The sequence below is a fragment of the Eretmochelys imbricata genome, chromosome 7, assembly GCF_965152235.1.
Source record: "Eretmochelys imbricata isolate rEreImb1 chromosome 7, rEreImb1.hap1, whole genome shotgun sequence".
NCBI lineage: Eukaryota > Metazoa > Chordata > Testudines > Cheloniidae > Eretmochelys > Eretmochelys imbricata.
Window position 1 is genome coordinate 106,817,406 of NC_135578.1, and position 288,358 is coordinate 107,105,763.

A 288,358-nucleotide genomic window follows, 5' to 3' on the forward strand; every position below is an offset into this window, starting at 1 on the left:
GATGTGCCGCCCCAATAACTGATGGAGTGCCGCCCCTTTCTATTGGCTGCCCCAGGCACCTGTTTCCTTCGCTGGTGCCTGGAGCTGTCCCTGACTGATTCTGTAGCTCAAGTGATAGAGATTTATGATTTTACATTCAGAAGTCCGAGGCTCACTCCCCAAAGATGAACCAACCATGGGTGGTGTGACATTTGGCTATGCTGTCTGTATACATTACACTTCTCTACTCACAGGGTCAGGAAGAGAAACCAATATCCCTAACGCCCAGCATTCAAATTCTCACAAATATTTATGTAACCCAGGGCACAGTGTCCTCCTCTGTATAAGTTAGACCACAGGGGATAACAGCATGCGTCTCTCCCACCATGGGGTTGCATCTCTGACCATCTTGGCTAATAGTAATTGATGGCTATCCTTCATGAACTTTTCTAATTCTTTTTTGAACCCAGTTATACTTTTGCCCTTCACATCCCATGGCAATGAATTCCACTGGTTAAATGTGTTGGGTAAAGAGTACTTCCTCTAGATTGTTTTAAAGCTGCTACCTATTAATTTCCTCAGATAACCCCTAGTTCTTGTTATGTGAAGGGGTAAATAACATTTCCCTATTCACTTTATATCTGTACTATTTATAATTTTATAGACCTCTATCCTATCCCTTAGTCATCTCTTTTCTAAGCTAATCAGTCCCAGTCTTTTTAGTATCTCCTCCTACAGAAGCTGTTCCATACTCTGAATAATTTTTGGTGCCCTTCTCTGTACTTCTTTCAGTTCTAGTATCTTTTTATGAGATTGAGTAACCAGAATTGTATGCAGCATTCATGGTGTTGGCATACCATAATTTTATTGGGGCATTATATTTTCTGTCTTATTATCTATCCCTTTCCTAATGGTTCCTTACATTGTTAGTTTTTTTTTACGGCTGCTGCACACTGAGCAAACGTTTTCAGAGAACTATCCATGATGACTCCAAAATCTTTCTTAAGTGGTAATTTAGACCCCACCTCTACACATTTATATGTATAGTTGGGATGAGATTTTCCAATGTGCATTACTTTACATTTATCAACATTGAATTTCATCTGCCATGTCACCCAGAGTGAGACCTGAAGAAGAGATCTGTGTAGTTCAATAACTTATCTTTCTCACAAACAGAAGTTGGTCCAATAAAAGATATTACCTTACCCACCTTGTCTCTCTAATATCCTGGGGCCAACAGGGCTACAACACTTTGTCCATTTGTAACTCTTTGCAGTCAGTTTTTGTCTTAGCTTAAGTAACTTTATAATCTGCAAATTTTGCCATGTCACTGTTTACTTCCTTTTCCAGATCACTTATGAACATTGAACAGCACAGGTCCCAGTACAGATTCTTGGGAAACTCACTATTTATCTTTCTCCACTGTGAAAACTGACCATTTATTCCCACCCTTTGTTTCCTATCTTTTAACTAATTAATGATCCATGGGGACCTTTCCTCTTACCCCATGAATGCCTAATTTGCAAAAAAGCCTTTGGTGAGACTTTGTCAAAGGCTTTCTGAAAGTTCAAGTATATTATATCCACTGGATCACCCTTGTCCATATGCTTGTTTACTCCTTCAAAGAATTCTAATAGATTCGTGAGACATGATTTCCCTTTACAAAAGGGATGTTGACTCTTCCACAAAACATCATTTATCTATGTGTCTGATAATTCTGTTCTTTAAACAATAGTATAGTTTCTACCAGTTTGCCTGGTACAGAAGTTAGGCTTACTGGCCTGTAATTGCCAGGATCACTTCTGGAGCCTTTAGAATACATATATCACTGTTACATTAGCTACCCTCTACACATCTGGTACAGAGGCTGATTTAAGTGATAGGTTATATACCATAGTGAATAGTTCTGCAATTTCACACTTGAGTTCCTTCAGAACTCTTGGGTTAATACCATCTGGTTCTGGTGACTTATTACTGTTTAATTTATCAATATGTTCCCAAACCACCTCTATTGACCCTCAATCTGGGATAGTTCCTCAGACTTCGCACCTAAAATGAATGGCTCGGGTTTGGGGATCTCCACCACATCCTCTGCAGTGAAGGTCAAAGCAAGAATTCATTTAGTTTCTCCACAACAGCCTTGTCTTCCTTGACTGCTCCTTTAGCCCCACAATCATCCAGTGGCTCTACTGCCTGTTTAGTAGGTTTCCTGCTTCTGGTGTACTTCAGTGGCATGCTATTTGCGTAAACGAGGCATGCAATGCATGCCCAAGGCCCATGAGACAACTCCATCCAGCCCCTGAATGTGCACGGAGGACATTATTTTGCATGCAAGTGTAGAATTGCATGCCTGACTAAATGTCATTGCACACCACTGATGTACTTAAATTGTTGTTAGTTTGTGTCTTCAGTTAGTAACTCCAAGTTCTTTCTTGCTTTCAATAAACCAGTTTGTGTATAGTCTTTTTAAAAAGATAGTAAGAGTTCTTGTGAATCAAACTGTACTTTTACATATTAGGTATTGTATCAACTACTTATTTCAGTAAATCTTTGATAGTGATATTGGAATTTTAAAATAAAATTATACAAACTTGTTAAAAAGACATTGTATTAAGTGATGTTTGTTTTGCCTTGTAACAATATACTAGGCCAAATTCTTCCTTGGTGTAATTTGACTGAAGTCAGACTTGCACTAGGGATTTTTTTTTCTGCTGCTGCTCTGTGAAGCATAAAGACTGCATAAACTTAAGCTTTTTTAATGGAATATACTAACCTGTGTTTCTGCTGTTATTCATCAGGCATTTGGATCTTGAGTCAATCTTCACAAGCTTGTTTCTTTTCCAACTGAATTTCAAATGGAACATTCCTCTGGATTGATGTTACAGGACATAAATCAACAAATGTAGATGAAAATGGTGAATCTGAGCAACACATGTAGTCAAAACAAGATTATAATTTGGGACTCTCCCAGATTGCAAGTTACTTCCTTTCTATGTTATGTATTCAGAAAGTGTCTGAAATAAATATCTAGGAAAGAATTTTATATTAACGAGGCCCAAATGGGTCAATGTAGGTAAGAACTAGCTTGTTTTAGTATAGAATAGCTTTTATCTGAATTATAGAATACTCCACCTTAAATTAATATTCATCATAACTGTCTTCTCAGCAATAAGCATAAATTATTTGTTGTTCTTCTCAGCCCCTTGAAAGGCTCCCAAAAGTAAAAATCCTCTATAGTAATCCTTTTAGCTGCAATTCCTTCTTCTCCTTCTTTTAAATTACATAAATATTCATTGTTAAAAGGTGAGTCAGAGGTCCCAGTCCTGCAGCTGCAAGTTCTATCTGAAAAAGTTTGGTTTAAAACCAGTACAAAAAGTAAACAGGTTTTGAATAACAAAGTTTTGAATTTTTGGTCTCTCTGTGTTGATTGGTGATGAGATTACAGTGCCTAGCACAGTGTAATCCTGACCTAGTTAAAACCTTAACAAGCTATTGTAATACAAGTTAAGAAAAATAGCTATCGCTATGTAAAAAAAGTAAACAATGTTTTAAATAGGATTCTTTGTTGTACTTTTTTGGGGGATGGTTAACAGCTCTTACAAATTGCAGTGATGGGTCTGACAGTGGGTCAGCAGGCACCATAAACTGTAATTCCAGATGTAACTTTACATTGTTAGAGTTTAAATGGATCTATTTTGAAAAAGAAAGTTATTTGTCACTTTAAAATGGTTTTTTTTACCAATGCACATAAACCCATTCTGAGCAACGGAACAGGATATTAAGGCTTTGAGGTTTCCATTTTACACATTACTTAGATTGTTAGCTTGTTTGGGCAGGGACTGCATTTGTGTTGGTACAATGGCTAGCACACTGGGGCTGAAGCTGTACGCACTACTGTATTATTATGGAGGCACCAGCCATTATTCCCTAACTAAGATTGAACTCCATTTCATGCTTCTATAAAGCAGGAATTAAGCCTGTTTTTTATGAGTTTTTTAAATATTTACAGCAGTTACTCAGGGTACAGAATGAATTTGCTGAGAATTCACAAGTTACTATTAAATAGTTGTTAAATTTAAAAGTGGTTCTTTTGTTGTAGTAGCCGGGCAAGGTAATAACAAACTTCAACAGGACTTTATTTTTTTAAAGTGGAAACCTCTTTTCCAAGCTGTTGCTGCACCCTCAAAAAGAAAAGGAGTACTTGTGGCACCTTAGAGACTAACCAATTTATTTGAGCATAAGCTTTCGTGAGCTACAGCTCACTTCATCGGATGCATACTGTGGAAAGTGTAGAATCTCTCTTTATATAAACACAAAGCATGAAAAAATACCTCCTGCCACCCCACTCTCCTGCTGGTAATAGCTTATCTAAAGTGATCACTCTCCTTACAATGTGTATGATGATCAAGTGGGGCCATTTCCAGCACAAATCCAGGGTTTAACAAGAACGTCTGGGGAGAGAGGGGGTTGGAAAAAACAAGGGGAAATAGGTTACCTTGCATAATGACTTAGCCACTCCCAGTCTCTATTCAAGCCTAAGTTAATTGTATCCAATTTGCAAATAAATTCCAATTCAACAGTTTCTCGCTGGAGTCTGGATTTGAAGTTTTTTGTTGTAATATCACAACTTTCATGTCTGTAATCACGTGACCAGAGAGATTGAAGTGTTCTCCGACTGGTTTATGAATGTTATAATTCTTGACATCTGATTTGTGTCCATTTATTCTTTTATGTAGAGACTGTTCAGTTTGACCAATGTACATGGAAGAGGAGCATTGCTGGCACATGATGGCATATATCACATTGGTGGATGTGCAGGTGAACGAGCCTCTGATAGTGTGGCTGATGTTATTAGGCCCTGTGATGGTGTCCCCTGAATAGATATGTGGGCACAGTTGGCAACGGGCTTTGTTGCAAGGATAGGTTCCTGGGTTAGTGGTTCTGTTGTGTGGTATGTGGTTGCTGGTGAGTATTTGCTTCAGGTTGGGGGGCTGTCTGTAGGCAAGGACTGGCCTGTCTCCCAAGATTTGTGAGAGTGTTGGGTCATCCTTCAGGATAGGTTGTAGATCCTTAATAATGCGTTGGAGGGGTTTTAGTTGGGTGCTGAAGGTGATGGCTAGTGGCGTTCTGTTATTTTCTTTGTTAGGCCTTTCCTGTAGTGGGAGACTTCTGGGAACTCTTCTGGCTCTATCAATCTGCTTCTTCACTTCCGCAGATGGGTACTGTAGTTGTAAGAATGCTTGATAGAGATCTTGTAGGTGTTTGCCTCTGTCTGAGGGGTTGGAGCAAATGCGTTTGTATCGCAGAGCTTGGCTGTAGACGATGGATTGTGTGGTGTGGTCAGGGTGAAAGCTGGAGGCATGTAGGTAGGAATAGCGATCAGTAGGTTTCCAGTATAGGGTGGTGTTTATGTGACCATTGTTTATTAGCACTGTAGTGTCCAGGAAGTGGATCTCTTGTGTGGACTGGACCAGGCTGAGGTTGATGGTGGGATGGAAATTGTTGAAATCATGGTCGAATTCCTCAAGGGCTTCTTTTCCATGGGTCCAGATGATGAAGATGTCATCAATATAGCGCAAGTAGAGTAGGGGCGTTAGGGGAAGCGTTGTTCTAAGTCAGCCATAAAAATGTTGGCATACTGTAGGGCCATGTGGGTACCCATAGCAGTGCCGCTGATCTGAAGGTATACATTGTCCCCAAATGTAAAATAGTTATGGGTAAGGACAAAGTCACAAAGTTCAGCCTCCACGTTAGCCGTGACATTATCGGGGATAGTGTTCTTAATGGCTTGTAGTCCATCTTTGTGTGGAATGTACAAGCCATTTACAACACACACTTTGCTTCTCTACAAAAGAAAAAGGATACTAAACTTCCTAAACTACTACATGCCACAAGGGGCCACAGCAGTGGTTCCCTCAATCCACCCAGCAATATTGTTAACATATCCAACTATACTCTCAGCCCAGCAGAAGCAGCTGTCCTATCTCGGGGCCTCTCCTTCTGTCCCTCCACCCCCACGAACATGATACAGTTCTGTGGTGACCTAGAATCCTATTTTCGACGTCTCCGACTCAAGAAATATTTCAAACATACCTCTGAACAACATACTAATCCACAGAGACCTCCCTACCAACACTACAAAAAAAAAGGATTCTAGGTGGACTCCTCCTGAAGGTCGAAACAGCAGACTGGACTTCTACATAGAGCGCTTCCGCCGACGTGCACGGGCTGAAATTGTGGAAAAGCAGCATCACTTGCCCCACAACCTTAGCCGTGCGGAACACAATACGATCCACAGCCTCAGAAACAATTCTGACATCATAATCAAAAAGGCTGACAGAGGAGGTGCTGTTGTCATCATGAATAGGTGGGAATATGAACAAGAGGCTGCTCGGCAGCTCTCCAACACCACTTTCTACAAGCCATTACCCTCTGATCCCACTGAGAGTTACCAAAAGAAACTACAGCATTTGCTCAAGAAACTCCCTGAAAAAGCACAAGATCAAATCTGCACAGACACACCCCTGGAACCCCGACCTGGGATATTCTATCTACTACCCAAGATCCATAAACCTGGAAATCCTGGGTGCCCTATCATGTCAGGCATTGGCACCCTGACAGCAGGATTGTCTGGCTATGTAGACTCCCTCCTCAGGCCCTACGCTACCAGCACTCCCAGCTACCTTCGAGACACCACTGACTTCCTGAGGAAACTACAATCCATCAGTGATCTTCCTGATAACACCTACTACAGGAAAGGCCTAACAAAGAAAATAACAGAACGCCACTAGCCGTCACCTTCAGCACCCAACTAAAACCCCTCCAAAGCATTGTTAAGGATCTACAACCTATCCTGAAGAATGACCCAACACTCTCACAAATCTTGGGAGACAGGCCAGTCCTTGCCTACAGACAGCCCCCCAACCTGAAGCAAATACTCACCAGCAACCACATACCACACAACAGAACCACTAACCCAGGAACCTATCCTTGCAGCAAAGCCCATTGCCAACTGTGCCCACATATCTATTCAGGGGACACCATCACAGGGCCTAATAACATCAGCCACACTATCAGAGGCTTGTTCACCTGCACATCCACCAATGTGACATATGCCATCATGTGCCAGCAATGCTCCTCTTCCATGTACATTGGTCAAACTGAACAGTCTCTACATAAAAGAATAAATGGACACAAATCAGATGTCAAGAATTATAACATTCATAAACCAGTCGGAGAACACTTCAATCTCTCTGGTCACACGATTACAGACATGAAAGTTGTGATATTACAACAAAAAACTTCAAATCCAGACTCCAGCGAGAAACTGTTGAATTGGAATTCATTTGCAAATTGGATACAATTAACTTAGGCTTGAATAGAGACTGGGAGTGGCTAAGTCATTATGCAAGGTAACCTATTTCCCCTTGTTTTTTCCAACCCCCCCCCCCCAGACGTTCTTGTTAAACCCTGGATTTGTGCTGGAAATGGCCCACCTTGATTATCATACACATTGTAAGGAGAGTGGTCACTTTAGATAAGCTATTACCAGCAGGAGAGTGGGTTTGTGTGTGTGGTGTGGGGGTGTGTGTGTGTGAGAAAACCTGGATTTGTGCTGGAAATGGCCCAACGTGATTATCATACACATTGTAAGGAGAGTGATCACTTTAGATAAGCTATTACCAGCAGGAGAGTGGAGTGGGAGGAGGTATTTTTTCATGCTTTGTCTGTATATAAAAAGAGATTCTGCACTTTCCACAGTATGCATCCGATGAAGTGAGCTGTAGCTCATGAAAGCTTATGCTCAAATAAATTGGTTAGTCTCTAAGGTGCCACAAGTCCTCCTTTTCTTTTTGTGAATACAGACTAACACGGCTGTTATGTTGCACCCTCAGTAGCTCTCCCTCAGCCTCTTCAACTCCTCCCCCGTCCTTCCTGATTCCTGTCCTTTCAGACTCCCAACAGTGCTCCCAATCCTAATAAGCAACATCTAAACACCACATCTTTTAAGAAACTTATCATCTGCAACGCAGTCTTTTCTTTGTCCCAAACCATATTAAAATATCACTAGAACTCTTCAGACTTTCCAAACATTCACATTAATCAGAATCTTGTGCACTGGCTATATCTGGAAACATTAGGTTATAACTAAGCTAAGTTACTAAAGATTGTTTTATCTAGTTATGATTATATAGGCTACAAACAGGCTCAGGTCACTCTTAAGTAGGACCATCTTGACAAAGGTGACTTTAACCTTTCCTCTCAGTTAATTTGCATCCAACAATTCTAATGGTTGTAATGAGGCCATAGAATGAGGGATACTGCACAACGACAAGTGTTCTTATTGGAATATTAGTTGGGGATAATTTTAACAATCATTTTCATCCACTTTGTGGCCATAAACACTAACAATCTTTAATCTTAATAGTTGTGGCATAATGTCAATAGAGAGCAAAATGAAGGTTCTTTGGGTACCTGTAAGCTCTTCAGGGCAGGGACTATCTTTTTGTTTCATGTTTGAATAGAACCTAGCACAATAGGGTCCTAGTCCATACTAGGACTCTGCGGAAGGATAGACTTACCATTGCAGTACCCTCTTGTGACTGGACATGGCATAGCATCTCTTTCATCTTTAGCACCCCCTGCTCCACTTTTAGTGGTCTCTCTTGTTGCAAGTTGGCCTTCCAACCAGGTCAAATTTAGCCCCACCCCTTCCAGGGTAACAGAAACTCAACAAGTAATTCCAAGACCTTGTGTCAGGCATGGGAACTCAGGCAACCTTATGCCTTCCTAAAGATTTTGCATCATCCTTATTCCCTTATGTCAGAGTGGATTCATGCTACATTTCTTGTGGCTTGTAGGGGAACTCAGAAACACACTCTACACTGGGTTCTAAACCAGGGACCTTACAACACGCAGCCAGTCTGTTCCATCAGCCACTTTCCCACTGCCTCCCTGGAGGATGCCTTCCTACCATTAGCCTTTTCCCCTCAGACTTTTCCTCAGCCCCTTTATAATAAGCAATAGCTCCAAGGACTTCTCAGAGGTTTAGCTCCTGTCCTTATGTCAGCTACAGGAGTGTATGCCAATCACGTGTATTCCCAGACTTCCTTCTTCTACTGGTCTCTCTAGTCTTTATCAACTACAGAGAACTTGTTTATCTCCCAGCTACTTCCTTCTGTTGCAGACATCCTCTCTTTTTAATAGCACCTAACTTCATTTTTTATTATTCCTGACCCCTCTTTCAGGTGCAACCAGGTAGGAGAATTGGCTTTTCATGTGTAGCCTATCACAGGCTCCTACATGCTACTGCAATGCAAATAATAATTTCCTGTGGCCAGGTCTATACTTTGAATTGCTAGCTTAACATACAATAGCCTGGAAGAGTTCAGCCAGATCAGTTACAGCATTAGCAATGTCATTAGTGTGAGAACATCAATGAGTGCATGAGACCCACTTAAAATTTGGGAATACCTTTTGAATCATCGACAATTTGAGTAGCACAGTACCCAGAAACACAAACAACATAGCATAGCAAACAATATAGAGGTAGTACAAAATGCCCAGCACTTGCATGAGTCACACCATGTCTTGCAGGGAAACCCCAACTGTTAGTCATTATCCTCCTTATCATCATCATCCTGATGTCTCCTACGCTGCAGCACACAGGCTGGGCAATGTTTATTACAATGTGTTACACTGATGACCCCTATATCCAATACATATTTATGAAAAAAGAAAAGGAGTACTTGTGGCACCTTAGAGACTAACCAATTTATTTGAGCATGAGCTTTCGTGAGCTACAGCTCACTTCATCAGATACATACCGTGGAAACTGCAGCAGACTTTATATATACACAGAGAATATGAAACAATACCTCCTCCCACCCCACTGTCCTGCTCACCAGCAGGACAGTGGGGTGGGAGGAGGTATTGTTTCATATTCTCTGTGTATATATAAAGTCTGCTGCAGTTTCCACGGTATGTATCTGATGAAGTGAGCTGTAGCTCACGAAAGCTCATGCTCAAATAAATTGGTTAGTCTCTAAGGTGCCACAAGTACTCCTTTTCTTTTTGCGAATACAGACTAACATGGCTGTTACTCTGATACATATTTATGGGGGTTTCAGTCCCTTTTCCCCCTATTTGAATTTCTACACGTCACTTGTATTGAAATACCCCACTTCCTATAGGTTAATTATCCATTTATATCTAATTAATTAGCATTTATGTAAATTGGTTGCCATACTATTATTACAGTTAAACCTTATGAGTTTCATTTTTACATACTGCCTAAAAATATCCTAAACTTCAGTAACCTGTGTTTGTGTTTTTCTTATTTCACATCCATCAACACATCTTATTTGTTGCAGAGCAAGCATCTTGTGACTTGTCATTTGCCTGTCATCTAGTCATGTCAAGCCTAGGCTTTACTTATAAGCCATACTTACCTTATAGACCTTGGGCCTGTCTGTTCTCTACTTGTATTATAACATTAATCAATATTTTTTTTTATTATAGACAAGATTACATTCCATATCTTAATATGACTGAATTTATTTTAAATAAAACCTTAACTTTGAATTTCCTGGTTTTGTAATGCTTGATTTTTGGATAAATACAACATTCTTGTAATGTTCTCTTCTTCCCCCACCTTAATTTACTGATATGTACTCTCAACCTTAGATCCATATTGAGTACTTTATCTTTGGCTAAATAACACAACTGTAGTCTGTGGTTAGCTGATGAGTTGGTGTCTGTATCTCAGTACCAAGTATATGCTTGTTAATTTACTTCACATGACATAAACTGCTTATTCAGGGATTAATTAATGTACATACTTAGATAACTGAAATGTCTGTAAATTAATTTTCACATTGTCTAGAAATAAAGATTCAATTATACTGTTGAACTGTACTTTGAGTGAATTTATGCAGGGAAGCTTAAGCACAGTAGCAGAATCTCTTGTAATCATGTCTAGTGTGAAATCAGTTTCTTAACAGGGTAAAAGTCTTAAGTCATCTTTGAATGGCTTTGCTCCATCTGGCCGTTTTGTTACTAGCAAGCCAAAACATAAAAACATAACTTTTTTTGCTAAGCCAAGAGGTAAAGAGCCACTGCTAGCTCTTCCCTGCAGAGACAATTTTGCTTATAGACGTCTATTTCTTTTATTCCATATGTAATTACTAGAAATGTTTTAATTAAAACAGGATCTTTGTTTAAGAGTTGTAGTATGTTTGAGTACCTGTACATCTCTGCCCTCTACTGGATAGAAGATCAGATCCTATTGCATCTGTGCCAAAGGGAGGATTTCAGGTATCTAGTTTTCATACTTTTGGAATCTATTTTAGGGAAATTCTGGCTTCCTTCGAGGAGTTAAAATTATTCAGAAAGTAAAAATGGGGAAAAAAGTTCCCTGTGAATCCCCATGCTTACAGAAATGAGACAACCATATCTGAGAGATCTTTGGGGCCCACTCATCTCTTTCGTAATCAGTTTTCAGTGTTAAAAAGGTTTAATTTAAAGCTTCCTAACAAAAGCTTTTTACAAACATTTGCTTGATGTTTTAGCAATCTTAACCTAAAACTAGAAACTAAAGTCATAAGCCCTGCATTGGCACAGACAATAAGGATTTTCCTTTGTTTGTAGGCACCTGTGGAGTATCACATACAGTCCTCAGCTAAAACCTCTCCAACACATCATCAGTAATCTACAACCCATCCTGGACAACAATCCCTCACTTTCACAGGCCTTGGGAGGCAGGCCAGTCCTCGCCCACAGACAACCTGCCAACCTGAAGCATATTCTCACCAGCAACTACACACCGCACCATAGTAACTCAGGAACCAATCCATGCAACAAACGTCGATGCCAACTCTGCCCACATATCTACACCAGGTTTCAGAGTAACAGCCGTGTTAGTCTGTATTCGCAAAAAGAAAAGGAGTACTTGTGGCACCTTAGAGACTAACCAATTTATTTGAGCATAAGCTTTCACGAGCTACAGCTCACTTCATCGGATGCATACTGTGGAAACTGCAGAAGACATTATATACACACAGACCATGAAACAATACCTCCTCCCACCCCATGCTCCTGCTGGTAATAGCTTATCTAAAGTGATCACTCTCCTTACAATGTGTATGATAATCAAGTTGGGCCATTTCCAGCACAAATCCAGGTTTTCTCACCCTCCGCCCTCCCCCACACAAACTCACTCTCCTGCTGGTAATAGCCCATCCAAAGTGACCACTCTTTTTACAATGTGTATGATAATCAAGGTGGACCATTTCCAGCACAAATCCAGGTTTTCTCACCACCCCCCTTTTTTTTTTTTCCAAAAACCACACACACAAACTCACTCTCCTGCTGGTAATAATTTATCCAAAGTGACCACTCTCCTTACAATGTGTATGAAAATCAAGGTGGGCCATTTCCAGCACAAATCCAGGTTTTCTGACCCCCTCCCTTCCCCAAACACATACACACAAACTCACTCTCCTGCTGGTAATAGTTCATCCAAAGTGACCGCTCTCCCTACAATGTGCATGATAATCAAGGTGGGCCATTTCCAGCACAAATCCAGGTTTTCTCAACCCCCCTTCCCCCCCCACAAACTCACTCTCCCGCTGGTAATAGCTCATCCAAACTGACCACTCTCCTTACAATGTGTATGATAATCAAGGTGGGCCATTTCCAGCATAAATCCAAGTTTAACCAGAACGTATTGGGGGGGGGGGGTAGGAAAAAACAAGGGGAAATAGGCTACCTTGCATAATGACTTAGCCACTCCCAGGCTCTATTTAAGCCTAAATTAATAGAAAGAAAAGGAGTACTTGTGGCACCTTAGAGACTAACGAATTTATTTGAGCATGAGCTTTCGTGAGCTACAGCTCACTTCATCAGATGTAGTATTAATAGTATCCAATTTGCAAATGAATTCCAATTCAGCAGTTTCTCGCTGGAGTCTGGATTTGAAGTTTTTTTGTTTTAAGATAGCGACCTTCATGTCTGTAATTGCGTGACCGGAGAGATTGAAGTGTTCTCCGACTGGTTTATGAATGTTGTAATTCTTGACATCTGATTTGTGTCCATTTATTCTTTTCCGTAGAGACTGTCCAGTTTGACCAATGTAAATGGCAGAGGAGCATTGCTGGCACATGATGGCATATATCACATTGGTGGATGTGCAGGTGAACGAGCCTCTGATAGTGTGGCTGATGTTATTAGGCCCTGTGATGGTGTCCCCTGAATAGATATGTGGGCACAGTTGGCAACGGGCTTTGTTGCAAGGATAGGTTCCTGGGTTAGTGGTTCTGTTGTGTGGTATGTGGTTGTTGGTGAGTATTTGCTTCAGGTTGGGGGGCTGTCTGTAGGCAAGGACTGGCCTGTCTCCAAGATTTGTGAGAGTGTTGGGTCATCCTTCAGGATAGGTTGTAGATCCTTAATAATGCGTTGGAGGGGTTTTAATTGGGGGCTGAACTTCTGATTAAACTTGGATTTATGCTGAAATGGCCCACCTTGATTATCATGCACATTGTAGGGAGAGTGGTCACTTTGGATGAACTATTACCAGCAGGAGAGTGAGTTTGTGTGCGTATGGGGGTGAGGGGTGAGAAAACCTGGATTTGTGCTGGAAATGGCCCACCTTGATTATCATGCACATTGTAGGGAGAGTGGTCACTTTGGATAAGCTATTACCAGCAGGAGAGTGAGTTTGTGTGTGTGGTTTTTGGAAAAAAAAAAAAGGGGGGGGGAGTGAGAAAACCTGGATTTGTGCTGGAAATGGTCCACCTCGATTATCATACACATTGTAAAGAGAGTGATCACTTTAGATAAGCTATTACCAGCAGGAGAGTGGGGTGGGAGGAGGTATTGTTTCATGGTCTGTGTGTATATAATGTCTTCTGCAGTTTCCACAGTATGCATCCGATGAAGTGAGCTGTAGCTCGTGAAAGCTTATGCTCAAATAAATTGGTTAGTCTCTAAGGTGCCACAAGTACTCCTATATCTACACCAGCGACACCATCACATAACCAGGACGTAACCAGATCAGCCACACCATCATCGGTTCATTCACGTGCATGTCCACCAATGTAATATATGCCATCATGTGCCAGCAATGCCCCTCTGCTATGTACATCGGCCAAACTGGACAGTCCCTATATAAAAGAATAAATGGACACAAATCAGATAGTAGGAATGACAATATATAAAAACCTGTAGGAGAACACTTCAATCTCGCTGGACACACAATAGCAGATTTAAAGGTAGCCATCCTGCAGCAAAAAAACTTCAGGACCAGACTTCAATGAGAAACTGCTGAGCTTCAGTTCATTTGCAAATTTGACACCATCAGCTCAGGATTTAACAAAGACTGTGACCGGCTAGCCAACTACAAAAGCAGTTTCTCCTCCCTTGGTGTTCACACCTCAACTGCTAGAAGAGGGCCTCATCCTCCCTGATTGAACTAATCTCATTATCCTCAGCCTGATTCTTGCTTGCATATTTATACCTGCCTCTGGAAATTTCCACTACATGCATCCGACAAAGTGGGTATTCACCCATGAGAGCTTATGCTCCAATACGTCTCTTAGTCTATAAGGTGCCACAGGACTCTTTGCCACTTTTACAGATCCAGACTAACACGGCTACTCCTCTGATGCCTGATTACTGAGGAAGCAGTGATAATTGTGCAGGCCTTGCTGGTCATAGATTCATTATGCTTGGCAACAGATTATTATATTTGAAGTCTTGTGAACTGCAGCTGCCTGGACATGAATTTTGTGTAAAGGGGATGTGGAAATACAGCATATGCAGTCATGTACATACTTGAATAACTATTCACATGTGGATTTTTTTCATTACACACACATCTATGTTTCAGAAGTGGTGTCTGGATGTTTATTTTCCTTAAAAATGGCTAGTTCTCTCTGAGGGATAGTCCTCGGTAACCTTCTGAAAAACATTTGAAACAACAAAGTTACAAGTAATTCATATTTAGCTTTCATGTACATATAGTAGAAAATATCGTTCTAGTTTTAGGTTTCACAGTTGCCTGCTGTGTAACTCCACAGTTCCATGCTGGTGCAGTACTCTAACAATTTATTTTTTGAGCACCTGGTGAAGTGCTGCAGTTTAAATACTAGTTCCAGCCAACAGAGGGTCCAATTTTGAAACAAGAATGTCTTCCTAAAAGCCAGATAACGCTGTGGGCTGAGGATGTGCAGTAACCACTGCCTAACCTTGTGGACCAATCCTGTCTCATTGTTTGCTCGTACAGTATTGCCCACTCTGTCTAGATCCGTCTGTTGTCTCTTTATAGTTAGACTGTAAGCTCCAGGGAGCAGGGACCATCTTTTTGTAGGGCTCCTAGCAGTACAGGGTCTGGGTCCAGGAGCAGATAGTGCGACAGTTACACATCTACACTACCGTGCTATGAACAAGGTAGGGAAGTGCCCTGCCGCAGATTGCACCGGCTGTCAAACCACACTGTGCGTTGAACACGGTCACGCACCAGGACCGTGGGCAAACCTGCAGCTTCCTTCGAGCACCGCCTGGTGCGGCCGGTTTGCACCCATCATTTGGCATGAAGCGTGGGCCCTGCAGTTAATTTCCAGGTTTTAACGAGAGATGAGGTGAGGGGGAATGTAAAAGAACAACTACAGCGAGGTGCCCCCTGTCTCCCCGGCGCTCAGGGCAGCGTCAGCACCCCGCCCCCCCTGAGCAGAAACACCCTCCGTCCTAACCCCTCAGAGGCGCTTCAGCGGCTCCCTGAGCGTCGTGCGCCTCCCACACGCCAGGGGGCGCTGCAGATACTGAGAGACGGAGGCGGAAGGGGACGCCGCCGGCGCTACACGTACCCCTCGGACGAGTTGCTTCCTCTCTGCTCTCCCCGCCCCCCATTGGCTTCGCGCTTTGGCCTTCGCGCCTCGCCGTCGTGAGAGTCCTAACAACGCATGACGCTCAGGGCGCCAGTGGCACGCGGGGCCCAGCGCGTTGAGGGGTGAGAGCCCGGCGGAGCGGGAGGGTTTGAGGAGGTGTTTCCCCCGGAGGGGGGATGGGGCAAGGCCCGAGCCTGAAGGAGGCCGGGGGAGTGAGGAAGGCGTAGGGCCGCCCGCGGCTCACGCTCTCCTTCTGCCCCGCCCGCAGCGGCGATGTCTGAAGATGCTGGAAGCGGCGGCGACTCCCTCCAGGGCCGGGGCCCGGACTCGGGCCGCAGCCACCGCCAGCCTTTCCCGTCCACCTCTCGCAACGGGGCCGTGCCCGAGCACCAGCAGCGCAGGCTGGCGGGAGGCCCAGGCCGTCAGGGCCCCCCGGAGGCTGCGAACGAAGCGGGTGACGGGGAGGAAGCGGAGTCGGAAGAGGAGTCCGGGCAGGGCAGCGAGAGGGCCGAGCCTGATGAGGACCACACGGACAGGAGGATGCTCCGGCAGCAGTATCGTCAGCTGATCAACAGAGTGCAGCGTAAGCCTGGGGATCGCCCCGGCCCTGGGGTCCGGGAGGGTGATCCGTGTTCGTACGGGGCTGGCACAGTGCGGTCCTGGGCAGTGGCTGGTGCTCCTTGGCGCTAGGGTAATACAAATAGTAACAACGATGATAGCGCTGGGGTCTCCCTGCGGCAGCCAGAGACTTAGCCCTGACGCAGAGCTGCAGCTGTCTCCGTCGTGCTTGATGCAGCTGCAGGAGACTGCCCCGCCCAGGACAAACGTCCTGTGCCCTACTCACTGGGAGGCATATAGAGAGCTAGGGCTGAAACTGGTGCTGGTCTTCGGATGATGGAGACTAACGTCACAGCAGAATTCTTCCTCTCCAGAGGGAAAACACTTTACCAGGTTCTTTAAAGGATCGTCTCTCCTCCTGAATTGTATGAGTGAGCATTGCCAAATTTTGGGCACTTAAGTGGTTTAACCTTCATAGGTGCTGGATAACCAGACAATCTGTTGCAGGAGTTGAGGGTGTTTGACATTTTTGAAATTTAGGCACCTAAATCTTTATTTAACATCTCGTTTTAGACATCCAAGTTTGAAAATTTTGCTGTAAATGTGTTGCATCCTTTTTTGCTGCCAAGGCCCAATTGAGGGAGGCATACAGGCTAACATGGCTGCTACTCTGAAACGAGTATAAATTTAGCAATTTGAGGTGATGGCCTATTTAGTAGACTTTTATCTTTGAATTAAAAACAACTTTTGTCATCACATTTTTAATGTTAAAATGTAGAAGGATAGTTGGTCAGTGACATGAGAAGTTTAGTAATCACTATGTGGTTACCATAATTCCATATAAAACTGTATTAAAGCAGTGTTAAGACTTCGTGCTTTATGATTTTTGGGATGAGATATGGAAAGTCCTTATCAGTGTACAGCAACGCAGTGCACAGATGAAGATATGATATTTTTACCGGAAAGTACGGAAGAATCATAGCCAGAATAGACCTAAACCAGAACACTATCCTACAATTTGCAAAAGGGTCCATGGGGTTTTCAGTGATCACCAGTGCTTATGACCTGTATTTTACCTCTATGATCTCTGTTTCTCCTATGTGTACAGTCATCAGTGATGTCCCTTTGTCACTATTCTTCTGACTTGTAAGAGTGCTTGACTACTAAGTCATCAATAACAATTCCAGCAGCACCTGGTATTTTTTGTCTTTTTTTTGTTTTTGTTCCCCCTGCCCCCCTTCCCAATCCCCCCGAAAATCTTCCATCTCATTCTGACTTGCTTAATTTACATGATTTTTACATGAAATTGCAACTCAGTTTTAGAATAACTCAACTAGTGTTATAAGATGTTTAATAATACACTTATCAAGAAAAACACCAGCGCTTTGGAAAAGTGTATTAAGAGCTGGATGCATGTGCTCAAACCACTTGAACACTATGATGCTGTGAGTAGTCATATAGAGTCAGGCATTCAAATATTCCCATTGTGTCGATGTTTATTAATCTAAATAAATGTAGTTGTTTGTTTTAACCTAGTGATGTCTAGAAATGAAACAACCTTTATTATTATTATATGTATTATTGTATAGTGTTTAGGAGCGTTGGTCATAGACCATGACCCCATTGTGCTGTACAACCTTGCATGTTTTTATAGAGGTCCCTAATTGGTGATGTTTAAATGTGTAAGACAAATGACATATGGCATAACTCTCATGAGCTCTGGTAACTACTTTGACTTAGAACAGGATATTTTAATTGGAATGATCAGCAAATTACATATAAGATTAAGATCTACTTCTTAATTTTGGAGCTTTTTAAAAATGTCCACATGCCAGAAATATACTGTGGATGGTTTGTAATCACTTTAGGGCTTGTGGGGGAAATCCTAGCTTTTGCATTTCTGAGTCTCATTCTATAAATGGGAACTCTTTTTATTGAAACATTCATTTTACAGTACTGAAATAGTCCTACTATCTGCAGTGACAAGTGCTACTGTTTTGATCTGCAAATACTTAAATGCTTAGCAGTAAACATGCGAATAGTCCCGTTGATTTCAGTGGGACTACCCATATGCTTAAAGTTAAGCATGGGCATAAACGTTTGCAGGATCAGGGCCTACATAAATGCTCACTGTAAAAAGTACTAAAAACAGATTTGGAGTACTTTAAATTTGGTGAGATTTAGCGTCAAGCACTGTTAGCTACTTATGCTTAAGGCTATAGGTGTTTATTTTTTGATGTGTACATGTTTAATGTAAGATTTCATTTATTTGTTGTTTTCTTTTTTCCCAGAGAATCGTGAGGATATGCTGAGTTCAAAAAGCAATAGTTTGACAGATGCGCTACAAGAAGCCAATAAATTGTTCAGTGGAGGTAAAGTTAATCCCACAGTCTATTTCAGAAATTTTTGCTTTGAACCTCAAAGCTACTGATGTGATACTCAAAATAAAAAAATTTATGGGAATCAAATTCAGGTCCAAGTACTATATGAAAACACTAAAATATAGCAGTACAGTTCTTTAATAAATTGAAATGAAGATGGAACTGCTTGAGCAGACCTCACTACACTTAAAAAAAGGCAACAAACAAAGCAGCCAGGAAACTCCCCTTTAATAAATTTAGGTTTATAGCTAAAAATACAACAGTTTATTTATACTTCTGTGTCTTGGCTCTGCAGTGCAACAGGAGTGAAAAAATAGTGTGAAAACTAATGTTGTTTAAGTAAATAGATTCAGTGTGCTGTATTTGGAAAGAGCAAATATATTGGGGAAGAAAATGTAATTTTACTTTAATGATGGCTTGACAGTGTTTCATGCTTCCTATTGGCAGTGATTGCTATTTGCAGAATTGGCAAACGTTTTCTTTTAGAGCAGTCTGTACAATAAAAGGAATGGTTTGATCTTCAGAAATTGACTTACAAAGCACATTAGCTCTGATTTTAGAGTTAGTGTAGTGTATACTTTATCACATTTAGACAATTGTATTTTGCTAACATACATCTTTCTTTTTCCATAACAGTTTCCCAGGCAAGGGAGGCTGCTCTGGATGCCCAGTTTCTTGTTTTGGCATCAAATCTAGGAAAGGAGAAAGCAAATGAGTTACACTCTGAAATGACAGTATTTGACTTGCCAGCATTTGCTGAAGATTTAGTAAGTTAAAAACTGCTGACTTGTTTAAATGTGGCTTGAGATTGCCCTATATGTAATAGAAGGGGAAAAGAAACTGGGGTTAGAAGATTTCAGACAAAACACTGCTGTTGCATTAAAACTTAGCATAATTTCATGAGGTTCTTTAACTTTTTTTGCAAGCAGTCTAGAAGTTTATTCTAAGTTTCTGCTCAATCTACAATAGTTGTTTTAAAGGCTACATTTAGAATCTACAGTTTTAATAAAGGAAATGTAGCTATACAAATTTAGACTCCAAATGTTACAGGATCAGCGTCTTACTGCATCAAATGATTTTTCACAGCAGTGAATTGAATGAGGTTCTTTACAGTAGTGTATTTAGTAAAGAAAAGAAATCTGCTGTTTGCTGTTTTGAAGGTATAGCTTTTCAAAACCAATGTTTGCTGTTCTTTTTTCTATTACATGCACTAATTCCTATTTTAACCAAAGCTGTGATTTTCAGTGGGACTTCGATATCTGAATTTTATTGGCAGTTTTGAAGATCTCCTGTTTTATTTCTTGATACTCTGGCTAAAAAGTGCCAGTTTGCGCTGACATTGGAGCAAAAGCCAATTTCATTTTCTTATTATAAGCTGTTACAGTAGCCTAATGAGGAGTTGCAACTTTTTGTCAAAGGTGTAGCTTTGTTGTACAAGAGAATTAGGTTCCATTGCTTATTATTGGCTAAAGGGGGAAGAGGCATGTGATGTTTATACGGTACTTGAAATGTGTTCAGTTGTCCCAAAAATGTGGTATGTTCAGAAACTGTGTGCTTTTAATTGCATTGTAAAGTTAAGAAACAGTAACTTCCACACTTGCTGGCATAGCGGTCATGGATTGTATGAAGGCAGAGGCGAAACTGTACTCTCATTCTTAGATATAGCTATGCAAAGACGAGTTTAACACGCACTGGGCAATGGAAGAAAGCTTGCAAATCAATAGAGGACTTGTGTTGTCTTTCTAGTACCATTCATAACCATCCATTTGCATAGATATTTAGTTTATGGGTAAAAAATACAGGTATCTGAAGTTATAACTGGCAACTGAACTTCTGGAGAACATATGATAAGTAAGATAGTAGATAGCACAGCATCACTCTTTGCTGCTATGCAGGAGGACACTTCAATTCCTGTCCTCTGAAATGCAGGAAAGCTGTCATGTTGAAGACAGCCGTGAGGCAGTGTCTCTTTAAACAGCCTCGTGCTGGCAGTCTGAAAAAGAGAATTGATAACTGCCTTAGGTCCCATTGATTTCAGTGGAACTACTCACAAACTGGTCATAACTTTATGCCTAAATCTTAGCAGAATCGGGGCTACAGGTCCCAGTTCTGCAATAAACTCTGTTCAGGCAGATGCCTACACCCACGTAGATGTCTGACTTCAGTGGGGCTCCCATAGGGCTGAATGGGCTACCTGTGTAGAGCTTATTGCAGGATTGAGGCCTAAAAATTATACAGTGGGGGTGAGGATAGACAAATGAGAAACTATAATTAAGAGAAACTGCTATGTTCCAAGAAGGAACATACCAGTTTCTTTTTTTGTGATAAGACCAGTAAGATGTTGGACCAAGACCAATCATTCTTTCATATAATATTTAGTGAATTATTGTATAATTTTTAAAATGTGGATTTTTTTCCTTTTTAGTACAATTTGGGAAGACATATCTAAATATTTGAATTTTTGTTTCAGTAGCAATTGACAGTGTCATTCTTTCATTAGGTAATTCATGTTTCTATATGTCGACTTTAACTTAGTTCTTTTTTGTTTTTTTTACTGTAATTGGAAAAAAAGTAAGCGATTCTTGCAGTATTCAAGTAGGGTATACATTATAATGCAATATCTTAGAAATAAGCAGCCATTGACTTTGCTTTAAGTGAAATTTAGATGCAATATCTCCCCCCCGTCCCCCCAATAGCTAACATTTATGGGCCTAAATCGTCTAGAAGGAGAAGAAAATGATAGTGATGATGAGAGCATTGCTCATGGATTTTTACCTAATAATGCCTGGCATAAACTGGGAGCAGAAGCAGAAAGATATTTCAGAAGATCTCCTTCTTTTCACTACATGTAAGTATATTCAAGGAAAATGATCATGTATGCTGAAGTGCAACATGGCCTAATTCAAGTTAGTTTTCAAAAGGACTGACCCTTAGCTTATCAATGTTTAGGTAGTGCATTGTATTTGAGAGAAGAGATTAACTTGGGAGTCTGGCTGCAGTCCACAGCAGAGGTCTCTCCTGGCATGGCAGTTGCGTCACTGCACACTGAGTTGTGCCCTTCTCCCACCTAGATGAACTCATGTTCACCCAGGCATTTCAAATAACATTGTCCTTTCGGGGTCTGGTTTATGAAGTAGTAACACAAAATGAACATAAACCATTTTTTCACTCTTCTGAAGCAAACAGTTCTTCCACTGGACAGTAAGATCTCAAAATTTCCTTTACCTAGTCTTTTCTGCCCTACAGTGCCATCCTCTGAAAACCTTCCTTCTGCCCTTGTAATATTTCCATTTTCCTCATCTGGGAGGCACAGCCAAAGTCACAGGAGAGTCCTCCTCCTTAGGCCTTCCCCAGGCCCTGTAAAGCACTTTGTGGGCTTTGCTCCCAGACCTCCTACCTGATTGTGTGTCTATCCTGATCTGTCTCCCTGAGCACCATGTAATCCTCTGCAGGATTCTGTAGTTTGAGAGCCTCCCAGTACTTCCTGCTTTTCTCAGCTGTTTCCTAGGAAATAATCTGAATCCTGGAAATCATCCCCATACTTCTCCTTTCCTGGCTCTACTGCAGGAGAGGCTTTGTGCTCCATGCAAGTTTTCCTCTGTGTGAAGAGGCACTCTTATGAGGTGCTGCCTCCGGGCTGCTGTCAAATGATCCTTGGTTACCTGACTCAGGCCCAGAAGCCCGGCGTTAACTTCAGACAGTCCCAGCTCACCCTGTGATAGATCCCAATTTAAATGAAAAAGATCAGTTTGATCATCCTGTCCCTGCTAATGCAGGTTTTCCCCCCTACAAGTAGAATTTCAACTCTGATAAAAGTCTGAAGTATTTGAAGGCCTCAACCAGCTATACCACTTGTACTACAAGTAACTGTTGCAAGTGGTTGTAAACATGATCATACGGTCTAACACACTGGATTGTAATAACAGATGATTGATATGTTAGGAAGACTAGTAGCTAGTTTACTATTGAAATCTCAGATAGTTTTTGTGTTTTAAAAGTACCAACAAAGTGCTGAGGGTAATTTTATTCAAACATTGTACTGGAAATGATCAAAGATATTGAATGGAAGAAAGTCTAACTTTGATTTCTCTCTAAATAGTTGAGTCTGGACCTTTAGCTAAACCCTTCTTCTATAGAAGGTTAGGTTTCCTATGGCAAAGTGTGAATATTGACAAAGTACTGAATTTTTGGTATCTATTAAAGTGCCCTGAATTAGAACTCATGTTTTAAGAAATTAGATCTATATCCATTTTTCAGTCCATTGAACATACTATGCCCTATTCTGAGAGTTTTGTTTCAAAATGCGAAGTTAACATGTTCATAGGTACAGGCTTACAATTGTAAAAATTAAACAAATGATCAGAGAAAAAATATAAAATTGGACTATTTTCAGAAAAAGAAGCATGGACTACCCCAAAAGCTCAGTTTAAAGAAGATATAAATTCAGTGTTACTAGTTAATATAAAAAATGTCATGTCTCTATGACAAATAGATTTTAATTTATTTTACTAAAAAAAACTTGGAATAAAATAATGCATTTAACATTGTATTGATTTATACTGTTGCAAAGCTGATTGCAAATTGTAATTCACAGAACCATTAGTGGTGGCAGTTTATAGGAATCATAGTACATATTAGAAGCTTCATGTTCAGTTTCCTAGCATTATTTTCCATCTTAACCCAGCAAACAAACTGCTCAATATATTCTCTAGTAAAGTAGTTTACATACATTCATGCTACTTTTCTACTTGGGTTAGGTTGGGATCCTTCAAAGCTGATCCTCCTGTAGCAAGGCAACGGATTGAGAGGCAGAAAAGGAAAGCAGGAACAGAAGAAAAAAGGGCAATGCCTGCTCAGGTTTGTAAAGTAATATTTTTAATAATCATTTTTGACAGCATAGCTATCTTAAGTCACTTTTTTAGTTTGTGAATTATCTGTTTTCTCTACCACTATGGCTGCACTTAAAACGCTATAGTGGCACAGCCGCAGTGGTGAGGGATTTTCCCGTTGCTGTAGTTAATCCACCACCCAGAGAGGTGGTAGCTAGGTTCATGGAAGAATCTTTCCAATGACCTTGTGCTGTCTACAACAGGGGTTAGGTCATCTTAACTACATATCTCAGGGTTGTGGATTTTTCACAACTTTGGGAGACTTAGGTGATGTGGTCCAAGTAGGAGATGCCCAGGATTTTACGGAAATATCTCATCTCTGCTACCTGTATTTTCTGTTCAAGTTCTGCTGTAAAGGTCCGTGTCTTGCACACATACTGAAAAATGGATATGACCAATGCGTGCAGCAGTTTCGGTTTGGATTCCAGGGAGATGTTCTTATTCCTCCAAATTGGTTTTGTTTTGCCACTGCTGCTTTAGTATGCCTCTCTTTATTATAGATAAGACAGATCTGCAAAATCACATTATCTCATTAATATCCTGTTAGGAGTAATTTCAAACCTGTCATGATTTTTCTTAAGTAAATGTCCGGCCTTTTTATCAATATAGGTTAAAGAAAACCTTAAGTAACTGTCCATTTTAGTAATAACAAGCCCCCCAACCCCCCAAACTGATTTTTAAGGTTTTAGAAGTTTATGCACCAGCAGATTCCTCCCAATTCCTCACAACTAGGAAAAACAAATGGTCCTTACAATAAGTCCTGGAAATTGATAAACTGGAACTCTTGAGCTGGATTGGAAGAGCGGGAGTAAGTTTCCAAAGCAGCGGCTAACTGTCTCCTTTCTTAAATAAGTGGGGCTGCAGTTCAGGTGCCACTGTGCATGGCAGATGTGGCAAAGAGAGAAGGGTAGTCTTTCAGATAAATAGATTCCAGGCATTTGACATAGTCAAGTATGTTATGCATATTATGTTCCATGACAGCAGCCTTTTATTACTCTGTCTTCTGTTTTTTATAGCCAAATGCAACAGTTCAGAGCTGATGTTTTCTTTCTGCTGTCAAAGTTTGACTCAGACTCACAATTTATCAGACCACTCTGTTTTATTAGCAAAGCTGCTCTGCTAATACATTTAGAAGTGAGCCCCCCGAGTGGGGCTTGTGTCTCTTAATTTATACAGTTTTTGGAGAACAAGTTACAGAGAAGTTACAGACAAAAGAAGAAAAAAGATTTTAGTCACCACCCTTCGAGATCCCTGAGACCAGTCACATATCTTCAATTACCTGCCACCCTTAACAATCTCCTTTAACAGCTTCCAGTTAACTTAACTAATTGCCCTTCACACCTTCCATTCTGATGCCTGCTTCTTAGACCTGCTGGCTCTATCTTAATTGCTTCTCCATTCAAAAGCTAACTGTCCCTACATGTGCTCCCTCAGATACTTTGTAACATGTTTTGGCATGCCCTCTCATATACAATGTATCCAGCATGTCCCCTTATACAACTATACTTATACAATGTTATACTTCCACACTGCTTAGTACTAAAACTTGTCACTAAAAGAATATGATTAAAAAAATGTAGAAAAATGTTTTTTCTCTGTAATGTTGGCTTACACCAGGATAGATGCATGATTCTTGATATTTTTTTTCAGTTGAAGAAAATGGAGGAGTCTCATCAGGAAGCCACAGAAAAAGAAGTAGAGAGGATCTTGGGATTGTTGCAGAGCTATTTTCAAGATGATCGTAAGTGTGCCTCCAGTTTAGCTAAAATTTGCACTAAACAGGGAGGTGTAATATGCTATATAGATTACACTTTGGAAGCTAGGGAATGAAACTCAGTTACTACATTAGTAATTAATGGTGTCTAGAATCCAAGGTTCCAGTGTGTCCTTCTTTGCTGGTGAGGAGGTTAGGCTTGTAGACTTGAACTCTGGCCACATTCTAAATTCTGTCTCTGTGCGGTCTCCACAGTGATTGTACTGCATTTATGGCCTGCAATTGCAGCATTTAGCCTGAGGAGCTATTGTTTCTCTCTGCAGACTCAGAAAAACATGGTTTCGGTTGACATTTGGAACAATAAGGACTAGAAACTTGATATTTTTAAATGTAAGATTGGGTTCTGCTGAAACTGATGGAGCTGTTCGAGAAATATGACAGTGAACCAGTTCAACTAATCTCTTGACTCTAGTCAAAAATAGGGTATTAGAAAGGTTCTTTCAGTCCTTTTTTTTTTTTTTTTAAACAAGTAACTGTGACAGCAGCCTATCATCTAACTGATGATATTGCACGAAGTTAATTGAGCACATATGACGCAAACAGTTGTGAGACCTCATCCACAATAAGTTTTTGAGCGGACATTAATTAGGGCTCTACTTGAATTTCAGCCAGCATTACTTACGAGATTTTGGATGTGTTGAGACAACTTTTTTTCCATGACTTGTGTATTGCCTTGGCTAGTGAAGGCCAGTGGGGGAAAAACTGAATCCTTCACAGATGGGAATTGATACTCCCTCTGTTAAGGGAGGACAAAATTCCAGTTCGCCTTAAGGAAGTGTGTTTCGTGGGGCCTGTGTTCTAGAAACTAGTCTTTGGTGTTGAGAGTATTCATTATCAAACTGTATTTAATCTTTCATTTTTGGTTAAGATTATTATTATTTGGATTGTTATGATGTGACAGTTTTCACAGCATATGGATTTCTTTGACGTACAGTAACTCTTCACTTAATGTTGTAGTTATGTTCCTGAAAAATGCTACTTTAAGAGAAACGATGCTAAGTGAATCCAATTTCCTCATAAGAATGAATGTAAATAGCGGGGGGTTAGGTTCCAGGAAAAAAGTTTTCGCCAGACAAAAGACTATATTTTTTTACAGACACAGAATAGAAGTTTTAAATAATACTGTACACAGCAATGATGATTGTGAATCTTGGTTGAGGTGGTGAAGTCAGAGGATGGAAGAGGCTGGGATATTTCCTAGGGAATACCTTACTGCTAAATTACCAGTTTCAGAGTAGCAGCCTTGTTAGTCTGTATTCGCAAAAAGAAAAGGAGTACTTGTGGCACCTTAGAGACTAACCAATTTATTTGCATAAGCTTTTGTGAGCTACAGCTCACTTCATCGGATGCATTCAGTGGAAAATACTGAGTGGGGAGATTTATATACATAGAGAACATGAAACAATGGGGGTTACCATACACACTGTAACGAGAGTGATCACTTAAGGTGAGCTATTACCAGTAGGAGGGAGGGTGGGGAGGAACCTTTTGTAGTGATAATCAAGGTGGGCCATTTCCAGCAGTTCACAAGAACGTCTGAGGAACAGTGGGAGGTTGAGGGGGGGAATAAACATGGGGAAATAGTTTTACTTTGTGTAATGACGCATCCACTCCCAGTCTCTATTCAAACCTAAGTTAATTGTATCCAGTTTGCAAATTAATTCCAATTCAGCAGTCTCTCCTTGGAGTCTGTTTTTGAAGTTTTTTTGTTGAAGAATTGCCACTTTTAGGTCTGTAATCGAGTCACCAGAGAGATTGAAGTGTTCTCCGACTGGTTTTTGAATGTTTTAATTCTTGACGTCTGATTTATGTATTCTTTTACGTAGAGACTGTCCAGTTTGACCAATGTACATGGCAGAGGGGCATTGCTGGCATATGATGGCATATATCACATTGGGAGATGTGCAGGTGAACGAGCCTCTGATAGTGTGGCTGATGTGATTAGACCTTATGGTGGTGTCCCCTGAATAGATATGTGGACACAGTCAGCAACGGGCTTTGTTGCAAGGGTAGGTTCCTGGGTTAGTGGTTCTTTTGTGTGGTTGAGTGGACAGCCCCCCAACCTGAAGCAAATACTCACCAGCAACCACACAACAGAACCACTAACCCAGGAACCTCTCCTTGCAACAAAGCCCATTGCCGACTGTGTCCACATATCTATTCAGGGGACACCACCATAGGGCCTAATAAATGATGATTTAATAACTAGGGCTGCATTTTATAATCTGTCTAGTCAGGAGGTTGCAACCTTTTATGATTTATACAGGCCTTTCTATTGTGATACGTGCTTTTGTCACCTCAAGATTAAGCCGTATGCCCTCCATGGGGCTACATCTTTAGTTTGCTAAAACGGAAGCTACTGCTGAATGCAGCTCTTCACTTCTTAAGCAGGTGTCTTGCTGCAAACATGCAGTGACGGTATTTGGAATTTGAATTGGCCACCTATTTGCTTCTGGCTGGAGATAAAGGTGGTGATTTGGACCTGAGAAGCCCTAAATGGCTTGGGCCCTGCCTGCCTTCACCTGAGATTGACACAGTTTGGGTAGTGAGGGGTGTTGAAGCTGGAGCTTACTTGGTATTTGAGAGGGCGCTATTGGCAGGGTGTTTTGAGGGCCTTTCAACTTTCCAGTTTAGTTGGAAATAATCTGAATTCGTTGACATCTAGAACCAAGGTTAATCTTAGACTTAGAAGTTGTGTGGGGGTGATTACCAGCTCGAGGAGACATACTTGCATACGTTCCCAGCTTGAGGAGACATACTCTCATCATCAAGCTACCATACTAAGAATAGTAGTGTAGCCCTAGTACCATCATGGGCAGTGGTGAACTCAGGGTGACCAGCCTCACCACTGCCCTTGCTACTGTGGCTACACTACTACTTTTAGTGCACTAGCTCAATGAGAGCTAGTGTGAATATGTGTACTGGAGGTGGGAATCACCCCCAGCTCCCCGTATAGACCTAGTCTAAAAGCCTACCAGTTTAGAAGGCTAAGGTGGCTAGGGTTTGAAGGTTTTGTCAACTCAAAGGTGTGGAGTTTGTGCTTTCTGTCAAAACAGAGATGAGGATGTTTAATATTTGTGTGTTGTGCCCGGCTGTTTTTTATGCTTGGAGTAAAGGGGTGCAGGCACTTTGATCGCTGGTCTCCCATTGCTGTTCTTGTTTCTGTTATGTATCTGTGTTTTTTAATTTGTCATGAATCTAAAATCAGAGACAGGTGTGTCGGTTTTCATTTTAAATAAACAAATAGTTCGTTGAGCCACATTCTGCAGGCTCAAAGGCTAATATTTAGGGTGGGAGGTGCTGTTTTGGCTTCATTTCGTGTCTTGCCCTGGTTGCTGGGATCCCGATCAGGGTGCAGAATCCATAATTTTCAGATTTGAATGGGGAAACAGATTGTTAGTTTTTTATCTTGTTTTTGTTCTCAGGTTTTTTGCATATGTAATAAATATGCTGATTGTGGACATGCTTTTGCCAGTAGTATATTAATATATTTGTATAAGAACATTTTAGTAGCATTGATCATCTATATTTAAAAAATATCTTCTCCAGCTAGACTTGCAGGGAAAACATATGTTTAAAAAAAAAAAGTCTATTTAGGATGCATAACTGGGAAACTTCTTTTAACAAGACTCTAGGCAGAGAGAGTTCAGAACCGTTAATTACATGTCTTTTTGATCTCCTACCACCCCTTTCCTTCCTTTTTAATTCTTTCCAATGTATGGCCATTCCAACAGAGTAGGGCATGTTAGCACTTATCTTGCAGGAGTGTTCTTAATTAATGAAACAATGACAATTTTTAACTACTTTATTTCATTTCAGGTGTATGTGGGGAGGTGGGACGTAGCGGGGAGAAAGGGGTAATACGCTGTGTATTAAAAAACAAAAAACCAAAACCCTGTTACACATTAAGAATTTGAAAATATATTAAAATTCACATAAGAACAGTTAAATATATAACAATTTGCTTAAGCCCTACATAGACTATTATCTCTTAAATTAGCATTTACATCTCTGCTAGCTTTATGTATATGATTTGTTTTATAACCACTGTTTTCTTATGTCTATAGCGAATATACCTATTTCCTTCTTTGATTTTGTGATTGATCCAAGTTCTTTTGCACGCACTGTGGAAAACATCTTTCATGTGTCCTTCATTATAAGGGTAAGGAGTAACTTGGTCTTCAAATCTTACTTGTATACTGGAATGATCCAAGAAAACCAGAATATTTGTTTCTTTTTATTTACCGTAATTGCAGCTGCTGTTTCCACAGTTTTAGTGAGGTGGTATATTTTTTGCTTCTGGGACAGGATGATTTGGGAATGCAGGTCTAACATTTGACACTGATTTGATACTGTGGAGTCCAACTCTGATTTGCATTTGTGAAAATTTTATTGGCAAAGTGTTTGAAATCCCATTTTTTTCATTAGTCTAATAGAGAAATTTTAATAGATTTGTGATCAAAGACAAATAAGCATAAATGGATTTTACATTGTCACCAGAACCCTAAGATAAAAATTGGAGTGGACTGATTTAAATTAAAGCTATATAAATCACCAATTTTAATTATAATTTCAACCAGCAATCAGAAATTTTGATCTGGTTTTGCATTTTTACTTTAGTTACTGTCTTAAAGGTTAATTCTCATTGGTCAGTACTTGTTGCTAACAGGAGGATACACTGTAACAAATACACATCATTGCTTAAATTAAGATAGTTTAACATACATTTTTAAAATTAATTTTTACATTTGTATTGTTAGAAAATGGTGACCAATGCTTTTTTTATTTACTAGGTTGTTTCAAGCTGCATTTGGATGAAAATCTGTTTTAGTTTTTAAAAAAAATTAAATAATATATTTAGCACTTTTTGATTTTTATTTAGTTTTATTAATGTCTGTTTTGCATTTATAAGTATGGTTTATGCATTGAGCCTGGGACTTGTACCCAGAAACTCCTGAGATCTAATCCTTGCTCTGACACTGACTCATTCGGTGGACTTGTCCATGTAGTTTGTTGTCTGTGTAGATCAGTGGTGGGCAACCTGCGGCGCACGCAGCCTGTCAGGGTAATCCGCTGGTGGGCTGCAAGACCGTTTGTTTACATTGGTACGGCTGCCCGCAGCTCCCAGTGGCTGCAGTTTGCCGTTGCAGGACAATGGGAGCCGCAGGAAGCGGCGGCCAGCAAGTCCCTGTGGTTTGCGCCGCTTCCCGCAGTGCATCTGGTTGTGAAATCAACCGTTTACCACCCGCGGAAGTGGTTTGAGGGTTTTTTTAGTGTTTGTTTGTAAATCGTTTTAAAGAACTAAAACTTTGTGCAGGCACTCTTGCTTATATTTTTGTAAATTAATCCTCACTTAATCTGTGAAAGTGCTTTGCTCCTTTTGCCTGATTTCATACATGAAGTGTGGAGTACCAAGCATTATTCTTCCCCCGAATGACATTGTCCAGGAAGAAATAGGAATAATGCAAATGTGATGGTGTTTTTTCCTTTGTTTTTCCTTTGAAGCGGCTGGTAAACGTATCAAGTTATGACAGTCACAGAACTGTGGAATATATTGGAATAGTAGTTGAATTGTTTTTAAGATGAGTTTTAAGTGCAAAAGCCTGTAATCGCTTAAGAAGACCATGTTTTCCTGCGCATGTGTTTTAATGGATTTAATTCTGTAGTTGACATATTTTTAATCCCAAATCCCTTTTTTTGTATCCTTAACTTCACTTATATATTTTGCTTTGGGCTAGAATATCTCAAGTTTGTTCTCTGCCTAAAGTTTTTTTTCAGTGGTTTAAAAGTAACCAATCCAGTTCTCAAATCTTTTCAGGACTACTATGTGCTCAGATAACCCACTCTCTTAATTCAAGTTTGGCATGTATGTAATCAGTGAAAGGAATTCTTTTGAATTCAGCGAAGAAAATTTGAAAATGAATAAATGATAATGAAAACTATAACTATATTTTCAATTTAAAATGCATGTGGTGAAATGACCAAGGGAAGTGTGTCAATACTATATTCATGTTATGATTGAGATTTTACAGATACATGTTAGGAAGTTCACTTATGTCTCCCTTCGCAACGGTAAATTTGCACTCCTGTGAATATGTAGGAAGTATTTGCAAGAGGCTTAGTTATTGTTGCTCTGGTAACATAACTAAGATTCTTGATGCAAGAATATATGTACATTTCCACTAATATAGCATTGCAAAGTTAGTCAAATAAATGAAAAACTGTGTAGCCTTTAAAAAAAAAAATTGTCGTTGTCTATTTCAATATTTTAAATCATCTGAACAGTTTTAGTTTCTGTAATTGTAAATCAAATTGTATTGCATTCTAGGATGGCTTTGCAAGAATAAAGCTGGATCAGGACAAACTGCCAGTAATAGGTAAAATACATTTAACTTTTTAAAAGGCATATAAATTACTCAGGCACCAAAAGAGTTTGTGTATCTAGACGGTTTATAGGTCTTTTAAGCAATAGATTTAGGACTCGTATCTCAAGACCTCACCATGACCTATTGCCTTCAGTGGGCATTGCTTCTGTTCCTATGTGGTATCTGCTTCATAGGCCTGATAGCATAACCCTTGCTTATTTGAGTAACTGTAGGATTGGACCATGCAACTTTCAAAGTATTGCAAACAGAGAGAAGCACTAACTTGCATTTGTTAAATGAAGAGTCCTTTAAAGTTTACTTTAGTTTCAAGCCAGTTTTGTTAGGATGCTTGACCTTTTTCTCTGCAGACAGACACAGACTGCATGGGCTTTGGTATACAGGTCACTGAAGTTGCTAAAAAGATTGCTATTAACTTCAGTAGGCTGCGGAGCAGGCCCTATATGAGCTAAGAACATACATAAGAACGGCCATACTGGATCAGATCAAAAGTCCATCTAGCCCAGTATCCTGTCTTCCGACAGTGGCCAATGCCAGGTGCCCCAGAAGGAATGAACAGAACAGATAATCATCAGGTGATCTATCCCCTGTTGCCCATTCCCAGATTCTGGCAAAAGAAGCTGAATTCTGGCTAAAGAAGTACCTGTCCAAAAAAACCCAGAAAATGGAAGTCTAATCCAAGTGAACCTAATGGAAAGAAGTATAAATTATGGTAGGTAAAAAGATGAACATTAGGAGAGCAAAGAGAATTTGAAGAGAAAATAGTCTGCAAATAACAAAAGTCTTAAACATAATAGACAAAGCAGGAAGCCTGCAAAAGCAAAGCAGGCAGCCTGGTGTGTCTGCTAGAATGCCAAGGAAAAAAAGGGAAATTGAGGATAAGCTACATGATTTTCTTTTTAGTTTTCACAGAGGGTAATGGGGTATATCTACATGAGACCTTCATTTTTTAGGTAACAAAGAATTAGTCCTGGAACAAATTGATAAAGAGCAGCAAGTCACCTTTACCAGATAGTATTAATCCAAGAGTACTAAAAGAATAAGAGAGAAGTTGACAGTGGCAAGCAAAAAATGCAATACACTAAAGTCAGCTACGGATGGCTGGAGAACTGGAGGGGAGCAGATGTCATATAAAAGGCAGTGACAGATACTTGGACTTACAGACCAGTGAGCCTTATATCAATACCAGGAAAATTGGTTAAAACAAGAATTAAGAACAGAATTATAAATACCTAGACTGTAATATTGTAGGGACAAACAAGTACATCGCTTATAAAAGATAATGTGTCTAATCTAGAATTCCCTGAGCACATCATCAGTCATTAGTAAAGGATAATTAGTTGGCATGAATTGACAAAACCCTTCCTTAGAGGATACTAGGAAAACATGAGGTGTGAGGTAAAATCCTGTAATGGATTAGAAACTGCAATGTGGTGGTAATAGGTGAAGTTTTAAGATGGCAAAATATATATATTTTGCCTGAAACAGTCTGGCAGATTTGACACAAATTCACTACCAACTACTGAAGTTAAGAGAGTGTTTACTGTTGGTTTTTTATGTAGCATCTGGTACTGGCCTGTCAGAGACATAATAATGGACTAGATGGGCCACTGATTTGATCTGATATGGCAATTCTGATGTTCCTGAATGGTACTGTAACACCTGACATGCCTTTCTAACTGTATGGGTCCTGAAAACGTGGTATTTTGAACAGAGCCTTCACATGAAGAAGAAGGTAGAGAAAATGACCAGAATGCCCAAGTACGGAACCAAGCAGTCATATCTTTGAGCCATCAAGACTGGAAGGTACAATAGATGACACTGCCTTTTGCTTTAGTTTAAATTTAAAGAGTCTCGGAGAGCTCTGCTATTCTATGATGTGAAGTCACAAAGTAATGTATCTTATGACAAGTTGTGTACACATCTTTGTATCAATACATATTGATCATTATGGACTCCGGAAAACTAGTAGGTACAATCAGTTTCTTTCTATAGTGAGATATGGAATGGAGACTTCATTCCAGTCCATGTCACATTTATACTGCTTCCAATCTAAGGCTGTGCAGCTACAAATAACTTTCAATTACTGTACTATATAAAGGCCATGTAGATATTAGAAGTCAGTCCAAATTGCTGTTTGTTTTCCTGTGTTACATAGCATTCAGTCATGGCGGGGGGAAGGAGGGGGAAGGGATGTGTCTGCTATTTATCATATCCATAATTTGATTTAAAAGAATGTCCTAGGGTGCATAAGATCAGGCTTATCTAAGTTCCTGAGGGTGGTATGAAACAATGATAGTGCTCCATATGGTGAAGTGCTAATTGTAAAGCTATCACATATGCACCCACTTTTCACAGGCTGGGTGTGCAGAACTTGGTGACCTGAAGTTTAGTTTGACTAATAGACCTTAAAGTGGTTTATTTTTAAATATACCTGTAGCAAAAAAAGATTTTTGGCACATGGAACTCCCATCCCTTCTCCTCCCTAAGTTGACCTAATCATTCTAGCAAGTGCTGAAATGTGAATGCCCTGTGTATTTCTAATACAACTAATTCCTATGTGTTTAAGTAGTCATAGTAGTGTAATAAACTTTTTTTTTTTAAACTCTGATTTTCTCTGATCAGGACATTGTAGAAACTTTTGAAATCACAGAACCTATGATTCCCCCTCCTGGTGTCAGCCAAGAAAATGAAAGTAAGTATTTATTTAAATTGATTTGTCAGAAGACTTCTTCATAGTTCAATCCATACATTTTGTATGTATTTGAAAGAATTGTAGAGAAATTACCTGTAATGCTTGTGTAACCCATAGAATGTAATATGTTTAATGTAAATACTTGAAATTGCATATTTGTTTAGGGTTTTTTCCTTAAGTATACTTTAAAGACCACTTTAATTCAGGTGAATTACTCTGGATATTGCAAAGTGTTTAATTACAATGATGGGTGCTGTAGGAAAAACCTGAGTGTGACTGTATTCTTTGTGGATCAAAAGTCTTTGCATATAAATCTTCTAAACAGCAAAGAGTTGAAATATGTGTACTTGAACATTTTATGGCTGGCTAGTTGTTCGGTTCTCAGAACTTCATACTGATATTGTAAATATAATGCTGTGAATGATCATGGTTTAGTTTATATAATTTTTAATTTTAAAAAGGACAGTTGATAAGTGATAAAATATTCTAAGGGCATCTTAAAATACATCTATGGAATTTATTTTTAGGAACAGAGTACATGAAGGAGCAATGATAAATGCAATGTAATAAGGTTTAGGTGATATTGAACTGTCTTTTAAAATGTTCTTTATTTCTTTTCTAGGTTAGGTGCCATGAAGGAAAAAATGTGTGTTAAAATATTCAGATAAGTTTTATATGTATATACTGTATGATAAAATTTATTTTTGATGAGAACACTAGTTTAGTTTAAATTTGATTCTTTTTATATAACAAGCTTATTGTATCTTTTTATTTATACATGTCATTTACAGTAGTAAAGGTTGTCATGATACATAAGGCATTTTCATCCTATCATGATTTTCTTTAATAAAGCCCTTCTGTAATGTTGACTGTTTTCCAAATTTTTATACAATAAATGTAGACAGGGATGGCCCAGAATACACAGACTACATGACTGCAGCTTAAGTTCCATTTGTGGTTATTAGTGATTGTTATTGATACTCTGTACTTGATATAGAGGTGGGGTATACAGAAAATAGAAGGTGGTTTAGAACTCTTCATCGGGAGCTTTAGAAAAATGTTGGTGTCACAGCTGAAGTGGAATGAGAATGGAATGGAATATAAACATCAGAGGAAGAAACAAAACTTGCCAGATTTTGATCCTCAGTGTAGCGTCGGATGAATGCTACTCTGAAACCTGTTTAGAGGCTGTTGGTTTCAGACCTGTTGATAGTAACACTTCCCCCTCTCTTTTTTTTTTTTGTCTTTTTAACTTTCCTGTCTTAAGTGAGTTGACTTACGTCATGCCAATAACTTAATCAGTATTTTTCTGAAGACAGAGTTTCCTTTCTTATGAGGGATATTTTTGATGGGTTTAGATCCCCGCCCCTTCCCTTCTCCTTTCTGTTCTTTCCCACCCACTTATTGTTGCCTCTTCTGCTTTGTCTGATGCTGTTCTCCGTTAGCACTCTGTTTTCCGGTGCATGATGTGCTGAAATACCTTGGCTGACATCATAACCTCCTCTGCTAGCTTAGGTAGTGTTGCCTCTGGTTTGAACATTTTAGGACAATTTATTGGCGCATTAGGCAGATTGAAGTAGGCAAGGAAGGAGTTAACTCTCATGCAGGTTGAATGCAACAATTTCCTGCTTTTATCAGGGTGCTGCACTGAGGCCCTGGTTCAGCAAGCTATCTCTATTCAGCAAGGCACTTCAGCAGGTGGTAAGGTCCCATTGACTGTAGTGGACTAAAGCACATATTTGAGTTATTTGCTGAATTGGGGCCTAAGTCTTGAATGGATTCACTTCAGCTACTCATTAGACAGTAGGTTTTGAATGGGACTCCAGTTTTGATGTACCTTACAAGAGAAAAATGCAAGTTTCTTGAAATATTACACCTCTAGTGCAGTTTGCCTCCCCAATTTTTGTGCAGATTCTTCCCTGGTTTTGGAAATCTTGCACTTTTTGCCACATGTTGTAATGCTCACTCATACTACACGCTGTTATAAAAAACTATGTTTTATCTGTCAGGATTTAACCTGCAACTGTAGAGTAGAGGCGAGGAGTGAGATTGATAGTGGACATTGGAAAAGAATTAAAACACAGGGAAATAGAGTTAAACAGGATAGTGTTCACTCACTAACATCTGTGGGGGGGAAGGAGGGGCTGGGAAGGAGGAAAAGAATCAGAAGAAAAGGGAAATGAAATAAAGGCAAAAAGAACAAAAGTAAGGAAGAAACAGCAGTAATCACTTTCTTCTATTGAGATTTCTGTGAAATCCTTAGAACAAGAGGTGCCTTTGGTTATTTAAAAAACAAAACAAAACACCACCACCTGAGCTCATAAGTACTGACTGGCTCAAAAGTAACTGTCACCAGCTTTGTTAGACACTGTCTACCTTCAGCTACTAGTTCCTGACAGGCCAAAGCAATTGCAACATGCACATGGAGATTCTTTAAACTAATATCCAGGAAATAAACAGAGAGCTGAGAAACATTGGTCTCTGATCATGATGCCATGGTGATTATCAACTCCTTGTTTCTTCTAATCTTTATCAGGACTTTTAGTATTGAGGCAGTGATAGAAAGGCACGGAGGAGCCTCATCCCTCAATGGAAAGAGGAGACATTACTTGTTGTTGCAGTCTGTTGTTTGAACAGAAAATTGCTTCTACTGAAAACAATGACTAAGAGATCCATCCATTACCAAAGAATACCTCATCAGAAGAATTATGAGACTGAGCATGGAGCAAATCAGTTTGTTTTTAATTCTGTTCTCATAGAAGTTGGTGCCCCACAAGACCACCTCTTTGATGCCAGATGTATGAAAGATCTTAGACCATTCAAGACAATCCTCAACTCTAGAATATTAATGTATAGTTACTGTTAACCAAGGAGACGAGATTTCATGGGTTTGAAGTGTCTGTGAATCCCCGGGAGGATGCATCTCTGGACACTAAAATGTGAATGGGTAGTACTTGTAAGTCTACTCCTGACTGAAGATTGTCCTTGGTCTCCCATGAGGCCAGAAAGACCCTGAACTCATCTACTCTTTAGGGGTGATACAAGAATCTCCAGCTTGCTTCCATTCACCAGTGTTTTCAAGTTTCCCTGCACTTTCATTTGCATCTGATAATTCCACATGGTTGTGACTGAATGAATGTCAGTAAATTGATCAAGCTTCCGTTAATAAGAATTTCCGGTCACTGCTTATTTTGTTATAGATGTAAGGAAAGGCACTTAGTATTGAAGTCCATGAAAGAGCTAGGAACTGCTGTTTATGGGGGCACTTACATTACTGTAGGCAAATCACTTAATTTTAATTGTTGGAGGTGCCATATACATTACTGAGGTTTCTGAAGAGAATCCTTCCCCATGTCGGTGAAAGTGAGGAAGAATGGTCTTGCAGTTAAAGCACAGGAGTGGGGCTCAACAGACTGGGTTCCATTCCTGACTCCTTGTGTAACCCTGTCAACATTATTTAATATCTTGCTCAGTTTCTCCATCTTTATGCTGTCTTCAAGGGGCCAGCTAGCCTACTTTCCCTTTTTTGAAGTTTGGGAGAAAATTTTTGCAGATTTAATACTGAAAACCATTTTGTGTTTAAGGCTTTAAGGGGGTCCTATAATGAAAATTGCCTTTTGCTAAAGGAGAAGAAAGTGTCGGAAAGAGACATGAGGGACACTTGCAGAAGTGGCAGGTGTGGGAGCCAGTGTTGTGCTTGATATGTTTGTACGTGGCAGCTGTGGACCTCCTGTGAGGACAGGGAAAACTCTATAATTCCTTTCTTCCCCTATTATGGGGAACCTCCTTAGATTGCCAGGGGCCAGGAAAACAGGCATGTTCAGTGCATGCAGATCTGAAAATGGGAAAAGGTAGTGTATGTCACAAATACTCCATTTTGGAGGGAGTGAAACTGGACATGGTCAAGCCCATACGCCTTGCAATGGGATGAGGGAAGCTAATGGGGGGACTCTATGCTTGCAGGAAGCCCATGGTGCTGCGGGAGGAGAAGAGACTAGTCCCACTTTTATAAAGGGGGGGAAGGAGAAATTCATTTCACACAAACTTTAACGTGGAATTAAAGCTGCTTATACTCAATTGCCTCCTGTGCCCCACTTCTCCTACCTTGCCCAATATGAGTTTAATTCCAAAAACTCCACAGTTAGAAAAGGTAGGATAGGTAGAGTACAGCCTTTTCCACACACAAAGAGCATTAGAAGGAAAAAAACCCCAACCAGCCAGCAAAAGTGTTGGAAGACTGAGGTGCAGAGTTAAGGTGACATCTCCCCCCCCCCCCCCAACTCTTAGATGTTTGTAAAAACAGTAAGTGAAATTTTAGGCGTACATTGATTATTTTAAGTTCATCTCTTTACAGCCCATGACTTGCTCAAAAATAGCTTTACTAAGAGGGAAAACCCTTTCGTAATCATGGCAGAGTTCATGCCTCTAACCTTCCATAGCAGACACTTTTTTATTTTTGTAACAGAGGGCTTCAGTCCTTAAAATACATCTGGCAACGTATGTTCTTAAAGTGTATCCCCCAATAAATATAAAAAAAATATTGTTTTTATCATCCTGCATTTACTAGAATTGTGTACTAAACATTTTATTTAGGCTCCACAGCATAGGGTCTGAGTGAGTATTCGCTAGCAAAGGGTTGTAGTAATGGGTTTCATGCACAGTGCCACGGCAGGGGCAATACCTGCTTCGTTGAAAGTAATTGAACAAACAGCTTGGCAGGGCGCGGTTCTCGCGGAGAACGCTGTGTCGCCTCAGCGACCCCCCACAGTTCACCCACCCAGGCTCCCAAGCGGTGAATTTTCAATCCCCGGAGCAAGTTCGTGAGGCGGAGCAGCTCCCGTGCATTGAACAGGGCGCCCGGGAGCACTACCCTCACCGCAGCTATTATGCTTTATGATTCCAGACAGCGCCACGCCTGCCAACTCCCCAAATGCATGAAAAGGGTAAACCGGCTGCGTCCCGGCTGAGGGCTTGTCGAATAAGGCCCGTGCACATGGCGGAGCAGCTGCAACCCCCCCCCGTGGAGAGGCGCTGCAGGGCGCAGTCCGTGGCCGGGTGTGAGGCCCCCCGTGCACGATGCACTGTACCGTAGTGGAGTACAGAGGCTGGAAGGAGGGTTACCAGTGTGGCTATTGCGCCTCTGTCCAAGGGAAAGTCTCCACTGGTAAGTAGGTATAAAGGGCTGGGCTGGAAACAAGCCCTGTAACACCGGCTCTCGCAAAGGCCGAGCAAGCAGCCCGGATCTTCAAGCACTGGCTGCCCGGGAGCCGGACGCAGCCCTCTCTGCCTGCTGCTACCTGTGCCGGAGTACACAAATGTCTGGGCAGAGGTCCAGCTTGCTCAACTAAGGCTGGGCACCCCGCCACCACCGGGCCGGAGCTCTGAAATACCGCTGCGAAACTGGGACTCCCTCAGCGGCACTTGCCCTTGGTAAAGATGGCGGAGCTTGCGACCTTCTCCTCGAGGAAGCTCCCATGCCCTTAGTAAAGAGGACGGACCCGCCCCTCTGTTTCTCCTGGAAAACGTGTGGGCTGCCGTTAGTAAAGATGGCGGAGTTTATGACTGTGTTCCTCCCTGTGAGGACGCAACCTCGCCAGGCTTGCCCATAACCAAAATGGCGACGGCGGTTGCTTCCGGGCTCCCCGGGGTCGCGAGTAGGGTTTCAGGCACGGCGCTGCCCTGAGCTGGTGGGTCAGTACGGACCGTGGGGAAGATGGCGGGGGTCGACCGTTCCTCGAGCATCGTTGAGTACTTCGGGGGAGAGGCCGGCTACCGCTGCGGCTACTGCAAGAACGTGACTGGCAACCTCTCCCATGGTGCGGGCCGGGACCCCCCCGGGGCTGGGGCGGGGGAGTTGGCGGGGGGCGGTTGTTGGAGCAGTTGGATCTGTTAAAGGGGACTGAGGGAGTAGTTGGGCGGGGGGGCCGACCCGGAGGATAGCCTGTGGGGTGGGAGAGGCCGGTGGGAGGGGCTGGCTGGGGAGGGACTGATGCAGGCAGTTTAGGTGAGGGGACTGGTTTGATTCAGGCTGCAGGACAGGGAGAGTTGCCAGTGTGAGGGGGGCCGAGGGCGAAGAAGAGACGTCGGGACGGGGGAGAGAGGGACTCGGGAGCATGGGTGCTTCTTTGTTTATATGGGGCTGAGGGAAGTGTGGGAACTGGGCACGTTCATAGGCTGGCTGGTGGAAGGGGTAGTTCTGAGGGTTAAGATCCAGTAGCAACCTGTTCACATTAAAATGCCCTGGCAAAACTGCCCATTCTTCCCTTAAGCCTTTCTGTGAGCCCTGCCTTTCCCCCCAATTTCTATCAAGCCTGCATCTGTGTAGAGTTTACAGGTGTGCCAGTCAATCCCAGAAGTTTTAAAAAGCTCTCCTAAAAGTAGGCTATGCCACTTTTGGCTGTGAGAAACGTAGCATTTGTGGACTGAGGGAAGTCGGCATTCAGATTGATAGTCAGGAGAGGTATGGGGTGTGTCTGACCTTGCTGCTGACTTGCAACGTGACCTTGGCAAGTCACTTAAAGCCAAACTTTCAAAACTGGCCTCTAATGTGGGTGCTTCCGGTTTTGGATTCCTAGCTTCAAGGAACCTAGATCTTGACATTTGAGGTGCTTAGAACCCACAACTCTTAACTGAACTCAGTGGGAGCTGTAGTCACTGAAAAGTTAGGTACATAGGTTTGAAAATGTGTCCCCTAATCTGTGTGGGCCTCAATTTGTGAAAGACTTTCAGCTCTAAAAAGGAAACATTTAAATATTGTTTGTACACTATTAATAGATGGGTATTCCATTATTATCATAATTTTAATGATTTGTCTAGATGTAATTTTTTCAAGTATAAGTAGCTATTCAGTTTTCAGAGTAACAGCCGTGTTAGTCTGTATTCGCAAAAAGAAAAGGAGTACTTGTGGCACCTTAGAGACTAACCAGTTTATTTGAGCATAAGCTTTCGTGAGCTGCTCACGAAAGCTTATGCTCAAATAAACTGGTTAGTCTCTAAGGTGCCACAAGTACTCCTTTTCTTTTAGCTATTCAGTGCTTGGCAGTGTGAAACTGACAAGAATCATGTGAATTTCAGGCAGCAGCTGCCAAGGCTTACAGGGTCTGTTATTGTGGGGGCTGCCCCACCATGTGGACTACCCATTGCTGGATGCACAACAGGGCTTCTGTGGGAGTTGCTGAGCCAGCCAGCCAGCTTGGGAGTCTAGAAGCCCAGGTATCACTAGCCCAAGACAGTCAAAGCTGCAGGGCTGCCATGGAGTCGCGAACCCTGGATGCCCATGTCAGGATATCCAGACCCCCGGCTGCAAAGCCAGGAAGCTGGAAGCCCTCAGGGTTTGTCTGTGCTGCAGTTGGGAGTGAATATCGAAGCCTGGGTAGACAGACTTGCACTAGTGGGACCTGAGCTATTGAGCTAAAGATAGCAATGTGGACATTATGGCTTAGGCTCTCAAGCCCACCCCACCCTGTGGCCTGTGACCCTGAGCTGGAACATCCACGTATCTATTTTAGCATGGTGGCTTGAGCTAGGCATACCCTGAGAGTCCCATCTTGAGCTGGTGTGACCCGTTCGGTCACAGAGACCCCCTGGGACTGTCACCTGATGTGTTGAATTTGCCTCTGACCCCATTTTCCCTGCCACCTTGGGACTCCAGAACCCTTGCCTCTGAGCCAGACATGCTGGTCAGCTGCAAACACAGACCCACATCTGGTCCACACCCCCAAAGCAGCAGACTTCAACCAAAAACTGCTCAGCAGGTCACCTATCTCCAGCACCCAGACACCCAGTTCCCCATGGGATCCAAACCCCAAATAAATCTGTTTTACTCTGTACAAAGCTTATACAGGGTAAACTCGTAAATTGTCCACCCTCTAGCACTGATAGCTGTGCATATCTCTCTGTTTTGCTCCCCCAGGTATTAATCACATACTCTGGGTTAATTAATAAACAAAAGTGATTTTATTAATGTAAAAAGTAGGATTTAAGTGGTTCCAAGTAATAACAGACAGAACGAAGCAAAATATCAAGCAAAATAAAACAAATTACACAAGTCTAAGCCTAATACATTAAGAAACTGAATACAGTTAAATCTCACTGTTACACATGTTCCAGTAAGCTTCTTTCACAAATTAGACTTTTTCTTAGTCTCGGCCCAATCCTTTCCCTGGTACAGTTCCTGTTAGTTCCAGCTCAGGTGGTAACTAGGGGATTTCTCACAACTGGCAGCCGCATTTGTTCTGTTCCACCCCCTATTATAGCTTTGGCACAAGGTGGGAATCCTTTGTGTGTCTCTCTGGGTTCCCACCTGTTAAGGAAAAGTTAGCACATGTGACTCCATTTTGGTTTGGGGCCCACCATTGTTTAAATGCCAGCACATCATACACCAGGAGGAGTAATCCTTAGATATTGAATCCCTGTGAAAATCCTCCTCCTTGTCTCCAGCCTGCCTTGTCTCCCAGTATCTGGTTTCTGTCAGTCTTTAACTCCCGGTTTCTTGGCCTTGATGTGAGGCCTCCCATCCTGATAATAAAAGTTACTGATGCATGGCTTTAGGACCATGCTGTGTAATTAACATACTGGTATAGCACGAGGAATGCACCAAGCAGGGATAGGTGGTAGATAAAACAAGGGTTTGTTTATTGGCTAAGGTTTCCGATGCACGAGGGCAACATGCTTTGCTAAAAGGTATATAATCTTTGTATAATCTGCATTCAGGGTCCCCTCCTGGCTAGCAGGGGGGCACCACACTCGAGCGTAATAAACTTAGTGTCTTTTGGGAACTCTGCAGTTGTGGACTTTGTTTCTGTGCCTCAGCCTAGATTCGAACTGTGCGTGTCCTACCAGGTGTAATTCGTAGCACTTGTGTGCGTGTCCTACCAGGTGTAATTCGTAGCACTTGTGTGCGTGTCCTACCAGGTGTAATTCGTAACACACCCCTCCTCCTAAATGGAAAAGCACCAGGTTAAAGATGGATTCCAGTATCATGGGACATGTTCACATGTCTTGTGAGCCCCCCCTCCATTCTTCCAGGATTGGCCGCATGTATGTAGTGGAGGCTTGCAGGTAAACAGAGCCATCTACAGTTAATTGTCCTAGTCAATGAGAGCCATCAAGATTCTAAACCACCATTAATGGCCCACACTTTGAATAATTACAATAGGACCTCAGAGTTATACTTCATATTTCTAGCTTCAGATACAAGAATGATACATTCATACAAATAGGATGAACACACTCTGTAGATTATAAGCTTTGTAATGATACCTTACAAGAGACCTTTTGCATTAATCATATTCCAGTTACATTATATTCACACTTATAAACATCTTATAAAACATGAAATGCAAACGTCATGCTAGTGGGGCCTGAGGTATTGAGCTAAAGATAGCAATGTGGACATTATGGCTCAGGCTCTCAAGCCCATCCAATCCCTAGGCCTGTGACCGTGAGCTGGAACATTCACATAGCTATTTTAGCATGGTGACTTGAGCTCAACATACCCTGAGAGTCCTGTCTTGAGCTAGTTCTTAGCTCTGTGTTTCCCAACCCTGGCTGCAGTCCACACAATGGGGCTGCCCCAGAGCCACAGATCCTAGAAGCCTAGGCTCCTCAGCGGCACACCAGGAAAATAGGCAGGCTTCTGATAGAGTTTGTCAAACCTGAGACATTTCCGTGAAATATTTCAGGTTCAACAAATTTGCATTTTCCTTTGAAACTGGCTGGAAAAAGAAAAGGAGTACTTGTGGCACCTTAGAGACTAACCAATTTGTTTGAGCATGAGCTTTCGTGAGCTACAGCTCGCTTCATTGTAGCTCACGAAAGCTCATGCTCAAATAAATTGGTTAGTCTCTAAGGTGCCACAAGTATTCCTTTTCTTTTTGCGAATACAGACTAACACGGCTGTTACTCTGAAATTTGGCTGGAAAGTTCCTGACCGGCTGTAATGCTTCAGAACCAGAATTCCAAGGTTCAGTCCCCACCCAAGAACACAGCATTATATTCACACAAGTAGTTCTTCTGTTTTCAGCTGGAGTACTCTTGTGAGTAAGGATTTGTCTACACGGGAAAGTTATACTGGTGAAGTTGTGAATTTAAACTGATACACATGTGTGGACACTCTTGTTTTGGAATAAGAGTGGCTTTTTTTGGTTTAGCTTATGCTGCTTTGGAAGGAGTTTAAGATAAACCAAAAAAAAACAAAACAAAACAAAAAACCCCCACCACCTTTATTCTGGAATTATACTGGTATAACTGGTTAAACTTTCCTGTGTAGACATACTTTAAAGATCTGCAAGGTTAGGCCCTATTCTGGTAGCTGTCTGTGATCATATTCTGTGCACTTGTCCTAACCACCCGTACAGTTCAGGCCATCTTATGGTCTGTCTTGCTTCTCTTGGCTTGAGGACTGCTCTGTTTCTTGAGTTCAGAGTCCCATTGTCAGGTAATATGGTATTAAGTCTTTTCATGTTGGGAATATGGAATCGTGTATTAAAGTCTTTATCAGAACCACCACTGTGGTAGATACCGCAGTAAATGATAGCATAGTAGGCACAGAAAGAAGCTTAGATAATCCCTCTCATTACTTGTGCCCTTTCATCTGCATTTTGTTTTGCCATTTCTTCTGGTGTTAAGGGTCTGAAACTCCTGGTTTAAATCTGCATCAGGAGGCCTTCCAAATATATCCTGAGCTACTCATATCTAAGAAGTGGGGTATTTTGCTCCTAGCCTTGAATGGCATCACCTTAAAATTGGGGAACTATATGTGATTGCCTCTTTCAGACATGTCAGTAGGGAATTTGGGAAACTAATAAATATAATCAGATTATAAAGTCGGTTCTACCTTTTGTATGGATGTTTGAATAAAATGACAAAACACATTAGTCTCTAAGGTGCCACAAGTACTCCTTTTCTTTTTGCGAATACAGACTAACACGGCTGTTACTCTGAAACCTATAAGTATTTTAATACACTTAAACATAGTAAATATTTGACACTAAAATGTTCTAAATTTTAAATTAATTGGATGATTGACTTTCAGTTTTACTTCAATCTTGTTTTACATTGCCTGTTTTTAAATTCTCTTAACAAATTTCCCATTAAGTTTTTTGTCTCTTTATTCATTGAAGTGTTTAATATGAAGTTTATAAATATAAGAAACTGGTCCCCCAAAAATTGTTAGAAGAAATCCCAAATTAATCTTTTAGATTTACAGTAAGCTTTCAGTAGAAATTGCTTAAATTTTAATGTTTTAAAGATAACTGTGAGAGTGACCTGTTTGTTACAGGCATGTGGGCTCATTCGATGACTGTTCAAGATTACCAGGATCTTATAGACAGAGGATGGCGAAGGTAAATTAAGAAAAACAATCTTTAAAGGGATGCTGTCATTTTAAGCTTGGTCCAAAATTTAAATTTTGTTTAAGGAAGAAAAAGCTTTCATAATACCTAAGATCAGTAGACTATTTTACTAATTAGATAGAAAAATGAAAACATCTGTATTTAAACAAATACACACATTGCAGCACTGAGGAACTGAAAATGATTTTCCTTGTCCTACCTGATATAAATGCAATGTGCAAAAGTATAAATAATGGCAGATGAATTGGATTTTCAAAACTTTCACCAACATAAGTGAATATGTATTTATTTATAATATATTGTTCTTAAATTGTGTTAGTTTGAATTATCCTTAATACAAAAATACTTAAATATTTAACTTGAGGCCTACTTTTTCCTTTGGAGATTGGCATTAGATGACTTCCATCCTTTGACTAAGACTTGAAAAAAATGGGTGCCTAAAGTCAGGCTGCTAACCCTGTATTTAGTCATTCAAATAAATGGCTGGGTTTTTAAAAGTGCTGAGCACCCAGCAGCACCTGTTGATTTCAGTGGGAGCTGCTAGGCACTCAGTATGTACGAAAATCCAACATGTAATCAGGTGACTAAATATGGGTTTAGGAGCCTAATGTTAGGCACTTCATTATTATGTCTTGGCGTTTATGTTTTAGAACAGTACTGAAGTACTTTATACATCTTGAAAATGTTACTCTAATCCAGATAATCTGTAAATGCAAGAGTTGGGTCAAACTGGAGAAAGTTCTTTTCACAATTCTCCCTCCCCCCGCCCCGCCCCCCCAAAGGTGGAAGATATGGTGTGGTAACCAACTCTAGCATCCACCTGCATGGAGAAATGAAGGAAGAGTGTCATAGCCTTTAAAAACTGAAATATTTTAAAACATATCTGTAACATTCCCAATTTATTTGTACAGTATGCATGAAAGAAGAAACTTTCTTTTGAAGAAAATGCAAGTTTTCAAGTACTACATGTTAGTAAATAACAGAGAACTGCCATACAGATATGATTTTTATTCACATATCAGCTCTCAAAACTTTCACCAGAGAACTACTGGCCAGAGGCTAACTGTTCTCGCTAGTGGCAGATATGAAAAATACTCTATTGAGAATCCCAGCTCACTCCCCAATTGTCAAGAAAAGGGGTGTGTTCTAAGACAGTGGTTTTCCACCTTTTTTTCTGGCGACCCAGTTAAAGAAAATTGTTGATGTCCACGACCCAACGGAGCTGGGGATGAGGGGTTTGAGGTGTGGGATAGGCTCAGGACTGGGGCAGAGAGTTGGGGTTTGGGACTGAGGACTGCGGGATGTGGCTGGGAATGAAGGGTTCAGGGTGTGGGAGGGGGCTCTGGGCTAGGGCAAGGTGTTGGGGTGCAGGAGGGGATCAGAGCTCTGGGGTGGGGCTGGGATTAGGGATTTGTGGCACAGGAGGGGGCTCTGGATTTGTGGCGGGGGCTCAGGGCAGGGGCAGGGGATTGGGGTGCGGACTTACCTCAGACGGCTACTGGTCAGCGGCGCAGCACGGGTGCTAAGGCAGGCTTCCTGCCTGTCTTGGCACCATGGACCATGCTGTGCCCCGGAAGCAGCCAGCAGCAGGTCTGGCTCCTAAGCAGAGGCGTGCAAGTGGCTCTGCATGGCTCTTGCCCACAGGCACTGCCCTCTCCAGCTCCTGGCCAATGGGAGTGTGGAGCCAGTGCTCAGAGCGGGGGCAGTGCTCAGAGCCCCACGGCCCCCCACCTCTGAGCTGGACTTGCTGCTGGCCGCTTCCGGGGTGCAGCATGATGTCAGAACAGGTCGGGGCTAGCCTGTGTTAGTCAGACAGCACCGCCGACGAGACTTCTAATGGCCCGGTCGGTGGTGCTGACCAGAGCCACCATGACCCAGTTCCTTATATTCCATGACCCACAGTTTGAAAACCACTGTTCTAGGATTCCTACCAAGGTGCTATCCTCCATTTTTGGAGATGCCATCTTTTTTATCGAACGTTGACTAGTGGGCACGGGGTAATAAATTGGAAGCTGAATTTCTGTATTTGAGGAAGAAATTGTTTTTTCATCTCTCTCTAACCCCTAACCCAGCGTCTTTTGGTTGCTCCAAGGAGGATTGCTACTTTACCTTTTCCTTAGCTTCTGTTTTTTTGGCTTTCCTACTCTGTGGATACCAATACTTGCCTCCACAGTTGCTCATAGCTTTTCCAAGGAGCAGTAGCAGAAGTATGTAATTGCCATGATCCTGATTCTTGTCAGTTTCATCGCTGTCCAGGTCTCTACAGCAGTCATGAAATTGACCATTCTAATTTGTGAAGTCATTCCAAGTTGACTTGGTTGTGGCTTGCAAAAGCTATGAGCAAACAGATGACGCTTGGAGGTATATGTCTGGAGACTCAGAAAAACAGTCCTGTATCAGGAAAAATATCTGCCATTATGAGGGGTAGGCATGTAACTTAAAAGAAAAAAATCTCACATTGTGTGGAAATTGTTAGCTTAGGCCCCTCCACGCTCCAGGATAAACTTCCATGGTAATAGGCAAGTAGATTTTTCAAGCCCTATTCTGCTTCTAATTACAGAGAATTGGAGATCACTATAAAAGGTGTCTTAACTAGAATATAAATTAACACTCAGGTAGGAAGGTATTGAAAAGTTAGATAGGAGATGGGGCTACATGACCAAGATAAGAGTCTTTCATAGTTGCGTTTCCATGCCTCAGTTGGCATTTTTGAAAGGCCTAAATATGACTGGATAAAATTTGAATGTGGAAGCAGGTAGCAGGTTGGTGAAAATGCTAAAGAACTTGCTATTTCAGTTTTGTTACTCTAGTCAGTACGGGATTTTCATATTACTTGAAGGAACAGTTTCACGTGTTTTTAGAACAATTTAGAAACTTCTGTGAATTAATTTTGTATTGTACTTATAACAGACATTGCTACAAGTTTAATGAAGTATTTTATTATAATTTTTAGAAGTGGGAAGTATGTCTACAAGCCCATTATGAATCAGACATGTTGTCCTCAGTACACAATAAGGTAAGAGCTTATTGCATGTGAATAGTGCCTTTAAAGCTGTGTTGCATATAAAAGGAATAATTTAAAATATGATAGTAGTGTGAAAAATCCTAACATTTAAGGAAGGCCACATGTTCAAAAATAACTTGGCTTGACCATTTCCAGTTGAGATCGTGGTCATACAAACATGGTCTTCCAGGATGTATTAGTTTCTCCTGGTTAAAATAATTAGTTGGATGGTAAACCTACTTTTTAATGGTATTGCGTTCTTTGAATGTTACATAAGACATAAGTGGGTTCATGCAAACTATGACAGGCTTCATCATCCTGCACCATCCCATCATGAATGCATCCTGGCCTATCACATCTAGATTGCCAGCTCAGAGCAGCAGTTATGTGAAGGCGTACATGAAATGAGCTGGTGGTTGCAGGCTGGCTCTTAATGGATGTGTCTGCATCCTACAGGCACTCTCTTTCATATTCTCAAAAGGGAATACTGTGGACTGAATAGTCATGGAGAATGAACTACCTTTACTTCCAGGTAATGGTGGTGGGTAGTATCAAGGAAGCTTGGATTGCTGCCACCAGTGCTGTAACTGTTCTTTGGGTAACTGGATGACTCCCAATAAGTTCTTTTCTCAAGCAATAAAACTCGCTTTATATTTTTTAATGAGAATGTACTCCTTTATCCATATACAGTTGCAAGAGTGCATATAAAGGTGCATATTGCAAAGGCATCCATGAGGTCAGAATCTTGAAAATAATCCTGTTAATAAAGTAGTTGAGCAGGTGGTTACAAGGGAATTTAAATAGAAAAGAAATGAGTTAAAGAAAAATAAATAGTTATATGCAATATTGTATTATAACTTTCTATAGTTCTTTGTTTTCTTTGAACTATATTTCTTGTAAAAAAGAGAATATTTAAAAATATTTGATTTCCTGTTTTAGATGTCGACCTTTACATTTTCAACCTTCCAAATCTCACAAGAAAGTTCTGAAGAAAATGTTGAAATTTCTTGCTAAAGGGGATTCTCCCAAAGTGGCTGGTGATGGTAAGAAATTCTTGGTCACTGAAGAAGTGTGAGGATTATTCCCATGGAAGAGTTAATGTATCCTGCTATGTTTTTAGAAATGGTTCAGGCCCTGAAAGGGGCTTTGATGGAGGGTGGGGTGGGTAAGAAAGTACCCTCATTTAACAAAAAAACCCAAACAAACTAAAAACAAGATCGAATTTAGCCTCGGTGTTTATTGGTTGGATTCTAAATACCGTATCTTTACAACCTGCCCTGAGAAGGGGGAACCATGTGGCTACATTGCCCCAGGAGCAGACTAGGAATGAATTGTGACGGTTCCTCGTGTGCTACTTCCTTTTCTGCGGAGGAGTAAGTTTAACTTTTTTTTCATATAGCAGCTTGCTTCCCCCACCATGTACCTGGCACTTTCTAGCTAGGGGAGTATCAGGCAAGTGGCTTTGTCTCACCCTTGCAACTGAAGCCACAATCTGAACAGGATCAAGGGAAGGGCCTTTATTCCCATATGTGATTACAAGAGCCCCTACTCAAGAAAGCTCTGAGAAATTTACAGAAAAACAAAACTGGCAATTTTTTTGGTGAGCCTTTCAGTTATTTTGTGCTTCCTCCATTGGTCACAGCAGGTTATTAGATCATAACTTGAGTATCTTGTTTGAAGTGAGATTAGTTGTGATTTTCATTTTAGGAAAGCAAACAGCTATTATCATGGATGTGTGGCACAAAGAAGACACTTGATTTGATTTGATTTTTCAGGCTTTTAAGAGGGTAGTGCAAATAAACAAAAGCAGTGTATCTTTTTATGTTGAAAAAAACTTGTTAAATTGGGAAAGTGCAACCCTATTTTGGATGTTGTCATGAGCGAAGTATGAGCTATAATTTATACAGTGAAATTCACTCAAACAATTGTTTCCATGCCGCTTAAGCCTGTAGTGGGCTAGGCAGATGGCAATTGTAAAGGTGGAGTCTCTATGGCAGCACTGCACAAGGTATTGTGGTATTGGAATGGAGAGTAGTTTTGGTGTTTGTCAGTGTACATGAAGCACAAGGATATGAATCCCATTGTTACAGCACACCTCACGTGAGTTAATGCAGCCTCTATTCCCATCAATAAGATAGAATAGTAGTCAGAGTTATAAGTAGTTTCAGGCCTAATCTGCTCCTGAATCTGAGTTCCCCTGGATGCTGTGTGCATAGGCCTCCAGCTCCTTTGGAAGCTGACTGACTATACTGGGTGGAGAGGAGAAACGTGATTGTAAAACTGATACTAAAAAGTGAGGAAAAATAGACTTTTCTTGAATATTTTTATAATAATCTTAATTGTTACTGATAACTAAGGTGCTACTTGCAATATTGAGGAAATTGTGGATTCTGCAGTATAAGGCTTCCAGTGCAGTTTTGACAGTGGGAGCCCTGACGTGTGTGGGACTGACGCTGGGAGTCCAGGCAGCCCTGGGCCCTCACTCTCAGCCCCGGTGGCTGACAGCGGGAGCCTCCCGCTCTCAGCCTCAGGCAGCTGACAGCAGAAAATCGTAGAAAAGTGATAATGGACTTTATTTAGGTCCGTTATTACTTTTCTGCAATTTTCCATGGCTTGTCTGCAACTCGGCTGCAATTTTTTGACAGTCATCCCACAATTCAAGTAGGGCTTTACCTGTGACATTAAAAGGTTAAAAAAAAAATTTGGAAGTGATTTTTAAGTGGACTGTCTCTTCAAGCGTTGGATAAAAATCCAGTGATATGTTTATACAAGCCAAAGACAATTACACCCACTGCCGTCCTTCTTTTTTAAACGATACTGTTTCCTGTCTTGATACTCTAACATTGCTTGTGTCAAGATCATAACTGTCTGCATTCTTGCTAGCTGTTGTAGTTTCTAAATGATTTGGATGCAAATGAATCTTAATATAATAACCCTGGTGTGGTATGAATCTGGATTGCCTGTCTTGCATTGACAGTTTGTCATCTATCTTAGTTACAGAAGAACCTATGGATTCCCACAGAGAGGATGCTGTTGCTTGCAGTTTTGTATTAAAAAATGAATCTGACATCAGTCAATCTGAACTGAAACCTCTTAATGTGGAGGAGACGGAGAGGGTTGAGACTGAAGATAACGCAGAGGAGGAACTGAAAAAAGAAGTGGAGTCAGAGCCTCCCCAGACATGTGCAGATAAAGACAGTGCAGGATCTAGTGAAAGATCGGATTCAGCTAAACTTGTTCATACAACACCCAAGCCAGGTAGCCAAAGTTTCTTTATTTGCCTCTCCCCCCATTATTTTTCCCTTCAGATTGTTTTGTTAGAGTGTTATACCTTGGCTGGTAAACCTAGGGCTGTTCCTCTTTCTTTCATATGCCCTCAGTTGCCTAGGAAACTACAGTCTGTAAATCAAGATATGGTGCATATTGCATGACTTTTTAATGCTCCCAATATTTTGCCCAGTTCATTTTGTTCAGTTCACTGGAGCCATCCAGCAGGTGCACCTCTACCCCGATATAACATGGTCTTTGGGAGACACAAAATCTCACCGCGTTATGTCGAGCTTGCTGTGACCCCCGGTTCCTTGTTCCCTGACCACCCCCTCCAGAGACCCCCCCGTCCCTAATTGCCTCCAGGACATCACACCCTACCCAACCCCCCTGCTCACTGTCCCCTGACTGCTCCGACCCCTATCCACACCCCCCGCCCCCTGACAGGCACTCACCGGCAGTGGCGGGAAGCGGCGCAACATGGCCCCAGCCCGCTCCACTCCGCCACCTCCAAGCCATGGCACTCCGCTTCCCGCCACCGGTGAGTGTGGGGAGGTTGGGGAAAGGATGCCCCCGCACTCACCTGCGGCGGGAAGCGGAGTGCTGCAGCTGGGAGCGGGTTGGGGCCGGGCTTCCGCCACCTCTGGTGAGTGCAGGGGGGATCCCTTCCCCCAAGCCCCCTTCCTCCAGCGACACGGCTGGGGCCAGGGCGAGGGAAGTGGAGCGGGCTGCTCCTGGCCCCCCGCTAATCCCCTGGGCCACTCTGGGACTGTGGAGCCCACAAAAGTGCCCCCCCCATGCTCCTGCCTCCCAGACCTGGCGGGGGGGGGGAGCCCCTGACCGCCCCGGAGACCCTCTGCCCCTTATCCAACCCCTCGGCCCCAGCCTGGCACCCTTAACACGCTGCTCAGAGCAACGTGTCGGAGCTTTACCGCATTGTATGCGAGTCCGCGTTATGTCGGGGTAGAGGTGTATTTATGTCCATGGTTGCTAGTTTCTATGGCTGCCAGTTCACGGAAGCTTTGAGCGTCATCTAGGCTCTCCAGCCAAATAGGCAATTGATAAATCTCACCTCATAAGCAGCAATAGAAAACCAATTTGGTGTCTAAAAAAGTGGACTTAGTTACTTCCATTCATGAAAACTAGTTAGCTAAGGGTTATCTTCCTTTAGGTGGCATGTTTAGTTATCCTGTAAATTATTTTCTCTGTTATAGTTGCCTGTCTTATTTGTGCACGTTTATAAATTATTTTCTTCTTTTTAGGAGCTATGTTTCTTACACAGAAAAAAACATCAGTTGCATATGTTCAATGGCCTAGGGTTGTACTTGCTATTTTCTGTTCCAAGGACAAGTTGGACTGTACTTTGCTGCAGAAGCAGAATGCTAGTGTTTTTGCACTCCAGAGAAGGATAGCTTTGCCTTGGCCATGAGCCCATGGAAAGACCCTCTATGGAAGTGCCCCTTGGCCTGTTTCATGTGTTTAGGATGTAGCCTTATTTTTCTTTGAGAGACTTAAATATTTTAAAAACCCCCACCCTGCTTGATAGTAAAATGTGAGATAGTGAAAATGTATTTTTTTAATTGTATGTGTAGTAGTTCCATTTTTCTTTTATACAGCAAAAATAGACGTTTTCTAGTTCATTACACTTCCAAAGACTCATGCATTTGTACAATGCTGGGGGTTTTGTGTATCAAACACTGCACGGGAATTTTTGCTTATTTTACTTATTCTGTAGGACAATGACCTGTCTATGTAATGAGGTTTTTATTTCTATATAAACAAATTTATAATGGAAAAGGTCAACTTTTTCCAAGGCAAAAACTAAACGTCTCTCAATCTGGAAAGTTTTAAACTAGAAGTAACCTTTAACACTAACTCCAAAGAGTTTTTCTTTGGAATTAAGAAGCAGAATAGTGGAGATATTTTTAACATTTTTCATAACTTAGTGGTGGTTTTACATTTTTATCGCACAAGTTACAGTTCAATCTCTCAACTGCCTTCAGATTTGTTGTTTTCCAAAATATTCACCTTTAACGGCAGAAACTAAGTATGAGATGTTTATTCCTAAAAAAAAAACCCAAACAAACAAAAAAAACCCCAAAGCAAAATACTACCAATTGAGCATTCTAAAGGAATAACTTGAACAGGAGTCCTTCCATTCTAAACTCTTCTGCTTATGGGAGCTGTGATATTGCTTACTGTGGCAGCGGAGCCAGGCAATTTATAGCTCATGTACTAGGTTTTCTAAAATGATCACAATGATCAATGATTGTCTTTATTAGAAAAAAGAGTGTGTTCTTACCCCCTGTTAGTGAGCACATTCTAACTATACTGGGTGAAACCCTTGTGAAGAAAGACAGGGCAGTTTGTAGTTTTCACACATGTTGGCAGGTAAGTATACGGACTATGGGAGACCCTAGAGGTTAGCTTTACTTGCAAACGTGTGAAAACTACAAACCACTTTCTCTTCATGAATTATTTCTTACATTCGTTAGTGTCTGGCTAACGTGAGATAAACTAAGAATACACATTTTTTTTCCTAGCAAAGGCTCACCCAGCGAGTGACAGATTTTCAACAACACAATATCCATTTAAGCACCTAAATGAAAGAGCCAGACTTCTTGTAAAAGTACACAGCAAGAGCATTGGGAAAGCTGCTTGTTGGGCATTTCTGTAAATCTGGTCCCAGATTTCTAAAGGCTTGTTAGAATATGGTGATTACATTTTTTAAAAAGTTAAATACTTTTCTACCCCCTTGTGGACATTTTTACCAAAAAACAAAACAAACAAACTGTTAAAAAAAGACAAAGCTTTGCCATTAACTATGTAAACTGTTTTCCTAGTCCTTGAATGCAAACTAAATGGAAATTGAAAAGGAGTACTGGTGGCACCTTAGAGACTAACACATTTATTTGAGCATAAGCTTTCGTGAGCTACAGCTCACTTCGTTGGATGCATGGAAATTGACAGCAGATGGCAGCCATGAGTAAAGATTAGTATAAATTGCCTTGTTTTAAAATCGAGGTAGAGTCCTGAATTTGTGTGAAGAATAACATTGTGTGACACTTTTTAAACAATATAGATGCAGAGAAAGTTTGAAATGTATTGTTTGTATTCATTATTTCAAAATTAAGCACATATTTTAGAAACAGAAATTTCCAGTGTTGTCCTTTTCCTTTTTGGAAGGCTTTAAATAAAATATAAAAGTGAGTTACAAACACACCCAAATCTTATTCAGTATACCTGCAATGTTTTAGATGTAGTAAGTGTTAAAGGTTACTTCTAGTTTAAAACTTTCCAGATTGAGAGATGTTTAGTTTTTGCCTTGGAAAAAAGTTGACGTTTTCCATGATAAAATTTGTTTATGTAGAAATAAAAACCTCATTACATAAACAGGTCATTGTCCTACAGAATAAGTGGTCTGTTTCTGCATATTTTCATAAGGAAAAAAGGTTTGAATATTTATATAAAAAAAAGTTAAACCAATGTATTTATTCCTTTGCTAATATATTGTTTGTGTAATTTACAGCAGAAATGTGAGATTAAACAGATGCTGAGGACAGGCTAGATGCTCAAAAAACTCTTCAAGAGTATCATGAAAATTTTAAACTCTTCTGCTGATTTCTTCTAGGACCTTGGGCAAGTCACAATCTTTGTGGTTTCCCAATCTGTCAAATGGGTATAATGATGCTTACTTATCTTTGTCGAGTGCTTTGAGATCTCTAGATGAAAAGTATTATTCTCCTAAACAAAAATGTTAGTTAACTGAACAATAAGGATGATCACTTACATTCTTTTCATTGCATTGGCCGGAATTGCAGAGGAAGAGAGCAGGAGTGGTGTTGGGGTGTAGCAGTTACAACCTCCCGCTTATTGGCCAGTCGTGCCTCTTCCCAAGGTCCTTGGGAAGTCTTCACCCTCCCACCTGTAGTGGTCACTGCTCAAGTCCATTAGACTAGAACCCTTCTGGTGAATCATGGCAGGCTTGCCACTGGAAGAAGCTACCTCAGGAATGCAGTATGGTACCTCTGCTCCTGAGGCACCCCCCCCCTCCCCCCCAGTCTGATGAAACAGGTTTGCTGGTGAAAAGACTAACTTAGGGGTGGGTGACCATGGGTAGATCACCTGCTCCTCTGTGATATCTCATCTGTGTCTTCCTCTTGTCTCCCTCCTCCTCCCCATATCTTCCCTAGGTGCTTCCTTGTATTCTAGTAGAGCTGAGGCAACATCACCACAGATTTATTCACACATTTAAAGGTCAGAAAGGACCATTAGATCATCTAGCCTGTCCTCTTGAATAGCAGTCCATAAAATGTTACCCAGTTACCCCTGTATTGAGCTTCCCCTGAAGAGCCCTGGTTGTGCTAAAGCCTCTGCACCAGGTATCGCACCTTGGAGAGCAAAGCCTGTGTGTGTCAAGACATTAGCCCGTCCATCTCTGGTTCCGCACAGTGTTGAGTCTTGATGTTCCTGATATTGGACAGGTGTAACTTTATTACCTGGTTAAGTAGCATTAGATTAGATTAAGTAGCATTAGATTAGGCACCTAACTTTACTCCTCCAAGGGCTCCAGGCTCTACTCCTCTGTGGGCTCAGGACCTATTCCCTGTGGACTCAGGGCTTAATCTTTTGCAGGTTTAGAACATCTTTTACCAGTGAAAGAGCCTTACACAGTAATATCCTACTTAAGCTCTATTTATTAACAATCACCAAAACAATACACACGCTAAACCTACAATACTCACCACTCCCAATAAGGCAGATGAACTTTTCTTGATGGCCAGTCAAGAACAGGTCATCTGGGGTACTCCAGCTTGTGCATGGTGTCATTGGCAGGGTGTTGAGGGCTGCCAGCTATGATCTTGGGGCTGTCCTGGAATTGGTTTCCAAGAACTTCCTTTTGTACCACAGTTAATATAGTGCAACTTGAGTCTTGCTTAGCTTTCCCTTAACCAATCATTTTACTAAAATATTACTAAACAATTTTCTAATCAATCCTAACATATTGTAAAACAATTCTTTAACCAATCCTATATACAACTTATTTAAGGATGTTTTGTTAAACATTTTGTTTGTTTAAGTGCTCTTATGAGGAAAGCATAGGAAATAGCTGTCCTTTTTTCGAACTGGATGAAATCAATGTTAATTTTCCAACTCTTGATATTCCCCATATCTTGTGTTCTAACATTGATAGCTTTTGCCTCATTGTCAATATGATACTTATAAAATGAATGATAAAATGGAAGATTACAGTTCCTTACGTTCTGAGTTCATTTTGTTGTATAAAAGCAAACAAAATGAGACTACAGATTTTAGTCTTGGACCAAGGCCAAAATATTACTGCTGACTTGAAGGATCAGTCACTTTTGAAAGATTCAATATCTTGGCCAATGAAGCTAAGTAAAGAAAATAACAGATTTAGAAGACTGGAATATTTTCTCCAATTATCTTTTTCTAAGTCTGATGTTTTCTCCAGTATACGTAATGGGACTTCATCAAAAACCATAACAACACAACAACTACTACCACCCACAATAAAACAATAACGCGACTTAATGGAAATTTTTTGACCAGCCCTGTTTATCATTGTACCAGATCTGTAGAGCTTGGGTACAGAGTAGTGAGTTAATTCTTAAACCTTTAGGTTATGGAAGTATTCAGCACCCATTATTTTTTAATGAACAAAAGGGAAAATTATAAGTTGTATTGCCTTAATTTATGTACATTCAACATTTGTTCATGAAAGACTGTTTATCTGTAGCATGTAGCTACTGGTTTTAGACTCTCTGTCAACCATGAAAATCAGCAAAATTCTAATAAGGGGTCAGGACTCAAGCATTTTTCTGGTTTTTCTTTCCAGCAGGGCCATTTCTGCAAAGGGAGACTTTCTCTTCATTTGTTTCTGTGCATCATTCCATATATATGATTTTACCAAGTGCACCCGTTGTACCTCTGGATCAGAGGAGTATGCATAAATTTAAATGTTTGTGTCTCATACTAGAAATGGAAATAGGCCTGTTATAGTTTATTTAAACTCAGACATTTAGTTCAGCTTCATGCGAGATAGGAAAGTGACATATCTGAATGTTTAGAAAAGGTGTCATTGGGAAAGAAAGCCACAGAATTTGAAGGTGAACAGGAATTCAGTGAGTCTAGTCATAAATTAGCTGCTTTAAACAATGATTAATATAGCAAATATTGATTTTTAAGTATTGAAATACTTTAATACCTTTTTAGTGAAAAGCAGGAGAAAAATTACATTATCCCATCTCAGTAAATATCAGGAGAGTTTTAATTATTATAAGCAATGTGTTGGTGCGTTTCCTGCAGCATGATGGGTCCAGTGAAATCTAAGAATACACTCTTTGAATTAATAACCGTGACTTGCATGAATACATGTAATGTTCTGCATTCTATCAAAGGTCTAAAAATGAATATGCTTTCTTGAAGGCGTAATTAATAGGTGTGAGATTTTTCCATTTTAACTATTTGACATCGGTACTCCAATATGAGTCTTACTTCAAGTGTTTTTACAGGCACAAAGCCTGTGTATGGTTGGAAAATTTTAAAAGTTTTGATTATTTTTTAAAAGAAAAGCTCACTGTTTGTAAAGCATATAGTATTAGACGTTTCTTCGGTAAGTAAAAAAACCCCTGAATTTAAATATGATATGTCTAAAAATACAGTAAGTGAGATTTTTACAACAAAGCCAAGAATATATTAACTTGTTTTAAAGCAGTATAATATATATTACAGCTGATGTGCTATTTTCATTTGCTAAATAAGAAAATAATTTTAATAAAACGGAAGGGAGAGTGGTTGGTTGTTTTTTCAGATCTTGTAAATTACATAAATACTAGAATACCAAAATGCTGTATTTTCTAGAGAGACCTGTTGTAAAATATTGTACCAAGTGTCTTCTATACAGTATACTGTTTCTAATGTGACTTAAATAAGATAAGACTGATATTTGGAATATTTATTTGCTTCTGAAATAAATGGAAATGCTAGAAATGGAAATATGAGAAAATACTGTGAAATTATACATACTGTTGTACAGTTCTTGTTTTCATAATTTAGAGTTATAGGAATATATTCAGACAGTAACATTTTGAAGAACATTGAAGTCTCATTCTCAAAGTGATTAGGGCACTTAAGAGCTTTGTAAGTCCCATTGAAAGTCATTTTTAAGTCAGCCACTTCTGAAAATGAGAATTAAACTCCAAAGTCCGTTATGCACTTCTGAAAATTTTACTCAGTATTAGTGATCAGTTTGTAATAGTGAAGCACCATATAGTCTTTTCTCACTTGTGTTAAATTATATATGGTCCGATAATCTTTAAGCTATCACTAATGACTCTTTCCCATACATGTTCCTCTTATACATTTGTCTTCTTTAAAAAAAAAAAAAAATACTATTTCACAACCAACCATAAGAAGTAACCAATAAGAGCCGACATAAAAATATGCACATTCAAAATACTGATGATGATGGGGTGGCAATATAGTTATTTAAACCTTTTTAAAAGTAGGCAAGCTAGGTCGTATTTCAGACTACACACTTATCTGGCCTTTAATTCTTCTCTGCTCTGCATATTAGAGCTATTGGCAATGACTATATATATGTAGCAAAGGGTTTTCAGGCTGTGTGAAATAAATCCATTCTACTTTGCGTCCTGTGCATGATTCTGTCAGGTTGCCCTCTGCTTTGCTAATGCAATATATCAATTCGCTGTTGGTGGTGACAGGTCCTTCCAGTGCCTCAAGGTGATCCTTTTAATTGCTTGGATATAGGACTGCTTTACACAATGCAACTAAATAGGAGCTGGCCTTTGTTTGTGGATAGATGTAGTAGTGATTTAAGCACAGTGTGTGTCAGGAATTGGGAAGTCTTGATTTGTATCCTTGACTCTGAAACTGACTTAAGGTCTAGGCCAAGACCTTTAACTATTTACCTCAGTTTCTCCATCTCGAAACAGGGAATGATATTTGCATCATGGGGCTATTGTCAGGGCCTTGTTTATGTTGCACTTCTGCCACCACTAAATCCATCATTTATAATATAACTTTGCTACAGAATTTAAGCTTTCATTTAAAATAAATAGGGTATTTTAGTCCTTGTGGTTGTGAATGTAAGCATAAAAATGTGAATGAATGAGTATAACTAGATTATCCTCCTAAGTCTGTAGAAAGCATGAAACAGTAGCTCTGCCCATTTGTCTCAGTGGAGCATTAATTCTGAAACCAACTGTTTTATTGGCTGAGCATTTTAGCTGAAACACCCACCTACTGTGTTTATCTCTGATTTCAAACTGACTTCCATGCCAAACATCCCATTTCCTACTCAGCAGCTAAAATCCTGTATAATTTATATGATACAGCTATTCATTTAGACAAAAATATGCAGCATATTGAAAACTGAGTTCAGGGTACAATGTAAAATTGAATTTAATGTCAAAATGAATGAGGGCTACCGTAATGATTGTATTTTTGTTTAATTCATTTAAAAATCTCAAATTTTAATTTAAGTGAAGCTACCATAGGATTTTTAGTTTGCCATATCAGATGCCATGAAAGGAATGATCTTGCTGCAGTTTAGGTCTGGCTTGCCTTAAGGCATGTGGGATCCTAGCTAATGGCTGCAAAATGTTTTGAACGTGGAAAAGAGTGCTGTGTAAATGCTAAATAACATCATGCTATTAAAAAAATTATATCTTTTGTAAAAGTATTTTTTGTAACCAACTCTCTTCTGTCCCACCTTTCATGTAATAGCTATCTGTGATATAACCTTGTTGTTTAATTCTTTATGTCCGTCTAGGAAAAGGGGCTGATTTGAGCAAGCCGCCCTGTCGAAAAGCTAAGGCCATTCGGAAGGAAAGAAAATTGCACAAGCTTCTTCAGAACCAGACACACACACTTGAAGGCTCTCCAAGTCAAGTGGAGCCTCAGGTTATACACTCTCAAAACTCTAAATCTAAAGCGAATCAACCTAAGTCCATTGAAGACTTCATTTTTGTCTCCTTACCTGATGATGCCGCACATCAGTTAGAGGTATTGTCAGTTACATTGCTATTGATTTATTTTTATGCACATACATAAGAGAAATCATTTCTACCGTTAGAAGCAACTTTCAAAGAAAAGACTAGTGAAAACATCTGAAGTGGAAAAGGCTCACTTTTAAAATAAAAGCACTGGAGCAATGATAAATACTATTTACATTTCCAGCGCTTAATTTGTCAGCTTTTGAAAATATATTTTGCTATAAAATATACATTATCAGGGAGATTTTCAAAAGTACCTAAATTATTTAGAACCGTGTGCTCATAAATTGCCTAGCTATTGTTTAAAAATTTCCCCTTGAAATCTTATGAATGAGAAAACAAAGGTGAGCCTTTCTTGGCCTCTAGAGGGCACTCTGACTCTTACAATCATGGGCTCTTGCTGCTGAGAATCCTACATTTAACAAAATACTGTGAATCATGGTGTATAAAATCAGTTTACAAATGAAAGAATTAGAATTAGTTGAGTGTTATGGAGAGAAAAATGCAATGTAAATTTCTAAAGCATATACATATTTAACTGTCTATGATGATGAACCTAATAGGAAAATAAAACCTGTTCTTACAACTGAATTGAAAAGGCATAGTACAAAACTCTTTCCTATAAACGTATGTCTGAAATGATTTATAGCAGGTCATCAAGCTTTGCATCTATAATTTTTTTCTTAATGGCAGTCAATACATTTAGTTGTCTGTTAAATGAGTTACAAAAGAATTAGTAATATACTGGCTACTGGCTGGCAAGTCTGAGTTTTGAGAACTTTCTAAGCTTTTTGTTTATTTTTAAATTAGACAAACGTTCCTGGAATATGAGACAGAGAATAGTTTATTGAAGACTTTCTTGCCTCTTCTATAAACTAGAGCCTGGTATTTATTGACCACCATGGGCAGTAGTGTTCATAATATTGACTGAAGTTGAGAAATATAGTGCTTTTGTGCTAATAGGTTGAAAAGATCACCAGTGGTGGAAAATAATGGCTTGATTTGTACAGCCTAAATAATAATAATAATAATAATTAATAAAAAAATAAAGAAAAACCCCACAGGCCTGGCTCATTCTTCCAGGTTTTCTGGTACAGTTAAGTTACAGGAGAGTAGGAGAGAACTTATGTATTAAGAAGGAAGGAGGGATAGTTGACCAGAAGATACCAGGCTTGTGGAAGGGGGCCAAGAGTTTAGGAGGATTTGCAGGAGGGAGTCAGCACAACTGTCGAAGAGTGATTCCATGAGTTTTCATGGGTCATGGTGGATTTTATAGGCAACAGCAGAACCTCCCCAGAACTGGAAATTATATTGTTTCCAAGCTGTCCTTGATATTGAATACAGCCTTAAATATGTCTGAAGATACGGGATGAAGATGAGGTTGTCTATATGATATTAGTCTTTTTAATCTAGGAAGCAACCATTTTCACTATAAACTAAAATTTCCAGTTATTACTTTTCATTGGTCATGCGGATGCCTGCTGTTGTAACTCTATAGTAAATTACGATTCCTGAGGCAACTAACAGGTAGGAAATGGGAACAGAAAATGAGAAATAATTACCTAGGAAAGAGTACTGGAGAAAAGGAGCTGGGGTTATAATGGGGACCACAAACTAAATATGAGTTAACAATGTAATACTGTTGCAAAAAAAGCGAATATCATTCTGGGATGTTTTTGCAGGCATGTTTCGAAGTAAGATAAGAGAAGTAATTCTTCCACTCAGCACTGATAAGGCCTCAGCTATAGTACTGTGTCCAGTTCTGGGAACCACAGTTGGGGAAAAATGTGGACAAATTGGACAAAGTCCAGAGGAGAGCAACAAAATGAGGACAGGACAGGACAAGAAGTAATGGGCTTAAATTGCAGCAAGGGAGATTTCGGTTAGACATTAGGAAACCTTCTTAACTGTAAGGGTAGTAAGCACAGGATCAAATTACCTAGGGAGGATGTGGAATTTCCATCATTGGAAGCTTTTAAGAAAAGGTTAGGCAAACACTAATTGGGGTGGTCTAGGTCAGCGGTTCTCGGGGGGTGGGGGGGTGGGCTGGGCTGCGAGCAGGTTTCAGGTGGTCCATCAAGCAAGGCTAGTGTTAGACTTGCTGGGGCCCAGGGTGGAAAGCTGAAGCCCGAGCAATTGCCCTGCTTGTTACCCCATAACATCAGCCCTAGCTTTTATATGTAGAAAAACAGTTGTTGTAGCACAACTGGGCTATGGGTTGGCCTCAGAAAGAAAAATGGTTGAGAACCCATGGTCTAGATAATATTTAATCCTGCTTTGGTGTAGAGAACTAGACTAGAGGACCTGTCCAGGTCCCTTCCAGTCCTACATTTTTATGATTCCTGTGATTGTATGATTCCTCTCTTCTTTTCCTTTTAATTAGGAAAAGGTCTAACTGTTCTCCTGTCATCACCACAGTAGTGAACTTCCTCCAAAATGTATAGAGTTCAGACTTCCAAGACTTAAGTGCATCTAGCATTTTTTCAGCATGATGTGAGATTGCAGTAAAAACACATTTTTAAATTATGGAGATCAGTTAGTGTCTTGCATTTCACTCATTGGCTTATTAGTTTTTTTGAACAATATTTGTATATTTCTAATATAAGGGCTTAATTACCTTAAAATTAATACTTAGAAAAACTCAAGTTTCATGCACTGAGAATAAAAGAAAACCTTCTTTATTTATCTGTTACATGGTAGAATTTTTTAGCTAACACACACCTGAAAAAAATTGAAAGGTTGAAGCCTGATTTATTAATTAGACTTTTAAGTGTGATCTGTTTTGCTGAAAGTCAGAATTTCTCTGATTGTGATATCTTTCATCAGCTTTTATTTATGTATGTAATTATGTGATATTGCAATAATGAATCTGTCTTTAACTTCTTCTGAAGGTGAGGGTAGTGAGATCATCTCCACCAAGTTGCCAGTTCAAAGCCACATTTCAGGAATCTTACCAGGTCTATAAACGTTACCAGATGGCTATTCACAAGGACCCACCTGATAAACCAACCATAAGTCAGGTCAGAAGGCCAAGTATAATTTTATGCAAAACCTCAACTTCCCCTCCATTTCATAGGTCTTGGATGGATTCTGTGAGAAACAAATGTGGACTTTATATCCATTATATACATGTAACTCTAATGGAAGCATGTAAAATCAAGGGAATAGTGAATTAAACCAAACCAACATCCTGGAAGTGCAAGCTGTTTTTTGGTATCTTATTGTAGGTGCCACAAATATTTAAACTTTATTGCAGACAAAAAAATGAAGAAATCATGGGCATGATTCAGAACATTTGGAAGAACTATACAGGAAAGCCATAGGGGAGTAGGAGAGGTGGACCATGGGAGGCACTCAGATACTAATATGAGGACCACCATATACATATTCAGCATTTCAGAGGGGTAAATCCTGAAGTAGAGTTTCATTGACTTAGATGTGAGTCTTTACATGAGGAAGGCAAGCATAATATGAACCAAAATGTGTGTGCAATAATTATCACATGCAAAAATTGCCTGTTGAGCTTTTACTGGAGTTCGTATAAAGCTCTTTGCTACTTACAGTTTAAAACAGTTTAAAAGAAAACAATACATTCTAGCTAAATTACATGTTGTCACTATTTCACACAATGAATGGACCTCATGTAATAGTTAAACTTGCCTGGTATATTATTTCTCTGTGAAGCAAAGCAAAAACTGGGGCAGGGGTGGGAGGGGAACTTAGGCAGCAAGTATTAGGGATGTGCCTCTAAAAAGAAGACTTTCAACCACACTCTGAACTATGCAGTCAAAATAAAATGTCTGTTATTTTGTTCTGTTTGTATTACCCAAGGATAAGAGGGCAGAATAAATTAGTACTTGCAGTATGACAGCCTTATATAAAATCTAATTTAAAATATCTATAATACTTTAATATCACACTCCTTTCAGGTTATGGGGTATACTTGCCTTACCCCATTTAAGATATGATGCTAATGGCTGCGGCTTTGAAATTGCTTTGAGGAGATCTTCCACTAGCCTTACCTTCAGGAGCATATAATCTGATAAGATGCATTTAAATATTTTGCTTGTATTTTCCTTGCTCTGAAGGTGAGGTTAGTACCTGTCTCCTTTGAAGACCCACAGTTCAAATCATCCTTCAGCCAGTCAGCTACTTTATTTGCCAAGTATCAGATGGCTATACACAAGGATACACCTTCTGAATGTGGCGAGTATGAGGTACAGTTCACTGCATGCACCTTTACCAATATTTTTTGATAATGTTCAGATAAGTGGTAGCAAAGGGTACCTTTGAACTAGTCTGCACACTGAAAACTGTACTGCTATTACAAGTTGGGAAGGAAAAAATAAAGCATTGTTGCATTCAGTATTTGTGCCAGGTTTTAGCTCAGAGGAAAATTTCTCAGCAGGAGAGAGACTGGATATGTTATTGCAATCATAACAAAAAAAATACTGACACCAGCAAGTAAATAGAGCAGTTGTACATGGTTTAAGTAAGGAAATTTGCGACTGACATCTACAGTGAAAACAATGAATCGCAATGTGATGACTAAAATATTGTTTACCTGAGTTAGAAAATGTGTTAGATTCAGGATACTGTTTGGTAGCTGTGACAACTTCACATTTCAGATGCCATTCTTCGCTGTATTTTGACATGTTACTTCTTTTTACAGCTTTTTTTTTTTTTAACATCTCTATTTGTTTTGTTTTTACTACATTGCTAATGACATCATATATGGTCTGTTTTTTCCACTGCGAAAGCCAAATTAGCATTAAGAATATGCTTCAGACTGGTGGTTGCACACTCAACAAGAATACAAAGACTGTGGAAGAAGCTTGCTTTTTAAACCCCAAAAAGTGTTTATCCGATTTTAATCCTAGCTAACCACATAGAACATAGGTGATTTCCTAAGAGGCGACATTAAACTTTAGCTAGCAAACTTTACAGAATTCGTGTCTTGTAATCTAGTTCTCTCTTTTCCACTGGGCACAAGTATAAAGTTAATATGTATCCCTTATCTAGTCAGAAACCTCTTCCAAAGTTATACTTAGCTAGAGCATTTCATTCTTAGGAATAAGATTGTACTAGCAGAGGTGGTATCAGATAACTCATGGTTGCTTTCCACCTGGAATAATAAATAGAGTAATTTTTTCATTTGTTTTCAGGACAAAAGTTTTTAAAACATTTAAGGGAGGTCAGAAGGGCGTTACTGAAGGATGTTGAAAATACCGGACTGTGAAGCCAAGAACTCTGATTTTTCACTTCACTTGATATCATAGTTTTTTTATAGTTCCTAACATAGTGAAATCTGAATAATGTTTAGTCATTCCTTTCACTGGCATAACCATAGGTGGTTATACTGCAAACCATGGAAAGCAATACTGGGGAGGTGGTCTAGTTTGGACTCTAATGTTCATGGTGGTTAGATCATGAAATTGCTCTTGCTTGGGGTATAATGACTCTTTCCAACTTTAATGTCTTGAGTTTTAGTCTGACACAACATCCCTGATCTTTTTCGCTCCAAAGATCTTGCTGACACACAGAAGCAGAGATCAGAACCTGCTACTTTTAATTTCGTCTCGTTCTTTATATTAAAAAAATGAATGAAGAAGTCTTCATATCATAAAGAAGCCTTAAAGGACAAAATCAAAATAGCTATTTGATTTGCAGTTCATCTTTGAACTAGGGATCAGGAATTAGGGTTTGTCATAAATATAAAGGGAAGGGTAACCACCTTTCTGTATACAGTGCTATAAAATCCCTCCTGGCCAGAGGTAACATTCTGTTACCTGTAAAGGGTAAAGAAGCTCAGCTAACCTGGCTGGCATCTGACCCAAAGGACCAATAAGGGGACAAGATACTTTCAAATCTAGGTTGGTGGGGGAAGGTTTTGTTTGTGCTCTTTGTTTTACGTGGTTGTTCTTGCTTGGGACTGAGAGAGGCCAGACAAAAATCCATCTTCTCCAACCCATCCTAATCTAAGTCTCCAATATTGCAACCAGTATAGGTAAGCCAGGCAAGGCGGATTAGTTTCTTTTGTTTTATGTGAGTTTTCCCTGTGTTAAAAAGGGAGGTTTATTCCTGTTTTCTGTAACTTTAAGGTTTTGCCCAGAGGGGGATCCTCTGTGTTTTGAATCTGAATACCCTGTAAAGTATTTTCCATCCTGATTTTACAGAGGTGATTCTTTTACCTTTTCTTTAATTAAAATTCTTCTTTTAAGAACCTGATTGATTTTTCATTGTTCTTAAAATCCAAGGGGGTCTGTGTTCACCTGTACCAATTGGTGAGGATTCTTATCAAGCCTTCCCCAGGAAAGGGGGTGTAGGGTTTGGGGGGATATTTTGGTGGAAGACATCTCCAAGTGCGCTCTTTCCCTGTTCTTTGTTTAAAACGCTTGGTGGTGGCAGCATACTGTTCAAGGACAAGGCAAAGTTTGTACCTTGGGGAAGTTTTTAACCTAAGCTAGTAAGAATAAGCTTAGGGGGTCTTTCATGCAGGTCCCCACATCTGTATCCTAGAGTTCAGAGTGGGAAGGAACCCTGACGGGTGATATGAGACTCGGTAGCTCTTTGGACAAATGCGAGAGGTCTACCATAGGCTTTGATGGCTGTGGGCCCTGTTGATTTATTTTAAGAGGGAGATCTGAAAACAACGATTTGTAAAGATGGCTTGGTAGGAATCCTAATTTTCCCTGTCTCAAGGTATCAAGAGTGCCATGAGGCATTTATTTGAATTTCAGAGTGGAAAGAAGGTGAATTTCCAAGAACAACTTAGCGCTTCTTCATCCGCCTCATCCTTACGTAGAAATACAGTGTAATGTGATCCACTTGAATAATTTTACTATTTTTTTTCTTGATAGCTTGAGTATCAAGGCTACGTGTAGTTCCCTGCTTGGGAAGAAAGACCTAGTGCCTTATTCAAAGCTCATTGAAGTGAGTGGAAATACTTCTACTGACTCCAATGCCATGTTTCTCAAATGCATCCACCAGGGGCTTTTCTTGTGACCGCAGCCTCCTGGGTGATGAGTGGGGAAGGGCAAAGCAGCCATCCCTCCCCAGGGCCACCAGCAGGAGCTGGTCCTTGCTGTTTTCTGGAACCACAAACACGTAGGAGCAGGCAACCAGTGTGAGTTCCCCACGTTCGTGGGGGTGGTGGGGCTTGGACTTCGGGCCTGAGTTGGTGGGCGGCAGGCTCTGGCCGTGTGGCGGTGGACTCCATCCCCCAGCTGCAGGGCTTCAGACTCCAACCCTGGCTCACCCTCCCATCGCCCCTGGCCCGCTCTGCCTGCCTCCCTCCCTCCCTCCCTCCTCCCCATCTAGGGCTTAATTTGTCCCCCAGCTTGCTGGGGCTGAGTAAGTCTGCTGTGAAAATTGATATTAACAAATATACAAATATCACTTTTCACAGTAGCAGATTTACTAGCTAGCACGTCTTTTTAAAAAAAAAAACAACCAAAAAAAGCAAAACATGCAGAGCATCTTATTTGTGTTTCTATTCTGTTTAGGTCCAGTAAGGAACAGACACAACTGTATATTACTTTTATTATTGAGTCTGCAAAAAAAAAACCAAAAAACCCTACATAAATAAATTACCATGATTTGGACATGTATATGTGCATATTTATTTGTTTTTCCTAAAATTAAGTAAGTATTTTAGGAAAAAGTGTCAGTGCAGCCACCAGCAAGAGTTGGTGGCTGCACCCTGAGGCCACGAAAAAATTTGTTGTGAGAACCCCTGCTCTAATGACCTTGGATCAGGCCCCTTGAAAGCAATAGTAAGTCTCCTTTGGTAGAAGTCATTTTGGGAATTGTTTGCCCTTAGGATTTCTTGATCCACCATTAACATGCAATGAGGCAGAGCAGGGTGACCGATGAAGTAGCTAGGGGAAATGCAAGATGTTGTGTGACCACAACCAGTTACCTCTCATGTCTGCTCCAGGGTGGATTTGATTTAAATCACTAGTCAGGAAGACTCGATTTAACCATGCATTTCTTCATAAAAGTGCATTCTTGTTGGTTGTTATAATCTTAATACATATTCTTCACAAGTCAGAGATAGATGTAGGTTTCATTTTTAGAAGGTACACACTATCCATTTTTTAAGTGATTTATTTTGAAATCTTTTCAGATTAGTTTCACAGCTATATCAGGAAATGAATGATTATTTGGTTATTTCATTTACCAAAGATAATTGAAGCAGATATTTATGAAGTCATTGGGAGGTGAACTATCTCCAATTCAACAGGTTAAGCATCAATATTTGGAGGATTTTCTTGCGATGCTGTATAAGGAGGAGAACATCACCAGACAGTTAAATAAAACAATTTAAATGTCTAAAACAATGTTATGTATTCTGGATTTTTTTTCTTCAACAGCAAACATATAATATTTTAACAAAACAAGCATATGAATTTTTGAATTTAGTTAAACATTTGAGTTTTTTTAAAATCAAGTTTGTTTTTGTTAAAATAAAATATAAAAAAAAAAAACCCACAAAAATTAAATTGACTATGTCAGCCAGGTCAACATGAGAAATTTAAAATATTGGCTTCTGCAGCTAACTCAGTCATCTTCAGCTTCATTTTCCTGTTTGTTCATAATCTGGAAAGGAAAAACAAGCTTTCCTGCTTTTTCAGGTCCCAAACGATTTCTCAGTTTGGAATGAATTAGTCCAAAGGAAGAAAATATTCTTTCTACGCCGGCAGAAGAAGCTACTGCTGTTAAAAGTGAGATTATCACTTCAACAGTCTCTGAATCCAACTGCTTAAGTGACTTCCACCAGTTCACTGGTGTGACTTTCCTTAAAACATCATCAACAAACACAGACAGTATTTCTTGAAAGGTTCTTATTCCCAAACTGGGTCTCTTTTACGGCCTGCTGCCATTATAGGTTTTCTGGTATGGAAGATCTCAAATCAATGAAGTCTACACTCAGAAAGACCTCTAGACTTCTGGAATATGCTGCCCAAACAGTTTCACTTTTGTTTCTACTGCTTGTCCCTCCCTTCTCACATTTATCTCTAGACTTCTTCTCCTTGTCCAGATCTGTTCCGCCCCCAACAATCTTCTATTCATTGAACTTTTTGAAACTTTGCACTTTTAGAGAGAGATAAGGGATTGACTCTGTGTACACAGATTTGCAGAGGGACAATATGGTTGAGGTCTGTTATTTGTCACCTCTATATAGTTATTTTATTTTATTTGAAAAACATTTTTTCTATTAACAAGCATGTTTGAGAACTGCAAAACTAAGCATCTCTGATGGTATCTTCTAGACTGAGCACTGAGTCCCATTGGGTAGATAGAAAGATTTATCTAACTAATCTTTACAGAAGTTCCTGGAACCCAATCAGACTGCGTCCCTAATCCATGAACTATTGGAACTCATTTACAAAACTTTTCTTAAACATTACATGAATATATTGTCTCATACTATAGAACTATAATTTATAATCCCTATTCCATGATGAGAGAACTTTGAGCTGTAATGTAGCTTAATTAAAACTATCTTTAGACAGATTTTTCCCTAAAAAAGCATTTTGTCAAAAAAAAAAAAAATAAATCACTGATTTTTATTCACCCTGGTCTGCCCTGACTTAGTCGTTGTACAGTAGGAACAAACAAATATGACAGGAACCAGTGCTCGGACATTGGGCAGAGAGGGTTTTGTTTTGGTTCCTGAAGGAAATAGTCCACAGAGTGGATTCTGCATACTGTTTGTTACATATTAGAAGCCCCTAATTTTTCAGACTATGAGGGATAAGGAAGATGTCCTCAAGTCCTTGATCTGAGTCACTTGTAGGAGAAGATGGAAATCACCACATACAAGATTTAAGAGCTCTTAAAACACTCTTTTCTCTCCTCTTTTATTTATTTAATAAATCACTTTCTGGAGCCAAGCACTTCCTTGAGTGAACGTAGAATTAATTCTCTCTCCCCTGCGAAAGGCCTCTTATCAGGGTAGCCGCCAGAGTGGATGAGTTTAAACTGATAAAAGCTAAGTAATGCAGAGTAAAGACTGAATAAAGAACAAAGACCCCTACTTCAAAAAGTTAGGTCTTGTCTACATATTGTAGCACATATGGGTGTAGTGGATAATCTTTCTGCTCAGGAAGATAGTACCACAATTCACATATTTGGAGTATGGACTGGTGCCAGTTCAGAAACTTTTCTAAGTTTTAAATTCAGAAACCAACCTCCTGAAAAAATTATGGGACACATTTCACATGCTCTTTCAGGAAGATGATCCTGAAATGTTGGCATAGGTATATACTGTGTACTCACATTGATTATTTTTTTTTTGTAGCTCAAATATTTCTCATTGCAGCAGATGGCAGTTTTAGGAATAAAATAATTTTGTGACTGACAGAAAAAACTAAAGATGAAAGTTGTAAAGTAGTTAATAAAACTCTTAATCTGTAAAACTGAGTACTGCTAATATAACATGAAAGAACATTCACTTCCATGCAGATTTAAGATGAGAACATGTCCCTTTACATCTGGATGTCACATGAGAAGGGGGATAATGAGCCTTCTCTAAGAATATCAGATTGACTGGATTTCCTGTAGCATGGCACAGGCTGCAACTGTCCTAGCGCTCAAAGACTTTTTGAAGCACTGGCTGTTTAGTCCCGTTCTGAGACCAGTGCTCAGTGCCCTCTAGAATATTCAGTTTAATTTCCTTTCCGACCATGGTTAGCTAAAAATACTAGAATAGTGCCTTTCATTCATACCTCTCAAACTGCTTTACAAAGGAATTATCCACTTTAAGTTGGAGAAACTGAGGTGGTTGGTGGAAGTGGTTTGCTGTCAGAACAGGCTTTCTTTTTTGGTATGTTCCTTACTCCTAGGTTAGTATGTCTAACCATTGCAGTGATGGAATTGAATATCCTTCTCAGTTGCAGCTGAAGGAATTGTTCGCAGAGATTGTAAAACTCTCTGTGGGTTGGTCCTCATTTGTTTATTTTATGAGTAATATGCTCGTTCTGGAGCAGGTCCTCAGGGTTCCTCTTCAGCATGGATCACAAGGATTTGGAGTATCAAAATCTCAGTTTTCAACAATGGGCTTTAAAAGGAAAAACTCACTGGTGCTGGAAGAAAGACTGGAGGTGCTCTTTAAGTATATGGTCAAGAGTGAGACTTATTGACTGAGGTATTATTACAGATGGAATCTGATTGATATTGACATGCCTGCTGAAGAGTTTTTCTGGATACCTGAGAAAATTATCTCTAGGTCTTCCCCTCTGGACACTATCCCTGAAGTTTCATTTGTTGAACTGGAATGAAATTGAACTGTAAACTTTGGATGATTTTGTAGAGTCTAATAAGCTGACCATTTCCCTTAGGCTTTTATGACGTCTGATATAGGCTATATCTACACTAGAGAGCTTACAGCAGCACAGCTGTACTGCTGTAAGATCTCTTGTGTAGTCACTCTATGCCAATGGGAGAGAGCTCTCCTGTCAACATAATTAAATCGCCCCTAACAAGCGGCAGTAGCTATGTTAGCGGGAGAAGCTCTCCCGCTGACATACCACTGTGCACGCTATTACTTATGCTGGTGAAACTCATGTCGCTTAGAGGGGTGGTTTTTTTCCTCAATCCTGAGCGACAAAAGCTTTGCTGACATAAGTACTAGTGTAGACATGGCCTTAGTCAAGTCTTCTGGACGACTTCAAGTGTCTGGTCCAGCATGTATAGCTGTACTAATTTGAAAGAATAAATCTTGTATCTGGCTCTGGCAAATAGTGAGTATTTCATGCTTGACTTGAGGGCAGTATGTGAGTGGAACTTGTGCTGTGGCCAATACCCTTTTGCGCTTGCTTGATAAGATTGCAAAAATGACAAAAGCCAGATATTAAAAATCTCTTATATGCCATGAGTTCCTTTATTATTATATAAAAAAGGATGCTTTTTAAGACTGTATTGCTAGATTTTTTTTAAAGGAACTTTAACACTGAATTAAAAAGTTTCAGGAGCTAGTTGACATTGTGTTCTGGGTGTTTTTTAAACCTTGATTTAATTTGGGTTGTCTTTCCAAAACTACAGCTATTTGGTGTGATATTTTTGCTCTGTCAGTGTGCACAACTCTACCTGAGCATGTGCACAAGAGAGAATAAATGACAGTATTCTGAACAGGAAGTTAGTGTGGTCTATTAACTCTTGTTTTATTCTCTAATTTTTCTCCTTTCTTTTAAATTGAAAAGGCGAGCTTTGCCTTCCTAATAAACAATTTCTTTAGTGGCCCATAATTAGACGCTCTACCTTCCTGCTCTGTGCAATGACAGTAGAACCACAAGACTAACACAGTTCCTTTAAAAAGAATACCAGTTTGTTCAGTCGAGTTCAGTGACTAGCTACTAGTCAAAACTGACTGAAATAATTGAACAGAAAAGAGCTGTGTGTTGCTGTTGTCTGCTTCATCTGGCAGTCAAGTTTTTCCCTTAAAAATTTTTTTTTTACATTCTACAAGTGCAAGACAGTCTCTTTTTGGTTCCCAAATCTCAGGATTTATGTAAATTCATAGCTAGGCTAGTTGCAAGATTGAGCTCTACTTGTAGCAAAATATGTCATAGGTTATATATTTTGCTAATTTCTTGTTCCAATTAAGGTATTGTTAATTTTGGATATTAATCTCTAATAGGTTTTGGATATTAATCTAATACAAAATTATGGTAGTATAGCTATATTAAATATAGAGCTGAAAGGAAAAGGAAGGGAGACCATTCACTTTTTAAAAAACATTCTGATGCTATTTGTTTTTTGCTCACCACCGTTGCCAATCTATTTCTACTGGACCATTGCCGGTATCAAAAATCTCTCTCTCTCTTTCTCTGTAAAATACATATTCACTTAACCTTTTCTCAGTTGCCAATTACAGTATTTTGTTTCCAACCTCCCCTTATTCAGCAGTGTTCTGGAGACGGCAGTCTTTTCGCCCCTCTAGCAGCATTTCTCAGCATAGTCTTGGTGACAACTTTATTTCTAGTTTTCACCTCTGAGATTGCCATTCTCCTTGTAAGATTATCACACTTCTTTTGGACCAAAACTGAACAGAAAAATCTTTGCTGACTCACTTGCCAGTCCTGTTCTGAGATGGCTGTGTCCCCCCTGTTCCTCGCCCCCCGCCACTATACATCTTGGCTACCAAATAACTTCTTGTACCTTGTGTTAACTTAAGCCCCAATCCTGCAAACCTTTACACATGTATTTAACTATACTACCTTGAGTAATCTTATTGAAATCAAAACAACAACTCTCAGTAGTAGAGTTAAGCACATGAATAAGTGTTTGCGGGATCAGGTCCTTAGAATTTAAACTCTTTGAACAGGGGCTCTCTTACTTTTTAAAAATCCTGTATTTTTACAGTACTCAGCACAGCAGAGCCAAACCATGCTCATAGCCTTTGGGTACTGCGGTAATACAAGTAATGATTCTGCAGGGCATTGAGCACATTCCAAACCCAACTTTCCCTCCACCCTCTCACTGTATCTTTCCATTCTTCCTTATGCAAAAATACCTTCTTCTTTGCCACTTTTGAATTTCAGTTTTCATTTACTTACATTGCGTACTTAAATTCATGTTCAACTTCCTTCCTTCTTTCCTTCCTGAGTTTTAGTAGTAAACTAAATGATCAACAATCTTGTCTTCTGTGCACTGAATACACTAAAATTTGTAATGTTTTTCTCTTCTGCCTCTTATTCATATATGCACCCAATAGAGTGCTCACTCGCTAATAATATTTTCACCTGTATAATTGAAATTTTGAAATAGTTAATGTACAGATATCGAAATAGCAATCATTTTAAAAAGGCAGTCATTTTTAGTCCATTGTATTTCATAAGTATTTTGCTCAACATCCCTTTTATTTCCTTCTAAACAGCACATATAATCACCTAAACAAGACCTTAGTGTTACTTGTTGCATGATCATTTGTTACACCATATTCATGGCTGAAACCCTAGTGTTAAAGCTGCTCCCATTTTGTAAAGATTGCGCTGAGCAACTATATATTTTATTTTCCCATTGATACGTTTCTTGTTAATGATACATTGATAATTGCATATATGGACACAATATATTAATCAGTGAGTTTAGTAAACCTATGTTAGTTGTGAATCAAGTCTCCTTCCCTCTTTGTCAGTTAAAAATACTGTCTACATTATATGTCAACTTGTTGTACTCAAGTCAGTTTCAGGCTTTGTTTAAGGTTAGCGTCCTACTGGATTTTGAGCATTTGCTGTCAGTGTCTATCAATACAATGGTTTCTATGATTCATTGTAACAGATATGCTGGAGGTGAGAGTCCTGGTTGAGATAATCTAGTTCCAAGCCCCACTGATTGCGACAACATATTAAAAAAGTAATGTTGTGATTGGTTCTCTAGTTGAAGACATTTTTTTCTGTGATATCTTCTTCAGAATCTTTATAGCTCTTCCAACTGGTGGGCAGAGAAAATGGTTGCTTTGGAGCATGCTTGCCCTTTGCCAAAAATGCTATAGTTTCTCCTGGAATCCAAGGTAGTTTTAATTGCCAACAACAATATTTTTTCATCTGTGCTTTCATCTTGACTTGAAAACGGCAACCATTTGGCACGTAAATCTTGCATCTATTAACTATTCCCTTTGTCTAGATTTGTTTACTATCAATTGCACTACCCTTGGAAGACCACTTAAAAGCTACAGACAGCAATGACGCTTGCTTGGAGATGTTAGCCATGTGTAGAGCATGTTACTCCAGTGTTTCAAAGTTTGCAGTGGCCATCTCTTTGCTTCCAGGTGCAATTCAAGTGCTGATGTTAATATGTGAAGTCCTAACTACTACAGGCCAGCCCTCCATATGCTCATTCTAATAGAGTAAATGAAGCAAGGTTCCGGTGGGGGGAAAAAGACATGATTATATGACTGAAAACTCTCAGTGCATTATAAGTAAGTAGAGGTGTATGTGAACTGGATTATTTTTGCTTTAGGGAGAGTGTCACAAATTTGAGTTTTCTTTGGTTTCCTTCCAGAATAAATGTCTTTGAAACTTTCTAGAAGCTAAAATTAGGAAAAAGTTGATCAAGACATTTTGTTTTGACAAAATCTAAACATTTCTTTCTGATTTTGACTTTCTTCATTTTATAATATGAAATAAACTGAAAAAATAATTTCAAAATGGAAAATAAAAACATTTCAAAAAAGTTGAAATGGGATGTATTGACCTTATGAAATGCTTTTTTAAAATTTTTTTAGTTTCTAAATGAATTTTTATTAAAAGGCAACACACTTCCTCAAGATGCCATGCTTTTGATGAATCAGTGGTTTTCAGAGGAAAAATGTTCTATAGGAAAATTTCCAACCAGCCCTACACATGGAGGGCCAGAACTAGTGTTCCTGGGTGGTCTTGATTCTGGTATTTCCTGAGTTTTGGGTGCTTGACTTTCCAGTCTCAACTTTCTTTTAACATAGTTTTAACATATATATAAAAATATAATTTCTAGGTTATTTTAAAAAGAGAAAAAATAAATTGTATTTTGTGCAATTGTAGGATATTTGAACATTCAGGAACTTTAGTATTAAGGCTCCAGCAAGGTTCACAGAACAAAATACAGACAAGAAATGGTGATATTTGACAGTTTTTATAACACAATTAAATCTGAAAGGCTTTAAGGGGGATAACAAAAGTCTCCTTTCTGACCCCAGGGTCATCATCCGACCAAATTTCAAGTTCCTGCTGCAAACTATGGTGATGGTAGAGCTCTTAAAAGAAAAAGTCAAAACATAGTTATAATGGAAAATGTTAGGCAATATGAATATAGAGTTTGCCTCCACTCCTTGTATCATAAATTTGCTACTATATCAGGCTTCAGCTTTCCTATAATCATACCTTTTAGTATGTAGAAAGATGCTAATGAAATCAGTGCTACAAGGATTTATTTACAGACTTAACAAAATTATTTACTTATTTGTACTGAACTTGGGTGGTGGTTATGTGGGTTTGGTAAACCAAAGGAAATGATTCAAGCCATAAAGTAAGAGGAGAAATTACTAACGGTAGGAAAAAGTAAGTATAGATGTGACCTCTGTAATGAATAGCAATTTAACATGATGTTCTGATCACTGACCAAAAGTAAATTGCAATGTATATTTTGGAGAACTTTATCATACCGTACAGTGAACCGTAATGGATTTTGTGCAACCCTCCATTAAACAAGTTTTTAAAAAGTATTGATTTTTTAAATCAATGTCAGATGAACACAGTATCATTTAAAACATTTAAATACAGTATCATTTAAAACGGAATTCTACAGATTACCAGGAGATCAAGAATACTATAACTGTTCAGACAAAGTGTAGTAAATGGAATTTTGTTCACTGATTGTGTTTTGAAATGTTTTTAGAGTTACACATTTGTATTTGTCTTTGAGTGACTAGGAAGGAGAAGTGGTTTATGAACTTGTGATATTGTTTGGAGATGTGAGTAATTTTCATGTTGAAAAAGCAGTGTGGTAGTAAAATCAACTCCATTTTTCTTAGGAGCATTAATCTTAATTTTCTGCAGTAAACTATTATAAACCTTGCATACACTTAGAAAATTTATATGAAAATATTGGCTTCTTTGTTAAACCCATACACAACAGTGTATTCAGAAATCAACTTGAGGTCAAACTCAGATGAACTATTCACTGAAAAGTACATTTAAACTATGATATTGTCACCTCCTTATTTTTCTTCATCTCAGAAAGACATCCAGTGGCTGCCAATATATAAATATTAGAACTTGCCTCTGAGCCACAATGACTATGAAAATGATAGAGTAAGATAGTTGCTATGAGAGAGTAAATAATTCACTGTCATGGTATTGAAAGTAGACAGTCATATTGTATTTCCATAATGAGAAATTAGTACAACAATATTGTTTGATTTATAAATGAATTAGATTTGTCTGACTCATCTAGCTTATTCGCTCCTCCAGACAAATGCGTTAAGTCAACTAATATCTAAAAACACTCCACAATTCAATACCATTTTGCTTTCCAATGTGATCTAGAGGAATTCGTTTCTCAGTTCCTGTGGCTTTGCTAGGCAATGTTAGCAGAATATCAAAATACACAATGCAAACTTTTCTTTTGTTTACTAGTTATAGTTTCAACAACAGAGGGATTTGACAAAGTGTGTGTGCGCTAGTTGGTCCAGGAGAATAAGGTGTTAATTCCAGTTTACCCCTCTGCTTATGCAGATGCTCAGGGGAAAGGTTGAGTGACTCTCTTGTTACAGGGATTGGGAAGAGAGAGGGATTGGGAATTTCCCTGAGGCACAGGAGTCAAGGAGAGGTCCAAGAACACAGCAGAACCTGGTTGATATGACTTCCTGATGTGTGGCTTTGTTTACTTATTTAAAAAAAAAAAGTGTGAATCAGAATAAAAAATGAGTTCAGGAGGTGTATAATGATTTATCCATACGTCTCCCATTGCTGTTATTGCAGTCTAGTTGTAGCTGTGTTGGTGCTAGGATATTAGAGAGACAAGGTGGAAGAGGTAATATCTTTTATTGGACCAACTTCTGTTGGTGAGAGAGAGATGTTTTTGAGCCACACATTGCTCTTCTTCAGCTCTGGGAAAGGTACGCTGAGCATCGTAGCAAAATGCAAAGTGGAACAGATTGTTTAGCTTAAGTAGTGAGCACATATTGCAAGGGATCGCTCAAGCTAGAGGGGCCTGCTAACACCTCTGCAGACATGGGACAAAAAGATGGGGTTAGTGGGTGACAGATTGTTGTAATAAATCATAAATCCAGAGTCTGTTCAATCCATGATTTTTAATGTCTAGCAGAGTAATAAATTTAAGCTCCCAGGCTCAACTTCTGAAATGGTTGTGCAGGTTTCCTTTGAGGATGAGGACTGATAAGTCAGATGTGGCATGATCGCTTTGTGAAGTGATGTGGTACTTTGTCTTCATCATTTTCCTGTGAGTTCATTCAAAAGCGTAGTGATTGTCTGGTTTCACCCACATAGTAGTGGTTGGGGTTTTTAGTGCACTGGAGGAGGTATCCCACATGTTGTGATAGGCATGTGAAAGGTGTGTTGTGGAGGGTGTTGATCACTGTAGCAGTAGAGATATATATGTCTGCAGGTTTTGCATCTGTTGTTCTGGCAGGGTCTGGTGCTGCTTTGGGTTGGTGTGTCCTGGTCTGTGGGGAGCTTGCTTCTGATGATGACTTGGAGGGTGTGGGGTGTTGTTTGAAGGCCAGAAGTGGGGGGGTCAGGAAAGATATTTCTTTCAGGATGGGGTCCCCATTGAGTAGACGTTGTAGTCTGATATCCCGAATGAGTTCCAATGTGGAAAGTGAGAACGGGGTGTACAGTTGGAAGGGTTTTTCTTTTATTGAAGCAGGTTCTTTCGGGGTATTTGGCTGGCCTATTCCATGATGCTATCTACTTCTGTGGTACAGTGTCCTTGTTTGGTGAAGGCGGTTTTAAGTTTGTTGAGGTGTATATCCTGGACTTCCTCCTCGGAGCACATTCTGTGGTATCTGAGTGCCTGGCTGTAGATAACAGATTTCTTGGTGTGTTCAGGGTGGTTACTGGCTCTATGAAGATAGGTATAGTGATCCATGGGTTTCTCATATATGGTTGCCTGTATGATTCCATTGTTGAAGCTGATTGTGGTGATTATTGCAGGGGACTGGACTAGAAGACCTCTCGAGGTCCCTTCCAGTCCTATGATTCTATGATTATTGAAAGTCATGAAGCTAGCACCCTGTATGCTACTTTGAAAATTTACCCTGCCTGTTTGTATTGTGAAAGGGTATCCAAAAAATAATTAATATTTGTGATTGTAAACTTTACTAGGGGTGATGGATATTCCTAGTTTTTCAATGTAATATGCGTTACCAACTTAGTTACTATACTATGACTGTAATGTAGGGAGAAGAACAAATTATGTATACATCAAGTATCAAATGATTGATTGAACTGCTTTGAGTAAAAGATGTATAAATGTAAGCCTTTCATTTTATGTCATACAGTAGGTTATCAGCTAGTGGTAAATAATGAATAACTGAAAAGATTGTTAAGTTTTAGTGAATAAAGATCTAAACAATCCTTTAGGTTCCAAATTCTCTGCTGGTGGTGTTGAGTGCAGCTCCATTGATTACACTGGAGTTTTCCCATTTACACCAGCAGAGAATTTGGCCCTTTATATTTGAGTATGTTGATAGCATGAATTATAACAGTTGTTGCTACCCTATAGGGACTGTGCCATTTTGTTACTATGTTCTTTGGACAACTCCTTGAACTTTTAAGTTTATGGACAAACTGTTGAATGGTGTGGGGCATTAAATACTATACTAGCATATCTAAGTGATTAGTTAAAACACTGAGGAATCTGTCTCCAGCTTGGAACCTTCAGGGACATTCTTAAAGTAGATATAGTGAGTGCAAACATTTGTAATCACCGTATACCAATATGAATTCTGAATAACAGTCAAATCATACCTTTGTTAAAGAATGTTCAACACCCAGAATGGACTATAATTAAAACTCTTACACCTACGATTGGTATGCAACAGTTGACAATTCGTAAGTTTTTGTTGTTGTTGTTGAGGTAACTGCCCTTCTCACAGAAAGTACTGTACACTGGCTAGAGACACATGAACATTTAACAAAAAAAATTTGAAAACCCTCCAAGCGACAACTGGCCTCAAACTGACCTTTTTTTCAGTTTTTTCTCCTTCTGCACTGACCTCAAAGTTAGGGTTAGAAGAACTCCTTAACTGAGAGAGAGGTTGGAGAATGCAATTTTTTATTTCACACAGTCCCTAGAAACAACAGTACTTGGACAAGGAAATTGAATGCCTGGAAGTGAAATAATTTATTAGTCCCTACTGTCTTACCTTATTGGTAGGGAATATGTTTAAGTGACAGATCACTGTCCATTGTTCTAGCTGAACTACATTAGAATACTAGGGTAACCAGATAGTATTTGATGCTATAAATTCATGACTGCAACCAGGCTTTGCTCTCCTGGGTTTAATTCCTGCTGGTCGTGTTCCAACTTGATGTTGGTTAGCAACCCACACCCCAACTGTCTAAAATGTTTGGGGGAATCCAACATCAGTGGCAAGTGCCACATTTGTAAAGGGTTCAAGCCTCGCTCTAAGAAACATTGAGCAGCTAGGCTTAAGTGTCTTCTTATGGAGTCAGTGTTTTGCCCTCTATTATAGCTGTCATGTTCAGATTGGACTTTGTGTGACAGCCTTGATACGGAAGTCTCCGCTTGTGACGTCTTCAGCACCTTGTTCTCTGTCTCTGATACCAATGAAGAGACACATCTTCCAAGGACTCAGTACCACAATGAGCAAGATCATCTGTACTAAGGCCAACTAGAGGCAAGGACTCTGGAAGAAGCTCTGATGGGAGACTCTTCCCAAAGCATCCCTCATCTAAAAAGGGGGATTGTAGACTCTAACTGGTGTCATGTCAGTCGAGGTTGAATCCTGAAGTTTGCATCAAGCTCAGGACTCAATACTAGTACTGATGATGTTGGAGGTATACACAGCTGTCAGTGGCCTTCCTGGACACTGTAAGGTATCCCCCATCCTGCTAGGATCTCCTCTCACCTACCTCTGTTGGTTTTCTCGAGGGTTCACTGAGAACATGCAGGCAACATTCCTCAATGCCTGGTACTGGGATTGGTACCAAGAAGCTGGAAGTTGCGCCGAGAGCTCCTCCATCGCAAGAGACTGACCAGACATTGCCTCAGCATCCTGGTGCATCATCATCTTCATCAAGAGAAGAGGCTATAGAGATGGTGAGCAATTCACCACTTCCAAGGGATTACAGGGCTCGCAAGAGCCACTTAAAAGGGTAGCATCTGTTCTGGGCTTTCAGGCAGAAGAGGTCTGTGAGAAATCCAACAAGCTAATGGATATATTAGCTTTGGCGGGCCCTCCAGGGTGGCACTCCTGATTAACAAAGCAACTTTGGAGTGAGTCAAAACACTTTGGCAAACCCTTTCTTTCCTCCATCCCACAGCGAAATGGGCAGAAAGGAAATATGTCCCTTCTAAGAATTTTGAACACTCCAATTGTGGCAGCAGCTAATGAACTGGGGCACCAAGTGTTGACCCCAAAGAGAAAGGAATTGAAGAGACTAGACTAGTTCGGCTGTAAGCTTTATTCAATGGGAGGGCTGCAATTTAGAATTGCTAACTAACAGGCTCTTCTAAGTCGCTATGACTACTCTCTGGGAGAACATGATGAAGTTTAAAGGAGCAGGAAGGAGTTTAATGTGATGGAGGAGGAGGACAAGCCAGTGGCCAGGACAGCTTGGAAGTGGCTGAGTCAGCAGCTCGAACCAGGGCATCTGTCGTAACTATGAGAAGATGTTTGTGGCCACAGTCTTCAGATTTTCCTCCATAAGTGCAGCAGGCTACCCAAGACCCCTGAAGGTCCCTCCCTCTTTTCAGGAAAGACAGAGACGGTAAGGTACAAAGTAGACTAAACGATTCCAGGGCGATCCTGAAGTCATTGTTTGGAATCTGTACACCAGTGCTGAAAAGGAAGCAGTTCAACTGGCAGCAGATTCTCAAATATCTGAGCTTTATACTTTATACCTTGGTCCCAAGATGTGCAGAAAGAGAGTAGCAGAAATTCCAGGAGGTGATTCCCTCTCCTCTGCATCTTTGCATGGCAGATTCCTCTTGACCACCAGCCTGAGTTTGTCAAGGGCAATATAATCATCTGTTCGTACCCCTGTGTTTTTCAGTAGTCTATTCCATTTCCTCCATGCTTGGGGACACATAAACAGGCAAGGGAGGAGTGTGTTTATCGCAACTGCATCAGGAGGTGATTCTCCTCTGGGAGTTCTGCATAGGCAGCTCCATTCACTTCAGAACTGCATACCTTCCAGGTGCGCAGAACATGTTGGAAGATCATCAGGGCAAGGGCTTTCTCTGATCATTGTGAGTACGCACTATGTCTGGACATGTCCCAGTCCATCTTTCAGCTGTGGAGGGACTCCCCAAGAAAGTGCTGTCAGTTCTGTTCCTGGGAAGGGCACAGCCATGGCTCATTGATGGACACTTTCCTGCTACCATGGAAGAACTCCCTAATGTTCTTCCATGGTACCTCATACTTATAGCACTGGTTTGACCTTGAAAGCGCTGGTATTTGACCTTACTAACCATGTCAGTCAGACCTCTGTCTCTCCTCTTGGATCCAGATGCAATTTCTCAGGACCATGGCTGTCTGGTCTAGGCCAGTCTGCAAACCCTCCAGCTGACAGAGTGGATGCTTCATGACTAACACTGTTGGAAAGGGGTTGCTCTAAGGACGTTCTGTAATTACTGTTGAACAGTTGAAAGTCCAGGTGCACTGATGAGATGAATTTGTTTTCCCTTTTAAATCTGATATCAACAGAAGCATCTCTTGGCATAGCAGACTTCTATCAGCCACTTATTGGGCTATCTTTCGCACTAGAACATCAAGGTCTGACAGTTAGCTGTATTAAAGTATATTTGGCAGCTATTTCAGCTTTCTGTCCTTCAGTGGATAATGGCTTTATTTTTTCTAACTGCATTACTATCAGATTGCTACAAGGGTTAGGCTGATTATACCCACAGGTATACCTGTTCCCCATAGGATCTGACCCCGGTGATGCTAAAATTAATGGGGCCACTCTTTGAAATTCTCAAGACTTGCTCCCTGCTCCACCTCTGTATGAAGGTGGTGTTTGTGGTTGCAATAATTTCATCCAGGAGAGCAGGTGAGTTGAGAGTCTTGGTGTTAGAGCTTCCTTATACAGGTTTCCATAAGAGTAAAGTTTACTTCTGCCCTCACCCAAAGTTCCTAAAGGTAGTGTCTAATTGCCACATTAATCAATCAATTTATTTTCTGACTTTCTTTCCAAAGCCTTCATTCGTTTGATGTGAGAAGAGCTTTAGCTTCCATTTGGACCGCACAAAGTCCTTTAGATCCTCAATTCCATTGTTTGTTGCAGTTGCAGACAGAGACCAACCAGTTTCCACTCATAGAATTTCCTCTGGTATTTCTTCTTGCATTCATTTGTGCTACCAGTTAGCTAATGTCACGCCAGCACCTAGAATGTTAGCTCGTTCAACTAGAGCATAGAAAGCTTCAGCATTTTTTCTGGTGCAAGTAACCCTTCAAGACATTTCCAAAGTGTCAACTTGGTCATCAGACTACAACTTTGTTGCTCGTTATGCCGTTTCCCATCAGTCCAGGAATGATGCTAGTTTTGGATGGGTGGTTGTCCAATTGCAGGTACACTTAACATGGAGGCAGGTCTGGAATCTGCTTCTGAGTCACCTACAGTGGAATGGACATGTCCAAAGACTTGGAGAAGAAGAAAGAGATACCTACCTTTCCATAAGTATAGTTCTTTAAGATGTTTTGCACATGTTGATTTCATGACCCACCCTCCTTTCCTTCTCTATTGGAGTCTGTCTGGTAAGAAGGAACTCAGGAGGGTTCGGATGGCTCTGTCCCCTTATCTGCATGCAGTTGTGCATGACACCTGAGGCCATTTGAGCTGCTCCAACAGATAGCACTGAGGAGAAAAAGTTCTCCAATAGCTGTGCATGAGGTGTGCAGACACACCAACAATGGAATGGACATGTGCAACACATCTTGAAGAACAACAGTTACAGAAACGTAGGTAGCAGTTTCTTCTCGTGATGTGGCCTTCCACTAGTTTGGACAGAATAGTGGGTAGCTACTAGTGGGTAGCTCCATCTTGCTTCAGGTAAAATTATTTAAACTTTTTTCTTGTCCTTAAAGAAATACGTAGACACCAAATATCCTAGTTTTCCGGACTCTGGCAGCCAAGCTTTCAGCACTGTGTACAATTACCTTCTTTTAGTTAGTTGAGGTGTTTTTTTTTTTTCTTCCCCCCCAATACCATCTCTTTCTGCTCTGTCCGCCACTCTTTGACCTATGAGATTCAGCCACCTTAGGACAATGGCTTCTCTCTTTCTCTCCACACCTGGCAGGGGAAGCTTCAGCAGTAGTTTGCTCAGTTGACTTCCTCTCTCTCCCTTATGGCCACTAGCAGCAGCTTAAAGTTGTTTGGATCACCACACTCCTTAGCTGCAGTGGCTTATTGGTTTTGATCTCCAGCTCACTGAAAGAGCCTTGGGCAAGCCATCAGCAATATGAACTGCAGCAATGAAGATTCCTTCTCATGGCCTTAGTATATACGCACCTGGTTATTAGACAGATAAAGACGAATTGAGGGGATGCAGAGAAAAGCTACGAAGTTAGACACAGACTACATGTGTGATCTTAGGCCAGGTCACTTCGAACCTGACTCCTGTGATACTCAGCACTTATAGTTCTCAGAGAATTCTGCTGGAGTTTTGAGTGCTCAGCACCTCTGAAAAATCTTTGTGCCTGTCTTCTGTTAAATAATACTTCCCCACTTTACATGGTGGTTGAAATTAAATAATTCATATTTGAAAGGTCACTACACTGTAAGTGCGAACTGTATTTATTGTGACTCAAAAGGAAAAGGCCAAAATCAGTAGGGAAAACAAGTGTTCTGAAGAGGATATATACTGTGAATAAAAATAAATGGAAAGCTATTAGAAATGCTTCACGCAATCCCTTCCTCAATATCTTAACAATAAAAGACAGCGGTTGTTTAATTTCTGGTGCAGTGTGCTAAAAACTTAACCTTCAATAAGTTAAATAAACATTAACAAGTGTGAAGTTATATTTTACTAAACAAGTAATTCTTCTATGAACAGATCAGTTGTTGTTAACACTTGTATTACATGCCTATTTTTTCCAGTAAGCCTAAGGGTGATCCCATTTTATGACAGTTGACAAATGAACAATATTAAATTCCTATAACTTAGTGTAAATGTTAGTTGTTTGTCTTTTGATGTGGAAATTCATTTTACCAGCAAAGTCATTCTGAACAACTGCTTATTTGATTAAAGATAATGTCCCCTGTCCTAGAATACTGTTAATTCTCAATTACTGCAGCTGTAAACACTGAATGTGTGTGTGTGACTGTTTTAAGTACCCATCCAGGCATCCAGTAGATTTATCTGTCTAATAGATATTGAATGATTGTTGTTGTTTATTTTAGTAATGTTGAAATCTGAAAGAAACAGGTAGCTTTTCCTGATGCTCTTGGTGATGTGTTGAAAGAAAATTATGCTTTCTGGCAGTGCTGACATGGTAAAAACCAAAATAACTTTGGTTGTATTGCTAATAAACATAAAATTAAAAGGAAGGGATACAAAATAATGCCTAAGTATAATTTGTGTGGTATTCATATATAGAACTCCATTAAGATTAGTGTGGACCTAAAGCTCAAATATTTCACTGTTTGTTAAGTGAGTGAGTGTTTTCTCTTTTTAGACACTAGGAATTTAAACAGAGGTAATGCAGTAACAGTGTTACTATAATAATACAAATAATGAGAAGACCAGCAGGTTGCATTTGAAAGTGGTGCCAGTCATTAAACTTACAAAGGGAAAATTTTTCAATATACTGAAATACACAAGTAGGTGAAATTTCAGGTTACAAGTCCAATGTTCTTATTCGTTTGTCTTTTAAGGTAAATGAAAAGATTGACAAATACCTTGTGTTATAAAACATTTAATGACACTTGGCTTTCAGGTACATTATTTTGGCACCATTAGCCTCATTTATTATTTGTGCCATCTCAAAACCAGGTAAATAAATTTCTGGCTAGAGAGCACTAAAGCTATCCAAATTCTAATTTTTGTAAAGTGTGGTTTGTTTTTTTTGCTTTTTTTAACTACTAAGCATCTTCTGTAAACTGTTGTGTGGTATTAGGCCACTGTAGATATATCCCTGGTTCAAGACTTTTCCGCTATTGGTTATCTTCAAAAGATTTGAGGACTTATAGTTTAAATGTAGTTTTTAAAGAGTCTAGTTTTACTGTACTAATATGGTGTACTGTAGTTTTGTATTATTTGTGTTAAGACATTTATATTTTTTTATTTTATTTTTCTTGCTCCTTTTCATCCATCATATGTAGTAATCAGTGTGGCTGTTCTAGGATTTAGCCACACGCTATTTCTACAATCACATTGTTAGTTAATGTAACTTCTAGGTTTTAAGTCTCTTAACAGCATTGTTCGTCCTTAAGAAAAACTTACAGCTGCAAGACAACCAAAATAAATGATGTGGCATCTGTACAAGTTAGAAAACATTTCCGTACATGATCATAAAACTTGTAAGCAGTTTTCAGAAAAAAGCCAAAAGCAAGAATTCTTATTTAACTTATTTGGGATATTTTATAATGACAAGTTCATAGAGGAAAAATAGTATGCCCCTCAGTTTCCACTGCTAAGGTAGTTGGTCAACCTCCTTACCTTATGCTTAGTTAAATATTTGTCTTGGAAGAAAATAATGTAATAGCATACAAAAGATTCAGTGTCTGAAAAGGTGCAAAAAATATTACCAAAGTGGTCAAATAGTTTGTTCTTTATTTTTCCAGTTTTTTCATTACCTCCCTGAAAAGACAGTTGAACCAGTACAGAAAATGAAGTCAGAAGTCCACGGTACGGCCGAGGGACTCATTCAGATCTTTAGAAACCATATATCTGTGTATTAAAAAAAAAAAAAAATTAAAAAGTGGATATACCTTGATACTTGACGTAGTTGATATACCTTGTCTTCCAAAGATACCTAATACACTGGTTCTCTACTTTGGTGTCTTGAGTTTCCAGTGAGCGTGTGGCCAAAAGGCATATAGTTTTTTTTTTTTTTTAAACAATCGAGGCTACTGGGGGATGCTTTCACCTTACACTCTTCCTCAGTCAGTTGGTGTATTAGTGCATTTGCTGACAGCTACCAAACATTAGTCTCCTATGCCACTTTGTTTTGACTGTTGCCTTAGCAGATTCTTCCCCCTGTACATTTGCAAGTTAGTTTTTCAATCCATTTTTGTTGCATATCAACGCTTCCTTTTTTGGTGTTCCAAGTATTCACTCTAGTTATTTACATGGCCCGCTTCTGTGTAGTAAACAGACTGCCTCGCAATCGTTAATGAAGTTTTATTCTTACAACATCCCTATGAGTGAAGGAAATAATCTATTTTACAAATAGGGAACTGAAGCACAGAGTATGTTAAGTAACATGCTCAAGATCACTCAGGCAATCTGTGTCTGAAATGGGAATTGAAACCATGTCTCTTGCATCCTAGTTTAGTTCCTACCCTGTATGTTGTTAACTTTCCCTGGGCCTGTTCTTATGCAAACACCAACTGTAAGACTCACTGAGCTCCATCACATTTCAGGAAGATATGGCAAGAGAAAACCCCAGTAATCTTGATCACTCAACTCAAGTTTGAGAAATGCGGTTCTCTAATACATTAAATTTGCCCCAGGATATCTTCCATTTGTATTTCCCCTTATTCAAATCTTTCCCTTGAGGAGTCAATTGGGTCCCTCATCCAGACCTCAAATGGAATGGCCATGTTGTTGCAGACTTTTTTTTTTTAAATGTAACTTCTAATCATGTATCAGCTGTGCTCTCGGTATCTCTGTAATGCTTTTATGTGAATGCATGCCTTTAAAGGTGACAGGCAAAGGAAAAAGATTGGGCTTGTATCCCTTATTTGCCTGACAGATTTTTTGAAAGCAAATTTTCTATGCTTTTCTTTCTTTTTTTTTTCATTAGAAGTTTTGTTGTCTGTCCTGGCAGACTGTGGAACTGAAGGTTAGTAAAATGATGTTGTCACAAGAGTTCAGAGCAACTGATGAGAGAAGGGATTTTTAGTCACACTATAAAACTTATGGGGAGAAGGTGTGGGTTTTTTTTATTGAAACCTAGTTAACTATGGTGGTAAATGTTTTGGTTAAAGGATGTCTTTGTTAAAGATTCAGTGTCCTGCTCCTTCAGTTAAAATTAGAGCTCAGGTTAAACATCTGAGACAAGTTCTGATGAGTCTCCCAGGAAAAAACAGGGAAGACCAGCCTTGACATTCCTGGTACATAGGTGATAAATATCAAGTAGAATTAAAAAAAAAACAAAACAAACAACCCCAAACATCTTTTAGACCTTGTTTGCACACTAAAGGTACAATAAGGGATGCCAGCTGTTCTTAAAACCCTGTGCTAGTCATCTCCAAGGGGAAATGTTTCTGTTTTTTGTCTAAGAGGTTTTTTTAAGGTCTGTTCCTGTATTACTCCTCTTTATGGACTCAGGCCGGTCTCTTTCAATAGCTGAAGTGTACTTAGCAGCCATTTCCTTCCACAGTGTTCCTGTACAAGGAATTTGTTGTCTTTTCTTTGTACCTGAATAAAATTGTTCCTTAGAGGCCTGGTGAATTTATATCAACACACATGAAGTCCTTACTATCTGTCGGATTTTAGTCTGTTTTTTACTTGCCAATCGGTAGCACTTAAATTGGGGAATTACCCAGTTCTCCTAAAACCCTGCCCAATAATGTTCATCCTGCTACAACTACAACAGGTCTGGAGGGAGAGGAGGATAAAAGAACAAAATGTTTGGCCTGGAAAGAGGGGTCCACAGAGAGAATCCTGAGGAACCTCCATTTGGCTTGTATGGAGTTGTCTTCTCTCTCTCTGTGTGTTTGTAGTACCTGAAGAATGCCATCAGGGGGAACTGGCAAACAGTTTGAAGGAAGGAAAAAACTCAGTAGATGGATCTTCTGTTTGTAAAAGTCCAGGAAGCCTGCAGAAAAGCTGTTTCTTCTGCAAGTTCTGTGCACCAGTTCCTGCAAGCAGCCTGCAGTGCATCATGCAGCCCCCCTAAATCAAGCAGAACTGCAATATGTCGGAAGAGGGAATGGGCTTGCTCCAGAACTCATGAAAATATTCCAGAGCCACCGGATAAGTGGACAGTTATCTGTCTTGTGGGTGAAGATAGATCACTTTAGTTTTCAGGGCTGAGAGTTTGGCACCTTCCATTTAAAATGTTAAAACTGTTCAAAGATTAAATTCACAGATAACTCTTTTTTCCCCAAGGGTAAATGGCAGCTATTAATCTGCCTCTGTCTTTGAAAATGAATTGCAAAGATAAGCAAACAACTAACATAGTCAAAAAGAATATACTTTGTCTTTCAGTTGTGCCTTCCCTCTGAAGAGCTCAAATCACTATGCAATCATTAATATGAAGCAGGACTGAGAGCTAACCCTTTCCCCATACATGCTATGTATATTGGATTTATGGTTACTATTTTGCTTTGAAAGAAACCATGTTCTTAGATGTAGCTCTCATTTACCCATAACATCCGATGCAGCTCATAATTTCCCACTAAAAAGTCAGAAGTCTTATTTTTCTAGAAGCATGTATTTGTCTTCTCCACTGGTTCATTTGAGTTAAAAACTTCCCTACATTCTTTCCATACCCTTTTTAAAGTATTGCTTTCTTAATGTGGCTTTTTGGTAGTATATTCATCTATTTTTGTATTTTCAGTTGTATTTTGTTTTATATTGTTTTTGGTAGTGGTTGACAATTTATTATAATAATTGGATTATGATAAATTAATGTAGCACTCATTTTATAATTGTATTTATTGTATGAAAAACTGAAAGCTATTGGTTTATGAGGTTAAGATTAGAAGTTTGCACTTGCCAAAAGATGTCCAATAATATTTGCAAATAACTGTTGATAAATGGTTTCTGCTAAATAAATGCAGACACTGTGGCCATTTACCTCTTGCATTTAGGGGCAGCACTTTAGAAATGTGTTCGTAATTGTCTTGCGTCTGAGAATGAACTTGAATTATACATTCATGGCTAACTTCAGACCTCCTCTTTAAATTGAGTAATTCTGAACCCAGAAAAGATACCTTTGTTTTGCTGGTCAGATTGCATTTTTTATTAAAGTGAATTGCAGATGTGAGCTTCAATCAAAATTTAGCAACCTTTCTGCCTCTCGCCAGTCCCACTGCTGCCAAAAACTACACCATCATTGAATCACTTATTGACGATTACAGTAGAAAACATGGCATTGCTAGTTTTATAGATATTCTTATGTAAAATATGTTGATGGAGAGCTTTGTTTGTTAGTTTGTTTGTTTTGGGGCTATTTGCTAATATTTGTTTATATCTTCACAATCATTGTTTTTTGACTAATTTGAAACACTGATCCGGTGAAGCCTACTTACTAATTGCAATTATTATATAGTTGTCTGTTAATTGAAAATCATGAACTGAAAGATAAACATAAGTTATCTAAATGTTTACATTTAGATTAGAAACTGAGTTTCTTAAATTTAATTACAGTGGTTTATGCTCCTTGATTATATTAAACAGTTTGTGTTGATTTTTCTGAAATTATAAATATGGAGTTCATTAAACTTAAATCTGCAGGTTCTATGGAACAATCAGTTCCTTGCTACTTTAAAATATTTGACTTTCTTAGATAAAATGTCAGGAAAGTTTAATCAATGAATGTATATTTTAATATGAAAGCTTTAGCAGATATAAATAGATGAGGAAAGTAACGTGCAATAATTAGATACGAAATCAAGTGGATGACTTGAAATAGTTAGTTTCCCATAAGATTGTGAAATAATTCTAGGTTATTATTTCTCCAGCAGAAAGGCTGCTTCTGTGTTTCCAATATTTTCTTGGAAACTGACTTAATCTTTAACGATATGGGGTCTCTGTGGTAGTGAAAGTGCATTTCTGACAAGCAGTATATAGATAACTGCGGCAACATATACTCCTTGGCGAACACAGTTTGGCTGTGGAAACTAAGTCTTAGATTAAGATAAAAACTTTTCTAAAATCAAATGAATTGCACAGCAGGGCCTTAATCGATAAAACTGTTTGAAAAGTGTCTTTGGCTCAGCTTACTGACCCATAGGGTATAACTTGCACCATAAAGCTAGAGTTACAGATTAAGAACTATTGGGGGTCTTCTGACATCAAAATTAACAACACATGGGTTTTTTTTTTTTTTCTGGTGCCAGAACCTTCTAAAACTATTGGCTATAATGATTGATATCAAGGTCATGGAAAACAGACAAGCAATGTAGGAATTTATAAATCTCTGCTCTCTTTTTAGCCTGTGTGCCTCAAATTTGAATGGCTCTTTGGAAAACATAAAATGTGCTTTTTTTCAGAATCCAGAAGTAGAATTAGAATATTACAAGCATACATTTTCCCATGCCTCTGCAATAAAACTCAGAATTACTCAGGGTGTTGAACCCCTTCCTTGTGAGCATATCTGAAAGGGCTAATTATAGACAACACACACAGTTTCCTTGTCCTCAGCAGCTGTTTTTAGACATTGCTTAAAGCATATGTCTAAATATTTACCATTCATTTGTAGGTTAACTTGATTTTATGTGTTTGGGAGAAAATGTAATCAAAATTAGTGCCCTAGGAAAAATCTTAAATTTTATTTCTGTTGAGCTCTTGATTAATTTACTGTAGAATCAGTCTTTTCTCATATACCATAATATACGGTTGTGACTGACTACTCAGTTTGTACTTCACTGATTCTCCAATTAGTGTATTTATGCAGATTTATACAGCTTCAGGGGGCTGGAGTTAATTTTAAGTGATCTGTTTACAGTAATTTGGCTGTACAAACACTCACTTTCATAAGTAAGGATTTATTTAGGATATGTTTCAGAGTAACAGCCGTGTTAGTCTGTATTCGCAAAAAGAAAAGGAGTACTTGTGGCACCTTAGAGACTAACCAATTTATTTGAGCATGAGCTTTCATGAGCTACAGCTCACTTCATCAGATGCATACCGTGGAAACTGCAGCAGACTTTATATATACACAGAGAATATGAAACAATACCTCCTCCTACCCCACTGTCCTGCTGGTAATAGCTTACTTATACAAGTACTCCTTTTCTTTTTAGGATATGTATAGCACTTTTGGCCTAAGGTCAACAATGCCAGTGTAGTTTAAATGTTGACAACGTTGGCATTTTCCTACTTTATTCTGTTCTAAGAAAGATCGTTTGCTGTGGGAAGTCTTGTTTATCAATGATACCATACCTATACTCGTTCAGAGAGAATTAATCCTTTGCCTGTATAAATCACAGTAAATTCATTAGGGGAGGAGTGAATTAAACTGGGCAACATAACACTATCTGTTAAATAAATTGATTATATTTTAAAAATCCATTTTGGGATAAACTGATCCCTGTAGTATCTTTAAAATATTGACAAATACCTATTGTGCAAAATAAGTAAAAGTTATGCTGCTTTATTTAGAAGATAAATGGCATTAGGTAAACTACATTATTGTATATTCATAGTCTTTTTTTTTTTTTTTTATCTTGAACACAATCAGTGTCTTTCTGTTTGGGTTTCTCCTTTTACGGCAAACTATTTGTGGCACATCAGTATATGCTGAAGAAAAACTCTAGCTTTGAGAACACTTGCACTTTCAGGAAGCTGGTTTTCATGGACCTGAGCAGGCACGTTTTTGACTATGATATTCTGCCTGTAAATGTTAAGATTTAACCAATCTCTACCACCAAACAGGAAGGCCAAAAAAAAGGTGCTTTAGTGATAAGGATGGTAGGATGGAGGAGCAAGAGGTGTGGAGATGGGAAGAGGAACTTTGAGCTTGTGCAGGGCATGGATTTAGAATAAAAATAAACTAGACGCAAACTTTGTATATGTAACTGTAATTTTATGTAGTTTTCCTCGGTCCCTTCTGGCAATTTTGTATTTTTACCTGTTTTGTATTTGACAGAAGATTTCAAATGTTTTGTAAAATTAGTTCAAGTTTTATCTTCCAGTACTGGGAAATAAGACATACAGTAGTATATATTTGGAAGGTTTATTTTAATTTATGGAATCAGCTGTTTTTACTTTCAATGGTTTGTTTTGGAAAATGAAGTATTCTTAGAGATTGCATAGACTTCAGGGTATTCAAATTAATAGAGAAAATTTAACTTCAATGCTAACATTCTCTTGTTTCTGTGTTGTTTGTTCTGACCATCCTCGGGGGACTATGCTTCTGGTAAATCCCTCCAATGCAGTTCACAAGATTCCTCTGCGATTCTCCACTTGAGGTATGAATTTAATCTTAATTCTAATCTTTGAAATGATTTAATTCCAGTGTATCTTGGTTTCTTTTGCCTTCTGTAAACTGTACTTCTACCAGATCATAATCTAGATATTACAATAAGAGGACTATCTTTAAGGGACATAGGCTGAGATTTGCAAAGGAGCCTATGGGAGAGGCACATTCTTCCTTTGAATTTCAGTGGGAGCTGGTCGTCTTAACTCCTTTAGGCTCTTTTGATAAACCCAGCCATTGAATCTGGTGTACACAGTACACCTATATTTTAGTATTGGGGATTGCATAAATTGAGGCAAAACCTGGAAGCCCTGAGTCAAGCAAAGCTCTTCAGGACTGTAGAAGCAGGTCGTGAAAGGCTAATAAGACATGTAAATTTCTGATTGATTGATTTAAGTTAATGTTAACAAATCGTGGTTGGATGTTTTTTGTTTGCTTTTTAAATAATGGCCAGGTATCTGATTGAATGTTATAACTATCTTAGGATGCCATGCTATCTTTTTCCCTTTTCTCTTTAGTAGTAGTCACTAACGCAGAATCTATCCATAGTCTGGGAGAGAAAGGTATCAAATTATTAAGGGCATCATTAGTGCCCCTCAAACATTATAGAGGGTAGGGCCTTCTGTCCCTGCATTCCAGCAACATCAACTTCATTGCCAGTCCAGCAAGATCTCTTGGCATATTTTGAGGGGGACTAAAGGGGCAGAAGTTAAGTAAAATTCTAATGTTTTCATTGTGTTAATGTGCTCTCTCTGACCCCCACGTAGGACATTTATCATTCAATGCTACTTAGGACACTTGGTATTCTAAAGACCAGGCTTACTTTATATACTAATTATGAAACATGTTCGACAGTAATGTACAAAGCCTCAGTGAGTGTTTGTCCCTACAAAAGATGGTTTAACAAGTGAGGAGCTCTGTGTCTTATTTTAAATTGATTATGTTAATGTTTATCAGTTTCAGTGTCTAGTTTTTGTCCTCTGAACTGATTCTCTGACTCTGTTACTACAGTACAAATCCAAAATAAATAAACAAATAAATTTAATAATTGAGGAACATGCCTGTTTGGTTTTATGCTGCAATTAACTTCCTCAGCCATCAACAAAATCCTTTCTCTGCCTTCCTTAAGATTCCATCTGCAGTGCACAGACCTAAGGCACTTTTGAGGACGCGCCGTATAGTAAGGTTGTTGTTGCTCACTAGGTCTGGGAAAGAGATCCTTTTTTAAAATAAGACATCCTCGTTTTTGCTTAAAAGGGGTGCAAATGGTAAATTGGTTATTGCATCAGTTGGCTTTGAAGAAGTTTGGCTAGCACGCCTGTTTTATTCTGGTCATCTCAATCCATTGTTGTGACAAAGTGCAATAAGACTGTAACCTTTTCAAGATCCACTCTTTTAATGTTGGGGCCTGCATGCCAAACCAGGATGGCTGTTACCAGGAAAATCTTTGTGTAAGTGAAAATTTTCACAAGATGTTGAAAGCACAGTAGTCTACAGGGCCTAACGGGATCTAAGATCTTTACTGTGCTCACATGCTTATGATTATATGTGATCACCAATTTTCTGCTCCTCTGCTCTCATTGCTGGCAGAAGTTTTTATCACAGCCTGACAGCTCGTCCCCTAGCTGGTTCCTAAATGCATGCTTGTTACAGGGCTCTTCTGCTGGTTTAAAATAAGTTCACTAGTAGGTTTCTGGAAAATGGCTAATCTGTCAGCCTCAGTTTGTTTAATATCCTTTTTTCTTTTAAGAATTAAAACGATGGAAAAACATTTTTTTGGGGGGGGAGGGCAGGGGGAAAGAGGCTATGCATAAAATCTCATGTCATACTTTGGGTTATTATGTCAATACAGGTAAATTAGAAATGATCAAAAAGCAAACTCAACATTAAGAAAGATTTTTTCCCTTTTTGACACTTTGTTTGTAAAAACAAGTTTGTTGTGAATTAAAGGAAAATTAAGTGAACACATCACTTTTTAATCTTATCTGCTTTTGTTCTAAAGAGGAGTCCAAGACTAGTGATTAAGAACTGAGAAAGGAGTTCACAGTTTGGAATGATGATTGAGATTACTTCATTTCCAGAACAAATACTGGGAAACAAAAATGTGGTACTGTCTTTGTTATATGTCTTAAAGAGTTAACGACCACATGATGGCAATGAAATTGTCAGGTTATAGTAATTACACCAGTAATTTGATATGTTGCAGTTTGAATGAAGCCATGTGTGGAAGGTTTGTTACTTTTCTCTGCTGAATCTACCTCCTTTACATTCCTGCAAGCTGAAGACTAATAGAGCTCATTAGACTTTATAGGAAAAGGGCTTTTATCACCTCGTCAAGTCAGGCAGCAGATTTCCATTATATTTCTAATTTTGTATGGCTACATAGATGCTGATGTACAGTTCCCTGCTAGGTTTATGCTAGTATTCTTTCTTACAGACATTTTTTATTGACATTTCAAAGCTTGAATTAAATTTTGTGTGGCACCACTTACAGATGTCTTCAATTAGATGAAGTTAAATAAAAGGGGTTGTATATCTGAGGCCAAAGGATTCTTGAAATTCTCTATTCTAAAATGATTTCCACAAGCCAATCCAGTAGGATGCAGCTTCTTCCATTTTGAGGGGGGGAAAAAAATTCAAAGCAAAACTAAACCTTATGTGAGTTTGAATTTGTTTTGAATTTTTAATCTGTATTAGCTGCAGCAAGTACCTATATTAAAATAGTCTTCCCACTCATTTTATTTTTCCTTCCTTTATTACTTAATTCAGTCTTGAGGTATTGCCATCAATTCTTAAACATGAATTAAAATATTATTTCCTTCGAGATATAATAAGTGACAGTAAAAGAACAGAAAACTCTCTAGCAAAAAATACAACTCTGTAAAGAGAACCATCCTATTTTCCCCGCTAAGACTATATAAAAAACATTCAGCTTTTTATCACTGCTAAAGATTTTGGTGTCTTCTCAGTCTGTCTAGACAAGAGCAAGATTGATGGTGTGGTACAATGCACAGCAATCTGCCATATAAATATTAGCAGAATAGCTGAGACTTATTCAGTGAGTAGAAATAAGCATATCAGTGATGACACTCTCTTGAGGTACTCATTGGTGTTTACTTGGAGAAAATTCAATCCTCTTAAAACAGAAAGTTGCAAAGTCAAGTAAGAGTTTGTACATGAAGTCCTCTCTGCACAGAAATGAGAATTTACCTTACAAAAATACCAAGATTGGGGACAAGAGTAGGACTACAGTAAACGATCTTCTGAAGTTCCAAATGTTTGTGATGTTGGCAAATCTTTATTAAGCATAATTGTTAAATAGATTTTTGGTAATCAGCAAATCTTAGTCCGGTTTTTGTTGTATTTTTGTTACCCTCATTGGTTTGCTTTCCCCCATTTTACAAGCCTTCCTATCTGTCCTCTTCCGAGACCACTTACATTACTTCTTTATGGTCTCTCTTTGCCCTGTCTTTCCCTCACTTTGTCTCATCACCTCATTTCAGGTTCAGAACTTTATGCAAGACACCTGTTACTAGCATTGACAGTGGATTTGCTGTCAACCTTCTAAAATGCACCAGACAAACTAGCTTTCAGAGCAGGCACAGCTTACATGTTTTGCTAAGCTTTCAGGGTGAGGAACGAATGTGCTTGTGACAGCTGGTTTGCTGGCTGGACAACTATTTCCTTCCCTTGACCGCCCCTTCTAAAAATATTTAAACATGCTGTTTAGTTAGTCCCCATCCTCCACCCCCAAAAAGTCATGGGTTACTATTTAAGAAGTTAAATTTAAGGTTTGATTTATTATGCAGTGCTTAAAATATGTGGTTTATATTTTAGAAGAATAGAACTAACAAAAAGTTTGTGCTCCAACAGAAATTCTAATATTTTTATATCTGACCTTTTATATTCATGCTGTTCAGAAAACATCTGTTGGCCAATAAAGTTCTGATGTTTTAGAAAAACTAAGATTAATGGGATTGGTGTATAAGGTAATTCTATATTATATCCCGTTAGCCCTTACTTACAATTTGTGATAAAAATAACTGATATTTTTTTAAATATCAGTTTTCTCTGCAGTTTCTTCCTGTCTTCTATCAGAGGGGTAGCCGTGTTAGTCTGTATCCATAAAAACTCCTTGTTCTTCCTGCCTTTGTTGGTCACAAGGCCAAGACCAATCAATACAAAAACTTTTCACCTTCCTTATCCAGACCATCAAATTTTTGTCCAATCTCTGTTCTCCCCTGTCTTTAGTTGCATTTCTGTGTAGCAGCTGTGTGGTGGTCATCATCTTTAACTCTTCATTTAACCAGGTTTAGTGCTAAGTGACTACAGCTGAGGAGACAATGGTTGTGAGTTCTTTCCTTTGAAGATCTTACCCTTTGCTTTCTCCCCCACATACAGATGTAGTCATCTGCTGGATTTAATTTGTTCAGTTCTGATGGGATGGGGTTACCTTAAATACATTCTAACTAGACCAACCAATGCATTAGACTTTTGATGTCATTCTGTCTGAAGTTAGAAAAAGTTGCAGAATAAACTGAGTAGGATTATACAAGCCTCTGTAAAAGGACAAAATCAAATTAAAACAGAAGTAGCCTCATAAGATATTGCAGCACTTGAGAGCGGGGGGGAAAGATGGGGCCTCTTTGGGATCACCCTTTCTTCCCAGTGTCCCAGGATGCAGAACTGTGAAGAGATGAGGCTTCCCTTTCCTCGGGAGGACCAGGGCCGATACAGAGCCCCCTTGCCCAAGCCAGGTAGGCTGGGGCAAGAGAAGAAAATCAAGGGAGTAACCAGGGTCATAACTTTCAAGCCAACAGAAGCAAATGCAAAAGCAAGCTCTGCACCAGCCACCTTTGGACACTGATGATGTCATCAGCCAGCTTTCTACAGTTTTCACTGTGGATCAACAGTGACAAGGTGTCACTAAGCAGTTTCTTTGAATTCATTCCTGTTTCTTGGAGTTCTTACAAGAAGAGTCTGATAAAATATCCTGGGTTCATTAATATTCGCTACTTGAGATACTTGTCAAAATTTTGAGTATTTCAATAGATTACTTAAGGCAGTCACTTACCTTAGACCCCAGGTTAGGTTTCCTCTTTCACCGGGGAGCCTTAGTCCTTAGGTTCTCTCTTCCCCTTTGAATCTTCAACCTTAAGTTTTTATCTATTAAAGTGAGTTTCTAATGGCTATTACTCGTGCCTCCTTGATGGAGGAGAGAGCTACACTTTTGTGTAAGGAACCTTAAAAACAAGACATGAGCATATTTGGACAAGTACATTGTTTTCTTCTGAAGGTAGCTTTCGAATTTTACCTCAGTCAGGGTATTTCCATTCTCTGTTTTTGTCCCAACCTAGGCAAGAGAAATCAAATTAAAAAGTAAGTAGTAATTTGCTCTATAAATTTTAGTTATAAAACTAATAGGTATATTATTATAGAACTGTACAAAAAACATTCAAACAACTTTCTTGATTAAAGTCCAGCAGTCTATTTTCACATATTTGATCTGTAGAGGACAAACTCAGGGAAACTTAGTGTTCTAAAATGAACAACTCAAAATCATTTGTTATGAAAATCTTCATAAGTATAGAACCCATAGCATTATACTCTTCTGCTGTAAGTATTTTAAAACTAGGGCACATTGAAAATGCAAGAGATTATGAACGTTAGCATATACAATCCTCACTTCAGAGCTGTTGAGTACAATGCTTTTTGGTACAAAGATTTAATAATTGGTTTCCCATCCAAGGCCCTAATCCTGCAAAGATATAAATTCCTGATGTAATTTTTTTGTGTTGTGAGTGGTACCGTTGACTCCAATGGGAGTGTTCAGAGTGCATTAAGCTAAGCACATGTGCAAGCGTTTGCAGGATCAGGGCCCTGCTATCTCCTTATCCCAACCCAATTTAGTGTGTGAGAGCTGTCAGGATCACATGACAAAGTGCATGACTACAAGCTGCATGTCTTGCTCGTTTTTCATTTTCCCTTTGATGTTGGATACACCGTTTATATACTGCTAATAATCCCAATTGCTTTTCAGATACACTAATAGTAAGAGCTTGCAAATCAGCAAACTCTTTTCAAAAGAAAGCAGAAACCCTTTGTATTTAAAACAAAAATATTTCCCCTGAGGAATCCAGTATTGGTAAATTTAAGACACCAATATTTTTCCTATTATGATTAGGGTGACATTCATTTTTAATCTTTACAATTTACTTTAGTTTAGTTCTCTTTTTTTTCCTAGAAAAGTGTGAATAATTCTGTTTAATTTCATAATGGAAAACTACAATTTCTGCAGTACTGGTTCATGTAAAAAAAATTGAATCTACGTTTATTGAAGTTGTTTAGAGAAAATAGTTTCTTCCTTGGCAAGCAAACCTCAGATTGTATGCTTAGGTTTCATCCAATAATTGCTACATACTGCAGCGAGTTTGCTTCTTAGGTTATGTATAAAATTGTGGTACTTCGAGGCTTAGCTATCATAGTTAATTAAAAATCAGTTTAAAGCTTGTAACAATCTTGAAACCTATAGGGATTCATATGAGTGCTGACGTTTGATTCAGTCGTTCATATTGTGAGAAATGGGAAATAAAAATATTTGGCCAAATTGTGAAGTCATTCCACACTTATTTCCTTATGGGTATAGAGAATTATTATCAGCTACAAGAAAACCAGCAAAGATTTACATTTTTCAAATATATTCCAGTGTTGCTTTTATCAGTGACCTCTTTGTTGAGAATATATAGCTTACACTGCATCAACCGACGAAGTGAGCGTGACTGTTCAAAGCCACCAAAACTGAAGAAATTAAAAATTACCACATACTGTAATTCAGTCTGACTGGTAAATGGGCATAATGTTAGCGTGATAGCATACAGGATCTTTTAAGTTGTCCCACCCTCCCCTGACCACATACACACAGTTAACTCCAACATTAGCAGAGTTCCAATAAAAAGTCAGGGCACACCTGGCAAAAGATTCCCTCTAGGACCCCTGAGAGCGTGGCGAGCTAGGCGAGCTACCAGGTTCACAGAATACTGGGGAGGCACTTTGAAAGCCATAATTTCACTGACCCCAGGGAAAACTGTATCTAGACTAGGAACAAGAGATTTCCTCCTTTCCTTTCCCTTTATGAGTAGTATAGACTTGTCTTCTCACCTTCGCCTTTACATCCAAAGCAGAAGAGAAAGAACGTATGATCCCTTAATTGTTATGGTTAAGGTTACATTCCATCTGGCAAGTGATAGTCGCTGTATTTCAAGATTCATCAGGAACAGATAGAGTGACCGGACTATATAGGAGTAAAACTACACCGTTACCTTGATTGTAAGTTCTTTGGGACAGGAACCATCTTTTTGTTTTGTGTATATACAGTGCCTTGCACAATACGGTCCGGGGCCATTACTCCTAGCTTCCCTGGTAATACAAATTAATAATAATAAATAAAGTAAAGCTTCTAAAAGAAAAGTAAAAGTGACTGACATGCATTAAAGCGATCTGGGACATTGACTATCATAAGTGAAGTTTGAATATAACAATTTACTACAAACATGTTCCACTGTATTACTGGACTTATGATCAATACAATATATTAGATCAGGAATCGGCAACCTTTGGCATGCGGCCTGCTCCCTGGCAGGCCGGACTGGTTTGTTTACCTGCCACATCCACAGGTTCGGCCGATCACAGCACCCACTGGCCGTGGTTTGCCGTTGCAGACCAATGGGGGCTGCAGAAAGCGGTGCGGGCTGAGGGATGTGCTGGCCGCTGCTTCCCTCAGCCCCCATTGGCCTGGAGCGGCGAACCGTGGCTGGTGGGATCTGTGATCGGCCAAACCTGCAGAGGCAGCAGGTAAACAAACCGGCCCGCCAGGGAGTTTACCCTGGCGGGCCGCATGCCAAAGGTTGCTGATCCTTGTATTAGGTGATATAAGTTAATATTAAATATGATTTAAAGCACTAATGATATAACATTGAGATGTAAAAGTTTATAGCCAGTATGGTATGAGGTCAAAGTAGAATCAAACCCTCTGGTGTTAATAGAATTGGTAGCTAGTTGAATGATAAGTGCAATTAATATGTAACAAAAATACATTTTATTGTACTTTTTTAACATGATATAAGCTAGTTTATCTTTTAATTTTGGTCCTGGTTTTAGTTCTTAAATCTACATTTTTGATTGCACCCATAGCACCCATAAATCTTTAGAATTCTCACACCAATGAATCCTTGATTTTTTTCATATTGATACCTAATATTAGCATTTGAGACCCGGTAGCCTCAACCCTTCTCCGGGGTCGGGGGGAAGAACTAATTTTGCTTGGTTTTGTATAAAACTTCAACTTGTTCACTGAGAGTATGGTGTATATTCAGATATCCCACACTCTTGTGTTTTGGGATTTAAATTACTAGATTTGCTGCAGAAAATATTGTAATAGGACGTTCTTATTTCTATCACTCTGCCTCTCTTCTTATGTTTAGCTGATACAAAAAACTTCCTGAGACTGTTTTACCCTTTTCCCTTCCTGATTCTTAAATTAAAATGTGATACATTTTCAAGAATATATTCAGCTAATCTATTCAAACTAAATAAATATTGAATTTTGTTATATTTTTCTTTCTCATTATTTCCTGTGCTAAAAAACAGCCAACAAAACTGTCAAATGTATTGCACTAGATAATAAAATAAGGATATATTAGCAGAGGTTAATTAATGGCCAGTGGTGGAGCATGAATTGTTCAGTTATAAACTATGCTGCTTTCTGAGAGTCAGTGTCTGTTAACTCAGGGTACAGCACCCTGTGAGAGGGGGTGGGAGTCTGAAGGCTTGGGATAGTACAAGATACCAGCAGCTCCTGCTGTACCAGATGGCCTAGAGCCAAGCCAACCAACAGTTTGCACCATGTTCTATTAACCTAGGGTTGAATCAAGCCCATTGCCTTTAAAATACCATAATAAAAATAATCCAAATGTTAGATCTTGTTTGAAGAAAAGGTAGCATTCAAGGTCATTTGCCTCAGACTTGTAAGGGCCTGGGGTTTTAATAATATAGCCCTTAATCACAGCATACCTAGTTGTGTTGTGATTCTCTCTCACAGCTTGAGCTTTAGCTTTTTTTTCCTCTGGTGTTTTTCTTTTTAATGTAATTTATTAAATGAGGGAAAAAAACACTGTTAGCTTTTAAATTCCCCATTTTTTTCACTTGGACCGTGTTGTCTTTAGACACCCTCTTATTAAAACCCTGAAGGCATAAATATTTTAAACTGCGTTACTAGGGGAATATTATTTCTAACATCAGACTGTTTCAACAGAGTGCTTTTGACATTGGATTTCTTGACTCGTTAATTTTAGAAGCTGTGGCACTTTTTGTAGTAATCAGAATAACTCAGAGTTTTTGTGGAATAAGAGTTAGGGTGCAGTGTTTCTGGTAGATGAGGTGAGCCCTGTACGATATGTCTTAATCACCTGATGTCAGTTATTGTGTACTTAGCATAGCGAGTGCCAAACATTGTCCCAGAAGGACACTTTAATAGTGCAAGGTGCTATGAACCCATTTCTGGAGGGACAGATCAATATTTCACATTGACTTAGTATTCTAGATCTGTTACACCTGAAAGGCCACTAGATGGAACTTAATACAAGTAAGACCTCAAGTTCAATGGAGTTGAGCATTCACTAAAATATTGGGGAGTGTGGGGAACAATATGTTACAAAAGATTACTTTGCATGAAAGGAGGAAATGTGTAAAATAAAACTTTGGTGAGGTTTGGTTTAATATAAGGTAGATTCCAGAACTTTGCTGGGAATTATTGGCATGCCTGTAATATATTCATTGTAAAATAGAATTTGTTCATAATATTTTACAATAATTGAATTGGTGAGAATTAATAGTGGGAATACTTAAGGTATAAATAGTAAATACTTACCTGACATCTGTGCTTTTTTTGCGGAGGTTCACTGATTCATTTTGATTGAGATGATGTATATGCATCTTCTCCCTCTACTCGCTGCCATCTGCGCACACACAGGCATTCTTTTACTTCACAAAATAACTGCACGTTAGCTGAAATGTTATTCTATATACTCTATGCTATACTTTTTTTTTGAAAGTTCAACAAATCCTTTTGGACAGTTTTTAACTTCAGATATTTAAATTTAGACTTTTTTTGCATGTGGATAAAAGTTTACTCTTCCAACTTTACTGCTTCACAGAGATTGACTTTTTAAAGTGTGAAGAAATTAGAAGCAGTTTAATTTAGAAGAAACACAAGTACTCGTTTCTGAAGCTGTGTAATGCAAAAGCATAAACAGCATTTTCTGCTAAATTTAAGGTACTGGGATGTGACTCTTCAAATAGAAATGCACCTCTATTGCACCTCTCTTGGTGGAATAAGACAAAAATAGAAAAACTTATTGCTCTTAATATATTTCAGTCCATGTCTTCTTGCTGAGGGCCTTATCAACATCTGTTGAAAGGGTGATGTGCAGTCTGAGTGCATGCAAGGGGCAAGAGCATGATGCTCCAACAATGCTGGACCAGTGGAACATAAGAGCAAGCACAAATTAGAGCAGATTGTTCTATCTTGAAATAATGGCTAAACTGACCCCTGCCTGCTTGCAGAAAGTGTTAAGAAGAGCTCTGGTCCACCTGAGGAGCTGGTGCTTAAAGTAGTGTTGCTTTCTCTTGGGACATGGTTGTGAAAATAATCCCTAATGAAGAATTAATCATTAGATATAATATAGAAATAACTTGTTTTTTGTCTTGAGTAGCTGCTGCATGAACAAATAGTTTATATAAGAAAAAACATAACTGATATAAGATCTGCATAGATCTTCATAGAAACAAGTCTGCGTATATGCACTATAGTTTGAGGTCCACATTTTTTATTGATACACAAGCTGTCAGTTCCATATTTAGTGTTAGTAATACCACACTGCAGTTATTGGTTGAAAAAGCAATTGGTGAAATCTGCAGTTATTGGTTGAAAAAGCAAGGAGAAACATCTGAGTTTTAGGCCTTAAAGTCTTGAAATTGTCCCATATAGAGGTTTAATATTAACACGGTTATTTCATATAATTTTTTTGGAAAATGGGGGAATATTTTGAAAATATAGATGTAGGGCATGCAGCTTTCCTAAATAAGATGTTAATCTTGCTAGTGTACTCCAATCTTAGCTCTGGTTCAATGCATTTAGTTTGTAATAACTATAGCCAAATACTTTCTCTTGTGCCTTTTATAAATGGTCATATTGTAAACACTACTTGCATGGTCTTTATCATTGGAATTACTTGTTTGAACAATTCAGTCACTTTTACCAAACAAGTCAGTTGAAATTATTTTTGCTCATGTGACTAATTTTTGACATGTGGTACCAATCAAAATAAATTTGACTGCCCATCATCTCTTCAGTCTAGGCTATGGTATAAAAATTCTTCACTTAAACCCACCTTCTGTTGTTGTAATGTAAAACAGTTGGCAATAGAAGGTAATATCAGATTTATTGAGTGAAAAGCAGTTCTTTCTGAAGAACTTGTTGTTCAGTGAAAAACATGACAAGATGGATAATTAAGTTGAACACTGTGGAATTCAGGATTAAAGGGAACTAAACGGTAAAGAAAATGTCATGCCAAAGTTAGTTGTGCAATACATTTTAATTAGAAGATGGTTTTCTTCTTAGTTTGAAGAACCAGTCTCTGGGTTTAGATAAAAAGAAAAGGAGTACTTGTGGCACCTTCGAGACTAACCAATTGCGTATGCATCCGATGAAGTGAGCTGTAGCTCACGAAAGCTTATGCTCAAATAAATTGGTTAGTCTCTAAGGTGCCACAAGTACTCCTTTTCTTTTTGCGAATACAGACTAACACGGCTGTTACTCTGAAACCTGGGTTTAGATACTTACCTAATCTGCATACTAGACTGTCTGTACAAACACACAACAACAATAAATTATATCCCTACAGCCAACCACCCTGCCCTGCCCTCTCTTTAAAGAGCTGAGAAAAAAGATAAGCTCTGAAGATTCTTCTGCAACAAATACTTTACAGTTTGAGTTTCTCCACTAGTTACTATGAATTCTCTAAATTACTGTAAACATTAAGCGCCTCAATACCTGTCTGAGAACAGTATTGTACCAATTTTAAAAATAAACTGAGAAATGGAATTTCTCTGGCCAAAGTCACATAACGAATCATTTTTGGTACTTGGAATACAAAAGGTCGTTCATCCCCCCCCGCCACACCCCCCGCCCCCGGTAATAGCTTGCCTTACCTGATCACTCTCATTACAGTGTGTATGGTAACACCCATTGTTTCATGTTCTCTGTATATATAAATCTCCCCACTGTATTTTCCACTGAATGCATCCGATGAAGTGAGCTGTAGCTCACGAAAGCTTATGCTCAAATAAATTTGTTAGTCTCTAAGGTGCCACAAGTACTCCTTTTTCTTTTTGCATATTCTGAAAGTAATATATTAAATGAAGAGGCATGAACAAAATCTTGTCCTGCATCGCAGTTAGTTGTGGGTTGATCTGGGACCATACTCAAAACATACTTGCCATAAAACCATAAATTATATCCTCAGAAATCCTGACAATTTATAGTAAAGCAAAAAGTGTTACTAGAATTTAAGTATTGTACTCTATTAAGTATGAGAGCACATTGCCAAGATTGTTTTCCTGTTTGTTTTTTGAACCCCACAAAGCAGAATACTCATCTTCAAAGTTTGTGCTTCACTGAACTTGGCACTTTTCCTTGAAAATAATTTTGCAGTGGAAGCCCTAGGTAACATACAGAGAGCATGATCTTTTAAAATGCAAATAGTGTATCAGAACGGTGTAGCAGTGTTACTGATAGTAAGGTATACACAACTTGTTAGTAGCGTATGTAGTGTAACACCAAGGTTACATATTTAAACCCAAAAGGCAGAGAATATGAAGTAATAGTTAAGATTCTCATAGTGACAGTAACCCATATTGTATAATATATTCATGTATGCATTTAACAACCTAGCTAGCAACACTCTGTGATAGATGCATGAGTCAATGTTGGACCTGCATCCAACCTTCCTTTCGGGGAAATGTATGTGTGTTTGACAACATGTGGGAATTTGAGGCTATGGCTACACTGCCCTGTCCTTCTTACAGAACTCTATTAATGCAAACAAACCTTTTAGTTCTGTCCTCGGTGTCCACACACAGGGGAGTTACAGAACAGCCCTTTGGTGTACAGTGCTGTTTATTCCCCTGTAGTCTGAACAATGGGGCACTGTAGACAAGTCCTGAGAAGAGCTCCTCAGAGTCCTACTTCTGAACATTTTTGACTTTTCCAAAATGGGAGAAGCAAAAAATAAGTCCCCAAATTAGTTTTAATAATAATAATAAAAATCCCAAACCTACACATTTAGACAGAATTGTTCATATTAATATAGCGCTCTGTGTTATGCTACATGATTACACGATTGAAGCCTTGAGTCAGTTTGTATCCATTGAAATTGGTAATCTATACCAGCAACTGATCAGAAAAGAACTATGGGTTTTTTTTCCCCATCTGAACAAGATTACAGGTGAGCTTCTTGGTATAGAAAAATGAGTTTGTTCCAATAATCATAAAGCAGACATGGAGGGGTAAATCTAATCTCTTTCCAGCAACTGCAAAACTAACATAATATCACTAGTTCAAGGATGTGCTCCTAAATCATAGCTTTTTTCTGACAAATTCTTTGATCCCTGTAGGACCTATTCAGTCTAAATGGTGGCTTTAATCATTAAGGCTAGATCCTTTATATATTACACAAAAATCATTACATGTATTCAGATTGTAAATAGCTATTTGTTTTATTTAACAATGCATGGTGTTAAGATAAGATTGCACACTTTCTTTCTTTGAAGGGAAAAGAGTCAAAACAGACCTTTCCTGCTTTATTTCTTGCTCCCCATTGCTAATAAACTAAGAACATTGCTTACAGTTCTAAGTGCTTAGTCCAACAAGAATTATCTTCTGTTATACAGTAAGCAAGACTACAAAGCTTAAATTTGGTTCTTCAGCACCCTGATCTTACATACAATTTTTAAAAATAAATTCTTAACAAGAAGATATTAATGACAGTGGAAGAAATATAAAGCATTTATTAATCATAGAAGGTTAGGGTTGGAAGGGACCTCAGGAGGTCATCTAGTCCAACCCCCTGCTCAAAGCAGGACCAATCTCCAATTTTTGCCCCAGATCCCTAAATGGCCCCCTCAAGGATTGAACTCACAATCCTGGGTTTAGCAGGCCAATGCTTAAACCACTGAGCTACCATTAAATGACATACACATTTGGTGGCATGTCCCTTATAAAGGTAGAAGTAGGAAAAGACTCACTGCCATATCAGGGAAAAGCATAATTTGCAATACCGCTTTAAATTGCACATAAAACAATCTGGAAAAAACACAGATAATTTTGATTTCTCCTAATTTCAGCAGAATCAGTTTTCTGATGTTTGGTACAGAAAGTGTAGACTAATAATCGTGACTATAGAGAGAACCATGCATTGACACCATCTTGCAAGCTATAAAGCTAACTCTGTGAAATGCATGTATTTTCAAAACAGGAATTGATTGTCCATCTTATTTGATTTTGATAGTCAAGATTTTAGGTATTTCTGGAGATTTCACACTGCATTATTGTTTAATAGTGATAGAGAACAAAGGTAGTATGGAAGTGGAGGGTCTTCAAATTGTGTGCCCATCCCGTGTAGTGTGGAATAAGATTGCATTGTGTGTGGTGTTCTCTGCTATCTTTTTTTCAGTTTTGTTTATACAGAAAACTTGTTTAATCACTAATTATCCCTTTTTTTTTGTTTCCCTTAGGCAGAGAATCCTCCCAGTGGTCCTGATTGTGGTTATGGTTCTTTTCACCAGCAGTATTGGCTAGATGGGAAGATAATTGCTGTGGGTGTAATTGATGTTCTTCCATACTGCGTGTCCTCTGTGTATCTGTACTATGATCCTGACTATACTTTCCTATCTTTGGGAGTCTACTCTGCATTAAGGTAAGAGGAGAACATTTTTGATCTTCAGTTAGTAGTGATTGATATTTGCTCTTAAATTTGAGTTTGTGTACTGTATTTCAAACCAAACCTTATACTGGAGATATTAAGCAAGAGTTTCTTGTTTAATTTTGATGAGGGAGAAGCTTTTAGGGGAAAAATCCCTTTATGTCGTTACTCGAGATTTTGCTTAAGTTCTGAACATTCTCAGCATTGTCTACTAGTATTCAAGCAGCTATAAAACGTTCCATGTAGATTGAAAATATAGAATTACATTTAGAAGAGGGAAGACAATATTGAAATGGAAGTTTTCTTATTTGCTTCATCTTTTTATTTGGATTAGGAAATTGAGTTTTTAAGTGAAGGTTTTTATTTTTTTATTAATCAAGCTTTATATCACAATAGACTAGATTTTGCCATTCTTAGGCCAGGACTACACCACAGACTTATATTGGTATAACATTTCTCAAGGGTGTGAAAAAGCCCTGAGCAGCGTAGTTATGCCCACCTAACCCCCAGTGTAGACAGCGCTATGTTGGTGGGAGAGCTTCTCCTGTTGACATAGCTACAGCCTCTCACGGAGGTGGATTACCTATGCTAATGAGAGAAGCGCTCTCATTGGTGTAAGAGCATCTTCACGTAACTTCTTTAAGTGCAGACCTGCTCTTACTCATGTAAGGTAGTCCTTCACTCCTCAGGTAGTCTCATTGATTTCAGCGTTTACTATACTTCAGTAATTTTTTTCAGCAACTAAACTATTTGTCAAAAAATGCATTTTTCAGCTGAGCAAAACTCAAAAATTTGATACAAATTCAACAAATAGTATAAGACAAACAAATTTTTGTCAGGACTGAGATGCTCTTCACAAAATGAGAAGAGGTGAGTGAGGAGGAAGGAAGTGGGGTGATGGTCTATCCTTATAACTTTTAGCCTAGTGGTTAGGCCACTCACGTGGGATGTGGGAGACCCCTGTTCAAGTCCTCACTCTGCCTGATATGGAGAAGGTATCAGAACTTCTTCGAGTGATTGCTCATGTGTATTCCACAATAGGTGTGCGTGCTCGCCACGGCACCGGTCCCGGAAGTTTTACCCTTAGGGGGAATCGTCCCAGCGACTCCTGGAGTGGCGCCTCCATGGCGTAGTATAAGGGGCGCTGCACGCTCCCCCACCCTCAGTTCCTTCTTGCCGCTAGTGAAGGTGCATCGGAACTACTCTCCTCCAGCTTTGCTGTAGCTCGTCCCCAGAACTTTTTGTTTGTTCAGTGTTAGTACCTGTAGTTAGTTAGCCAGGGCATGCCCCGGGTTTTAAGTCGTGCAACACTTGTAGGCAATCTATGCCAAGGAGTGACCAGCACACAGACTGTTTACGCTGTTTGGGAGAAACCCATATCGGCGATCGTTGCAAGATTTGCAAGTCGTTTAAACTTCGGACTGAGAGATTAGGCTCCAGGCTATTCTGATGGAGTCGGCACTGACCCCCACTCTGGTGTGCCACTCCAAGTCGGCACCAGGCACCGCGGCGACCTTCTGGAGCCTTCGACCCGTCGGCACCGCTCCCTGTACACGGGGCACAAGAAGGCAAAGGAAACGCTTTCTTTGTAGCGGCAGCGAGGGAAACCAGGGGCAGAGACTAGACCCATGTCAAGCAGTCCTTGATCCCCTCCGGCCTCAAGGCCTCCGACTCGCGTCGGGCGGAGTAGCCCAGCCACTTTGGAAACGCCGGAGGCCCTGCAGGCGGCCTGGGACGTCATGTCCATGCCAGTACCAGGAGCACTGCCGATATTGGCACCTCGCTCCAGGGGCAAGCCACCGCTGGGTTCTCCGAAGCTCGGCACCGGTCTCAGGCCAGGGAACATTCCCAACGCCGTTCGCCACCCAGCGACAGTTCAGGGCATAGCCCTCAACTCCCACCAGACTGTCTGGGTGGGTGCCGTCCGTCTGAAACTCTCGGCACCGGTCTGCGTCACGGAGTGAGTACAGACAGGACCGAGGCAGACGTCGCCAGAGGTCCATGTCTCATAGGGATTACCACGGCTGGTCATGGCACGGACGTAGACGCCGTTCCCACTCTGAATCCCGCTCCAAGACTCGGCCAAGGCAACACCGCCGCAGCCCAGGGCATCAATCGCTGGCATCTCGCAGTTGCGAGTCCGCCTGTCTGAGCCCATCGCGGAGCAGCAGCTACAGATGGTACCAGTCCTCTGCATCAAGGTCGCGGTCCCGTGGGCAATGTTGTTCCCGGCACCGCTGTTCCTCCCGGTCCCGAGACAGCGGCAGGTTGTTTGTCAGCCCGGCCTCCGCTTGTAGTCGCCCTTCCATGGGACAGGCCAGCCAGGCTGAACAACCAGGGCCTGTCAGTGCCGCAGCCAGTGCAGTGGCCTCGGGCCCCTTGGCTGGCCCAATGGTACCAGTGGGCACTGTGGCCCCGACACAGCCCCCAGTGGGGGCCCGCTCAGTAGCCAGAGCCTCAGAGGCACTGTCGGCCTGCCTCTCCAGACCTCCGAGGAGGGGGGTCAGTGTGACATACGTCCTCGGGACCGTGCCCAGAGTCTGAGCAAGTGATCCATCCCCCAGTGCCGGCGGACACCCAGAGCACAGTGCCGGCCTTCTCGCCCTCCCTGGATGAGGCAATAACTGCCCTGCCCCAGTCCGTCCCGCAGGAGGACTTTAGGACTCATCAAAAACTTTTTAAAAGGTAGAGGAGTTGGAGGAGCCCTTGGATGCCCTGTTCAACGTGCTGCCCTCTTCGGCACTGGGCAGGGTAGCTTTGCCTTCCATGAAGGGTGACAAAAATTTCAAATGTCTTGTGGCAAACACCGGCTTGCTGGCCCCCATCTCTAAAAAGGCGGAACGCAAGTACTTTGTACCCACCAAGGGGCATGAGTACCTCTACACCCACCTGGCACCCAACTCCCTGGAGTCATCAACCACAGGGAGCGGCAGGGCCAACCAGCTTCTACCCCAAAAAATAAAGTTTTGCGAAGGCTGGACTCTTTCAGGAGATGGCTTTATTCTCCCTTGAGTTTTCAGTTGTGGGTGGCAAACCACCAGACGCTCCTGGGCAGATACAAATTCAATTTGTGGGGTTTCCTGCCCAAGTTCAAGGATCCTCTCTAGGAGTGTGATAAGAAAGAGTTCAAGGCGCTGGTGGAGGAGGGTACAGCGGCTGCCAGACCATCCCTGCAAGCAGCTTCGTATGCGGCAGACATGGCAGCACGCTCCAGGGCCTCAGCGGTGTCCAGGAGAAGGGCGTCGTGGCTCCTGCTGTCTGGGCTGTCCAGTGGAGCACAGGCTGCCATGCAGGATCTACCATTTGACAGCAAAGCTCTGTTTATGGAGCAAATGGATACAAAGCTGCATGGCATGAAGGAGCCCAGCCCACCCCCCAGACTCTGGGTCTCTATGTCCCAGCTTTGGCCAAATCTAGGTTTAGGTCTTTTTTTTTTTAGGTTTAGGTTGCAACAGGCTTCCACTCAGGCCACTCAGCCAAAGTACGAGGCCGCCTATAACAAATTGAGCGTCTGTAAAAGGTGCCCTCAGAGGCAGTCACAGCCTGCCCCGCAACCTGGGTCCTCCAAGGGCAAACAGGTGGGGAAAAAGGCGGTTTTGACAGGACGCTCGGGGGCACCCTGCCAGTTCTCCCCAGGGATTTCCCCGCTCCTCCCCTCCATGAAGCTTCCCTTCTACAATTGGTTGTGTGCTTTCCTCCCGGAGTGGTCCCAGTTGAAAGGCCAAAGGAGGACTCAGGCCTATCCTGGACCTGCGGGATCTAAACCAGTTCATGGTAAGGCTCAAGTTCCGTATGGTCTCACTGGCCTCCATCATCCCCTCCGTGGACCCCGGGGACTGGTACACTGCCCTCGATCTGCAGGACACATACTTCCACATTCACGTTTTTGAGGGGCACAGACACGTCCTCTGTTTCCTGGTGGGCAGAATCACGACCAGTTTATGGTCCTCATGTTTGGCCTATCCACTGCCCCCAGGGTATTCACAAAATGTATGTCGGTGGTAGCGGCCTACCTCAGGTGCTGGGGGGTCCAGACCTTTCCGTATCTGGATGATTGGCAGGTCAAGGGCAGCTCCCGGTCGCAGGTGAGGGATCACATGACGCTTCTACTGTCCACGTGCGCCGCCCTGGGCCTGTTGGTAAATGACGCCACGCCCACGTTAGTCCCAGTCCAATGCATAGAGTTTATGGGGCACTCCTGGACAACTCATTGGCTGCAGCCTCCCTCCCACCGGATAGGTTCGAGACCCTAAAAGGGCTCATCGACACAGTCACAAGGTTTCTGGTGACTATGGCCAGAGCTTGCCTCCAGCTCTTGGGTCACATGTCGGCGTGCACGTACATGGTCCGCCACACCAGACTCCGAGGCCATCCAGAGCTGGAGGGGCCCCATTCAGAGTTCTCCTAGGCCAGGAACAGGATGGACAAGGTCCTCACCGTGCCTGACTTGGTGATCGCCTCACTGCGGTGGTGGTCCACCCCAAGCAACATGCTCCAAGGGGTCCTGTTCCGGGACAGGACGCTGAAGCTGGTGTCTGATGTGTCGGACCTGGGTTGGGGGGCCCATGTGGGGAACGTTCAGACCTAAGGTCTGTGGTCGGCACAGGATCTGTCCCTACACATAAATGTCAAGGAACACAGGGCGGTACACCTAGCATGCGTGGCCTTCTGCTTGCACCTGCAGAGCAAGGTGGTCAGGGTCCTCACGGACAACACGGCCCTGATGTTCTATATCAACAGGCAAGGTGGGACCCGGCCCTCTGCCGCGAAGCCCTCAAGCCGTGGGATTTCTGTATAGTCTACGACATCTGCCTGAGGGCCTTCCATGTGCCAGGTGCCCGGAACACATGGGCAGATCGCTTCAGCAGGAACTTCTCCTCCCAACACAAATGGTCTCTCCACCCGTAAATGGCTCACCAGCTCTTCCGCATGTGGGGCTGCAGCAGACCTGGCGCTGTCCCCAGTTCTTCTCCGGGGGGGGCGGGGACTGGGACGGGGCGCTATCTCGGATGCCTTCTGCCTGTCCTGGTCAGACCAGTTTTCTCTATGCCTTCCCCCCCATTCCCACTGATCAGCAGGGTCATGGGGAAAAAAAAAAACCCAAAAAGACAGACAAGGCACAGGTCCTCCTGGTTGCCCCGTGGCCAGGCTACATTGGTACGGGACCTTCACAGGCCTGGCGGTTGCTCCGCCGCAGCCATTGCCACTCCACCCAGACCTGCTCTCCCAGGACCAGGGCATCTCTTCTAGCCAACGCAACAGCTCTCCATCTCACAGCATGGCTGCTCAATGGTTAGGTAGAGGGAAACAGACGTGCTCAGAAAGGGTCCAGCATGTCCTCCTGAAAAACAGACAGCCCTCCGCGCCACGCCTACTTGGCAAAATGGTTCGGTTCTCATGATGGGCGGCTGAATAGTGTCTCCCCAGTGGCCACCCCGATCCAGCTTGTCCTGGACTGCCTCTCTACCTTAGAGCCCAGGGCCTGGCGCCCTCGTCAGTCAAGGGGCACCTGGCAGCCATATTGGCCTTCCATCTGCCAATGCAGGGGCACACAGTATTCCCCCATGCTGCGACTGATCACTTCCCCAAGGGGTTGGACCGTCTTTCCCATATGCTAGGCCCCGGTCCCACAGTGGGACCTGAACCTGGTGGTGTCTCGTCTCAAGGGGCCCCCATTTGAGCCGCTATTAGCGTGTTCCTGGTCCCACCTCTCAAGGAAGGTGGCCTTCCTGGTCACTATCACGTCGGCCATGCGGGTCTCGGAGCTCAGGGCCCTGACTTCGGAGCCCCCATGCATAGTTTTTCATAAGGACGAGGTTCAGCTCTGCCCATATCCTGCGTTCCTCCCTAAGATGGTCTCCGCCTAAGACTGGGTTAGGACATTTCCTGCCGGTCCTCTGCCCCAAGCCTCACGCATGCAGTGAGAAACGCCCCCCCCCCCCCCCACACGCTCAACGTGTGAAGGGCTCTGGCTTTCTACCTCAAGTGGACTAAGCCGTTCAGAAAGTCCTCGCAATTGTTCGTTGCCTCGGCTGAGCGCATGGGGGGTGGGTTGGTCGATTTCCACTCCGCGTATCTCCAACTGGATCACTTCGTGCATCTGCACCTGTTATGATCTGGCAGGTGTTCCCCCAGCACTGATTGTAAAGGCGCACTCGACTCGAGCTCAGGCCTCGTCGGCTGCCTTCCTAGCCCTCGTCCGCATCCGGGACATTGTAGGGCCACCGTGTGGTCTTCGGTTCACATGTTCACCTCGCACTATGCAATCGTCTCCCAAACCAGGGATCATGCCGGGTTCAGCAGGGACGTACTCTGTCCCGGGAATTTGTAAACTCCTACCCAGATATAGCTTGGAATCACCTATTGTGGAATACACATGAGCAATCACTTGAAGAAGAAAAGATAGTTACCTTTTCGGTAACTGGTGTTCTTTGAGATGTGTTGCTCATGTGTATTCCACATCCCGCCCTCCTTCCTCTCTGTCAGAGTTGTCTGGCAAGAAGGAACTGAGGGTGGGGGGAGTGCGCAGCTCCCCTTATAAGGCACCATAGAGGTGCCACTCCAGGGGTTGCTGGGGCACTCCCCCTATGGGTACTGCTAGGGGAAAAATGTACAGTACCGGTGCACGTGGCAAGCACGCACACCTATTGTGGAATAGACATGAGCAACACATCTCGAAGAACGCCAGTTACGGAAAAAGTAACTGTCTTTTTTTCTCCCACACTGCAGGAGAGTGGCCTAGCTACGGGGCCATGGGATACTCCGATGTGGGTGTCTCAATCTGTCCTGTTGAAGCAGTTTATAAATAGTTTTAAATAGTCAGTGGAGCTGGGACTTGAACTTGGGTCTCCCACATCCTATGTGAGTGCCCTAACTACCAGGTGCTAAAGTTATTGTCTCTCTCTGGCCCAATGGCTATTCATCGTCGTTCATAGTGGCAATTCATAATGACCACCACCATTTCTTCCTCCTATTGTGTTAATCTATCGCTTTAAAAATGCTTGAAACAAAATGTTTTGGAGAGAGTGAAACATGTTTTGTCTGACCTGGAATGGATTTTTTCAATTTGCTGAAATGTTTTCAATTTTTGGTTTTGTTTAATCTGAATCAAAATTATATTGTTTCGTTATCTTTTGGAAGGGCCAGAGAACTGAAAAATCATTTATTCACTTAGCTCTGGTGTTTACTATCTGCAGTGGGGCTAATTGAGGAGTTAAGGACCTGTTGCACATGAATAAGGATGACAAAATCTGAACTCAAGGAAAAGTATATCCATTTCATTGTGGATATCCATTCTGCATTTAATAAAAAATAAAAAAATTTTCAGCAAGGAAGCTATTACTGATTGTGAAATGCAGATTATAGAATGTTAGATACATACATTAATATACAATTACCATGAAATCTGTATAGTTTTTTTATTTTCTATGTCAAAATTTTAAGAAAGGAAGAGCATCTCTACAAAATGGCTTTAATGATTAATAAATAATTACCTAAAATTGGTTAAAGAAAAGCCGTGACCACAAATATGATACCTCAATAATCTGAAGTCTGTGAAATTGAAGAAAATGTCTACAAAATGAATGCTAAATTTTCTTTAAAAATATTTTAAAGCATATTAGATATTAATTTTTCTTACTACATACTTCATTGATATATTCCATTAAGAAGAGGAGACAAGACAAAATGCTGATTTAAATGAGACCAATGTCACTTTTATTGATTACCTCAGTTTATTTAATGTAGTTAATTGTGGTACTGAACACTAAGGCCCTCATCTTGTAGCCTTAAATATGTGCTTTAGTTTAAGCATGGGTCATTCAGTTGAGTTCCCTTACGAATTTGAGGACTACTCTTGTACTTAAAGTTAAGCAAGTGTGTTCATCTAGTAGGAATAGGGTGCAAACCTCTTACCAGTAGATCATGTTTAAATATTTAATTGAACACTGCCAACTTGAAATGTAATTATCTATTTACTGAGAGTGCTTACCACTGAGCGCTCCCTCCTGGCCAGATGTGGCATCATAGCTCCTCGTTGAGCTAGCACCTCCTGTCAACGATCACTCCAGTGCCGTGGCAGTTTCTCTGCCTGCTGGTAACTCATCCAATGACTCAACCCTCTGGCTAGGTCACAGTCTTTGATCCACCCCTTCTGGGGTCACAGTTATCCAAATTAAAAATCCCCCCAAAACATCTTAACATAAAACATTCAACGTCTTCCCTGATCAGAATTTCTCCCAGGCCTACCTGCCTGCCTGGAGAGCTTTTCCACAACTGCCTCAGGGCCCTGCTCTTTGTACTCTTTACAGGTACAGTGGCATTTTCCTCGGCTTCGCCCCTTTCACTGTTCTGAGCCTCCTGCTTTTATAGGAACCTCCCTTCCCTTCTTTATCACTACTTAAGCCTGGCTCCTTTTATATAGGAATCATCTGATTCCTCCTAAGTGGGGCTCATCCTGTAATTAGGGTTGGCTTAGCCCCTGGCTCTCCTGCCCATGGGATAAGCCACCATGTTACAAATCCCCACTCCAACTTTCAGTGGAGGTCAGACAGGGCTACATTCTTGGCCCTCTCCTTTTCTGTCTCTACACCTTATCTCTAAGTGATCTAATTCAAAACATGGCTTTAACTATCATATTTTTGCTGGCAACTGCTCCATCTATTCAAACTAAAATCTCAGATTTTTCTGTTATCTGCTTGTAAATATGCAGCTGTCAACTCAAGCTCAACAAGGACCAAAACTGATCTCTTCTCCCTCCCCTGATACACGTTTCCCACTTTTTCAGTCATCATGGACAACATCCTTCCTTTCTCTCATTAAGGCCTGTACTCTCCACTTCATCGCTGACTCACTCTCTCTAGACTCTGAAGTCCAGGACTTACCTAAATCTTGCTGCTTTTTCCTGTACAACTCTTAAGATCCAAGCTTACATATTTATTCACACAGCTAAAACTCTCAGCTGGGCACTCCGTAATCTTGCATCTTGACTACTGCAACCACCTCCTTTCTGGTTTTGGCTAATGCCATCTTGTCTCCCTTAAAACCTTTAAATATGCTGATGAAAAAATCATCTTCCTAGCTCATCAGTTTGACCATGTCACACACTAATTCTCCTCATAGTCATCACAGACGACCAATATCCAGAGTTCTGCAGAGGTTAGGGCTGTACCGATAGTGAAAGGGTATTTTCAGGGCACCAACAGAGAATGGCTACTCAGTTCATTTGCCTGCATTAGCTCTAGAAAAGCATATAGGGTTTCCAAAACAAGTAGATATACAAGATACATTTAGAGGTATACTAGCCCAGGTGAAAATAATTAGTTTCCCATAGAGTGACAAGCTGGGTGAAGAAGTATCTTTTATTGGACCAACTTCTGTTGGTAAATGAGAGAAACTCCTCTTCATTTGTGTGTGGCTCGAAAGCTTGTCTCTCTCATCAACAGAAGTTGGTCCAATAAAAGATATTACCTCACCCAGCTTGTCTCTCTAATATCCTGGGACCAACACAGCTACAACTACGCTACATACAACCGTTTCCCATTGTTCATTTAATCATTAAGGATACTGTAGGTAGAAAACTAGTTGAAGTTTGGAGACCCTATAGAGAAAGAGCAAAGGCAGGTGAATACTAAGCTCTTATCTTTATCTGTCAATTTTTTTCTGAAGCTCCACATGTACTGTGAGGCACTTCGAGGATATGTGCTGACACTATTCTCTGTATAGCTTGGTTTGTATTTTTGTATCCTATTGTATCCATATATCAGTTGTACTTTTAGTATATAAGCTCCTGAGGGGAGGGACCTATGTTCCTGTGCTCACTTGGTGTATGATGTCACAATGTTATTAATGAATATGACATTTTAGAAATGCAGACATTAAGAAGGCAAGGTCTTTGGCCTGGAGGAGCTTACACCCTGGTTTAAACAGGCAGCATACAAACTACTAACTGAGTGGGAGCAGAAGAGCATGTTGGAAAGTGAAATGAAATAAATAAGTTTTTGAAGAGTGAAGTTGCTTAGTGAGAGGCTCTTCTAACAATAGAATGAAAAAATGCACAAAGTCAAGAATGGGAGAAAAAGACAATGGGAGAGAGGATTGGGCAAAGTCATAGGTCACGAAGCAGGATGGGAGAGGAAACTGAACTGGAACTAGGTCTTGTTAGTTGTGTGGTGTGCTCGGCTAATGTAATGCAGCGTAACAGCATTATTCTAAAATAGTCTATAATATTTTTCAGAGTTGCGGCCGTTTTAGTCTGTATCCACAAAAAGAACAGGAGTACTTGTGGCACCTTAGAGACTAACACATTTATTTGACAATAAGCTTTCGTGGGCTACAGCCCATTTCATCAGATGCATAGAATGGAACATATAGTAAGATACAGAACATATATCTATACATACAGAGACCATGAAAAGGTGGAAGTTGCCATACCAACTCAAAGAGGCTAATTAATTAAGATGAGCTATTATCAGCAGGAGGAAAAAAAAATTTGATAATCAAGATGGCCCATTTCAGACAGTTGACAAGAAGGTGTGAGGATACTTAACACGGGGGAAAAAGACTCAATATGTGTAATGATCCAGCCACTCCCAGTCTCTATTCAAGCCTAAATTAATGGTATCTAGTTTGCAAATTAATTCCAGTTCAGCAGTTTCTTGTTGGAGTCTGTTTATGAAGCTTTTCTGTTGCAAAATTGCCCCCTTTAAGTCTGTTACTAAGTGACCAGAGAGGTTAAAGTGTTCTCCGACTGGTTTTTGAATGTTACGATTCCTGATGTCAGATTTGTGTCAGTTTACTCTTTTTTGCTTGGAGACTGTCCAGTTTGGCCAATGTAAATGGCAGTGGGGCATTGCTGACTTAAACACAGGGAATGCACTTTTAATATTTCTTGACATTACTGATTTCCTTTACTGAGTTTGATTGTATAAAGGTATACACTTGTCATTTCCAAAAGATCCCTAATCACATTGCATAGTGATCAAAACAGAATCTTTATAACTCTTCACTAATTGAAAAGATATTTTAACCTTAATTTTTTTTAATGATGAGAAGCTCCATGCTTCTGCACAGAACGGACACCTTTATATGAGTTACTATGTACAGAACAGGGAGGCAAACGAGTTCACAATGGGATCATGGTCTCCTATAGCCTAATATTTTTTTGAGTTACTTAGCCTCCCACTTCAGTAGCATAAATTTAGTAAATCCATTTCCAGGTTCAGTATCTTACTAGATTTGATTTTACAAAACTTGATACAGTAAAGCTATGAAGTTTAAAACCTTATATTGACTATCAACCTCATGATGGTATAACTGGACTATGCGACTAGGCAGTGGTACTGCTTAACGGGAATAAGGTTTGTAGGATTAAATCCATACTGATTAGTTTACGTTTGTATATGTCTGAGGCTCTTATTGTAAAAATTAGGCTTTTACCATTTAAAGATGTCTATGGGGAGGAAAAAAGCCCTCTGCAACTGTAAAAATATTATTCCTTCAATTTTTTTATTTCCAATTATTGTGAAGGTGTTTTTTGTTTACATGAAAAATACTCTCCAGGTTGCTATATATGGACCAGTGCACTGGATCCATGTGCTTTTAAGCTCCCCTGGATCTGGGTGTGCTCCAGCTACAGTCTCTGGTTTCTCAGGCACACTTCTCAGGCATAGATTCTTGTACAACTTCTAGGGAATGGGACTTTTCAATCCAGCTCCCTTGGGCTCTGTGGACCAATGCTGGCCCCGGAGACCAGGAGAGCCCCCCAAAATTTTCACATGGTATGTATGACTGAACCACTTTCACTTTAACTTAGCATGGTACCATTCTGGTTTGGCCCAGTTGCCTTGCTGTCATGACCAAATTTCAGTTAGTGGTGTTATGGCTTGGGGCACCAGATTGCAATGACATTCTGGTTTTTTTGGGGGGGGGCATTTCAAAAGGGTGGGGGCCAAATGCTCCTTTGCCCCTCTCCTGTGGCTCTGCCCCTGCCAGTGGTACGCACCGGGTGTAACATGCATGAGTCCTGGCACCACTATCCAGGATGCCCCAGTTGCTCAAGCACACCTTCCTCAGAGCTTCACCCTCTTGGGTACTCTGGTTTATAGTTCAACACTTCAGGAGTATGTGATGATTGAAGTAAGTAACATACAGACTTCTCAGAGGACTTTCTAATCACACTTTACTCATAGTGAAAGCACAAGAAATCACAGTACACAGGGATCTCTACACAGTTCCCTTCCACCAAGTCTTCATAATTTTTGGACCGCTCTGCTGGAACATGTCAGTGAACATGTCACTTTTTAACAGCAGCTCCTAATGCCCTTGTCTTTGTTCCTATTCTCCCTGCCCCTCTACCCCCCCGAGGACTTTCCATTGCTCAGGCCCACCACTCCCCAAGCCCTATTGACATGCATGGGGAGAATGGATTTCTTCTAGGCTGCAGCCGTCTCATTCTTGTAGAGTGCCTCCATCTGAATGGAAGACCGTTGCATTCAGGTTAACAACTTTTATAATTATTCCTGTCACACCTCCCCTGACCTAGTCTGGGCGGTTCATGACACACACCCAGTTAGCAAATGGCTGCTACAATATACAGTGATGCAATCAGTGATACAGTAGTTTCATAAACTTCAACCAGAAGTTATAAGCTTTACATAAAGAACTTTCCCAAACTGTCATAACATCATTTAAGCAGAGACCATGACAAGACTCATTGAATACTTCATCAACCCAAATTATGTTGCGTAAAGTTAGGCACCTAAATAAACTTTACCTGATTTTTCAAAGGTGCTGAACACATGAAAGAGTGCTGTATTTTAGGACTGTTTTTATATATTTTTCTATGTATCACATTTCTTTATTTAACAATAGATTGACATAGACCATGCGCGTGAATGTTTGGAATGATCTAAATTTCCTACATAATAAATTCTAAACTTTATGTAGGCACAACACACTTTCATGGCTCAACAAGCTGAGAGGCCAGCTTATAAATCGTGCTGCGTTTGAGGCAGTAAAGCTGAATTCCCAATGGTATTAGAAGGGGCCAACACAGTGTTACTCTTCTTACGTGCGCGCGTGCACACACACACAGAGTTAGAGAGAATTTAGGAAATCGCAAAGGAACCTGATATTATAAAACCTGTTACCAATTTTACTCTGAGGAGATTGGAACTACTTTAGTTTTGTCACTTCCACTATATGCTGTTGAGAATGTATGTTGCTGAGTATGTAGAAAGGAAGAGATCTGAAGTTGACTAAGTAGTGTAGAAACACAAGTAAAGAACAAGGAGAGGAGCAGAAAGTTACTAGTAAGATATCAGCATTAATGATTTTCACTACATGATATAAACTGATCAAAAATACACTTAGAATTGCACTATTCCCATTCCCAGAATGAAATTCACCCTCTTTTGAATACTACCTAATGTCATGAAAATTAACACTTCATAGTACTCTACATTTTTTACAGAACAAATATATTTCAAGTTCTAATTGAACTATTTTATGTAGCATTGAAATACTAGTTAAGAGTTTTATGTTAATTTAGTTAATGTGGACGCAGTAGGGGTATATAGCTTACAAGTATACTGTACTTTTAGTAAATGTGCATCATTTTTAAAAAAGGTCATACACTGATGTTTTATAAAAGATAGTTAAAGGGCTCCATTATCCCTTTTACACGTACTGTATATGGACGGCACAGTCGTATGATATGTAAATTAAAGATGGAGTGGCAGCCTTAACTAAGAATGTTCTTGCTTTCATCTGGTTGAATCTACATGCAACATGCTTCCATAAGAAAAAAAGAAAATTGTAACTGAAAAGATTTTAAAATATAAAGATAGTGTTTTTCATTTTAAATGCCAGCTTTTGTTTAGCAATTGTTTAGTTTGGCCCAAAGTAATCTGAATGGAAATATTAACATTGCTTAAATCACATTGTAATTACTTTTAAAAGGTTTTATTTTGCCTATAGTATTCATACTAAGCTCTTAAATGCCCTTTTATTTGGCTGGATTTTAAACACGTGCAGAAACTGTTATCTGTCTTGGAGAGTGACTGTCCTGTATCACCCCCTGCTGGCCCTGTGTTGCACTGTAGTCACTCCCCACCTCCGTTTCTCACCTCAAGGTGAGTTGTCTTGGCTCTCTGTGCTCTAGTCAGTTCTGGAGAGGGGTCTTAACCCTCCAATCAAGTCACAAAACAAGAAACTAAAGCATCCCAACAAACAAAAATGTTCTTCTGCCCTTTGGAGCTTCTCTTCAGTCCCTTTCTGGGCCCTTTTCCCAGTCCCTGTCTGGATTGCCCTGGTCTTTCTCTTCTCTGGGTTATAGTGCTGACCCCTAGCCGTTCCCTCTGGAGTTAAGCTTTCCCTTCAAGGGGCTAGCTCAGGACCTTACATGAGAGCCTACTCACTCCCTGTGGTTCCAAGTGCCAGACTCTACTCAGCCATTTTATAAGGCCCAAGTGTTGCTATTTAGCTGCCATCCAGCCACTTAGATAATTAACTACTCATGGGTGGAACTGGGTTAGCTCATTCTCCTTAGCGGAGCCTATGACCGGTACGCTGCTCCATGACTCATCTGAAAGGACCAGCCCTCTGCAATTGTGTCCAAAAGTTTTCTATTTGAATTGAATATATGCATAGGTATAGAGTACATTTAATAAAACACTTAGTTTCCATTATATGTAAGCATCATGTAATTTTTAAAAAGTTAAACATATTAGGATCTCAATATCTCGCAATATCCGCATTAGTAATTGAACAGTTAAAGGAATTAAAAACAAATGTTGCTTATCCCCTTTCCTTGTCAAACACACATGGACACACAGATCCATTAGACACTGAGAGTGGTGAGCTTCCATCCATGTTTCAGCCAGATGCAAATTTAAACTTCCAAGTTACAAATGCTTTAAAAAAAAGCATGATAATGGAAACACTGACAAAACCTTTACTATAGCAGCAGTGCCCAGTGCCAGTATAATAAAAAGAGAAACTTATTGTGAAGTATTGTGATGCTTTTCTCTCCTAATTTACATGAGGAAGTCATATGAACAGGCACTATATACGTGAAGAATAGCTTTTGCTGCATGAAGATGGAAATATTTGCATATAAATCGCTAGAACACACACAATAGAATAAACAAGAAGCTTCTCCTTGAAACTTGTTGATTTTAAAAATGCTCTGATGTTTGCGTGTACTGTTTTAGCCTGTCTCTATACAATTACTGGGCCGGATTTCTATAGAACAAGAAACCTGTTAAATGGGTGCCTTTAACCTCTTGCTATTTGAATTTAGATCAGCCAATTGGTAGGCCAAAAATGAGGCTCTTTTGCTTGAAATGGTGTTTTGAGTTTTTGTGGTTTTGAAATAAAATTGCTTTTGAGTTTACAATTTTCATTCTTTACTTGACTAGAGTTTTGTGCTTTTCTTTAGCCAAGAGTTAGGTAACTGTAGTGTATTTCCTTTATAAAAAGGGTACATGTATCTATGAAGACTTGCATTCAAAATTATTCCTTTTTCTTCACTTTCACAGGGAAATTGCTTTCACTAGGCAACTCCATGAAAAAGCTTCTGAGCTATGCTATTACTATATGGGTTTCTACATTCATTCGTGTCCTAAAATGAGATATAAGGTAAAAGTGTTTTTATTACTATATTAGCATATTTCATGCTGTTTGAAATGTCTGACTGTGATCATCATACTATTTTATAATTCTCATACTGGATGTTAACATGGACTTTGCAGGGTTATAGTCGAATGTTGGCTACTATTTAACTTGGCTTACGAATTAATTTTTTTTTGCAAATTTATTTGTATGTGGTATTTATTACAAGTTGGCTTAAAAATTCCTTTCACTAGGAGAAGCTTTCAAGGATGTCAGACAGGAGTATGTCATATGACTGGTTACCTGGGTGTACCAGATTTGCAATATATCATGCAGTGTACTCTTGTCATTTTGTTTGTTTGTTTGTTTTGTTTTTTAAATCACATGTGACTGAATATGGAAATGTTGGGCAACAACTAACATACCTTCATAGCTCCTAGGTATGCTTGGGTTTCTCCCATTTAATTTTTTGTAGGGACACAGGAAGTGCTGTACTGGAACAAACCAGTAGGCACCTAGTTGAGTATTGTGTCTCAGATAGTGTCCAGCAGCAGATTGCTCAGAAAAAGGTGCAAGAATCCCATAGTAGAGAGTTTGGAATAACCAACCCATCAGAAGTTTGTTCTTAACCCATGTTAGTTTAAATCAGCTTATGTCCTGAAGTATGAGGGTTTTGTCCCTTCTATTTGTTTTTAAATCTAGTGTGAATCTGGGTGCTCTCATTATCTCTATGAATGTAAATTCTTTTTTGAATCCTACTCAACTCTTGATCTCAGTTTTGTTGTACGTTCCCCAAAAGTCTACAGAACAATGAAACATAGCAAAATAAATATGTTGTATTAATACATTTCTTTTGCTGGCTGAAACATCTTTTTCTAGCAACAGAAAGGAATACAGCTGAAGGTAAAAAGCTCATTGCCACTTCTGTTCAAAAATAACTAATATAAAGTTTGAATGCAGTCAGAGTTGCATTTATTTTGAGCGCTGATTGGTAGAAAGGATGCTAATAGACCTGTTGAGATTTCAGTTTCTGATACCAGGGCGCTCTGATGTCTAAAAAAGCTTCTAAGCTGTCTAATTGAAAGTGAGGCAAGAGCCATCTCAATTTTGCTGTGACCCACGTTCAGCATGTGTCCATGATTACTCGTTTCTCTCTAGCTGACAAAACAAGCCTGGTTTTGTTTTAAAAAGTGACCATCCCTTTTTCTTTTGCCAGCGTCAGTTTATCATCTGCATTCACCAGCCAAACCAAAGAAACAGTTACATTTGTAGACAAGTCAGTGAATAGCAAAATACCACCTCTGACTTCATGTCTCCTTAGAGTATCACATCAGTTGCTGAAACTATAGGTTTTAATTACTTGCCATGATTTTTGGTGTACATTAGAAGCTTGGGATGACTCATGACCATTAAGGCACCACAGTTTAACATCCCTAATCTATTATGCAATGCAACATTTGTAGAGGAATGTATTTAACTTAATAAAGTATCTGAATAAGAAGAGAGACCTATTTATAACTGATAAGACAAACACTATCTCTCAACTCTTTAGGATATCATTATTAAGAATCACCTGTCAGCCACTGGCAGTAACTTTACTGGCAAGATGAACTTTGCATCCAGGGTGGAGGAAAGCTCACACACAAGCCAACTTACTAAAGTAGCCAACAAGCTATCAAACTGTAAAGACTAAATGGTGCAAATGTATGACTGACCTCCACAGCCATTCTGCAATTATATTATTAACCACAATGTAGCCTGAGTTCTAGTGAGGTAAATTCTACTGTTTATGTTAGTTTAAACTGATTCCAGTGAAAATTTGACCTTTTGTAGATGCTTCCAGTTTGCACGCTGTTTCCTATTAAATTCCTACTATGGAAGTAGGGCTGATTTGATATTCTATGCCCTTTTTAGTTACTCGGAACCAAACTCTGTCCTCAGTTACACATGAGTGACTCTTTTGACATCAATGGGGTGCTAGAGTGTATTTGGTCCTTATTGAACCTATACATGTCTGTGTTCTTAGACAACTTTAAATGTCCCAGTTTTGAAATTCTGCATTTGCAATACCAGAAAGACTTCAAAAAACCAAACCCCCTCCCCCAAAAAACCTATACATACACAGAACACATTCAATAGCAGGAGAGGAGGGAGAATGAAGATTTATGGAAAAGGTTTCAGGTTTTTCCATTTAACAGTCACCACATGTGATGTCATTGCAAACCAATTTGACATTAATTCTATAATACCCCCCTCATTACTCTGAGTAGTACTCTGGAAACAAACCTTAAAACAAAGCATTGAAACCTCTCCTATGAAGTGAGGAGTGGTTTTATATATGACTGGTGGTGGTTTTATGGATTAAATAATTATACAAGAAATTTCTAATTTGACATATTGGTGTTAAATTGAATACTCTGCTTAGTCCTGGTTTTAATAACTCCTTTCGTCCAATGGTGCCAGTTTGGAAAAATATGAAGAGATGTGGCTAGAAGCTGTTCAGTTGATTCATGGTGAACACAATCAAATGATGGAGGAGAGAAGATGGGAGTGAGGGGTGTCCTGAGAGAACTAGTCATCCTATAATCTGCTCTGCAGGGTTATACATTTTGAGACCATTTAGAAACTGAACATAGTCACCCTGTGGCTATTAAGTAGTGACTTTAGAAGGGAATATACATATTAACAACTGGCTGCCAACTTCAGCTTGAGTTGAGTTGAAGATGTTCTTGCTTGTAACCAATACAGTAAAAAAGGGTTGGGATAGGGTTTTATTGGTGACCTTCCTTCTTTTTGTGCTAAGCTGCTGCAGTTGATATATGAAGTCTTTTGAGCTGGGATCTCTCCCCTTCCCCCCACCCCTTGGCTTTAAAGGAAGGTGCTGCTAGCAGAGCATTTTCAATGACGACACTGCAGTTCTGCAATTCAGACTCTCCCTGAATCATCTCATCTGCCAGAATTCAAATCTTTTGATCTCCTAAATGGTTTGCTAAGACTTCAGTTTTCCCTCGATGTTTGGGAAAGGGGTGGCTGATGACTTGGGATATATCAGAGTGGTGATTTTTATTATGATTTAGTGAGCTTGTGGTAGTGTTGCACTTCAAGTGGATGTAAAATTGAAGTCCTTGATCCTGTGGTTATGATCCATGAGGGCAGACTGCTGTTGAAATAACTGGGCACTGCATGCATGCAGCAGTCTGCTTTCATGAGTCACAATCCAGGATTGGGGCCGTAATTGGTTGTGTTCAGATTAAAAAGAGACCATATTGTGCAAAGTGCCTACTGCCCAGGTGGGCATTTTAAAATCTTTAATAAAAAATGTGGCTCAAAGCTGAGAATGTAAACTCACATTCGTAAACACCAGAGCCCTATTCTGACTGGGCACTTTTATGGAATGCTGATCACTGACCATATCCCTTTTGGACGCTGTTTCTGTTGTTGAGACCATGTAATATTCCAACTTCAAAAATTTTAGAACAGAATAACATTGGGTAGTCACTATATAATAATGGCTTCCTTTTTCCTTTGTAAGTAAGTGCTGGATTGCATTGTGACCTATATGGAGAGCAGATGGGAGGTTGCTCCATCTGTAGTTTTTGTACTTATCACAATGGTAACTGGGCATCTGAAGTGAATTTTGCCGAAGAAAAATTAGAGGCCTGTGTATTTTATATCTTTTGTGTACTATATTTTTATAGTTAATGTAAATCCTTATGCAAGATTATCTTGGTTTGTGCAACCTTCTTCAAGTATAGCCTGGGCTTAACACCAATAATGTTTTTAGCAAAGCTGAGCAAGTCACTACTAACAATGAATAAATTACATCTTTAATGGTAAGTGTGGGCCCTTTTCGTTCAAAAGATGCTATTTCCACAAACGCTCATATGACTCTTGGCACAGAGTGATAAATAGTGTGTAATGCTGGTTGAAGATCAGAGGCTAGAACATAGGGAAATAGAATCCTCTGAACCTAAGTCCCATGGCACTATAATAGCACTTAACTATTCTGACTTCCAGGCAAAAGGTGGAATGACTAAAGGATAATTTTTCAGCCCTGGGGATCAGACATGTAGCTACAGTAGTTATTAAAAAGGAGTAATGTTTGACACCACCTCTCAGATCTCCCATTTGACTGTAAATGTGTCTTAAAACAGTAGTTATAGCACCAATTAAATTATTGTTAAACTGGAAGTGGGGGACAGGAATGTTCAAAAACCCTGTCGTGAGCTCTTTATATTCCCATCACTCTCCAGATTTTCTTCCATAATGGGTTAATATTTATTAATTGGTGAAATAAAAGCACAAACTTAAGGATTTCTGTAAGCCAGTTAACCAATATGTTAGTGTGTGGAAAAAATATAGTGAATAAACATTACGCAGTGATATTATTCCATTTATTTTAGGGTGGAACTAAAACTTTTCTACGCAACCTCATGACCTTCTGGTAAAACTTTTCAGACTTACTCTGTTAAATGTGATGGTTTTTATGTTGGAAAAAGTAGTCCGCTGGAAAGTTCAAGAATGTCAGTGTTTCCACATTCAAAAAAGCTCTCCAAGATTCATAATGCATGGTGCCTTTTTTCTTCAGCCCTTTGGAGTCTGTGACAAAGCTCCAGGCACAAGAAAGCATTTTAATTTATAGTGATGTTGGTTTCAGACTGTTCCCATGTATTTTAACAACTGTTAACGTTTCCCATTTAAAGGTCTGTGTTTACCGGTACAATTATGAAATCAAATAACCAAATTCAGCTACAATCACTCCAGAGAGATCCTTGGGAAAGATCCTTTCTTTCTCTCTATTGCGCCTCCATCTGCTGCTTCGTAATTCAGAATGGAGAACTTTGACTGATCAGTGGCTACAGATGCTTAAACAACCTCATTCTTCCAGGTTTCAGAGTAGCAGCCGTGTTAGTCTGTACCACAAAAAGAAAAGCCGAACTTGTGGCATCTTAAAGACTAACAAATTTATTTGAGCATAAGCTTTCGTGACCTACAGCTCACTTGATCGGATGCATTCAGTGGAAAATACAGTGGGGAGATTTATATACACAGAGAACATGAAACAATGGGTGTTACCATACACACTGTAATGAGAGTGATCAGGAAAGGTGAGCTATTACCAGCTGGAGAGCAGGGGTTGCGGGGGGGGGGACCTTTTGTAGTGATAATCAAGGTGGGCCATTTCCAGCAGTTGACAGAACATCTGAGGAACACTGGGGGGTGGAGGGGGAATAAATATGGAGAAATAGTTTTACTTTGTGTAATGGCCCATCCACTCCCAGTCTTTATTCAAGCCTAAGTTAATTGTATCCAGTTTGCAAAGTAATTCCAATTCAGCAGTATCTCATTGGAGTCTGTTTTTGAAGCTTTTTTTATTGAAGAATTGCAACTTCTAGGTCTGTAACCGAGTGACCAAAGAGATTGAAGTGTTCTCTGGCTGGTTTTTGAATGGACTACAAGCTGTCAGGAACGGTATCCCTGATAATGTCCTGGCAAATCTGGTGGCTGAACTTTGACTTTGTCCTCACCCATAACTATTTCACATTTGGGGACAATGTATACCTTCAAATCAGCGGCACTGCTATGGGTACCCGCATGGCCCCACAGTATGCCATTATTTTTATGGCTGACTTAGAACAACACTTCCTCAGCTCTCGTCCCCTAACACCCCTACTCTGCTTCTGCTACATTGATGACATCTTCATCATCTGGACCCATGGAAAAGAAGCCCTTGAGGAATTCCACCATGATTTCAACGATTTCCATCTCGCCATCAACCTCAGCCTGGACCAGTCCACACAAGAGATCCACTTCTTGGACACTACCGAGCTAATAAGCAATGGTCACATAAAAACCACTCTACACCGGAAACCTACTGACCGCTATGCCTACCTGCATGCCTCCAGCTTTCATCCAGACCACACCACACGATCCATTGTCTACAGCCAAGCTCTACGATACAACTACATTTGCTCCAACCCCTCAGACAGAGACAAACACCTACAAGATCTCTATCAAGCGTTCTTACAACTACAATACCCACCTGCGGAAGTGAAGAAACAGATTGACAGAGCCAGAAGAGTACCCAGAAGTCACCTACTACAGGACAGGCCCAACAAAGAAAATAACAGAATGCCGCTAGCCATCACCTTCAGCCCCCAACTAAAACCTCTCCAACGCATCATCAAGGATCTACAACCTATCCTGAAGGACGACCCATCACTCTCACAGATCTTGGGAGACAGGCTAGTCCTTGCTTACAGACAGCCCCCCAACCTGAAGCAAATACTCACGAGCAACCACACACCACACAACAGAACCACTAACCCAGGAACCTATCCTTGCAACAAAGCCCGTTGCCAACTGTCGACATATCTATTCAGGGGACACCATCATAGGGCCTAATCACATCAGCCACACTTTCAGAGGCTCGTTCACCTGCACATCTACCAATGTGATATATGCCATCATGTGCCAGCAATGCCCCTCTGCCACGTACATTGGCCAAACTGGACAGTCTTTACGTAAAAGAATAAATGGACACAAATCAGAGGTCAAGAATGGTAACGTTCAAAAACCAGTCAGAGAACACTTCCATCTCTTTGGTCACTTAATTACAGACCTAAAAATGGCAATTCTTCAACAAAAAAACTTCAGACACAGACTCCAACGAGAGACTGCTGAATTGGAATTAATTTGGAAACTGGATACAATTAACTTAGGCTTGAATAAAGACTGGGAGTGGATGGGTCATTACACAAAGTAAAACTATTTCCCCATGTTTATTCTCCCCCCGCCCCGTTCCTCAGACGTTCTTGTGAACTGCTGGAAATGGCCCACCTTGATTATCACTAGAAAAGATTCCGCCCCCCCCCCCCCCCCCCCGCTCTCCTTCTGGTAATAGCTCACCTTACCTGATCACTCTCCTTACAGTGTGTATGGTAACACCCATTGTTTCATGTTCTCTGTGTACATAAATCTCCCCACTGTATTTTCCACTGAATGCATCCGATGAAGTGAGCTGTAGCTCACGAAATCTTATGCTCAAATAAATCTGTTAGTCTCCAAGGTACCACAAGTACTCCTTTTCTCATTCTTCCAGTCTCTTCTGACTAAAGGTCCCCCAAACAGTGTATTTTGCTTCCCTTACACTTTCTGTGACTGTTACATCCCTGGCTCTCTAGTGGTTGTTATCAAACTGCTTTTTGTTTCTGCTATTCTGGTTTCAACAATTAGTGTGTAGTTTGCTACTCTTTTTTTAACTTATATTCTATATTGACTATAAAATAGAGTTTTATTTTATTTTAGACAGAGCTTGCTTTCCCTCTGGGTTTTCCCAGGGTTCTTCAACTCTAATAGTTGTGTGCAAATTATTTTTAATTTTAATTCATGTTGTTGCTTATTTTGGCCAATGATCTGGTTTTGCATAAACTGTGTGTTTAAGTGTTTGTAAATAAAAACTGAAGTACTTTAAATTGTGAAACAGAGCTAATAGCTTCTTGCCATGCTATCTCTGTGTACTGTTTTAAGGACATTCTGTGATATGAAGAGGTGTTTTGACTAAACTCTTTATCCAGACTTGTATGCAGGCCAAAGTAAATGGAATTATTTCAAACAGTCTACTTCAGTATCATGACGTGGCCAGACATCAGATAGATGGAACACTAGAAAGGACTCTGAAATGGCAGAAAAGAAACAAAAGGCCAATTCATCTGTGATTAATCATTCTTAAACTAAATACCTCAGACTGACTGTGGTCATAAGCAGTGCCCCTGGAATTCGGCAGAGCTTCAGAGCCAGTTTCTGTGGCTGATTTTAGGGAATTCAACATCACTTCTGCAGCAGTGAAAATATGTTCAGTAGTAGTCTGCAGTTCCACATCCGCAAAATCCAGAGTTGGCTGTCTAATTCCCAGGAGTCCTGGCTTTTTCACAGTTCCCTGACCAGGGAATTTAGTTAACCTTTTCAGTAAACTTGGATTTGCTACATAGGCAGAAATGAAATAACCACAACAGGGTACAGTCCAACAGGATTTTGCTTACAGCCTCATGCTGTTGTGACTCTGCCACTGAAGTGCTGAAAAGATTGCAAAGTACTTCACTAGCTTCACACAAAATGGAGCTGGCTTTTGTACCCTAGTGATGGATTCTTTATTCAGAATCTAATCAGATATCAACCAGCTAGTCTGTGCCATGTTAATACTTAGACTGACCATGGAAAATGACAACTAGATGAGAGATTGCTTTGGAGGGAAAATAGGAGGATGTGAGACTAAGCCTGCTTAAATCTGTTAAAAGTTTTTAGTGAGTTTCCAGGGTTAAATGGTTTGTTGGGTTATTTGTAACAGTAAATGTACATCAAAACATACACAAATAAATGATCGTTACATAGTGCGATACCAGAAACATGCTGCAGAAACCAGTTACATTATATGATGGAATAATTAGCTTAGATCACAGGCCTCTATTCTTTTTTCTTAATTGAGTATCATATTTTATAGACTGGAAAACTATTATCCTCGCATACAATAATTTTCTTTCTCTCTCTCTCTCTTAGTGGAGAAAGAAGCAAACTCCAGCATACAATATGTTTGATTTCTCATGGGGTTGGTAAAAGACAAACTAAAATTGACAGGTGCTGTAGTAGCAGAATAAACACTCCTGGTTTGTTGTTCAATGGCAAATTAGATCTCTTCCAGACTGACTGACTGCTTTCTAATAGTAGCATCAGTTATAATAAATGCAGACAATGTGTAACTACTCTGACCTCAACCTTTGTTCCAGCTGCCACCACTCTAGAAATCTGTAATATCAAATTAAGAGAGCAAAGAAGTATATGTCAGCCCTCCACTTGTGGAGTAATAATACATGAAAATTACATCTTGAAATCACTGTACAAACTTGAGCTAAAACCCCCTGAAGTGTATCCAGTGTAAAATGAGGTATTGAACACACAGATTGTGATATGCAGTCATGTGGTGAGTCAGTGGCAGAACTGGGATTAGAATCCAGAAGTCTTGACTCTTGGTCAACTATCTAAAGACTAGAGCACGCTCCCTCTGATATCTGACAATAGTAACAAACAACGTTTATCTGGACAAGAAATAAGATTTGTGTAGTATGATGGAGAAGGGAGTGGGAAGGTACTTTTCTTCAGTAGACCTTTCCAGTGATTAGGATATCACCAGCTAAATGTCACAGCACTCTTTAAATCCCCAAACTTTGAAAGCTGTGAATTTTCCCCATGTGTTCTATTTAGTGTTTTTGATTAGGGACTGGCAGTCAAGACTGCTCCTGAGTTACATTACTGGTTTTGGCACTGAAACATAATGTGGTTTTGGGAAAAATCACTCAATCTGTCTGGCCAAGATTTTCAAAAGTGAGTTTGGATGCCTCAATATTTGATTGCCCAAACTATGACACCTTAAAAGAGCCCAATTTTTAGACTGTATTGCTCAGCATTTTCTGAAAATCAGGCACTTTTTAAAATGTCTCAGGTTGAGCACTCAAAATCACTAGTCACTTCTGAACATTTTGACTCTCATATACTGTAAAATGAGGATGATACCTATTTCTTAGTCCAGGTCTGTACTACAGACCTAGACCGCTATAACTTCATCACTCAGGGCATGAAAAATCCACACCCCTGAGCAACGGTTATACCGACCTAAGACCCTGTGTAGACAGTGCTATGTCAACAGGAGCGGCTCTTCCGTCGACATAGCTACCGCCTCTCGGAGAGGTGGATTAACTACGCCAATGGGAGAAACTCTCCCATCAGCATAAGTGCATCTTCACTTAAGCGCTACAGCAGCGCAGTTGCATTGGTGCAGCTTCACCAATACAGCATTTTAAGTGTAGGCCTCCCTTTAGACAGTTTAAAAATTAATATCTGTACAGTGCTTTGAAGTTCATCTATTATGACTGCTTTTGAAAGTAGGTTAAAGAGAGAATTCAAAGTGTCGCTTCCTTTTAAATGGAAATGACACAAGATGGCTTCCTGATTCTACTGTAAAAGCTGATTTTTCCTGGGCATCATCATCTAAGGGAATCTGCCAATTACCTACAAGTCAAATCCAGTGTCCTTATGAATTTTGCACTGCCCAAATAGATCCAATAGGTCCTCTATTCAAGGTGTAGGATACGGGTCAGGTCGTGTGATAGCTATTAACCTCCTAAAGTCCACACCCAACTCCTGGTTTTATCCCTTTTAGGTACCATCACAATCAGAGATGTCCAGGGGCTTTTTGATTTAGTAGTCACCCCCATATCCAGAATGTTTTCCACTTCCTCCTGAATTTTCTTCTGCATTTCTCCTTTAGCACGATATGCTTTGCTAGGAACAATTTTGTCAGTTAAACCTGGCCGGTTGGAAAATACCTGCCTGTAGTGTTGGAAAAGGTCTAACATCTGCTTTTGGTGGGGTTCAGTGCTCTCCAGAGTAACTGCTTCCTTATTCTTCCTGACCAAATCAATTAAGGGGACAGTAAACGTTCCCTCATCAGTGCAACAAATCACATTCACTGCCATCTCCCTTTCATGGTAAGCTTTGTGGAAGTGGAAAAAGGGATAAAGGGAATTTGAACGCAGACATCTTAGTTTTCTTAGGAATAGAGCAAGAGTCAGGTTCACTCTAACAACACGAGACTTTAAGACAGGGCCTGGGTGAGTGGGAAGCAAGTGGGAAGACTGTAAGAGATGCAGTTTTGACCTTGTGTTAGATAAGAATGGAATGCAGACTGTAGCAGGAACTGCTGAGAAAAGTAAGATATCAGGAAGGAGTATGTATAAACAAGATGGGGCTGTTGATCATTATTGTATGCAACAAAAGGTATAAATGCTTGCCCTAATTGTTTATTTGGTGGAGACCTGCCTAGGAAGGGAGAATCCATGTCTGTGTGTTCTCTCCCCCTTGCAATTGTTTGAGAATAAACTGTCTCTGACTTGTTGCAAACAACCTAAGACTGAAGACTGCAAGTTTTTCTTCCACAGCTTTCAATCTATTGGAATACTTTGCACAGCTCCCCTGCCATAGGGCATCCTTACATAATAAGTGACCTCATTCTTTCTATCACCTCAGAAGGTTCTTCCCAACACTCTTATATTTGGTTCTTCATTGGAATCAACACTAATACCAAATCACCTATGCCAAAAGGTCTTTCTTCAGCATACCTATCATAACAAGCTTTTTGAACCACCTGACTCCTTTTAAGGATTTGCTGTATTAAGTCCATCATAGCCTTTAAATTCTCTTTAAAATGAGTGACATCCTCTCCTACAGGCTGTCCTGTCTCCTCTGTACTACCCTTCCAAGATCCTTGAATTAAATCTAGGGGTCTCCTCACATGTCTCCCGTAAAGGAGATCAAAGGGGGCACGGCCAGTAGTTCTTTGGGAACATTTCTATGTGTGGGAAAACAAATAAAGGAGTAACACATCCCAGTCATTCTTTCACCTGGTGACATACATCTTCAGCATAGCTTTCAAAGGCCCATTATATCTTTTCACCAGACCATTAGTTTCTTGGCAATAAGGGGCAGCCTTTATATTCCTCATTCCACACAATTCCCATAACTTTTTGAAAACTAAGAACATGAAATTTGCACCACGATCTGACAAGATTTCTTTGAGCAAACTTACTTTGCTGAAAAAGGTGAATATAGCAGTAGCCACCATTTCAGCTTCAGGGTAGCTGGTTGCAGAATCCACCACAACAAGTATGTATTTCTTTCCATTCCTGGAAGGTTTAGTGAGAGGCCCTACAATATCTATAGACGCTCTGCAAACACCTCCTTGATGCTGGCAATGACTGAGAAGAGACTTGCTGGGTCCCTTTAATCTCTTACACTTCTGACATGTCACAACTATTACAGTCATCTTTTACTGTCTCAAACATGAGGCTAATAGAAACTCTGCTTAAGCCTGTCACAGGTTCTCTCCACTCCTAAGTGTCCAGCAAATGGGCAATCATGAGCTAACTGCAACAACTGTGTTCTGTACTTATCAGGCACAACTACCTCACTTGGATCTCTCTTTCTCAATGACAGCCCCTAGACCTCCTTCTAAAAAAAAAAAAAAATCTACCCTGCCCTTCCCCGGCTGGGGTGGTATTCTGAGCTGCAATCCTCTCTTGGTTCAGGGAAGGATCAGCCTGTTGAGCCTCCAACTCCTTTGGACTCCCACTTAAGTTGAGAGCAGACTCTGGCAAAGCAGTGGAATTTTCAAATCCCTTATCTAACAAAGGGCTGCTGGCATTCTCCCTCCCCAATCCTCCCCGCTGTCCACGGACAAAGCAGGTGAGTTATTGCCATACTCTTTCTGGCTGTGACTAATGACATTAACCTGCTTAGCCACAGTTAAAGTATTATTGCCTATTAAAATATCAGCAGGAAGAGGCTTTCTAATGCCCACAATAACATCTCCTTTAAAATCCTCCCACTCAAGGTGAAAAGGAGTACAGCTCACTGCTGTAGCTCACGAAAGCTTATGCTCAAATAAATTGATTAGTCTCTAAGGTGCCACAAGTACTCCTTTTCTTTTTGCGAATACAGACTAACACGGCTGTTACTCTGAAACCACTCAATGTGGACATTATCCAGTGGCGCAGTTATAGAAAATTTAGCCAAAGCGAATATATTTAAATTCTTACCAGGGAGTTTGTTGTCTTCCCTTACCAAATTTTCCTTGGCAAAGCAATTTGGGACATTGTGTCCCTCCAGCCCTTACAATCTATGCCATTTACCTTTTGCATTTTTAATAAATTCTGCATTACTTTCCCAAGACTCAGTCCTAAGAGAGAGTTCACTGGGCCTTTCACCTCCTCTTTTGCTGCCTCTGGATCGATGGTAGGGGTACTCACCTTGGGGATTGTGGGTGTGGACTGTGGGATGACTAAATTTTGGACAATCTGGTTTTATATGGCTGGAAGCCAGACAGTGATGTCAGACTATCTGCCTTTCCTTCAGGCAGAGGGTTTTAAAACCTGGTCTCCATTGTGGTTTTTATGAAAGTTGGGGTTAGGTTTATTCCCAGACCCCTCCACTCTCTCAACCCAGGCGGATGGGGATTTCCCTTCTCCTGAAATTTGCACCCCTGTGAGCCCTTGTTTCAGTAGTTTCATCAGGAATTGCTGCAGCTTCCAAAACTGAAAGGTTTTTTTTGTTTGTTTGTTTGTTTTGTCAAAGATGGCTGCCTTCACCTCATCTGTAACTACCCGTAACAATTGCTCCTGGGCCATCAGATTAAACAATTTTTCATAATCACCTTCTGCCCCACCCCATCATCCATTGTCTGATAAAATTACATGTTTTATGCACGTATTCAACATGAGCGATACTGTCAAATGTTAAGATTTGTATACTTCAGTTGATAGGATTCATGGGTAATCTTAAATCTTTTCAATATATTTTCTTTAAATTTCTTCTTATACACCATAGCATCACTCTCCTCCAAATCATTAACTGGGAAGATGACAATAGTTTTTAATTGGTGAACCTTTTCTTCTGGAATCTTGTTATCCCATGCAGTTTCTCACAAGTGGACAGAAACTCTTCTACACAGTCTCTTTAAAATTTGAGTAGACTGTCTCCCACTTCCCAGTGTTGTGTGGGAGTGTACTCACAGGCTGAGGAAGCGCCTTTTGCTCCTCCAGTACTCTGAGCAGGAATGTGTGCGCTTCCATCTGTTTCCAGTGTGCCCTCTCCTCAGCTTCAGCATTAGCTTTGGCTGCTGCTATATGTTCCATGCGTCTTTGATGGGCTCTCTCCTCAGCCTCCTTCTTGGCTTTGACTGTTGCTTGGATTGCCTCAGTCTCCCTGACCACAGCTCCACCATCATTCTTTCATGCTCACGTTCTTCCTGGGCTGACTGTTGTTGCAATGAGACCAGTTCCCCTGCAGTGACTGGGACAGGAGAGTGTGTGGATGCCTGGTCAGAACTTATGAGCAAAGCTCTCAATATCTGATCTGGAGCTCTCTTTTTATGGTTTATTCCCCTCTCCTTACATAACTTTTCAAGGTCTTTTGTCTCAAGACCATCATATGATTGTGGTCGACTCATTGTGTCTATTCATTTAACCTTTAAAAACTCTCATTTGGGGACAATGTATACCTTCAAATCAGCGGCACTGCTATGGGTACCCGCATGGCCCCACAGTATGCCATTATTTTTATGGCTGACTTAGAACGCTTCCTCAGCTCTCGTCCCCTAACACCCCCACTCTGCTTCTGCTACATTGATGACATCTTCATCATCTGGACCCATGGAAAAGAAGCCCTTGAGGAATTCCACCATGATGTCAACAATTTCCGTCCCACCATCAAACTGGACAGTCTCTACGTAAAAGAATAAATGGACACAAATCAGACGTCAAGAATTATAGCATTCAAAAACCAGTCGGAGAACACTTCAATCTCTTTGGGCACTCGATTACAGACCTAAAAGTTGCAATTCTTCAATAAAAAAACTTCAAAAACAGACTCCAACGAGAGACTGCTGAATTGGAATTAATTTGGAAACTGGATACAATTAACTTAGGCTTGAATAAAGACTGGGAGTGGATGGGTCATTACACAAAGTAAAACTATTTCCCCATATTTATTCCCCCCCGCCCCGCTCCCCCCGGTTCCTCAGACGTTCTTGTGAACTGCTGGAAATGGCCCACCTTGATTATCACTAGAAAAGGTTCCCCCTCCCCCGCTCTCCTGCTGGTAGTAGCTCACCTTACCTGATCACTCTCCTTACAGTGTGTATGGTAACATCCATTGTTTCATGTTCTCTGTGTATATAAATCTCCCCACTGTATTTTCCACTGAATGCATCCGATGAGGTGAGCTGTAGCTCATGAAAGCTTATGCTCAAATAAATTTGTTAGTCTCTGAGGTGCCACAAGTCCTCCTCCTTTTCTTTTTACCGTTACAAGTGTTAACTCCTGAAGAACTATAAAAATCTTACCATTCGCAAAAAGAAAAGGAGTACTTGTGGCACCTTAGAGACTAACCAATTTATTTGAGCATAAGCTTTCGTGAGCTACAGTTCACTTCATCGGATGCATACTGTGGAAACTGCGGAAGACATTATATACACAGAGACCATGAAACAATACCTCCTCCCACCCCACTCTCCTGCTCCCTTTAGATAAGCTATTACCAGCAGGAGAGTGGGGTGGGAGGAGGTATTGTTTCATGGTCTCTGTGTATATAATGTCTTCTGCAGTTTCCACAGTATGCATCCGATGAAGTGAACTGTAGCTCACGAAAACTCATGCTCAAATAAATTGGTTAGTCTCTAAGGTGCCACAAGTACTCCTTTTCTTTTTGCGAATACAGACTAACACGGCTGTTACTCTGAAACCAATCTTACCATTGAGTCACAGACAGTCCTGTTGTTCATTTCAGTCTATCTTGCCACCCAGGCAAGATGAACTATATGATGGTCACTTTACACCAAAAATCACGATTTTCAGGTTATTCCCAGTCCCAAAGGACCAGTCACTTAACCCAGGTCAAGTGTACTCGCATCTCAAACCAAAGACAAAGCCTGTAGCCAGTCCTGTAACATACTAACTAAAGATTTATTAGCTAAGACCAGAAGAATTATTTACCAGGTTAAAATAGGAAATGTGCACACACAAATGAGTTATCTTAGATTTAAAAAGATAATATAAGCTTCTATAATAAGCAACTCTATACTTTCTTTAGGTCTGATCCATGCGAAGCAGCATGAGGATCTCTTGCTTATATTTAGGAATCTGCCCCTGAGGCTATATCTACACTACAGACCTTCCAGCAGCACAGCTGTACTGCTGTTGCTGCAAAGTGTCCCATTTAATCGCTCTGTGCCGACGGTTGTAGACATTGTCTCAGAGTCTGGACAGCATAAAGATCCTGGTTTCTCCTTGATGGGGATTTATATCCCATTCACCCCAGAATCTAAACTGATAGAATGAATTCATGTGTATGCCTCCCCTTCCTGGAGATAGTGAGGAATGCAGCCAACAAGGTCTTTGTCCTTTGATGCTACACAATGCTTCATTTGCCTTCAGTGGACCATTTTATGTTCAGGATGAGCACTTCACCTTAATGAGTGTTGGTTCTTCTGTTTGGTGAGTGACACAATTATAGAAGTTTACAATGCAAACACTCAATTTATGTATCCCGTGGTATAAAGTTATATTATAAGTAGGATTAATACATGCAGCATCCTACAAGCATTCCATAAAGTCTAAACGCGTTCTTGTAACACTAATATCTATTTAACTATACTAATCCACAAGTAAGCCAGACTGATTGTTCAGCTATGCATTTGTCAGTGTTCAGTGAGGCCCTGGGTCTTTGTCATGAGCCGGCACCTGGGCTGCCAGCGTCACAGGGCTGTTTTAATTGAAGAAGTTAACTGTATTTCATTGCACTCCATTATATATTAGACTTTTGAATGCTGAAAATTGAGCTAAACACCTATAAATTCTTCCCAAGGAATGCGAATCTTTAATAAATGGGCTTGTTTTAGCCAAACAAGCTTTAGCTTAATTTATCTTAAATTGTCTGGAACCTTCAGTAAGGTCTGTAACATGGCTTTTCTGATGTCCAGAAAACTGAATCTCTCCACATTTGATCATTCATTTGTTTCAGCTGGAAGCAAGAGTACTAGTATACTGTAAGAGATTAGTCTTGTGGGGTGTCACAGGATTTAGTTCTCACTGCTGTGGTGCCTTCTTGTGGCCACCTCTGGGGATTAGCTCTCTATCAGTCTGACACCCCCGTCCATCTGTCATTCATGCTGTGACCCCTTCTCACCCTGGGAGTTAGTGTTTCCTCTTTGTGAGTCAGGATGATCCCTCTTTGTGGCTTGGCCTGCCGGCCAAGTAACTATAGTGTTCCCCTTCCAGGGTATCAAAGTCTCACTGGACTGGTTGAGCGAGTATCATTCCTGGGAGTCCTCCAACTCAGTTATGCCACTTCCCCAATGGCAGCTAGGGGAACCCAAACCCACCCACTATTCTGGGTTCCAGTTCAGAGACACTCAAATCAGTGGCCAATGTCTGTGCTGTCCCAAACCTTGCTACTATTTCCTGCAGCGCTTTTCTGCTCTATCACCCTTCTGGGTAAACCCTTTCTTCAGGGCTGGGATCCCAGGGCTTCTGTTCTTACCCTGGGTCTCCTTTCCCTCTCTAAGCCAAAAGAGTGACTACAGGCTTCCACCTTCTGCCCTCATTTCCTGGTGTTATACTAGCTCGGGGGGGTGGGGGGAGGATGGACTTTTTGGCCTGAGGGCCACATCTGGGTATGGAAATTGTATGGCGGGCCATGAATGCTCACAAAATTGAGGATCGGGGTGTGGGAGAGGGTGAGGGCTCTGGGGTGGGGACAGAAATGAGGAGTTCAGGGTTTGGGAGGGGGCTCAAGACTTGGGCAGGGAGTTGGGGTGTGTGTGGGGGGGGGGAGGTGAGGGCTCCAGCTGGGGGTGCGGGCTCTGGGGTGTGGCTGGGGATGAGGGGTTGGGGTGCAGGAAGCTGCTCTGGGCTGGGACCAAGGGGCTCAGAGGGCAGGAGGGGGATCAGGGCTAGGGCAGGGGGTTGGGGTGCAGGAGGGGGGTCAGGGGTGCAGGCTCCAGGTGGCGCTTACCTCAAGCAGCTCCCGGAAGCAGCGGCATGTTCCTTCCTCGAGCTCCTATGCAAAGGCGTGGCCAGGCGGTTCTACACACTGCCCCATCCGCAGGTGCCGCCTCTGCAGTTCCCATTGGCGTGGTTCCTGGCCAATGGAAGCTGCCGAGCCGGTGCTTCGGAGCGGGGCCACATACAGAGCCCCTTGGCTTCCCCTATGTGTAGGAGCCAGACGGGGGACACGCCGCTGCTTCTGGGAGTCGCACAGAGCCAAGGCAGGCACCTCAGACCCACTGCGCTGCTGACTGGAACCTCCAGGGTCCCTTTTCAACCGAGTGTTCGGGTCGAAAACTGGACACCTGGCAACCCTAAGTCTATATGAATCTCATTGCTGGTTTGGGGCCTAATGGAGCTGGGTGTAAAGGATTTGCTGGGTCTGGAGGAAAATAATGTAAATCACTAACTTGGTCTTTAGCCTAAAATGAAAGCTTTTATCACTTCACCCATTGTTGGAAGCACTATTATAGACCTGACACAGGTTTTCTTATCACTCTCTTAGCTACATTAGGCAACACAGATAAAGATGAAAGTTAAAGTTGGAAAGTCATTGTGAAGGAAACATCTAAGGTAGTGCAGTAATAGCTTTTCTGATGAGGCCACCAAGTGATACCAATTACATTTTAAATGTAATTAAATAAAACATTGGCATTTGTTGAACCTAGATGCTGCTTCATGTAGTGTTTGGGCAACGTAGCATCATTTGCACTGGAGAAACCAGATGGAATCCTGTTCTGCTCCTACAGGAAAAATGCTTCTAGGCTGTTTAATATATTTGTTTTTTGAAACACTGCTGATCAATGCTACCTTTTTATGGTCAACTGAAGCCCCTTTAGAAAAAAAAATACAAAAACATACAGTTCTAGCTGTGCTTTTCTAAATGTATATACAGTGTCTGTTCCTTATACCAAGCTGAACAGAACTGAAGTATAAAACAGCTGACATAAAAGAAAATAAATACATTTGTGACTTTGTACACCCGTCTGCTTGAATCACCAATGAATTAAATGCTTGTTACACAGCTTTTTGTGGGCCTCTCTCTCTCTGTTATGTGACCAAGTCTCCTGTTCATTACAGCTTTTTTCCTCTGAGGAAATAACTAAACAAGCGGTCATGTGTCTGAAAACAGACACCTTTGGCAGTAAGTGAATATGCTTATTTAAGCATTAGAGAGTTCAACCTCAAATGCTATACATTTGTATGGTATGGACTTGCTACTGTACTAGTTGTCTACCTGGCACCATTTACTAGGGTAATGCCTTACTCACAGGACAAATTTCTTCAGAAATGCTTTATTAAACTTTTGTTGTTTTCAGTATTATTTGGAGTGTGTATTATTTCTGCGCTATATTAATGGATATTTTCTTGATAGAGGAGGATAATCCCTCTTAAATCTTCACATTTGTTGTCTTTTGTACAAGGCTGATATTTTGTTTATGAATATGCATCAAACACAAGAATTCCAATATAGTTTTTCAAACTCATCTTTATATTCTTTCAGTAATTTCAAATAAGATAAAATATCTGGCAAATGTAAATACTCCATCCATGTGAGTGGTATATGTTTATAAATAATCATATGAATTAGTCATTCAGTGATAAGTTATAAAACTCTAGAGATTAAATTGTTACCTCATTCGAGTGATACTTAGTTTGGGACTTAATGTGCATTAGGAGTAAGCTTACAAATTTTACCTTGCTTACGTTAAATTCTTTTGTGGAACTTTTACAGTAACTGTGTAATTTTATTAATTTGTGTGTTACTGTCTAACGAGTCTAAATTGTAGTAAGACAATGAATTGACTTTCCACTTTGTACCATTATTTCTGTTTTTTTTTTTAAAGATTGCTGAATTGCAAGGAAAATCTGTAAGGGTTAATGGCTCCAGAGTTATTAGGAGTAATTTGACTACTGCTGTCAAAGAGAGTTGCCAAAAAGATTAATTCAAGATCACCATAACAAGCCTGAGATAAACTGTCCTGTGAATGATACACTGGAGAGAAGTTTATCATGTCTAATGCATGACCCTACGCAGTCATAAACTCACTGATTACAACAGAACTCTTAAATCTTCTCTGTAGGCTTATTCATGAACTCCATGGCAACTATAAAGCAATTCACATGAGCACAATGAGAACCATACTCTGTGATTTATATAGCCAAAGCTTTGATTTTTTTTTTTTTGTGCCGTAAGCAGAGTTTACATTTCACAAGTCATTGAGTCTTCCCACACCTGATATGATGGGATACAGCTCCATTTTCTAGCATTGATAACATTTTTCAAGTTCTGTAAACTGGTTTTGTCATTTTGAGAAAGTATAAGAAATTTGGCAGAATATTGACTATATTTCTCAGGTTATAATGAGCAACTGATTAATGTTATATCATCATAGCTCAGATTCATTTCATTTTCCATTAGTGTGGGTCATTTTTTGGATGGTCCCATAAGGACACTATTAGTCTCTTTTTGTGTGTATGTCTTTCTCTACACATCATCTTAGACATTGATATTTCCTTTTACCAAGTTAAAGAGAAGTTGGGAAGAACTGCCATAATTGATTACATTGGTTGTCATACTAACCAAGATATTGGCACCTTTGCCCTCTCCAACAATGATTTCTCAACCTATGGCGCTTGAGCCATGTGAGGTGGTTGTTAGCCCTGCATATGTCTATTTTCATAATAATGGGTGAGACGTTTTGGCATCAAAGGTCTGGTGTTCTAGAAAGAAAATTGCAATTAAATACAATCACTCACACAGACATCGGTGGTAGACACATCCATACAACCAGATTTACTGAGTCTAGTGTATACTATACTATATCACTCATTTAGCTGCAAATAATATAGCTCATATTGTATCCTTTTTTATTTTTCTGTTTTGATGATTGTATTAATTATAATTGTTTTTATTAGGGAACATTGGCTAGTGGATTTTATTGGGGATGGAAGCCAGGAACTCCTGCTACTCCTGCCCCTGCTGCCCTTTGTGGCCTTTACAGTAGGAGTTGGCTGACATATCTTGTAATCTACACAAAGAAAGAGCTTTCTCTTCCTCTTTCAGCAAAGATTGAATAGCAGATGCTGTAATGAGGTCTGATCATACTAAAACTTTGTTAGTATACTACAGTACTTTTCTGGGAAGTATTATAAACTTAATCTATGACTAACAATATATATTAACACAAAGTCATGTTGTGATGCATTATTCTTGTGTTTGTTTGAGTTTGTTTACTTGCTAATTTGAACAGTGTGTGTCCCAGTCCATGCAAATTAGTGACATTTTACTATTGGAAATGTTCAGCTAGTCCAACAGTTTAGCTGGCAAAATATCCTTAGTGTTTAAAAGAATGATTAACTGGGTGGCAGCACAGTAGCATTGTCTGAATAGGAACTCGAGTCCTAAGGCTCATAAAGGGGATGAATTTGAACATCAGGAAAGAAGCATTATATGTAAATTTTCTAGCAACAGGTATTAACTGGATAGCATAGGAGCCAGCTGTGAAGACATCAGTTTACTTGCTATTGTTATCAGAGGCAATGACAACGATATCAGCGTTGAGATCCTCTCCTAGACCTTTTCCACACGGCTTATCCAGAACAACTCGTCCAGTTCTGGGAGAGCACTTCATCCAGTTTGCGGGGATCCAAAAACTCAGACTCCTTCACTCGGGTTACTTTATTAGGCATGTAACAGTTCTATGCCCATGCTGGCCAGGCCCAGATGCAGGGGGTTTAGGTAGGATGATACCACATTTGCAAATCATGGCACATGCTACACAGTTTATATACATTTTTCTTACCTACTAACATCTATTCTTCTTGAATCTAATTGGTTTGGACATCATATGGTTCGAAGTAAGGTGCTACGGGATAAGAGGGAAGGTGATCTCATGGATTGGTAACTGGAAGATAGGAAACAAAGAGTAGGTATAAATGGTCAGTTTTCAGAATGGAGAGAGGTAAATAGTGGTGTTGCCCAGGAATCTGTTCTGGGACCAGTCCTATTCAACATATTCATAAATGATCTGGAAAAAGGGGTAAACAGTGAGGTGGCAAAATTTGCAGATGATACAAAATTACTAAAGATAGGTAAGACCCAGGCAGAATGGGAAGAGCTACAAAAGGATCTCTCAAAACTGGGTGACTGGGCAACAAAATGGCAGATGAAATTTAATGTTGATAAATGCAAAGTAATGCACATTGGAAAGCATAATCCCAACTATACATATAAAATGATGGGGTCTAAATTAGCTGTTTCCACTCAAAAAAGAGATCTTGGACTTATTGTGAATAGTTCTCTGAAAACATCAACTCAATGTGCAGCAACAGTCAAAAAAGCAAACAGAATGCTGGGAATAATTAAGAAAGGGATAGATCATAGGACAGAAAATATCATGTTGCCGCTATATAAATCCATGGTATGCCCACATCTTGAATACTGTGTGCAGATGTGGTCGCCCCATCTCAAAAAAGATACGTTGGAATTGGAAACGGTTCAGAAAAGGGCAACAAAAATTATTAGGGGTATGGAATGACTTCTATATGAGGAGAGATTAATAAAACTGGGACTTGTCAGCTTGGAAAAGAGACTGCTAAGGGGAGATATGATTGAGGTCTGTAAAATCATGACTGGTGTAGAAAAGGTAGATAAGGAAGTGTTATTTACTCCTCTCATAACACAAGAACTAGGGGACACCAAATGAAATTAATAGGCAGCAGGTTTAAAACAAAAGGAAATATTTCTTCTTACAACACACAGTCAACCTGTGGAACTCCTTGCCAGAGGATGTTGTGAAGGTCAAGACCATAACAGGGTTCAAAAAAGAACTAGATAAATTCATGGAGGATAGGTCCATCAATGGCTATTGGCCAGGATGGGCAGGAATGGTGTCCCTAGCCTCTGTTTGTTGGAAGCTGGGAATGAGCGACGGGGATGGATCACTTGATTACTTGTTCGTTCCCTCTGGGGCACCTGACACTGGCCACTGTTGGAAGACAGGATATTGGACTAGATGAACCTTTGGTCTGACCCAGTAGGGCCGTTCTTATGTAAGGACCTTTGCAGATTATGTATGGCCCAATTGCTTATGTCCTCACTTTATCTACATTTCAAGTTTATAATTTCAGGATATTTAACTTACCTCAACTAGCCCCAAAACACTATCTCTAGCACAATGGTATATTACACCCTTGTGTTTAGTTTAACCTTGCACTGAAATCAAACTGCCTGTCACACCCTCGTTTACAGTTCAACATTGTACTCAACCAAGCTGTATGCAAGTTTACCCATGTCCAGCAACATCTATGCCTGCAATCAGTAGTTGTGAATATATTATAGGATAAAACAGGGAAGTCTCTTTATGAGAATATAAAGCTGTAGGGTGCCTTGAACTGAAACATGGTCTGAATTATTTGTAGTGTTTACATTTGTGGTTAAATTAATCTGAAAATGGACTTTGTGTGGGGGCTTGAATATCCTCTCCATTCCTTGAGTTGTAGTTAAGTATCTGTTGGAACAGAATTTTTCAGGAGGAGCGTATCGCAGGAAATGAATTGCCAAAACGGTACAGAGGTTTCCTTGCCTGTTGTGTACAGCTGCTGCAGAAGCTTGGTGGATAAAAGTTTTGTTTTATTTTGTTTCACACATTAAGTAGAGCAAATGGTGTGCAGAGAAGGAAACAAATTAAAGGATGTAGAAGGAAATCCAGAGCAATTTTGCCTTAGTACTAGAATCACGGAAGATCGTAATTGGTTGTGTTTAGATAACAGCAGAGAAACATTGTAGAACTTATTCCATAGTATCCTATGGTAGCTGAAATTTATTCAGGCCCATGTAATTTAAAAACAAAATCACAGTCCCAGTGCCCTTAGTTAATATTAGAGGCACTGCATTCCAGTCCAAGACTGTGGAGTCAGGCAAGCTCTTGGCTGGTGCCTTGTTTTCAATAATAGCATCATGAGGGCAATAGAGCTTTGACATACTGTACAAAAAGGGCCCCAGACAGAAGAATCAGAGGCGACGTGAAGTATTTTGAATTTTTTAAAAAGTTTTGATGAATTCCAATTAAACAGTCCCAAAGGCTCTTAGAAATTACTTTATTGGGGCAGGTCTAGTAAGATCTGGAAGCTTGGCAAGCTGTTGTCTTTGCTTTCAAAACATAAGGCTAAGTCTGCTACAGAAATACTGCAGTTTCCAGATAGTGCCTAGGGCTTTAGAATTACCATAAATGAAGTTTAAAAAATGTAGTTAATTTTGTCTTTATTCAGTTACTTAATGTTTTTCAGCTGCATAATTAAACTATACTAGAAAGAATTTGAAGGGTTGCAGTTCTGAACACAATTATCAAATCTGTTTGTGTTGTATGGTGTGTAGGATATTTCTGAGATTTTTATAGTATGGTTTTTTTTTCCCTTGGATAGTGCGTATGATGTGTTCTCTTCCTTTCCTTCCCCAATTAAAAATTGTGAGTAGTTGGGACATGTTTGCACAAGCAAGAAGGGTGGTAGAATGGGGAGGAAAGAGGTTTAAAAATGACACTAACTAGCTGAACAAGGTTGCTCGGAGCAAAAGTACAGTGGCACTGATTTGTTCATCCCAGCACAAGCATAATATTGTTTCATGGGTAGGCAATGAAGGGAGGAAAGAATGAACATTTTATTCTACTGACCTACTGATTTTGTGGGTTTAAAAACTGCTGTTCTAAAAGGCAAATTACAACTAATGCATACTGTTGAGACAATCCCCCGACTATGTTCTTTATTTTTTCCATCATACCCTGTTACTAGCCAGTGTAATTCTGTTTGCTTCAGTTAACTGTCGTTTAATTGTCTCCTGGGTTTTTTTTGTTTTTGTTTTTTGTTTTTTTTTAGTGTTTGATAATACTAAAAGGGATAACAATCCTTCTAAAATCCAATATATTATGTGTTTAAGTGCTGGCCAATGAGAATGGAAACCAACTTTGCTTTTCCCCATACACTCAATTAAAAAGCTTTGTATTGACGGTGAAGACGTTAAATAAAATGCTTAGATTAAGAGTACTGAAAGAAAAGGTCAGTGTGGTGGGCTGGAGGTAGCCAGTCCTGAGTTCTGCCTTTCACTCCTCTGTCTGGAAGGACCTGAGGATGCTGTGGAGTATAGGCAGCCAATTTCCTAAGAGGGAGATGAGCCTTAATTTGGCTCCACAATGATTCATAAGTCAGGAGTGGCGTTGATGGGACTGCAGAAGTAGCAGTGATCTAACTATAACAGTGTGATATTTTGTGGGGGTTTCTCCTAGTAAATAATTTTGTAGCTTTGGTAGAGATATTGTCTATTTGTAAGGACTTATTAAAACTGCATTTTAGAATCTAAACTGACATTTCCTTCCAAGGAGACCCTTTTCTGTTTTTGTTCTGTTTGTTTTTTTATGCTGATGACAGTGGCTTTTGAAAATAGCACAAAATGCCACCTGATCAACAGGCGATGGTGAAGGGACTTCACGTGATTAATGGTCTTCCTTATCACATGGTTGAATGAATTTTAGCCCCAAAATAACTGGATTACAGATGCGACCCAGTTCTTGGTATAGTTCTTGGACCACAGCACGTTTTACTTTGTGATCTGTGCTGCGGAAACAAGTTTGTGTCATTGCCCACCACTGAAAACCCACATTCAACCTTTTATATGTTCATTCAAAACAATATGCTTTGGGATGGAGAAAATTTAGGATTGCCACAAAACCATCTTATGTCTATGGTACGATAAGAACTAGATGCTCTGTTAGATATACTTTTTTTTTAATTGATCCTTCTATGTGCTGATTGCATTTTTTAGAAGAACAGTGAAAAGAAATAATGGGTGTGAACCTTTCCTGAGTGAGACTTAAAATTGTGAACATTGTCCTTTTTAGGGATTTATGATTTTTCCCCCCCTAGGTTTAGGTCAAATCTTTGTTACCTGCCCTCTGGCTCTGTTAGGCTGTTTGGCTAACACAACACAGTTGAGGATTGAGCCCACAGAGTCCACTCAAACTATGATTCCATTTCAGTACAATAAAACTCCTTAATTCCAAACAGTTATGTCTATATAAGGAGCTACTTATAAACCAGTTTACACTACCACATCAGTTGTATAGTATACAATGAGCATTCATTCAAATTTTTTATTACATTATGATTGCTCTGTAATCTAACAAGATAAACAGAACTACTTGTGCTTAGAGATACACATGTGCTTATAAAAAGAAAAGGAGTACTTGTGGCACCTTAGAGACTAACCAATTTATTTGAGCATGAGCTTTCGTGAGCTACAGCTCACTTCATCAGATGCATGCATCTGATGAAGTGAGCTGTAGCTCACGAAAGCATCTGATGAAGTGAGCTGTAGCTCACGAAAGCTCATGCTCAAATAAATTGGTTAGTCTCTAAGGTGCCACAAGTACTCCTTTTCTTTTTGCGAATACAGACTAACACGGCTGTTACTCTGAAACATGTGCTTATGTGTTTTGCTCGATCAGGGTTGTTTGTTTTAGGACAAGTAGGGGAAGATAGTTCCTGGGACAACTATTATTTTTCTTCTTTGGTTTTCCAACTCTGTGAAACTGAAGCTATATACTTCTACAGTACAGATGCTAAAATTGTGCAGGTGTACTTCTATTTTTAATATATACTTACTCATCATTGTGTTGTAGATAAGTTTTTCAATATATTCGTGAAATACCATAAACTCTCTTGGTGTCATGAGGATCTAAGTAACATAGTACAGTTGGTGGTTTAACTCATTTGTGTGCAAACTTATTTTTTTATTTTGTTATGGCAATTTAAGAAAAAATTAGTGACATCTTGACATCTATTGGGATACATAAAGCTTAGTTAAATAGAAATTTTCCAAAAATGTAAGTAGACCTATTTTTGTACATTTTAAGACCAAGAGTATTTCTGAACTAACTGTAGCTAGTGGTAAAACACAATAGCAAATTATTCTAGCCATTCAGGAGAGTGCTGTTGAACCCAGGCAGTCTTGCATTTATGTTGTCACTTGGCAGAAAAAATCTCATATTTTCTTTCTTTTAAAAAAAGTGAGTTTCGTTTGCTCATAGTATTTCTGAACTTACTCCAATCTTACCATTTATGTCGCTCTGCTACTAATTATCAAAGTTAAAATCATAAATCCAACTTGATAAATGTTGAAAAATCTCAGTATTAAACACTTTGTTTTTAGTGCAGGAGACAGAATTGATTAACATGAGTAGAAGTTTGGAAAACAAGTCAGTTAAAAAAATTATACAACGCAAAGACCTTTTATATATTTAATACATTGTCCTGAGGCAGTCGGCATTTTCTCCAAAATAGCTTGGCATGAATGCAATACATTTATCTTCTTGCTTATTTCAGGCCATATTTTCTGCACGTCATTTCTACAGTTGTTTAATATTTTAGTAATTGGATTCCTTTCCCTTATCATACATTAAGCATAGTCCGAAAGAGACTCAAATGGGTACAAGTCCAGAGACTCTGGGGCCCCAATATCCCAAGATTTATTGTAGCATCTAATACTGTTGCATTCTGCATTTCAAGTTCAAGTCTCACTAAGACTGAGAAAATGAATGGAAGCTTGTACTAGCTGCAACACAGTTCACAATCTGCTTTGTGCTGTTTTAGATCTTTCAGCAGTTACAGTAGGTACATTTGTTGAGCCATAGGAAGGCCATGATGCTGGCTGTTTTGGGTATTTTAAGTTTTGGGAACCTAATGATGTATCTATCATGACTTTTCTTCTTGGCATAGGTTTTGTCAGACTGATTGATGTGGCTGTTTTTTACCCTGATCAATGATCAGTTAGCTTTGACTCAGGTGTTTGTAAATTTTTATTTTTAGTCTCTGTGGTTGTGAGAGCCTTGATAGAGTAGAATGGCTTTATACCATAATACTATTTTGCAGACAAATAGGTTATGTAAGAAAAGAGTTTACTGAACACATTTTAGGAACAAGCAGTGGCTAAAATTAGCTAAATAAACATTCATTTGCTCTGTAAAAGGCAGTTCTCCTAAAATACATATCACTGATGGTCTAAAGTGTAAGTTCTGTTTTGTACCAGTACTTTCATTTATCATTAAAAAGCTGTTTTTAAGGTTCAGATTCAAACATAGGTGCCTCCAAGTATGGGCAGCCCTTTATCCATAAGATCATGTAGGAAAACCAGACAGACTGGTAGTAACAGAGATGTGCATTAATCTTTCTCTCAGAATCCCTGATAACACACATGATGGATATTTTCAAATAAGCATGAACAGTTTCTACTACTTTTAGATGTAGTTATGCTGTATATATTTGTTTTACATTTTCCCTCTTCAAATTTCCTTTTTATGGAATTACGTCATTTTGGACCAGCTATGTTACAATCATGTTTACTTGAAATTTATAATAGTACATAAATAGGGTTCCACAGTAATGAGAATAATTTTTTGGTAATAAGTTAGTTTTCAAACATATAGCCATGTGGTGTGGCCTACTGCTTCATTCTAGTCCTCATTTTGTGTGACAGTATTTGTCTTACAGATGTCTTTTACCATGCCCCTGCCAACATAGCTTTGACTTCAAACAATTTTAAGTGGCATCCTGTAAACCTGCTGTCCAGTCTCCAGCAGATGGAGTATCGTGAAGCTGTTTAGAAGTGCAGGTGGAAACTTTGTCGGTGCCCCAGAGGTGAAAGTAAGCCGGTACGCCCCGGTACAGCGTACCGGTAAGAGCCGGTGTTGCCATACCAGGATCGGCTTTCAGAGACGGCAATTTAAAGCCCTGGGGTAGCGGTGGGGCCCTTTAAATCCCCGCCTGAGTCCTGCTGCCCGAACCCTGGGGTAGCGGTGGCGGGGCTCTGGCTGGGATTTAAAGGGCCCCGGAGCGCCAGCTGCTGCTACCCCGCCCTCCCCCCGGGGCCCTTTAAATCCCCACCTGAGCCCTGCTGTCCGAGCCCCGGGGTAGCAGTGGCGGGGCTCTGGTGAGGATTTAAAGGGCCCCGGGTGGGTAGCGGGGACTGGAGCTCCAGGGCCCTTTAAATCCCCGCAAGAGCCCCGCTTCCGCTTCCCCAGGGCTTGGGCAGTAGGGCTCAGGTGGGGATTTAAAGGGCGCCGGAGCTCCAGTCCCCGCTACCCACCCGGGGCCCTTTAAATCCCCTCTGCAGCCCTGCTGCCAAAGCCCTGGAGTAGCGGTGGCCTGGTTGCGTCGGGGATTTAAAGGGCTCGGGGCTCCAGTAGCTGCTACCACAGCGGAGCCCCAGGCCCTTTAAAGCTCTGCCAGAGCCCTGAGCCCCGGGGTAGCGGTGGCAGCCGGGAGCCCCCAGGGCTCCTCAGTGATTTAAAGGGCCCGGGGCTCCACTGCGGTAGCGGCAGCTGGAGCCCTGGGCCCTTTAAATCGCCCCGGGGCTCCCAGCCACCTCTGCACTGGTAGCTCAGATGTGATTTAAAGGGCCCCGGGCTCCCAGCTGCCACTACCGCAGCGGCAAGATTTAAAGGGACCGGGGATTTAAGGCCCTGCCTCTTCTGGTTGAGGCCGCGCGCCCTGCTCAGGACTCCGGCGTACCAGTAAATCCTCTAACTTACTTTCACCCCTGTGGTGCCCCCAAAACATCCAGTCTTTATTCCTCCAGAAAATCTGTCTCTTACAAATAATTTACATGCTGAATTTAGTGTTCAGCTGATAACTAATCTCATGCAATGCTACCAGAATCTTAATATGTGATATTACTGTACATTTTGAACTTAAATGGACTTATTATTTTTTCAGATTGTCATACTAAGATAAATCATCAGAAAGAAACATTTGTTTGAAATATTTACAGATTGGAGATTTTAAAAACAAAAATACAGATGGCTGTGATGCAGAGGCCCATTGGTGGTTCACTACTCTCTGAGCAACTCGTGTCAGGCCTGACTTACTCACTACACCTCATACGCTATCGTCAAGATATATACCCAACAGGTGGCATGTAATATATCATCGGAAAACTAATAACTCATCAGTCATTAACATTCTTGTGTGATGTATGAATGGATTGTGTACAAAGAGTTATGGATATGTGCTAGAATTATGTTCTTGAAATGTGTTTGGTAAGCGGTGCATAAGCACCATGTGTGTATTTGCTTGTCTGAGCAACCTGGTCATCAGGCAATCACAGTGAAGGTACATAAAAGGTAAACAAAGCCAACTAGTGAGTGGGGGAGATAGCATCTTAACTCTAATGAGGGGAGGTCTGAACCTCAAATGATAATATTGAAGCAAGTAATTGTATACAATTACTATATTATGAAAGTGTATAGAGTAAGGGCTTTTTTGAAAGCCTGTAACACTCTGGTGATTAATACTGTGAAATGTACTCAGCACTGTATGAGGAACTAGGGATTCTCACTGATATTATGTTTAAAGTCGGTGACCACACAGCTTTTCTCCCAGACAGAAGGGAAAGCTGCTGTCTACCAGTGTCCAGTGTAAATTAAGCAGTGTGGAATCAAAACAGTAGAACCTCTAATTGCATTCAGATTGGCAGGGGATGGAGCTAGCACCCTCAGGAAGCGTTCCTGCTTCTTGAAGGAGTGTCAATGAACTTTGAGAAGAGAGCATGCAGCAGGAGAGAGAAGCTTTGTCTGTCTGGGCTTACTTTTCAAAGAATATGTTTCCACTGTTTACTGGACTGTAAACAGAAACGGGGGAGAGCCCCATCGTTATCCATCAGTTCTGAGATTAAAGGGGCCAGAGCTCTTGAAATCATAAGCTGTTGAATCCTTCAGTCAAGGGGATTGAGGTCTCTGGAAACTGAATATGGGTGAGAAACATGCTTAGGCAAAGATTGTAACTTGCTGAAGTTGAGTTTGTGTTAAAAGAATACTTTTACATTTTGTTTGTACCCTTTCTATCTTTCCTCCTCATGCCTGGTATTGCTTAAACCTGTGACTTTTTTTGTTGTATAAACTTGTTTTACTGTTAAATAGAATGCAGTGATTGAAATAAGAGTGTTTGTCAAACCCCAGTTAAATTAATGAGTTGCAGTGTTTTGTCTCTTTAAAGGAGCAACAAATGAAAAAACTCCTGTGTGTGTTCCAGGAGAGGGCTGGATACTACTGAGGCAGACAGTTTGGGGAAATTTGATCCTGGGGGTGGTGTTGGGGTCAGTCTACAAAAAGTAACTGGTTGGTGGAAGCAAAGCTGTGATCTGTATGCTTGTTACAGGCTGTTGGTGTCAGTGCTGTGAGCCACAGCAGGACAACATTTCAGGTATCCAGAGTTGTAGAGCAAGTGGTGACATAACCCTTACTGGTCTGGCTTGAACCTCAAAAGCATTGAATATTTTTGAGATCAGCTAAACTGAGTATTTTACTCATATTTCAATACCTTATGGCTAAACAGAAATAATCATTGTTTAAAATCAAAATTTGTGGGTGCTTTATAATATATTATCGATTACCACAAATGTATGTATCAGACATCCATGACTTGGCATAAAAGGTAAAAGTTTTTTTTACGTATCTAAGACAGTATGGAACTAGCCATTCAAAATACTATTTATTTTCCATAAGTGTTCGCAGGCAAATCTATAGTTCCAAAAATATTAAGGGTGGGATTTCTAAATCACCTCAGAGACGTAGGAGCACAAGTTCCACTGATTTAGGATGCTTCTGAAAAATCCCAATTTAAGTGCATGGTATGCCTTAATCTGATGCCTACATCTCCCAATTGAATTCCTAATTGGGCACATATGTCAACTCCTGCATTTAAACGTTTTCACTGGTGTGGGGGTGCACGGATAAAACGTAAAGACAGCTATAAATTACTCTAATATTTATTATGCTCCCAAATAAGAACTCAAGGTTCAAGTAAGTGGATGGACATGGAGGTAAGCTTTCTCTTTAAATGTGCGATTATCCATTTGACATAAACTAGGCTACCATTGTATTTGCACATATAAATAAATCATAATTTGGTTGAAATAGTTTCCTTTCGTTTTGTCAGAATCATATTGCATATAATATATTTGATTATGCAGATTTTTATTTAATAAATTGCCTTTCTATTCATAAAGTCAAAAAGCACTAAAAATACACAACTATTAGCCAAAGAAAATTATATATATATATAAATGTATTTGCTATGGTTTACATAGGACTAATTATAATAAACCGTTTTTATCCATGTCTAATCTAATAGCAAGTTCTTTTCAAATGAATATAACTTAAAATATTATTTGAATTTTAAATTTAGTTTATCTCAGTGCCCAAGTAAATGATTATCATTGTTTTGCACTGACAAATTACTTGATGTTCAGTAAGGACTAAAAGTGAGACTGATCTGCTCTATATCAAAGAATCAAAAAGCCTTAATCCTGGAAGGGGCTCTTTATGGATATACACTAAATGCACACAGATCCTTTTGCAGGCTCAGGTTACAAAAGGTAGACATGTGGCTCAAACAAAGATGTAGGAAAAGATGGAGTTGTGTAAGCTCTTAAAGGTGACTCTAAGCTACTTAAATGCAGATTTACTTTCAAAGAGCCCTATAGCTAATCAGCTATTAAACCTGAATGAGCTTCTAAAACCGCTTTGTATTCTGACAGTTTCGCATACGTGTACCTGCCGCTTGTGTTCATGTATTGTGTATGTGCAATGTATAATACACAATGATTATTTTCATTTTTCCTGGATACAAGAAAAGAACCCCTAATTTTCATCCATTTCATTTATCACACACAGAGAGTATTGTCATTTTTGCCAGTTCTGCAAAGGAAAGATATGGGATCTGTGTGATAGATGCTTTAACTTCTTTTTTACTTTTCACAGCTGCCAAAATAAGCTTCTTTTGAGATGCACATAACATTGTTGGTGTGTCTCTACTGCAGCATTCCACTTGAGGGCTCCAGTTGGGTTTTATCTTTTTTGAAATGGGAGGGGGAGAATACACAAGGTATTAGAGAGCCAAGAACTCGAATAAAATTCACTGCACTCTACTCAGACAGTCACAGGTTAATCATTCAGGTTTAATATTCATTCAGGTTTATCACAGTTCTGTAATTTTTTTAATATCCGTTTCTGAATTTAATGCCTGAGCCTCCTTAAGATCTTCTGCACTAAAAAATTTAAGGTGGTCACGTTTCACTGTAGTAATCACATGGTTTTATTTTTGAATATTCTCCAGCACTTTTGTTTTAAAAGTAAAAAGCTGTATAGTATCACTTACTATTAGCAGACTCCTTGCAAATTTCTGAGAGTCAAAGATAACGAGTTCCACTTTTTTTGTAGCCCTTTTTCCCTACTGTACTTGATTTCTATTAGTAAAATACACAGCTAAGAAATTGGGGAATTTAAAATCATTCAGCTTACTTACCACTGATACCTATTTCTCTGTTTCCCCCTCAGACTTCTGCATTAACTTGTAGTACTTATCTTCCTAAGGTTGTTCTATAGTCTCCCGTTGATTCTTCTGCTACTGAATTTTTGCTCTCATGATGATTAGGTACAGTATGACCAAAAGGGTCAGATGAACCCAATTCTCTGCTTCAGAAGCGTGTCCATGCTATACAATCTTTAATGCGGCTGTTTTCACTATTCCCAGTTGGTTATTTTTAATGGGCACTCCTGCCAAAAATTATTTGAAACCACTTTAGCTTTGTTCTGTGCTGTAAACTTTTTGTATCTGCTGCTATATCAAATTCTCAGTAAATCTAGCAGCTTGCAAGACTGGTCAGCAGCACTAGTGTTAGCTACAGTTAAATTGGTCCAGCAGGGTCCTCAAGACTAGTTATAAATCTCAGCCTCCAAATTGCCCACAGTATGTTTGGCTCTGTCAAACTATGCTCAGTTTTATGTACATTTTGGAGAGTTATTTACTGTATCACATTTCATGTTTTCCTGCAGTCCACTTAGAACTGTTACCTGCTCAGAATTCAAAATTTGTGAAATCATCCCACTTTCTCCCTTGCTCTTGTATTGTCAAATAATACTTATGTGGCTGAGGTAATTGTTTCAGACATGTGAAGCAAAGCTTGAACTCTGAAAGTAGGAGCCGGTGATCTCTGGCAAGATGATATTGGGATCTGGCAGAATGCTAAGATGAGAAAATTAGTTTTTCCACAGTGTCTCTGTGTTTACACAATCGATTGTATTCCTGTGGAGTCGTTCTGAAAATTTTTAGTGTATTCTCTCTGCTTAGGTTGAAATAATGTTTACAAGTACAAATTGACTGTCTGAGTAGAGTGCAGTGAATTTTATTCGAGTTCTTGGCTCTCTAATACCTTGTGTATTCTCCCCCTCCCATTTCAAAATTTTTTTCCCTGGTTATCTGCACCATATTATTGACACAGGACAAAGTGTCAGAGAGTTCTTGCAGTTGGCTGTACAACTCAGTTTCTTCATGTTTGGCTGCTGTAGTGCATAGAATCATAGAATATCAGGGTTGGAAGGGACCTCAGGAGATCATCTTGTCCAACCCCCGCTCAAAGCAGGACCAATCTCCAACTAAATCATCCCAGCCAGGGCTTTGTCAAGCCTGACTTTAAAAACCTCAAAGGAGGGAGATTCCACCACCTCCCTAGGTAACCCATTCCAGTGCTTCACCACCCTCCTAGTGAAAAAGTTTTTCCTAATATCCAACCTAAACCTCCCCCACTGCAACTTGAGACCATTACTCCTTGTTCTGTCATCTGGTACCACTGAGAACAGTCTAGATCCATCCTCTTTGGAACCCCCTTTCAGGTAGTTGAAAGCAGCTATCAAATCCCCCCTCATTCTTCTCTTTCGCAGACTAAACAATCCCAATTTTCTCAGCCTCTCCTCATAAGTCATGTGCTCCAGCCCCCTAATCATTTTTGTTGCCCTCTGCTGGACCCTTTCCCATTTTTCCACGTCCTCCTTGTAGTGTGGGGCCCAAAACTGGACACAGTACTCCCAGATGAGGCCTCACCAATGCCGAATAGAGGGGAATCGTTGGTCCATTGACTACTGGAGCTTCCCTTAAAGTACCAAATGTTGAGGTAGCGCAGATGTATCTTAACCCCCTCTTCCCTTGACATGTATGCCACTAGTTTCCTTCCACAGAACTGAAGTGGATATTGCCTGTCTATTGAGGATCTATTTGGGGAAGAAAACTATTAGAGCCTCCCCTGGGATAGTGCTTGGGGTGTGCTATAGACCGCCGGGATCTAATTTGGATATGGATAGAGCCCTTTTTAATGTTTTTAATAAAGTAAATACTAATGGAAACTGTGTGATCATGGGAGACTTTAACTTCCCAGTTATAGACTGGAGGACGCGTGCTAGTAATAATAATAGGGCTCAGATTTTCCTAGATGCGATAGCTGATGGATTCCTTCATCAAGAAGTTGCTGAACCGACTAGAGGGGATGCCATTTTAGATTTGGTTTTGGTGAGTAGTGAAGACCTCATAAAAGAAATGGTTGTAGGGGATAATCTTGGCTCAAGTGATCATGAGCTAATTCAGTTCAAACTGAACGGAAGGATTAACAAAAATAAATCTGCAACTAGGGTTTTTGATTTCAAAAGGGCTGACTTTCAAAAATTAAGGAAATTAGTTAGGGAAGTGGATTGGACTGAAGAATTTATGGATCTAAAGGTAGAGGAGGCCTGGGATTATTTTAAATCAAAGCTGCAGAAGCTATCAGAAGCCTGCATCCCAGGAAAGGGGAAAAAATTCATAGGCAGGAGCTGTAGACCAAGCTGTATGAGCAAGCATCTCAGAGAGGTGATTAAGAAAAAGCAGAAAGCATACAGGGAGTGGAAGAAGGGAGGGATCAGCAAGGAAAGCTACCTTATTGAGGTCAGAACATGTAGGGATAAAGTGAGACAGGCTAAAAGTCAAGTAGAGTTGGACCTTGCAAAGGGAATTAAAACCCATAGTAAAAGGTTCTATAGCCATATAAATAAGAAGAAAACAAAGAAAGAAGAAGTGGGACCGCTAAACACTGAGGATGGAGTGGAGGTCAAGGATAATCTAGGCATGGCCCAATATCTAAACAAATACTTTGCCTCAGTCTTTAATAAGACTAAAGAGGATCTTGCCCATTAGCAAGAATTTTTAATGAATCTGTAAACTCAGGGGTTGTACCGTATGATTGGAGAATTGCTAACATAGTTCCTATTTTTAAGAAAGGGAAAAAAGGTGATCCGGGTAATTATAGGCCTGTTAGTTTGACATCTGTAGTATGCAAGGTCTTGGAAAAAATTTTGAAGGAGAAGGTAGTTAAGGACATTGAAGTCAATGGTAAATGGGACAAAATACAACATGGTTTTTTACAAAAGGTAGATCGTGCCAAACCAACCTGATCTCCTTCTTTGAGAAAGTAACAGATTTTTTAGACAAAGGAAACGCAGTGGATCTAATTTACCTAGATTTCAGTAAGGCATTTGATACCATGCCACATAGGGAATTATTAGTTAAATTGGATAAGATGGGGATCAATAGAAAAATTGAAAGGTGGATAAGGAATTGGTTAAAGGGGAGACTACAACCGGTCCTACTGAAAGGTGAACTGTCAGGCTGAAGGGAGGTTACCAGTGGAGTTCCTCAAGGATCGGTTTTGGGACCAAACTTATTTAATCTTTTTATTACTGACCTTGGCACAAAAAATGGGAGTATGCTAATAAAGCTTGCGGATGATACAAAGCTGGAAGGTATTGCCAATTTAGAGAAGGACAGGGATATCCTACAGGAGGGTAAGGATGACCTTGTAAACTGGAGTAATAGTAATAGGATGAAATTTAATAGTGAGAAGTGTAAGGTCATGCATTTAGGGATTAATAACCAGAATTTTAGTTATAAGCTGGGGACGCATCAATTAGAAGTAACGGAGGAGGAAAAGGACCTTGGAGTATTGGTTGACCATAAGGATGACTATGAGCCACCAATGTGATATGGCCATGAAAAAAGCTAATGCGGTCTTGGGATGCATCAGGAGAGGCATTTCCAGTAGGGATAAGGAGGTTTTAGTACCGTTATACAAGGCACTGGTGAGACCTCACCTGAAATACTGTGTGCAGTTCTGGTCTCCCATGTTTAAGAAGGATGAATTCAAACTGGAACAGGTACAGAGAAGGGCTGCTAGGATGATCCGAGGAATGGAAAACTTGTCTTATGAAAGGAGACTCAAGGAGCTTGGCTTGTTTAGCCTAACTAAAAGAAGGTTGAGGGGAGATATGATTGCTCTCTATAAATATATCAGAGGGATAAATACTGGAGAGGGAGAGGAATTATTTAAGTTCAGTACCAGTGTGAACACAAGAACAAACGGATAATAACTGGCCACCAGGAAATTTAGACTAGAAATTAGACAAAGGTTTCTAAATCAGAGGAGTGAAGTTTTGGAATAGCTTTCCAAGGGAAGCAGTGGGGGCAAAAGATCTATCTGGCTTTAAGATTAAACTCGATAAGTTTATGGAGGAGATGGTATGATGGGATAACATGGTTTTGGTAATTAAATATTTATGGTAAATAGGCCCAATGGCCTGTGATGGGATATTAGATGGGGTGGGATCTGAGTTACCCAGGAAAGAATTTTCTGTAGTATCTGGCTGATGAATCTTGCCCATATGCTCAGGGTTTAGCTGATCGCCATATTTGGGGTCGGGAAGGAATTTTCCTCCAGGGCAGATTGGAAGAGGCCCTGGAGGTTTTTCGCCTTCCTCTGTAACATGGGACATGGGTCACTTGCTGGAGGATTCTCTGCTGCTTGAAGTCTTTAAACTACGATTTGAGGACTTCAGTAGCACAGATATAGGTGTGAGGTTTTTTGCAGGAGTGGTGGGTGAAATTCTGTGGCCTGCGTAGTGCAGGAGGTCAGACTAGATGATCATAATGGTCCCTTCTGACCTAAATATCTATGAATATCTATGAGTCTATGATCAGAAAGATCTATGCCAGATTCAGATAATATGCAATGTTTTGACATTCCTGGAGGGCAATCCATTTTTAGCTATTTCCATGGTGATATTATCATGTGTGTTGGACTTTCCTGGTGATGTGTTCAATCCAACCATGTTATGAGGGTACAGAAAATATTTAGAAAAAATTTACACAATTATCCTGTTTTATGTAAGCCCTTTTGAGGCTGTGCATACTTGTAATATTTGCCTTTGTTTCTCAGTTTGAAGAACTATCTTTCTCATGCTTGTCTGTCATTTGGATGTTATTATTTCAACTTTGGATAAACATTCAGCCAACTTAACTCAGTTCAGAGTCCATAAACTTGGTGTTTCTGTCATCAACAGACTGAAACCAAGGTACAATAACCACTGTAGACTAAATAATGTTATTTATTAGGCTTGAAGGGGCCATTTGTTAATCTTTCTATTGTCTTAGGATACCATGAAACACTAAATATATTGCTTTGAGAGGTCTTATACCTCACATTTATTGCCTTATGTTTTATAAGGCAGATCATGACAGTCATCAGAATGAAATGTTGAATAGTTTTTTAATCCTCCCTATTCATACTTCCCAGAGAAACATTATAGCAAAGTTTCTAAATGTTTCTGTTGTGCAAGCTGAGAACACCAAGAAAATCTAAGATGGCATTATACGTGAAAAGGAGAGAGATAATGTTAGTGGTCAGTTGAAGAGCAACCCATTAAAAGTGGAGTCAGCACTTTAAAAGTTAGAATATCTTTCCCCACCACCCTTCCATTCTTCATGTTAAAATGCTGCAGGATATTGTTGGGCATTGTGTTTGGTCATGTAAACCATAGAAATATATGCACATGTTCAGCCCAGGAACAGTCATTCTTTAGGATTGCAGATATAAATAAAGTAAACATGTAAATGCAAACAAATATCAAGTACCTGAGGATTGTACAGGATCCAGTGAGGGGGAGGGGGAATATGAAAAACAAGAAGCTGTGATGAGGGAACAAATTGTTTATGAGATTAGAGAGAGCAAATAAAAGATATTTTAGATTGTGTGCTCTGAGATATTGCATCATGGATGGGATGGGGCAAGAGTGGTGGTATTAATCCCTCACTATTCAGCACTGGGAAGATGGCACTTAATATGTATAATTCTGAGTAGTGCAAAACTGGCAAGCTTTTTATAAAATGAGGGAATTCAGAGAATTGCAAAAAGAATGATAAAAGAAATGGAGAGCTTGATAAGAAGAGAGGATATAGAAGCTAAATATATATGTTTTGACAAAACTGTAACTAAAGGCTGTATAAAAAGTAAGATTTGTAGCTACCAAGGAGAATGAGATTGTTTAGCATAGTCCAAGGTAGGGTATAATTTATATCCTAGACTGTACAATATCATACCAATGCAAGTGGTGGAAGCCCCTTTGCTTGAGACGTTCAAAATTAGGTTGGACTGAACAAATCAGAATATATTACAGAGAACTTCCTGTCTTGGCAGGACAAATTTACCTGACTGGTCTTTTCCCTCTCTTATTTCTGTGTTTCTGCTAAACTATTTCATAAAAAATTCACCTGGCAGTCATTGATGCTGTAATAAACTTGTAAAAGGCAAATCTGTTCTTACAGAACCTAGAATGATTACACTTTACTTAGGTAATCATACATTTTAAACCATCTTTTAGAATCCTGTTTCAGCCTCTTGTGGGCCATTCTGATTTTTCAAGCTGAAGTACTTTATTTGTAAAGGTTATTTTACCTTTTTTCCCCGGGCATAGGACTCTGGAGGACTAGAGAGAAAATTGAGTGATGTCAACTCCTCTGTAATAAAGGAAATGAGTTCTACTATGTCTGATCCCTCTCAAGAGAGAATTTTGACAGAAACAGGATTGATAGCACGTACCTCAAAACAAAAGGGAAGCAGATTGCTCCTTGCCTTCCCCACCCCCTTATTTCTGATTCCTTCTGCCTTTTACCTAATCCCACTTAACTCTTTTCTTTTAAAATTGCACACCTGTCCTTTGGTGGAACATGCTGTTACTGAAAATTGATTGGGAAGTATTTTCTTCCTGCCTTCCAGTAACATCACATTTCATTGTTTCTTCGCATTAATGTTGTGTTAATGTAGTGCTCTGAGTTGAGAAACATGCATATTTGCATTTCAACACTTCAGTTTTAGTGAACCTAAACTCACCATCCAAAGCAAACAGAGGGTATCCTCTGACCCCCTTTTCAAATAGAGCTGGTGGTAAGGAATATTATGCAATGTTAAACTCACTTCTGACTCTTTTGGGAGGAAGAGGAAGGGAGTTATTCTTTTATTTTGAGGGAGAAAGAGCGAGATGGTTTAAAGAAAACGAGGTCTAGATCAGATTGGGGTAGGCTATGTGCTCAGCATCCATTTCCAAATATTGCTACCTGGAGAAAAGTTCAAATCTACATCTCTCAGAACCTTTGGGATTTTTAGTGTGTATTGGAATTATTGGGGGAATGGGATTTGTGTGTGTATTATAATATGAATTTTATGTATAATATAGATGGGGTGGTAGCACTGCTTATTATTAAGGCTGCCCGACATCTTCCATTATAAGACCCTGTTTGGGCTAAAATTTTACAAACTGGATGACTGTCTCAGCCTGTGTACTTTTGGGGGTGGTGGGGAAGGCGTTGGTGGCAGGCCAGGAGTAGAGTTTGAAGCCAAAACAGTTAATCCATTTCTGAGAAAGAGGTTAGGGAAAAATGTTTTTGTCCATGTAAAAAAAAAAAAATCGGATGTTTTCTTTGAAAAGCTTTATCTGTCCTGTACTTCTGAGCAGGGATTTAAAATTTGACAGGGTGTGTGGGGCCTTTCTGTCAGGGATGTCCCTTGCCATCTGTGTGAAAACTCACCCAAATCTAGACAAGTTATAAGGCTTTGAAAATTCACCCGTGCTCAATAGAGACTTAAGAGTTTACCAGCTAAATTCATTGAAGATTCCACCCTTGTTGAGCAGGATGTTCCTTGCAATTGCATCTGTAGGCTGCTGTGGGACATTCTGTGGGTCAGGGTCGAGGCATCTGAACTGAGAACAGGGAGCAGGTCTCTCCTTTGCTCTGTGACTCCCCACCACCACCACACCCAGCCAGCATGGAGGAGAAAGCTGCGTAACTTGAATGCACAGGGGACAACCACCAGACCTACGGGGCAACAACCTACAGGAAGTTGAGTCATGGGTGAATAGATGTGAAGAAGGAACCTAGGGGTGAAGGTGGTGGAAACAGGGACTGCAGGTTGGTGTGGAGAGGCGGGGAGGGAGAGGAGAGGGAAAACTAGGAGTTGAGGTGGTGGGGAGACTGGGTAAGTAAATGGGAGGTTCAGGGGGAGAGACTGAAATCAGATGGAGAGACTTGACTTTAGCAAAGCTTTTGACACGGTCTCCCACAGTATTCTTGTCAGCAAGTTAAGGAAGTATGGGCTGGATGAATGCACTATAGGGTGGGTAGAAAGCTGGCTAGATTGTCGGGCTCAATGGGTAGTGATCAATGGCTCCATGTCTAGTTGGCAGCCGGTGTCAAGTGGAGTGCCCCAGAGGTCGGTCCTGGGGCCGGTTTTGTTCAATATCTTCATAAATGATCTGGAGGATGGTGTGGATTGCACTCTCAGCAAATTTGCGGATGATACTAAACTGGGAGGAGTGGTAGATACGCTGGAGGGGAGGGATAGGATACAGAAGGACCTAGACAAATTGGAGGATTGGGCCAAAAGAAATCTGATGAGGTTCAATAAGGATAAGTGCAGGGTCCTGCACTTAGGACGGAAGAATCCAATGCACCGCTACAGACTAGGGACTGAATGGCTAGGCAGCAGTTCTGCGGAAAAGGACCTAGGGGTGACAGTGGACGAGAAGCTGGATATGAGTCAGCAGTGTGCCCTTGTTGCCAAGAGGGCCAATGGCATTTTGGGATGTATAAGTAGGGGCATAGCGAGCAGATCGAGGGACGTGATCGTCCCCCTCTATTCGACATTGGTGAGGCCTCATCTGGAGTACTGTGTCCAGTTTTGGGCCCCACACTACAAGAAGGATGTGGATAAATTGGAGAGAGTCCAGCGAAGGGCAACAAAAATGATTAGGGGTCTAGAACACATAACTTATGAGGAGAGGCTGAGGGAGCTGGGATTGTTTAGCCTGCAGAAGAGAAGAATGAGGGGGGATTTGATAGCTGCTTTCAACTACCTGAAAGGGGGTTCCAAAGAGGATGGCTCTAGACTGTTCTCAATGGTAGCAGATGACAGAACGAGGAGTAATGGTCTCAAGTTGCAGTGGGGGAGGTTTAGATTGGATATTAGGAAAAACTTTTTCACTAAGAGGGTGGTGAAACATTGGAATGCGTTGCCTAGGGAGGTGGTGGAATCTCCTTCCTTGGAAGTTTTTAAGGTCAGGCTTGACAAAGCCGTGGCTGGGATGATTTAACTGGGAATTGGTCCTGCTTCGAGCAGGGGGTTGGACTAGATGACCTTCAGGGGTCCCTTCCAACCCTGATATTCTATGAGTCTATGATTCTATGACTGGGACTGGGAACCAGTGGAGCAGGGGGAAGAGGAGAGAGGTGCTGGGATGCAGGGGGGACAGCCGGAACTGAGTGGGCAAAGAAATTGGACAAGAAGCCTGATAGCTGGGTTGGGGGGCGAACATGGAGACTAAATAAAGAGCCATGTGAGGGGGATTGGGACTGGGAGTCAGTGGGTGGGAGGAGCGACTGCAGGTTCATATTGGGAAGTGAGAGAGAGAAAATAAAGAGCCATGAGGAAGGAGAACTGGGAATGTCTGGACAAGGAAACTGAGATGTAATGCAGAGGGAGACTGGGACATGGAGTTCAGAGATGAGAGACCAGGACTTGCTGGGCAAGAAGATGGGGAGTGGGATGAAAAGCCTGAGGAGTGGCGACTGAGACTCTGGATGACAAGTAGAGGATGGGGATGAGGGTCCAGGGAAGGGGAAGAGATGGGGACAAGAGTCCTTAATTACATGATCACCTACTTATTTTTTTCCAAAGGACCCCTACCTCATTCAGTGCACTGCTCTGGGGATAAATCAGTGTTGTGTAGCGAACGAGGCTGTTGTCCGTAGAACCTTGCCTCACTTGTTGCAGAAGTTAGAATTCGTGTAAGAACTTGAATAGTGAATGAGACAGGGGATTACAGGAAGATTAAGGCAGCTGAATGCTGCCTGGGAAAATTATATTCTATCCCTGCTTCTGCCATGGAGTTCCTACATGATGCAGGACAAGTTACTTAAACTAGACTTTTCCCAGTGTTCCTCAGTCTGTGTACCTGACTTGACACTGTGCAGTCTGATTTTTCAGAAATGCTGCAACTGAAGTTAGTGCTATGTAAGTTCTCTGAAAAATCTCAAATTGGTCTCCCAAAATCAATGGATACTTTTGACCTCAGTGCCTTGTCTGTAAAACTGGGATAGTACCACTCCCTCAACTCACAGGGCTGCTGTGAAGACAAATTAATTCCTGTTTGTGAAATGCTCAGATACCACAGTGATGAGCACCATAGGAAAGCCTGTGAGGAAATTAATAATTTTGTCTTCAGAGCAAGGTTTGGATAGCATTCAGTAAATAAAGCATGTAGCCACCCACTGAATGACGAGGAGAAAACAAAATATTTAATAGTTGCTTTTTAAGTAACCGCTGTTTGTTTTGTGCACTGAATGAGGCAGGAGTCCTATGGAAAAAATGTGATCATGTGGTTATAGACTATCATAACCCATATGTACAAGGTTGCCTAATTATGGCTGCACTGGCAACCTCCTGGCATTTACTAACTTTTGAGTGCTTGACTTTGCATCCTTAATTTTCTTTTAACGTAGTTTTTGTGTGTAATATGTATATTTGTTTATAAGTGGTCCCTCCATTCCTTTATTTTTTAATACAGAGAATTGAGATAAATGTGGGCTTTGAAATGGTATAGGTGATATAGGTAAAGGGCAAAGATTAATATATTTTTTCCAAGATTTCCCCCAGGTTCTTAGAATCTATGCTGGTTCTATATTTGGGAAGAGAAACTGTCATTATGGTGGAATTCTTGTCAAGAATCAAGTAGCTGTATATATGATATTATGCTCATTTCAATTCAGAGTTACCAGCAAATTGGAACCCTTAAAAATGTAGCAATTTAAACTTTCAGATTATAATGACCGAGATAGCCACTGCAATGTTTTTATTTATACATCAGTGTCTATATGCATAATAGAGTTTTGTATTAAGTAGGCTTTTCTGTCTTTCTCTTGGCAAAATCATTTTGTTATATGAAATGTTCAACAGTCATCGTGGAATAATTGAGATACAATATTTCTGCAATATCCTATTTACATTCATTTTGGGGGTATCACAAATACATTTATAATTTGTTTTTAAGTTATAGCTAGACTGTAGTAGTGTTACCTTGAGATATGTTGTTGTTGTGGCAAAATGTATAGATATACAATCAATACCTTCATTGAAATAAATGTTGGGTGAAACCTTCCTGCAGAAGATTTGACAGAGAGGCCATTTCAGAAAACGATCACAGTGTCTCAGTGTGGCTTAATATGCAGTACTTTAATACTCTTGAGTAGGGAGTGTAGATAATTGTTGCTACTGTGCTTCAAAAGTAGAAATTTTTTCCGTGATAGATTAAAATGTCTCCCTATTGGTTAATTCAGATAATGGTCATGGATTGGTGTGTGAGACAATCAAGAATATGTTTTTATGGTGAGATTTTAATGTGATTGAAGTGGAATTGAGGAACTTAAGTTTGCAGAGCAACCAAGAAAAGCTTTTGTATGTACGAGAAGCAGTTTTGCTGGATGTTAGAACAGAACTATTTTTATGGAATTACTACATGTGTATAAACTTAGCTGATGGTTGGGTCATTTATGCTTGTTTAAAGCATTAATAGCTATTTTATGAATTGTACCTTCATCACAAGGAACAAATCTGCTTAGTTTGTCCTTTCATTTCTCCCCAAAAAAGAATCAGTTCACTGTAGAAGTCCTACTTTTTTTGACCAGTTGGAAGAAATGTGTTCAGACATGTCTAATTTTCACATTCAGTTCCCATAATTAGACATGCAAATATAGTATTTGCATGTGTAAATTACTAGTTAGATGTTTAAATGACTGCTTACACATAAGGATACCTCTCTGGAATGCTCAGTTTTGTAACTGTTCACCTTTTTTACACACAAGTACTGAAAGTTGGGCTGTATGAGTTGGATTTTCAGAAATATGGTAGGCATTGCTCTAATTCTGTTCCAAGTAAAGTCAATGAGAGCTTTATTGCTAACTTCATTGGGAGCTGAGTTAGGCCAGTGCTGAGCACTTTTGAAAATCTCACCCTGTAGTACAGATTTTTCCTAAAAAAAGTAACACTATTGTTTAACTTCTGCTTCAGTCTGTATGTTTAATTTTTCTAGGTAAAATCCATTTTGCCTTTAATAAAATCATTCCATTTTATTGGAATGCACATCAATATAAAGATTTTGGAGGAAGACTAGACTAAAGTAGTACTTAGTTTAACTACTGTCATGATTTGACATAACTCAGAATTTCCTTGCTTTTATAATTGTAGACTTACTACCGTGGTCTAATTCATCTGAACACATTGGTAATGGTTAGTTCTCACTTAGTCTTTTTCCCTGTGCTATCCTTCCATTTCGGTTAAGAGTTATGCTGAAGTATCCATAATAAAAACAGCCTAACCATGACATATTGGGATCATGGTCAGGCATAAATCTAAAGGGTCAGTATTAAATCCATTTATATCTTGGATCTAATGTATTCGAGTCTGAGACAATGCAAACCTGGTTGTGATGAGATAATTCCTAAAGAGGTACAAATACCTTTTTCTCAGAATAAAGTCAAATAAATAGGTACATCTGGTTAACAATAATGTTTCAAATCTAGTAGCTAAAATCACTTAGATCAAACAGTTCAAACTTTCACATAGTTGCCAGTCTTTGTGAATGGAAGAGGAATAAGCTTTTGTTAACGTGCCTTGGAGAGGAAAGGGACACTTGAAAATAGTTAGCAGAATATGTGTAGTGCATTAAATTATATTTCCTTCAGAGCTATGGCACCAGAAGCTGATAAAACAGCAGACAGAAATGCAGGCTTTGCAAACGCTACGGTCTGACTGCTATTTATAATAATGAAGCAACAGTCTCTTGAACATACTGATTGCTCTTAACTTTGAGTTTAAATCCAGAATTATCTTACTGACTAATGTGGTGCTGTCAGTAAGGATAATGGGATCTGTTTAATATTAAGAATATGGCTAAAGACACAGATTATCTGAAGCACTATTGATTGGCTAGCTGGGTCTTTCTGATGTCACACTCTCAACAGTTCACAGCTGGGACTTCATCTCGTAAACGCACACAAAATTGGCTAATCTCATGTTCTGTGTGGGAGTGGGTGAATGTGGTTATGGAAGAGGAAGAAATGCAGCTGAAGGAGAGAAGTCACTTCAAAATGCCCCCTCCTCCAAAGTGCAAGCTGGTCCTTCCTGCAACACTTTGTGGATCTTTTGGACACACTTATCTCATTTTCTAGTGTAAAAGCTAAACTGAGAACTATTCAATAGTTCAGATTATTTTTATGAAAGAGAGCAATTTGAAAGTAGCTGTTAGGCCAGTGACTCTTTTAGTTTCTGATGATAGGAGTGTCCAAATAACTCAGGGAACCTTGAAAAAAGTGAGAGAGAGCTCAGAAAAAAATTGACTAAAAATATATTGAAAATAGTTGGGGAAATGAAGGTACATGTCAACGATTCCCTACTTTAGCTTTCTTGTAGGAACTGCCTTTCCTAGTGCAGGGATTGGCAACCTTTGGCACGCAGCCCGCCAGGGTAAGCCCCTGGCAAGTCGGGCCGGTTTGTTTACCTGCCGCGTCCATAGGTTTGACCGATCGTGGCTCCCACTGGCCACAGTTCGCCACTCCAGGCCAATGGGGGCTGCGGGAAGCGGCACAAGCCGTAGGATGTGCTACCTTGCTCATTTGATACCTTGCTGGACTTACGCTGTCAATGTGGCTCTCCCAGCGAGCATCACTTAGTGGCTTCATGGTCAGATTTTTAACGCCTGTGAGTATCTTCCATCTGATAGTTGATGCTGAAAAAAGGATATATATTCTTTGCAGTACTCTGAGGAGAGATACGGAATCTGACACAACCAGATTGAGGGAATGGCAGCCGCAAGGCATGTAGAAAGCTACTGGATTCAGCATAGGGATCCTTGCCTGGGAGCCACTGTTTCTTCCCTTCATGTTCACGCCATTGCCGTAGCATTGGCCACGGCAGTCATGTAGCTTTATTTTATTTTCATTCAAAATGTTCATAAACAGTTCTGCTAGACCTTTTCTAGAAGAGTCTTCCTCAGAGTGGAAACAGTTAGTGTTCCTTTACTTGGATACAGCCAGCATCGTCGTCAGCAAATCTTATTGTAAATTATATCTTTTCACTGTGACTAATGTCGGGTGTGCAGTCCATTATTACAGCGTAATAGTTTGCTTTGCTGTGCCGCATCAATATGTTATCAAGCACAGTCCTTGCCATAAGGTCAATCAATTCATTTTCAATTGTTTTGCAACAGTAATGGTCCATAGTTTCTTTACAAACTACTCGACGTAGGTGCTCACACGTCGCATTGTCATATTTCCCAAGGAACTCTACCAAACCGACGAAATTACCATTATGTTCAGTGAACAATTTATCTGATGAGCCCCGGAAAGCCAAATTATTCTTTGCAAGAGGAAGATAATTGATATCAGATCCTTGAGCACATTCCTTCAATGCTGGATTTCTACATTAATAATGTGCTGGTTTTCTGCATCAATGCATTTATTCAGCTTGAGCCTGGACTCAACCTCCATCCATTTGGAGTATGCTGTAAAATAGCTGGGTGACTTTTCATGGGCAGCACAGTATGGGGAGGAGGTGAGCAGCCCTCAGTGGTGAAAGAACAGGTTAAGGACTATTTAGAAAACCTGGACATGCACAAGTCCAATGGGCCGGATTCAATGTATCCGAGGGTGCTGAGGGAGTTGGCTGATGTGTTTGCAGAGCCATTGGCCACTATCTCTAAAAACTCATGGCAATCGGGGGAGGTCCTGGACAATGGGAAAAAGGCAAATATAGTGCCCATCTTTAAAAAGGGGAAGAAGGAGAATCCGGGGAACTACAGATCGGTCAGCCTCACCTCAGTCCCTGGTAAAATCATGGAGCAGGTCCTCAAGGAATCATTTGGAAGCACTAGATAGAGAGGAAGGTGATCAGGAACAGTTAACATGGATTCACCAAGGGCAAGTTATGCCTGACCAACCTGGTTGCCTTCTTATATGAGATAACTGGCTCTGTGGATATTGGGAAAGGGATGGACATGATATACCTTTACTTTAGCAAAGCCTTTGATACGGTCTCCCGCAGTATACTTGCCAGCAAATTAAAGAAGTATGGATTGGATGAATTGTCTATAAGGTGGATAGAAAGCTGGCTAGATCGTCAGGCTCAATGGGTAGTGATCAACGGCTCGATGTCTAGTTGGCAGACAGTATCAAGAGGAGTGCCCCAGCGTTCGGTCCTGGGGCTGGTTTTGTTCAACTTCTTCATTAATGATGCGGATGATGGGATCGATTGTACCCTCAGCAAGTTCATGGATGACACTAAGCTGGGGGGAGAGGTGGATACACTCGAGGGTAGAGATAGGGTCCAGAGTGACCTAGACAAATTGGAGGATTGGGCCAGAAGAAATCTGATGAGGTTCAACAAGGACAAGTGCAGGACAGAAGAATCCCATGCACTGCTACAGGCTGGTGGGGACTGACTGCCTAAAGCAGCAGTTCTGCAGAAAATGACCTGGGGATTACAGTGGACGAGAAGCTGGATATGAGTCAACAGTGTGCCCTTGTTGCCAAGAAGGCTAACGGCATATTGGGCTGCATTAGTAGGAGCATTGTCAGCAGATTGAGGGAAGTGATTATTCCCCTCTATTCAGCACTGGTGAGGCCAGATCTGAAGTACTGCTTCCAGTTTTGGGGGGCCCACTATAGAAATGATGTGGACAAATTAGAGAGAGTCCCAGTGGAGGGCAACGGAAATTATTAGAGGGCTGGGGCATATGATTTATGAGGCGAGGCTGAGGGAACTGGGATTATTTAGTCCGCAGAAGAGAAAAGTGGGGTGGGGGAGGAGATTTGATAGCAGCCTTCAACTACCTGAAGGGGGGCTCCAAAGAGGATGGAGCTAGGCTGTTCTCAGTGGTGGGAGATGACAGAACAAGGAGCAGTGGGGGAGGTCTAGGTTGGATATTAGGAAAAACTATTTCACTAGGAGGGTGGTGAAGCACTGGAATGGGTTACCTAGAGAGGTGGTGGAATCTCCATCCATAGAGGTTTTTAAGGCCCAGCTTGACAAAGCACTGGCTAGGATGATTTAGCTGGGGTTGGTCCTGCCTTGAGCAGCAGTTGGGACTAGATGACCTCCTGAGATCTCTTCCAACCATAATCTTCTGTGATTCTATGATTCTATGTTACTTCAGAGTCTCAAGCTAAGTTTTATGACATAAAGCAGGCTCTGATGTACTGATTTGTGGTATGCAGTTTTCTCACTGCTGTTTCTGTCCTCATACGAGGCTGATTCTTCTTTATCATTTCTCTCCTTTTCACGTAAACTAGATTTTTTTTTGTCGTCATTCTCCTTTCTATGTGAGCCACATGCTTCTTTATCATCACTCTCCTTTTATGCCACCAGGAAATGTGGACTTTTCTCCATCACTTTCCTCACATTTCCATTCCTCATCTTTTCATAATAGGACTTCCATCATTTTACACTTTGTTCCTCAATTTCTTCTGCACTGGGATGATTGCTACTGCCTAGAGCCCAGTCTGTGTTGTTCTGTTTCAGATATTTTCCCATCAAATTTTCCCCTTTCTGCAAACTAGATTACAATTGAGGTTTTCGCTTCCTATAGTGAGTTCCTGACTGGAGACACCGTGCCCCTTACATAATCATGAGGCATGGTTGACAACATTGTAAGAGGTTCAAGGAAAATGTAGTTTTTGAGAAAGTCTGGAAGGGTCCATGAGATTCTAGAAAGGTCCCCCAGAACATTCCAGGAAGTTAGTGAAAAATGAATCCACATACGGAATACTTTTAAAACATTTTGTTTACCCTTTTGTTGCTAACAACAAAAACAGCATTCCAAGCTTGGCGACCCCCATACCCATAAATATGGCCCTGGTCTTGAGGGGCAGGCAGCAGATGGGAGACATACTCACAACGAATTCAGAGATAGAGTGACTCTGCAGGAAAAAAAAGCTAAAAATAAACCAAAATGATCGGGAAATTTGGATGAGGTTTCTTTTTTATTATGTAAATTTAACAATCGACAATTCCCATGAAGGAGATGAGTTTTGGTCAATAACTATGTGCACACATTTTGCTAAGAAATTAATGTTGAGACTGAGCCTGTTTTCATTTCTAGAACTGAAATTTAATCTCTGCACTTTGAGTTAATTTAAAAATCTTAAACAGATAGATACATGTAACCTGGTGTATGTTGTTTACCTTAAATGTCTTGAGGAACCTTATCACAAACTTTTTGAAAAGCCAAGCAAATTATATGCAACAGGGTAAGGGTCAAACTCCTGATACATATTAAAAACTTGCATGGATAGGAAACAGCTTTCATTACTAGTTGCTCTTTAGAAAGGATGAAAGCCAAGTTAAATTATTGTCTAATGTTTATTAATATATTAGTGACTGACAGTAGAAAGTTGTTGAAAATTTGGTTAGTCAATGCTAAAGATCGTGGAAACTCTAGATCTTTAAATAGAATAGGGTAGCTAATAGCAGAAAAAATTAGCTTGACTAAAGAATAAACATAAGTTGGTATCATCAGAGTAATTTAAAGTATCAAACGTAAAGTGTTTATAGATCATTAGCAATATCTAAAGTACTGTTACTAACTAGGTCACATAGAAGTAATTGGTGCACCATCATTCTGTGTGTGTTTTGAAGTGCAACTTTAAAGGCTGTGTATGTTTCATAACTTGAGGAAATAAAAAGAGTGAGAAAAAACATTTATTGAATATCTTTTCTGTGTACAAGAAACAGCAATAGCTACATCAGTCTTTACATTATCCTCGGTTGCTGCTAAACCTTTCCTTGCAAAGACTAGACAACAATAATATCACAGGTTTCAGAGTAGCAGCCGTGTTAGTCTGTATCTGCAAAAAGAAAAGGAGGATAAATTTGTTAGTCTCTATGGTGCCACAAGTCCGCCTTTTCTTTTTAACGATATCACAGTTAATAAAATGTACACAAAGTACAGAAAACCTACTGCTGGGTGGAAAGGGGTTTCTCCTTGAATTTTGATTTTAAACTTCTTGAGCACAAAAAAGAGGTGTGCAAGTAACATCCCATGTGCATAAAAAAGCAAGAGGTGCCACGAACTGTCTCTCATGCCCTAGGAGTGTGTCTTAATACCGAAAGTGCAGTTAAACTTCCAAGAATATTGTATTCATGTCCTGGAAAATCTCGATCGCGTGGTTGTTAATATATTTTGAAGATTACATAAAAAGTACTTATTCACAGTGTGTTGTAGAGAGCAAGATGTGCTAAAATAATTTAAGACTTTTTTTATTATTTGCATCCAGATTATGCTATGTGCTCTACAAATTGTCTGTTTGCAGATTAATTCCTTTTTATTCTGTAATTTACTCCAAAGGAGGTAAATTAACAAATGTGTGGTTTTATGTATGCACAGAAATATATGTGTATAAAACTAAAAACGCTACTTTACAATTAGAACTGTGTGTGGGATAGGTAGAGTTTCAATATTTTTGAAATTTCTTCTGTTCCAGAACAAGGACATAAAAAAATTAAATATTTCCAGTGAACTGAAATACTGGGAGGAAAAAAAAATTGGGGGTTTGTGCTAATCAAATGAAACTTTTTTTTTCAATTTATTCTTTACATTTTATATTATATAAAAATAAACTCAAACAAAAAATCTAAATGTTCTGTTCCAAAAATGTCAAAAATGCTTTTTTCAAACTTAGTTTCAAAATCAATTTTCATCACAAGTGGTATGTTCCTTGAAATATTTAGCTGTCGACAAAGCAACGTTTTCTGACAGAAAAATATTCTGCTGGAAAATTTCCAACCAGCTCTACTTAGAATTGAAGTTTGATTGTATATTAATATTATTGGATATTTTAAAAAAATATTTGAGCAATATATTGGGCAAGAGAGTTCTTCATTTTTTAAGTCTTTTAGGCTCACCTGTTGACACATGGAATACATAAGAGTGATTTCTGAATGTTAGAAGTACAAATGGATTCAGATGTTTAGCTCTTTCTCTGCTAGTTCTGGCTCACCTCACTGACTCAGTGTAGCACAGACCAAACACAGTTTGTGAAAACAGAGTAGCTAGAGTTACTTGTAAAGCGCTCTCTTGGGGGTCAATAAAGTCTATCTTTGTTTATGTAATGAAATCAGGGAGCAAGGGTCTGCTGTAATTTTTTGCTGATGGGATTCCATTGGTATTGTCTTTCAATGAAAAGCCTGAATTTAATAAACCTTTAAGGCTGACTTACTTTTTCTCATGATGTGCTGCCTAGCCCTAATGGATTGCTGTTGATAATTTGGGTTGTTTTGTTTATGTAGTGTTAGAGCTTCTCTTTAAGCAGCTGGCTGGAAACTGAGATGAAGGCTGCCTTAATTCACTTTTAATAAAAGATCAATGGGTTTATTGTGGGAAAAATAAAATACAGATGTAAACTTTACCTGATATAAGAATTAAATGTATGTTTAACCTTTCTTTCTTGTTTGTTCAATGCTACTGGTACTTAATCCTCTTTGTTTTTGAGACTATTATCTTTCTTTTGTGCTTTTACATTTTAAATTTGACTTAAACTGTAAAAACAAACTATGCTGATGATTTCATCTCAAATGCTCACCAAATCCCTCAGATTTTTCAAAGTATTTAAAAAGTAATCTCCAGACTGAAGTCTCATTAAAACCTTTGCTCTTGCTCTGGGACAAAAGTTCAGAGAAGCTTCTGATGACTTTGATTTGGAAACTGTAAAACAAAAAATGGCATGGTGTGAATTGTTAATTTAAGTTTTCTTGTAAGTCTGCCAAGTTGTCTCCAGAAGTTTACAATTAATATCCAAGAATGCTTAATAATATCCTGAATGTCATATTAAAGATTTTTTTCTCTTTTTATATTAAATATAAGAAGGAAAAAAGCCCACTAGTGAAAATAAAAATAGAGCATGCCTTATTTTTGTAAAAGAAATAAGTCCGTGTTTACATGGCAGTAAATTAGCCTTTTAGAAAGAAACATCAGTCTCAGAGAAATCTTTCAGTGATGATTGTTTTCAGTATCTTTTTTTTAAAAAAACAAATCAATTGTCAAGATGTGTGCACTGATTTTTATGAAGACACTCATTTTATTTTTGGTACTTGGAAGGTATAGGATTTTAGATAAGGTTTACCGATGTGATGTTCATCTTATCTACAGTAGAAATTAAAACAACTTCTTATGGAGTTTTTGCAAATCCCAACCCAAAATGTACTGACATTTTGTTGTCTCAACAAAACTGGTTTTTGCAAATCCCTGGAAAAGAAAATCTAGCCTTAGCAGATAAATAACTTGAGCACTGGATTTAGAATCTATGAGAAGGCAATTCCATTATACTATAATTTCCAGATCTATTAAACCCACTATTTACACATTCTTTTAAAAAGTGCAGCATCCTATTATCTGCAAAATATTTTCCGCTAGGCACGCTTTCTCGATTGAGAAGATGAGTCCTCAGCAGGTGGCACTGGAGCTCAAGTGCTTAGAGTTCGAGGTGGTCTATGAGGCGATGTAGTTTTTTCTAATGGAAGTCGTCTTATATTTAAGAATCCTCAAGATGGTCACTACCGTAACTACAGTACCATAAGAGCACAGGATTTTAGGTTATTAGGACAAAATTTATTTATGCCATAGGTCAAATGAAATTTTATTCTTTAATTTGAATCCAAAGATGAATCTTTTTGGGCAGTTGTTTTGGAAATCTTCAGTTACACTGCTGTGATGAACCTAAATGAGACTACCTGTGCAAAGGTTTTTTTCCTCTTGAGACAGCATGCTCATTTCTTCTGGACTTTCTGGGTATATTTTTAATATTTCCAGAACTGCTTCTTTGTGATATTGATTGTACACTTTGATATTTTTCTTAGAAAGGAAAAATGAAATCTGAGTGTTTGCCAGTGATTGTTTATGGAAAGGTTGCTAAAATACACAAATGAAACCCTGGCTAGATACTTATGTTTTCTACAGTAAAATGGGAATGTATGAAGCATATCGTATCTTCTCATTTAGCTGTTTAAATTATTTATGGTGAATCAAATTATATTGCCTGTAAGTTGTTTTTTTGTTTTAAAAAAAAAGTCTTAGGGTTATATCTAAAATACAGCGGTATTGTTCTAATGTGTTATAAAGTGGTTGTAGACTTCCATAAAATCTCCTGCTATGTGCATTCTGTAGCTTTCCTGTAGTTTTTGAAAATTAAATTAATATAACAGAGTTATCCAAGTTACTCTGAGGAACACACACACAGCTTCTCCCTCTTGATGACATTGCAGAATTTGGATTTAGGTAGTTAGAGTGAACCACAGCATTTAAAAAAGGGAGGAAAAAACGTGTATGTAATGTTTGGGGATACTTGAAAACAGAGCGGAGATTACCTAAGAGGCTTGGGTACTGGTATAGTTTTCACTCTACATACATTTATATTTCAAGTGATATCCATGTGATAAACTCAGCCTACCGTGACCACCTCATCTGCACTCTATCCATCTCCAGCATGACTATTGCTAAGATTCTAAATATTTGGAGGCAGGAAACATAAAGCAACTTGCCAGAGAGCCATTTGCTTCTCTTCGTTCCTCCTCCTCCCCATGTGGAATTTCCCCACAAAAATTTAATGGCTCGAGGTTCAGAACAGGCAATGTTTAGTCCTGGGACAAGGACAGGCATAAGCTCCAGTATCTCATAAATTGCCAGTTGACCAGCATATGCTCCATCCCCCCTTTCTAATATTAGAGGGCACTTGTTTCTAGCTATGGTAGATTACAGTGTAGTGAAAACTGTACATATATATTGAGATTAGGTCTAAATCTAAAAAAGATGAATATTGTAATTAATTCATAAATGTCAAACACCATAGAAGTGAGTTGGGATGATTTCACTCCTTTCTATATGCACACTTCTTTTGTCTTCGGTATTAGTAATTCAGGTCCTTTCCTGTCAAAGATCATGATGAAAACTTTCAGGTGACGACCCAGGAGAAAGTATAAAGGGCCCAACTGAATGATTCCAAGGACTGCATTATGTTTTCCTCCTCTCTGATAATATATACTCACTGAAGGATGTAAGATTTCCTATGAGTTTATATTGAAAAAATCCTTTGTATATGTTGTAAATTTCCACCATGGTATGAGGGAATGTAGATATTTTACATCTATTAGTATGACTCACGCATATAACTTTTTTCATGCTGCAGTGAGTTTTAATGGCACAATATAAATAGAAAGCCAATATGAATTTAGAGACAGAACTTCCATTTTAAAAATGAGAGTTTTAATGAGAGTTGTCAAACTAACTACTCAAGTCAACTTTGAAATTTTCTCAAATGTCTACTTTACTTTTATGTAAAGAATTGGGTTTGGGGCTATATCACTGAAATTATGAGTTCCTGGGGTTTTTTTGTTTCGAAGCTGTGATAGCTCTAAATTAGATTGCATTTTAATCGTAAATCTTATGACAAAAATGTTCCATGTGTAATGAAGGTTTGTGGATTTGCCAGGGATAGAGTTAATTTTAATTTGAGGCTCCACTTTATTCCTTGAAAGTGGTGTTTTTTCACAGTTAGATATCACTATCCATTCTTAAAAACATCTTGGACTTCTGCTTTTGTACTTGTTACAGGCAGTGCTTGAGGTAGCCATTTCTTTGGTCTTTCCTTTGGTTTAGAATCTGCCAGTTAATACTTGACTCTAGTTAATTTTATACCTAAAGCTTCACCTCAGAACACACAGAATTTCACAATTAATCCATGTAATTTTTCAGAGGGCTGCACATTTATTTAATTTTCAAAACTCAGAACTTTAAACTCAATATATTTTCAAACCCAGTGTAAACTCATTTTAGGGAAAATTGAGTTAAGATGAGTGACCAAGCTTTCCTTGCTTATGTAGATGAAAGTACAGTATGCAAGAGGCTGAGCAAGAGTTAAATTGCCTTATCCCATTGTTTAGGTTGGAAAACAGCTCTCAGAGATGGTTACTAAAATATCTGTCCACTCTTGACCATTTGAATCCATAAATAATTACACTTGTAATACAAACAGGTTTTTACTCAATCTAGCTGAAAAGACAAACTGGTTTCCAAATCCCCAAATTGTTTCGTTGGGGTAATGGTGACTTAAATTGTGCCGTAAGTGTTACACTAACGTTTCATTCAACAGCTCTGTTTAGAAAGCATAACATTTAAGAGTGGTTTATTTAATAAAGCAATTTCTAGTCTTTGGCTTAGACGAGAATGTTCTAAAGCCATGAGGTTTAAGCTTATACTTGGAGTTGAGGAATATTGTTTTAACTTAAAGTAGAAATTTGCTTTTCGTAAAACAGCAATAGTTACAAACTGATCCTGAATGATTTTCAAATGAGAAAATCAAGGTCAGATAGAGAGTTTTTAAAGTAAATGTTTTATTGCGTGTTTTAAGCAAACACTGTATACGGAAGGCTACTCTAAATGAAAACTTCCTGGTTGTCTGTAAATGCAAAGTAATCAGTTTAATCCAACAAAAGGTATTGATTATACAGAAGCCTTAAAAAAAACAACCTGCAAATTGGAGTCATTGATGGAAAGAGAGGCATTGCTAGTGAGCAGAATGAACTATCATTTGAAGTGGAAGGATGGAGTGAATGGAGCTGGGAACCGTTAGAAGGGCTTCGCTTGCTAGAATCTTCAGGAATGTAGCCTGGATGTGGTTCTGTGTAAAACTGATTAGTTAATCTTATTTTTTCAGTGATCAGTCTTAGTATTGCAATTACTAGGTGGTTTTCTCATTCTAACTGTAATAAGTATGAAAGCTGCTGATCAGTACTGTAAATGGGTGGTTAGTATTTTAATTGTATGACATCAGTGTATGAATTTCTGACTTAGCATGCCTGAAGTTGAAGTAATTGGCAGGAAGCAATTAATTGAAAATAATAAAACCAGATCATCTAAATATTGTCGAGAGTTTAGTAGCAGGAGAGAGGATTTATGCTTGTCTCAAAAAATTCAGAAAATTTATTTCTTCTAATTCTTCAAGATCAAATGTGCCACTGCATAAAGATTTGAGTATTCAAGTGGAAGAACAGAACACTGATTAATTTAATTCTGTGAATGAGATGGTTTCAAGGACATTTTTGTCATTGAAGTATAGCCGCAATAACAATTTAAACCCTTTTTCAGATCTTCTATCAGCTCTTTAGCGTCAACTTTTTTCAAGAGAATTTTTTGGCAGTAGAAGATGAACATCAACTGATTGCCTTTTTTATTACGCAAAATGAACTGTTTAAAGAAGTGGCTGAAACTGTTTGAGATGCAGGCTTCTGACTCTGCTACATTCAGTGTGATTTGTCATAATTCTGCTCACGAGCAGAGGGTTTCAGACCCTATGTCGCTCGAATTTGTTCTTAGTTTTTTTACTTTTCATAGCATAGCCCTTGTTTTTGTAACGTGATACATGTTTTCTGTTTGAAAACTAGTCATGTTGGATAGTGCCACCACATTTCTTGAACTGTGTATGGAGGTTCAATGGGGGGAGTGACTAAAATGAATAACAGGTCAAAGGTGGGGTTTCAAAGTAATTAACAGCTCAAAGATCAAACTTGTTTTAAACGGGGTGAATTGACTGATTAGAGTGACAAATTATTGCTGAGGTGATAATTTTCTTTAACTGCTGGGATAAGGAATATTTTAGTTGTTTTTTCATTTCTAGAAACACCTTATCTTGGGAAGATTATCCTTTTAACAAAAATTCTATCTCTGGGGCTTTCCTAATGCTACTCATGATATTCTTGGAATGACTTGTATATTGAATTAACAAAAATGTTCCATTTCTTCTTTTGTATTTTAATATTTCATTAAAGGGCGTAGAACAAATTATTCATCACTAACACAATAAAAACAGTTTGCTGCCTTAATGGTGGGTCATACTGTTCTTTTTGTGTTTCGAATGAACAACATTTCAAACAAACTGCTTTTGTAGTGCTGAATTTTTTATTGTCAGCACCAACTCAGCAAGACTGTAGGTAATAACTGAGTTTAGAGTTCAAAGAAGCAAGACTTGAGTATTCATTGTGGACACCATAAAATATATTAATATATTAATTTGAGAAACTTTTTTTTAAAAGATACCCAAGTCAAGCTTGTGTTTCTGAGATGGTGCAGAAATCACTAACAGGGTCACTTAATGTTTATGGTGAAGTTGTTTCTGGATCATTTTGTTTAGTCTTGATTAAAACCATTCCTTGCACATAGTGAACTCTGGAGTCTTTTAGCTGGCATGTTGTTATGTAACTGATATGTCTATTCTTTTTTTCATTCTTCTTCATAGGGTCAGTATAGGCCATCTGACTTATTGTGTCCAGAGACATATGTCTGGGTACCCATTGAGCAGTGTCTACCTACACTTGAGCACTCTAAGTATTGTCGCTTCAACCAGGACTTAAAAGCAGGTAGGTTTATAATAAAAGGTAGGCCAAATTGTCTAACTTATTTTTACAATATCTATCACTGTCATCATCTGCTAATAAGATTTCCATAAAGCCTTATATCTATTTTTATAAACATCAAAAAAGCACTTCCAGTAATCATAGCAAATAGAGAGCATGTCTTCAGCTGTCTATTAACAGTATGCAATTGATGAAAATGAAAAGGTTTCAGTGTATAATACATTCCATAGAATATATGTAATTTAAAGTGAATATTTCCTAATGGCTTTATGTGAACATATACATTATTTATTCAGTCCATTTGATGAGCTAAATGACCAGTCTTTTCCTTCTTTAGACTTCAGTCTGATACAAATATTTAAATAAAGAGAAAGGAAAGAAGTCAGGATAAATATCTTAAGCTGAAAAGAGTACCAAAATTGAATTAAAAGGGATCTCCAAATGCGTTTATTAACAAAAAAGTTTCAGTACCTGTAGGGGATTATGTGATGAATACCTCAAATAGTGAAGATAAGAGGAGCGTTGTGCATATGACTAATCTTGACTTCACCTTGTTTTACCTCTTAGTGTCTGGATTGCTTCTTTCACACAGTGATTCACCAGCATGTGCTGTTCTGATCAAAATCATCACAGTTTAGAATGCAAAATGATAAAAAAGATTAAAAACAACATAATAGAATAAAAAAGATGTACCTCTCCTGTAGGCCAACTCAATGCTCCGGAAAGGTTCTGTAGGAGTATTATAGCACTGGATAGCACATGCATGAGAGAGGTGGCACAAGGACAGGAAGCCAGCACTGCATGTCTTTGGGAGACCTCATTTTAAAAATAGTTTAAAATGAGGTGCTGAATACCTTTCTTTTTCACCACAAAGCTGTCTCTTCATATCCCCACGCTATGAGGTCACCGACCATTGTACCATTCAAAGATGTAAAACCATTAGGGTATGTCTACCCTACAAAATTAGGTCGATATTATAGAAGTCGATTTTTAGAAATCATTTTATTTAGTCGATTGCATATGTCCACACTAAGTGCATTAAGTCGGTGGAGTGCGTCCTCACTACCGTGGCTAGCATGGACTTACGGAGCGGTGCACTGTAGGTAGCTATCCCACAGTTCCCGCAGTCTCCCCCGTCCCTTGGAATTCTGGGATAAGCTCGCAATGCCTGATGGGGCAAAAACATTCTTGTGGGTGGTTTTGGGTACATGTTGTCAGTCCCCCCTCCCTCCGTGAAAGCAACGGCAGACAATCCTTTTGCGCCTTTTTTCCACGCAGACGCCATACCGCGGCAAGCGTGCAGCCCGCTCAGCTCAGCTCAGCTCGCCGACACCGCCGCTGTTGTGTCCCGGGTGCTGCTGGCAGCAGACAGTGCAATAGGACTGCTGACTGTCATCATACACAGCTTCTGCTGCAACTCTGCTCTGCTGCTATTGTTCCAAGAGCGAATTTCTCCATGTTGTCTGTCATGGGCTCCTGGGTACATGTGTTCTCCCTCGGGAAATGTGCGCGGTGCTAATAGTCATCCTCCACCACTTCCACTACAACTCTGCTCTCCTGCTCTCATGAATCCACCTCACAGGTCCTCTCGTCATTCTCTATAAATGTCTATTCTCATGGCATCCATTGTCAGCCACCACTTCCGCTGCAACTCTGCTCACCTGCAGTCGCCATACCACGGCAAGCATGGAGCCCGCTCAGATCACTGCGGCAGTTATGAGCATTGTAAACACCTCGTGCATTATCCTGCAGTATGTTCAGAACCAGAACCTGCAAAAGCAGGCGAGAAAGTGACAGCAGCACGGTGACGATAGTGATGAGGACATGGACACAGACTTTTCTCAAAGCACGGGCCCTGGCAATTTGGACATCCTGGTGGCAATGGGGCAGACTCATGCTGTGGAATGCCGATTCTGGGCCTGGGAAACAAGCACAGACTGGTGGGACTGCATAGTGTTGCAGGTCTGGGATGATTCCCAGTGGCTGCGAAACTTTCGCATGCGTAAGGGCACTTTCATGGAACTTTGTGACTTGGTTTCCCCTGCCCTGAAGTGTAAGAATACCAAGATGAGAGCAGCCCTCACAGTTCACAAGCAAGTGGTGATAGCCCTATGGAAGCTTGCAACGCCAGACAGCTACCGGTCAGTCGGGAATCAATTTGGAGTGGGCAAATCTACAGTGGGGGCTGCTGTGATCCAAGTAGCCAACGCAATCACTGAGCTGCTGCTATCAAGGGTAATGACTCTGGGAAATGTGCAGGTCATAGTGGATGGCTTTGCTGCAATGGGATTCCCTAACTGTGGTGGGGCAATAGACGGAACGCATATCCCTATCTTGGGATTGGACCACCTTGGCAGCCAGTACATAAACCTCAAAGGGTACTTTTCAGTGGTGCTGCAAGCACTGGTGGATCAGAAGGGACATTTCACCGACATCAACGTGAGAGGGCTGGGAAAGGTACATGACGCTCACATCTTCAGGAACTCTGGTCTGTTTGAACAGCTGCTGGAAGGGACTTGCTTCCCAGACCAGCAAATAACTGTTGGGGATGTTGAAATGCCTATTGTTATCCTTGGGGACCCAGCCTACCCCTTAATGCTCTGGCTCATGAAGCCATACACAGGCACCCTGGACAATAGTAAGGAGCTGTTCAACTATAGGCTGAGCAAGTGCAGAATGGTGGTAGAATGTGCATTTGGATGTTTAAAAGCATGCTGGCGCAGTTTACTGACGTGGTTAGACCTCAGCGAAACCAATATTCCCATTGTTATTGCTGCTTGCTGTGTGCTCCACAGTATCCTTGAGAGTAAGGGGGAGACGTTTATGATGGGGTGGAAGGTTGAGGCAAATCACCTGGCCACTGATTACGCACAGCCAGACACCAGGGCGATTAGAAGAGCACAGCAGGGCGCGCTGTGCATCAGAGAAGCTTTGAAAACCAGTTTCATGACTGGCCAGGCTATGGTGTGACAGTTCTGTTTGTTTCTCCGTAATGAAAACCCTCCCCTTTTGTTCACTCTACTTCCCTGTAAGCCAACCATCCTCCCCACTTGGATCACTGCTTGCAGAGGTGAAACGTTGTTTCAAAATCATGCATTCTTTATTAATTCATCACACAAATAGGGGAATAACTGCCAAGGTAGCCCAGGAGGGGTGGGGGAGGAGTGAAGGACAAGGCCACACTGCACTTCAAAACTTATTGAATGTCAGCCTTCTGTTGCTTGGGCAGCCCTCTGGGGTAGAGTGGTTGGGTGCCCGGAGCCCCCCCATCCCCCCCGCGTTTTTCGGCATCTGGGTGAGGAGGCTATGGAACTTGGGGAGGAGGTTGGGCAGTTACACTGGGGCTGTACCGGTGGTCTGTACTCCTGCTGCCTTTCCTGCACCTCCACCAGACGCCGGAGCATATCAGTTTGATCCCCAGTAGCCTCAGCATTGCTTCCTGCCTCCTCTCATCTTGCTTGTCCCTCCTGTCCTCGCGTTCATTTTCTGCTTTCTTGGACTCTGCCTTTGTTTGCCTCCACGCATTCTTTCAGTGTGGAAGGACTGCCTGAGCTCAGAGAACATTTCATTGCAAGTGCGTTTTCACCTTCTTATCTGCGCTAGCCTCTGGGACGGAGATGATAGGAGGAGCGTTGAAATATTTGCAGCTGTGGGAGGAAAGAAAGGGAGAGTAGTATTTAAAAAGACACATTTTAGAGAACAATGGGTAGACTCTTTCATGGTGAACCAAGCTGTTAACATTACATAGCACATGTGCTTTCGGTACAAGGTCTCATTTTGCCTCTTATATTGAGGGCCTGCCAGTTTGGTGTGAGAGATCTCACACAGGGCCAGGCAACAGCATTCGGCTTGCAAGCAGCCATGGTAAGCCACAGTTTTTCGGCTTCTTCAACCTTCATAACATGTGGGAATGGTTTCAAACAGCAGCACCCTCCTTTCCCATACCAAGCACCTGTTGGGTTGGGCATTTAAAAGGAGGGGCTGCGGTTTTCGGGTAAACGTACAGCACAAACCCAACTAAACCCCTCCACATCCAATTCTCTGGGATGATCGCTCTCCTGAGGATAACACAGAGAGATAAAGAACAGATGTTGCTTGAATGCCAGCAAACACTGGGACCATACGCTGCCATGCTTTGTTACGCAATGATTACGCGCTACTGGCCTAGCGTGGTAAAGTGTCCTACCATGGAGGACGGAATAAGGCTGCCCTCCCCAGAAACCTTTTGCAAAGGCTTTGGGAGTACTTCCAGGAGAGCTTCATGGAGATGTCTCTGGAGGATTTCCGCTCCATCTCCAGACATGTTAACAGACTTTTCCAGTAGCTGTACTGGCCGCAAATGCATCCTAAGTCTTCAGGGCAAATTAATCATTAAACACTCTTGCTTTTAAACCATGTATTATATTTACAAAGGTACGCTCACCAGAGGTGCCTTCTCCAGCTTCATGGTTCAGGAGCCCGCCTTGGGAGGGTATTGGCTCCAGGGTGATAAACAGTTCCTGGCTGTCGGGGAGAACGGTTTCTCCGCTTGGCTGCTGTGCGCTGTCCTCCTCCTCGTCATCTTCCTCGTCCCCAAAATCCTCATCTCGGTTGCATGAGACTCCCCCCTTGCAGGTGTCCACAGAGAGGGGTGGGGTAGTGGTAGGGGCTCCCCCTAGACTTGCATGCATCTCATCATAAAAGCTGCATGTCTGAGGCTCTGACCTGGAGCGGCCATTTGCCTCTTTGGTTTTTTGGTAGGCTTGCCTGAGCTCCTTAATTTTCACACGGCATTGCTGCGGGTCCCTGTTGTAGCCTCTGTCCATCCAAGCCTCTGCACTTGGAGATTTTTGCAAATATTTTGGCATTTCATCTTCTGGAATGGAGTTCTGATAGCACGGATTCGTCTCCCCATACAACAATCAGATCCAGTACCTCCCGTTTGGTCCATGCTGGAGCTCTTTAGCGATTCTGGGATTTCATGGTCACCTGTGCTGATCAGCTTGCCATGCTGGCCAAACAGGAAATGAAATTAAAAAATTTCCAGGGCTTTTCCTGTGTACCTGGCTCGTGCATCTGAGTTGAAAGTGCTGTCCAGAGCGGTCACAATGGCGCACTCTGGAATAGCTCCCAGAGGCCAATACCATCAAATTGCATCCACACTACCCCAAATTCGACCCGGCTATGTCGATTTCAGCGCTAATCCCCTCATCGGGGAGGAGTACAGAAATCAATTTTAAGAGCCCTTTAAGTCGACAGAAATGGCTTTGTTTTGTGGACGGGTGCAGAGTTAAACTGATCTGACGCTGCTAAATTCGACCTGAATTCGTAGTGTAGACCAGGGCTTAGAGTCCACATGGCTTGAATGTATATCTTGATGTTTGAAACTGTGCTTCCCTAATGATATCCAGTTCTTTTTTTTTTCTGTGAGCATGAACAGTAATGGAATTGAATATTATTTGCCCTATTTTTCCTTCATTCTTATTTAAAATCATAAGAATATTTCCATGTACTTTAGTGTTGGGGTTTTTTAGTGTGTAGTCGACAGCTGAATAAAGAATTAGTGTTTCAATGGCAGTATATGTGCAGTGTGGGGAAGGATGGAGGACATTGTCCTTTCTCACAAGCTGTCTGGTTGACTGAAGGGGTTGCTTTGGACCTTAGAAGGAGCTACATTCAGCACTGTTCATCAGTAGGAAGATTATGGGAACACAGAGAACTTCAAGAATGGGGAGTTCTAGAGGTGGGTAATAAAGTATCTGAAAATATCTAGCTACTTAAATGCATTTGAAAGGAAACAAAAAAAAAATATGTATTTTGTACAACTCCTGAGCTGAATTTTAACTTGAGGCAATTTGCAATGTTAATTGTCTGTAAAACTCCTTAAAAGTCGAGCTCATTATGGAAACCTGGGTAGGACCTTTTGTGTGTATATAAATAATATACCCTGGCATTCATATTGCCACCAGTTATATCTTCCTGTTTCATTAGCCCCTGTCTATTTAAGGAACATCATATGCAGTAGTAGCGGTACTAAGTGATATCATGTCACTGTTTTGCTCCGTACAAGTAAACTGTTGCAGGGACTAAAACAGTAGCATACGGTGCTTGGTTGAAAAGTGTTGTATTAGTGCAATATGTGCACTTACAGTAGGACCTGTTAAATTAGGATATCATGGAAATGCAAACATTTATTAAGCCTCACATCATTCCAGTAAGGTAGGTGTGTAATATGCTTTGTCACCATGCAATTAGATTACTGTAACGTGCTTAATATAACAACGTGATGGACATTGAGACCACTGAAATTCAAATTTAATGCAGAATGCATCAGCCCATTTATTAAACAGGGTTTCTTCTTGGGAACACACACCACCAGTGCTCAGTGATCTCCACTGCCAATAAGATTTTTGGTGCATTTCATGGTATTGACCTTAATCTATGAATGATCTGGTGTCTGAAAGACCTCCATTCTTCCTCTCCAGTACTGCCACAGTTGTGGTCAGCAGAAGAGTGCAAAGTGCCTCTCTTGATGGTAAAAATGAAGATTGCTGGTAGGGCATTTTCCATGATAGGTTTTCTGCTTTGAAATTCGCTCCTTTCCCCACCCATTGGTCCATCGGTGCCTAGATCTGTTTAACTGGGAAGCATGCTGCAAAATAATACTTTTGCTCCTGGACATTTGGGGAGAGGGCCAAGGCTTAGAGAAGGGTTATTATATTTGCCATGGTGGGGTGTATATTTTAATTATCGTTCTAATATGCTAGTGAATAGTTATATATTCTTTGACTTTCTAAAAGAAAAACTAGATTTTTCTTTTTGCTGCATTATTAGTCATTCCTGATTTGTGGTACTATTGGCTAAATGATTTTATTGGATCACTCGCTGTAAACCCCTGTGCCTCCTTTTGCATTTATTTTGCTCAGTTCCTGAATTTGAAACCCAGTGGGATTTATGGAATAAGGAATAAATCTACAGCAATGGGGGGGTTCATATGTTACTTGGTGAAGAGGGTGTCAAATTCCAATGCTTCTCCTCCCTCAGCATACCCTGATTGCTCTAAAAGTAGATACCAGGCATGTCACACGCTGTTCAAGAGAACCAAGCCTACTCCTTGCAGTGGACTGTCCACATTATGAAGGCTTATATAGTTGCATATATAATGGTTGCCATTGAAATGTCAAAATTTACCAAGCCACCACACCTATTGTATGGTTGTCGTTGGCATATGTTGAGAGGAAGAATTCCCCTCAATGGTTAGGGCACTGACCTAGGACTCAGAAGACCTAGCTCTGCAACAGATTTTGTGTATGACTGGGCAAATCATTTAGTCTCTCTGTCACTCAGTTCCCCATCTGTAAAACAGGGATAATAGCACTTCCCTACGTCACAGGAGTGTTGATAAATACGTTAAAGATTGTGAGGCGCTCTGATACCACAATAATGAGGGCTATATAATACCTAGACAGAAATGTTACTTTTTAAATATTTAATGCAGCTATTATGTTGCGTATTGTACAAAACACAGAAACAAAGACCGTTCCTTCTCCAAAGTTTTTATAATAGAGCTACAACAATAACAAGGTGCAGTGGGGAAAAAAGGCGAGGGAACTTATTTGGAATTTTGTTTTTAAGTGCTTGTGGATATCATGAAAAAAGTAGTTTTGAGGAGGCATTTAAATAGGGAGGATGGTGGCTTGACAAAGCAGGACTAAGTCATTGCATTCCAAAGAGAAAGCATGGAAAAATGTGCAAAGACATGAGTGGGATAAGGAAATAAATTGGTTGGGAGGCTGGCTTTGTTCCTTGCCCCAGGAAAGGAAAATGTTGTTGTACTTGCTAAATAACCAAACCAATGTAGGTTGGTGATAGTGTGGCAGTGAATAAACTAGAGACTTGGAAGATAACCCAATAGGGGTAAGGGAGCATCAGCAGCTCTGGGCTATGGAATCCTTATCATAGAAGAAACATTTGGAAATTTTAAGATGTAAAACTTTGTATCTTTATCAGTATTGAATATCTCAGTCCAGACACTATTTGAAATCAGACTTGTGTCCTGTGGTTTAAGGAAATGAAAACACAGTTACATGCTGAAATATATGAGGCCTGCTGTGAGCTTACAGTCATTTGAGGTTTAAGTAGCTGCGGGCTCTAAGGAAGCTGCTCTCTACTGCAGGGCCAGTTTCCTGCAGCACACCCTCAGTACAGTCAGTAATGTGAGAGCCTATAATTAAGGGTGGATTAGACAATACTGTTCTATTTTAGATGACTGGATTTTCCATAATACTATTACCCTACCTGTAGTAATTCTATTAAGAGCTCCCAATTTTTCAGTTATAGACTTCCCTACTCTCAAATTAGCATCTAGTTTCAATAAACAGCTGAAAGAAGCTACACAACATTTTCAGTGTCACCTTTTGGCAATAAAAAGTCACTGGAAATTCTCTTCTCCCTGTCTTCCTTAACATATATTTTTCAAGGTGAGAAAATTTGGCAGACATTGATCAAGACAGGAAAAGAGCCAACACTTTTTGCCACTTTCTAAAAAGCCAAACAATTCCAATTGAATTTAGCAGTTGCAGAATAATTGGTCGGTGAGGGAAGAGTGTATTTACTGCATTTGTTAAAATCTCCTGAGCAATGTAGAACTTTTTTTAAGCTCTTCCCTCTCCCACCTCTGCAATACTGTTAAGATTTCTGAAGTTCCTGTGTCTACTACGTACTAGAAAAGTATCTTTCCTTAAATCAGCTAGAAAATACTTTTGTGAATTTTCCACATTTGCATTTGGTTTTGATTAAATGGTAAGGCATACTTTAAGAACAGAAATACCGGGATAGTATTTGCATTTCTGATTTCAGAGGATTATGCCTGTTTCACATTTTTTGTGTTTTGATATTTGGAGCATTCCGCACTCTGTTTTTGTAATGGCTTTAAACTGTACCATTCTTTCTCCTTCCTCATACTCTGCTGCTCCAGCATCTAATATCTTTCCCTGCAGCAGCAGACTGAAGAAAGAGAGAAGGAGGGAGATGGGATAAACTCCTCCAGTTATTACACAACAAAGTGATGAAACCAAAGGAGAGTCTAACATAGATAATATAAACAAAATATAGGTGCTAATCAAACAATTTGTTAAGCCTGAAAGAATTTTAAAGTCTCTAATTATTTGGAACTGTGATTTGGGCTAGTTTTCAGGGTGGAAATCAGTTGGTGCCTCACAGCTGCATCAGGTTGGACTCATTACTGATTCTGGTCAACATAATAGGGTTCAATGCACTTTATTTAACAAACAAAACAAAAAAATGCTTCCAGTCTTACAGAAATAGTCATATCGTGTGCCAGCAAACCCTTAAAACTGATTTTAGAGTATATTAGCATGTTGAAAACCTCTAGATATGTAGTTTTTAATGTACGATATGAAACAGTTTAAAAATAACCGGGTTCATCAAAAATTGTTAGTGTTTTTATAATTACTAGTTAAACTTCAGATTTTAGTGCATACAAGCTGTGCTTTGCTAAAATATTCTTTCTTTTTATAAGTGGTAGTGAATTCAGTGATAAATAAGATTTCTGTTTGCTGTCTTTGCATAGGTGTTTTAAGGAATTGTGGTAGGTTTAAACCTTCAGCATCTTCAATTCCTCATACTTCTGTGAGGAGGTATGTTAGGATCCTGATAGAAATCATTTAGGCAACACCAAGTATCTTCACATAAATAGGATTTGACTAATTAAATGTAAATAGACAGGAAACTAACAGAACAATGAAACTGATAGTTTTTTGTTTTTTTAATAAAGGGAGGTTTGGAGAGTGAGATTCTTCTGAACTGTTTTCTCTGTGGTGTACAGATCATGAGTTCTTATCCCTCGAAATACTCTGCCTTAACTGAGCAGCCTATTGCAGATCAAGGGTCTACTGTATATTGAAACTAAACTCTTTTTAAATGCTTTTTTTGCCTCTGTCTTCACTAACAAGGACAGCTCCCAGACTGCTGCGCTGGGCATCACAACATGGGGAGTAGATGGCCAGCCCTTTGTGGAGAAAGAGGTGGTTAGGGACTATTTAGAAAAGCTGGACATGCACAAATCCATGGGGCCGGACGAGTTGCATCCGAGAGTGCTAAAGGAATCGGCGGCTGTGATTGCAGAGCCATTGGCCATTATCTTTGAAAACTTGTGGCGAACGGGGGAAGTCCCAGATGACTGGAAAAAGGCTAATGTAGTGCCAATCTTTAAAAAAGGGAAGAAGGAGGATCCTGGGAACTACAGGCCAGTCAGCCTCACCTCAGTCCCCAGAAAAATCATGGAGCAGGTCCTCAAGGAATCAATCCTGAAGCACTTACATGAGAGGAAAGTGATCAGGAACAGTCAGCATGGATTCACCAAGGGAAGGTCATGCCTGACTAATCTAATCGCCTTCTATGATGAGATTACTGGCTCTGTGGATGAAGGGAAAGCAGTGGATGTATTGTTTCTTGACTTTAGCAAAGCTTTTGACACGGTCTCCCACAGTATTCTTGTCAGCAAGTTAAAGAAGTGCGGGCTGGATGAATACACTATAAGGTGGATAGAAAGTTGGCTAGATTGTCGGGCTCAACGGGTAGTGATCAATGGCTCCATGTCTAGTTGGCAGCCGGTGTCAAGTGGAGTGCCCCATGGGTCGGTCCTGGGGCCGGTTTTGTTCAATATCTTCATAAATGATCTGGAGGATGGTGTGGTTTGCACTCTCAGCAAATTTGCGGATGATACTAAACTGGGAGGAGTGGTTGATACGCTGGAGGGCAGGGATAGGGTACAGAGGGACCTAGACAAATTGGAGGATTGGGCCAAAAGAAATCTGATGAGGTTCAATAAGGATAAGTGCAGGGTCCTGCACTTAGGACGGAAGAACCCAATGCACAGCTACAGACTAGGGACCGAATGGCTAGGCAGCAGTTCTGCGGAAAAGGACCTAGGGGTGACAGTGGACGAGAAGCTGGATATGAGTCAGCAGTGTGCCCTTGTTGCCAAGAAGGCCAATGGCATTTTGGGATGTATAAGTAGGGGCATAGCGAGCAGATCGAGGGATGGGATCGTTCCCCTCTATTTGACATTGGTGAGGCCTCATCTGGAGTACTGTGTCCAGTTTTGGGCCCCACACTACAAGAAGGATGTGGATAAATTGGAGAGAGTCCAGCGAAGAGCAACAAAAATGATTAGGGATCTGGAACACATGACTTATGAGGAGAGGCTGAGGGAACTGGGATTGTTTAGTCTGCAGAAGAGAAGAATGAGAGGGGATTTGATAGCTGCTTTCAACTACCTGAGAGGTGGTTCCAGAGAGGATGGTTCTAGACTATTCTCAGTGGTAGAAGAGGACAGGACAAGGAGTAATGGTCTCAAGTTGCAGTGGGGGAGGTTTAGGTTGGATATTAGGAAAAACTTTTTCACTCGGAGGGTGGTGAAACACTGGAATGCGTTACCTAGGGAGGTGGTAGAATCTCCTTCCTTAGAAGTTTTTAAGGTCAGGCTTGACAAAGCCCTGGCTGGGATGATTTAATTGGGGATTGGTCCTGCTTTGAGCAGGGGGTTGGACTAGATGACCTCCTGAGGTCCCTTCCAACCCTGATATTCTATGATTCTCAGTAGCAATACAGAATGCCTCTAAAGATGTGCTTTGTCATCTATTGTCATTAAAAATAGTCAGCTTCTTCACTAAAACTGTCCCCTGGAGCTTTAATAGACATTGTGTTGAGTATTCTGCAAAACTCAAAAATAAGGACAGATTCCTGTCCAAAGTTGTGAGGATAAATACATGTAAGTACCTAAGACAGATAGAACAAATGAGGATAAAACAAAATATTGAATTAAGATTTCACAGGTAACCTTGAATCTGATATTTCCTAACTTTTCACTGCTTGATTATGCAACCTTAAAAATGTTCTTTTAATTTTGAGTATAATATAGTGTATATTTACTGTAACATAAGTAATTGAACAACTTATTTGTGTTGCCCTTGTTGACATTGTGAAAATGTACCAAAACGGAATTATTTTAAAAAAGGAAAGTCTGATGGGTTCGGTCACCCCCTTGCAACTGTCACCTGATGTGCTGAAATTACCTCTGATCCCGTTTTCCCTGCCAGCTTGGGACTTCCAGAACCCTATCTTGTTGAACCAGACACACTAGCCTGCTGCAACACAGACCCAGGGTCTGGTCCACGCCCCCAAAGCTGCAGACTTAGGTAACCTGCTGAGCTGTTTTCAGCTATCTCCAGGCACCCAGTTTCCAATAGGGTCCACAACTCCAAATAAATCCGTTTTTACTCTATATAAAGCTCATACGGGGTGAATTCATAAATTGTCCGCCCTCTATAACAAAGATAAAGAGAGATGCACAGCTGTTTGTTCCCCCCCAGCTATTAATCACTTACACTGGGTTTATTAATAAACAAAAGTGATTTTATTAAGTATAAAAAGCAGGATTTAAGTGGTTTCAAGTAATAATAACCAGAACAAAGTAAGTCACCAAGCAAAATAAAGCAAAAACGCGCAAGTCTAAGAAACTGATTACAGGTCACAGACTTCTTTCACAGACTAGACTCCTTCCTAGTCTGAGCCCAATCCTTTCCCCTGGAACAGTCCTTGCTAGTTTCAGCAGACATCTCATGTAGTAAGCAGGGGTTTTCTCATGACTGGAAGCCTCTTTTGTCCTACTCCACCCCCTTTTATAGCTTTGGCACAAGGTGGGAATCTTTTGTCTCTCTGGGTCCCCATCCCTCCTCCTAAATGAAAAAGTACCAGATTTAAGATGGATTTCATTATCAGGTGACATGGTCACGTGTCACTGTAAAACCCCTAGTCTCCATACCCCATTGGTATGGAGCATTGAAGTCCAGAGTCGGTAAAGCTTAATGCAGGGCTGTCATAATTTGGGAATAAAGAACAGGAAGTCATGTCTCTGTCTGTCGGTCTGCATCCATTTTCCTTCCACAAAGAGGCCATTGGAGGAAAATGAATATAGAAAATTTCATCCAGTATTAGCCAGCACTAAGCAGATGGAATTGACGGTGAAAAGGGTAAATAAGATTACTTATCGTTTGTCTATTGGGTTGGTTGTGTTTCTAATTTAAAGCAGAAATACGCAGCTGTAAAGTCTTTTCAGCTTCAAACCTCAGAGTAAGAAAATCAGTCTGTGAGTGCACTCATCCAGTAGAACCAATTTAATAACCTTAATAACAAAATAAATATGAAATCAGGAGAATATTGGCACTTTATTTTTGTATTATTAGCAAGGTTGGAGAAAAATAGAATTATGGCTTGCACTTCTTATTAAAACAGGTGCAGATGGATAATGCTAGTTTTTGGTACAAAGAAAGCATTTAACTGGAACTCCAACTTTTGATGATCTAAAAGTGGATGTTGAGCATATATTTTGCTATTTAATTAATTCACACCACTTGCCCTCACAAGTCATCTGTGTCTGGCACACTTACATAGTCAATTCTCTGTGCAACTGGGAAAATGGAGATTTCAGTTGATATGCTGTATTATTATATACTGGCACATTTGAAGTATTTGATTATATTGTACAGAAAAAAGAAAAAAAAAAACCTGGGTTAACTGGCACACTAAAATGCCAGCAATATTACAATCCTGTGAATCCCCTTATTCACCTCAAGAATATGCTCCCTGACGCATAATAAGATTTTCTTTAGTAAAAAAACAAAACTGCTAAATACCCACAGACTTGGACATTACATGAGTTGTTACAAATAGGTCTGTTCATTTTACAAGCGTGTTCATTTGCATAGTGCTTTCAGTGTTTCACTAGAGAAACTAGTATGTAGTGACTGTTTTTGTAACTTTGTGTTTGTTTGAAACGCACTTCACTTTACATAAAATTTAGGTAGTAATCCTCTGTTTATACTTTTCTAAACGGGGTAAATTTCAAACTTCATATAAAAGTAGTGATGGTAGTAATATAGCATCATTTAAAGTCATTTTGTATTTTGTAGCCATCATAGTGTAGAATGTGCATATTTGCTTATTGATCATATTAAGTACAGGAATTGCAATCAAATTTAGTGCTGTATTTTTAGTGGACTGAATTTGGCCTCCCTTTCTGCAAGAGCAAATTATGTTCACGTTTTTGCACCAAGAAAATGAACTACAGGTGCAAATTTAGCATGCTTCTGAAAGTTTGTCTTAGCATGGATAGTTGGTAAATACAGCACTGTTGTTTCTGAATCTATCCAAATGGATTTATGTAAAATACAAACCAAACATAAACTTCAGTGTTTTTAACATTCCTCCTGCATGATCTGCAGTGTCAAACTGATCATAATTTAGGTGTTTTCAACAGTATCACATGCACCTTCTTGGGAAAAATATAGATGTAAAATAAATCTATTCAAAACAGAGTAATTGCCTTTTAAAAACTCAACTTGTCTAAAAATTATCACACAGTAGTATCAGAAATTACCGCATTTTCCTCCTTAGGAGGTAGCTGTAAAGGAGGTTTGCAAATGTTAGCTTTTTAATAATATCTCTTGTACATACATCAGCCTGGGACAAATATGAAATAAGTACATTTTCCTATAAATGAAAGAGAACTGACTATTGTTTTTGTAGTACAGTAAAAGCTTTGTTATCTGGCATGGTGGGGGAATGGGGAATACCCATTTTCAAAGAATTAGAATACAATAAAATGAATAAAGTATAAACTACAGTACACGGGTATTCACCAATCTAGTAGTAGTACTGCACTGCAAAGTGGTTGGTTTTTTGACGCATTTAGGTGTATACAGGTAAAGTTTTCTATACAGTAGGTTATCTTATGATACTACATATCACTATGGGCAGCGCATGGCATAAACCCAGATCACTATAAATACACTTAACACAAAAGGTATACTGAACATAATTTAATCTTTCTTTGATGATTCAGAAGGCACTTCAGGATCTTGCAGTGTCTCAGGGTCATCATTATCAACATCAATGATCATTGTAGTTGTAGAAGGTGTAGGAGATTGGGCTGAATCTGTAATGATGCTATGACATACCCTGGAAGCTGCTTTTTTTGAATAAATCCCTGGTATGAGCTTGCTTACTTGTCTTCTGCCTCTTTTGCATAAAAGTAGAGTGCAGAATGTTCAATTGCATAACCTCCTGGCGGTATACTAGTCCCGGTTACTAGATTGAAGATTTGTATTGGGAGATATCAGAAATGCCAGTTAATAGAGCTTTCTGGATGATAAAGTGCTGGATAACACAGCTTTTACTGTACTTGTGATCTTGACAATCAAAGATCAATTCCTTGCTCTGCCAGAGACTTCCTGTGTGATCTTGGGCAAGTCACTTAGCCTTTCTGTGTCCATCTGTAAAATAGGGATAATAGTATTCCCTGCCTCTCAGAGGTTGTGAGGATAAATATATTAAATATTGTGAGGTGCTCAGACACTATAGTGATTGGGGCCATATAACTATCATAGAAAGCTTTACAGCAAATGTGCAGAATTGTGAAGTCCTTCTCAGGCTTATTTATGGGGATACTACTGCTATATTATAATACATCTGGTATTTACCATGTGTTTTAAAAATAAAGTGACTTCTGATTCCTTTGGGTACTTCAGAGGGCTTGGAGTGGGAAAGGGCATTATTACATTCTAGTAGATTGTGAAACATATCTTTGTTTTTCTTAATTTAAAAACTGCAAAAGGGCTAAACTTTCTTTCTCTAAACACAGCCAAATGTGGTCGGCTCCAGTTGTATAACCAGCAAGGGAAGACCTGTATCAATTACTCCTATCAAGTCTTTTAGAACTTTGCATCTCAGTAGTTCATGTCTGTTTCTAATTAAGTTTATAAACACTTGAAACCAATCTGGAGTGAGTATTTCTAAATCCAGCCTGATCCTTGATCACAAAAGGTATTTAAACAGTGAAGATCGTGCTAATGAGCTGTAGCCAAGCAAATTTGTCAACTCTCTTCTTAGTATGTGAAGAAGGGGAGGGGGGGGAAAAAAGCTAACATCCAAATGAAATGGAAATGATCACTCTTGGATTTTCCATCACATGACTTAAGTTTTTAGAATTAGAACGATCACACCATAAAATCATCTTCTTGAACCTTAAATGTTCCAGTGTTTCTTAAAGGCAGGAAAGATCATTTTAGTTAGCTTTATTGAGCTACTTTTTCAACCATTAGTGACTACAGACAAAAGTTTAAACTGTGCAATTTGTAGGAAGGTCACAAAAATTAACCCTCATAAGTTAAATTTGTGAACCTTTTGTATGTTAATATATACAAATGTTATGCACTTTTAAGCAAAATGTTCACCTATTGAAAAGTTGGAAATGCTTTCAAGATGTTCCTCAAAATAACATAACATATTTGTTTTTAATCAAGACTATTTTATCAAGCATATAGTAGTTGCACAGGTGACAGCTGTGTTCATTTTTATATTTCTCCAGATAATTTGTCTTGGAATTTTCCCATAAAAATTGGAAAGATTAGGAATGAGTCCACATATCAATTAGATTTTTATCCAGGTTTATATAGCCTAGGAAATGTACCTGTACTGTGTTCACTTTGACCTTACATTTCCTTATAGTTTTTTGCAGGACTAAATAAACAAGGTATTTGTGTGATTGCAAAAAATCTCTTCTTGGAACTGTCCCTTGGAATTTCAGATGTACTTTTCAACATTTATTCTTTTGATATTTCTTATGTATTTTGTGCTAAACTATTTTGTAGTGTTCATGTAAACTGTTAAACAATTGCCACATATCACCCAAAGGCTATTTTAGGTGTGCTTGATGTGATTCTTATGTATGGTTTATATATTAATTAAAGGGCAAGATGCTGTGAGGTTCTGAACACCTCTCAGAATGGGCACCTTAGTTTGGTAAGTATTTTAGGGTCATTTAACTCAAGATATGCTATAAATGTTAAGATAGTCATTTGGAAGTATTGAAATCCAGCTTGATCCTTGAAAGTCATCAGTTCTGCAACAATAGTTTCCAGAACAATTAATTTTAAAGAAGAAATGTATTGGTTCAAAATATGACTACGTAAAAATCCTTTCCTTCTCTAAGCTATTGCGTGTGATCATCTGCTGTAGGGAGGTAGACCATTAATACTATGAATCCATTATTAATGCTTGTTTGGTTTTTGCCCATATTCCTTCTGCTACTAGTATTTCAAATTTGTGTGTTCAGTTTACTGACCTTCTAAGTGTAGCTGCCTTCTGGTGCATATAGACAATGCATAGAACTCCACTGGACCCCAACCACAGCTCTTTGTATTCCTGTGGAATGTATAAAATAATTGGCAATCCTCATCTTAATTACCTTCAGAGAGATTGTGTGACACCCACTTTTTCTTATTTAAATATTTTCAGTTATCCATAAACCATATTTTAACAACCAGTGCAAGAGTATTCAAAGAAGCCTCGTGAATATAATAAGTTTTGGAATTCCTGGATAAAGACAACTTTGTGAATTGTGATGGCAAAAACCATAACTTTTCCAAAAGCGAAATGCTTGATATTTTTGAAGTTGTATGGGTTCTGTTCAAACTTTGCTTGAAAAATAAAAATCTTCTGGCAAAATATTTATGGAAAATATTGAAAGGAAGGATAAGTTTGGGAACTACATGTCAAAACCTACCTTACCATGGTAAATGTCCTATTTGTAATTTCATCTCCAAATCTATGATAAAATAGCATTTCCGTGCACTAGTTGTTAGTATTGAGGCAAGTCTACTACATGTGTAACTTCATTGTGTGACTAAAACTTTTCCTCACTTGTCAATATCAAGAAATCAGGAAAAGGATTGTTAAAATTCGTGAAACCATTTTTCATGCTTGTAAATTGTTCAGAAAAAATGGACAAAATTCTAAAAATAGTTGATGGGATAAGGTGGACAATTCAGGCTGAATTGTTTCATGTAGAGGATAACCAACATATGGAATTAGTTACCAAACACGATAAAAGTTAAAAGTAAAATTGAGCCCAGATATACAGCAGATGCTGTTAGTGGCTCCAGGGATATGTGCTGGGCCTGAGTCCCCTTCCCACCGAACCAAGAAGAAGCCACTAGGGGGACACTGGGTTCCAGCCAGCACTACCAGCTACCGCAGCTAACTCTTCAAGGAAAGACCTTTTTGTAAGGCCTTCACAGCTTCAGAACATGTTTACTCTTCCTCTGCTGTCATGATATCATCCACTCTAATCATGTGGACTTTTTTTAGACCATAATTGATGCCATATTTTACTTATTTTTTCCAATAATTGATTGATCTAATGTGATTTATGTAGCCAATTTGCTACTGCCAATCCAGTCAAACTTTGCCTCTTTCACAACGACATCTGCATTCATCTTTGTGGTTTTCAAATTTATCCATTCCTCTCTCCCTCTTCTTTGCCTGGCTCATTCCTATCTCTTCATTCTTTACCTCAATGAGCACTTTCCTTTCCCCAGCTTCTCTGCAGATGCTCCTACCTTCTTTAATCCATTTATCTCCTTTGTCATTTCCACCACCACATAATTCAAAGCTACCAGAGCTTATCAACCACGTCCCCCCAGCAATCATACTATGTTCTTAGCTTAGCAAAGCAAATGCAACAACTTGTAACTCTTGTCCTCCATGCTTTCTTCCATTCCATTGTTTTATTACTGTATGTCAAAATTTTGGTCTCAGTATTACAAATTGCAGTGTCCCCAAGTGTCACTGAAACCTACTGCTGGTGGGGGCTCTTGTAAGGTCAGGGACTATGGGCCAGATTGGTTCACTTCATTATAGTGCTGCTTCAATTTACACCGGTTGAGAATATGGTCCTGTGTCTTTTATTTGTCCGAAAAGTGTGTGCCATACTTTAGACACTGTATAAATATAATAAAAATATATTATTTCTGAAAAAAGAGGAGTTTGTAAGGATATGGCCAAAAAAAAAACAAACAAACAAACCCCAAGATGATGAGACTAAAGTAAATCAGAAGAAGACAGGTGTGCTGTACTGGATTACTTTTCTCTTGAGTTAAATTTTTTGGTTTTAATTATTTAAGTATTTCTTGCATCAGACCCAGAATACAAAGAAAACGTTATTTAGGACCTCAGTTTCTTAAAATTCAGGATAGTCATCCACAATTTTAGGGATATTATTTCGAATATCCACAGTATATTCCTTTAATTTGTTTTTAATTTGAAATGGCTGAGGAGTAGTCACTAAGCCTTGGGTATCAAACATCTAAAATTTATTTAAGCTTAAAAATAAAAGCTTTTACCCCATCATAAGTATAAATTAGTTTTGAAATCCTAGATGTTGAAGGATCTCACAAACCATCTGGAGGGACGTTCAAACTCAGACTTTTTGGAAGCAGGCATGACATTATATTTGTGCACTACTTATGGCAACATAAATTAAACTGGCAGATTAGAATGATTTTGCCATATTGAAAATTACTGTTTACAGCAGAGAGAGATTTTTTGGATCTTGACTTGGTTTCTGTTATCTTTGTCTTCACAAAAAGTTAAGGGCTTTAATTAATGGCTAAAGTTTTTTTTTTCTAGTTAGTATTTCTTCTGTACTGCAGTCATTTTAAAATATTTCCTTAGGCAAACTGTGTTCAGAAAAGTAAAGTGACCATTCTGTATTTATCACAGAAGTCCAGTGTGCTAGCTGGTTTTAAAACTTGTATGTCTTCAAGCTCATGTAGTTTTCTGCATTTGTTTATTTGAGCAAACTGTTTTGACCAGAGAAGTTCTCCCTAATGAAATCCTCAGTCTGAGTTCCCTGCCATGCCTCATGACTCCTACCCATAATTCAACCATCTAGCTGTTAGGTATGCACACAGAGCTAATGAGCCAACTGAATTTACAAAAAGAAAAGGAGTACTTGTGGCACCTTAGAGACTAACCAATTTATTTGAGCATAAACTTTCGTGAGCTACAGCTCACTTCATCGGATGCATACTGTGGAAAGTTTAGAAGATCTTATTATATACACACAACGCATGAAAAAATACTTCCTGCCACCCCACTCTCCTGCTGGTAATAGCTTATCTAAAGTGATTACTCTCCTTACAATGTGTATGATAATCAAGTTGGGCCATTTCCAGCACAAATCCAGGTTTTCTCACCACCCCCCCACACACACACACAAACAAACTCACTCTCCTGCTGGTAATAGCTTATCTAAAGTGACCACTCTCCTTACAATGTGTATGATAATCAAGGTGGGCCATTTCCAGCACAAATCCAGGTTTAACAAGAACATCTGGAGGGGGGGGTAGGAAAAAACAACGGGAAATAGGCTACCTTGCATAATGACTAAGCCACTCCCAGTCTCTATTCAAGCCTAAGTTAATTGTATCCAATTTGCAAATGAATTCCAATTCAGCAGTTTCTCGCTGGAGTCTGGATTTGAAGTTTTTTTTGTTGTAAAATAGCGACTTTCATGTCTGTAATCGCGTGACCAGAGAGATTGAAGTGTTCTCCGACTGGTTTATGAATGTTATAATTCTTGACATCTGATTTGTGTCCATTTACTCTTTTACATAGAGACTGTCCAGTTTGACCAATGTACATGGCAGAGGGGCATTGCTGGTACATGATGGCATATATCACATTGGTGGATGTGCAGGTGAACGAGCCTCTGATAGTGTGGCTGACGTTGTTAGGCCCTGTGATGGTGTCCCCTGAATAGATATGTGGACACAGTTGGCAACGGGCTTTGTTGCAAGGATAGGTTCCTGGGTTAGTGGTTCTGTTGTGTGGTGTGTGGTTGCTGGTGAGTATTTGCTTCAGGTTGGGGGGCTGTCTGTAAGCAAGGACTGGCCTGTCTCCCAAGATTTGTGAGAGTGTTGGGTCATCCTTCAGGATAGGTTGTAGATCCTTAATAATGCGTTGGAGGGGTTTTAGTTGGGGGCTGAAGGTGACGGCTAGTGGTGTTCTGTTATTTTCTTTGTTAGGCCTGTCCTGTAGTAGGTGACTTCTGGAACTCTTCTGGCTCTATCAATCTGTTTCTTCACTTCCGCAGGTGGGTATTGTAGTTGTAAGAATTCTTGATAGAGATCCTGTAGGTGTCTGTCTCTGTCTGAGGGGTTGGAGCAAATGCGGTTGTATCGCAGAGCTTGGCTATAGACAATGGATCATGTGGCGTGGTCAGGGTGAAAGCTGGAGGCATGTAGGTAGGAATAGCGGTCAGTAGGTTTCCAGTATAGGGTGGTGTTTATGTGACCATCGTTTATTAGCACTGTAGTGTCCAGGAAGTGGATCTCTTGTGTGGACTGGTCCAGCCTGAGGTTGATGGTGGGATGGAAATTGTTGAAATCATGGTGGAATTCCTCAAGGGCTTCTTTTCCATGGGTCCAGACGATGAAGATGTCATCACTATAGCGCAAGTAGAATAGGGGCGATAGGGGACAAGAGCTGAGGAAGCGTTGTTCTAAATCAGCCATAAAAATGTTGGCATACTGTGGGGCCATGCGGGTACCCATAGCAGTGCCGCTGATCTGAAGGTATACATTGTCCCCAAATGTAAAATAGTTATGGGTAAGGACAAAGTCACAAAGTTCAGCCACCAGGTTAGCCGTGACATTATCAGGGATAGTGTTCTTGACGGCTTGTAGTCCATCTTCGTGTGGAATGTTGGTGTAGAGGGCTTCTACATCCATAGTGGCCAGGATGGTGTTATCAGGAAGATCACCATTGGATTGTAGTTTCCTCAGGAAGTCAGTGGTGTCTTGAAGGTAGCTGGGAGTGCTGGTAGCGTAGGGCCTGAGGAGGGAGTCTACATAGCCAGACAATCCTGCTGTCAGGGTGCCACTGCCTGAGATGATGGGGCGCCCAGGATTTCCAGGTTTATGGATCTTGAGTTTGTGTGTGTGTGTGGGGGGGTGTGGGGGGGGTGAGAAAACCTGGATTTGTGTTGGAAATGGCCCACCTTGATTATCATACACATTGTAAGGAGAGTGATCACTTTAGTTAAGCTGTTACCAGCAGGAGAGTGGGGTGGGAGGAAGTATTTTTTCATGCGTTGTGTGTATATAATAAGATCTTCTAAACTTTCCACGGTATCCATCCGATGAAGTGAGCTGTAGCTCACGAAAGCTTATGCTCAAATAAATTGGTTAGTCTCTAAGGTGCCACAAGTCCTCCTTTTCTTTTTGCGAATACAGACTAACACGGCTGTTACTCTGAAATCTGAATTTACAAAAGGCATCACCTCTATAGCTGAAGTTTCTTACCTTTCTACCACCTCAGGCAGTCTTGGAATCATTCTTTCCTCATCTACTGCAGTTAGTTTATTTGGCCAAACTTCTTTTGTTGCTCTTTGTTGAAATTTACTTACATAAAATTAATTTTAAGTTACATTTCACCTTGGTATAGGATCCAGTCAAGGTGGTACTTCTGGAGAAGTATTCAAGCTCCAGGAATTGTGCTTCATGCGACAATAGAGGTGGCCCTCAGATCAGTATGTCAGTTGCTAAAACTCGCTGGGAAAGGGTGCTCAGCACCTGTAGTGTTTGTTTCACAGCAATAAGCAAGCTGAAGAGATGCCTTCAATTGGAGGAGGTCTTTTCCACACAGTCTGTTGTATCAGTCTCTGAAGACAAAAAGATCTTTGGTTCCAGTACCCTCTCAGAACAGTACAGATTTCTCTGCAGCACTGCCACCTTTTCCCAAGAAGGTTTTCATCTATACTGAGAGGTTCCAAAGAAGAGGCCTCAAAGTGCTCTAAGTCTAGGTGCAATTTCTTTCACCTTTTCTTGACAGCAGTGGTTTCCAGGAGACTGTAGCGTGCTGAATATGCGCTTCGTCATTCTAATTAGTGCAGTCCAAGGAAAAAGCACTCCAGATACTTCGGGAACTCCATTCACAACTCCATGGCCTTTGGAGAAAAGTCTAAAGTTGAAGAAGTCTGCATCCAGGCCTATTGTTAACTGATATGGTTTCCAGCACCAGAGAGACTGGGTTGTGACACTACCGCGTAGAGCTCAAGTCAAACTTTTATTTAGCCTTATTCTCTTCACTTTGGAGCTAAATCAGATGCTCATTTCAGCTGGCAGTCCTTCAGTCTTTATTTAACCAACACTTCCTATGGGTGTTGCTAATCTTCTACAGCGGACCCCTTCAGAAACAATTTCGTGTGGAGAAAGGAAGGTTACTTTTGGTAACCACTGTTATTTAAATACTTCTACAGCTCTCCACTAGCCATTTCTCCTTCAGAGCATAATAGCTAGATTAAATGATTAGTATGATTGTAGTGACAGTTATAAATGTAGTTTCAGCTTCATATTCCTATATTGTTTTCTGTTCACCTGGTTAAATGGCTTTAGAAGGATTCCAGAATTGTGGGCCATGGCATACAACTTCTTTTAGTGTAGATCTGCATAGGTGGTTTAGTCCAAGAACTACATTTGCTGGTACATAAGTCTTTTTCAGATTGCTGCAAGTAACATCTGAAATCTGAAAGGATCTTTATGAACTTCGTTGTTATAAAGAAAATACCTTCCATAGATATTTCAAAGAATATCTTCCCATTCATCTTTAGCATTCAAATAATAAGAGTCAGAATACAATTGCTTAAAGTTCTGTTAAGGCAAGTCTGGATTATCGAATTTTGACTATTTGTCAAGTGTTTTGTCTGGTGGTTACTAAAGTTTTAATTCTAAATAAAAAATCAGTGATATGGTTTTAGGCTCAAAGCCAGACAATTTTATAAGATGTGTATAATATTTATTGTGTTTTCCTCTTTAACCATCCATTTTTAAGGTTTAATAAGTTGTGCTTGCAGTACTGTAATTCTTTTGTCTTAATTTGTGAAACAATCACAGATGATGAGTTAAGGTGAATTTTTCCTCTTGGGACAAAAGGTTTGCCTTTTGAATAGTGATTTCAGAGATTACCAACTTCTTTTCTGCTAGAGTAAGTGAACTGCAAATACTTGGCTGAGTCAGACCATCCTGAACGTTTTACTGTACTTCCTTTGTGACTTGTTCTTGCTGGTTTTAATTAAAAACTTTTTTTTCCCTGGTGAGGTGTTTATGTTAGCTAATGCTTCCTTTTAGCTGTGCTTTTAGTTTGGTCCGAAGTAGTAGTTTTATATCATGAGGGGATATTAGACATTAATTTTTCTTGATGAATGAGTTTGAGATACAATTTGAGACAAAATACTAACTTATTGTTTTGCATAAATATTAATATTATGTATCCAGCCTATCTGAATTGTGTACTGTATCTTTCTAGTAATAGCTTATGCTATTCTATTTTTCAAATTTTTCAAAAGGCTTCCAGTATCTCACAGCTGACACAAAAGAAAACATGCTTTACAATCAATAAAAAGCAAATTAAAATAAAACTTGGTCAGATATGTCATACTTACAGTTTTCTAGCTAGCAAGTTTAAAGTCCATTACCATTGATCTGTACATCTTTAATTTAGTTTATCATTGCAGATCTGAGTTGTAAAATTAGAAAAGGTAATAGTGTACAATTAGTTTCCTTTTGATCTGAAAGATCACATGATATGAAGCAGTTACAACCATTTATAAACTAAATTTGTATTTGAATTGAAATTTTAGATATTTTAGCTTCCTGCAAGTTACCACTTTTTTTTTTTCTTTCATCATTTTTGATGTTGGCACTATAAGGCAACTCTAATCCTGACACATTGTACATTGTGCTTCTTTGCAGGTTTAACACGCTAGAAAACCTTGGAATTAAATATGAAATTAGCATTTATGACTAATAAGTTTCAAAGCAAAGTGGAAACTGGTCCATAGTCTCTTCTATATGATGATTGTTTTAAAAGCAGCCTCAAAAGCTGCCAATCACAGAGATCCAACTTTTATTGTTAATGGCACATTTTTGTGCCTCCCACACTGATTTTAAATTATGGAGTGATACGTGGCATTGTATGACCATTAATTCTTCAGTTATTTTCTCTAAAGTACTAAATATGGAGCTAGCTCCTCCAGTATGGTAAGGTTGTCTTGCCCAGGTTAAGCAGCACAAAGAAGCCCTAAAAACAGTATAACTGGCAACTTGAGGATACCCACTGGTTACAGGAAGCTTTGAATGGCATAGAGCCGCCCAGTGGCTCCAACAAGACTCCCCCATTCTCACCCCGATAACTAGCAAATGAAACATGGAAACTGGTATTTGACAGAACATTATTATGCCCCAGTGATCCCCAACTGGTGAAAGGGCCCTTTGGGCCCTGGGCATCCAGCATAGATTAGAGCAAACCTGGGGACAAAGTTAAGGTTGTGCATGCAACTGTAATGTTTCCTTTGTGTTCAGTTATTAGGGTTCCCCCCCATGGAGTGTTCTGAATCCAGTAAGCAAGTATTTACTTGCTCTGTGAAATAAGTTTTTATTTCACTTTTTAAAATTTTGGGGGTGGGGGGTTAAGCTTAGGTTTTTGCGTTGTACCAAAGGCCATAAGATCTAAACTGAAGTTACTGATATATGAAATGTGAGTTCTTGGATTGAAACTAGAGAATGAGCAGTATTTTTAGATAGGTAGCGCTTCCAAATGGATTTACTCCTGTCAATTCAAGCACCTATTGCAGAGTTACACGGACATTTCTACATATAGAAAATAGTGTGCATCTGGTCTTTTGGAAGTTGAAGCTAGACAAATTCAGACTGGAAATAAGGCATACATTTTTGACAGTGAGGGTAATTAACCATTAGAACAATTTACCAAAGGTCATGGTGGATTCTCCATCACTGACTGTTTTAAAATCAAGATTGGATGTTTTTCTATGCTGTAGGAATTATTTGGGGGAAGTTCTATGGCCTGTGTGATACAGGAGGTCAGACTAGATTATTACAATGGTCCCTTCTGGCCTTGGAATCTGAATCTGTGAATTTTCCTATACTCAGAAATGCACTTTTTACCTTTTGGAGAGCATTAGTGCATCCTACTGTTATATATTCGTCTGTGCTGTGAAATCATTAGTGGACCTGTGTGTATGATGTCCTCTTGTTACCTTAAACATGTGTCTCAAACCAGATGACAGCAGTTAAAGAAATATAAGCAGTCTTACTGGGAAAATGGTCTTGATGGCCAAATATTTTGCATGGTATAGGTTTTGTAGTGGATTTAAGGAAACTCGGAATTATGATCAGAGACGGTCTCATATCAGAGTTTAGCCGGGGTATCATGATTCTTTCTTCATTAGAAATAACATAACCGAATAAGATTTTATGGTGACTCTCTAGCTGTATCCAGTCCAGAAAAATAGAGGAATATTTTCCTAATTAGTGACTTTAAAAAAAATTGGCTGTTGTCCAATTTCCTTTCTGTTTTAAAAAGTAATAAATGGCAATAAAACTTACACTTTTTAATTTTTTTGGCTATTTCTACTTGTTTATTTTCCTGTCATTCAGAATTTTATGTACTTAAAAGATTAGCTCTTAGCTTGTTCTTTTTTTGTTTCTTGCATAATTTGAGAATTGGTCTTGCATAAATTGAGAATTAAGTACATCAGCAGTCCATTAAATGAGAAAGAAGAATCAGGCAAAAGTTGTGATAGTGATAGCTTCTTCAGGTACTGCCAGCGCTCCTCAGTTCTGCCTTGATTGGCCTTTAGCCTCTTAATAGGCTCTTTGTAACTGGGCACATTTGTGTAACACATCTTCCCAAACTCCTCTTATTTCTGCTCATTTCTGCTCCACGTTGAAAAAAATGACTTTCAGAGACTGTATTGTGACTGTCTTTGCTAGTCTTTTTTCATCAAAACTGTTTGAACCCAACACCCCAAACTTGAAAAACTGATTAAGATTTTAAAATTTTGCTGCAAAGAAGTTTTGAACCATTAAGCTTTTCATGTTGTAGTGCTGATTTAAAGCATGTTTCTACTTGCAACTGTGCATTTGTTTGACTATGTGTCTACATTCTCTTGATCTTTCTGTGTACTTCCAAAGGGCCCTGTCCCCCATTACTGCCACAAACATGCAAACACAAAATCTAACACAAAATTCTCTAAATATCTGTAAGAAACCAGGTAAATCTGCTTGTTCAGCTGGTATCAGGTTATAATTAAGAACATTTTAAAAAATCTTTGGATTAGATTCAGGAATAATGTCAGAGAACGAAAAGATTTGGGCTCTAGCTGCTCAAAATCTTTATAGGAATAATAAATAAAAAATAAATTCCCACAAGAATTTTAAAAAAGTAAAGCCAAAGCTTAATCGGTGAGAACCTGCAGTGATACACTCTTGATGTTCACCTCGTTCTTTGTATGAATAGAATGGCAAAATACTTCGTTTTATTAAAACACTGTCTTTCACCAGTTTCCTGAGTAAGTGAGATTATTGCCATAGTTAGCATAATATCAGTGTTCATGGCACTACAGTTAGGGCTGTCAAGATCTCAAGGCATAATTTGCAAGTTTCGCTTTCCAGTTTTCTTTACCAATTTTTGAGTTTTTCAGTTGCCTTGTGGGAAAAAAACAAAGTTGAAGAAACACTGCTTTAAACCGTGATGATCAAATAAAGGCTGCTCTCTCCATACACCGCCACTCCCTCTAAAGTCCCTACCAGCTGCCATATTGCGGAAAGTACATCAGTACTACCCTAGAGCGAGATTGCTTTTTGGAGAACCGACTATTGTTATTGTTAAGTGATCACTCAATGTTTGCTGTGTAGCAAGTAAAGGCCCTCACTTCAGTATCCGAGTCGGCTGTCTCAACATTTCTCATACCTTTTGACTAGAGAATGAGTATCCAGGCCAGGAAATCTAATCAATATCTCTTCTAGCAAGACAGAATACTAACCACAGGGCCTCTGGGCCAGCCCTACTGCTGGTTTCTTTTTCATTGATATTTGTCAAGCCATTAGTCCATAATGACAGCTAGATATTACAAATCAGCAAATGATTTAAAAATATCACCTGGTAGCCTTCTCTTTGACTTGTGTGGTTCTTGTTCATGTATGAGATTTCAATAACTTTTTAAAAACAAGGAAATCCGCAGACAAAAACTGTACACCAGGTGTTAAGGTTGCAAGTGCGTACCAGTAATTTAAGGGTAAAAACCATTACAAGGGTGTTATGATTATCCCCAAAACAAGTATTCCCAGGAAATTAAGAGTTAAAGTTAAACTTAAAGAAATTCAAACATATTAAGATATAGAAATGGATGGCTAAGGCACCCAAACCTTCACTCTGCCCTGACACACTGGGGTGGCGGGGGAGGGGTGTGTATGTGTGTGCACAATCCCAGTATCTATAAAATTAATTTACTCTAACCTGGAATAATCACCAACACTAAAATGCACTGATCATAGTTTTATAGGTATTGAATGACTTCAGCTTTAACTGGTCTACAGTGAAATGTGTAGAAATCTCTTTTGAAATCTAGTGGTTTTAGCATCCTAATTTAATGATGATAGTTTTTTGCATGGCAGCTAGGATTGTGTGGTAAATAGGAGACATAAATAAAGTGTATGTAATTCAGCTGTGTCAAGCAATTTTGGTTTAAAAAATAAAAATCAGCAGATGACTAGTAAGTAAATGACTTTGAGTGTGTGAAAAAACGTGGAGAGGACAAATATGTTTTTAAATTAACTTTATTCAACAAAATTTCCGTATGAACTTTTAGCTTAGAGATTTTAGTGCTTGATCGACAGCATATTATTTCTTGGAAGCCGAACCATAGCAATTTTCCCAACTTTTGCTGAGCTTTCAGAAATATTTCCATTCATGCTCTGTAAATTGTTCTGGATAAATTACTTGAAAGAAGAAAAGAGAACTTAAGATCAGTGTATCCTGTTAAAAAGTTAGTTGATATGCACTTTGCTATAAAATTACCCATTTTTATTCAAAGTGTTTCAAAGTCTGTTTCCCATTTGGAGAAGAAGTTTTAAATTGATTTATTCTGTACTCTGGCATAAGCCTCCAGAAAATTGTTGCAAATCAATATGAAAACATGTGAGAGACTAAATCATTGGATAATACTTCTGTTAAAGTTTGCCAACCTGAAGTAGAAGCATAAACCAGTTTGGGTTTCTTTAGACCAGATCCATAACTTGGGTAGCCAAAAAGTTTCATATTGTGTTGTACTGAGGCTTTTAAAGCTGTGTATATTTTTGGAGCTATCCTTCCACCGGTAACTCGGAGCCTCAACTTTTTGCATGGACAACCACAATTGGCTCTAGGTTCAGAAAATCAAAAGCACCCTCATCCTCTGTAGTGTTGAATATTTAAATCCTTTGCCTTTTTCAATATGTAACTAAAGTCCAGATTCTGCTGTGTAGCTGTATAGAGCCATAAAGTAATCTGAGTCTGATCCTCTACTTTCTATGAGTATTTATTTTTCTCGATTTCCCTGGTATGTACTATACAGGAAGGATAGACATGGGTGTTAAAGGTAGGGGAGTAGCACTGGACACGAAACATTCCGTAATGAAATAATTCTGAGTAAAGAGAACCTGCGTGTATACAATTCCCAAGTCATAATAATACAACTCTATTAGCGGGTTTACCCATAAGAGAAAGATGTTGTGTATGTAGTTTTGGGGGAGATCTAACATCTAACTAAATCTAATAAAAGCAGTAACAATGGGTGACTTCACCCTAACCGACGTGCATATAAAGTTAGGGTTAGTGCTAGGGGTGGTAGGGTTTGGGTATTTCATCAGAATAAAGTTGGAGGACTGGTATTTTTGAAACCTAAAATTATTTCTTGGACCAGTTAGTTCTAGAGCATACAAGTGATGATCAACTTCCAATTTGTATTAAATAACACACTGGAGTTGGTTGAAGAAATAACTATGTACAGTCAAGCCATAAGGTAATAGTGACCACAAAATAATTAAATTCAACCTTTTCAGGAACCAAAAAGTAGCACTGTGGCATTCTAGTTTAAAAAGGGGAACTTTAAAAAAATAAATAAATAAATAAAATAAGGAAACTATTCAAAAAGAGCCTAAAGTCAAAAGTGAGGAAATGAAATTCTTAGGCTCAGCATGGAGGCTGCTTAAACATACCAGAATTGAGTCGCAGAAAATATACATACCCCTAACCAAAGAAAGGGAAAGGAAAGGAATAAAATGATATTGTTAAATGACAGAGTCCAAGAATCAGAGGGGTAGCCGTGTAAGTCTGTATCCACAAAAACGAGGAGTCTGGTGGCACCTTAAAGACTTAACAGATTTGAGTTAAACAGGTATTCTTAAAAAAGCAAAAAACAAAAAAGGAGAGAAATCCAGACCAACTGACAACAATAGAAAGCAAAATGAACTATGACAAAATTAATGTAAGATGAAAATTAGAAAAGCCAAGGGAGATTTTGAGAGAGAATTAGCTGAAGACAAAAAAAAAATTTTTTAAATACATCCGAAGCGGGAAGCGTGCAAGAGATTCAGTGAGTCTGTGTACAGCTAGGCAGTAAAAGGAGAAATGGAAGAGGATGTAAACATAGCAAAGTAGCTGAATGGTTACTGAATGGTTGTTGTGGCCTTCGTGGCAGAAATAATTACCCAAAATCAGTGATTCTCATCCCGGGGTCTGGGGATCCCTGGGGTGGTCATGAGCAGATTTCAGGGGGTCCTCCAAGCATGGCCAGTGTTTGACTAGCGGGGCTCATGGCAGAAAGCCAAAGCCCCACCAAATGGGGCTGAAGTCCGTGGCCCTGAGTCCTGCCATCCTGGGCTGAATCCGAAGTCTGACCAATGTGGGGGCCCCTGGCAGTTGCCCTGTCCTAACACCAGCCCTGGCTTTTATATGCAGAAAACCAGTTACCGTGGCACAGGTAGACCGTGGAATTTTTATAGCATGTTGGGAGGGGCCTCAGAAAGAAAAAGATTGAGAACCCCTTGTCCTAAATCTCATCTTTTTAGGTAATAAGGATAAAGCATTGCCAGAGACTGAGGTATCGAAAGAGGAAGTGTTGAGATAATTTTAGAAAATAGTAACAAATCCTCAGGACTAGATGTCATTGATTCAAATAGGCATAAGAGATAGAATTGAGAAAAAGAGCATTTAGGGTGAATTTCAAAATAAATTTCTTGACAGTGAGGTGTATGATGTAGTCTTCCCAAGATATGCGTAGAAACTCTCTTCTGCAGGACATTAAAAACTGGCCTTGTGGGGAGGGGGAGAGACTAGGAAATACACTGTAAATAATCTTGAATGGTCCCGAGGGTGGACTGGTTGATCATGTCTTTTCTGCCTCCAACATCTATAATGTTAGGAGCCTTTTGAGACTGAAGAATAAAGCGCACAAAATTGAGGGGAGAAACAGAGGTCATTGGGTGGTTCATGAGAATATACTGTGAGAAAGTATGGGAGAAAAAGCATCTTCTGATTTTTATTTTATTTTATTTTTTTTAATTATAACAGCTTCTCCAATGCGTAAAGTTGCTGAGCTGCCCTTTCTACTTCAGCTGTGTCTGGCACATAGTAACCCATGAGAAAATTAGGGAGGGAAAATAGGAAAACACTAGTTAAAACTATTTTAATAAGACACAGAAGCAAGATTAGTTGTTGGGCTTTTTTCCTGCTTTTAAAAAAACACTGTTTCATTTACATTAATATACTACGGATTTCATTCCAAGCTGATATGATAGCGGCATCCTGTTTTGCACCTATGTCACAACAGCACAGTTACACAGAGAAGGAACATTGGTACTCATATTTTCAAAAGTACAATTAATTGTCTTTAATGTGTGCTTAATATTCAGATTGAGCAGCAGATTTCTGATTTTTATGTTTGTCAGGTTATTTCTTCTTTAAACAATACCAGAGCCCAGTCTGTTTTTATTTTCCATTAAATCCTCTGGAAGCCATCCTACTTAAGGTAGGATGGCTTCCAAAGAATTTAAATGAATAAAGTGAATACTTTTCCTATGCTCTTATGATTTTGGCACTAGAACAGTAGCAACTGGAAGCTGACTAAATTGTTTCTTATGGATTTGGTATTGTGGTGACAGAACTTCTTATTCACCCTTTATAAAAGCTTAACAGTGTACCTGAGATTAGTTTAGTGATGACTTAAAAGTGCAAGTAAAAGCCTTTCTTTTTCAGATGCAGTTTGAATCATATTTATTTAGTCATTTAAGTACTTTCACAGCAGGTTCTTTTTGTCCCATAACTTTATTCTTTTATGGGGTTGATAAATTATAGTCACAAAAGAAAGATAATCTCTCTGGTGTTTAAAAGAACACCTATGGGAAGGATTTTATCATTCTGGTCTTTGTGTAACATCTGTAAGAATCATGAATGGGCATTGAATAAGTGTAAAACATATACATGATCACTAAAAGCATAAGTTAGGGGACTATGCATATCTGAGTTTAACATATTACCCCTTAAGACAGTTTTTACATGCACATACACACAGTCTCTGAAGTTGTGTTGATGCTGAACTCAGGATGATTCTTCCTTCAGCAATATTCAGGATAGTTGGAAGTTTCCCTGTCTGCCCTGTAAGGGTGCATTTTTCTGAAGACTTATAAAATGGTGCCACTGTCCAAGCTGGGATTGGTCTACTGCATGGTTCTCCCCCATAAAATACTTGCCCACAGCTATGCTAAAATCGTGGTAGCAATAAGTATGTTGCATGGTCTGATTCCAAAGAGGACAATGCACTAAGATCTGATGTAGTGAGTAAAAGTGAGCTAAGCATATAAAAACACACATTCAACAGCCCAAACAAAGTTCAACTAAGCCAGTGGAGACTGTGGAGAAGTTGAAGGTGCAGGAGCTTTAGTTACTGTAATACATACAATCTAGGGCAAGGAGCAATACAAGCCAAAAGATTCATTTGCCCACAATATCTGGTTTCAGTTTTAAATAGAAGTAATAAATATCAACAAGTAAGTAAAGAACAGCCGTGAAAGTGCTCTCTTCAGACAAATTATGAAGACTAGTTTTGGCACTGGTCCAGTTCAGGTTGCAATACTTGGCCTAAAGGTGTAGTAAGTACAAACTTTTGTCTCCCATTTAAGAAGTTAAAATAACGTTAATTGTGTCACCTTTTGAGGCTGAACTTGCAAATTTTGTTCTCTGTGAACTTTCACAAAGAATGAGAATAGTATAGAGGAGTGGGAAGAATGGTAGAAAAACAAATCCATTAGGATACCAGAAAGGTATTGGCTACACATCAAAAAGCCTAATGGATTTCAAAGAGGGAGAAAAAGCCAAAACAAAGGGTTTTTTACTTCAGAGTTTATCTAAAGCAAGTGCCAGCAATAATTAGTGGAGAAGCATATCTTAGCATGTACTATTCAGATTTTCTTCTTTCACATCACTCTTTCCTACTCAAGAAGAACATTGTACCTGTATGTAAGGAATCACAACAGATAAAAGTAATGAAGTCATTGTGAACTGGATGAATCTCTATTTTATGTATTAATATCCGAATTCAAGCAATCAGCAGAAAAATTATGATTCTGCAAGCTTCAGTGGTGACTTTTCAAAGGAAAAACATTGTTAGTGACTTCTTTTGTTTCTTTGTAATGCATAAAGGCAGCCTGAAAGGGATTTTAAAACTTTTTTTTTTATAGTGAGGGTCACGTTTTAATAGACATTCTCATGAACAGCCTCCCATTCCCCATCACATACGCCCATCTCCCCTCTCTTTCATGATAACTCAGCCTACCTGTGGCAGCTACAGAGGTTGCTTACATGGAAAAATAGTTAATACATTTATTGCATTTTTTTAACCTTTCGTGTAATTTAGGTGTTGGAAACAAGGCAAACAACACCATGTAATTAGCCAGCTCTTCAAAGACCATCAGCAGGTACTCCAAAGACATCCGTGTGGCAATACCTGGACTAAATAATGCAGCATGAAAAATTTGTCTAGTTTACTTTACTTGTAGTCTGTTCAGGTCTATTCTATTAACTGCTTGCAAAGAATTTCAGATGCACTTTGGAAAACCCGTTAGGAAAATATCGGCTTCAATTTTGGAAGGCTCTGTTTTTTCCTCTTTTTAATTAAAACTGTTTACCCATAAAGTAACTATTAGAATTATTAGGATTTCCACATTGGTGGTTTGATTGAATCAGCAGAAGACATCATCCCAGTTGTTTATAATTCATAATGCAAAGGGAAATGGTGTAGAATGGACTCCAGCAAGATTCATTTGAGGAGTCTTAAATCTATGGGAAATAGATTGTTTTTACGTTGGGGTGGCAGCTTTAATTGTAAAGAAGCACAATTTTTAGACACAAGTAAATTTGAAATGTTAGAAATTTTGAAAATATATACATGGATCATGAAATGGCTTTATACCTCCCCATAAGAACTTTGTAGCCAAAGCATCTTCTGAGCCCGCAAAAATATGTGGTACTCTTCGCATAGCTTATGTCCTATTTACTGGCATTGTAATGAATGTCTTTTTGCTCTGTTTTCACTTAGCATTCTAATAGTTTTACTTTCCAAAAGGAGCTTTTAAACTGATTTTTATATTAATGGCCATGTAAACCTAGTGTTCAGCAAAGTCAGTGTTTTCTTTAAACAACACTTTGTAAAAATCTTATTAATGTAGCATGCAGCTGCTTCAGGCAGTATGGCTAGTTGTTCTCTTACTTAAGTAAAAACTTTGTTTCCCAGTTACTCTAGAACCATTTTGCCTGGGATGTAAACACCTACACAAATGAGAATTCAGCGATAGCAGCAACAACTGGATGCAAACAAATGAAGTTTTAACTTATTCAGCACAATACTCTTGCATGGTGCTTGTTAGAATAAATCAGAGTGGTATTGTACATTAGGTTAATAAATTGCAACTATGGATGAGGCTTGCTGCCTGTCTGGGTCCTGAAAGCCTAGGGAAATTGGTCAGGCCAATGCTGTCAACCCTGTTGTTGGGTCTGCAGGACTATGGTATCAGACTGGGAAGGGTTAAGTAATACACAACACATGCTGGACCTCATTTCACTACTGGACCCAGCAGATGGGTATTCATGGAAGAGTGCAAGAGAGACTAGGAGTTGGTTGGGGATAAAGCTGTACTCAGTTTGGGAAGAAATTTTGTCATTTATACCCCAAAAAGGATTATGTGGGCACCTTTCTCTGCCAGCGAACCAGGGATCCCATGCTATAGCAATAACATTTGGAAACAGTGTAGTTGTCAAAAACAACACTGCTTTATGGCAACTGTAGGAAGTCCATTTTGGTCAATGATATTGGAAAATAGTTTCAAATACAGTATTGCTTCTGGCATGGATCTCCACTGAACACAAATTTCAATATAGCTTTTTATGTGTGTTAGAAACAGCATACCTAACCGCTTCAGGTGGGTAGATGCGTGATTTATTTTCACTCATCATGGATACATGTTTTCAACTTATGATTTACATTACTCCACAACCCATGCATATAGATCAGCTCGAAACAAAGTTATCTTATTCTTTAGTACTAAAGAGAGCACATAGGTACATTACCTTTTCTTAATCAAAGAAAATAAGGTGAGGAAATGCATACTAACAAGGACAATATGTTTATTAATTTGAGTTTTATTTCTTTTTGCAGTTGATGAAGGTTGTATTAAAGAACTGGGCCGAGTTCGGGTTCTTCACAAGAGAACTGTAATGCCTTACAGTGTGTATAAGAAAAGACGGAAGGGGCCAAGTGATGAAACCAGCGTTCAGCAGTATGCAAGTTTGGTGGGACAGACATGTTCAGAAAGGATGTTGTTGTTTAGAAGTTGAAGAGTTATTAAATGGCACTTCTACGCCACTGTATTTTATTGCACTGTTGATGAATGATACATAATACAGTTCTGTATGCCTACTAAAATAGAGCAGTATGAAATATAGGTATCTGCAGTAGGCTATTGTGAATACATGGTAGTATACTTACAAGCAAAATCTATTAACATTTCAAATGATTTTCAGCAAGGCTTCAGCAATATGTAGAGTGTCTTAGTTAAACTTGCTTGCATGAATTTTTTAAAATTAGGTACTTTTGGCCTTTCTTTGCATTCTGAATACCTTAAAGTACCCAAGTGAACTGAATAACAATTTTTTTTTCTGTAGAGGCAAAGGTTAACCATAACTCTTCCCTAGATGAACGATACATCTATTAGAAAATCTCTCATATGGCTCCCTAGAAATCTGTGATAAAAATTGTGGAAGTTGTAATGAAATGTGTATAACTCTTAGGTTTGTACATGAACTATTGCAAGAGACTTGAAGTGTGCAATTACTTAATATAGAATGCTGCACTATTATATCATACAATTTATTACCATGTAATGTAAATATATAGAGGGGGCTCATAATTTCATAGGAACCATTTTGTTGTTTTTAAATAATGTGTATTACAGTGACGGAGATCACACTGAACTTGGAAATTAGGTTCATTTCTCCATGAAAAGGGCAACAAAGTTTTGGAAAGCTTTCTTCCCCTTTAGAAATAAAACTGAGAGTAGTTTCGTTATAAAATTACCAAAGAGATACAGCTAAGTGGTACAGTGGGTAAATATGCTAGCCTTATACTTTTGCTGAAAACAGTTCATATCCAGATGTGGATCACATGTGTAAATGAGCTTGGTAGTTAGCTCATACTCATGTGTACATATTACAAAACCATGCTCAAAAAACACCCAGGCCTTGACGTGAGGTACCACTGCTATTCCGCACTGAGGTTCATTTGAAGAATTGTGTGGGGAAGCTTGCACAGCACTTGCCTGTTCTGTACGCCTTATAGGTAGCAGTGTTAGCATCCCTGGCTTTCATTTACACTGCAGCCACTCATCGGATGACACATTTAATTTTTTTTGAATAAATATTTGTACTAGTTAGAAATTCAAGAGGTTCTGTTGCTTTGTTATAAGCACTATATTATCTCATATTTGAATATTATGTGTGCTCTTTTGCATCTTTGTGTCAGTATCTGCTGATAGAAGCCAGTTCTTATATAGTTCATCAATAGATTGCAATATCATAAAACTCCACACATTTGAAGTTTTGTTACTGTTTTTGCTAAAAGGAATCAGTACTTAAACTGAATCAGTTTGAAGTTACATATTAGCCTTTCAAGAAAGTGATTCCTTTGTTGGAAAAAAAAAATCTTTAGGTGCTTACATTCTAATGTGCATTACCTGTGGACTTAAAAACCATCTTCAATCCTTTAGGAACCTTTTTTAATTTTAAATAGTAGCCATGTACAAACATTGGCCCTATGATAATTAATTGGAAATGAAACAAGAATAACTAATTGAGGTCCAAGCAATGCAATTCAAGCAGACATTTTTCTTCCCTTCTACTCCCCAATTTATGATCATCATAGTATTGGTTTCAAATACAAGTCTAAGAACATTTTTGAGAACTCTTTCGTATTTTACTCGACATGGTTATTGCATTGGTCTAGTCAAAGTCAAGTGGCAATAAAGAAATGATATGGGTGTTAGCATCACATCTAAAGTATGATGGTCAACCAGTTAGAATTCAGAGGTAGTTTCCATATGCTGTAATTCACATAGTTTATCCATGATTCAACTGATGGTATTTTCACAGAAGAAATACCTACAGTCTTGTTTTTCAATGTGGCCTACACAGTTGATTTCTTTCTAAAGAGGAAATACTCTTCCTAAACTGTGTTAATGCTTCTTTGAATGATGCACAGTGACACCACAAATTACAATATAACCTTTATAACACTTTCTACCTACAAACTATATTGAAATGTAGTAATATCCAAAAATAACTTGTAATGTAATCTACGTTTATACAAATTGATCAGAAAGGCAGGAGCTCCCAGTGGTTTTGGTATTAAAATGCAATACTATGGATGGTAGGCTTCAGACTTACCAGGTTTATTTTGGTTCGTGGACACTTACGCATTTCATACTAAGCCACTTAATTGTCTGAGGTTATTCTTTTGAAGAGCAGAGCTCTTGCTGTGCACTCAATTAATGGAGGCACAGAAGGGTACAGAGATGATGCTCAAACTTAGGATAGGCTTTTCAGAAGCACTCAGTGTTGGCCTAGCTCTACTCCCTTTGAATTCATTAGTTAAAACTTGCATTGATTTCAAAGAGAGCAGAGCTAGGGTAATTGAGTGCTTTTGGAAATCCCAGCCTTAATGCCTCACAGAGATGTATTAGTTTGTTGTTTTTATTAAAGAATGTTACAATTCTTGGGAAGATGCTTTGACCAGATGTACAATTAAAGAAAAATGGGATATTTAAACAATTGAAATTTGAGGACCGTCAGGTTTGATGTTGCCCTATTTAGTTTGACAAGAGAATGTACTTGTCCATTTCCTAGATGAACATTGAATAGGTGTTGCCACACTCTCTGAATTTCATTTCAATTGCAATGCTACAGCTATGTGGACTTTCTGTTAAACTTGACCACTTAGTTCATCCAATCTAAAAGGCTGAGATCTGACTTGTTTTTTCTTTTCTGTTATTTCAAAGGAGATTATTAATACAGTATTTGTCAGCACTGCTCACTCTACTGTTGTTTTGGAAATGGTACAAAATACCTAAGGTGAAATCCTGGCCCCATTGAAGTCAATGGGAGTTTTGTGGTGGACTTCAATGGAGCTGGGATTTCACAGCTAGTCATTTTGAATTTAGTATAATGTCATGTCATTGAGAACTACTGTAATTAGAAGTTGTGAGTTTAGGAAAAAATATTTTATACATTACTTTTTTTCCAGTGTCAGTAAAAGCTGGAAAGTATAAATCCCCAATCGCTAGGTTGACTTTATTAAAATCTGTGTGGTTTCTAAATGAACAGAAAAAAAGTCAAGAAAATGCAAAATGATGTCAAATACTAATAGAATATTTAATTTTAATTAAAATTAGCTGGGAAGCATATTAATTTCCAACATAAACAGACTTCAGCAAATATAAAGGAAAGACTTGCCTGCATGTTGAGTTTATTGTATTTGTAAGTGCTTTTCAGCCAGTCTGCTTGACATTTTAATACAAAAAATAAAGTGATTTCCTGTTTGCTGTGAATGCTTATAAATAATTAGTAGCTATATGATTGTGGTCTTCAGTGTTTCTGTTTCTGAACAACCAAGACAATTGTTTCCTAATGTGTATAGCAAAGACACAGAAGTCAAAGGACAACATTGATTAGGTGGCACACGTATCAACTCAAATGCAGCTTTTCTTTGAAACTATTCATTTTTGTCCTAACTAGTAAAATTAAAACAGCTGCTCACCTAATACCTTGATACAACCATTTCCCTATTCTACTGTGAACAGAATAAAATCTAGAGGTATTACTTTTCAAATATAGGAAAGTGGCACAACTAGTCACTTTAATTAGTCTTTACTATTTCCAAAAGGAAGTTTTAAAAATGAATTACCTGACCCAGGCAACCAAATGTTCTGTAGTTTACAAACATAGGAATAATACCAGAAACACTGCAGTATGTAACAATATGTATCTGTTATCAGACCCTGAAAAGAGCACCGCACAACTGAGAACTATGTATTGCTCTGTATGTGTTTCTAGTTGCATATAGAAAAGGAGTACTTGTGGCACCTTAGAGACTAACCAATTTATTTGAGCATAAGCTTTCGTGAGGTACAGCTCACTTCATCGGATGCATACTGTGGCATCCAATGAAGTGAGCTGTAGCTCACGAAAGCTTATGCTCAAATAAATTGGTTAGTCTCTAAGGTGCCACAAGTCCTCCTTTTCTTTTTGCGAATACAGACTAACACGGCTGTTACTCTGATAGTTGCATATAGGTACTTTCTGAGAGCTCAAGTACATAGCTCATTTTACTTTGCTTTGATGGCGATTTGTACAATCAGATCTTCAGTCCAAACTATACGACATGGTCAAGGCTCAAATATGAGATCTCCTATGCAATCCTTAATACATTAATACACATTAATAACATAAATACACATGGGGTGAGAAGATGTTAATCATCTGAAAAATATCACTTTGCCTGAAACTTGGAATTCCAGGTTTCAACCCAAAACCTGATTTTTTGCTGTGTTTATCAAATCTGAGATAAATCTGGTAAATTATTTTAAAATTATATGTAATGTAAATTAATAACATTACATAATTATGTATAATTTTTCATTTTATAATCATTTTTATTTTTAAAATCCTGGCCAATGAGTGCAGGCTTAGTATGAGACCTGCTGATGCCATCCCAAGGGGCAGAGCCTTTCTGCCAGGACTATCTTTTGCAGGGCTCAGACTCAGGTGCCCAAATTGTCTCACTCTGGTTAGTGCAGGGGAGCTCTTGAAGGACTTGTGTATCTTTGATAGGGAGGCCCAAACTATGCCACAGCCATGAAAAGAGTTCCTTTATCACTTTCTGTTGGACATGGGCTTCCCCCCCTACCCCCCATGATGGCTAAGCAAGGTGGTTCTTTTCCCTCAGAACTAGTTGGGCCAGAATTCCACTATCTTAGATTTCTGAACAGAGCTTCTGTCAAAAGCCTAGTCCCTCAGTGGTTCAAACCTCTGCTCTAAGCACCTTATAGGCTCCAGTAGATGGTATGTTAGTGTGCTTCTCTTCCCTGGTGCCACATTTTCTGAAGGTAGTGACATTTTTCTACCCTCCAGTAGCTGCCCAGTGCCTTCAATGAATTCTGAACCTAATCTTCCTCAACTTATATAGACCTCCTTTTGTGGTTCTTCACTCAATACATTTACAATTGCTCACCTCGAAAATAGTGATCAAGTGATGACTTCAGCAAGAGAGTGGAAGAGCCCTCCACATTTACCTGTATTCCTCCATATTTGGTCTTCTGAGGTGGTTCCTCGTACCTGTCCCTGTTTTCATCTGAAGACTACTCTGAGTCTGTCCCAGTCCCAATATGGAAAGAGTAAACACTAGTTCTCAGAACAGCCTTAGTCCCAAGTATGCAAATGGTTATTGAACTCAAGGCCTGATGGGACTACGTATGCAAGTAAATTTATGTCCATAAGTATTGGGGGATAGGCCTTAAGATGTGTTAACTTCATTTTAAATGCATAGCACCATGTTAATGCAATGCTCTAGCTCATGTCATCACTAAAGATTGCATCCAGGTGGTAGTTTTGATTTGTAAATCACATTTCTAAATATGTATCTATCCAATAAACCAGTATGCTATATAAAATATGTATTTCATAACCACATAAAATGTGTCTTTCACTGAGAAATTAATGTTCACTTTAACATTAAGATTCTGGCACAATTGAATGAAGGAGTTTAAACTGATACTATTTCTTTAGCTCACAAAACATTGTCCTTTTCCCTCAAACATTTCAGTTGACTGAAATTTTTAGCCTTCTCCCCACCCCCACCCCCAATTTGCAGGCTTTTGGCAGTTTGTACTAGGGGACCCCTAAAATCTATTCAACATCATTTTATTTTTAAATGTGTAACTACTGTTAAATAAGGCAAGATGGTTACTTCATGAAGTCCAGTTTGTCAGAGTTGTTAATTCCTATGCCCCGAGACTATGGAGACAAAGCTTTTCATTATTAATGGGCCTTTTTGATTATACAATTAAACAGTGTTATTACAAGTTTGTGATTAGGGACCTCAGGCTCTCAATCAAGTCCTATATGAAAACTCAAGAACCTATATTTAATATACCAACCAAAATTGGGGGCAGGGCAGGCTAGTATTGACAACAAATGGAATGGATGCAAAGTGTCTTTTATAAAGAATTATTTAGCATAGTAAACATTGGGTGTTACAAATTATTAGCACCAGGATGGATAAACTCTGTATTTGAAGCCGACGTGAATAATCCCAACGTACTTGTCTGCTCTATGTCTAGTCAAGTTTTGAGAGTACGAATGATGCTAGGTTGGAAAGGAGGCTTACCATTGCAAAGCTAGCTCCGTTCATAAAGAAATGCTTCAGAAATAGAAAAGACTTGTTCCTTCAATAGTCGCCACAATTTATAGAGAAATGGCAAGATAAGCACTAATCTGACAGGTAGTCGTAGAAGAGTCTCTTCCCAGGCCTCTGTCTGACTGCTTGTATTAAGTGATTAATTGTAAAGTAGATATTAAGCAGTTTTATTTTACTTCTCCAACCTCTTCATATTATGTAACTTGATAGTTTTCATACAGTACATTTTTCAATTAACTATAACTGACTTTAAATTTATATACATCAACATTGCATATATGTCTATATACTGAGTTTCTACTGTATTGAATATAATTTCTATTTATTACTTGTTGGTACAGGGGAATTATATTCCAGAATATTATTGCAAGATTTATCCTGCGTATTTGTGTTACTGTTGGTTAAACTTGGGGGTTATTTCTTGCAGTCTCTCTGAGCCCTGAGAAATGTTAGGACTGTCATGTTCTAAGAAGCTTCTCCAAAAAAGGAAATCTAATAGTGGAATGTACTTCCAAGAAAATACACTTTATAAAATATACTGTAAAAGAGAGGAAATGGAAAATGCAGTATGTAGGTACTATATGTATACAACAGGTTCCTTAATTTGATGCGGTGGAAGTTTCTGTGTAAATAATAAACCAAAGAAAAATGTGGATGGTAAATTTTTAAAGTAAAAGATTTTGACCTATCTTCCTTTCCAAAGTGATTCAAAGCCTAATAAGGCTAAAGCTAATTTTTGATTACACTCTGCCCTGATATAGAGCAAAGGCTACTTCCAGTCTCCTCAGAGTATACAGTATAATTCAGTATAATAACAGGCTTCATTCATGTTTTAGTTAAGTTTCAGATTCATAGGACTCTTCACAATTATGTAAGATCTAGATGGACAATCTATAGATACAGGAGTTTGCCTAAAGCATTTTGGACCTACGATAATACAATTAGGAAGTAACACAAAATTAGGTTCTGACCCCTGCAAAGAGTTACATGCGTGTTTTAACTCACACTGAATTGTTCCATTGAAGTTGATCTTAATTTATAAATGTAATGTGCCTGTTTAGAGCATGTGGATGTTTTTTAATTTTTGGTGTGGCATTAGAGAGGTCTGCATGAATATTTTGTCTACTGAGATTTAAAATAGCATAATTTGTACTCTTCTGAATTTTCTTTTAGTTTATGCCTCATTTTCCCTGCATGCTTTCTACAGCTGGATCGTAATCCTCATACAAATTATGCTGTATTCTCTGGTTTCAGAGTAGCAGCCGTGTTAGTCTGTATTCGCAAAAAGAAAAAGGAGTACTTGTGGCACCTTAGAGACTAACACATTTATTTGAGCATAAGCTTTCGTGAGCTACAGCTCACTTCATCAGATGCATTCAGTGGAAAATACAGTGGGGAGATTTATATACATAGAGAACATGAAACAATGGGTGTTACCATACACACTGTAACGAGAGTGATCAATTAAGGTGAGCTATTAGCAGCAGGAGAGCAGGGGTGGGGGGGAACTTTTGTAGTGATAATCAAGGTGGGCCATTTCCAGCAGTTCACAAGAACATCTGAGGAACAGTCGGGGGGTCGGGTGGGGGTAAGCATGGGGAAATAGTTTTATTTTGTGTAATGACACATCCACTCCCAGTCTCTATTCAAGCCTAAGTTAATTGTATCCAGTTTGCAAATTAATTCCAATTCAGCAGTCTCTCATTGGAGTCTGTGTTTGAAGTTTTTTTTGTTGAAGAATTGCCACTTTTAGGTCTGTAATAGAGTGACCAGAGAGATTGAAGTGTTCTCCAACTGGTTTTTGAATGTTATAGTTCTTGACGTCTGATCTGTGTCCATTTATTCTTTTATGTAGAGACTGTCCAGTTTGGCCAATGTACGTGGCAGAGGGGCATTGCTGGCACATGATGGCATATATCACATTGGTAGATGTGCAGGTGAACGAGCCTCTGATAGTGTGGCTGATGTGATTAGGCCCTATGATGGTGTCCCCGGAATAGATATGTCGACACAGTTGGCAACGGGCTTTGTTGCAAGGATAGGTTCCTGGGTTAGTGGTTCTGTTGTGTGGTGTGTGGTTGCTGGTGAGTATTTGCTTCAGGTTGGGGGGCTGTCTGTAAGCAAGGACTGGCCTGTCTCCCAAGATCTGTGAGAGTGATGGGTCGTCCTTCAGGTTAGGTTGTAGATCCTTGATGATGCGTTGGAGAGGTTTTAGTTGGGGACTGAAGGTGATGGCTAGTGGCGTTCTGTTATTTTCTTTGTTGGGCCTGTCCTGTAGTTGGTGACTTTTGGGTACTCTTCTGGCTCTGTCGATCTGTTTCTTCGCTTCAGGAAGTGGGTATTGTAGTTGTAAGAATACTTGATAGAGATCTTGTAGGTGTTTGTCTCTGTCTGAGGGGTTGGAGCAAATGCGGTTGTATCATAGAGCTTGGCTGTAGACAATGGATCATGTGGTGTGGTGTGGTCTGGATGAAAGCTGGAGGCATGTAGGTAGGAATAGCGGTCAGTAGGTTTCCGGTATAGGGTGGTGTTTATGTGACCATCGCTTATTAGCACTGTAGTGTCCAGGAAGTGGATCTCTTGTGTGGACTGGTCCAGCCTGAGGTTGATGGTGGGATGGAAATTATTGAAATCATGGTGGAATTCCTCAAGGGCTTCTTTTCCATGATCCAGATGATGAAGATGTCATCAATGTAGCGGAAGCAGAGTAGGGGCGTTAAGGGATGAGAGCTGAGGAAGCGTTGCTCTAAGTCAGCCATAAAAATGTTGGCATACTGTGGGGCCATGCGGGTACCCATAGCAGTGCCGCTGATTTGAAGGTACACGTTGTCCCCGAATGTGAAATAGTTATGGGTGAGGACAAGGTCACAAAGTTCAGCCACCAGGTTTGCCGTGACATTATCGGGGATACTGTTCCTGACAGCTTGTAGTCCATCTTTGTGTGGAATGTTGGTGTAGAGGGCTTCTACATCCATAGTGGCCAGGATGGTCTTACTATGCCATTAATGTTTTCTCTGTAAAGGTAATTAGTAATTTTCTTTTCAGTCTCTACAAATGTACAAATGAATGATATGCTTTTTTCACAGGATTCTCAGACCCTTTGGCATCTTTCTTCTCCCTCCTCAACCTAAGAGGAGATGTGATATTAACATTTAATATTTTACAGCAAAATTCCCAGATTACTTTGTTTTTAGGTGTCAAACACCAAGCACTTTTGAACAAAGCCCACCTGACAAGTTGCTGTAATAATTTTCTGATACTGTTTTGTTTTTTTTAAATATGTGCTATTTAAAAACGCTAAACTGTTGTATGATAGGTCTGTACTGCCATACATGCAACTGGCATTGGCAATTCTGATGAAAGCCCTCTCTCCACCACAGTGGATGTGACAACACCCTTCCACATGTATTGTGGTAGTAGATGTGACCAAAGTGGCAGAAAGCAGGTTCTTGGTTTCAGTCCAGTTTTTCTTCACGCATTTATTGCCTGATACTGGATAATGAGACTAAGGGCTGAGCTCTCCTTCATGGTGCAAAGTGCCCTTGAAGTAGTTCAGGGGAACTTTCCAGAAGCTGGGAATGGGCGACAGGGGATGGATCACTTGATGATTACCTGTTCTGTTCATTCCCTCTGAAGCCCCTGGCATTGGCCACTGTCAGAAGACTGGATACTGGGTTAGATGGATCTTTGGGCTGACCCAGTATGGCTCTTCTTATGTTCCACTGCCATGAAGCTGATTCAGGTGACCCTGCTGCATCTTAAACCAGGCACCCCCCTTAACCCCTTGTTAGGGAGGACGGAATGTGTGTGGGTATGGACAATGGAGGGGAGAAGAATGTGGCAAGGCAGAGCTACACCTGATCCTCCACTGGTGCTAATTAGGCCTGCTCCGTGGAGCCCTAACTTGAGCTGGGCCAGATGGCCCTGAATCAGGAAGCTGCAAGTGTCTCCCTGAAGCTGCCCCTTTATGCTACATCCAAGCACAAATCAGATCTTACATTTTTGTCCTCCAGGTGAAGTACACTGTGTGAGAGGAGCACAGATGAGTCCCATCTTATTCTGAGTCCTTACCCCCTCAGTGGTGTGAAACAAAAACAAGATGGGATGCCCGGGGCCTGCTAACAGTATGCTTGTGAGCCAGCAGATGGTACTGTGTCCAAGTATCTATGTATACCTAAGTAATGCCATCGATAAGGGGTCTGAATATCCTGTTTGGGCAAACATGCTAAAGCCCCAAATGGGAGGGGCATGGCTTTCCCAGAAAACTGACTATGCTCTGAAGAAGCAACATAAACTGATATCTGCATGAGTGGGCTCCTGTTCTCGTATAGGATAGCAAGGAAAAAGGGGTACAATAACAGGCATGTGAGTGAGTATGGCACTATAGAGCCACCTCCGAAGAGCCTGTAGATTCTTCCGAGTGGCCTTCTTGCCTGCATGTACCCCGCATATCTCTTCCCTAAGCTTAACATCCTTATCTTGGTAGTCGAACCTTGCCAGCCAGGATGTAACCCTGAGTAATTTATCTAGGTGAGAAATGTAGAGGGAGGGGCACTCAGTTTTTGGAAAGAGTAAAGCCGTGTCTAATATTGTTTCATGACCCATTAACAAAAAATTGTCTAATAATCTGGTGTCCGCTGTCCACGGTCTTTGAAAGGCTGCACACCAGACTGAGTAAATAATAGGCATGACCTTTACCATATTCTTTACATATTCTTTAGTCCCAGAATAAGGAACTGTGAAGCCACCCTGAAAACCTTCTCCCAAACAGGAACACTGATGTGCTGGGGAAATTCCAAAACAGCTCTCAGTACTACCAGCAGGGAGGGTGAAAAGAGGCCACCTGGATCAACCTGGTGATCAATGGAGTGACAGATGTCAAAGCCAGGGAAAAGCATGAAAGGAAACCCTGTAAGCTGAGTGCACTGAGAGGAATGAGGGCACGTTTCCCCATGAGTACTGTTTAAAAGACAGGCCATTGGTGTTGGGTAGGAAAGGCTGGTCTTGTGGTCAAGTTACTGGACTTGAATATCTGTGTTCGGTTCCCAGCTCTGCAACAAACTGCTTGTGAGATCTTGGGCATAGTCCATTTGTAAAATAGAGGACACAGGACTGTTGTGAGGATAAATTAATTGTTTGTGGGATGCTCAGATGCGAGGTAATGGTGGAGAAAGGGTGGCATAAACTATTAATCTTTCTACGGGGTGTGTGCTACATTGTGGCCTATGTGAATATGTCACTTTAAGATACCACCACCTACATAGTAGCTGCAAATTCAAGGACATAGTTTCTTATATTAACATAAAACAATGTATATAAACTATTTGAACAGTTAATTCTGGGCATTGTCAAACCTTTTAGTTCTTGAATTTCATGTTATATTTTTCTTTGAAACCAATATCTGTCAGTATACACTTTATAAAATATGAATCATGAACATTAATCTGTAACATAACCTCAAAAACTTTCCTACCATATCTGCTCTGCGGCTGCATGTTACCGGTTGACACCTATTATCTGTTTCTTTGTAATTTCTTTTGTCAGACGTTTGTGCTTCACCAGTTATTTCCAATTTCCTTTTGACATTCAATACACCTGTGTAATGTCTGCCTAAAGTCCATCATTGAGATGGTTATCAGAGCAGAAGAGAAATGTTAGAAAGTCTATTAAGTGGTGAGAAGAGTGGGAGAGTCAATAGGGACTAGGTCAGCTTGGGATCTGTATGTTTCAGGAAAAGGGCGGATTCATTTATTTATGTTCACAGGAATCTTTTGTTCAAGTGTGGTCAGCGAATGTTCTGGGTGCGTATAGTTTAAGAGTAACAAAGCTAATCACTATCAAGCCCCCATTAATCAATTGTTTTCCCTTGTTTGTGATGCTTTGGCCAGTATAAATTGACAAAATGCATGTATTAGGGAGTATCAGTACAGCATAATGGATTGCACAATGCAAGAAAAAAGCCTTCAGGTCAATGCATATGAGTTTAATTCAGTGAAGTACTTGATTTAAAGGATGACATTGCATTAATTTATTACAGTTGGGATTCTCAGCCTGCAACTGTTGGAATGGTTGTTTACTCATTGCAATTCTTTGGCATTCGCTGGTAACATGAAAGCATACGGGCTATGTATAACCACACTGAGGATGGTGGTACCCACAATGCCAGCTGCAGAGGTGGTTGGTCCATGGCCTTGGAATATCAATATGCTGATTACTTTCAGGTTTCAGAGTAGCAGCCGTGTTAGTCTGTAACCGCAGAAAGAACAGGAGTACTTGTGGCACCTTAGAGACGAACAAGTTTATTTTGTGGGTTACCCACAAAAGCTTATGCTTAAATAAATTTGTTCGTCTCTAAGGTGCCACAAGTACTCCTGTTCTTTTTGCAGATTACTTTCAGTGTAGGGAGGAAATTTGTGGGGACTCACACATTAGTGTTCTGAGTTTGGAATGAGTCATTTCATACAGACTTCCCAAAATTGAGATGCAGGCTCATTGCTTTCTCAGTACTGTCCCATTGTCTTGTTACATGTTTTAACTAAGAGTATATTTATGCTACTGTTTGCCAGCTTCCAACAGCTCTGTCTTCTGCACAGAATTAAATTATTCAACCCAGGCTTCCAACTCCCACTCCAGTCCTCTAACTGTGCCAGACCATGCTGCCTTTTGTTGTGCCTACTCACCTATTTCATTCTGAGAAAAGATAATACAAATGTTACATTAGCTACAATCAGTGCCTTCTAAATGCATGACTACTGCGTGTCCGCTCCAAAGGAGAGCTACTCTAGTAGATTACCTCTCATGCAACTAATTGCTGCTACTCTTTCTTTTGCCAAAATAACATTTTTCACTGTTCTAACGAAACCTCCAGTCTAAATATACATCTAGAATCACTGTTAATCTGTCATACTCTTAGTTCCTTAACTATCTTAACATACCTCTTCTGTTCATGTTACTTTGATTAAAATAACTGTCTGATCAGGTTATTCGTGTGCAGTCACCAGGGGGCATGTTTCAACAAAGAAGTTACATGGTGTCTCCCTACAATGTTAATAAGTGTTTGAATAACAGAATTCTTTTTGGTTTTATCAGCTTCGTCTGCCAGTCTCATTCTGAATTTTGGCTTTTCTTGGAAGGGGAGACATTTTGTTCTCTATCCTAATCATGCCAGAAAAAACCCTTATTCACTGGATGACAAATTTCTGTGGCCATTGGTTCAATTACCCAATCATTTCTAAATGCAATCCCATTAAAGAGTGAGTTATTTCAGTACAAGTGACCATGAGATGATGTACCACAGATAAAATTAAGCACTAAGGACCACTTCACGAAAGCAGCCACCTGACAAAGTTGCCCACTTTAAAGTATCCTCACCCTGGGAGACAATGCTTCCTGGGATCCTCCCCTGACACAGTACCCTGTGCACAAGGCTGTGCCTGAGGACACAGTCTAGCCTTTAGAAGATAGAGAGGACTTCACCTTTTGGCAGTCCCTCCAGATTGTTCCATTCTGTTTCATGGTCACTGTAGATTTTTATGCTTTACTGCTTGCAGCGGGGTGGTTACCCGCTCTGGCCCAGACAGGGCCAAGGCCAGCCTGGGGAGAGGGCTAGGGCTGTGGGAAAAGCCAGGACGGATTAAGGGAGCAGCCGCAGCTGTGGCCCACTCAATCAGGCCCAGCTGCCCCTATAAGAGGCTGTGAGCCAAGAGCCGTCAGTCAGTCTCCCTCTGCCTGTAGAGAGAGAAGGGCCTGGCTGCAAGGTGCCGAGCAGGACACCTAGATTGGAGCAGGGCTGGGGAAGGACCAGAGGAGCTGGGAGCTGCAGGCCTGACTACAGGCCGAATAGGTACAGGGTTGCAGAGGGGCAGTCCATGGGTAGGCAGAGGCAGCAGGTCCAAAAACGCCTTGCCTGTGATGTGTGGCATATACACTGCAGTCTGCCCCAATACAAGGGGCTAAGTGGGGACTGGCAATAGCCCAGACTGAGGCAAGGTGGGGTTAGAGGGTAGGGGGTTCCCCTGGGTGGGGAGACCCAGAACCTAAGAGTGTGGGGGTACTGCCGGGGGGCAGCACCCCAGAGAAAGGGGCCCTGGGAGGGACACGGGGGCCAGCAGTAAGGCAGGTCACCAGCCTTCAGAGGGTGCTCCGGTGGCTGGGCGAGCTAATTCCTGACAATGACCAGCAGGAGGCGCCACAGAGGTGAGTCCAAACCTTTACACGGCTATTTTAAATTCCTTAAAAGCTTGCATGTTTTATAGCACAGTGTACTTGACCTTACCTTTACAACTGTGTGTTCTTCTGCCCCTCCAGAATACCTTGGACAGTTATTACAGTATGAGGAGAAAATGTCCATTTTGATCATTCTATTGAGAGAGTACTATTTCTTTCTGAAGCTTGTTTTGTCTGAGGATTTCAAAGCATTTCAACAATTGATTAGTAAATCAGCATAATCCCCCTGTGATGTAATTAAGGGCTATATCGTGCCAACTGAAATGAACATGGCAGCTGATAGTTTAGGGAAGGAAGTAAAAAAGAATTTTCTGTCCAGCTGAGAGACTGCCAGGGGACTTAGGCGAGCAGAATTTAGACGGAAGTTAGCCGAGACACCGGGGTTAATACCCCACCTTATGAAATGTGCCACAAGTCTTTAATGACCTCAGTTTTACACCTCGTCCAAACCACGGGATAAAGTTGGCTCAGTGCTGGCTGGCGGGGGTGGGGGGTGGGAGGAGGAAGCAGCACCATTACTACCATTTCCTGCAGGTAGGCATTCTGTTAAAGCCTTCCATTCAAATACTGGCCTAGGAGTGAAGGGGTTGCTGGCCCCTTTAAGGGAAGTCTGGACCTAGGCTACCTCTCAAGAGCTCATTTCGAAGGGAAGGAGACCATCTAGGCAGTCGATTGAATAACAAGCACCTAGGACTCATAAAAGGCCATCAGGGCTCAGTTGCAGGGAGGTGCTCCTAAAGACAGGCACTCCCTGAGACTCTTGTTGGAGATGGACTGTGGCCTATAGACATCTCCCAGGTAAAGGTGAAAGGAGTGAGTACAAGGGAATAGTTGGGGAAAAGATGACTGAGAATTACCTCTGGCCTGAAGCATAACCCTGTTCCAGGAGAAGAGGTCGGGGGGTCCTGGCTTAAGGAGAGTGAAACTGTTTGTTATAAACCAGAGCTGGGGACTCCTGAACTTGGCTGGATGCTTATTGGTTGGTATTAGCCCAGAGTTAGAAGAAGGGTTGGACTTGAGGGGCTAACGAGGAGGGTTTTCTTTGTAATCTGGAAAAAAAGATCCTTCAAAAGGGAGCATCTGGTTTGGAGTTCCTGGGTCTGAGTAAATCATTGCAATGCGGGGAGAAGAGGGCAGCCAGCATGCAAAGCCACACTGTGCCACAAGGGGTATTCTCAAGAGTGTTGACACTGTGCTTAGCTCAGTGGATATTCTGGGGATCCCAACACAAGATAGTGAAGCTGTAATTGATGCATATTTATTCTGCTTCTAAAACATGAAACCTGTATTGTTTTTGTGTATTCCCTTTTATTATAAAACAGCTTTTTTTCTTCACGAAGGAAAGAAACCAAACACCAAAATATAATAAGGTGACCTGCTGAAAAAGCAAAGCCAAACATATCTCTTATAACAAAAACCACATTACCCAAAGAATTGAACCTGTCAAAGATCACACAGATCAGGTGTTTTTTCCCTGTACATATCATTATGTTTCCTCACTGTGTCCATGGTCCTCGATTTTTCTTTCGCACATATTAGCTCCTTTTAATTCTTGTACAGACTTCATAAGAACTGGTGCATTTCTGGAGCTAATCATTCAGTGACACATTTAACCATGTTCTTCATTATTACCTTGCAGAGTGACCTACTTGACAGCAAACAAAGAACACATTGACATTTACAGTCGCTAATCTATTGATTCATGCTGGAATACACATTGCAGTCAACAGGAGAACCATAATTGTTTCAGTAAATCCTACGAACAGCACCCTGTACATTGATCTAAAATGTCCTGAAGTTGTAGCTTCACAATGTCATGACTCTCCTTCCAGGCATCATATTTTTCAACTTACAAGCACTTTTTGAAAGTATTTTTAATAGTCTTGGAGCATGGAACCAGTATCTTATCGATTTGAAATATCTTTCCTTAATGTGACCCTGTTGCAGATAATCCACTGAAACAAATGCCTGCAAAGCCCAGCGATCTGAGGTGTGACTGATTTCACACTTTTATATAGGTGTTGATGCTTTGGGATTGGCTCTGGTTCAGATGAAATCAGACTGTTTCGAAAGAGCACAGTGAGTATTACACAACCTCATATCGTACTGCGTCTTTCAAACAAATGATAGTCTCAAAGTTAAGTTTTTGAAATATAGCGAGGCAGAGTTTTCTTTTGTGGTCAACCCAGTGAACTAGAACTCAAGATAGCTTAGTTAAATTTCCAGTTTTGCCATGGACTTTCAGTGTGACCTTGGATAAATCACTTAATCTTCTTGTACCTCAGCTCTCCAGCTGGAAAATAGGGATGATCCTTTTTCCTACTCTTTACTTGCCTTGTCTCTTTAAATTGCCCCCTCTTCAGGCAGCGCCTCTTTCTACAGTGCCTACTTCAGTCAGTGCCTCTAGGTGCTACTGTAGCATGTATTACAGTAGTATTAAGAGATGGGCTCTCAATAGGGTGAACAGATGTTCCAATTTTATAGGGACTGTCCTGATATTTGAGGCTTTTTCTTATAGAGAAGCCTATTACCCCCTCACCCCCATCCCGATTTTTTAAAACTTGCTATCTGGTCGCCTTAGCTGTCAGACGCAGAGAGATGGCACGAGACGGCTGTTTTGATGGTAGGAGTTGCAAAGGAGAAGCAGACCTTTAGTACTGTGGCAGCCATACAGATTTGAAACATCATCAACTACAAGTAAACTTCAATACCTACAATATTACTTCTGCTTCGTTCAGGGGTGTAATGCAGTAACTTTCATTAGTCGACCCAAAACTGCAAAGATTTTTGTGGCTGTCGCGTTTGGTTCCCTGTGCCTGCTTCTCTTTGTGTTCAGTTGGCTCCCCCTGCCATGCCCCCCCACCTTATGGTCTCTGTTCTCTATGCCTTGAACAAGGAGTGTGGGTAGTTTCCTCCCCTCTTCCTGTGTCTCAAGGAGGAAAAACTTCATCAGATGAGGTCCTTACTCAACTTCCATTGAAGTATCCCAGATTCTTGGGTGGAGAGTTGAGGCTCTTCTATCCATGACCAGAGTAGCTACTGGAGGTGGGTGTCTAGGAGGGTGGGATTTTTTTCGCTCTGGGCTCTGTGTTTTTCCACACATGATGTTGTCTCTGTGTTCTAGTAGGAATGGCCTGGTGGAGATGTTTCATTGATACAGAGATCCTGTCCTGTCTTTACAGCAGCCTTACCTGTGCTTACTTTTTCAGAACATTTTCCACCATTGCTACCACCCAGATAGACAGAACACCCTCATTTTTAACTGTATGAGGAGGGATAGAGAAAACAGTGTTAAAAAGGCCCCCAACCTGTTTTGACTAGTGCTGGTTGTAGCACAGCAGTTGGAAATGTTAAGAAAAATTTCAGTTTTGATGCATCCATTGATGGGTCTTTTAGCTCACCCTGTGCTTGATCCTTTTCAGACCCCTCTATATCCATTGCCCACCAACACATTATATGGTAAATCCTACAAAGGAACTAACAATGAACCTGCCTGTGTTCTACAAAGATTTGGGTTAGGTGGTAGACTGAGGGAACTTTTAACTCCATCCTTTGCCCTCTTAGCTTCTGTTTGGCAAACACCGCATGGGGTTTTCTGAGTCTGTATCTTGTTCCCAAATAATGCCAGACCTGAAATATTTTCAATTCATCTGGTTGCATTGGAGAGTTAAATCATCTGGATCAGCAAGATAAATGCCCCAGAGGCTTGTGAAATGAAGTTGGGAACCATAAATATTAGACTCTTCTTAGAGGCTTGGTGCTTCAGCCTAACACATTTTATCAATTTATTCTTTTGTTCAGAAGAGACGGCAGCTTCACTTTTCTGGTCTCTGACCTTTTGGGGTTAACAAGATAACCACAGGCCAGTTGACTCTCCTATTGGCGAATGTATCCTTTCTTCCCCTCTCATGGTTTGTCTTTGATAGCCAGGACTCAGTTTCCCCTTCCACCCACCTTGATGGTCTCTTTGCCTTGTCTGGTTCTTGAGCATCTGTGGCCTGTTCATAATTCTTTCATTTTTCCCTCTGCCCTAGCTGTCTGGAATGATAAAAATTGGCCATTTGGTGCAAGTCTGTTGCATAGGAATTTCTTTCACTGGGTTGTTCCAGGCACTTTTAAAGACTGCATCGGCAAGTATGAACATTGGGGAAGAAATCGTGGCCTGGGTGCCAGTGTGTCCTAGAGACCTGGATTGGGACTTGGGAGACCTGTGTTTTGTCCCTTGCTCTGCTGTTGATTTGCTAGGTGACCTTGGGCAAGTTACTTAATTAACTATAGTTAGAAAGCTTTTCCTAATATCCTAGCTAAATCCACTTCACTGCAGATTAAGCCATTTGCTTCTTGTCCTACCTTCAGTGTATGAATGACTCAGTTTTGGCATTGCTGCAAATCAATATTTTTTAAAAAAATTACTTAATAAAAATGACTAGGTTTTTTTTGGTGTGGAGGCCCAAATAAACTTTTAAGCACAAATAAAAATTGATTTACTCTTTTACGATTGCCCTTATTTTTCTAATAATTAACACTAAAAATCAGGTGGAGGAGGAGAGGGAGCAGCATCCCCCAGAAACCTTAATTAAGGACTAGATTTTGATACTCTAACTCATGTTGAGGAGCACCTTGCTCCACCAGTTATCCTTGTGTTTTCAATGAAACTCCTCACAGAGTAAGGTATTACTCAATGTACCCTATTACTTATGCCTTCTGAACTGTGAGACATTCCCTCCCACTGAAGGCGAGGGCATTAGATGGACTATTGTTCTGAGCCATGGTATGTGCCTGTGCAATCCCTGACACCTCTGTTGAAATAACCCACCAGGGTGCCAGTTCTGACTGGTGTCTATTGGATGTATATCGAAAGATCATATCCACACAACTCTGTGATTTTATTAGGGGACATGCAGCCAAAATCATGCACAGTTCTTTGAAAATGTATGGGGCTGAACTATATGTCCTCTCTGGGGAGAACTCCCTGGGTCAGTCAAAGTGAATTAAAACCAAATGTGTCCGTTTTCCATGTTTACTTTTTAAAATAAATATAGCAGATCAGCAGAATGCGGCTGCTATTATGAAGAAGTTTTCCATTTTATTTGGAAGCAAGAGGGGATCTGTATTTTAAGTGCAGGCTCTATTGACAGTAAAAAGAACAGTTAATACTGGACCACTGAACAATTCATTTATCAAAGTGGAAGAATTTCAAGGAAGGGGAAATAACTCATAATAAAGTTGGAGTAAAGAATGGTAGCTAGTATACAGAAAATTCAAACAAAGAAAAGCAGCGCTGACCCACTGGGCTCCTATCAGCTCCACAAGAAATAGAGATTGAAAGATCTAGAATATTTTTGGGGTGGTTAGATTACAGTTGTTTACTTTTATTAGTTGACGCCTCCAGGTACCTGACCCAGAACACTCTTGATGGTTTCTTCCCTCTCTCAGCAACTCTTTACTGCGCCTTTCCTATACATTTATGCTAAGGTAACTTGGCAGAATAGGTCCAACTGAATTAGTATTACAACTGTTTCTGTTCAAGTCCTGGCAAGTGGTTGGAAACAGTAACTAGAGCATGGTGGCAGATGTAAGCAAGATGGATTTGGCAAGTCACTTAATCTGTCTGTAAAATGGGGGTGATAGTATTTAACCACTTCTGTTGAGTGTTTCAGATGAAAAGTTCTGTGTAGGTACCAAGTATTATTGGTGATGATCTGGATTATAGGGAAGGTCATACAATGGGATGCCACCAAGATGGGATAATGGCTGACGGAGTGAAAGATACTGACAGATTGCAGGAGAATTGTGGCAAAATACGGAAACGGGCAGCCAACTGGAATTTACTACTGGGAGTGTAGGATCATGTTCTGGGAGAAAAAAGCAATTTCTATCCTCATTAGTATCTTGAAGGAGCAAAGGAGACATGGAACTAGGGGCATGAGCCAACACCTGCTGAAGTCCAGGGAAAGACACTCATTGGTTTCAGTGCCTTTGGATCAGGCCCTCTGTGAAGGTATCTGGTAAGTGACTTTAAAACTTAATGGGCTCATGCAAAGAGTTATAGATGATGGTCTGTTCTTGTGGCAAGGTAAGGTTCTGACATAGTTCTGAACTGAAGCTGAAGGCAGAAAATATTAAACTGAATAACAGAAGAGGCTTTTTCTCAAAGAATAATACTCCATCTGTGAAAACATTTGGGGTAGTCAGTGTGAAGGAATATAAAGTTATAAGGGAAAGAAATAATATGACTAGCCTACTGAGAAGCAGTGTGCAGCTGCTCTGAGGCAGGAGTTCAAAGTACAGGGACTTTTGGTTTGTTCAGCAGTAATGATTGTTCTTGTGCTTTTTATCAGCTAGTACAGGATGCTCTCTAAGTAATAGCACTCTTAGACCAGACATCTCAGCCCTTTGGACATGCACTTGCCAGAGCAGAAGTAGTAACATGCAAATTGTATCTTGCATTCACACAGCAGTAACTCAAAACCAGTCACTGCTTCTGAGCTATGTGGGCCAGCCTATTTCTTTGCAGATTATAAATGTATTTCTTCAGTCCTTTCCAATTGCTAAAGTCCTGTGAATCACGCAAGGAGAATTGTTCAACACACATTCCAACAAAAGAAATTCTAAGGATACTGAATATTCATAATGGAGCTTGGAAAATCTGATTAGATTGTAGGCAAAGTTTGATAAAGAGACTGATTGATTACTTTTCATAGTTTGCTCTGTAGTCATATATTAATTTGTACTCTGTTCAAACTCAGCCCACGCTTTGCAGAAACAGAAAGAGTAGGTGTTGGAGAAATATTGGCAAAAGTGTATCTTTGTTAGAATCAGAAAGCAAATTTCAATGGACTTCTCAGCATGGCAAGTATCTAGATGTATAATTTTGTTCTAGCTTTTTCTTGGTTGGACGTTCTAACCCAATATTTCATACCAGTGGAAATAACAACATTTTAGACAAATGTATGCGCTGCAGTGAATATGAACGTCACCACATTTTTCACATCAAATTAAGAATTTAAGACAATTATTGAGAGAAGTGAATGACCTTCGTCAAGCTGATGATTCTAAGGCAAAGATTTTGTCTACTTTATGTGAAAGGAGATCTGATCACAGCTGGCACTTGCATATTTAAACTAAGAGGCAAAACAGTCAATTCATATTTTTGGGTACCATCTTTAAAATATATTCTCTAAAGAAATCAATCACCCCATGTATATTAAAGTAACAACATTTTATTGCCCTTTTTTCTTCCTAGAAATGGGCTTGAATCAAACCTAGGATCCAAACACTGGTGACTTGTGGAGTGTTTGAAATATTGATCTCAAAACCCAGACACCTGGGTGATGGGGCCACAAAGGTGTCTATATGGAAAGACAATCCTAATCCGTTCTCTAGAGGGGGTGGGGAGGAGGGAAATGGAAAAGGGGGAAAATACAATAGATTCACAAATGTTAATTAGTGAAAGTTCCATTGTTAAATCAAGTTCCTCCGCCGTGCTGTTGACTTCACATTACCACTGAACCCTGCAGCCTGCCTCTATTGGGTAAGGCAAACCTTGTTTTTACAAAAGTACATGTGTTTGGGGTTGGATGGGTTGTTTGTATTTAAATCTAGGGACCATAAAATGAGAAGAATGAAATATTATGTAAAAAGATGACTTGACCTCCCATTCCAACTCTCCTCCTTGTGTAACATAACAAGCCTTGTTAAAGAAGTTTATATGAGTAGAACAGGAATACTTTAGAGGGGACTGGCATGCAAGTAACAAGTGTATAATACCAGAGCTTTCAACTACAAGTGTGGAGTGGGAGAGGGAACATGTAAGCTAAAACACTCTTTTCTAACTGCTGTCTTTTGCTTTATGGCCACCTCAGGATGCCTTGTTTTCCAAAACTGAACTATGCAAGAGGTGTGTGTGAATCCTCCTCTCCATTTTGTGTCATGTGGGTCCTGACGCCCACTGCCTACAGATATTTGTGTTTCAAATTTGAAATTTAACCTCATCCCAAACTGCCAATTTTTCTCTGATTTCATATCCAAGCCAAGGGAACTTACAATTCTCTTGATTTTTGATGCAGCGCCACTAAGGGATGCCATATTTGTCGTATAGCAGGGTAGTCAATTATTTTTGTCAAGGTCCAGACTACGGAGAAAATAATAAAAATAATAATGATAATAGTAAGTAAATAAAAAGATTTCAGGGTCCATTCAAAAGCATCTGGCAATCTGGATTTGGTCCATGGTCCGCCTATTGACTACCCCTGTCTAACAGGTTGTGGAGCCTGTCAATGGCTTACTCTGAGTTTTGTGTGCCTGGAGAATTCTGCTTAGTATGGGTCTGTTGCAAACCTCTTGCATCTCTCTAGCTCTGCTTCTCCTAATTCTCTGGCTCAGTCTGATACTCTCACCGGGGACCGATGTTATGCCTGCTTCTAGTAATGTAGGACACTGAGGTTTAAAAGGGAGAATGGAGTTGAAGGTGTGTGTCTGAATCCATCCCACTTCTTCCCTACCAGGGACAAGAGGGATGCTGGTGGTGCTATCCCATAATCCCATATGCCATAGCCCACCTTTGAAAGTGAGTCTCACCTGCCTCTGAGTAGTGGCTGCAGCTACAAATGAAACTGCATTGTTTGGGGGGATGGTATAGTTAATTTGATGGCAGCTGTTTGAGATCATGTGAGTTCCATTCCATCTACCCCTCCCCCAGATGGCAGTCAGCTTCAACTGCCCACAGTCAACCCCCACTAGCCCCTCTGTTCTCCTTCTGGGCTGCAATCAGCTCCCATTGACCTTCGCACAATCAGCTATCATTGAGTCTTTTCCCTCCTGCATGGGAAGCCACCATTTTCCTCCCTACTCCACAGAGAACCAATCCTCCCCCTCTGATGCCAGCAGGGAACACCCATTCTTGCTCACGGGCAGTGACCCTTTATTTCCCTTTCTTTTTCTGCCCTGTCCCCATCCCTCTAGGTGAGCAGCAGATGCTGCTACTTTTCCTTCCTCTTCTTCCTGCTGGTTCTCCATATAGTAGTTGTTGAGGTCCTTCCTCCTAGCACAGCTGGAATGGTTTCCAATCATAAACCCTCCTTTTTCTTGGGTCTGGGAGATCTGTTTCCCTCTTCCCCTCCATCCATCCTGCCCCAATCATGGGGAGTTGGCTGACTGGACTGCCATGTGTGACCTGAACGGTCAACTTAGGAGAAATGTGCACAATTTAGGAGAAATGTGCACAATCAGCTGCTTTCTGGGCTGAACAGTTTGGCAAAGTGTCAGTCGATTTCCCGCCAGACAGATAGGACTATGGGAGTTGCTTTAGAGCCTTTTGTTGCTGTTCTCCTAGTGAAAGATGCTGTTTTGTTAAGTTCCTCTCTCCAGTGAAATAATCGCATCGGTCAGTTGTGCCATCGACCCTCATGATGTAGTTGTGGTGAATTTTAGGTACTGGCTTTGTGCAATACAGTAATCCAGGAACTAAAGCGTTAATTATTATCTATTGTTCATGATTTAATTAGAAGAGATGTGGCTTCTGTATTGCTATTAGCTAGAACTGCCTGGGAAGAAGACAAGAAAGCATAATTATAGGTAATGTTCGGACTTGCACGTGTGTTTAAGGGGCCAAAAATTATCTGTGGTGTAACTCCAGGATGATTTTGACCCTATCAGCCTGCTTTGGTTTTCAGTTGGAGGAATCTATAGAATCTGCGTAGGACACTGGATTGTTTGGTATTTTTGGTGGATAAATTGAAGTGAATGCTTTGTACTCAGCAATGAACTTCCAAGACTTTCACTTTGGACTGTATTCCAGTTGATAGCCAAATTGCATTGCATGAAGAATTGTGAAGAATCATAGAATATCAGGGTTGGAAGGGACCTCAGGAGATCATCTAGTCCAACCCCCTGCTCAAAGCAGGACCGATCCCCAAATAAATCATCCCAGCCAGGGTTTTGTCAAGCCTGACCTTAAAAACCTCAAAGGAAGGAGATTCCACCACCTCCCTAGGTAACGTATTCCAGTGCTTCACCACCCTCCTAGTGAAAAAGTTTTTCCTAATATCCAACCTAAACCTCCCCCACTGCAACTTGAGACCATTACTCCTTGTTCTGTCATCAGCTACCACTGAGAACAGTCTAGATCCATCCTCTTTGGAACCCTCTTTCAGGTAGTTGAAAGCAGCTATCAAATCCCCCCTCATTCTTCTCTTCCGCAGACTAAACAATCCCAGTTCCCTCAGCCTCTCCTCATAAATCAGCAATCCTTGGGGCACTTCACTTGATACCAGCTGCCAACTAGACATGGAGCCATTGATCACCACCTGTTGAGCCCGACGGTCTAGCCAGCTTTCTACCCATCTTATAGTCCATTCATCCAGCCCATACTACTTTAACTTGCTCGCAAAAATACTGTGGGAGACCATATCAAAAGCTTTACTAAAGTCAAGAAATAACACATCCACTGTTTTCCCCTCCTCCACAGAGCCAGTTATCTCGTCATAGAAGGCAATTAGATTAGTCAGGCATGACATGCCCTTGGTGACTGTTTCTGGTCACCTTCCTCTCCCCTAAGCGCTTCAGAATTGATTCCTTGAGGACCTGCTCCATGATTTTTTCCAGGAACTGAGATGAGGCTGACTGGCCTGTAGTTCCCTGGATCCTCCTTCTTCCCTTTTTTGAAGATGGGCACTACATTAGCCTTTCTCCAGTCGTGCGGGACCTCTCACGATCGCCATGAGTTTTCAAAGATAATGGCCAATGGCTCTGCCATCACATCTGCCAACTCCTTTAGCACTTTTGGATGCAGCGCATCTGGCCTCATGACTTGTGCTCATCCAGCTTTTCTAAGTAGTCCTGAACCACTTCTTTTTCCACAGAGGGCTGGTCGTCTCCTCCCCGTGCTGTGCTGCCCAGTGCAGCAGTCTGGGAGCTGACCTTATTCGTGAAGACAGAGGCAAATAAAGCATTGAGTACATTAGCTTTTTCCACATCCTCTGTCCCTCATTCAGTAAGGGGTCCACACTTTCCTTAACTTTCTTCTTGTTGTTAACATACCTGAAGAAACCTTTCTTGTTACTCTTAACATCTCTTGCTAGCTGCAACTCCAAGTGTGATTTGGCCTTCCTGATTTCACTCCTGCATGCCTGAGCAATATTTTTATACTATTCCCTGGTCATTTGTCCAATCTTCCACTTCTTGTAAGTTTCTTTTTTGTGTTTAAGATCAGCAAGGATTTCACTGTTAAGCCAAGCTGGTCACCTGCCATATTTACTATTCTTTCTACACATTGGGATGGTTTGTCCCTGTAACCTCAATAAGGATTCTTTAAAATACAGCCAGCTCTCCTGGACTCCTTTGCCCCTCATGTTATTCTCCCAGGGGACCCTGCTCATCAGTTCCCTGAGGGAGTCAAAGTCTGCTTTTCTGAAGTCCAGGGTCCGTATTCTGCTGCTCTCCTTTCTTCCCTGTGTCAGGATCCTGAACTCTATCATCTCATAGTCACTGCCTCCCAGGTTCCCATCCACTTTTGTTTCCCCTACTAATTCTTCCCGGTTTGTGAGCAGCAGGTCAAGAAGATCTCTGCCCCTAGATGGTTCCTCCAGCACTTGCACCAGGAAATTGTCCCCTACACTTCCCAAAAGCTTCTTGGTTTGTCTGTGCACCGCTGTATTGCTCTCCCAGCAGATATCAGGGTGGTTGAAGTCTCCCATGAGAATCAGGGCCTGCGATTCCGTTAGTTGCCAGAAGAAAGCCTCGTCCACCTCATCCCCCTGGTTCGGTGATCTACAGCAGACTCCCACCACGACATCACCCTTGTTGCTCACACTTCTAAACTTAATCCAGAGACTCTCAGGTTTCTCTGCAGTATCACACCGGAGCTCTGAGCAGTCATACTGCTCTCTTACATACAATGCAATTCCCCCACCTTTTCTGCTCTACCTGTCCTTCCTGAACAGCTTATATCTATCCATGACAGTACTCCAGTCATGTGAGTTATCCCACCAAGTCTCTGTTATTCCAATCACATCATAATTCCGTGACTGTGCCAGGACTTCCAGTTCTTCCTGCTTGTTTCCCAGTCTTCTTGCATCTGTGTATAGGCACTTAAGATAACTCACTGAACGTCCTGCTTTCTCAGTATGAGGTAGGAGCCCTCCTCTCTTGCTCTCTCCTGCTCATGCTTCTTCCTGGTATCCCACTTCCCCACTTAACTCAGGTCTTTGGTCTCCTACCCCTGGTGAACCTAGTTTAAAGCCCTCCTCACTAGGTTAGCCAGCCTGCTTGCGAAGATGCTCTTCCCTCTCTTCATTAGGTGGAGCCCATCTCTGCCTAGCACTCCTCCTTCTTGGAACACCATCCCTTGGTCACAGAATCCAAAGCCTTCTCTCCAACACCACCTGCGTAGCCATTCATTGACTTCCATGATTCGACTGTCTCTACCCAGGCCTTTTCCTTCCACAGGGAGGATGGACGAAAACCCCACTTGCGCCTCAGACTCCTTTATCCTTCTTCCCAGAGCCATGTAATCTGCAGTGATCTGCTCAAGGTCATTCTTGGCAGTATCCTTGGTGCCCACGTGGGGAAGCAGGAAGGGGAAGCGATCCGAGGGCTTGATGAGTCTCGGCAGTCTCTCCTTCACATCGTGAATCCTAGCTCCTGGCAAGCAGCGGACTTCTCGGTTTTCCCGGTCGGGGTGGCAGATAGATGACTCAGTCCCTCTGAAGAGGGAGTCCCCGACCACCACCACCCACCTCCTTCTTTTGGGAGCGGTGGTCGTGGAACCCCCATCCCTAGGACAGTGCATCTCATGCCTTCCAATCGGCAGAGTCTCCTTCTGCTCCCTTCCCTCAGATGTATCATCTAATCCACTCTCCGCATTCATACCTGTGGAGAGAACATGAAAATGGTTGCTTACCTGTATCTGCATTGCTGGTACATGGGTGCTCCCCTTCTGGAGGTCACATGCTGCCAAATTTCTTCACCGTCATTCTGTCCCCGCTGTGCAGCCTGCTCTGAAGCTTCAGAACGTTGTGCCCATAGAAGCATATCCTGACGTCTGTCCAGGAAATCTTCAGTTTCTTTTATGCAATGCAGGGTCGATACTTGTTTCTTGAGACCTTGGACCTTCTCTTCCAATATGGAGATCAGCTTATACTTTGTACAGACAAAGTTGCTTCTGTCCTGTGGAAGAAAGACACCTCCACAGGATGTGCCATGTTTAACAACAGCTGAACGCTCACCATCCATATTATCTTCCTTCTAAGAGCTTCCTCTGGTGTTGTAGTAACTACTCAGAGCAGCTTGCAAGATGGAAGCCTCAGTGGGCTCTCCCCAGACAAACTCCCTCTGTTTGGCTCTCTGCTGTTCGCCACTCAGCTGGTTCGCAGCTGACTGTCTTTTTATAACAGTCAGGCCCACTCAAAGCTCACCTGGAACAAAGCGCTCCCAATTCACACTTTTCAAACAAACAATCAAGCACACAAGAGTGAACTGTCAGTGTGCTGTAGGCTTGTCCACTTGACTGGCCCAGCAGCAGATGTTCAGATACAGTGATAGTCGCTTTTTGAACCATAATGTTTTTTGGTTTGGCAAAGATATCACCAGTGTGTCTCATATCAGAAAACTGACCATAAAACCCTAATGCTTGGAATGCTTGAAAACTAGATTATATAAAGCAGAAGAAAAAAGCAGGAAACAAAGCTTCGTGTACCCTGGGGGTTAGGTCTTTTTTGTGTGTTTAGTTTATGATTGTTTTTATTGTCCTGAAGACCCTGAGCACTATGATAATACAAATAACGATACTAAACGCTTCCTTGCTAAGTATGGTGGTTTTATCTTTTAGTGCCATTGTTAGGCAATTTTGCCGTGTCCATCAATGGTTTATTCCAAGTACAGAAACTATAGCAAAAGTAAAATACACTCACTAAATTAAAGCTCCAGTAAAAAAACTACATAATAAAGCTCAAGAAGTGCGTGACTTAAACCCACATTATTTAGGTTTTTTTCTAAACTAATCAGCACACAGATGCTTTAAAGGGGAACTTCCTCCTTTCTTCTGATAAACATGTGGCGAGTCAAAAGTGTTTGTGTGGTGCCCAGTGTTGCCCTTCAGTGGGGAGGTCACCATGGTAACAGGCAGCTGGTCTCTAGAAAGCCCCTGTATGCTGCCAGGGGGCAGTCAGCAGGGGCACAGGCTCTGTTGGCTGTGTTTAGGATTCCCTCATTGTTTTCTAGGCATAAATACTCTCAATAGGATTAGAATGTTTAAGAGGCTAAAGGCTGTGGGAAAACTTTTGTGTGCCATATTTCTCTCTTCTTCTGTTGTATCTGAACATTTCCACTAGATGAACAATAGTGTTAAAACATAAGGGCAAATGTTTTGGTAGTTTGATTTGGAATTATATATTCATGAATCTACATAATAGCCTTTCAGCTGCAGCATTGTTGCTTAATGCGCAGTCTAGGAGTCGTGAAAGAGGTGGGGGCAGGGAAGGAACAGGGGAAGCGAACGGTGAAAAGGGGGAAAACTAAGACTTCATCAAAGGAACTTGAGAAATGGTATGAAATGATATTTTTTTCCCTGCTCACACATGGTGCCAAACAACCACTTGAACTACTTTCATGGAACTAATATGTCCCTTTTCTCTATTTGGTTACTTGCTTAGATTCTTGGGAAGGAATGGAATAAAGCTGGTCTTCAGCACATACATCTGGATTTTCCTTTGTTTGATGTGATTAAGGTGAGTGCTGTGGACCTGTTGGGTTACCCTAGAATGTTTCACCTGACCTACAGTCTGTGGCAATCTCATATAATGAAGGGGGAGATATGTCACTTAGAAAAGAGGCAAACATGGCAAGCAGCCAGCAGGATCAATTTAGATGGGCAGCTTACAGGAAAGTACCATAAAAATTCCCACCCGGGCATCTCTAGCTAATGTGATCCTCATTTGGGCATGTTTCGAAGTCTCTAAGCACTGTTAAGCTCTCTTGACTTCACTCAGTGCAGTTATTAACGCTCCTGCACACGTCCCTGAATTCATCCTTTATAACTGTATGGATTTAAAAAAATAAAGCAAAGACACCGTTGTATCTCCCTCTCACATAATCTTCATCTTTATTTATATTACAGTAATAGCTGGAGGCCCCAAACAAGATCAGGGCCACAGTGTGCTAGGAGCTGTACAAATGCATAGTAGGGGATAGTCCCTGCTCCCAAGAATTTACAGTTTAAGGCTACGTCTACACTTATAATGCTACAGCGGCACAGCTGCAGCTGTGTCACTATAGTGCTTCAGTGTAGACACTCGCTACAGTGATGGGAGAGGTTCTCCCGTCACTAGTTAATCCACCACCCTGAGATGTGGTAGCTAGGTAGGAAGATAGAATTCTTCCATCGCCCTAGCGCGATCTGCACTGGAGGTTAGGTTGTCATAGCTGTATCTCTCAGGGGTGCAGGAAGGGAAGCAGAAGCACAGAGAGGTGAAGTGACTTTCCCAAGGTCACAGCAGTGGTAGAGCCAGGAGTAGAAAGTTTCCTGACTCCCAGTCAGTGATCCAATCCACTGTACCGTGTTGTCTCCCAGTTACTTAATCGATTCAATGTAAAGCTTTAAAGATGTTTTCCATGTATATAATATATAAAATGATGCACTATTAGTTTAATTTACTTTTCCTCAAAGAGGATTTATTTTATTTCAAAGATACAAGAGCTTCTAATCAAGCTGTAACAAAATCCTCTTAGAGCATTAGAGGTCTTATTAAATATACTCCTTATGGTACTAATACCAAAGACTGTGTCCTCCTAGTGCTATATTATTGGAAAGTGGAAGAACTATATACTTCTGCCAGGTACACCCAAAAGCATTCACAGGTTTGCCTAGCCCTAGCTGATTTGGGATGATTAATAAGCAATTAATTATAAAACATACGTTATAGTCTCCAAACATATCTAGATGTGTCCTGAATAACTGAGTTACAAGTATACAAGTATTGCCAGCAATGACAGATTCTGGAAGTTAGCACAAGAGTGCAGTGGGTTAATTCACATAGGGCTTTTTCATAGAATGTATTTTAGGTTCTTATATGGCCTTCCATTACTGTAGTATCTGAGCACCTCACTCTCTCTAATCAATGTATTTATCCTCACAAAACCCTTGTGTAACAGGGAAATACTATTCCCACCCTTTTACAGATGGGGAAGGGAGGCCCAGAGAGACTAAGAGCCAGATATTTAAAGGTATTTAGGTGCCTAAAGATAGGTGTTTAGTGGGATTTTCAAAACCACCTAGCTGCCTAACTCCCAGTGGTTGAGCAGAAGCAAAATGGTGTTTTTCATCCTTAACATTTTTTCTGATGTTTTTACTTAGCGTTCAGATGTACTGATGATTTAAGTTCCAATAGTGAACTCAATGCTGCACAAGCAACAAAGGAAGGCACAACCTATGTCCTGGGGAGTTTGAAATGCAAGGGCTAGAGTCTCACAGCCTTTACTCGGGGAGTAAGCAGGAGTAAAGCCTCTCCTTTCTCTGCTGCTTGACTGTGTCAGCATGAGGCTCAGAGTGTGTGAAAAAAGCTGGAGTTACTCATCCACTGCTCTCCACTGCAAGTGAGCAGCTGAGGAGGGGGTGGAGCCCTAGCTCGCTCCTCCCTATTTTCCTGCAAGCCTGGCTGGGTAAACGAAGAAGAGCAAGTTGCTGTCCCAACAGGGATGAAGTAACTTCTTCTCACCCAGAGAAGCAGGGCAGCTGGTCAGGAATGGTGATTCTTGGGCCAAAATCATCCTGTCTCCACAGGGAGAAGAGTGCACAGAGGAGTGTCTTCTTTTGGATTTTTGGTTGGTTGGTTGTTTTCATTTAAATATACACATCGCTATTGCAGAGAAGGCAGGTCAAAGAAATGTGCACTTGGAGCTGTCGGTAGTGAAGTTTGTGATGGTTCTATTTCCTGGGGAACTTCATTCCACAGTCTGGGACCAGCCATGGAGAAAGCACTGTCTCCTGCACAGACGAGCTTAATCCTTATTGTCGAGAATTCTGTTGTGTCAGAGGAGTGACCCATTTGAGCACAGTCTTCATCCTGGAGCTTTAAGCAGTTTTTTTCGATATTATGGAACACCTTATGAAGACAAGGACTGAACCCTTGAACTTGATTCAAAATTCTGTGGGTCACTGGTGTAGCGGAGGATGGGTGTGATGTGCTTGCAATAACCTGTGTTGCTAAGGAGACAGGGTGCACTGTTCTGTACTTGTTGGAGTTTCCTGATTGGTGAGGCTTCATGCCCAGGTATATTATATTTTTGCAGGGCAGCCAAAAAGTGGTGACAGTGTAAATCATTGAGTCTAGGTCATCATCTGCCGGGATGGGATGGAGTCTCATATCCAGCCAGAAATGATAGACCGCATTACTTGTGGATGCAGCTATGTGAGACTTTAGCTTGGATTTCTTAGCAAGGAATCTAAGAGTACTCCAAACCTAGGCTATGGACTGAACTGGCTAATTTTGGGTCTAAACCTTCAACCAAAGGAGATTGCACCATAGCTGTGAACTCTTAAATGATTTCCTATACCCATAAGTTTCAGCCAGCTGCTGTTCATTCATGAGCTGATTTCATCCAAGCACTGGACCATTGTGGTGGTCGTGATTGGTGAAAGTTACGTAGAGATGTGTTGCACATTGCTGGCAACTGAGTCCATGTTGTCTACCCAGCTCACCTAAAGATTGCATGTAGGACAAGGAAGAGAAATGAAGACCTTTTGGACCTCCACAAGTGAGGGGTCTAATGATGGAGGTACAATTTCTCATCACTACACATTGGGTACGTCCCTCCAATGACTCAAGCCATTTAGCACATTCCCCTAAACTCCTGCAACCTCTCTAAGGCGGGATAGATGTATCTCATCATGGTTAACAGTGTTGAATGCTGCAGAGAGCTTCCAGGCGGACGAAAATGGGTGTCTGCCTTTCTTCCAATGACAGGAGGAGATAAACTGCCTTAGTGGCATTGATGATTAAATTCCAGTATTCCTGCTAGGATTATATTTCAGCCAGCTCCACAATCCATCTGGAATTGAATTGGCCATTGATCCAATAGTATAGCTGCAAACATGGTAGTTGAATGGCTGGCAGCCTCATTCTTCAGTTCCCGTATGTTGAGAGCCTTTGGATCTGTGACGATCATACTGCAGACATCCTCTTCACTGGAAGTCTCTGCAACCTCAATTGCTATGTGTATGGCTGCTTTTTTCTTCCTGTGATAGCTGTAGCATTGGGATATAAAGGGGTTCTGTTTCCCATACTCCTTGCACTGTTTTCCACAGACTGGGCGCTCTTCTGCCTGTCATGTTTCTTCCCACAGTATATTCACTGGATCATGGTAGGTGTGTGCTTCCTGGGTTTCTCGGGCTTGAGCCTGTATACTTGTTTTGCACTAATGGCCTGCCATTGTTCTGATACTTTCCCATACCAGTTCAGCTGCCCTTGCTATTCGGAGGCATTTCTCTAGGATTAGATCTGTTTCAACAATCTCTCCTGTAAACTGAATTTGTGTGCTCAACAAAGAGTCCAGTCTCTAATTAGTGAGTCTTTTATGCCTCCAAAGTTACTTGTGGAGGCAAAAGTTCTCAGCTCTACAATGTAAGTATTGATTCCCTTGTCTTGATTTCTGGCAAAAAGCAAACGCATCACCACCACAACAGTATCTCTCTACAGTCTCATTGTGTCTGGGATCACAGTACTCTTCAGACACATTTATCAGTTGTTCAGTTTTTCCAGCATTATTTCTGGCAACGGTCTCACTCACTGCTCATCCTTTCATTAGTCAGGTCTGATTGTAACTTTGTGCCCTAGGACTGAGATTTTCTCACACCCATCCTTATTCACCCTGAGTAGTACCTTTACTTTAATGGGGGCAGCCTGGATTGCCATTTATAATATGTTTAATAATAATACCAATCCTGAGTGTAAGTGGCAGAATCTGGCCCTGAATAAACACTTGCCATTGATTTAGTTCTCAGTGCAGACTAGTGCTTGTGACTGGGGAGAAATGTGGTTTTATAAGGGCCAGTTTGCTTCCCCTTAGGGTGACCAGATAGCAAGTGCAAAAAATTGGGACATCTTTTTTCCTGGGGTTGGGAGTGTAATAATTGCCTATATAAGACAAAGTCCCTAATATTGGGATGGTCCCAATAATATTGGGACATCTGGTGACCTTACTTCCCACCCTCCCTTGTTCATGCTGACTCCATGAATAGTCCCGTTGAAATCCATGGGGATATTCACTGAGCAAGATGATGTCCAGTGTGATTAAAGGGTATCAGGATCTGGTCCTTAGGGTGGATGAATGTGCACAGGGCTCTATGAGTTCTTTGACAATGCATGACAAAAACTTTAATTTTATTTACAGGATGCAGTTGTAATTAAGGAAACCATAGCACTGAACTTGTATTTGCTTGTAATGGAAGATCATTTCTGAATGATGAGAGATGTGTGATGCCTTTCAGACTGACTTTATTATTTTTACTTAACTAGTGTATGAAACTTCTTGTAACTAAAAGTCCAAGATGTGCTTTTTGGAAAATTATGAATACCTCCTTGGCAATACTTTAGAGGAAAAATCTAGGCAGATTTTAGGGCATAGGCCAACATGCTTGTCACTTTGTGTTTAAAAAATATTAGGTCATTATAAATTTTTCTCCTTACAATTTTTAAATTGTTAGGTAAAATATTATGGAGAATAGTATTTTGCTCACCTAATCTGTCTTCTCTTCGCTGGACGTTGGCTCACTTCCCCTAATGATAGAGTAAACGAAAGTAAGAAATGTATGGAAAAGAGAATAGAGTAGAGTTGCACGATACTAGCTGTCGCGATGCTGTTTCTGCAGCTGTTGCTATTAGTGTTTGTCACTTTTTAACACTTCAGTGAATTAATGTAAAATTTGTGAAGCAGGTGTTTTCACTATAAGATGTAGTGTGGTGATCTAGCCAAATGCCATTGCTTTTACTTAAATTCAGTTTTTCTTCTGAAAGGCAAACCTAGAAGCAACTTTCACTGTGGCTCCTTGCACTTGATTGCTGTCATCTTAGAACACTCAGATTGCTTTTGAAATGTAACACTTCTTTTAAAAAAAAGAATAGAGCCTTTTCCCCCTCTTTCCCAGAAAATTGTTTACAAAAGAAATGTCATGATTTGAAGAAACGCATCTGAACTGTCTTATTCAAGGATTTTCTTGTTTCATCCATGAAAAAAGATCTGTTGGAGCAGTCTCTTCCACTTGAACGAAGGTAAGCACATTGTCCATACCAGTGTAATCATTAAAATATTAACAGAAGCATGTCTGTGGGGCTTGTGCCCAGGCAGCAAAATAAAAGACAGATTTCTAAAATCTGTTTTCATCTTGGTGTGCCAAGAGTTAAGATACAAATCCTTTTGCATCAAGATAATAGACTGTTAAGAACTCTGTTAATGGGAAAAATGAGTTAAACAGAAAAAGCAAACTCTGGCTAAGATTGTGAGTGCTAATGTTAATTTAAAAACCCAAATCATTGCAAAGTAGACCAAATAGAAAAGTATTAGTAAACTGCTTCTTCTTTTGAATAGATGATGTGCTGTGATCATTGTCACCTTTGACTTTAAAAGTACTTCACAAAAGGCAGTAAAGGCTCTCCCGTTGCTGCCACTCAAGGCAATGACGAAAATCCCATTCCTTTCAATTTTCAATAGGTGATCAGGCCCCAAATGAGCCTTGAGGCTGCAGAATAGAAATTTACTTAGCTGCAGTACATTCTCTGTGTCTTGCATTATTGATACACTTAGTTTTCTTCATAACTATCATATCAAAAGGTAGTTACTTAAAAACTGATCTGTTCCATTTATTTACACATTGTCATTTTATACAGTTGATCCCCAGAAGTATAGCAATTTTATTTTTTCTGATACAGTTAACCAGTGTCATAGCCTCAATTCAGCTGAGCATGGATGCACGTGAGTCCCTGTGTTCAGAAGTGCTGTATGCCTTATGAAAATGTTTACATGCCCTTTTTCCCCCCCATTCAAATAACTGGAAAACAGCTTTTAAAATTCTTATAGAGCTTCAGCTTAGTGAGGGCTGGTGGCTTTGATATCTTTAAGGGGGGAAGTGTTCTAGAATGGAGGCCTATGGTACATTCATGCTACGTGATTTCCCACTAAACTTTTAACACGGTATGTGATGAAGCTCCAAATAACTATTGTGACAAAGTTCCTCCTCTACCTTGGTGGGTCTTGCGCTTATTGGCGGATTTGCTCACCTTGGAGCTTCACAGCAGCCCTCAGTTTGGCCATTTTCATGAACCCACGGTCCAGGTCAACTCCTCCTGTGTCTGACCAGGAGTTGGGAGGTTTGGGGGGAACCCGGGCCCACCTTCTACTCCGGGTTCCAGCCCAGGGCCCTGTGGAATGCAGCTGTTTAGAGTGCCTCCTGGAACAGCTGTGCAACAGCTACAACTCCCTGGGCTACTTCCCCATGGCCTCCTCCCAACACCTTCTTTATATTCATCATAGGACCTTTCTTCTTGTGTCTGATGATGCTTGTATTCCTCAGTCCTCCAACAATATGCATTCTCACTCTCAGCTCCTAGTGCCTCTTGCTCCCAGCTCCTCACACACACACACCACAAACTGAAGTGAGCTCCTTTTTAAAACCCAGGTGCCCTGATTAGCCTGCCTTAATTGATTCTAGCAGCTTCTTGATTGGCTGCAGGTGTTCTAATCAGCCTGTCAGTCTTAATGGTCTCCAAAAGGTTCCTGATTGTTCTGGAACCTTCTCTGTTACCTTACCCAGGGAAAAGGGACCTACTTAACCTGGGGCTAATATATCTGCCTTCTATCACTCTCCTGTAGCCATCTGGCCTGACCCTGTCACATATCCCCCCCCTCTGCTCAACACTACGGGGTTGGGCAACTTGGGACGTCAGGCAGTGTACTCGTGACAAGCCATCTGCATTGTCATGGTGGCTTCCAGCCCGGTGTTGTGTGGTGAATTGGAAAGGTTGTAGGGACAGGAACCATCTGGTCACTCTTGCATTCTTCTCTTTATTTCGCTGCATCCACTGGAGGGGTGCATGGTCGGTCACAAGGGTAAACCGTCATCCCAGAAGGTAATAACGTAGCGTTTCCATGGCCCATTTCACAGCTAGGCACTCTTTTTCAACCACAGCATACTTCTGCTCTCTCGGGAGGAGTTTCCTGCTGAGGTAGAGGATTGGGTGTTCTTCATCTCCGACCATCTGCGATAGGACAGCTCCCAATCCTACTTCAGATGCATCTGTTTGTAAAATGAATTCTTTGTTGAAGTCTGGGGCTATAAGCACGGGGTTATTGCAGAGGGCTGTCCATAGATCCATGAATGCTTTCTCTGAGGCATCTGTCCACTGGACCCTGGGCTTTTATCAGGTCTGTCAGGGGACTCGCTCTGGTAGCAAAATGGGGAATAAATTGTTGGTAGTACCCCACCACACCCAGGAATGCCCGGACTTGCTTTTTTCCGATTCGGCCAGGGCCAATTTTGGATAGCCTCTAGTTTTAGTTGGGGCTTGACCATGCCCCTTCCTACAATGTAGCCAAGGTATTTAGCCTCAGTTAGCCCTATAGCATGGTTGGCTGTGAGGCCAGCCCATCTTCGTGTGTCCAGAACCGCTTCCACCTTTTCTAAGTGGGTTTCCTAGTTGGGGCTGTGAATAATCACATCATCCAGTTATGCCGCTGCATAGGAGCTTGTCCATAAGATGCTGGAAGGTGGCAGGTGCCCCATGCAGTCCAAAAGGAAGAACAGTATATTGAAACAGACCCTCTGGTGTAGAGAATGCCATCTTTTCTTTTGCATCTTTGGCAAGTGGAATCTGCCAGTATCCCTTTGTTAAATCAAGAGTGGTCAAAAATCGGGCATTGCCCAGGCAATCAACTAACTCATCAATATGGGGTATGCATTGAATTTAGATATCTCATTCAGCCGGTGAAAGTCATTACAAAACCTCGTGGTGCCATTGGGTTTGGGCACAAACACAACTGGGCTTGACCACTGACTGTGGGACTCTTCGATGACTCCCAGCTCCAACATCCTTTTTACCTCTGCCTTGATCTCCTCCCTTTTTGCCGCTGGGGCCCGATAGGGCCTTAAAGTTAGCTTTGCCCCAGGGTCTGTGATAATGTAGTGATATGCTTTGGTGGTCCAACCTGGTTTGGTTGAAAACACGTCCTGGTATTGGTTGATCATCTCAGTTACCTCCTTCTTCTGGTTTGATGTCAGATCAGGAGATATCCTGATCTGCTCCTGGATCAAGGTCTCTTGGGCCACTACACACGCCTCTCGTTGGTGCCAAGGCTGTAAGGGGTTAATGTGATAAATTTGTTCTTGTTTCCGGCGTCCTGGCTGCCACACCTTGTAGGTTACTTCCCTCACGGGTTCAACCACCTCATAGGGCCCCTGCCATTGGGCCAAAAGCTTGCTCTCTGCTGGGGTACCAACACCATCACCCGATCCCCTGGGTGGAACTGCCTGGTGATTGTAATGGGTTCACTGGGCCTCCTGCACCTTTTCCAAATGTTCCCGTACAATAGCTATCCATTCTCGCATCTGCAACACATGGTCAATTATATTTCTCCCTTCATTGGGTTCCTCTTCCCAGATTTCTTTTGCGATATCTAGTATACACGAGGGTGGCGTCCGTATAATAATTCAAAGGAGGAAACCCAGTTGAGGCCTGATGTACCTCCCGGATTGCAAACATAAGGTAGGGTAGTAGGGTGTCCCAATCCTTCCCGTCCCGACTTACCACTTTCCTTATCGTTGCCTTGAGGGTTTGGTTAAACCTTTCTACCAGCCCCGTAGTCTGCAGATGATAGACTGAAGTTCTCAGGGTATGTATATGGAGCAGCGTACAGAGGTCCTTCACTAGCTTTGACATAAATGGGGTACCTTGGTCTGTTAATATCTCCTTTGGTAGCTCCACTCAGGCAAAGATCCCCACCAACTCTTTAGCTATCGTTTTAGAGGCTGTGTTCCGCAGGGGGACAGCTTCTGGGTTGCTAGTAGCATAATCCAGAATGACAAGTATATATTGGTGGCCCTGGGCTGTCTTCTCCAGGGGTCCCAGTAGGTCCATGGCTATTCGCTCGAAGGGGACCTCTATGATGGGAAGGGGTACTAAAGGTGCTCTGATTAGCCTGCCTTAATTGATTCTAGCAACTTCTTGATTGGCTGCAGGTGTTCTAATCAGCCTGTCAGTCTTAATTGTCTCCAGAAGGTTCCTGATTGTTCTGGAACCTTCCCCGTTACCTTACCCAGGAAAAAGGGACCTACTTAACCTAGGGCTAATATATCTGCCTTCTATCACTCTCCTGTAGCCATCTGGCCTGACCCTGTCACACTATGTGAACAGCTGTATCTGGTGTGCCACATGTCTGAGTCTTGTGTGAAAGTACAAATACTTTAAAGTTCTGTTAATGGTTCTGGGGAGAATTTTCAAAAGCACCCAAGTGTCTTAGATAACTGAAAGTCAATGGGCTGTGTGCTTCTTAATCAAATCGGCACTTTCACAAATCCAACCCTGAGATTTTAAACACGCACAAGTCTGGAAATCCAAAGTTCATGGCTCCTTCAACAACCATCTCTTTCCCCTCCTTGTGCATATGTCAAGTCAGACAGAGCTGCATCTGCTTACTCAGGCCTGAATTTGACCCCTTGTATTTTCATATTGTGTAATGTTAATGTTAATACCATGTGTCTTGTAACAGGACTAGGACCTGATCATGCAATGGGTTCTTTGCAAATGCAGGGGTGTGCCCACTCAAAGCCCATTGTAGTATCAGGGCCATAATTCAGTTTTGAATGTCATTAGAAATGGTGTCAATTATTGTTACTTAGATTAATATCAGTGTGTTAATATTTCTGTTAGAATAAAAAGCACTCTCTAAAATATACATTTGGAAAATATGTGATTTGAGAATCATTTAAAAAGACACATTTGTCGTAATCTACTAAAAATTCTGTGCTATTTTTAAAAATTATAGCTTAGAGCTGATTAATATAAAGACTAGTCTAGCATAGACCTTAAACTTTAGTTCCTGAATCAGTGAGACACATCTATTAAAATATAGGAATATCCTAACATAGCACTTAGCCTCCTGTAAAGAAACCTCTTCAAGTGGATTAAATACTGTTTTGATTTTTATTTCCTCCTAAAAATACTGATGAGATCTGCATGAATACTGGTAGGAACATTTTTTTTTTTTAATTCTCAAATTAATTGACTAAACTGTTTTGTGAATCTGCTTAAGAATTATTCAATCGGCTTGTTAAGCTAGGCAAATAACAGAAGAATATTAGTTAGGCAATTTGTTCAAAAAATTCTCAAGTTGAAATATTTATTAACATTAATTTAATCAGACCTGATACTGACACAGAGATGCAGCTTGCCTTAACTCTGAGTAAGAACTTTCTTCTAGTCCAGCTATATCCCCAAATCCCTTCAGATACAGTATTTGCAAACTTGATCAGGAGTAACACGTTTTTCTCATGACCTGTTGTATAGTTTCCCTCCTGAATGGGCTGTTGTGCTAGAACATCTGCAAATAACTCTGGCTTCAGCATAAAGGGCCCTGTTTTGCCCTTATGCCCCTGTGCATTTCACACTGGTACGTAATTTCAGTTTAGAAATGGTGCTACACGTCTCTCCCTTTCAAGTTACACCGAATGGTTCATTTTCTTCTTTATTCACTGAGGATTTAATTGCCCTGCAACATCAAAAGAAGAATATACCCCCAAATTACCATTCTCTCTCTTAGAATTTAGTTACTGTGTGTCTCAGGGAACTGGCCAAGATATGCTGGCAGTGGGGGTTGGGGGGGAAGAGGGGGGCATGGGGGGAAGCATGCATCCAAATAAGGGCTGTGAGAGGAGGGTGAAGAAACAGACTGGCACAAACAAGAGAGTGTTAAGTGTTCTCCTTTTTACTTTAGCTTCCATCTGTTGGCAGGAGACATTATTATGCCTCTCCCCATCTTATCTTGATATTTTTAGCTGTAGAAAAAGGCAAAGAAAGCCTTTCAGTGTTTGTGAGTGCTTCCCTTTCGAGCTTCATAAATGAAGGCTCTGATCCATTCTTTAATATTATTGCAGTGTTTTTGCAAGTTGTTGGATGCCCAGGCTGTTTAAAAAACAAAACAAAACACCACCACCCCCATGCTCTTTTCCCAAACTATGAGCTGGAACTACAGACTTTTGCCAGTTAGCAGCAAATATTTGAGGGGAAAAAATCAGGACAGCTCAAAACCTCTTTGACAAACAAGGCAATAGAAAGACTGGATTTCAGTTTGCGACAGACTTCCAGTCACAGAGTCTTAGAAGTGTAGGACTGGAAGAGACCTCAACAGGTCATCTAATCCAGACCCCTGCACTCAGACCATCCCTGACAGGTGTTTGTCTAAACTGTTCTTAAAAACCTTCGACGACGAAGATTCTACAACCTCCCTAGGGCAGTTTGTTCCAGTGCTTAACTACTCTGACAGTTAAGAATTTTTTCCTAATATCCAATTTAAGCCACCCTTGCTGCAATTTAAGCTGTTTACTTCTTGTCCTATTCTCAAGAGGTTAAGGAGAACAAGTTTTCCTCCTCCTCTTTGTAACAACCTTTTATGTACTTGAAAACTCTCTTCTCTTCTCCAGACTAAACAAACCCAATTCTTTCAAGCTTTCCTTATAGGTCATGTTTTATATGACTTTTGCTGCTCTCCTCTGGACTTTCTCCAATTTGTCCACATCTTTCCTGAAATATGGCACCAGAACTGGACACACTACTTCAATTGAGGCCTTATCAATGCGGAGTAGAGCGGAAGAACTACTTCTCATGTCTTGCTTACAGCACTCCTGCTGATACATCCCAGAATGATTGTGTTTTTTGCAACAGTATTACAGTGTTGATTCCTATTTAGCTTGTGATCCACTATAACCCCAGATCCATTCCTGCAGTACTTCTCCTTAGGCAGTCATTTCCCATTTTATACGTGTGCAACTAATTGTTCCTTCCTAAGTGCAGTACTTTGCATTTGTCCTTAGTGAATTTCATCCTGTTTACTTCAGACCATATCTCCATTTTGTCTAGATCATTTTCAATTTTAATCCTATCCTCCAAAGCACTTGCAACCCCTCCCAGCTTGGTATCGTCCACAAACTTTGTAAGTGTACTCTCTATGCCATTATCTAAATCATTTATGAAGATATTGAACAAAACCACACCCAGGACTGATCTTTGTGGGACCTCACTCGATATGCCCTTCCAGCTTGACTCTGAACCACTGATAGATAATCTCTGGGTTATGCACTAGCCTTATAGTAGTTCCATCTAGGCTACATTCCCCTAGTTTATAAGAAGGTCATGTGGGACAGCATCAAAAGCCTTACTAAAGTCAAGCTATACGCATCTACTGCTAACCCCTATCCACAAGGCTTGTTACCTTGTCAAAGAAAGTTGCTAGGTTAGTTTGACATGATTTGTTCTTGACAAATCCATGTTGACTGTTACTTATCACCTTATTATCTTCTAGGTGTTTGCAAATTGATTGCTTGATTACTTGCTCTATTATCTTTCCAGGTACTGAATTTAAGATGACTGGTCTGTAATTCCCCAGTTTGTCCTTATGCACTTAATGATAGATTGGCACTATATTTGCCCTCTTCCAGTCCTCTGGAATCTCTCCCATCTTCCATTAGTTTTTGAAGATAGTCAGTAATGGCTCAGATATCTCCTCAGACGATGAAATCAGATCTCTTCTTCTCCAAATGTGAGGGACTCCTAAAATTTCACTGTGGGTAGAAATTCAGACTCTTTCCAGAGATTTATTTTTTCAAGGGGACACCTGTACATTGTTCAATTCTCTTTGGAAGATGCTAACCACTTCAGGATGATGGGCTTCCCAATTGTTTTCCATGCTGCAGACTGGTATTCTTGGGAACATGTACATTTCCTACCGTCTTCAGTCTTTCCATAAGCCAGGTGCATCTTGAATTGTGCCCCACTGGAAGCTGACCCGACCAAATTATTCAAAATGATTCACGTTCGCCATTGCAAGGAAGTAGAGGAGCTTGCCGTAGTGGAAGTCACTGTCTCAGAGGCAAAGCAAAAGATTTCTATGAGAAATCTGTATCTCTCCTTATGGATCAAAACTAGTACCCTTGAGAGTTTATTTTGCCCATATATAAAATTACTGGAAGTAACAAGTTATGTATCCATTGCCTGGTCTCATATCCTTCAAACACTTATGCATGTGCATACCTTTAAGTATGTGAATATTATTACTGACTACATGAGTGCTTAAGTGTTTTGTTGAATCAGGCCCTTGTCCTTCTCCTCCTCCTCGCTCCCTCCTTTTTTGTATCTTGCATCCCTTTCCCCAACTTTTCATTTGTTTTTGTCATTTTAGATTGCCAGCTTTTTGGGGCCCTGATCCTGATTGAAGCCTGTAGGCATTTCTGTGGTTTTAGTAGTAGTAAAAGAATAAATAAAGGTATTCCCTTCCTGTTTTGCTACTCTTTTTTTTTCTTTTCTGTCAGAAACACTGGTGCAAAATGCTAACTGATTCATGCACTGGTTGGCAAGCTCTCCCTAGATCTGCTTAAATAGAATGCCTTCAAAGGAAACCAGAAGACTTCAATAGATTTGGAGAGCATAATTATAGATGCCTTTAAAATAGATGAAGTGATTGAAAAAAATTACTTTTTACCCCCAAAATTGGGGGTTTTTTTGGGGAGGGGCCCAGAATTATATTTATACTTGTAGCAAGTGGTTCACATCTTATTCTCCTCAATTCAGGATAACACTTTTTTTTAATAAGAGTCAAGTGATCCCTTTCTGAGTTTGAACCACATTTCTTTATGTATAAAATATCCTTATCACTCTGCAAGCTGACACACTGGTCCTGCAAATGCTTCCGTGTGTGCATAACATTAAGCACATGAGTAGTTCTCTTAAATCGGTGGGATTATTCATGCTTAAAGTTAAGCACATGCTCAAGTGTTGGTAGGAGCAGGATCTACAATGAATTACCAGGAGCATGTGCATGTTGTAGTTTTTAAATAGTTTATTTCAAAATAAAATATTTTACAAGGGAAAAGATAGTGAAAGATAAATGTTGTTTTCAAGTATGTCCAGGGCACATGCAAACATAAGGAGACAGTACTTCAATGAGGACTGTTTAAGCACCTGGAAGAAATGCAATTTGTCAAAGAATTATGATCGTCTAGTCCAGACAAGACTAGCGCCTGAACCAGAGTTTCCAAATCCTGACAAATCAACATGTGTTGAAACTTGGAAATATTTGTTAAATTTTTAAATAGGAATTTCTATTAAGTTTATCAAGGAAAAGTTATTCAGATTACCACTGAGATTTGTAACTTGTAATTTGAATTTGTAATTTGTAATTTGAAGTGAGGTGGTAAGCAGAGACCTCACTTCATTAGACTCTGCATGAGCAGGCAAGAGGAGCTAGAGATCATATCCATAAATAAGATAATCAAAGTAAGCCATAAATCACCTTTTAGGTTTTTTTACACGTTTGTTCCTCTGCTCTTTTGAAAAATTTGAAGCCACTCTTCTCCCCTTTCCATCCTCCACAAAAAGCAGAATGGAATGGTCTCTGGGAGTAGGCCATTTTGTCGCACAAGGCCATTCTGCATTGTGGTAAAGCTCTAATTAGCCGAACATTTTCACACAACATCTGTCCATTATCTTTAAAATATATAAGTAAATAAACACACACACACACATACGTGCACAAATAAAAAACCATACACACAGTTTTTATGGGTGTAATTAAATTGTCTTTTAGAAGTTATGGCACTTTTTCTTTTTAAAGCAATAAATTGCAAAGTTTTGAGCTGAGAACACTTAATGAAGTTGATCATGGTATTCCCTATTGTTGTTGGCTTCTTTTAAAGTACAGTGCCCAGTTTCATTAAATGCTGCTCTCCCTCCACACTTCCCCTCCTGTTGCGTTGAATGTCAGACTTTCACTGTTAGCATAGGTTTTCATTATTAGGCTTTACACTTCCAGCATCTGGGAGCAGCATATATAGCATATGTGCACATAATTTATTTATATTTAGAGAAAGTGTGGTGTAGGTTGTACAATGTTAAATTCCCCTTAGGATGGCTGTTTCCTTAATGTGTTAGCACAATGTTTTCAAGAGTATTAGTATTTCCTGCAGTAAAGACTTGATTCACGGTTGTGTCATAACATGAATTCTCTTGATACCAGTGCAGTGATATTTTTAGTTTAAAATGAGGTTTCTTATGCTGTGCAACATGTTGCGGTCAAGGCACTCTTCCTTTTAAAACACCCCCCCCCTTTTTTTTTGGTTACATGTTTTCTGAATCTTGTATGCAATTTTTAATAAGGCAACTTTAAAAGACCCAGAACAAACTTTATAACTTAAAAATAATTAAATGGAGTAAGTATTGTCCCAGATCAGTTAACAGGTAGGTATTTGAGCATTTCTAGTTGAAGTCCAGCTCTTTTCTTACCTTTGAGGACAGCATTTCTGACTAATAGCTGCAAAGAGCTGTGTGTGTGAAAAAGGCACTGTTGGGTTTTTTTGTGTTTTTTTTTTTTTTTTTAGTTAACCCAGTCCCTCAGAATGTTTTGGAAATACGTGCTCCAGTCAGATCAAAGCAGCCAGGAATAGTAGTAGGCTTTTTCCTTACCTGAAAGCAGGCCTTGTTAATAGTTGTATTCATCTGAGTTAAAATTAAGTTTCTGTGGTGTTGACCTAAAGCCAGCTTTTCCCACAGGACTATTTATTTAAAAAAAAAAATCTAAAATAGTAATGTGCATATGGCATATGCAGTAAACTTGAGACAGTCAGGATCTCCATTTGGACTAAAGCTTTCTTTGTATTTCTTCGGTACTTGGAGCCCTAAAGGAAAAGTGTGGCAGTAAGCTGACTTCCCTTTCCAACACATGGAATACGCAGAATTTTTAACTTGTTTGGGAGTAAAGCATTTCAGAGGGCTTTGTACTTGGAGGCAAATAATAAAATTCTGACTTGAATTGCTAGTATTATAGTCTATTACAGTTTAGGGATAAGTTAACTTGTAGCTTAATTTGCTGTTGGTACCAAAACCTGTGGGCCCCCACCAGAATTCCTATTGTGAACCTAGTTTTGAAAAGAATAGGACTGAGATGGCTGTTACTAATCCTTTTGTAAGAAAACTGAATAAGGTTTATGATGTGACCATGACTTAGAGTTGTATAACTCATCAGTAGAGCAAGTAGACTAGCATTTGTACGTTATGGCTTGCTTAGTTTAGTTCATTTAGTACTCCGGTAAGGTACCTGGTGAACTGAAGCCTTTTATCTATCCACAGAAATGCTATAACATGGCAGCGGATTTCCTGCCAATGGTCACAATAGCTGTTGGAATTCCCTCCAAAACATCCATTGCCTGCCTTCCCTTACACCCCTGTAGAACGAACCATGGTTCTGCCCCCACCAAAGTCCTGAGGTTCTCAGAGAATGGGAGTATGGGAGCTGTCTTTAGGACACAAAAGCCTAGCCAGTATAGTATGATGGAACATTTTTTCCTACAGCCTGGTAAAGTGTGCTTTGTATATAAATGACTCTCATGGACTCTGTCAGGCGTATCTGAACCCAGAAGGCAGTGTGACTAGTGGATGATGCAATGGACTGGGGTTCAGGAGACCTAGGTGCTATTTCCAGCTCTGCCACTAGTCTGTGCGCAATTTTCGGCAAGTCACTTCATGTTTTCCCTGTCTGTAAAATGAGGATAAGACACTGACCTCCTTTGTAAAGAGTATTGGGATCTATAGATGAAAAGTGCTCTCTGAGAGCTAGGTGGTATTATTTATTATTATAATGATATTATATATGTGACTATTTCAAAGGAAATTTTTAAAAAAAAAAAATTCAGATGCCTCCCATATTCAATCTCTTCAGGCTATCTAACTCTTAATAGTTTTTTTTTTCTTATTAACAACCCCAGAAGGCATTGCTGCATCAGTAATCAATAAACCAGCTACTAAGAAAAACGTTCACATATACCTTCCGAACCATGATCCACCGGGGGGGCGGTGGGGGGGGTGGGGGAGAAAAGAAGGAACAAAAAAGAGATTAGAGCTTAATAACTAGCATTTATTTCCTGTCAGTATCTTTGTCTCATCCCTTGAGGAGAGTCCTAGGCTTTCTTGTGCAAAGTCCGACCAAGGTGGACTCTTAAAAACTGTCGTAAATAACTGAAGTGCAATTGCACTCTTTTTGACACCTCCTAAGCGCCCCTGGTTCATTTGCAACAAGGTATAGCTTAAAAAAACAAATTCCATATATTCAAGTCTGTATCATTGTAGAGTAATTCATAAAGATCAGTCACCTAGAAAAATTCACATGTCAAAGAAAAAACTTCAAATAGAAGCTATGTCACTGCCACATACGAAATGAATGCTTGATTCTTTAATATCAAGGGAAATTTACAAATTATATTTTGGCTTGGCAAGACAGTAAAATTAAATATAATAGCTAAAAGGTCTTTCAATAAACAGTCTACATCACTGGTTATAATTGCAATGATTCCTGTCTTTTGTTACCGACTGAGTCAATAGCACAGAAGGAATAACTTTTCCTTTCCTTTCTCTTCTCTTTATTTTTTCCAGTAAATGCTGACATATATCTAAATCAGAGGAAAGCCTGGAATAAGTGAGAAATACAGCTTTTATGTTCCTGTACTGGATGATTAATTTATTTTTTCACAAGCTAAGAGAAGAATATTTTATGGACTTTTTACTCAGCCACCGCCAGTCTTTGTTTACTTAAAAGTTTGAGATCTTCAGGGAAAAACAGCTTCATAAATTTAGGGCAATTCTATAAAAACCTACAAAAATAGGCATAATAATAGTAATAAAATGTTAAGGTGAAAAAGCAGAGAGGAAAGAGTGTGGAGAGTCCCCAAAGAGTTATGTAATTCCAGGAAGATTTTCCTACCTGGCTGACTCAAAGTTTGACAGGTTCAATGGGCTTGAGTGTGAGAGATGATGGACATGTCTAACTCTCTCTTGTTGACTTTAACTGAAGTCATGGGTGTGCAGCCCCTCTTGGCAGCAGGCACATATACTTTACTTTAATACTTCTCTCTTTTTTAACTAGAGAATTAGCCAGCTTCGGGTGTGGCAAAATCTGCTGGAATTCTTAATACATCTGGATAGGCAGAAAATGATATAATTTATATTTTATTTATTTATTTTTGTATGGTACAACAGCTAAACCAACACTTCTGCCCACTGACTTCCTTCTGAGTGCCAGACTGAGCAGGAAAGAATAGTATCAAGTTGGAAAAACAAATTTATTTGACATTTTAGGTGTGCAGAAGGACCTGTTTCTGTTTGTGTTATGCACATACCTTTTAGTGAGCACTTTGAAAATTTCCCCTCAGCTTGTTTGCATTGGCATGCACCACTCTAGGCAATGGAGCATTTGCCATGAGGTTTGTGTTTCTTACACAACTTGAGGATCGGGGAAGAAGATGAAGAGGTTATAAAGTTCTGTTATTAGGCTTGGGTTTAGCATCCAGAAGTTCAAATCTTTTAGTCTGTTTTGCTTGCTTGCTTTATAAGCAAACCCATAGGGAAAGCTCTATCTGTCAGTTTATTGGGTGAATGTTAAATTTTAATATTGTGTACAGTATTATAAATAGAGAGCCTTAGCTGTGCTGAGTTCACATGGCAGGTATCCTTTTCCCGTCTATTGCTGGAGTCCTTCAGAATGCTGGCATTGTTAGCAGAGGCAAAAACGTCTCTCTTTTTCCTGCACAACCTTTTGCTTCTGCGTTGCCAGTAAAAATAAGAGAATGAAATGGCTTAAATTGCAGACCTCCCTCAAAATAACTTTGTGGTCATGCGTTGAGGGCAGAAATTGTTCATGCTCTTTTAGCATGTATGAGATAAAATGTTTCGCATGATTGTTCCTTTCCTGTCTTACTTTTGAAAGAGGGGTTCAGGTTTTCAAGTAATTTCCTATGAGCATGATTTTTCTTTGAGATATTGTGAGAAAGCTAATAAATGCATATTTTCATTGGAAATATAACTTGAACTTTCTTTTTCCTGCACTGCAAAAATGCTACATTTTTAAGAGACCAAATTAGAATATTTTGAGGCCTGATTTTACTCCACCTTATCAATTCTTCACTGTTTTTGTTAAAGTTTATCTCAAGGAACAAATATATTTTGTCAACACAGGCTACTCAATCTTGGAGAATTTCCCTCCTTAGTTCCTCAATATTACCCTAGTATATTGTGGAATGAGGAAACCTTTGGAATGCTGATGCACTTCTCAACAAGCCCACTTATTGGGATTCTGAGATTAAAGTTCTTCTTTTCATCAAGATAAAACTCTGACCCCTCCACTTTCTTATAACTCAGCATCCTCTAGATGGGCCTTAGGCATAGCTCACGGGCTGGTATGTGGGGATGGCTTAATAATAGAATTTCCTGCAGTGAGGTTCTTATGGATTCTGTGAAACCCTGGAGAGAGTCAAGGAAATCTGCATTATAATACATTGTTTGGTACAGATTTGTGCACTGAGAGGATATACAAAAGGTAACGGAAACTAAATGTGTCAGGCATCATCTCTCTAATCCAATATGGAGTCTGTTTAATCTCTTTCAAAAAATGTCTCAAGGACTCCCACTGCCTTCATTGACTGAGAGTCTTTACTACTGATCACTCCGGGGAATGGGAGTATTGCATAGCAAGGATGTGCTGACTGCGATGATCTCTCCATTTTAGAAGTTTTCAATTTATGTACGTGGAAATTAGACTTGATTAACTCATAGAGGTGCATCTCTTGCTAGAGTGTCCCTGCCAAATGCTTCAGTCAAAGGCTCTGAAGGGACAAAAATGCAAAAGACTGTGGAAGAGGAGCTTGGCAATTTGGAGGAGGAATTTATGATGCTGTAGGGTGCATGAAGAAAGAATGGAGCATGCCTGACATTTTTGTCCCAACTAGGAAATTCAGAAAGGCTTAAGCGCAGCCCTTTAGATGCAATGGAAGGTGGCAGAACTTTTACAATTGGACATTATTCATGATGTGGGAACAATGCTTTGGGTTAGTTCACAGATATCGAGGACCCCTGCAAAGTCATTTAATTGAGGCTGACGTGGGCCAGATCCAAGTTTCAGTATATGCGTCTCCCTCTACAAGCCTCAAACTCCTATGCAAACTGCAGGAGGTTGAGCCCCATCAGTAGGAGGGAATAAGAAAGGTGTGCAGAGTTGTTTTGTGTGTATGGGGGGTGGAGGTGCGGGGGAGGGAGGGAGGGAGTAGGGATGTAGAGTAATAGCAAATATTTTTACCATGAGATTAAACATTGGTTAAAATTGATGTTCCCAGGGTGGGCCCAAACAATGCTAGCAAACCTGCAGCTACTGGAAATCTCTGGAGCACAGGGTCCCTTCTAATGCTGGTGTGATGTTTACTGCTTATGCCCCAGTTCTGCATGGTATTAGGTGTGGGCTGTTTCATGCTGTCTGAGAACTATCTGAGGATAACATCTTGAGTGCCTTGGGGACTCAAACAGAAGGTGGCAGATGCCTTAACAATACCTACAGCAACATGCTATTTATATAACATAGGCAGAAAGTGTATACCCAAGCAAACAAATGAGAGAGAAATAAAGAATGATATAGGCAGATCAAACTTTCGGTATTGATCGTCTGCTTACTATCAACTCTTGGATAGCTTGCCTTTCCTAAAGGTGATGGAAAAGAGACAATAAATGACCAAAGACACAGACAACATGAAGCAAACTTCTCTTGTCAGAGGTCACAGGTCATCTTTACTGTAAAAATCACTGTAAAAGGAAGAAAAAGTCAGAATCCCTTTAGAATCTGTGTTCCAGTTCCTAGCTTGACCATAATTTAATTGATAACAAGAACACCATGTACTTATTAACCAAATACTAGAACTTGTATATAAAGGCCTATACAAAGATAAAAACCGCAACATGCCTATGAAACATTCAAGTGTTGTCTCTGTCTGTCTGTGTTGGCATCAGAACCATCAGCTCCATCCAATTTTTGTCTAGCAGGTTTTCAGCTGTGCTACAATTACAATAAAGATAAATCTTTCTAATATAGTCATCCTTGTAAACCCGTGTTTGGTTAAATAAAACAAAACCTGTCTGTTGCTTTTGTCTAAAGAGATTGTTTGTTCAAAAATCTTGCCATCTAGGTACACAGCCTATTATGTGTTCAGTCAATATGTTGATTGACTTCAGTGGGAGTTTTGCCAGAGTTAGTTTGGTTAAGGGGGGCAGGATTTGCTCCCCCTTGATGTTTATGTGTATCAGTGTTTAAAGAGAAGGGGATTAATAGAGAAATGTATTCATATAAATATACATGTATATACCAAAAAACACATAAGCAGTTGACAGGATTTTCTATTAGAATCTGCATATTTATTCAGTCACCACTCAGAACAACAGCGGCAGATCCTCAGCTAGTGTAACCTGGCATAGGTTCTGCTTAGTCAGTGGTGCTTATCTGATTTACATCAGCCGAAGTTTTGGCCTCTGGACTTGTGTTTTGCTCTTCAACTGATGTTCTCAAACAGAACTTTAAAAGGTATTGGAGCTCTAAGATAGATGAACTTAAATTCTGAGCTGCTCTGTTGAGGAGTCTGTGTAAATAATTCAAACTTTGGGTGGTGCAATACAAGCCAACTTGACACCAGATTCTACACTTTGTAGGTTAGCTTTCCTGTTATTTCTGTATGCCAGGCCCAGTAAGTAGGGAAAATGACAACTAGGCAGCACTGATCCTATCCTATTCTGGGTGCCGCTAGAATACCAATAATCAATATAGGCCAGATCTTACAATAAAAATATATCTGTCTCTTAGTCACAGGATTGGTTTTCTGTATCATTTAGGTGGTTTCTGGTGTCTGGAAACTATAGCAATGGATGCGTTAAAAATGTGTGGACCTACTCCTGTTTATGTCAGTGGCAAAATTTCCTTTGACTTGAATAGGATCAAGAGTGAGTTCATAGTCTTGGAAAAGAGATAATTAAAGGGGCATATGATAGAGGTCTATAAAATCATGAATGTGTGGAGAACGTGAATAGGGAAATGTTATTTACCCCTTCACGTAACACAAGAATGAGGGCTCACCAGGTTTATGATTGCCCTGTTCTGTCCCTTTTCCAGTGCCAAGATAAAGAAAGGGGTGAGGATAGATAAAGACAGTGGTGGGAAAGAAGGGAAAACACCAAAAACAGAACAATTCAGAGAAATTTCAAACTTTTTTGCAAAACATATTTACCATTTTCCAACTAGCTGTATTACTTGTGGGGAAGGAAGATGATGATTGCAAAGAAATGTAGCTTGCTTTCATCTTCCGGTTGGAACAGCTGCTGGGAGTATTCAAATTTACCTAGTTGCATTTTATGACACATTTTTTTGTGAAAAACTGTTATTAGAACAGTAGCTGCGAATGAAGGAACGAGATTAAATTGGGAAAAGTTTCATGCTTTCATTTTAAACTTGTGTGTGGGTTTCGACAGAGTCTTTCATCTCTGGATTCAAGGGTTCTTCACTTTTTCAAATATCCTTTTTGAAAACCATTTGAGACTGAGAGGTTGTGCAAATATTAACTGGCTATGGTAAGAGTTCAGCAAGGAACTCTTAAAAGTTTCTGCAATGTGAGGCTTTTAAATATGGTGCTCTGGGTACACAAAATGTTTTTTTTCCCTCCCCACAGCGTTTTTATTTTGTGGGAGGCAGGTTCATTAGGTGTATGGTCTATGTAATTTTGATAGGACAGATTTATGACAGCAAACCATTATATTTTAGCATCGTTTCACTGTGGTGGATTTGTTACATCATTAGCACCATACAGAGTCAACTTTGCAGCTACAATGGGTCTAAATCCAGGTCCCAGCTCTAAATAAGCTTATGGCTTTTATGCTTATTTCCATGTCTGTTTCCTAAGCAGGCTGCATGTCAAGGCTAGTTAGGTATAGAAAGGACTGTGGAGAATGTTCCTGTATCCTTGCCAAGCACAGAAAAAGCAAGGAGGAGAACTGGTTAATCAGCTTTACCAAAGATGAAAACTATTCAGTTTTCTTTCTTTTAAATGTTTATATCATATGAAAATATCACTATATACTAAGGAATTGGGAAAAGGAGGGATAATTTAACTGGTTCTGCAAAGACATGAAGTCAAGCACATGTATAAGTCATTGAAGGAGTGGGGACTTAGATGGTTGAACATCTAGCGTGAGTATTAACAGAACCATATTTTGCCTGTAGTGAATTATTTGTGACCTAGAAATATACTGCTTATTGCTCTGCAATTAAGTTCTCCAGCTGGCTTTCTTGAAGAAACAAGCTGTAAAACAATCCTTTTAAAAATCCTTTTAGGTACACTTTTGTTCATTCCACCATAGTTCCCATGTTTTGAATTCAGAATTTTTCCAGTGATATGATTCATCTAAATGAAAGCTCACCTTCACTCTTTTTGGTTTAAAAAAAAAAAAAAATCCACATTGAGGACAGCTCTACGCATGAGAAGACAGGAGCTTTTCTACTCCACCCAACTTGCATAACTGTTCAGAGGATGAAATGAAATGAATTTTTTGTAGTATGTTGATGAGTAATTTCAGCCAGGGTCATGGAGAGACTGCTGTCAAGCCTGGAAACATAAACAGTTACTCGAGTAAACAAACATCATGGACAGGTTTTTAACCTTTAGCTTACTTTGATTTTTCAGACTACAGAACATGTTCCTTCTCTTGCCCTTTGGTCTTTTAGCTTAGGAACACTTTTGAAGCCTGATTTAATTAATTCCTCCCTCAAACCAATTAAAGAGGAAGAGGAGGTAGCTTTCATCTTTTTCCCTTGGCAAGAAAGGTGACATTCATGTCTCTCTGTGGATGACTTGTACACTTTACCTGTCTTTGATGGGGCAAAAATGGGGAGCGTACAGTGCCATCCTCTGAAAATTAGTAATTACTTTGGGAATAGCAATGGGTTATTTTCCTGCTGGAAAAATACATGAGGGAACTTGAGTTCCAGTGGGATATTTTCAGCAGATGGCACTGCCTGTCGACCCAAATGTATCAACGGTGTAAATCCCTTGGCTTCAGTCGTTATTCTTGGGATGAATTTGGTCCATAGGTCTTTGATCTAAGTTTACTGCAACTCCTGAGCTGTCTAGTATTCTCCGGGTTCCTAAATACAGTGTCTCTATTCCAATTTATCTAGCACTTGAAAACTGTCATAGTATGCAGGCTACAAAATGAGAGGCTGATAAATGCTTCTGTTCTCAAAGTTGTTAAGGAAGAATTGTTCTTTTTCTGGAAAGAGGATCTTGATTTGAGGAATGTTCCTCTCGGTCTCTCCCTCTCTGTCTCTCCCATAGATCCTGCGGACAAAAATGTTGAGCACCCTGTGAAGAAATGATAAATTAGATGCAGTGGAAATGAAATTTCCATTCAGTCGACATTACTCAGACAGTAGTTAAAATGGGCAGCAAAGTTTGTGCTGAAGAACTGCAAGAGATGGAAAAGGAAATCAGACAGAAAGTGTGTGTATATATATATATATTTTTATTACCAAGTAGCATCAACACTTCCATTATACTAGCACTCACTGGATATAATGTTGTACATCTTCCTACTGATGCACAAAGATCAACTAGTTAAGAGCTAGATGAAGCCTTTAATCAGTGATCTGAGTATGTGGTGGTCCTTGTTCTTGGGAATATTCGTTTGCTACAGCCCTATGCCAGGGGCAAGCTCCCCTCTGTGTCATGGTGGCTCCGTTCTATGGGCCAGTGTCTCAAAGGTGTGAAAATAAAAGGAGTACTTGTGGCACCTTAGAGACTAACAAATTTATTTGAATATAAGCTTTTGTGAGCTCACTTCACAAAACCTTATGCTCAAATAAACTTGTTAGTCTCTAAGGTGCCACAAGTCCTCCTTCTCTTTTTGCGGATACAGACTAACACAGCTGCTACTCTGAAAGCTGTCAAAGGTGTGAGAAGCTAAAGTTCTTCTATATATGTACCTATTTACATCTATACAAGCACAGCTCACTCTTCTAACTTATGTAGTTCTTACAGTGAGATTTCCAGAGCCAGTATGAATTATTACAAATTGGGAATTCACATTTTAAAAAATATCCTCCAATATAACTTAAAATTCCTGGTTTCCATGAATTTCCTACTAGTGTGTTCAGTTGTCAAAATATTTGCTGAAAACTAACACAAAAGAGGTCAAACATAGTCAAAAAAAAGTTCATTTTAAAATATGAATGAATTTTCAGGGTTCATTATTTTTTGCAGCATTCACACATTCACTACCAGACATTGAACTGGAAGTGTCAAGTTCCAAAACCCATTACGAATCACTTGAGCTGCCCAATCTCCCTGCATTAGTAAAACATTTTGTCATGGCTGTGTGGATTTGCAAGCAGATTTAGCCACCAATTTAACAGCGAGAGTCTCCAGAGGGTTAAGTCTTTTTTAGACAGATTTAATATTCCCTTTGAAAAACACCAAGTCAATCAAAAAGATGTACATTATTCCAAAAATGATAGGTTTATTTTTGGCAGGTGTTCAATAAGCTTGGAATTAAAGGGAGGGTCTGAGACTCATGATTGTGAAATTACAAGAGATTTTTTCCAACCCACATTACAGTGAAAAAGGAGGTACAGCTTTTGTTACAGTGCTGTAATGAATCACTAAGATGTCCCACAAAGTCAGTGCTTCTGTTTTCAAGGTTTACCCAAATGTAGGGCAGAGAGCTCTGTGTACTTTCACAAGTTCAGGTTTCTGGAAAATGTTTTATAAAACTTCTACAAGAACCTGAAACAGAGAAGTTCCTTTAACCCTTTCAGTACATCTGTTTAAAACAAAATAAACATACATAAACATTTTAATTTATTTATTATGTGCATAAAGGCGTGACCCATGAAAGTGCTGGTAAGAAAATGATCTTTAGTCTCTGACTTCAGTCAGATGACATGGATCAGGATTAAAAAAGAAAGTTCTGTCCCATAAGATCACATAAGAGTGATCAACACACACTGACTCCAATGCCTAATGTTATAGCTGTAGCTGTCCCATGATTAAACTGCATGAGAACGTGTGGTGAGAATACATGTAGTGGTGCAGTGTTTGAAAGAACTTCAAAATATCAGCAGAATATGCTGGACATAAGTGTATGTATCTATTTCTGGTACTTATATGGCCCTCACTACTGTAGTATCTAAATGCCTCACAATCTAACATATTTATCCTTACAACACCCTTCTGTGTAAAATTATCCCCATTTTACAGATCAGAAACTGAAGCACAAAAAGACTAAGTAAATTGCCCAAGGAAGTTTGTGGCAGAGCTGGGAACTGAACACAACTCTTCCAAGTCCTAAGTGAGCTCCCAAACTACCGGGCCATCCTTTCTCTTGAGGCTGTGATTAGAGCTAAATATTTGAAAAGATTATTAGACAGTAAACTTCAGGGTCAAAGCCCTTTTACATGTCAAATAGCTGACAGGGAACATAGTCACTTTCACCTGGACCAGCAAACTTGACTAATTGGAGTTGGCATTGGCATTCTTCAGTTTTCCAGATGTGGTGTCTTCCTGTTACACTGGGGAGTGGAATGCTTTACACCTGACGCACTCAACACCTCACAAAATAACATCGGAGCTGAAGATTGCAAAATAACCAGGGACTTGTTTGAGCTGGAAGGGATTCCTAATAGGTCGCGTGGTCCACGCCCTGCATTGTGGCAAGATTAAATTAATTAATCATGAAACATGCGTGATGGATGGATGTAAAATCTGATCTTGATTTTTCATTGGCAGCAGAGTCTGTTTGTTGTTTAATCTATTTCACTAGGTATACAACAGCTCCTTACATATTTGTAGACCATAATCTTCTCTCCCCTCACCCTTCATTTCTTAAAGATAATAGAATGACATGAGGGGTGTATTTATCATTCATTTTTTCTCAGAAGGCTGGTTGAATATAGTCCTTTCTGTGTTTAATTTTGATTGTACGTTACTACATGAACCACTTCACACATTCTATCGAATCCCATTTTATCTCTTATCAGTTTCTTTAGCTCTGTTGATACAGAATAAAAGCCACAGGGTTGAATGTGATAGTGTCCATTGGGGCTTATTGTCTGAATAATTTAATCTGTTTAAATGCTGTAGTGTAAATGCTGTCCTATGTTACCACATCAGAAGGGAAAATGATCTGATTTAGCTATTTGTCGCAAAAAGTAAATAATGGTTTCGGGTATAGTAATATTTCAAGAAAATATGTTCAGATTTCAACCAACATTCACTGAACATGATGAAGGTGAAGGTTCTGACTTTGTCCATAGTTTACCTTTTCATGCGGTCTCCATGGAGTCTGAGCGAAGTGCATGTTAATATCCTTTTATCTTCTTCCTAATTAAGTAACCTTGAGAATCAACCTGCAGAGCAAGAAACTTAACACAGAGAAATATGGCTGGCTGCTTCATCCGTGCTATGAGATATTGTGCCAACAACAAATCAACAAATATAATAAATATAATATAAATATAATAACCACGGCTCATGTAGAGGCTCACGCAGTTTCCTGGTATACCCCTCACAACACTGGGGACAGCATAGATTGTTATGACTGCAGCAGAAACTGACAATGGTTCACCACCCAATATTTTTAATATAAATATTACAAATGGATATGACTCACACATGGTACCAGACACCCCAAAACTTTATTATAAATTTTTCCAAGATTAATAGTTCTATAAAAATAAAATGATTTAATTTCTTTTCTTAGCAAAGCTCCATCCAGTTGTGCATATGCCGAAATTGAATAACCACCTGCTCTTACTATTGGAACTCCAATTATCTTTTCCCTTCTTCTTTTTTTTTTTTTTTTTAAGTACCTTGAAGTGCTGTCATATCTAACTTCTGTACTGTAAGGTCTCCAGGGCAGGGACCATGTGTGTGTTCTATAATGTGCCTATTGCATGTGTGGGTGCTGTAATACTAACAAAAATAGCAGGAGCTATTTTAAAATTTTAAAATCTGAATTTTTCCTTCTTTAGCTTATTTCTAGTAAACACACAAAAAAGCCCAACTGTAGTCAATTTAGAGTTAAGGGTGCAAATGCCACCAAAGCAATAATTAAAACCAAGAAAATTGCTGATCAAACCAATGTTCTTGTCCATGCCAACATCATCTTGCATAGTGTAATGCTTGAACACTATTGTACTTGCATAATGTACTGCTTGAATTTTACCTGAACACACGCCCTTACTCACTGTCAGTTCTGTCTATTAAGCTGAGAAGTTGTGGTTAGTGTTGAGCCAGGATGTGTAGAAAACATGGGGCGAAGGGGAGAATTCTGTGCAAGGGGGAACTGTGGTGATGGACGGTATTGAGGGCCAGGACTATGCTTGGAGTCTGCCTTTGGGAAAGCCCAATCTCTTTGTGCTGAAGGGCTGACTTGGAGGGACTTGCTTTCACCTCCTCCCTAGGCCTATATCTTCTTCACAGCTCTAGTTATCCTACTACATTTACCACCCCTTTGCCCCTCCCTCCCCAGCTTCAATCCCACACTCCCTGCCCATTCTGCCTGTCTGGATCACCCAGAGTAGTTGTAAAGCACAGCTGGTGAGTCAGGGAGGCAACATCAGAAAATGGAAGTAGCTGATAGAAGTAGTCTGTACTTAGTGTCGCTAGCATAGGTTATGCTGAAGGACAGGAAAAACTTAAAAGCTTTTATTAGGTGATGTGTAGAACTATCCAAAGTTGCATAACTGGAAGACGTTATTGGAACATACGTGTGTGTGAAGTTTGGAGTGTTGGGTGACTGTGGTTCTTTAGCTACAGGGAGCTGAAAAAGTCAGACTGTGGCAGCCAAATTTCAGAAGGGGTTTGCTTCTAGGAAGTGTCCTAGGCAAACTTAACTTAGACGCTACAAGGGACGAGGGCAGACCCTCAGCTGGTGTAAACTCCAGTGGAGTTACGGTGATTTACGTGAGCTGAGGAGCTGGCACAAGAATTATAGTCCTGCTTTGTGTGCAAACCTTTCGGTTGTGACCAGTCCCTCCATAATTACTACATATGAACTTGCTGCAGATTATAGATTCTGATATGAGATTTAACCTTGTTAGTCTGGGTACTGCAGCACACAGGATTGTGCTATTTAAGAGAGGAGTAGCATCAGCTTGGTTTGTTTTTGTCATAAACTTAGGCTTTTTTTCTTCTCACTATTGGTTGACTTTATACATAATGTGTCTAACATTTTAAGTACTTCCTGGCCATGGCTGTGTCAAAACTAGCAAAGGAATATCTCAGTGTTTTTCACCCCGTGAGATGGGTTCTCCTGGGACTGGTGCCAGATTTGTTGAGAAGAGGTCACAGGGCAGAGTAGAGATTCATAATATCCAGCTGCTCTCTATGCACCCCGCAAAACTGTGGCCTTTGTGGGCCTACATTTGTCATACCCCATTTTGAATTTGGACTGTCAGGTGCTACTATGGACTTCTGCCTCTTTTAGCAGCAGCCCAGCCACCTGCTGATCTTCACTGTAGTCCAGGAGTGAACTTTATAAAGGGGATTGGCCTGAGGAGGGGGTGCAGCATGGTGCAACACTCCTCTGACTCCACCTCTCATGCCATATCCTACTTCCGGGGAAGCAAATAGGAAAAAGGCTGGGGTCTAATGGGGTGGAGCTAGATTGTAGGCATAGGGAGGAGCTGGAGCTGCTGGAATGCTACGCAGCACCATGCTGTACTATAATAGTGAGGAACTTATCTGAATGCAGGGGCCAGCAGGTCAGGTTGGAGGTGGGTGATGGGATGTCTGGGGACCAGAGCACCATCTCCACTCTATATAAATCCATCGTACGCCCACATCTTGAATACTACATGCAGATGTGGTCTCCCCATCTCAAAAAAGATATATTGGAATTGGAAAAGGTTCAGAAAAGGGCAACAAAAATGATTAGGGGTACGGAACAGCTGCCATATGAGGAGAGATTAAGACTGGGACTTTTCAGCTTGGAAAAGAGACGACTAATGCGGGATATGATAGAGGTCTATAAAATCTTGGCTGGTGTGGAGAAAGTAAATAAGGAAGTGTTGTTTACTCCTTCTCATAACACAAGAGCTAGGGGTCACCAAATGAAATGAATAGGCAGCAGATTTAAAAAAAACAAAAGCAAGTATTTTGTTTGCACAGCGCGCAGTCAACCTGTGGAACTGCTTGCCAGAGGATGATGTGAAGGCCAAGACTATAAAAGAGTTCAAAAAAAGAACTAGATAAGTTCATGGAGGATAGGTCCATCAATGGCTATTAGCCGGGATGGGCAGAGATGATGTCCCTAGCCTCTGTTTGCTAAAAGCTGGGAATGGATGACAGGGGATGGATTACTTGATGATTACCTGTTCTGTTCATTCCCTCTGGGGCACCTGACACTGGCCACTGTTGGAAGACAGGATACTGGGCTGGGTGGACCTTTGGTCTGACCCAGTATGGGCGTTATTCTGTTATGTTCTTATGTTCACTCTCATAAGCACAGCAGGAGTGGAGGTTAACAGCAGGATTTTTTTAGTGAAAATGCAGGAGGTGTGGGACAGAGCTGGAACAGAGTCAGTAAAGTGTAGCTGGGGGCAGGGTCATGCAGCATTGCTGAGATGTCAGGGTGGTGGACTTTTCTCCTCCAGACCTTAACCACAATTTTAAACCACGAGCAGGAGCTTTCCCCCCCATCCAACTCCATCTGTATGGCTAAGCCAGTGTCTGAGCTGGGTGGCCTGTCAGTCTGTAGGGGGCTACTCTGAGATCAGTGCACCTGGAACTGCTTCACTGCATGGGTACCAAGTGTGTGGCTCTGTATGTGGTGAGACAGGATTCGATGATAGCTGACAGACTTGGATCTCTGAATGGAAAGACTGAGTGCCGCACACCACCAGGCGAGCCTCCCTGCCTCTTGCTGCCCAGAAGCTGCTCCCCTCATGCCAACTGTCAGCTTTGCCTTGCTTTCCCAGAGTTTCCTGTACAGCTGAATGAGTCTCAGCTCTTAATTGGGAGAAGCACAGCGTGGAGGCTGAAATGTTTGTTGAATCCTGTCTCGCTCCAGCCTTGGGAAATGATGTTGAAATACTGCAGAAAGGACATCTCTGGAACGATCCGTTTGAATTTTTAACTTGAAAGCACAGAGGGGCTGCTAATGCAGTGAAAATAACTTTTGTGCAAGTCTGCCAAACAAGAGAGGAAAGAAGAATTTAAGATGCTTAAGCTGCCTTAGTTGGACTTTTGTAGCCACACTGTTCTTTGCTGCATCATTCCTCATTCTCTCCTGGATGAACCTGGAATGCAGCCCTGCTGTTTAATCACTTCACTTTACTGCTCACTTGTGGCTAATAGTTGCTCCTCCATATTGGAAGTGGAATGCAGTAGTGCTACTTCACTTTGCCATCACACGCCTGAAACACAAGCAGACATCAGCCAAATTCAAAGGATTCCGTTCCACAATGCACTGGGCACGGAGAAATACCTCCACTCGCCACCCCCCTGCCAAATACCAAACGGACGGCCTCTTTATCTACAAAAAATACTGAAGCAAATTGACAGCCCAGATACATGATGGATAGGTAGATGGGGAATGGAGGGTAGCTCTTATTCCACCCGCTAAAGGCCACATTTTTTAATGGTCTGGAACTCTGCCTTTACATTTGAACCTGCAATTTTGAACCCACAACCAACTGTGGACTCAAAATTACAGATGTCATTCACTGGGGCAAAAATGACACAATTCCATATTCTAACTACCGAATCCAAAGGAACAGTGAGACAATTAGCTGCCTAAATGCCATCATTTGTGCCCATAATTAATTATAGGCAGAGAATTAGAGGCCATTAAAAAACCTCTGCCCTAAGTAAGCAGATTTATTCTCTCCTAGTCATTAATTATACTTCAATAAGTGGTCTTGACAAGATTCTCCTATCAGTTGAGACTGCTCTCGTGAGAGAAAACTAGCTGATATTCTACTATGAAAAGATTTTTTATTTGTTTAATGATGTAAAAAAATACCCCAAACAACCAACCCATAATACAACCCAGATGGAATATTTAAAATGTTTTAATTCCTTTTTTTCAAATCCAGACTTATGCTCTTTCCATGTAATTTAAAATGCAGAGTGTGCAACAGCGATTGCTCAGGGCTGTGCCTGAGCCCATAGTCTTTAAAAAGAATGTGTGGCAATATATAATTGCACACCTTCTGAGAGAGACCTATTTGTTTGACAGTCTGACTCCCCTAGTGTGTATGTGTTTTTTTGTGACATTGGCTGGTTTTTGTTGTAGTTGCTAATATTGGAAATCAAACGAAAACTTAAAATCCCTCCCTGATAGAAGAATGGCCTTCAGGGTGCTCCTTTGCATGAGAGAGCCCCCTTTTAAAAAGAAGTGTTAGAATGATCAGCGAAAAAAGAGGTGCTGTTTAGTTCTTTTCTATCCATACACAGTAGTGCTACACTGGGTGTATAAATATGTTTAAGACTTTGTAATAATATTTTCAAAGGAAGAATAAAATTCATAGTTTCACATTGCAGAATGATTTCTCTTGTTCTGAAGTGCAAATGAATTATTTTTGAAGGAAAAAAATCTCTATACAAAAGAGTCTGATGTGTAGGATGTGATGTGATGTGTGGAATGCCCATATAACTTTCCTGTAGGACTTTCAGTACAGAGAAGTTGTCTGATAGATTTTTCAAATGGAAAAGTTTTGTTTGCTTGCAATTATGATACACAATCAATGTAAGTTTAAATGATCACTGCTTCTGTAGACTTACTCACAAATTCTCTTTCATATAAAGCCAAATAAGACAGTTGACAATGCAATTCCATGAAAATGAGACAAGTATTCAAAGTGCAAATAGACTTAAGTATTTGTTCAGAAAGATAAACATTAAGGGCCAATCTATGATACAATCAGAATGAAGGTGAGAGGTTTTTACATAGGTGAGAGGTTTTTCGCAGGAGTGGGTGGGTGAGATTCTGTGGCCTGCGTTGTGCAGGAGGTCGGACTAGATGATCATAATAGTCCCTTCTGACCGTAATATCTTTGAATCTAAGTCAGGGGACAGGTTACAACACAATTCTAGTTTTATGAGTAGGTGGGACCTTAACTGTGCTTCTCAACCTGATAGTCGCTTCCAAGGCTTTAGCTCTGTTATGGGACATGATTAACACATTCAGAACTCTCTTCAGTTGTAACCATGTGTCACACGCATTCACTCCTCTCCTTCAAAGTTCTCCTCAGATCTCACATCCCTCATTCCTTCTGGTTAACTTTCCAAATCTGACCTCTCTTCTGGACACTGTTCTAAGTCCATCATTCTGGACACTGTTCTAAGGAACTTGCAAGATAGAAATGTTGTAAAGCACATACGAACCCTGTTTTAACCCTTTGGTCCTGTTTTTAACCATTTGAGGTCTCTCAGACAGCCTTTTATTCCCTTTCATTCCTTGCTTTGTCTAATTTACACTGTAAACCCCATAGGGGAGGAATACGTCATTTTTACATTTCTGAATGTGGTGCACACCCACAGTGGCATGTAAACAGTAATACATTTGGTACATTGTTTATTTTCTTCCGCCACCAATACACATTTAGGCAAAACTTTCATAAGAGTGACAAACAGAGTGGAAATACTTTTCAATAGAGTTGGGGGGAATTTTCACCTTCATAATTTAACTTTTACAACTCTACTGCAGGCATACCATTCTGTGCTATGTTTGTGTTTGAGGCTTTGTAGCATTAGCTCTCTCTATGTGATGTACCTAGACTCAGTGGTGAGCTGGAGCTGGTTCCCACCGGTTCGCACAAACCAGTTGTTAAATTTTGAAGCAGCTTTAGAACTGGTTGTTAACCTGCTTCCCTTCAGGGGCGCTGAGGCTTTGATGGGCTCTGGCCGGGAAGTGATGTAATTCCTCCTCCGGCCGCCGGGGGCGCTGCGCTGCGGGAGCCATGTAGGCTGCCACCTGGCCCTGGGCACAAGCCCTGTTGCTGCTGCTGTTCCCCCGATCCCTGGCCCTGGGGCTCCCGCTGCTGCCTGGTGGGTCCCCAGCTGCTCTGCTGGGCCTGGGCTGCATCCTCCTGCTCTCCTCGTGAGCACCCACCACCCTGCCTGCAGCCAGCCCCTGCCTCCAGCCACCCTGTGCACTCCCTGCCCACAGCCAGCCCCTGCCACACGCACCCCCTGCCCACAGCCAGCCCCTGCCACACGCACCCCCTGCCCACAGCCAGCCCCTGCCACACGCACCCCCTGCCCACAGCCAGCCCCTGCCGCACCCCCTGCCCGCAGCCAGCCCCTGTCTCCAGCCGACCCCCCTGCCCTGCCTCCAGCCACTCCCGGCACTCCCTGCCCGCAGCTAGCCCCTGTCTCCAGCTCCTGCCGCACCCCCTGCCCGCAACCAGCCCCTGCCGCACCCCCATCCTGCCCGCAACCAGCCCCTGCCTCCAGCCACCCCATGCCTGCCCGCAGCCAGCCCCTGTCTCCAGCCACCCTCTGCACCCCCTGCCCACAGCCAGCCCCTGCCGCACCCCCTGTCCTGCCCGCAGCCAGCCCCTGCCGCACCCCCTGCCCTGCCCGCAGCCAGCCCGTCTCCAGGCATCCCCGGCACTCCCTGCCCGCAGCTAGCCCCTGCCGCACCTCTTGCCCTGCCCACAGCTAGCCCCTGTCTCCAGCCACCCTCGCGCCCCCTGCCCCCAGCCAGCCCCTTTCTCCAGCCACCCTCGCGCCCCCTGCCCGCAGCCAGCCCCTGTCTCCAGCCACCCCCCCACCCTGCCTCCAGCCACCCCTGGCACCCTCTGCCCGCAGCTAGCCCCTGTCTCCAGCCCCTGCCGCACCCCCGTTCTGCCCGCAACCAGCCCCTGCCTCCAGCCACCCCATGCCCTGCCCGCAGCCAGCTCCTGTCTCCAGCCACCCTCTGCACCCCCTGTCCTGCCCGCAGCCAGCCCCTGCCGCACCCCCTGTCCTGCCCGCAGCCAGCCCCTGCCGCACCTCCTGCCCTGCCCGCAGCCAGCCCCTGTCTCCAGCCACCCTCGCGCCCCCTGCCCGCAGCCAGCCCCTGTCTCCAGCCACCCTCGCGCCCCCTGCCCGCAGCAGCCCCTGTCTCCAGCCACCCCCCCCACCCTGCCTCCAGCCACCCCCGGCACCCCCTGCCCACAGCTAGCCCCTGTCTCCAGCCCCTTCCGCACCCCCGTTCTGCCCGCAACCAGCCTCTGCCTCCAGCCACCCCATGCCCTGCCCGCAGCCAGCCCCTGCCGCACCCGCTGTCCTGCCCGCAGCCAGCCCCTGTCTCCAGGCATCCCCGGCACCCCCTGCCCGCAGCTAGCCCCTGCCGCACCTCCTGTCCTGCCCACAGCTAGCCCCTGTCTCCAGCCACCCCCGCACTCCCTGCCCACAGCCAGCCCCTGTCTCCAGCCACCCCCACACCCCCTGCCCGCAGCTAGCCCCTGTCTCCAGCCCCTGCCGCACCCCCTGCCCGCAACCAGCCCCTGCCGCACCCCCTGTCCTGCCCACAGCAGCCCCTGTCTCCAGCCACCTCCAGCACCCCCTGCCCGCAGCTAGCCCCTGCCACACCCCCTGTCCTGCTCGCAGCCAGCCCCTGTCTCCAGCCACCCCCGCACCCCCTGCCCGCAAGCAGCCCCTGCCACCCGCACCCTCTGCCTGCAACCAGCTCCTGCCACACACACCCCCTGCCCTGCCTGCAGCCAGCCCCAGTCTCCAGCTACTCTGCACCCCTTGCCCTGCCCGCAGTCAGCCCCTGTCTCTAGCCAGCCCCTGCCCTGTCTCCAGCCAGACCCACACCCGCTTGCCTCCATCGAACCCCGCACCGTCCTGTCTCCAGCCAGCCTTGCACCCCCTGCCCTGCCCGCAGCCAGCCTTGCACCCCCTGCCCTGCCCGCAGCCAGCCTTGCACCCCCTGTCCTGCCCGCAGTCAGCCCCACACCCTCTTGCCTCCAGCCAACCCCACACTCTCCTGTCTTCAGCCAGCTCCCCACCCCCTGCCCTGCCTGCAGCCAGCCCTGCACCCCCTGCCTCCAGCTAGCCCTCCCCCACGCCCCTGTGTGCAGCTGACCCAACGTCCACTGGTGCCCTGCAGTTCCCAGGGCAGTAACCCTCCACACCTGCTTCAATGAGGGGGGCAGGGAGCAGCTGGGACCCACACATGTGCACACCCTAGGGTGACCAGACAGCAAGTGTGAAAAATCAGGACAGGGGGTGGGGGGTAATAGGAGCCTATATAAGAAAAAGACCCCAAAATTGAAACTGTCCCCATAAAATCGGGACATCTGGTCACCCTAGCACACCCCCAGGGAGTGGCGGGGACCCATACATGTGAAACGGAGCTCATTTCTAGTTCAAGCCCATCTTTTTAAAAAAGAACTTTAGGCAGGGTTAACATACATCCGTATTTTCCCAGACAGCTCAGGCTTTTTGGTTCTTAAATCGCTGTCCGGGAAGAATTTTTAAATTTTAAAAATTCTTCCCAGGAAAATACGGACGTACGGTAACCCTGTTGGTACAAAAAATACATACTGGGGCACATCCCTTAAATCAGAACTTTTTATAGGGAACCGGTTGTTAAGATTGTGCCTAGACTGAGATTACATCAGATCTCACAAGCTAAGCAGAGATAGTCCCGATCAGTAGGTGGAAAATCCAGGGTGTTGATGATTCTATAGGTGCAGTCTCCCTCCTCAGTCAGTTCTGAAATAAAGTCCATCATTTTGCTAGAAAGTAGCTGGTGGAGGTGCCATCTGCCAGATAAGACCATAGCTTATCACTGATGGCCATTAAAATCCCCAATGGAGGAAGTTAGCTCCATTCTTCTGGCTGAGTTCCCAAGAGGGATCATGGCATTTTACTTCCCTACATTTCTCCCACTTGTTAATGATGTTCACTTATAGTGTACTGACCTGCACTCCTGAGCTGTAGTGTTGTGCACTGTTAAACAGCCCAGAGGTGCCACATTTCAGTGGGTGGAGGAAGTGGCAGGCTCTGTATAAAGGTAAAGCTGTTATTTATACAAAGGACATTTTCATGACACTGCAGTTCCTAGCCCAGCATGTTAAGGCTGAAATAATAGTGGGTCTCTTTAGAAAACCATGTTTTATTTGGCACATTTTGTAGAATATCAGTACAAAGGAAGAAAATAAAGTTACATTTATGGCAACCGCTTCAATGATCATTGGTAACTGCTTGCCACAAATAACTGCTTGTTCGTGCCTACGCATGATATTTGAAGAGATGAGCAGAATAAAATGATACAGCATTGGCAATATTTAGTGCTATGTACTGTGCTACCCACCACAAAATTAATGTAATCGTGGCAAGTATTTATTGAAAATGAAACATATTATGTTCTGGTCTTTGCTTTACAGCTTTCCATGATTCAGCACTATTCTCTGCCTCCATATTCCTCCCTCTCCTGCCCCCCCGCCCCCATTCTGCCTTGTTGTCAGCCTTGGTGCCCCCTTTATTGCCTTCTTCCTTGCTGCCTCCTCGTCATGAAAACATCCTTTCCATATCCGTTCACCAGCCCTCCTCAGGTGTGTAACAGTCAGCTAAACTTTTTGCATCTGGGTCTGTTTTCTTTAATATCCAGGATTACAATGTTGTAAAGAAAATGAGAGAAAAGACTGGCCATTGCTTCAGAAATCTCATTTATCTTGTCTATTCTACCCCTTTCTTTTCAGAGTGTTCATATACAAAGAGGCACTCATGAGCTGTTTGTGTCAATCCCTTATGAAGATGGCAAGCATTTCAGTGATGCCTGGTATCACCAGATGTCATGATGCTGCAGAATTCTAATACACCCATGGTAAACAAGCAGTGACAATGACAATTCTGAGATGGAGTGCATTTGTACCAGGGCTAGTAGCTGTACCTGAAATAACAAAGGGATAATTGAACTCATTGGGATGACATACTGCAGCACAGTGGCAAAAGGATGGAAAAGGAGAGATTAGCAGGACTTGGCTTGTTCAGGATGACACATGATAACATTATTGGTTCTGTCATTTGATGCTGGATAGACAGTGCAGAAAGAAAGCTATTTTAATGGTCTACGTTAGCATATGATATTGGTAAGGTCATTTTCTCGTATTTTCTGTTCCATTCTTTCTTGTCCTACATATGTTCATTCCTCTTTCTTTTGCTGTTGAGCAGATGGTACAGTCCCTGTTCACGGGCAGCAACATGACTGCAGGATTCTTTACATAGCAGAATCAGATGAGAGCAATAAATACAGTAATTCATCACTCGTGTTATCAGACCTGGGGTGGGCTTTGAACAAGAAGGGAACTAGGAATTTGAGATTTTCTGGGGTGTAATGGTAACTTGAAAAGCTGGTTCTAAAACTGAGTGAATAATTTGCAACAAATAATTTAGTTGACTAATTTAGCCTGTATTCCCATTGTCACAAATTATGCCAGTTATATTTAGGTGCTGAAATATGCATTTAGGAGCCTAATGGTAGTCAGATTTGAAGATATTGGTCTTCTGAGTGTATATTCCTTACCTATGCACTCACTGGCATAGGAATGTCTATGTAAATAGTAACAGGTTTCAGACTGGTAGTCTTGTTAGTCTGTATCAGCAAAAACAACGAGGAGTCCTTGTGGCACCTTAGAGACTAACAGATTTATTTGGGCATAAGCTTTCGTGGGCTAGAACCCACTTCAGCAGATGCATGGAGTGAAAATACAGGAGCAGGTATAAATACATGAAAAGATGGGAGTTGTCTTACCAAGTGTAAGGTCAGTCTAATGAGACAATTCAATTAACAGTAGGATACCAAGGGAGGAAAAATTACTTTTGTAGTGGTAATGAGAGTGGCCCATTTCAAACAGTTGACAAGAAGGTGTGAGTAACAGTAGGGGAAAATTAGTATGGGGGAAAATAGGATTTAGGTTTTGTAATGACCCAACCACTCCCAGAATTGGTATCAGGCTATCACTCTGAGGGAAATGTGAAAGCCTGCAGTTAATGCTGTTCCCATCCCGTAACTAGGTGAAGTCTGATTTGGAATTGAGCCAGACAGATAGCTTTTATTAGCTGATCTGTGATTGGGAAGATAAACTCCTGCTGTCTTGTTTTATCACTAAGAGCCAGATTCTGATACCCTCACTCCAATAGATTAACACTTTATTCCACATGCAGTGCCATTGAAATCAATGGGACTATACATGCATAAACTGCTACTCAGTGCAAGTAAGGGTACTAGAATGTGATTCTAAGGGTATATTGACTGAAAAGTAAGATTGGTGGAGGGAAGGGAAGGGGAGACAGGAAGAGCAAACAGCTGATCTTTGAATGTTCCATGTATTTGTCTAATGAGAGTAATAAAGTGGGATGAGTCGTCAGCTCAGGATTGATGACTGCAGCGATTTCCAGGTATTCTGTTTTCTTTTGTAAGTTAATTGAAGTTGATGGCACATTGAAATTACTTTTTAAATCTGATGAGTTGGGTGTGCAGTCTCATCAGCCATCTAACATATTGGGCAAAGACATCACAGGTTTAACTGAAGCCTCAGTCAATTTGTGGTTGTTGCAGTAAATTATTGTTTCTTCTAAACCCGTTAATATGTTTGTTTTTAGATTTAGATGAAGGCTGCTATTTTATTTCATTTTATTTCATTTCTGGTGATGCTTGAAATGTGTTAGGTGTGTTTCAGACCAAAATGAAGGCATGTTTCCTGCCCTGAGGATCTTACAATAAACAGGCAAAGGTTAGGATGAAGGAGTACAAGGTATAAGTAGAGTGGTCCAAGTAGTGCTTGGCTGTATCTTCAACTAGACATGATTAGCCAGCTAAATTTCCTTTGCAGCCCAGCAAAAGTGGATCTTTGAGAGGGACTTAAATACAGAGACGGTAGTGGCCTAGTTGATGAACTCAAGCCACAGGGAGCAACATAAAGGAATTCATGAAGTGAAAAGTTGACAGATAGATGGATGAGGCAAGTGAAGGGGTGGGGGAGGATGTGGTTGTAGAGTATGAATCTATTAAAATGTGAAAGGGCTTGAATGTAATGTTTTTCATATCAACAAGTAATTTC

The 288,358-nt window shown here is 40.4% G+C and overlaps 2 protein-coding genes and 1 long non-coding RNA gene across 5 annotated transcripts; all 3 read left to right on the plus strand.

Moving 5' to 3' along the window:
* The first annotated feature begins 15,832 nt into the window (after positions 1 to 15,832).
* On the plus strand, positions 15,833 to 35,410 carry NSMCE4A (NSE4A component of SMC5/6 complex). The gene is made up of 12 exons (XM_077822998.1): positions 15,833 to 15,985; positions 16,132 to 16,446; positions 18,713 to 18,793; positions 19,439 to 19,569; positions 21,499 to 21,650; positions 23,560 to 23,659; positions 25,342 to 25,432; positions 29,533 to 29,627; positions 31,794 to 31,842; positions 33,563 to 33,654; positions 34,474 to 34,543; positions 35,166 to 35,410. Exons 2-12 carry the CDS (start codon positions 16,137 to 16,139, stop codon positions 35,168 to 35,170), a joined length of 1,176 nt encoding a protein of 391 aa, XP_077679124.1. The 5' UTR covers positions 15,833 to 15,985; positions 16,132 to 16,136; the 3' UTR covers positions 35,171 to 35,410.
* A 4,288-nt stretch (positions 35,411 to 39,698) lies between these two features.
* On the plus strand, positions 39,699 to 222,095 carry ATE1 (arginyltransferase 1). 3 transcript variants are annotated; one of them, XM_077823002.1, is made up of 13 exons: positions 39,699 to 40,359; positions 45,825 to 45,888; positions 48,851 to 48,913; positions 49,841 to 49,944; positions 51,896 to 52,159; positions 60,987 to 61,219; positions 64,101 to 64,229; positions 65,298 to 65,426; positions 94,176 to 94,208; positions 109,067 to 109,248; positions 124,794 to 124,893; positions 183,090 to 183,210; positions 218,660 to 222,095. In XM_077823002.1, exons 1-13 carry the CDS (start codon positions 40,257 to 40,259, stop codon positions 218,836 to 218,838), a joined length of 1,704 nt encoding a protein of 567 aa, XP_077679128.1. In that variant the 5' UTR covers positions 39,699 to 40,256; the 3' UTR covers positions 218,839 to 222,095. The 3 variants fall into 3 exon arrangements, with proteins under 3 accessions (XP_077679128.1, XP_077679127.1, XP_077679126.1); XM_077823001.1 differs by lacking the exon at positions 65,298 to 65,426; XM_077823000.1 differs by lacking the exon at positions 64,101 to 64,229.
* Positions 222,096 to 253,334: 31,239 nt separating this feature from the next.
* Positions 253,335 to 267,298, plus strand: LOC144267789 (uncharacterized). Its single transcript, XR_013346663.1, has 2 exons — positions 253,335 to 253,458; positions 265,873 to 267,298. It is a non-coding gene; the product is annotated as an uncharacterized LOC144267789 (long non-coding RNA).
* The last annotated feature ends 21,060 nt before the right edge of the window (positions 267,299 to 288,358 follow it).

Coding starts and splice junctions, on each gene's coding strand:
- NSMCE4A (XM_077822998.1), top strand. CDS start 16,137: ATGTCTGAAGATGCTGGAAGCGGCGGCGACTCCCTCCAGGGCCGGGGC. Junction 29,628..31,793: donor ATGTGTCCTTCATTATAAGG/GTAAGGAGTAAC, acceptor ATTGCATTCTAG/GATGGCTTTGCAAGAATAAA. Junction 33,655..34,473: donor TGAGCCATCAAGACTGGAAG/GTACAATAGATG, acceptor TTCTCTGATCAG/GACATTGTAGAAACTTTTGA.
- ATE1 (XM_077823002.1), top strand. CDS start 40,257: ATGGCGGGGGTCGACCGTTCCTCGAGCATCGTTGAGTACTTCGGGGGA. Junction 65,427..94,175: donor CTGAATGTGGCGAGTATGAG/GTACAGTTCACT, acceptor CCTCCAATGCAG/TTCACAAGATTCCTCTGCGA. Junction 183,211..218,659: donor CAACCAGGACTTAAAAGCAG/GTAGGTTTATAA, acceptor TTCTTTTTGCAG/TTGATGAAGGTTGTATTAAA.